We start from the raw sequence: 288,358 nt of genomic DNA on the forward strand, positions 1-288,358 counted from the left end.
CTAAATTAGACCCCTTCATTTTGTATATATAGTTGGGATTATATTTTCCAGTATGCATTACTTTGCATTTAATCAACATTGAATTTCATCTGTCTTTTTGTTGCCCAGTCACACACCCTGAATCTATGAAAAAAAATCTAGAACATGGTAGGACTGATAGTTATTTGACATCTATTTTTATTGTGCAGTAAAACTGAGAAGTTCAAAGGTCTGAGCTTTCAAATACATAATCAATGGAATTTTATCTTATGCCAGCACATTGAGTAAATAGTGAAAAGAGTCCCAAGTTCATATACAACACTACACACACAGCTTCTGTTTTCAGCAAATTATGAATTAACTGGTATGTTATAAAGTTCTCTACTTCCAGATCAAATTCCAACATACTTGGAAAGCAGCAGCAAGCAAAACACCAGATTTGAAAAGTAGCACAAAACATACCAGGTAACTATATGCTAATTTAACGTCAGTTGTGGGGATATTGTTGGAAATTTAATATAAGATCACCTTGAAGAGCAGTAACATGACGTGACAACATAGGTATAGTTTTGAGAAGAAAAAGCCATGCTTGACTAATTTACTTGCATTGTAAATCTGTGTTTATAAGAAGAAAAGGAGTAGTTGTGGTGAATACAGACTAATGGGGCTGCTACTCTGAAACCTGTGTGTTTATAAGGTTTCAGAGCAGTATGTCTGTCAACATGGTACTAATGGTCACCTTTCAATTGTAACTATGTGGAATGAAAACTATTTGAAGTCCTTAAAATGGTAACTTCTCCCACAGGGAGGCTTGCCAGGTGGGTATCTCTAAAGATCACTTCTGGGAGCTGTCTTGTTTCTATTCTAAGCTTAATAAATGTGTTTTTCTTAAACCAAATACAAAGAGAGGACACCGCATGAATCAGGTTCCCAAGGCATGTTGTTAAATGATGGAATCTTGTTCCTAGGCTGGGTCTATGCAGTTACTTTTAACCAATTTAACTATTTTTGTTATAGGGTTGATTTTATTACCAGTATAGTTAAATCAACCCTAATGAGGATGTTGTTCTACTGGTAAAGTTTTTTAGCATAAATTTGTGGGAATAGACTATACTGTCACAAGTGTTAATTTGTGGAGATAAACTATACTGCTTTACATAAGTATATATACTAGGCCATTGCTCTGCTCTAACTACATCAGTTTCAAAAGGAGATAGCAATAGAAAAACTGTGTGCAGCCCTGTCCTTAACATCTCCATGTGGCTCAATGGCTACTGTGGTCCAGCCACCTCCCTGGAGAAGGTTGATGCTGAATGCTGTTAGCCACGATACTATGAAGTTTGTAACAGGTTTGAGGTAATCAGTCCCTGTCTGAATGTGACTCTGGTGGCAACACTAGCCCCACCATCCATGGAACAGCAGGGAGCTCTGGGCAGGCCACCAGCTAACAGGTCCTGGATTCTTTGCTGGGCCAGGGGGTGATGGGGAGGCCTGCTCACATGGGTGATGGAGGGGGAGGGGGTTGTTGAGCCATGGGTGATGAGAGAGCTGGTTAAGTGGCCAGGGTGGTGGGGGTGCCTTGCTGTATGATGGAGTGGGGGGTGGTTGCATGGCCGGAGTGATAGGAGTGGCCAGTTAAGTGGCCAGACTGCTGGAGGGTGGGGCCAGGGCGAGGAGGGAGACTTGCTGGGTGACTGGGGGGGTCGGGGGGGGTTGATAGAGGGCCCTGCACGGGCAGAGCCTGAGGCGGGAACTTTGCAGTTCTGTAGCATGACCTGACCCTGGGTGCGTCTACATGGCACCGAGACACCCCGCAGCTGCCCTGTGCCAGCTGGCTCGGGCTCTGGGGCTTGTTTCATTGCTATGTAGATGTTCGGCTCCTGCCAGGCAGGAGGGTCCCAGAGCGCGGGCGCGGCCCAAGTACAAATGTCTACACCGCGAGGACCCCGGCCCACATCCGCAGGCAGGGGCCAGGCCCTGGCGCCTGGGCGCCCCGTACTCGGCACGCCCCCGTGCCGCCACTGCTCCCAGGAGCGCCCGCCCTTGCCGCGCCTGGCCCTGGGGGGCGGGGCTAGGCCGGCACCCGCCGCCCGGACACCGCTCAGGGGCGTGGTCAGCCCCCTCGCGCCCCCCCCGCCGCGCTCCCGCGCCCCCGCACGCAGAGCGAGCGCACCCGCGCGACTCCCGCCCTCCCTCGCCCAGGCGTTAGCTCACGTGACACCTCCCCCAACCCCTCCGCGGCTCTTCCAGTTCAGGGGCGAGACTCGTGGGACGGGGGCGGCTCGGGATTGGCCGCAACGTGTGTGGGACGCGCAACGTCGCCCAGCGGGCTCAGCTCCCAGAGCGGCGGCAGGTAGGGGCGGGGGCTGGCCCCTCCCTGGAGCCCCAAACCAACTGCAGGAGCGCGCGCGCCTCGCTCCGTGCCGGGCGCTAGGGGTCCGGGGGAGGGGATGCGCCGCGGACGGGAGCCGGGGCGTCTTCGGCTGTGGGAAGCGCCGCCCCCGGGGTTCCGACGCGCGGCGGGAGGCGGCCAGGTGCTGCGGTGGTGGACGCAGGCGGTTCGCCCCCCCCCCCCCCGGTGAGGGGAGTGCCCGGCTCTGTTTTTTACCCCGGCAACTAAAAGCTGCCGGCGCTGAGCGGGCGGGCGCTTTTTGGACTCCCGCCCCGTGATTTGCTGGCGGGGGGATTGGGGCTCGTGAGCGGGGACAAGCCCGAGCAGCATCTGTCTGTCTTGACCTTACAGCGGCGTAGCGCCGGGGGGGGGGGGGGAGCAGTCTGCCTCCAAAACGTGAAAAATTCTGCCCGCCCTATTTTAAAATGTTGCAAAATTCTGCAGATTTTATTTGTCAAAATAACACCACATAATCCCACCAGTTTCCATTATTTTGGTCATTTATGTCAAAATACCTGTCAGCAAGTATGTCTAGAACAGCACATAAAGAGAAAACGGGCACTTGTGGCATGTTAGAGACTAACAAATTTATTAGAGCATAAGCTTTTGTGAGCCACAAGTCCTCCTTTTCTTTTTGGGGATACAGACTAACATGGCTGCACTCCGAAACAGAAAACAATACAGACACAAATTCCCCCAGGAGCAGAGAGTTAAAGAAACCCCTGTGGCAACCTGGTTCCTGCTTCTCTGGCCCCTTCCCCAGCCCGGGGAGGCCAGACAACACAACCTGCCCCTCCCAGAGCCCAGCCATGGGGTCCCACCAGCCCAGACACCTGCTACCTCCTTCTGAGGATCCAGTGGCCTCTAATGTCAGCCAGCATCACTGCAGCTCATTTTTGTGGCAGAAAGGAAATTCTACACAAAAAAACATTAATTTCTGCAAATTTTGCATTGTGAAGTAGCACAGAATTCCCTCAGGAGTAGAATGTGGCAACTTATATCACTTTTGCTTGGGGTCATTGGAACAATTTGCCATCACTGACAATTTTTAAAGCAAGGTTGGATGTTTTCCAAAAGACATGTGCTGGTAATTGTTTTAGGTGAAGTCCTATGGCCTGTGTTATACAGGAGTGCAGACTACATGGTCCCTTCTGGCCTTGGAATCTATGGGTCTCTGGAGATTTGACGTGGGTTGACAGCTTTAGATTGACATGTTTTAGCAAAATGCTTTTCCTGGCGTTGTACATGTTTTCTTCATCTGTAAAATCAGTGGGAGTTTCCTGCTGATTTTCAGAAACTGGCTACCTAAGGCACCTGGCAGAACCTGTTTTGGAATATTACTCTCCCATTATTGCTTAATCAATTAATTGGGTGGCTATAATGCAGAGAAACAATGACAGAAAAAAAAATTCAGTCTTGTCTGCCGCAAGACTTCTCAAATGGGCCCGAGCAAGGAGCACCTTGTTAGAGGTGAAGGTAGGGGGGAAAACAACTGAATACAGCTGTCTCAGGAATGCCTGGGGGTGTGTGATTGAGGAGTGTGTCAACACACATTCCTAATAGCAATTTTTCTCCAGAAGTATTAAACAAATCTAAGGGTGGATCCAAAAGATGAACACCGAGAACTGTCTCATGAAAGTGTAGCTAGTGGAGTGTTGTTGAGAGCACTGAATTAGATTATGTGAGATAAAGGCGCGGGAGGGCTGCGAGAGGTATTTGGGACTTTGTTGATTCAGATTCAATTAAAAGGGAGATGTCCGCGGATGTGCTTTGAACTTCAGAGATAAACTAAGTCACAGAAAGCAAATGGAGTAACCTATCATTAATGTCAACAAGATTTAACAGTTGCATAGGTGTCAACTCCATGGGTGCTCTGGTGCTGGAGCAGTCACAGGGAAAAAAAATAGTGGGTGCTCAGTACCCACTAGCCACAGCTGTTCGGCAACACCACCAAATAGCTGATCGGCAGCTGCCATCAAACAGCTGTTTGGAGGCTGAGGGAAGGGTTTGGGGGAGGGTGGAAAGCAGGGAGGGGCAGGTGGGCGGGGGGCCTCGGGGAAAGGGTGCAGGGCTTTGGGACGGAGCAAGGGTGGAGCACTTCCAGGGAAAACTAGAAGTCAGTGCCTATGAAGGTATAAGAATGTAAGGTAGCAGAAAATGGTTGCAGTTCTACTGAGTATGAATAATATTTCCTAATCTCATTTAAGATAATTGCAGTGGAGACCATCATAAACTATTTTCTATTTGGGAAGGAAGTTTTGAGGAAGGTAAGTGTTAAAGCTGTGTCCCAGCTCCTATAATTGTGTGCTGGTTTCCTTGATTTCAGATCCCCCCCCCCCCCCCATGTGGGTATTGCCTGTACCTCCCAGATTATAATTTACTTAATTGTCACAAGGAGTCTACATTACTACTCGCTTTTTTATAGGGATTAAGAAATCATCTCAATTTTAAAATAAACTGGTATTAGATGGTAATTTATAATTTCCCCAATTATTTTAATTGGGTGTATATGAATATGATAGATTTTATTTTTTTAAGTCACTGCACAAATGTTGTAGTTAACGTATAAAAACTTCTCAAAAGTCCCAGTTAGTTAACCACTCATTTTTAGCTTCCTGTTGATCTACAAATCAGTGATTCCTGACATTTTCTTTTAAAATAGAGGTGGATTAATTTTATGGTACATGAAACATTACACAAAAAATCAGATGTAACCTGAAATAATAAAAAAAAGTGTGTAGAAAAAGGTTTTGGCAAATAACCTACAGGGTTTGAACTGAAACCCAGTTAAAATGTAGCCATATCTTTAGAATGTGTTTTCTCCACATGATCTACAGTATCTTAATTATTAGGTTAGTTGTCTAATCCACTTGTAACTGTTTTGTAGGTATTTAAAAAATGACGAAGTTGCTGTTGATTGATGTTGACTGTGGAGTTGATGATGCTCAAGCCATAATGATGGCTCTGGCATCTCCCAGTGTTGAAATCCTGGGAATTACTTGCTGTTATGGAAACACACAGTTGGAAAACGTCTGCAAAAATGTACTTCGTGTGCTACAAGTTTGTAACAGGCTTGAGGTAATCAGTCTCTTAAATGTATGTGAATGGGTTCATCTTTGTGTCAGGTCTTGTTTAAAAATCATCAACTCGCATAGGGTAGGGTCACCTTTTATAGTTTCTCCTCCATAAATAATTTCTTCGCTGATATAGGGTAATTTTTGACTTGTTTGTTGTTTCATCATATCGATCCCAGGAATAGTAATAGTAATTTTCCTAGCTCCTTTAAAAAATATCCTATAAGTATATATATTTTTCCTGGCTGATGTAAAATTTCTGCCCTTTTCATAAAGGCTCTGTAATTTTAGTGCCACTAATTTGATCATTGCTAAGATATTTTTTGGAATTGATGCTGTAATATTGCTTCTTCAAGTGATTGTCCAAATGGATTCCATACACTATGTGTATGCATCCATGCACGTGAGATTTTGATACTTTTGGCCAGCAGTGTTCATTGGGACCATGCTGTGCCTTGGGTGCCCTTGTGCCCCCTTCTACCTCCCCCTTAATGGGCATAAAGGGTGGAGTAGGCCCAATTGTCCTTTAGCTCCTTCTTTCTTCCTGTGGCAGCTAGCATAGGTATGAGAGGATGAGTTCTAAAATCTTGAGAGACATGGAAGCAATTTGAGTTGGAAGCAATTGGTTGAATTCACTAGCTACAGATAATACTTTGTTTAATAAATCAGTTATAAATGTAAAACATGTTTTGATACATTTACTTTTTTTCTCATGTATCCAGCACATTTAAGCTAGTTTTCTTAATAAAATAATTGCTGTTTTGTGCATTTTTAATGGATTTGAATTTCCATTCAAATTGACACAAATCACAAGTAAAAAATTATTCATTATCTAGTAAAGAAAAAAAGGTGAATGACATTTCTTAACATAAGAAAAATGTAAACAATAAGAATCTGAATAAATGTAAGTTAAGATATATAGTTGCTCAAGTAAGTAATTAAGTGTGGGTGTGTATTATAGCCTCCTGATTAGCAAAAAGTAGTACCAAATTTAGTATAAAGGCTGTATTTAGTTCCAAATCAACGTGTTTTAATGGTCACCAACCAATAAGAGTCAACCATTCTTTAGCAAAATAACTAAAAATTACAAAAGCAAAATAAGATTAAAACCAATTATTTAAACCAGTGTTTCCAGCCTGCTGATTTAAATTGCTTTGATTACATCATTCCAACTTCCTGAGACATACCAAGAAAATCATAGGAAACTGGGTCATTCTGCATCCTTCTGCAGCAGGGAGGCTCAACATGAGCATTCCCATTAATGAAGGTCTGCTAGAGCCTGCATAAGCCATCTGACATACATCTGTATCCATCCTGTCCATGTCAAAAAGAGTGGACAGTGGGCACTGGGTTCCTGCTTCTTATTTGATTTTCTCTTTACATCCAACACTGGGTTCTTTTCTAGTGGCCGCACAACAGGAGAGAACAAAACAGCAGGGACCTTCTAAATGTATGCCAAGAGAAGAGGATCCAAAAAAGGCTGGATCTATTCAGCTACAAGGTGTATTTAACAGCTGTGCTCCAGAGGAAGGTGGCTAACTATCCAGCCTTTCAAAATACGACTTTTTAAACTGGAATCGATTGTCTCAATTTATAATTGCTCGGTGAGCACCAAGAGGAGATGTGCTGTTGCCATTAAAGATTTCAGGTGACTGCATGTACTTCTCTACAGTCTATGCTGGACATGTTGGACATGTTCCGCTGGTTGGAAGGCATGAGATGCTCTGTCCTGAGATGGGGGGTTCCACGACCACCACTCCCAAGAGAAGGAGGCGGGTGGTGGTGGTCGGGGACTCTCTACTCCGGGGGACTGAGTCATCTATCTGCCGCCCTGACCGGGAAAACCGAGAAGTCTGCTGCTTGCCGGGGGCTAAGATTCGCGATGTGACGGAGAGACTGCCGAGACTCATCAAGCCCTCGGATCGCTACCCCTTCCTGCTTCTCCACGTGGGCACCAGTGATACTGCCAAGAATGACCTTGAGCGGATCACTGCGGACTACGTGGCTCTGGGAAGAAAGATAAAGGAGTTTGAGGCGCAAGTGGTGTTCTCGTCCATCCTCCCCGTGGAAGGAAAAGGCCTGGGTAGGGACCGTCGAATCGTGGAAGTCAACGAATGGCTACGCAAGTGGTGTCGGAGAGAAGGCTTTGGATTCTTTGACTATGGGATGGTGTTCCATGAAGGAGGAGTGCTGGGCAGAGACGGGCTCCACCTTACGAAGAGAGGGAAGAGCATCTTTGCGAGCAGGCTGGCTAACCTAGTGAGGAGGGCTTTAAACTAGGTTCACCGGGGGAAGGAGACCAAAGCCCTGAGGTAAGTGGGAAAGCGGGATACCGGGAGGAAGCACAGGCAGGAATGTCTGTGAGGGGAGGGCTCCTGCCTCATACTGAGAATGAGGGGCAATCAGCAGGTTATCTCAAGTGCTTATATACGAATGCACAAAGCTTTGGAAACAAGTAGGGAGAACTGGAGGTCCTGGTGATGTCAAGGAATTATGACGTGATTGGAATAACAGAGACTTGGTGGGATAACTCACATGACTGGAGTACTGTCATGGATGGTTATAAACTGTTCAGGAAGGACAGGCAGGGCAGAAAAGGTGGGGGAGTAGCACTGTATGTAAGGGAGTAGTATGACTGCTCAGAGCTCCGGTATGAAACTGCAGAAAAACCTGAGTGTCTCTGGATTAAGTTTAGAAGTGTGAGCAACAGGAGTGATGTAGTGGTGGGAGTCTGCTATAGACCACCGGACCGGGGGGATGAGGTGGATGAGGCTTTCTTCCGGCAGCTCGCGGAAGCTACTAGATTGCATGCCCTGGTTCTCATGGGTGACTTTAATTTTCCTGATATCTGCTGGGAGAGCAATACAGCGGTGCATAAACAATCCAGGAAGTTTTTGGAAAGCATAGGGGACAATTTCCTGGTGCAAGTGCTAGAGGAGCCAACTGGGGGGGAGCTTTTCTTGACCTGCTGCTCACAAACCGGGAAGAATTAGTAGGGAGAGCAAAAGTGGATGGGAATCTGGGAGGCAGTGACCATGAGTTGGTTGAGTTCAGGATCCTGACACAGGGAAGAAAGGTAAGCAGCAGGATACGGACCCTGGACTTCAGGAAAGCAGACTTCGACTCCCTCAGGGAACGGATGGGTAGGATCCCCTGGGGGACTAACATGAAGGGGAAAGGAGTCCAGGAGAGCTGGCTGTATTTCAAGGAATCTCTGTTGAGGTTACAGGGACAAACCATCCCGATGTGTCGAAAGAATAGTAAATATGGCAGGTGACCAGCTTGACTTCACGGTGAAATCCTAGCGGATCTTAAGCATAAAAAAGAAGCTTACAAGAAGTGGAAGGTTGGACATATGACCAGGGAAGAGTATAAAAATATTGCTCGGGCATGTAGGAATGAAATTAGGAGGGCCAAATCGCACCTGGAGCTGCAGCTAGCGAGAGATGTTAAGAGGAACAAGAAGGGTTTCTTCAGGTATGTTGGCAACAAGAAGAAAGTCAAGGAAAGTGTGGGCCCCTTAATGAATGAGGGAGGCAACCTAGTGACAGAGGATGTGGAAAAAGCTAATGTACTCAATGCTTTTTTTGCCTCTGTCTTCACGAACAAGGTCAGCTCCCAGACTGCTGCGCTGGGCATCACAACATGGGGAATAGATGGCCAGCCCTCTGTGGAGAAAGAGGTGGTTAGGGACTATTTAGAAAAGCTGGACGTGCACAAGTCCATGGGGCCAGACGAGTTGCATCCGAGAGTGCTAAAGGAACTGGCGGCTGTGATTGCAGAGCCATTGGCCATTATCTTTGAAAACTCGTGGCGAACGGGGGAAGTCCCGGATGACTGGAAAAAGGCTAATGTAGTGCCAATCTTTAAAAAAGGGAAGAAGGAGGATCCTGGGAACTACAGGCCAGTGAGCCTCACTTCAGTCCCTGGAAAAATCATGGAGCAGGTCCTCAAAGAATCAATCCTGAAGCACTTACATGAGAGGAAAGTGATCAGGAACAGTCAGCATGGATTCACCAAGGGCAAGTCATGCCTGACTAATCTAATCGCCTTCTATGATGAGATTACTGGTTCTGTGGATGAAGGGAAAGCAGTGGATGTATTGTATCTTGACTTTAGCAAAGCTTTTGACACGGTCTCCCACAGTATTCTTGTCAGCAAGTTAAAGAAGTATGGGCTGGATGAATGCACTATAAGGTGGGTAGAAAGTTGGCTAGATTGTCGGGCTCAACGGGTAGTGATCAATGGCTCCATGTCTAGTTGGCAGCCGGTGTCAAGTGGAGTGCCCCAGGGGTCGGTCCTGGGGCCGGTTTTGTTCAATATCTTCATAAATGATCTGGAGGATGGTGTGGATTGCACTCTCAGCAAATTTGCGGATGATACTAAACTGGGAGGAGTGGTAGATACGCTGGAGGGCAGGGATAGGATACAGAGGGACCTAGACAAATTGGAGGATTGGGCCAAAAGAAATCTGATGAGGTTCAATAAGGATAAGTGCAGGGTCCTGCACTTAGGACGGAAGAACCCAATGCACAGCTACAGACTAGGGACCGAATGGCTAGGCAGCAGTTCTGCGGAAAAGGACCTAGGGGTGACAGTGGACGAGAAGCTGGATATGAGTGAGCAGTGTGCCCTTGTTGCCAAGAAGGCCAATGGCATTTTGGGATGTATAAGTAGGGGCATAGCGAGCAGATCGAGGGACGTGATCGTCCCCCTTTATTCGACATTGGTGAGGCCTCATCTGGAGTACTGTGTCCAGTTTTGGGCCCCACACTACAAGAAGGATGTGGATAAATTGGAGAGAGTCCAGCGAAGAGCAACAAAAATGATTAGGGGTCTGGAACACATGACTTATGAGGAGAGGCTGAGGGAACTGGGATTGTTTAGTCTGCGGAAGAGAAGAATGAGGGGGGATTTGATAATTGCTTTCAACTACCTGAGAGGTGGTTCCAGAGAGGATGGTTCTAGACTTTTCTCAGTGGTGGAAGAGGACAGGACAAGGAGTAATGGTCTCAAGTTGCAGTGGGGGAGGTTTAGGTTGGATATTAGGAAAAACTTTTTCACTAGGAGGGTGGTGAAACACTGGAATGCGTTGCCTAGGGAGGTGGTGAAATTTCCTTCCTTAGAAGTTTTTAAGGTCAGGCTTGACAAAGCCCTGGCTGGGATGATTTAATTGGAGATTGGTCCTGCTTTTGAGCAGGGGGTTGGACTAGATGACATCCTGAGGTCCTTTCCAACCCTGATATTCTATGATTCTATGTCTGACACCACAGTGCACACAATAGCTACTGCAATAGCCAGGAGGAGATCTTTGTGGCTTCAGTGTTCGAGGATCCCCAGGAAACTCCAAGCAAGAACCTCTCATTTGATGAAGCCCTGTGGCCTCCAAAAGATTCAAGGCCAACTCTGCTTTCTTTAGGACTTTGAGTTCCAAGTGAGCTGTAGTTCACAAAAGCTTATGCTAAAATAAATTGGTTAGTCTCTAAGGTGCCACAAGTACTCCTTTTCTTAACCCAAGAAGGAAGCAGCCACATCAACATCCTATAGACAGCACACCTCAGTCCAGTTTTACAGTCAGTCACATAGTACTTCAAAACTGCCAATGAAGAGACAGAGAGTCCACTGGAGACAACCCTCTGCCTCCTCTGCTGCCCCACAGTCTTGGGGTTCCACTAGGTAGCAGGTGCAATGCAAAGTGGAGAAACGGATAGGATGATCAGAGAACTTTGTTTGTTCTACACCTCCCCCCTTGGCAACTACCTCTTTTATTTTGGAGAAATTTGAGCTGAGGTTACCTCAGATTTATAGGTCCCAGAGATGGTAACAAAGGGGCATTCAGTTTCAATTCCATCCTTCTCTCCACCCTCCTACTGCCTCCTTTCCTTGCTCTTTTCAGGGAACTGTCTCGTGAAAGACCATCAAAATAGGAAGTACTGTCCCTTTTACAGCTGGGAGCAATGCAAGGGTTGGCTTTTTACTCCCATTACTTTTTTGATCACAAAGAAGAAAGGGGGATGATAGCCTATCTTGGATCTTCACTGAGAGCTGTGGGCAGCCCTGCCTGAAGATGGTCAACGTAAACACTGTCTCGCAGCCCGCCAGCGGATTACTCTGACGGGCCGCAAATTGCCCACCCCTGATATAGATTATGACCTTCAAATTCAGGACCTCTGGTTCCCTCAGGAAGCTTGCTGCCATATATATGTGTTAGGGCTAGGTATTAGCTTGGTATGCAAAGCATTCCTGCCTCCTCTTTAGGAATTCTGAATACAAGTGTTGACAGACAACACCACAGCTGTAGATTATGTCAACAGGCAATGGGGAACAAGATCATTCTCACTCTGTCAGGAAGCCATGGGACTACGGAATAGATACATTCTGAACCAAGTTACATGTGTGGCTGTGCACCTTTTCAGCCTTCTGAACACCTTGACAGATCAACTCAGCAGGCAATTTCCTGACAACAAGTGGGCGCTCAAAGACTCAGTCTTACAGAACATCTTTTGTAAATGGGGATTCCCAAGAGTAGCAACAGACCAGAACAAGTGTCAGACATTCTTCTATTCCAGAAGGGGTGCAAGCTAAGGCTCCCTGGCAAATGCCTTTCTCATCCCTTGGATGCCAGGGTTGAAGTATGCCTTTCTGCCAGTCCCTGTGATACTCAGGATACTGAGGCAGGATTCAGAGTTATTATGATAGCCCTAGTATGGGCTAAGCAGTTCTGGTATTTGGATTTCATGAACCTTTCAGTGCAGCCACTTTATCACCTTACCTGCTCTGCCTGACAGTCTTCCAGAATTGTCAGATCTTGCACCTCGATCCAGTATCTTTACACCTGACAGCCTAGATCAGTGGTGGGCAAAGTACGGCCCGTGGGCCCCATCCGACCCATCAGACCATTTAAGCCAGCCCTCAGCTCCCACCAGGAATCGGGGTCAGGGGTTTGTCCTGCTCCGGCGCTCCAGCTGGGGAGCGGGGTCAGGTGCTTGCCCTGCTCTGCATGGTTCCCAGAAAGCAGCCAGCATGAACCCCCTCCGGGTCCTACGTAGTACGCGGAGGTGCGGCCAGGCAGCTCTGCGTGCTGCCCCGACCACAGGCGCCGCTCCTGCAGCTCCCATTGCTGCGGTTCTCGGCCAATGGGAGCTGCAGGGGTGGCACCTCTGGATGGGGCAGCGCGAAGAGCTACCTGGCCGTGCCTAGGAGCCAGAGATGGGATATGCTTCCGGGAGCTGCTTGCAGTAAACGTTGCCCAGAGCCTGCACCCCGCAGCCCCCCCCGCCCCATGCCCCAATCCCCTGCCATAGCCCTGATCCCCTTCCTGCCATCTGAACCCATTGGTCCCAGTCTGGAGTACCTTCCTGCACCCCAAACCCCTCAGCCCCACCACTGAGCCTGCACCCCCAGCCAGAGCACTCACCCCCCTCCCCAGTACCTCAACCCCCTGCCCTGATCCCCCTCCTGCCCTCTGAATCCCTTGGTCCCAGCCTGGAGCCCCCTCCTGCACTCCAAACCCCTCAGCCCCACCCCAGAGCCTGCACCCACTCCTACACCCATACCCCCAATTTCGTGGGCATTCACAGAATCATAGAATATCAGGGTTGGAAGGGACCTCAGGAGGTCATCTAGTCCAATCCCCTGCTCAAAGCAGGACCAGCCCCCAACTAAATCATCTCAGCCAGGGCTTTGTCAAACCTGACCTTAAAAACCTCTAGGGAAGGAGATTCTACCACCTCCCTAGGTAACTCATTACAGTGCTTCACCACCCTCCTAGTGAAAAAGCTTTTCCCTCATATCCAGCCTAAACCTCCCCCACTACAACTTGAGACCATTACTCCTTGTTCTGCAATCTGCTAGCACTGAGAACAGTCTAGATCCATTGTCTTTCAGGTAGTTGAAAGCAGCTATCAAATCCCCCCTCATTCTTCTCTGCTGCAGACTAAATAATTCCAGTTCCCTCAGCCTCTCCTCATAAATCATGTGCTCCAGCTGCCTAATAATTTTTGTTGCCCTCCGCTGGATTTTTTCCAATTTTTCCACATCCTTCTTGTAGTGTGGGGCCCAAACTAGACACAGTACTCCAGATGAGGCCTCACCAATGCTGAATAGACTGGACTTATCACGTCCCTTGTTCGTGGCCCACCATACAATTTCCATACCCTGATGTGGCCTGCAGGCCAAAAAGTGTGCCCACTCTGGCCTAGATGTTGTGTGGATGACGTCTACTGAAAGAAACTGTTCAGCTGAGATTCAGAACATTCTGCTTCAAAGCAGGGAAACCTTCAACCTTACTTATAATGCTAAATGGAAGGCGTCTGCTACTTGGGATGCCAGTGGTAGTTGTCTTCCTTGACATCATTAGTTTCAGCAATAGTGGAGTATTTGCTAGCCCTGAAACAGTCTAGACTTTACATCAGGTCATAAAGGTCCATGTAGCAGCAATGTCTGCACATCATCCCTCACTCCTGGGTAATACTGTGTTTTCCCACTACATAGTAGCAAGATTCTTAAAGGCCTCACATGTTTTTCCCCCAATGCAGGAGCCCCCCGCCCCCTTTTTGGGACTTCAATACAGTGTGGCAATATAGTAGTTATTAGCAGCGTTGCTGGGTTCCCACTTCGAACTCTCAGCAACTTGTTCCCCACTAGTCGATGAAGACTGCCTTTCTGGTGGCCATTACATCAGCTCGCAGGGAAGGGGAGGTCAGGCCCTTGTGACATATTGTCTATATATAGTATTTCGTAAGGACAGGGTCATTCTTAGACCTCACTCCGGGTTTCTCCCCAGACTGTCTGAGTTCCGTATGAGCCAGTCCTTTCATCTCTTGGTTTTCTTTCCAAAGCCTGATTAAGTGGGTCTCCAGATGTTTGAGAGCATATTATGAATTAGCCAGGATAGATCCATCTAGCCAGACTAGAGCTCATTCCACGATATCTGAGGAGCAGTTATGTGGAGCTTAAACCACACATTTACAAGACACTCTTGCTTAGTAAGGGCTCCCACATCAGATGTTGGTTTTGTTAGGGCTGTCTTATAGCCATTTAAGTAGGACTCCTAATACCCACCTCCAGGCAGTAGATAACTGATTGTTAGTCTCTAAGGGTATGTCTACACTACGAAATTAGGTCGAATTTATAGAAGTCGGTTTTTTAGAAATCTGTTTTATATATTCGAGTGTGTGTGTCCCCACAGAAAATGCTCTAAGTGCATTAACTTAGCGGAGTGCTTCCACAGTACCGAGGCAAGTGTCGACTTCTGAAGTGTTGCACTGTGGGTAGCTATCCCACAGTTCCCGCAGTCTCCGCTGCCCATTGGAATTCTGAGTTGAGATCCCAATGCCTGATGGGGCTAAAACATTGTCGCGGGTGGTTCTGGGTACATATTGTCAGGCCCCCGTTCCCTCCCTCCCTCCCTCCGTGAAAGCAGCAGCAGACAATCATTTCACGCCATTTTTCTTGAGTTACCTGTGCAGACGCTATACCACGGCAAGCATGGAGCCCGCTCAGGTAACCGTCACCGTGTGTCTCCTGGGTGCTGGCAGATGTGGTACTGCATTGCTACACAGCAGCAGCAACCCCTTGCCTTGTGGCAGCAGACGGTACAATAGGACTGGTAGCCGTCATCGTCATGTCCGAGGTGCTCTTGGCCACGTCGACCAGGAGCGCCTGGGCAGACATGGGCGCAGGGATTAAATTTGGAGTGACTTGACCAGGTCATTCTCTTTAGTCCTGCAGTCAGTCCTATTGAACCATCTTATGGTGAGCAGGCAGGCAGTACGGATTGCTAGCAGTCCTATTGTACCATCTTCTGCCGGGCAAGCAAGAGATGAGGATGGCTAGCTGTCCTATTGTACCATCTTCTGCTGAGCAGCCATGAGATGTGGATGGCTTGCAGTCCTTCTGCACCGTCTGCTGCTAGCCAAAGATGTAAAAGATAGATTGAATGGATCAAAACAAGAAATAGACCAGATTTGTTTTGTACTCATTTGCTTCCGCCCCTCCCCCCATCTAGGGGACTCATTCCTCTAGGTCACACTGCAGAGAAGAGAAGGTGCAGCGAGGTAAATCTAGCCATGTATCAGTCAGAGGCCAGACCAACTTGCTTGTTCCAATAAGAACAATTACTTAGGTGCCCCATTTCTTATTGGAACCCTCCGTGAAGTCCTGCCTGAAATACTCATTGAAGTAAAGCCACCCCCTTTGTTGATTTTAATTCCCTGTAAGCCAACCCTGTAAGCCATGTCGTCAGTCACCCCTCCCCTCTGTCAGAGCAACGGCAGACAATCGTTCCACGCCTTTTTTCTGTGCAGATGCCATACCAAGGCAAGCATGGAGGCCGCTCAGATCACTTTGGCAATTAGGAGCACATTAAACACCACACGCATTGTCCAGCAGTATATGCAGCACCAGAACCTGGCAGAGCGATGCCGGGCAAGGAGGCGATGTCAGCGCGGTCACGTGAGTGATCAGGACATGGACACAGATTTCTCTGAAAGTCTGGGCCCTGCCAATGCATGCATCATGGTGCTAATAGGGCGGGTCATGCTGTGGAACGCCGATTCTGGGCTCGGGAAACAAGCACAGACTGGTGGGACCGCATAGTGTTGCAGGTCTGGGACGATTCCCAGTGGCTGCAAAACTTTCGCATGCGTAAGGGCACTTTCATGGAACTTTGTGACTTGCTTTCCCCTGCCCTGAAGTGCATGAATACCAAGATGAGAGCAGCCCTCACAGTTGAGAAGCGAGTGGCGATAGCCCTGTGGAAGCTTGCAACACCAGACAGCTACCGGTCAGTTGGGAATCAATTTGGAGTGGGCAAATCTACTGTGGGGGGTGCTGTGATACAAGTAGTCCACGCAATGAAAGATCTGCTGATATCAAGGGTAGTGACGCTGGGAAATATGCAGGTCATAGTGGATGGCTTTGCTGCAATGGGATTCCCTAACTGTGGTGGGGCCATAGACGGAACCCATATCCCTGTGTTGGCACCGGAGCACCAAGCTGGCGAGTACATAAACCGCAAGGGGTACTTTTCAATAGTGCTGCAAGCTCTGGGGGATCACAAGGGACGTTTCACCAACATCAACATGGGATGGCCGGGAAAGGTACATGACGCTAGCATCTTCAGGAACTCTGGTCTGTTTCAAAAGCTGCAGGAAGGGACTTTATTCCCAGACCAGAAAATAACAGTTGGGGATGTTGAAATGCCTATAGTTATCCTTGGGGACCCAGCCTACCCCTTAATGCCATGGCTCATGAAGCCGTACACAGGCAGCCTGAACAGTAGTCGGGAGCTGTTCAACTACAGGCTGAGCAAGTGCAGAATGGTGGTAGAATGTGCATTTGGACGTTTAAAGGCGCGCTGGCGCAGTTTACTGACTCGCGTAGACCTCAGCGAAACCAATATTCCCACTGTTATTACTGCTTGCTGTGTGCTCCACAATATCTGTGAGAGTAAGGGGGAGACGTTTATGGCGGGGTGGGAGGTTGAGGCAAATCGCCTGGCTGCTGGTTACGCGCAGCCAGACACCAGGGCGGTTAGAAGAGTACAGGAGGGCACGGTACGCATCAGAGAAGCTTTGAAAACCAGTTTCATGACTGGCCAGGCTACAGTGTGAAAGTTCTGTTTGTTTCTCCTTGATGAAACCCCCCGCCCCTTGGTTCACTCTACTTCCCTGCAAGCTAACCACCCTCCCCTCCTCCCTTCAATCAGCGCTTGCAGAGGCAATAAAGTCATTGTTGCTTCACATTCATGCATGCTTTATTCATTCATCACACAAATAGGGGGATGACTACCAAGGTAGCCCAGGAGGGATGGTGGAGGAGGGAAGGAAAATGCCACACAGCACTTTAAGCACAGCACTTTAAAAGTTTACAACTTTAAAATTTATTGAATGCCAGCCTTCTGTTTTTTGGGCAATCCGCTGTGGCGGAGTGGCTGGTTGGCCAGAGGCCCCCCCACAGCATTCTTGGGCGTCTGGGTGTGGAGGCTATGGAACTTGGGGAGGAGGGCGGTTGGTTACACAGGGGCTGTAGTGGCAGTCTGTGCTCCAGCTGCCTTTCCTGCAGCTCAACCATACACTGGAGTATACTGGTTTGATCCTCCAGCAGCCTCAACATTGAATCCAGCCTCCTCTCATCACGCTGCTGCCACATTTGAGCTTCAGCCCTGTCTTCAGCCCGCCACCTCTCCTCCCAGTCATTTTGTGCTTTCCTGCACTCTGACATTATTTGCTTCCACGCATTCGTCTGTGCTCTGTCAGTGTGGGAGGACAGCATGAGCTCAGAGAAAATTCATCACGAGTGCGTTTTTTTTTCTTTCTAATCTTCACTAGCCTCTGGGAAGGAGAAGATCCTGTGATCATTGAAACACATGCAGCTGGTGAAGAAAAAAAAAGGGACAGAGGTATTTAAAAAGACACATTTTATAAAACAGTGGCTACACTCTTTCAGGGTAAACCTTGCTGTTAACATTACATACATAGCACATGTGCTTTCGTTACAAGGTCACATTTTGCTTCCCTCCACTGCGTGTCTACCCCCTCAACCCTCCCTGTGGCTAACAGCGGGGAACATCTGTTCATCCACAGGCAAACAGCCCAGCAGGAACGGGCTCCTCTGAGTGTCCCCTGAAGAAAAGCACCCTATTTCAACCAGGTGACCATGAATGATATCTCACTCTCCTGAGGATAACACAGAGAGATAAAGAACGGATGTTGTTTGAACGCCAGTAAACATACACTGCAATGCTTTGTTGTACAATGATTCCCGAGTATGTGTTACTGGCCTGGAGTGGTAAAGTGCCCTACCATGGAGGACACAATAAGGCTGCCCTCCCCAGAAACCTTTTGCAAAGGCTTTGGGAGTACATCCAGGAGTGCCGCGAATGCCAGGGCAAATTAATCCTTTCACATGCTTGCTTTTAAACCACGTATAGTATTTTAAAAGGTACACTCACCGGAGGTCCCTTCTCTGCCTGCTGGGTCCAGGAGGCAGTCTTGGGTGGGTTCGGGGGTACTGGCTCCAGGTCCAGGGTGAGAAACAGTTCCTGGCTGTCGGGAAAACCGGTTTCTCCGCTTGCTTTCTGTGAGCTCTCTACAACCTCATCATCATCATCATCTTCTTCGTCCCCAAAACCTGCTTCCATGTTGCCTCCATCTCCATTGAAGGAGTCAAACAACACGGTTGGGGTAGTGGTGGCTGGACCCCCTAAAATGGCATGCAGCTCATCATAGAAGTGGCATGTTTGGGACTCTGACCCGGAGCGGCTGTTCGCCTCTCTGGTTTTCTGGTAGGCTTGCCTCAGCTCCTTAAGTTTCATGCGGCACTGTTTTGGGTCCCTGTTATGGCCTCTGTCCTTCATGCCCTGGGAGATTTTGACAAAGGTTTTGGCATTTCGAAAACTGGAACGGAGTTCTGATAGCACGGATTCCTCTCCCCATACAGCGATCAGATCCCGTACCTCCCGTTCAGTCCAGGCTGGAGCTCTTTTGCGATTCTGGGACTCCATCATGGTCACCTCTGCTGATGAGCTCTGCATGGTCACCTGCAGCTTGCCACGCTGGCCAAATAGGAAATGAGATTCAAAAGTTCGCGGTTCTTTTCCTGTCTACCTGGCCAGTGCATCTGAGTTGAGAGTGCTGTCCAGAGTGGTCACAATGGAGCACTCTGGGATAGCTCCTGGAGGCCAATACTGTCGAATTGTGTCCACAGTACCCCAAATTCGACCCGGCAAGGCCGATTTAAGCGCTAATCCACTAGTCAGGGGTGGAGTAAGGAAATCGATTTTAAGAGCCCTTTAAGTCGGAATGGAGGGCTTCATCGTGTGGACGGGTGCAGGTTTACATCGATTTAACGTTGCTAAATTCGACCTAAAATCCTAGTGTAGACCAGGGCTAAGAGTGGAATTCATGTGAACAGTTACTCAAAGAAGAAAGAACAGTTATGTATGCTACAGTTCGTGTGGTTTTGCAAGATATTATACACATGGATTCCACAAGCCACTCTCTTTCCCTGTGTCAAGGTTCCTCCTCCACTCTGAACTCTAGGGTACAGATGTGGGGACCTGCATGAAAAACCTCTTAAGCTTATCTTTACCAGCTTAGGTCAAAACTTCCCCAAGGTACAAAATATTCCACCCTTTGTCCTCTGATTGGCCACTACCACCACCAAACTAATACTGGTTACTGGGGAAGAGCTGTTTGGACACGTCTTTCCCCCCCAAAATACTTCCCAAAACCTTGCACCCCACTTCCTGGACAAGGTTTGGTAAAAAGCCTCACCAATTTGCCTAGGTGACTACAGACCCAGACCCTTGGATCTTAAGAACAGTGAACAATCCTCCCAACACTTGCACCCCCCCCCTTTCCTAGGAAATGTTGGATAAAAAGCCTCACCAATTTGCATAGGTGACCACAGACCCAAACCCTTGGATCTGAGAACAATGAAAAAGCATTCAGTTTTCTTACAAGAAGACTTTTAATAGAAATAGAAGTAAATAGAAATAAAGAAATCCCCTCTGTAAAATCAGGATGGTAGATACCTTACAGGGTAATTAGATTAAAAACATAGAGAACCCCTCTAGGCAAAACCTTAAGTTACAAAAAAGATACACAGACAGAAATAGTTACTCTATTCAGCACACTTCTTTTCTCAGCCATTTAAAGAAATCATAATCTAACACATACCTAGCTAGATTACTTATTAAAAGTTCTAAGACTCCATTCCTGGTCTATCCCCGGCAGAAACAACATATAGACAGACAGAGACCCTTTGTTTCTCTCCCTCCTCCCAGCTTTTGAAAGTATCTTGTCTCCTCATTGGTCATTTTGGTCAGGTGCCAGTGAGGTTGCCTTTAGCTTCTTAACCCTTTACAGGTGAGAGGAGCTTTCCCCTGGCCAGGAGGGATTTCAAAGGGGTTTACCCTTCCCTTTATATTTATGACACCGTGCTATTATCGAGTCCTACTACCATGAGATTCTTTACTAGTAAATGAACTGAGGAGTGGTTGAGCCCACTCTGTGTTTATGCCTTTGGGGGCGAAGGGGCACTTAGGTTGCCAGCACAGCCTAAATGGACACTGCTGGTCAAAAGTATCCAGTCTCACATGCATGATGGTGCGCATGTGACATAAGAGTGAAATCCATGTGGACAGCACAACTCAAAGAATCACATTTACTGTAGGGTAAGTAACCGTTTTTTCACATAACAAACTTACTTCATATTTTCCATAGTGCTTTAGAAATATGAAACACCTTTGTGAGGTAAGCAAATATTATTTTCATTTTACAGATAGGGTAATTGACACGTTATATTAGTTTTCCAAAATGCATATATATGGTATCGTCTCTAACATTTAGCCCAAGTAACCTAGGGATCAGTTTGCAGGTTCAATCTTCAATCTTCTTCTCAATGTTTTGAACCTATCTCCATGATCTAAACCACAAGAGGTTTTCATGGCAGAATTAAAAAAAGCATCTTCTTTTCTGTAAAAAGAAAAGGAGTACTTGTGGCACCTTAGAGACTAACAAATTTATTTGAGCATAAGCTTTCGTGAGCTACAGCTCACTTCATCGGATGCATTCAGCTGTAGCTCACGAAAGCTTATGCTCAAATAAATTTGTTAGTCTCTAAGGTGCCACAAGTACTCCTTTTCTTTTTGCAAATGCGGACTAACACGGCTGCTACTCTGAAACCTTCTTTTCTGCGTCTGCTTTCTCACAGATACCAGTCTGATTCTTAAACTTCGTTTTTTCCATTTAACTCTTCCTCCCCTAAGCACAATAATGCAGATCTTCTTGCAGTTGGTAGTAATTACTTGCATGGTATCTGATTTTATGGAGTAGATCTGGATACTTACTTTATTGACTTGTTCTGGTATGAATTGGTCTTAGAAATCTTGATTACCCTGAACAAGACCATGCACATCAGAAATTGCATCACTAGACAGCAATTTCTATCTGTTTATTGAGAGAGACAGTGTAGGTGGAGGTTATATCTTTTATTGAACCAACTTCTGTTGGCAGAAAGTACAAGCTTTCGAGTGAGGAGCTCAAAACCTTATACCTTCCGCCAACAGAAGTTGATCCAAGCTTTTGAGCTACGCAAAGCTCCTCTTCACTTGAAAGCTTGTACTTTCTGCAAGCAGAAGTTGGTTCAATAGAAGACGTTACCTCACCTATCTTGTCTCTTTCATATCCTTGGACCAGCATGGCTACAACAACACTGCAAATGCCTATTTTATTGTAATATAGTTTAGACATCTTTTAATCTAACAAGCTGTGTTTTCAAATGTTTGCCAACACATATTAATCTCAAAGCCATTCATTCCTTGCTAACGGAGCAGACTTGCAATTTTGCTTCACTGCAGTTTCACATTTACCATAGATAGACGGTTTAAAAATCAAGTGGTCAGATACTATGACAGGTGTGGCTAAACCACAGCTTGTGAGCGGCATGCGACTCTTTTGACAGGTCAGCTGCAGCTTGCGGAGCCTGGGGCTTCACCCCATGTTGAGGGCGAACTGGCCCGAGGCTCTGGGCTTTCCCCTGAAGTGGGGCAAGTCGGCGCTCGCAGTTTCAGCCCCAGTGCGGGGTTGGGGCAGCAGTGCTGCGGCTCAGGGTTTCACTCTACAGCAGGGTGACACATAGCTCACAGTTTCCACATCACTGGCATGGGGGCACTGATGCTTGGGGCTTCAGCCCCACAGGAGGCAATGAGGCTGTGCTCAGAGCTTCAGCCCTGCAGGAGGAGGCGAGCTGGTGCTGGGGGCTTCAGCCCTGCAGGTGGTGCTAGGCTCCGACTGCAACTGTACATGCTCATTATAACAGGAAACTGCATCACTGTAGTGCTGTGCAGACCTCGTGTGCTGTGATCTCCCTGCATGCTGCACACTACAGGCTGTGTTTCCTGTTCATAAGTTGCATTTGAATAGTTTTAGATTTAAGTGTTAACTTTAAATTAATTTCATGGATGACAATGACATCTTCAAACTGTAAGAAATGCATGTACGAAGAAGAAAACCAAAGTTTTCAGCCAGAATGGGAGGAAGCTTTTTCATTTGCTAGTAAAGATGGCAACCCACTGTGCCTAATCTGCAATACATTGGGCTCTCACTACAAAGTGAGCAACTTGAAACAACACACAATAACTTTTCGTCTAAGTACCCTCCTAGATCAGAATTAAGGAAAAACAAGCTAATCACATTAAAATTATGCCTCAACAGTCAACAGACACTACTTTCTCTGCTCAGTAAGGAAGCTGACACAATGACTGAAGCTAGTTTTGTTATGGCATGGAATATCGCTCCTGCTAAATGTCCATGTTGTGATGGAGAATTTGTTAAGAAGAATATTGCAGAAGTGGTTGCAATTTTAAATCCAAGTAACACTAAACTTCAGTGATTAATACAGCAGATTCCAATTTCATGCCACATTATGGAGAGGCAGATCTCCCAGATCAGTGACGGTGTTGCAAGCAACGTGCAAAATGATCTAAAGAATTCTCTAGCATTCAGCCTAGCTGTTGATGAATACACAGATATTCAAGATAAACCGCAGCTGGCGATATTTTTTCACTATGTTTCCACAGATGTAATTGTGAAAGAAGAAATGTTGGACTCAGTGGCGCTAAAAAAAACAACCCATGGTGTTGACAAAGAATGCACTTGACGAAGCATTGACAAATGCCGATGTACCACTGGATAAACTTGTCAGTGTTGCAATTGATGGAACACCTGCGGTGGTGGGGGGAAAAGTAGGCCTGATTGGACTCTTGAAGAGCAATCCCAAATTTCCAGAGTTTCTCCTTGTTCATTACATCATCCATCATGAACATCTCACAGGCAGATACTTCAAGTATGAAAATGTTACAAAAATAGTCCCAGAAATTGTCAATTTCATCCGCTCAAATGGGAAGACTCATCGACAGTTCAAAAATTTCACTGAAGAGCTGGATCTTGAAGATAAACCCAACAATGTGTCTTTCTACTGTATTGTGAGGTGGTTGTCAACCAGCAATGTCTTAAATAGATTTGTGGAACTGTTGAAGCCTATCAGTGCTTTCATTGAAGAAAAGGAACAGTCCTATCTACAATTGAGAGATGAGCAATGGATAGAGGATCTTATGTTTGTCACTGATATTATACAGCATCTGCAAACTCTCAATTTGGCAATCCAAGGGAAGGATAAGATTATTTTTGACCTTACTCAGCATCTTCAGCTTCCAGAACAAGTTAAAGTTTCTGAAAAGAAACATAGTGTCAAGAGACTTCAACCACTTTCCCTATTTCAAGAGTAGGGTAAACACATTTCCTGAAATCAAAGTAGAAGATCACAAACTCAAGGAATACAAAGGTAAATTACAGGGACTGCTTGATGACTTTCAGGACAGGTTTGAAGATTTGCAGAAGCTGAGATCCTGCTTCACTTTCCTTGTAAACCCATTCATGGTTGATGTCATGGATGGCAGCTAGCATAGGCTGGGGAAGGCTGTGACTCCCCAAACAGCCCCACCTGGCCCTGCCCATGCTCCGCCCCAAGGCCCTTCCTGCTTGCCCTTGGCCCCAGACCAGGCAGGCTTCTCCTCTTCCAGGGAGCCTTCTGGGGCTGGCGCTAGGGCAGCTGGGATTTGGTATGGCTCCTGGCTGGGGCCGCATGCAGCCCACCCACCTACCTGGTGCTTCGTGGCTGGGGGGATGCACTAGTTCTCTGGGGTGGGAGGGGGGGCGCATGCCATCCACCCATCCAGCGTTGAGTGGGGCACGTGCCGTCTGCCCGCCCACCCGGTGCTCCGGGGCTGGGGAGGGGAGGCTGCGCTGCTGCCTGCTGCTCTGAGGCTGGAGGCACTCAGGCGAACCATAGTTGGAGGCGAGGGAGAGGAGCTGGTAGTCGCGGGTGGGGGGGGCCTCAATCAGTAACAAGAAGACAGCATGAATAATAATTAACCACTCCTGAGACTTGCTCCAAACATAATCTGCTCCTTACAATAGATTATGTGCATTTCTGTAACAACAGGGTTAATACTGTAAATAAAATGTTGGTGGCAGTACTGGGATAATATAAATGTAAAGAGAGGCAATATGTCTTTAGATGATGTGCAGCCATGGTATATTCAGTCTGGTTTTGCACCTTGTTTAGATTCCAGTTTATCAAGGTGCTTCTACTCCCTTACTTGGTGGTCCTGTGGAATGGGCTTTGTATCATGGAAGAGATGGTTTGGGTGATGTTCCTGATCCGAATGCTCCAGGATTAGACCATCTACAGAAAGAACATGCTGTGATTGCAATGTTAAGAATTGTTAGTGAGAAGCCTGGTCAGGTGAGAATGTTCTTTATATCATTTTTTTTTATGTAGTAAAAGAAGACAGCAAGCAGGACTGAAGTCTGCTTATGCCAATTCCTTGCAATTATATGACATTATTTTGCCTGTCTAATCCTAATGGAGGATCCAGGTTCAGTCTTCAGTGGAAGGTGACCCACCTACCTTCTCCTGGTAGTCCATGGCGTTGTACACTGGGGTTGGAAGAAATTGTTTCTCATGCTTCTCACCCTGTACATGAATAACCATAATTAAACATCTAGTCCCAAGTCACTGGTGTCCAAGTAACTGTCCCTTTAGTCAGGTAATTCTGGAGGCAAAAGAATTTGACACACTGATTTACCATCCCCCTTTCTTCCAGAGAAATAAAATCTTTATTTAATATTTAGGAGAGTCCATGTGTGTGTGTGTTTGTTTGTTTTTTGCTGCTTACCTCAAACATGTCCTCACTCATGTCTTTGTGATCCTCTTTTAGGTATATATTGCAATAAGATTTCCTACTACCTTCTCTTTCTCAGCTTCTACTGTGTAGGCACAAGGTATCAATCTTTCATAATAGCTAAGACCCTCTATGCCTTTGTTTAATTTATCAGGGTTTTTTTTTTATCTTCTTTAGAATTTTTGCATCCCTACAGAGTTAAAAGAACCATAAACTATCATGGTACTTCATTTTGGGGCCTCAGTGTTTCTCTGTCATAGCTTTTCTTATGGCGGATTGCATGACTTGGAGGGACTGAAGATAGGATATAGAGAGTTTCATCTTTATTGCAAATTCAGATTATAGGCCTCATTGGTAGTGCTTGAAAGCTATTACTGTTTGATGGGTGTTTGGTCAATGAGATGGATCTGGTGCTCAGTCCAATTCCGTATGGACAAGTAGACAAATGACAAAAGCCACCTCTGGACTTGATAGTGATTGACAAAAGATAGATAACAGTTCCAGCAGAGACCAAGGATTGAATGGACATGGAATCTATGAACAATATCTTGCCTCTAGAGGTGATCAGAGTTGTGGCACATTGGTGGAATGGCATAATGAAGTGTCTGTCTTCACCAATGGTGTAACTGTTCAGTAGCTAAACTGATTACTTGATTTTCCGGGTCTCTAATTCTAACACTCTTCTCAAACTTATAGAAAAATTAAAATATTAATTTTCTTAGTCTGGTTTATAATGTCTCTCCTCAAATGCAGCCTAGGATCCTATTGACTATCTTTCTTGCATTTTGGGATTTTCTTTTAATATTTTGTTTTACAGAGAACTCTGCTCATGATTATATTGTCTTCATCCTATGCTCCCAAACACCATCTTTGGTATAGTTGTTACGATACGTTTTCCTTGTCTAATCTGTACACCTTTGGCAAAACTTTATTTAGCTTCTCATTCTAATGTGTTCTGTCAACCTCTAGGCTTTAGGGTGACCTACACTAACTTTCTCTCAGGCTTCCCTTTAGTACATTAAAAAAATATTAAGAACAAATTGTATCTACCATGTTTTCCTTGCATTTTTGCTGTAATGATTATTTTTGTACATGCTGTAGATAGATTCAGTTGAATGAGTTTCTTATATTTTTCCTGCTCTTCCAGGTTTTATAAAGACTTTTTCTTTTGATGATATGCTTGTAATCTTCATTATAAGCAATTATAGATTTTATTTATTTAGTTAGTTAATTAGTTAGTTTCTTCTAACAAAATTTTTAAAACAGGGATAAATCTTAACTGGAAAAGCAGACTACAGTATACCTCAGCCTATGTAACACCCTTTTCTTTGCAATATCTGTTTCAGTTAGTTCACTTCTGTATACTCAAAAATAATTTTAAATCTCCCTTCCCAAAATCTGTTTTTTCTAGGTGCTTGTGTCTAGCAATTAGAGAATCTCATAAATCCAAATGATTTCTTCAAAATCAGTGGAAACTAGGTCTAGTAGGCTCTGTCTCCATCCCTCCACTTCCACTTTGACTACTTTGGAGAGAGAGGTTTCCTTGCAAATTGCTGAGGCCCTTTCAGAACTGTAAGTTTGTCGCTACTGTCAGTTGATTCCTGCTTAGCCTCCCATTTCAGTTATGTTCTCTGCTTTAGCTGCCCTTGTGACTTCAGCCTTGAGGAATTCCTCTTGTTAAAACTGTCACTGAAACCTAGCTTACACACATTATAAAGTGTCTTTAGGTATCTAGCCCTTTTTATCCCATGATGCTTAATAGATGTGATTCTGTTAATATCTAACTTCACTGCTGTGTTAATGTTGTGGATGAATGGATGTTAACCTATATATAATATTACATTTCCTCCTGTTCTACTTGTTATAGTCTATGGTATACATTTTATTTTTTGTTATCTACTTATGCCACCAGATTGTTGTTGTAATGGCCAAGTCTGGTACTCCCGGAAAGACAATTTAATCCATTTCTCTTGCCATCATCTCATTTTATTTTTTACTAATGTAGCATTAAAATAGAACACCCCCCTCTTCAGATGCTTCTTCAGCCTGGACAATAAAATCACCCATCTTATGCACTCTAACAGTCCTCTGCCTGATTTAAGTGTTCCACTTGTTGCCCCTTGTTTAAATCCCTTCTTCAACCTTCCTGAAATTTTTTGGCCAGAATGGAAGGCCATTTAGAGTTTCTTCCCCAACAGATGTCCTTGCTTCCCAAAGACATAAAAACCTAGTCGTCCTTATTATGTTTCCTCAACCAAATACTGAGGAATCTGATCTTCTCTGCCTCATCTTACCAATATAGGGCACGGATAACTTTTTTAAGAAAATCACCTACAGGTCCGTTCTGCCCCTCATTTTACTACCTAGCTATGTAAATAGCGCAAGAACATACAGATTTCCCTCTTTTGAAAGCTAGTAGATTCTGCTTCTGATGGCTTATCGAAGGGAGTGAGCTCAGAGCTCTACAGGGTATGTGTACATTGCAATAAAAAAACCTGCTGCATGGAGTCTTGGAATTTGGACTTTGAGGCTAATAATTGCAGTGTAACTGTTCGGGCTCAGGCTGGAGCATGGGCTCTGAGATCCTCCCTCTCACGGGATCTCAGAGCCCGAACAGCTACATGGTACTTTTATAGACTCACAGTCCAAGCGCCATGGCCATGCCACAAATTTTTTATTGCATTGTAGACATACCCACATTCAGATCACTCTCCAATGAAAATATCTTGCCTCCAGTCCTCAAAAGTATCTTAACTAATTTATGTCGTAATGATGGAGGTACATTTTTTTCTCTTAATTGCCAGGTTCTAAACTGTGTCATGTTTCAATGATAAACACCACCTTGAATTTGCACTCAGAACAGATATGAAGCCAGTATAACCTCTGGAGCCCAGGCACAGTGTGCTCATATCAACTCACTACACCTAGCCTCATTCTGGACTAGCTGCAGCTTCTGAGTGGTCTTTATAGATAGCTCCCGGTAGAGTTTTTATTGCAGTATTCCAATAAAAGCAAGAAAAGACTGTAATGTCTTGAACAACTACATATGAAAAAAGAAGTATGTGACTTCTATGGGATTCCCAGACATCTGCAGTGAGAGTTCCAAAAAACCCCAACATAGCTAATACTTCTGGCAAGTGGGAGAATTAATCCACCAGAAGATGAAGTCACAGAGATGGAGTGTTGCTTTAACAGAACTGTAAACAAATGTTTAAAACAAGGCACTGAGAAAAATGTGATCTGGGGTCTCTCTTGGTTTGTTTTCATTGGAGTAACAGGTACAGAGAAGCATTTTGTTTATGTTTTGTAGATTTCTCTAGTTGCCACTGGTCCTTTGACTAATCTAGCTTTGGCAGTGAAATTGGATCCAACATTTCCTATGAAGCTTAAAAATATGTTCATCATGGGAGGAAATGTAGAATGTAAGTCATTTACAAAATGATCAGTAGGCAAACATTTGAACTAATAACTCCAGTATGTTTATTCAGAAGCTGTGTGGTCTTTTGTATAAGATTGCTAGACTGCATGCATTTATGTATTAGATTAAGTATGGGAAATCATAGAATCATAGAATACCAGGGTTGGAAGGGACCTCAGGAGGTCATCTAGTCCTGCTGCTCAAAGCAGGGCCAATCCCCAATTTTTGCCCCAGATTCCAAATGGCCCCCTCCAGGATTGAACTCACAACCCTGGGTTTAGCAGGCCAATGCTCAAACCACTGAGCTATCCCTCCCCCCAAATGAGATGGTGTAGTTGTGAATGTTGCCATAATATGTGATTTCCTTGATATTTAGTAATCGCACTCACAGTTAATACCTTTTAACGACCTTAACTTGAAGTTAAATCTTTGTTGGAATTTTATAAGAAGATAAATTTATGATAGTATTTTAATGCTAAAAATATGGTGTATTTTGGACATGTTCTTTTTTGTGTTATGATTTTTTGCTAAGCAAAATGAACAAGGTGCACTAAATACTGTAAGTTTTGGTACTGAAAAGTAAAATGATTGAAGAAAATAAGCAAATATACTGAACAGTTATTTTTTCGGTTTTTGTTAGCCAGAGGAAATACTACGATCTGTGGAGAATTCAATTTTGCAACTGATCCAGAAGCTGCTTATGTTGTCTTAAATGAGTTCACTTGCCCTACTTATATTGCATCATGGGAATTTACATGTCACAATTCTTTGTCTTGGGTAAGATACCAAATGTTTAATGTTAAAGGTAAATCTGGTGAAACTCAGTCTGCATGGGTATGTCCAAATGGATCAGATTACAGGACTGGGTCCTAAATCAGAGCTCCCTGAATTTGAATGTAAAAATAACTGTATCTAAACCTGTGTACATGCTCTAATGCTGGGTAGTCTTGACTTAATTGCAAAAGGAGGCATGAAGCTATATCCCAATGTTTCTCTTCATTTTTTAATTGCCAACATTATTCTTTTGGTTTGCAGGAATTCTATCGTGAGTGGGTTAATCAGGACACCAAAAAAGCTAAATTCATGGAGAAAATATCTGCTCACAGCATAAAATTCACAGAGTCAAAACACGAAAATACAGGCAACATGTTATGGACTTCAGGATTCGTGTCTTGTGATTCCTATGCTATGGCTGCTGCAATTGACGAGAGCTTTGTCACAAAAGCCATAGAAGTTGCTGTAAGTGTGGAGCTGAATGGCTCACTAACTAGAGGAATGATGGTAATGGATATGACCGGTCTTCTTAAGAAGAAAAATAAAGCTTTTGTCATTAATAAGTGTGATTTAGAGAAGTTCAAGAAACTTCTCATTGCTGCTTTAAAATAACATTTGGCTGTCTGATAAATTTCCCAATCTTGTTAATTTTGAACTGTAACTGTAAGTCTCATTACAGTGGTACAGATAACTTTAGATTCATAGCTACTATCAGACAACATAAAACTATTTTTAGTTAATAGCTTTCTCTTATGTCAGGTTTCCAACAAAGTGCATTCAAGTGAATATGAAAAGGACCCATTTAAATCTACAATAGTGAGAGAATTCAAAGTGCAAGTTAAAATGGCAGCCTAATTGTTAGATAACTCTGCATGCACTTATTACCTGGTAGGCTAGTACTCTAGTTTAGCATGTAAATACTTAACTTACCCAAGTTTCAAAAAATGCATTTACTCGGTAGACAGAAACAGCAATAAAAGAGCATTGAAATCTAGAATATGCATATAAATTATGATCTGTCATCAGTTTGTAAGATGGAGAAGATAGACTGTTCTAATTCCCACTGCTTTATTATTACGGAAAAACAAGCCAATTTTTACTTAGAGAATCTAGATTAAGGATTTGTAAAGTATTATTTAAAAGCCACTTTAAGATCCAGGAGCTCAACATATATTGATAAAATTTAAAACACGTAAAAAGGGAAGATGTAGAGGAATTTGAAGGACCATGGTCATGGGAAACAAAACTGTTTAACTTCAGGTTACTAATTTTAAAATCGTCAAGAAATGTAGTGAATGAAAGTTTATCATCTTATATTTGTTATGTATCTTATTTAAAGTGGGTTTGTAACCTGAGTCCAGTTTACATAAGAAAAAAGTATCAGGGGGTAGCCGTGTTAGTCTGTATCCACAAAAAGAACAAGGAGTCTGGTGGCACCTTAAAGACTAACAGATTTATTTGGGCATAAGCTTTCGTGGGTAAAAAACCACTTCTTCAGAGGCGTCTGAAGCTCTCCAGCAATTAGAAACTAAACAATAGCAACTTGTTAATGTAGGACCTGGACTGAATATGTCTTAGTTTGCATGCTCTAAGGCTATGATTCAGTGTGCGTACATGTGTAAGCACATGTTTGGTAAGCATATGTGTAACATAGTCAATTGAACCACTGACATAATTTTAGTTACAAACATGCTTAAGTACTTTCTGTAATCGTGCCTTAATACTGGTACAGCAGCCGCAATTAGCTAAATCTATTCCTAGAGCTGTGTAACAAATTAATAATTCTGCTGAAAGCAAAGAGATAATAAAAGAATACGAATTCATACCCTTTAGGTAGGGGGAAATCAAATCTGTTTGTCAAACAGGAACAAAAACAATAGGAAATTTGTTGGGTGGTTAAACTTTTAACAAGAAACACAAAGAATAACTTAAAAATATTCACACTTACATCTGAACTATTGTTGCTGTTTCTGTTTATATTACAGTAATGGCAAATATTCAGAAATCATCCTACTGTAACTTTAACTTGACATTTTTTGACATTTGCTACTTGTATTTTTATATATAATTCATATGATTCTTTAAGAATACTGCATATGTTTGATATCACTAATCAGTATGTTAATTACATTTTGTATTAGTATAAGAAGCATGTATGATTTTGGAAGTAAAGAAAAATATTAAATACCTGCCTGTGTTCTTTCCAACTGCTAATTTTAATTTGCTACTTGGAAAATCCTGAATGTGCAAAATGGGAAATGAAATAAATGAGTTATTTCATGCATTAGGAAAGATCCATGCTCCTCATCATGAGTCTTGTGGTTATCCCTGTTATAACTTATTCTTGCTCTCCCTGGTAATGATTTCAACATGAGGCATAATTTCCTGGGGTGGATTTCTCTAAAAGTAGGTGGGTAATCTGTGAAATTTTAGACCTTGCTAGTTTTTATGCCCTTTGAATTTTCTTTGTAGTTGTTGCTGTTATTTTCGCACGGTTTTAAATGAAAGCCTTTGAAATTGGGCTCTGGCTGAAGTTTTCCCTTGGCAGTTGTGCTTTTCATTGTTGTCTGATTATCTCTTATAAAACATTGTCTGTCTACACAAAACTTGGTAGGTCAGAATGCTAGCAAGAAACGGTTGCAAGAAGGAGGCTGTTCTTTTTTCTTCGTTGTTGAATTTAGAGTCACTTCTAGCCATTATTCATGCCCATAACTGAAAGTTTATGCACTGTGCATGCAATCCTAATTGGTTGATGGAGTCAGTGGAGAGGCGGCACACATTAAATGTACAGCGGGTACTACATTTCTCTTGTCGGAGTCTATTCTACAACAGAGAAGGGATTCATGTACATCAGTAGCTGCACTTCTTACTCCCCACAGGTCCCCACTCACATTGCTTAAATCCCCTGTCATGACCTGGCCTGCTTTCCTCCTCTGGACCGACTCCAATCTGTTGTTAGTGGACACAGTCGCTAGATCTCATGTGCTTCTAAGCCCTCCTAGCTCAGGGTCTCTCAGGCACACTTCCATATGCAGTCACTGAATCTGACACCTTTCTTGGGTAGTGGATCTTGAAGTCTGGCCTTTTCAGACCATGGAATTAGTGCCACAACCCTGCCAAACTCCCAGTTGCTTAGAGACATTCTCTCCCCACTGCCCCAAGTCCACCTGGCTATGGAAGCTCTGGTTTCTAGTTAAATCCTTCAGGAACAGTGTGACAGGAAAGCAAGGAACAAAGCCTTAGCAACAACCTACACTTTACTCTTAACAAAGCACGCTAGAGAGTTACAGATCTTTGGAAAAACAAAATACTGAATGCAGTCCCCCAAACGTGATCTCACTCTTTCTGTAACTCGTAGGTTTGGTCAGAGTCCTTAGGCTCAGCCTTCAAAGCCTGGCCTTTCTTGCATGTTGTGATGGTTTGGTCTTGCTGACCTTGCTTAGAGAAGTACTCCTCTTTTAAAGCAGGCTCTGTCCCCCTTTTGGCCACGTACTACTTCTGGGGAAGTTTTGGGTTTTAGTTGTCTCCCCCCCGCCCCCCAACAACTTCTATGTGGAGTCATTCAAAAGCAACAGTCCTTCTGATATTAAACCCATTGTTCTTTGAGTGCTTGCTCATGTCGATTCCATTCTAAGCTTGTGCACGTCCAGTTGCCTTAATGGTATCCGTAAGGTCAGCTGTAGCACCCTCTTGAGTGCTGCGCCCATGAGCCGGTATATTAGGCGCCGCCAGCCCTGTGACCTCTCAGTTCCTTCTTACTGTGTGTAATGGTCGGTTAGAGTGCATTGTCTCGCATTGCAAGAGCATTAGCTGTTAGGTAATAACAGCTATTTTTACCTCTTTTGTGTATAGTTCTTAGGTACTTAGCCATTAGTTTAAGAGTTAGTTGTTAGTTTAGTAGCAGAGTCCCGGATTGGACTTTGCCCCGGAGCGGGGCATGCCTCATTTCCTGGGCTTCAAACCATGTTAGTCATGCAACAGGCTGATTCCTATTAGTGACCCCCATGACAGCTGTTTGAAGTGCTTGAGGGAGTCCCAAATGAAGGACAAGTGCAGGATTTGTAAGAACTTTTGCCCTAGAGCCCAGAAGGAGCGGAATATCCGTTTGAGGGCCCTCCTCATGGAGGCTGAGCTTTGTCCAGCGTTGGAGCCCTCTCATTTGGACTCCACTCCTAGCACTTGAGCATTGGTGCGGAATGCACTACTGGCACCGGTCACAGTCCAGCATTGTTCCCCCTTGCCAATGCCCAAGAAGCAGCAGCAGAAGGGCTCCCCGGCACCACCTAAGGAAGGGAAGAGAGCCTTGGGCAAAGAACCTATGTCAGGCCATGTGCACACCCCAGAGCTCCAGGGGGGTACTGCTGCGGTTGGACCCCCACGCCCAGCCAGGGATCCAACTCCCAGGAGCAGCAGGGGACCCTGGCTCCTCCTAGGGCCTTCGTTGCCTAAAAATCTAGTGGGCCGGCCAACACTGCAGATGCGCCAAATGCCAGACTTGGCAAAGGCCCTACCGTCTAAGGACAAGCCAGTCATGGGACCGCCCAAAAGGCAGTGGAACACTAACACAGGGTTAGGTCCCTATCACCACAGCCTAGGACCCTGGCCCTGCAACCCCATTCTCCGGGCAGAAGGCCCCAGTGCTGCACTCTCCTTCTGTAAGGCATGGAATGCCAGTGTCGAGGCACCGGTCCCTGTACTCGCAGTACTGGTGAACCTCCCGCCAGAGATCACCATGGTGCAAGTCACTATCACCGAGACGATCTCCCAGGCATCAGTCTCCACCAGTGCAGGACTGCTCCGCATCGTGGCACTGGTCATCACCACCCCGGTACTGCTTGTCGGGCAGGCATCGATCCTTGCCCTCTACACGCCGGTGTCCGACAAGGGTCAGTTGGCAGACACAGGCTTCCACATCTCTGCCCTCATCGCCGGAAGGGGAATGGTCTGGTTCAGAGCAGGAGTTCAGGCCCTCGCCAAGAAAGGGTGAATCACCGCTGACCCGCGAGACTGGCACGGCATCCGTGGCGGCAGCATGGCAGCAAGGACAGTGGCCTATTCAATGGCCTTATTTGAATCCTTGGGGCATACCGATGATGCCAGTCCTGTACTCCCACCACTCCTCCCTCGCCACCTCGGACAAACCACCCAAGGCACTGCTGGCACCGGGGCAGAGCACAATGCGGAATCCGACGTGGGGGAAGCACAGCAGGCTCTAATGGCTATGGAGCCATCACTAAAAAGGAAAGGGGAACCTGCCCCTCCCCTTGTGATGCCATTGTCCTCTTCGCTGCCAGACAAAGTGGTGGTGGGCCCTCCCAGACTTAAGATCACAAAGTCGCTGTGGCAGACCCCCTCTTCTATTCCACCCACTTCTAAGAAGGCGGAAAAGAAGTATTAAGTCCCTGCAAAGGGATTTGAATACCTTTATACGCACCCTTCAGCTGGTTGTGTCTGCTGTTAATGAGAGGGCCAGGTAAGTGGCACGCTAAAGACGACGTATTTGGCAGAAATATTTATTCAATGGCCAGCCTGCAATTTCGGATGTCTAACCACCAGGCTTTGTTGGGCAGGTGCAATTTTAATCTGTGGGGCTCCCTTGGTAAGTTCAAGGAGGTCCTCCCACAGGATCGAGCTCAGGAGTTCGTCGCTTTAGTGGAGGGAAGGCACAGTGCTAGCCAAAGGTGCCCTCCAGATGGCCTGGGACATGACGGATTTGGTGGCCAGCGTTGTTGCCTCTGCGGTCGTAACGAGGCGCAGCTCTTGGTTGCAGTCTTGGTTATCCCAGGAGATGCAGTTCACTCTGCAGGACCTCCCATTTGAGGGAACTGGGCTCTTTTCCAAGCTCATGGATGCATGGCTGCACGATCTGAAAGACTCCTGTGCCACCTTCCACTCTCTGGGCCTTCATGCTCCTCAGCAGGCCAGGAAGTACTTCTGTCCTCCGCCTCCTCTGCCTAGGTCCTGCAGAACTTTCTGGCTGAGCACCTATAGAAAAAAGGGAAAGAGGCAAGGGTTTAAACAATGACACCCCTCATCTTCCCATTCATCTGCTCAGCCCAGCCCAGCCCTTCCAGAAACCAGGAAAGCCAGAAACAGGCATTTTGAGGGTGAGCTCAAGGACGACACCCAGTCACATCCCAAGATCTACCTTCCTACTCTTTCCTCAACCACCCATGTCCCTTCCAGTTGGCCTGGTCACGACTGACCTCAGACCGTTGGGTGCTCAACGTAATATCCTCTGGCTATACCCTGCACTGTATGTAAGGGAGCAGTACGATTGCTCAGAGCTCCAGTATGAAACTTGAGAAAAGCCTGTTGAGAGTCTTTGGGTTAAGTTTAGAGGTGAGTGTAACAAGGATCACCAGACCAGGAGGATGAGGTAGATGAGGCTTTCTTCAGACAACTAACAAAAGTTTCCAGATCACAGGCCTTGATTCTCATGGGGAACTTCAATCATCCTGACATATGCTGGGAGAACAATACAGCAGTGCACAGTCAATCCAGGAAGTTTTTGGAGAACATTGGGGACGACTTCCTGGTGCAGATACTGGAGGAACCAACTAGGGGTCGTGCTCCTCTTGACTTACTGTTCACAAACAGGGAAGAATTGGTAGAGGAAGTAGAAGTGGGTGGCAACCTGGGCAGCAGTGACCATGAGATGGTCGAGTTCAGGATCCTGACAAAAGGAAGAAAGGAGAGCAGCAGAATACGGACCCTAGACTTCAGAAAAGCAGACTTTGATTCCCTCAGGGAATTGATGGGCAGGATCCCCTGGGAGGCTAATATGAGGGGGAAAGGAGTCCAGGAGAGCAGATTGAGGTAAGTGATTATTCCCCTCTATTCTGCACTGGTGAGGCCATATCTGGAGTATTGTGTCCAGTTTTGGGACCCCCACTACAGAAAGGATGTGGAGAAACTGGAGAGAGTCCAGTAGAGGGCAACAAAAATTATTAGGGGGCTGGGCTGAGGAACATGATTTATGAGGAGAGGCTGAGGGAACTGGACTTATTTAATCTGCAGAAAAGAAGAGTGAGGGGGATTTGATAGCAGCAACTACCTAAAGGGGGGTTGCAAAGAGGATGGAGCTCAGCTGTTCTCAGTGGTGGCAGATGACAGAACAAGGAGCAATGGTCTCAAGTTGCAGTGGGGGAAGTTTAGGTTGGATATTAAAACTATTAAAACTATTTCACTAGGAGGATGGTGAAGCACTGGAATGGGTTACCTAGGGAGGTGGTGGAATCTTGGAGGTTTTTAAGCCCTGGTTTGACAAAGCCCTGTCTGGGACAGTTTAGTTGGCGTTTGTCCTGCTTTGAGCAGGGGGTTAGACTAGATAACTGTAATGGTCCCTTGCTCTCCTGTGGGGAGGGAGGCTAGCCACTCAGTCCAGTCCACAGGACCGTCAGGAGCCCACAATAGGGCTGGATGACCAATAGTCACTGTCAGGCTTTAGCATGGGTTTGGGTTGTTCAAGCTGCCAGCCCTTAAACAGAGTCTATACCAGGGGCCTGGGCTTGAGGAGTCTCAGGCAGCCAGCAACAAAACAGTCTATCGGGGCTGGCTTTAGCCTGGGCGGTGCTCAGGCAGCCAGCAAACAAACAGTCTATAAGGGAGCTGGTAAGGAAGGCGCTTTCTTCAGGGCTAGAGCTTCCCTGCACAGTGTAGGGAGTCAGCCACCCCAGGGTGCGGTGGCAGGGGGACGCGGGCCCACCCTGAGTCCCAGTCCAGGGCCCTGGTTGGGGCAGGATTGGCTCCCCCTGCATCGGCGGGGATCCAGCCGCAACACGCCGACTGAGCCACACCTGGTTTGGCAGCCGATTGCTCCATAGGTGCTCCTGGGCCACTTCCTGCTTCCCCAGGGGTTGGTACCGGTGGCCTCCAGTCCTCTTCCGGCTCCTCGGGGTACACGGTGGCAAGCACTCCGGGCCAGTCCTCAGTGGCGTCTGGGATCTGGACCAGCCAGGCATAGGTTCCCCTCTGGGATGTGGCAGAGCGTCCTTCTCCGCAGGCTCTGCTCCAGCTGTGCTGCAGGGCTGGCCTTTTATACTTCCAGCCACGCCCCAGTACTTCAGGTGTGGGGGACAGGGCACTCTAGGCTCCGCCCTCCAAGGGAAGTGTAATGATCCCTCGCTTTCCTGTTCGGAGGGGGGCCACTCAGTCCCACTACAATGACCTCCTGAGGTCTCCTCCACCCTAATCTTCTATGATACAGTACCTGGCTTGGCCTCGCCAGCACTGGTTCGGCACGCTGCTGGACCTCTCAGTGGCTGCTCTGTTACAGCTACCACTCCAGTCAGACCTGCTGTTCCAGAACCACGGCAGTCTTCTGCACCCGAACCTGGTGGCGCTGCACCTGAACGTGTGGCTGCTGCATGGTTAAGTGCCGGGGTCCAACAGGTCTGGTTGGACAGCAGAAAGACGTCTACCAGAATGACCTACCTGGCCAAATGGAAGTGGTTCACATATTCAACCTTGGAAAAAGGCGTTCGGGCGGGCCTTACTGTAGTTGATCCTCGATACCTTTTGCATCTCAAGCTCCAAGGCCTGTCCCTTTCATCTGTTAAAGTCCACTTGGCTGCTATTTCAGCCTTCCATCCTCTGCTCCAGGGCAAGTTGGTTTTTGCTCAGAACATAACGGTCAGGTTCCTCAAAGGCCTTGAACGTCTCTACCCACACATCTGTTTGCAATTTGATATAGATGTCATCTCAATCTGTCATGTCACCTCCTCCAAGCAAGCCTTAAAAAAACCTAGGAAACCTAATATACAAAAAAATTGTTGCAAAGCAGTTAAAAGTTCCTGCACACACACAATTTGCCTTTCATGGATCTACAAAAGTAAGGAAATGTGAAGTTAGGCTACCTAACAGTACTTACCTTCTACCTCTACACCTGAAAACTTACCATTACCAGAACTACCATTCAACACAGACCATTTACCACAACCATAAGGAGGTAGAGTTACGTTTACCTGACTTGCATCACCCCTTTAAGCCACCTTTCTGCACATACCCCTTTATCAAACTACCCTCTCTCAAACATCCGCAGCTACTAGTTTTGTGTGGAGATGGGGGACTCTGGTAAAAGAATATGTACAGACGGGTGATGTGGGGGTGGGGTGGGGTGGGAGGACAGAACTAAGGTTGCCGCGCATGGTCTGTGCTGTATGGTCGTTACGGCAACTGTGTGGTTTTGGGTAGAAGAGTAGAAGGCATGTATCATTAGGTGGCTTAACACGTCATTTTCCCGTTCGGTGGGGTTTGCTTCACAACACTTCTTTTCTGTATTAATTGTATGGTTACCTGACTCTCGAACTCAGTAGGAGTCTGGTCTGCATAGGAATTGCAAGATCAAGTCCTATTTAGCTACACGTTTGTGTAAAGTATGCATCATGTTGAGACTTATTTTAAATTAGTGTACTGTTTGTGACAATGGTTGCAAAAATTGTAGAGAACATTCCTCATGGGGTTTTGTAACTGTAAATTCTACTCATCTCTTCTAAAGGTCCTTTTAAAGAATCTCTTTACCACGCATTTGTGTGTGTCTGTGTTAAAATGACCTGGTAATTTCTTGGGATATTCTTTGTCTTCATTTATTTATGAAGTAATATTTTATCTGTAGTGATATAAGCTGCTTTCAGTAGGGTTGTGGTGGTAATTTTTTTGTTGGTACAAGAATCTCTGATTAGCCCTCCTAGATTTGGACCTTCAACAGTGAAGGAGAAACACTTTGAAAAATGAGTGACTAAAATCTGAATTCTGTTCACTGAAGATTTTCTGACCACTTACTCGAAAAGCATTAGAGAATTGGAGATGCAGCAAATTTGACCTTTTTTTCCTCTCCACTTGAGTTTTGGGTGTGGTGTTTCCTCCATGAGCTTCAGAGAAGACTGAATAATCTCATGTAATTAGATGCAGATTTCAGTTATTGGGCATTCTGAGATCAAAAGATATTTTGTGATTGTGCCGGCTCAGAAAAGAACAATTAAATTCGATATAACAAAAAGCAACTAACCAGCCGAGTAGGTAAGGAATATATTTTTGATGCTTTGCTCAATAACAATCTCTATATTAAAAGATCATGCCTATCTTTTTTATGGCATAGAGGCAAAAGCACAAAACTAAAACTAGTCAGCCACGAAACACTCCAAGACAGAAACCCCAAAGCACTTCAGTAACTTATTTCCTAATACCAAATTTTTAGGTCACTTCAGTTTTGGACACAGCAGCACATAAAGGAGGATTGTCAATACACTACATTCAAATATTCAGTTGATAATGTCAAATTACTTTGGAGATCATTGCAGCTAATCCATTTGTGGATAGAAAATTGGCAACCTTGCTGAGTGACACATTGTAAACAATTTTATTCCAACTTTTAAAAAAAAACCCTGTGTCAAAAGTGTTCCTGAAATCACCCTTGCTTATCTTTCAGAGCTAGCTAAATAATGGTTTACACTTAAATAGTGCATTGCATTTTCTAAGGTTTGTACATAATATACATTCACTAATCCTGGTAAGGTCTAAGATATTCAGGGCATTTTAATAATCCTAAAGAGGGTGAAGTGACAGGTGATTTACAGAGTCTCTGAAATTAGTGTAATATGGTTCAGTCATTTCACCAGCTGCATTTCAAAAGCATGTGGTTATTTTTTAAGTTTAAGATAACTACACAAAAATACTTTTACATAAAGTGATTTCAATTTAAAAATTTCTTTGGATATCAGCAGCTTTCTTGCAACTTGTTCATGACCAATACCTTTTAACTTTATTGAACTTTAATATGTTCACAGTAGTTTGTACTGTGAACATTTTAAATGCAAAAAAATTGTTAAAGCAGGACTTTAAGGTTGTGCACAGCCTTAACTCTGTATCATAACGTATGTGCGCTGGGGGCAATCTAACTATGTGATCACATACTATTTCCTAAATATTCTTAATCCTTTACATAGCATTGGAAATGTACACACTGTGATTTACAGACCAATGACGATACAGTCCCTGCCTTCCAAAGAGTTTACAATCAAAAATAGATATCATGGGACAACAGCTCAGGTAAGGAGTGTGTGATAGATTGACTAATTAAAAGGATTGGAGGGATTGCATGAAGAGCTAGGTTTACAGATGCCACAAGAGGACAGAAGAGGCATCTGGTGGCATTCCAGTATGGATTAATTAGAGGGAATTGGAAGCGAAAGCACAAATTTGGAAGTGGGAGGAGATGGAAAAAATATGTCAAAAGAATTGAGAGAAGTCTAGGCAGGAGAGAGTTAGGGGAAATGAGTGTAAAGAGGTAGTATGTTAGCAACTATAGGGTCTTGTGAGTATTACTAGCTCAAAGTTGATGTGATTTGAAACAGGAAGCCAAAGAGGAAGTTAAGGAGTGAGGTAATGTGGTGGAGCAGGGATGGGGAACCTACAGAATTTTCAATGAGCTTGAGTGGTGAGAGGTAGGGAGGCCAGATATGAGGTTACAGTAATCAAGGCTAAAGATGGGGTGGGGGAGAATATAGTAGTGATGACTTTAAGGAAAGAGTGGATTTTTGGAGATTAAAAAGGAGGAAGCTACAGGTCTTAGAGATTTGACATAATGGTTGATGAGAGCAGTCAAATGTGACAAGTTGTGAACCTGGATAATGAAGCTATTAATAGAGACAGAGATGGCAGGGGTAAAAGATTAAGAGGAAAAATAAGATAAGTTTTTGAGAGAGAGTTTGAGATAGTGGCTAGATATTCAAGAGGAGTTGTCAGTGAGACAGCTTGAAACCTGAGACTGGACAGAGAATAGGACAGGGCTATTAATAAGGTGTAGATATTAAATCCAATTTTATTTCCCCCCTAGTATTTACTTGACCTACTGTCATGTGAATACAAACTGCCTTGATGACACTAAGATTTTACCACGCGTTACCTAGCAAGGGGTGGTAACTCTTTTTTTCCCTAGTGTGAAGACAGACAGACACACACACACACACACAAGTATGTGCCAAATAAGATTAAGGGAGGGTTCTTTGAGTAGTGTCCCTATGGGTGCTCCACTTTAGGTGTGTCTGCGTCCCTGCACCTAGGATTGGAGATTTTCGGTAGCAGTGCCCGTTCAGGTCACACGTGCTCTCCCTGTCTCCCTCTGCGTTCTGCAGCTATATAGTGCTGTGCAGCCAAACCACCCTCAGTTCCTTCTCAACTGCCCTTGGCCTGAGACGGAGCCCTCCGCAGAGCCTGTTTGTAGTATCTCTAATGTTGTTGTTGTTATAGTGTAGTGTAGTGTTAGAGCTATACCCTCTCCCCTCTCATTTTATTTCTTTATTATTTAAAAAAAATATTTTCACTAAAGATTTGTTAATTATCCTTAGAGTAGTATAGTTGTTCTCCTCATACTCCTTCCTATTAGGGAAAGACAACTAAAAAAGAGGGGCATGCCAGGCTCCCCCGGGTTCAAACAGGGTTCCCCAGGAGGCTATTCCTGTCAGCGATGGACACTCATGGTGCATCCACTGTCTAGGAGAGGCACACATGCTTTAGAAAGGGTATGCATTGCCTCAAGCTCAAGGCATGCACCAAAAAAGCCAGGGATATCAAGTTAAAACTTATTATGATGGAGAGTTCACTTCGGCTGGCTTCTGACCCTGGCTTGGAGACCCACTTTGGGCAGCAATCCCCACCGACCCAGATGACAGCTTCAGAGGAACATTCCCTGCTAACTTTGCAGAGAAAGTCTCTGCATTCCTCGCAAATGGCTGCCAAGAAGCAGGCATCAAGTTTCCTACCAGGGAACCAGTTAAAAAGAAAAGATCCCCAGCATGCTCAATGACATCGGTACCGACAGGAGCACAGTTGAGTACCTTTGAGGCAGTGGGATCCTCCGGTACCACTGATGTTGGTAAAGCCAAGGAGGGCGGGCTTGGAAAGGAGTGGCAGAAATAGGCCTACCTCCTCTGTGACAGTACCAACAGAGCTGCTCAGACATGTTGCATTGATTAGATCAACACTGCAGCAGACTATGGCACCACCTACCAATCACTCAACAGAACGCAGAGTCCCCTCGGCACTGTCACCCGCTTCAACTGTAGCGGCACTGCCCCCAATATCTTCATTGGTACCGATGCCTATCCCGATACCGCAAGAATTTCATTTCCAGAATGACTTGCTCGTATCGAAGACACTGGAATCTCAGCTTCTCAGTACTGATATTGCCCTGGTATGGATCACACCCATAGTGCACTCGGTACCAACTCAACGCTACCAATCAGGTCAGTGCCCCTCCTCCTCCAGTGACATTTACTTCACATCAACGTACCACTCCCCACCTCATCAGGCAGTTAACAGATCACATCCATTTGTGCAAACAAGATACCAGCCTAGAGGTGACACACATGGGTAGTATGGACATACATTCATGCTACCACCCATGCCATTTCCACCACAATGGCCTTACTGGGATCTGTGAGCTGCATACTGGCAGCATTTTTTTAGGCCTCCTAGCATTCACAGAAAGACAATGAGATGCTCCCCATCAGCCTTGGTGGCTAGACTCCCGGATTCTCAGGACAAGACATTTGAGGAGCAGAATGAGAGGACTGATAAAGAAGCCACCCCAGCAACCAAAATTTCCTCATCCCCTCCAGGCGAGGCTGCCATGTCTCCTCCACTGACAACAGCCAATAATTTTAAACAATTTCAGAAACTTCAAGAGAATTGCTGACTCACTACAAATACCACTCAGAGAAGTTAGAGAGTGTCAACATAAATTGCTGGATATACTAGAAACATACATCAACCTTATCTAAAATTGCACTCCCATAAATGGACCCAGCTAAGGCCATCTGGCAGACACCTGCCACAAAAACATCCACAAGTAAAAGAGTGGACAAAAAGTACCATGTCCCCTCTAAGGACATGGATTTCTTATTCTTGCACCCTTCCCCGAATTGTTTGATGGTTGAAGCTGTGAATGAGCAGGGCAGACAATACCATACTAAAACTACCCCAAATGATAAAGATTGGAAGCGTTTAGGCCTATTTGGATTCAAAGCCTACTCATCACTGACTCTAGAATTGCCAATTATGAAGCCCTGATGTCCAAATATAATCATACCAACTCTTCAAAGCGGAATGAATTTATTGATTACATTCCTGATGACAAAAAAGAACAATTCCAGGCAATTATCTCTGAGGTTCACCTTCTGGCTAGGACAACTTTACAAGCTTCCTCGGATGCAGCTGATATAGCTGCATGATCCATTTCTACAGCTGTAGTAATGTGAAGGGTGTCATGGCTTCACCTCTCAGGGTTCCAAAAGAGGTACAGGATATTCCCTTTGAAGAATCCAAATTGTTTGCGGACAAGACGGATGAATCCCTCCGTTCCTTAAGAGATTCTAGGGCAATTCTTCGGTCTTTAAGTATCTACACACCTGTGTAAAAGAGAAAGCCAGGTAAATACCATTCTGCACAGTGATCGAGGCTTACTCCATACGTTCCTCCTCAGGGAAAATATGGCCCTCAAAGGAGGAGAGGGGCAAGAAAACGTAGGCCACCTCCATCTCAATCATCAACATCTCAACCATCCACTTCAAAGCAACAATTTTGAGAATTTGATCGAGGCCATGAGATGCCTCCCCCAGACCCAGGTGGTGCAACCACTAGAAAGTGTCCATCAGTTTGGCGACTGCCTGACCCTGTTCTACCCAATGTGGCAGAGTATCACCTCGGCCAAGTGGATGTTAGAAATTATCAAACAATGGATACTCAATTCAGTTTATATCCTTCCCTCCTACCTACCCTGTCTTCCCATCCTTCTTCAATGACCTTTCTCATGAACACCTTTTACGAGAGGAAGTAAACCACCTTCTACCCTTGGGTGCTGTAGAACCAGTTCCGATCCAGCACAGAGGGAGGGGGTTTTATTCCAACAATTACCTAATTCAGAAAAAGAACAATGGTTGGATATCCACCTTAAGCTTAAGAAAATTCAACAAATTCATGAAAGTACAACAATTCAGGATAGTCACGTTAGCAATAATAATCCCAGCACTGGACCAGGGAGAGTGGTTTTCGGTCATAGAATCATAGAATATCAGGGTTGGAAGGGACCTCAGGAGGTCATCTAGTCCAACTCCCTGCTCAAAGCAGGACCAATCCCCAATTTTTGCCCCAGATCCCTAAATGGCCCCCTCAAGGATTGAACTCACAACCCTGGGTTTAGCAGGCCAATGCTCAGACCACTGAGCTATCCCTTCCCCTCCAAGACGCATACTTTCATATTACCATCTGTCCATCCCACAGGAGATTCCTCAGATTTGCTCTGGGGCAGGACCACTACCAGTACAAAGTTTGGTGGTTGAAGCTGTGAATGAGCAGGGCAGACAATACCATACTAAAACTACCCCAAATGATAAAGATTGGAACCCCAGAGTGTTCTCCAAGGTCCTTGCGGTGGTGGCTGCGCACCTGTGAAAACAAGGAATTATGATATTCCCATACTTTGATAATTGCCTACTCAAAGCCCCCTCTTGAGATGGCACATTAATACCTATACAAAACACCGTGGACATAGATGACTCATGCCCCCCGATGCTGGGGGGGCACAATCTAAAGGGGAGAGCACATGACTGACCCACGTGTCTGATGAGGTTCAACAAGGACAAGTGCAGAGTCCTGCACTTAGGACGGAAGAATCCAATGCACCGCTACAGACTAGGGACTGAATGGCTAGGCAGCAGTTCTGCAGAAAAGGACCTAGGGGTTACAGTGGACGAGAAGCTGGATATGAGTCAACAGTGTGCCCTTGTTGCCAAGAAGGCCAATGGCATTTTGGGATGTATAAGTAGGGGCATTGCCAGCAGCTCGAGGGACGTGATCATTCCCCTCTATTCGACACTGGTGAGGCCTCATCTGGAGTACTGTGTCCAGTTTTGTGCCCCACACTACAGGAAGAATGTGGAAAAATTGGAAAGAGTCCAGTGGAGGGCAACAAAAATGATTAGGGGACTGGAACACATGAGTTATGAGGAGAGGCTGAGGGAACAGGGGATGTTTAGTCTATGGAAGAGAAGAAAGAGGGGGGGATTTGATAGCTGCTTTCAACTACCTGAAAGGGGGTTCCAAAGAGGATGGCTCTAGACTGTTCTCAGTGGTAGCAGATGACAGAACAAGGAGTAATGGTCTCAAGTTGCAGTGGGGAAGATTTAGGTTGGATATTAGGAAAAACTTTTTCACTAGGAGGGTGGTGAAACACTGGAATGCGTTACCTAGGGAGGTGGTGGAATATCCTTCCTTAGAAGTTTTTAAGGTCAGGCTTGACAAAGCCCTGGCTGGGATGATTTAATTGGGGATTGGTCCTGCTTTGAGCAGTGGGTTGGACTAGATGACCTCCTGAGGTCCCTTCCAACCCTGATATTCTATGGTTCTATGATACCTCTGCCCAGTGATCCACCTGCCCTGTGTCCAGCCTGGGGCCACCGCAGTCTCGCCGCCCACCAGAGTTACCTGCGGGAGGGGGTGCTCTCTTTCTCCCGATGCACCTCCCCCTGGCACATTCGGCCCCTGTCCCTGGCAGCCGGGCCTGGGCTGGGAGTGGGATGGGGCCACTCTGGGTCACTGGTCTGTGTGGCGGCTGCCTGAGAGAGAGCCTGTCTGGGGAGGAGGCAGCGTCAGGTTCTCCCTCCCACCAGGGCCTGGCTGCTGGGGACAGGCCGAGCGAGACTTGACAGGAGCCGGGGGAGGACTCAAGCTCGCTCGGCCCTTGTCCCCAGCAGCCAGGCCTGGGCGGTGGCATGGCCTGCTGCTGTTGCCTCACCAGCTGGGCTCTTGCAGGCAGCCGCCATGCTGCCCAGAGCAGTGACCCGGAACAGCCGGCATGAGAAGTGGCTGCTTCCTCCCCTTCAGCTCCCTGCTTGGGCCAAGCTGCTAGGGATGGGGGCTGAGTGTGCCGTGAGAGGGAAGGGGTGGGCAGGTGCAGCGGGAGAAGGCGAGAGCCCCTCTCCCCCCCCCACTCGGCAGGCCAAGCAAAAATTGTGGGGGGGGTTGACCCCACATCCCCCCCGCCCACGTCATCTATGACTGTGGACCTTGTCTTACGACTAGGCCTACAAATAAACACCCAGAAATCAACACTGACACCTGTACAACACCTAGAATTCACTGGGGACTACCTCAATGCAGAGGAGGCCAAAGCCTCCTTAGCAACACACAGATTTACCACCCTAATCAATTTGATGTCCACAGACATCAGCCAGAACATGCTTACAACTACTAGGACATATGGCAGCGACCATCTTTGTTATAAGACATGCCAGAGTATATATGCGTTGCCTTCGGGGTGGCTCAGGACAATATACGTTCTGCACAGACACAACTTGAACAAGTCTCTCTCTGTGTCAGTCACAATCAAAAGCTCACTAGACTGGTAGACAAAGCCCCACAATGTGTGTGGTGGAGTTCCTTTCACACAACCACCACCATCACTAATACTGACAATGGATGCATCTCTGCTGGGTTGGGGAACACACTTTCAGGACTACATAGTACAGGGCAAGTGGTCCCCTTCAGAGTCGATGTTACACATCAATCTACTGGAGCTGGGAGCAGTCCAGAATGCATGTTCACACTTTACTACTAATCAGAAACAATAACTTAATGACAGATAACATCACTTGTGTGATTTACATAAACTAACAAGGGGGAGTAAGGTCACCACCCTGTGTGCCGAAGCTCTGAATGATAGATTTGGTGCATTCACCACAGGGTCAACATCTCAGCTACTTGCCTACCAGGATGTCAAAACACCACAGCAGATGAACTAAGCAGGAAATTCTCACAGGAACATAAATGGGAAATAGACACTATGATCCTACACAAAATATTCAGATGTTGGGGATCCCAAGCATAGATCTTTTTGCCATGATTGGGAACAGCAAGTGCCCACAATGCTGCTCAAGAGCAGGACTGGGTCATTAATTGCTGGGGGATGCCCTCTTTATCAAATGAGATGCATATCTGCTATATGCCTTTCATGCCAATCCTATTAATACACAAAGTAATGCCCAAAATAAAAGAAGAAAAAGCCAGCGTCATCTTGATAACCCCAACATGACCCAGACAAACATAGTTCCATTACCTCTTATGGATGGTGGTATGCCCACCAGTCATTCTTCACCCAGTTCCACATCTCCTGTCTCAGATGCAGGCCAAATGCACCATCCGAACCTTAAGATTCTCCATGTGAAAGCATGGGTCCAGAGTATCAAAGTGACCTGTTCTCAAGATGTAAAGGAGATGCTATTAAATAGCAGAAGATCAACTACGCAATATATTTACTTGCACAAATGGAAGTGATTCCAGACCTGGTGTGACAATAGACATGCCACAGCTGCAACCTCTCCCTTGCCACTGGTACTGGGCTACATCCTAGAGCTAAAAAAGTCAGGACAGTCCTGAAGTTCAATTAGAGTACATCTCACGTCCCTTATGGCCTTCCACCACAAGATTGATAAGCGCTCAGTATTCACCCATCCTATAACAAAAAGATTTCTCAGAGGTATTCGAAACCTCTACCACGAAGTATAAGATCCCACTCCACCTTTGGACCTTAACCTAGTGCTACGATGCCTCACTGGTCCCCTGTCAGAGCCCATGGCGACTTGCTTACTCATACATCTATCTATGAAGACTCCCTTTCATGCTTGAAGAGTGGGGGAAATAGGTGCTCTCAGGGCATACCCCTCTTCACAATTTTCTTCAAAGATAAAGTCCTATTAAGACCACATCCAAAGTTCCTACCTAAAATACTTAAGTCATTCCACGTGAATCAGCCTATTCGTCTGTCATTATTCTTCCCTAGACTGCCTGGGAATAAAAGGGAGGCCACGTTCCACACACTAGACATTAGAAGGGTGTTAGCCTTCTATCGCAAAAGAACCAAACCCAAAGTTACCAAGATTATTCCTTTCTATTATAGAGAGATCGAAGGTATCAGCCATACAAAACAATGACTTTTGAAATGTGGATTTCTGGTTGTATTAACCTTTGCTATCATCAGAATAATTTGCACACCCGCCCCCCCCCCCCCCATCGGACTTGAACATGCTCAACATGATCGCTTTACACCTCTATAACTTTCCTGAACAATGTACCAATCACAGACATTTGTAAAGCAGTGACTTGGGCTCTGCTCACACATTCATGGAGCACTACACCATTGTGCGGGACTCATCATCCGATGCTTCATTAGGATTGACTGTTTTAACATCACTAACTAATCCAACTCCGCAGCCCCATCCTTCCAATGAGAGGCACTGCTCTACAGTCACCGAAAGTGGAGCACCCATAGGGACACTACTTGAAGAAGAAGGGACGATTATTCACCCTGTGCAGTAACAGGTTCTTTGAGATGTGTCTCTCTCTGGGTGCTTCACTAGCCACCCTCCTCTCAACTACTTCAGAGTTTCAGACATAAACTCTACGGTAGAGAAGGAACTGAGGGCAGTTTGGCCACACAGTGCTAGATAGCTGCTGAACACAGCATGAGACAGGGAGAGTGCATTTGTGGGCCAAATGAGCACTGCTACCAAAAATCTCCAATCCTAGGCGCAGGGATGCAGACACATCTAAAGAGGAGCACTCATAAGGACACACATCTCAAAGAACCTGTTACAGCACAGATGAGTAACCTTCTCTTCCCTCCAATGCCTATGTGTCCTTTAAAGCACTAGGGTATGAGAGCTACAGGATATCATGGAGGAGAGAGGGAGCAAAGAAAACAGGCATGGAAGATGTAGTTTTCTAAAGGAGCCAGTGCTCCTGCATCTGACCCCCAGTCTATCTGGAGAGAGACCATTGCTTCTAGGCTGATATAATAAAATTATACTCTACCATGTATTTCCCTGGTGCATCTAACTCTAGATCATAATGGCATCTGTATCTGATGGAGCTCGCAGATACCTTGTTGGTGATGGTGGTGAAACACCCCAGACTTGTCGTCCTAGGATATTTTAATATGCATATTGACAAGTCCACAGATGCAAAAGTCCAAAAATTTGTCTCCTCACTTGTCTCCTTAAAACTTGTACAGGGCATCTCTAGTCCAACCTACAAAGCCAATCACGCCATGTACCTGGTTTTCAGCCTAGATATAAAAAAATAAAAAATGAAGAGACAGACCTTTAAGGTTAGTAAGCTTTTTTCATTTATTTGTGATTTAATATGTAACTTAATTTTCTTGGCAGAAAAGAGAGGGAGCAAAAGGAGGTGAGTTCTCTCTGTGCCCTGGAGATAGTCACCCTTCAGGCTGAATGTTGTTTTTTGGGAGGATGGGGGAGAAAAATGGCTGAATTCCTTTTTCTGTAATGTTAATCTATGAATGAATGATGTTAGATCCACTTCTGTTTAGCTGTGTTTGTCTAGTTCTGTGTTCTTAATGCTGTTTGTGGAGCTAATGTCCCACATCTCACTATCTTACTAAAGTACACTGAAAAGTTTCCACATGTTTGGGCATGATTATGCCACTTCCTAATTTCAGATTCTGGGACTCCTTTCAGTTATTTAACACTGCCTTCCGCCCCTGTGATCACTAATCCTGTATGCATGATCCCTTCTCCAAAGTTATTCTTATAGCTTGGAACTCTTTCTCATTGTTCTCTAGAGCTACTTGGTCATTTTTTTCTATACGCTTAATTTTTTCCCTCTTTTTCTGGAAGGGAAGTTCATCCACCTCTCTTCTTCAAACACATCAGCTTATGATCATACAGTGAACTACATAAACCCAAGAGAATGATTGTAGGGGTTATGCAGTTCACTGTGCAGATATATGCAGGCACTTATCTTGTTTGTGTGTGTGCATGTGTGTGTATATATATACACACATACATAAAAGAAAATTCATGACCATCCATGAACTGTAGTTGTCCAATGTGCTATGACCAGAATATGATATTGAGTCTTACTATAATAATATTTAGCTCATGTATAGTGCTGCTCATCCATAGATCTCGAAATGCTTTATAAGGGACAAAGACTTTCAAAGTCATAACTTCTTGGCTTCCTTCCCAATCAACTCATAGGGCTTTGTGTGCAGAAGGGTCAGCCACCTTTATAACACCACCACCACTTTTAGTGATTTCAGGGGAGGGTTCTTTGGAAGGTCCAGGGTCTGTGTTTGTAGGAATGGGGCATAAGGAGATACAGAGGCCATAAATGGGCAGCCAGAGAGTTAATTCCGTGCTCAAGTATTGTGCAAGTGTAGAGGGTTAGGGTAGTGACACAAGGCTTGTGCCTAAAAGTCCAATTAGGAGGTCAGTGTCCTAGCTTGGTGTTGGGAAGGGGGAAACTCCCTGCTGCGAGTTAGAAAGGTGGAAACCTCTCTAAAGCAGAGTACTGGATCATTCTGAAGGAGGCTTTTGCTTTAAAGCTTTTGGGCCTGTTTCTTACCAACTTTTGCACCATTATAACTCTGACGTCAACAGTTACTTTTGAATTTCCGCTGCGGTAAGTAAAAGGAGAACTGGACCCTCTGGCTCTGTTGTTGAAACTAGTTAATACTACAAGCCAGATACTAGAGACTTGAGTAAAACTATCGTGTATAAAAGGAGGTGTGCTAGGAGAAGGGTGGGTGAAAAACAATGGAAGGGAGGAAAGGGAAAAGCAGTCTGAAGGATTGGGGAAAATATGATATGTATATATTGGGGAAAATATGATATGTGTATATATATATATATGTATAAATCAAATACCTAAACTGTATAAAAATAGACAGTGGGTAGGCAGGTGCAGAATGGGAACATGAAAAATTGACTTTTTTGGAGGAGGGTGGAAGAGGGTAGAGCTAGTCACAGAGAATAAATAAGAGGCCACTTTAATACGAGACATAGTGTCCAGATTAGTTAGATAACTTGACCTACAAGTAGTATATGGTAAAATATTTACAGGAAGTAATATCATTTACTGTACTTGTATCACGGTAGCACCTAGGAGGCCCAGTCATGGACCAAGACCCAGTTGCGTGCTAATCATCGTACAAACACAAAATGTAAGTACTGTTTCATTGCATGGACTCTGTCTGGCCCTGCTTTCTCCTTATGGCCATGTCTACACTTACCGGAGATCGACGCTGCTGTGATCAATGCATGGGGGTCGATTTAGCAGATCTGGAGAAGACCTGCTAAATTGACGGCAGAGCGCTGTCTGGTCGACTCTGGTACTCCACCGGAACGGGAAGAGTAAGATAAGTCGATGGAAGAGTGTCTCCCATCGACACAGTGTGGTGTAGACACTGCGGTAAGTCGACCTAAGCTACATCGACTCCAGTTACGTTATTCACGTAGCTGGAGAAGCGTAACTTAGGTCGACTTACTGTGGTAGTGTAGACAAGGCCTATGTTTCGCATGTTGCATCTTACCTTTGAAAATTGACATATCTCAAAGTACTACATTTACTTAAGCCACAGAGTGGTACTGTTGATCTATATTTAAAGCTCTCTAGTTATTTGCTGTGCAGAGAGAAATTTAATTAGTTAGACAAGGTGTGCTTTGCAAATCACTGATGTAATCACAATTGCTGGTAGTGTGGGGGAAATTTGCCAATGTGGTTTCTGTTAGGATATAGATATTCAGGCCTGTCTGCAAAGGCCTGTACTTTAAGAATTTAGGTGTATTCTTATCACTTGGCTAGTTCTAGAGGTATAAAAGAAAGAATCAAAATCACTGTCTGCTGGTGTAAGGGCCTTCTCTTACTGTGACAGTCTGAGGCCCTGTTCTTAGGCTAAGGCCTTTGGCTAAGCAGCAGAGGCAGCCATAAGCTAGGAAGCCAACAGTCACATCCTCACATTCCAAACTAGTCACATTGAAATAAGGTGCTATTGGGCTGTTAGGCACTATCAGGACAGGATTGTATTCCTATCACCTCCAGAGAAAGGGAAGTGCCTAGAAAATGTAAAAGGAAACTTAGTTTGATAGCATCCTGTCTGGCAAGAACTCACTTATCAGTACTGAGATGTGAAATCCTCACTTCTGTATTGTTTTGTCGTTGTAGTTCCCACTTTGCTATTGTTTGTCTGTATAATCTCTGTCTGGTTCTGTGATTGTTCCTGTCTGCTGTATAATTAATTTTGCTGGGTGTAAACTAATTAAGGTGGTGGGATATAATTGGTTACATAATCATGTTACAATATGTTAGGATTGGTTAGTTAAATTTCAGGAAAATGATTGGTTAAGGTATAGCTAAGCCGAACTCAAGTTTTACTATATAGTCTGCAGTCAATCAGGAAGTGAGGGGGTGGGTGTGTGGGTGGGGGAGATGGGAACAGGGAATGGGGATGGGGAAATTGGAATCATGTTTTGCTAAAGAGGGAAAATGGGAACAGGGAATAGGGGTAAGGAAATTGGAATAATGTTTTGCTAAGGGCAGGAATGGGAACAGGGACACAGGCGTAAGGCTCTGTGGTGTCAGAGCTGGGAAGGAGGATACTAAGGAAGGAAACTGGAATCATGCTTGCTGGAAGTTCACCCACATTGAATTGTTTGCACCTTTGGACTTAGGGTATTGTTGCGCTCTGTTCATGCGAGAAGGACCAAGGAAGGAAGCGGGTGAAGGAATAAGCCCCCTAACAGTTTCCACTGCCCTAGGGGCTAAATAGCTGAATCTTCTCAAGGAGGCTCCGCTAAGATACACAGATGAAAGCACAATAAAATATTGTCAATTTGCTGCAGTTGTCTGGCAACAGCCTACTGATTTCAGCAATATTCTACTCTCATTGTTTTAATAGCTGAAGTATAGATTTTTGCCTGCTATTATATGCTGACTTAGTATCACTGTATGTTTAATGGGCCTTGTTTTCATTTTAAATGGCTGTAAGCATCAGTTGAAACCTTAGGGATAGGGCCTGACTCCAAAATTTGTAATTCTAAAACAAACTGTAGAATAATGACCAGATCTCCATGGTCATTGCTTAAAGATTAACAGACTTCCACTGTGTATTTTGTGAGCTGGGAGGGGAAAAACACCATAGCATCTTTTTGCCATTTGAGTTCATCCAGCATTAAAAAGGGAACCTTCTTTCACACACATTGAAATATTCACAGCCTGGATTTGTCACTTGCTTTAAATGCGCTTTTTTTTTGCAGTTTATCTAAACTGTACCATTTCCCTGTGCGTTCTCTGTCCAGTCACTTTACAAGCACTAATGAATTTAAAGCTCATGATACTGATTTCCTTTCTTTGTGCCAGGCGATGAACCGAGGAAATCTCCCACTGGATGTTTTCTCATGATCCATTGGACTTTTCAGGAACGAGGGCCTGATACTGCAAACAAAGTCAATGGCAAAACCTCCCAGCGGCTTCAATGGCAGCAGGATTTGGCCCTGAGAGGTAAATGGGCAACCTCTAGCAAGGCAATTTTGAGCTGCAGTTGCAATAAAGGGCCTCCATTGATAGATTTCTAGTTGAAAGTGGGATTATGTACAAATAACTGGTTCTGGGGAAATATCATTTCATCTGTATTCTCTGTGCCATTCATAGCTGATTCCAGAGGCAGAACAATTTCAGATATTGGATCAGCTTAGGGGCTGCAGAGAAAATCATGCTGTTCTTTCCAGCCTCACTCTTAATCACTAATAGTAAAGATTTAAAAAGCAGAAGTTAGGTGATAATTTTGTTGATGTAGGACAGACTCCAGCTTGTTCTTGCAGTGCAGTGGGCTTTGTGATGCTGCCAGTGGTAAAAATCCTCCTTTCCTTTCAGTAACCTAAGCAGCTATAACTACACACACAAGCAGCGCACTGCAGTAACACGTTTCAGTCACTTTCTATGGCCCTGCATGGTTGAGGTCCCTCAAAATTCTGACTAAATCCTCTGGTGCACTTACGAAACCTAGGCCCTGTTCTTATATTTTACATGCCATGACAAGTCTTCAGCATTGCTTGCACTTGACCTAATTGTAGGGGGTCTCTAATTGATAAAGGACCATTAGCCTTGAGGAACCTCCAGGAGCAGCAGCATCCTGCTGAGACTTCTGGAATGAGGGACACAGGCATTAGTCCTCTTTCTCCTTCTTCCTTTCCGTGCCTCCTGTTGCCTGATTCTCTCTGTGTGATGCATGTTGCCTTCCCTGCACTGGGTTCGAGCAGGAGTAGTTTAGGAAGTGGCAGTGAGGGAAGTTAAGTCACATTAGGAGAACAAGGTCGGGGAGGAGACAGGGTCAGTGAGAACTCCCAGGGCTCAGAAACCCTAACCACACCGCACTTGCTCAGCTAGTCACCTCTAACTAGGGTAAGATGTCATCTTGGTCAGGTCTAGGGCTCCTGGTGTTTTCTTCCATTTTCCACAGACTGTCTGGGCACTTGATCACACACCTCTGCCCAATGACTACAATAATTTTGCAGTGGTACCTCCTTTGGATCTTGGAACTTTCCCTTAACTGCACCCCCCAGGGTAGTTTACTGCATAAGGGAAAGGCAGGTCAGAGGCCATCATAATCTTCTGGCCTGCACTGATGCCAAGATCGCAGGAGTCTTGATGATCAAAGCCACCCAACTGTATATTGGAAAGAGGAAGGAAGAAGGGTGGCCAGACAAGGTTGTAGAAAAGGATGAGGTAAAAGGAATATCCTAGGGAGATGAAGTAACGTGCGCGCTAGACAGAGTAAAAATGAGTAGGTGGGACGGCAATGTCCAAGTTAATAAATATGGTCTCATATCGTCAGCTCTTAATGGCATCTGCCAAGCATTTGGGCTTTGGCTGGTGCCTTATGCTGCTCAGTTAAAACAGATGGGTCAGTTTTGCTGTAAGCAAATTTTAAAGTGCCTTCAGTCAATTATTTAGCAGGCTAATGAGTTTCTGGGCCAGCAAGGTAGCTAGCAGAGGTGCAAGTGCACACAGGCCCCGGATGCTTCATAGACGTGGTCATAAAGCTGGTGTAGGAGGATGCTTGGTAACAAATCCTATCTCATCACTTCTTCCTGCATTTGCATGGGGTACCTGGCCTGGGCTTCGCAGCACCTTCATGATTCAGGCAGCTGTCCTGCTCCTTTGAGCGATTTGCAGCCTGTATAAAACTTAGCGTAAGTACTGAAGAGCAGCTCTGGCACAGCTGTCCCAGGCTTAAAAGTACAAAACATGGTGGCTTAAAACTCAGAAATGGCTCAGGTCTATGCTAGGGGCTAAAACAGAGTTTGGGCTGTGCAGATGGGGCGGGGGGGGGGTTTGTACAGATACCTGTTCAAGTATTTGTTTGACTACACCTTAGCTCAGTGAAGGTTTGGAATGAAAGGGTGGTTGTGCTCTCCAATGAGAAAATAATTTAGTGCTTGTTTTAAGTGTATATCATGTGCCTTCCTTGGGTACTGGGCACACACAGATCTGTGTGTATAATAGCAGCTAGCTTCCTTAGGAGGACAGAGCAGATCACGCTTCTACATCCATCCAACTGCTGCCCTTGCTCACAATAGGGTGCCACTTCTTGGGTTGGAGTAGGAATTGGTACTCTCATTTGTAGTCAAGCCTGCTTATATAAACTAGGTGCACAGGGTTAAATACCTAGAAAGCAGGAAGGAGCATTGTTTGAGAAGCAAGAAGCAAAAAGGGAGAGAAAATACTTAAGAAAATTGCCTACCCACAGTGGTTGGTAGCATTATTTAGACAACAGCAGTTGCAGCAGCAAGAGCTGTATAGCATACTACAACCTTAGTACACGACTATTGAGGGAATACCATGAACTCTCCCCAACACTTATTTGCAGGTTTATACTATTTGGCAATTAGGGAAGGTAAAGTTCAAGTGAAAACTTTCTCTAGGAAGCATAGCTGTGAGTTAGGTCATCTTGGGCAGGCCCAGGCCCAATGCTTCTTGCACTATAAGCTTCTAAAGCACTTTGTTTCATCTATAGCAATGGGAAACTTCTGCTCCGTTTCATCCATGTGTAACTTTGTAGGCCATTTCTCTACGTTACATGCAAACTTTGTGATTTATATTCCCCACTTACTGTCATTTGGTCAAGTGCTTTGTTCTTAATTTGCTTGATTAAGGAACAATTTGAACAAACTCTGCCTTCTCTCCAAACTTGTTGACATTTCTGCAGTGGAGAGGCCTAGAATGGAGTGCAGTATTTCAGGTATTCTCTCCAGGGCCATGCAGAAAGAGGGTGGTAGCTCTGAGGCAGTTACAGGTAGCCCAAAATTCCTTTGCGTCTTTGGGCATTCCTTGCTTGCCCACCTCTAGATTAGAATATCCTATAGCTGTTTTACAATAACTTGCATTTTTTCAGGTTGAATCTCTTATTTCACGCCCAGCTCCCAAAGCTCTAGTGCAGTGGTTCTCAACCAATTTACCATGGTGGGCCACATCCAATACTACCTATATGGCCCTGAGGATGGCGCATAGGCCACAGGTTGAGAACCACTGCGCTAGTGGTACTTCTCAGTTTAGGGTCATATCAGTACATCCAAAAGCTTTGCTATACTTCAGGTTTAATTGGCAATAGCCTCCTTTAAAGAAAAGACTTCTAGATACCATTGACATGTTTCCCGCTTTCAAGTCTCAGATCCAAAAGCAGACAGATGACCAAAGATATAAGCCCTTGTGCAGTTCTGAACCTGAGTCAGCTGATGGAATGGAACATAAGTAAGGCTGAGTCTGTCACGGATGTCATGGATTCTGTGACTTTCCGTGACCTCTGTGACTTCTGCAGCAGCTGGTGCTGGCTCAGGGGCTGCCTGAGCTGGGTAGCCCCTGGTCCAGCAGCAGCAGTTTGGGTGTGTGGGACGGGGATCAGGGCTAGGGGTGGGGGGCTCCCACTGGCATAGTTCTGCAGCTCCCATTGGCTGTGATTCCTGGCCAGTGGGCGCTATGGCAGCTGGCACTTGTGCCCCTCTGCTGCTTTGGCGCCCCTGACAGCTCCTCCCTGCCCAAGGTTTAGTCACAGGTATTTTTAGTAAAAAAGTCATGGGCAGGTCACAGGCTATGAATTTTTGTTTACTGCCTGTGACCTATCCATGACTTACTACAAATACGTGTGGCTAAGATTCCTCAGATTTTTTACTTTCCAGGAGTAGGAACCTTGTGAATCTGGTCTGTCAAGAAGGTAAAATTGCCTATACTTTTGTTTCTTAAGGTCTGTTGTGACTTCTGCAGATGCACACTTGCTGCTGTGTATAGTTGGAGTTTGGGTGGGAGCTCTTGCTTTAGAGTCTTCTCACTTCCTGCTTGGGTAGAAACAAGAGGGAATGGAGGCATTTGGAATAGAACAGAGAAGGGCTCATGTCTGAGGACCAAAACTCAAGAGCTCTGTGTGTATAACATGAAGAAGCAGAGCCCCTGAGGGTGGCAGTCCTTTAAAGCAGCAGAATAATTTTCCTGATGTCACATCTAGCATTTGAGGTGCTTTCGCCAGATAAAGTCAAAATAAATCTAGGCTTTTGATATTTTGTATAGTTAATAGATAAACTTTGTTAAAAGCCATTGTAGATGGAGGCTCATTATTGAATCCGCTGATACCTTCTTACAAAGGCCTGCTAGAAAAAGGTAGCACCTATTCTGCTTTAATCACCTCCCTGTGCTTAATACAGATGTTTTGTTGCTCCCTTTCTTCTGGGAAAACCTGGAGGATGGCTGAGAGGAAACATGCTAGGACATGTTAGTGGCTCTTGTCCACAGCACGCAAATAGAGAGCTGGTGACAGGCTGTCTTGTAAATGGTTCAGTCTAGTTACCAAAAGGTAATGGAACACAGTATATAAAGAATGGTTGGTGAACTCAAAGATCTAGCTGTCAGCCTGGACTCTACAATCCAGGAATTTCCAGGTTTTCTTGTATTCCTCTCCTGCATTTCTAAAGTTCCTTTTCCAGAAATTCATAGCTCTAGCTTTGTCCAGAGGCAGCAAGAACAGCTGATAGTAATGCCCTTCTTGTCTGCTTTACTGCTCCTGCTGGGGAAGCACTGAGTAGCAGAGGTAGTCTTCCTTCTCTACGTTGTACAAGCAGTTGTTGGAGAGATTACTCTGCAGAGAGCTCACCATGAGGGAGTGAAAACAAAATCAAGTGTATCTTTTGCTGCCTTCTGCAGCTTTTATCCCCAGGAAGCACTAAGAACCTACTTGATTTACTGCTGGCAAAGGGCACTATCAAAGCATAGGGGTGAACTTGATCTGCAAGCCCAACACACACAGCTTTGGAGGAGACAATGCGCCTAGTATTATTGTCTAGCGACTGACAGGAAGAGCAGCATTACCAGACTAGAGGTGTAGCCACTGCCACCAAGCCTGTTTCTAGCAAACTTTACCGCAGCTGGCCTTCAAAAGAAAGTTTACACTCAGTAGGTGCTTTTACACAGTGTTCTTCTAGAGAGCAAACCTCCATAAAGGTGACCTGCACCACTACAGTTCCTCTGAAAACCGCAGCTTGCAATGGAAGGTGTTTCATGTGCAGTGGGGTTCCAGCTCATAAAGCCCACTTGCACAGAATGAAAATTGCCTTGAAGCCATTATGGCTAAACAGATCTGTACATATGCACATCTGCAGAGCCTGGAGCACAGAAATACAATAGACAATTTTTGAAAAAAAAAAAGCATTTTTTATTTTAAAGTACAACCCAAAGTTGTATCTGTAAGAAATGCACGGGGTATCTTGTTTTTTCCACAAGACTTGGCTATGTGCATTTCAGTTCAACTTAAAAATGCATTCAGGTTTACAAATGTACAAACAGCACGAAGTGTACGCTGTCTTAACAGAATGAATCCTCTTACATTCAGCCATTTTTGCTCTTCATGTTTTTACATTCTTAGAACCTGTGTTAACAAAGACAGCCTTATTTTAAAAAAATACTCTGCATTTTTAGCACAAGGTGCTTTTTTTAAAAAATTAGATTTTGGAGCATAATACTGGAAAAAAAATTAAAAACCAAAACCTGGTACTTTGATAAAATTGCTGCATGCTGGGACCATTTTCTAATTCAAATAGTCTCCCAAATAAAGAATGGCAGATGATAAAATATGAAACCCATGAAAATTGTTCCGATTTACAAATCTTAGCTGAAGTTTGGTTTGTCACCACACTGACTTTTTCAAGCTTAACTGAGACCTCACGCTATCATAATTGCAAGATAGACTTTAAAAGGAGAAAGTGATGAAAGCATGACTGGTTCATAACTTTGTTGCAAAAAGGGAAGAAAAAAGCAATGGTAATAAATAGCCTGAAAATGATGTTTCAAAAATGGCATATTCAGAATTGTATCATGATCTGGATAAAAGTCCCTTTGTATAGCCTAATTTCAGTTTTCATGAGGATAGTGAGTGTTAGACCAAGGATCTGAGCTTCTTCTTCCAATTGTAGGGCTCCAAATTCGCCATGGATTATAGGTCTGTCCCATGTCTTCAGTCGGGTTAGTAACGCTGGCAGCAGTAGATGGAGGAGGAGCGGGGGAGTTTTCACTGCCCATGAGGTCAATACCAGATAATGTATTTGCCGGAGTGGTGAAGGGAAGGGTGCTGTTGAGGTTACTTGACCAAATAGAACTGCTGAATGGAGTGGTGGTAGACCACAGGCCACTGGGATTGCCAAGGATCGACTGCAGTACAAAAAAATTAATGCTGTATTAACAGGTTTATAACTGTAACTAACAGTCTTAGTCATTACCCATTGTCTGATAGCTTTCAAACTAATGTTTCCTTTCACTCAGACATGTTTAGTTATGAAATTGTCAGATGCACTGGACTTCAACATCACCTGAGCTTTCTAATGCTTAGATAAAAGCCTGATACGTTTCCGTATGTTAAACAATTACATACCAATGAATTCTGCATTTGAGGGCAAAAATTAAAACTCATTTTGGAAAATTAAGTAGTAACAACCTGGATTTTGAATCTCAAGATTTTCACCTTGAATATTTAATCTTCATTTCTGCAATTCCCCCCTACCCCCCAAGGACTGGAGGAGTCAAAACTTGTTGGAAACTAATGCAAAACTAACTATGCACCAGCAAAAGGAAGCTACTGAGAAGTGTTTTAGGTAGTAGTTGCAGAGGATGCTGAAGTGGTACCAAAGTGACACTCTTATAATCTCTCCCATGTCACTAAAATGGTGAGTTAAACAAAACAGTTAAGGTTTAGCAACAAAGGGTGTGCATTACACCACCTAAACTCTTATATGAGGTCAACGCTGCATTGAAATGGGGAGGAAACTGTACACAAACTAATTTTCCTGTACACTGTAAGTGCTAACTGTAGTAAGAGAAAAGTGTGTGATGAGACAGTTCAACAAAAACCCTTCCCCATTGCTGTCCTGAATGTCAGAGTCTTCATACTAAATGAGTAAAATATGGAGTGTGAGGATGAGAGGGCGGAGCTACCACTATCTGTCTGAATGTAGGATCCATTCTTCTCTCTAGCTAGCTATATGCAAGACCTGGGTTGTTAAAGTCAAAGGTCAGCGAAGAATCTACCCTTCAGTTTCCGATTTCTTTCTCTGTATTTATGGCCTTTGTTTTTAAGCTGCAGCGTTAGGAAAATCTGTGACTCTTGAAGAGTGGGTATGAAAACATCATGCGTCTTGGACTGTAGTGATTTATCGGTTGGGATAATAGTGGGGCTACCAAACAGAATCAAGATCTGCCAAATGTCACCTTGGCTGCTCTTAATTGTTCCTGAAAGTGGAAGGAGTAGCTTTACAGGGGATAGAGCTAATGCTCCTGGCTTTCGGCGCAGGATAGATAGCAGCACTATGGGTGTGTATGTGCAATGCTGGAAGTGCTTGGGTACCAAACAAGTGATTTTATAAAAACTCCAGGTGCTTGCACCATTGCTGTAAGACTGGCCCTAACACAAGTATTTTGTATAAAGCAACGTACGCTGATCTATCTGCAGGTGAGCCGATGTTTTTCATTGTTTTTTACAGCACCCATATGATTTTAATCATTTTTTTTATTCAACAGCTATTTTATTTTGACTATGTAAAATGGTGATTATGTTCTTCCTTGTCAACCCTTCAGTTGAAGACTGAGTGGTGCTGAAAGTTCATCCAATTAAAAAAGATTAGATACTACTGACGTCACGTGGCAAAAAGATTAATAAAAGATTATATAACCTGTGTACTTACTGCAGTTGTGTGAGTTGGGGAACCTGAATTTGTTGGCCAGGAGGGTACAGGACCTGTAGCTGAAGAGTCCCAGATGGATGAAGGGATGTTACTAACTTCACTCCAGTTTCGCTGCATATCCTGGCCATAAGCAGATCGAGGGAGACCAAGTTTGCTGAAAACCTCTAAAAAGGAAAGAAAACAAACATGAACCCTTCACATTTCCCCTGATATTTTAAACACAATATTATATTTTCCACAGTGTAGTGGATACCAATACAGAGGGGGAGACACAAAGATAGAAAAATAGAGAAAGCTCATGTAACAGGAAAGTACAGATCCTATCTGATGTGCCAGATAGGGGAATAGCTGAAAAACTTATCCGGTGTAATCCTGGAAGCTTGTGGTCCACAGCTGACATCTTACTGGAACCAAGATCATACTTAGAGAAAAAGTTACATACACACTACATATGGTTTAACCCCTCTTCAATGCTTGCTGCAGAACTGGATATTAACTCAGTGCCAGGAATTGGGATCCCTTGACCCCTCCCCCACTTACAAACACAATGATGTTGGCAAGTTCATGTCGGGAATTCTTAATGAACAATAAAGAATAAATCCCAGAGCTGGAACAGGGTAAGATGATGAAACAAGGTCTCAGGGATCACATTTGCGGCATTACCTTCTCTGTTACAGCTGTAATAGACCAGGTTTTTCACTGCTGTAAAAGAATGTCAGAACTGCCATACTGGATAAGACCCACAGTCCATCTTGTCTAGTATCATTTCTGAAAGTGGCCAACACTAAGTGATTGGGAGGAAGGTGCAAAAACCCCACAGTAGGCAGGTATGATCTCATCTGGTCTTACCCTGATCCCCAATAGCTTGAGACGGATTTAAAACCTGAAGCATGAGCCCTGTATCTGTTCCAAAACACTGTTTCCATTACCTGCTATAACTGCATAGTCTTGTTATCCAAATAAACTTCCAATCCCATTTTGCCTCAATGACATTTTGTGGCATCAATCATTTAGTAGGATTCAGAGTTCCACAATCTAATTATGAATTGAATGTAAAGTGTTTCTTTTTATCAACTTTGAAATTTCTACCGTTTGGTTTCATTGAAAGTCCTCCTGTTCTTTTGTTCGGAGACAAGGAGAACAGAAGCTCCTTATCTATCTTCCCTAGAGCAGGTGTTATTTTATACAGTTTTTACATCCCGCAGCTTTGGCAATCTGAATACTGACACATGTAGTTTAGAAAAAACTTCCCATTGCTAGTTACCTTGCTGTTGATCTTCCACTAGTCTGTTAACTAGTATTTTTGGAAGCAGCATTTCCTCTCAGTCACTCAAAAGAAGCACCATACTACCAAATGAGAAGTCAATCCAACATCGCAAGACCCAGTGGCATAAATCTGAGACCTCATAAAGCTTCACAGCAGAAAACTGTTTGAAATGGTCAGCTTCAAATAAGAGTATAATCTCAGCCTACTCTCTGTTCCTAACCAAGTGAAGCAGCAAACATCTGTTGCCTTTCTTTGTCCACTTTAGGACAGTCAAAACCAGAATGTTACTGTTGCTACAGTTTCAGCACATAAGTAATATCAAAATAAATTGCTAACTATTTCTTCTGGGTTTAGATATTAGACCAGTGGCTCTCAACCTTTCCAGACTACTTGTACCCCTTTCAGGAATCTGATTTATCTTGTGTACCCCAAGTTTCACCTCACTTAAAAACTACTTGGTTACAAAATCAGACAAAAAGATACAAGTGTCATAGCACACTATTACTGAAAAATGTCTTACTTTCTCATTTATACCATATAATTATAAAAAATCAATTGGAATATAAATATTGTACTTACATTTCTGTGTATAGTATATACTGAGTGGCATAAACAAGTCACTGTATGAAATTTTAGTTTGTACTGACTTCGCTTGTGCTTTTTATGTAGCTTATTGTAAAACTGGTCAAATATCCAGATGAGTGGAGGTACCCCCTGGAAGACCTCTGTGCACCCCTTGGATTATGCATACCCCTGGTTGAGAACTGTTGTACAGACTCCTCCTTCCCCTTAAACAAAAAAACTGAAGAACTATTTTTATTTTTTCCAGTATGGAGAAAGGAATGAAGAATTTTCACAGTCCACTGTTTATTATTTACTAATTTTAGTGTTAAAAAGCTCACCTCCAGTTAAGTTGAAAGAATTTCCAAAGGCTGAGAATGAATTGAGGGGTGTGAAGTCAGGGCTGCTAGGGTTGCTGATGGGACTCCACAAACCAGAACTAAACATACAGGGGGAGGAACAATACACAAAAGTTAACACTGAAATGGTATTACTAATGATAACAACTTAGTGCTATACATATAAACATTGTGTGGAACAGACAGATATATTGTTAGGAAGTTCAAGTCGAAATAGGATACCAAGTGTAAAGAGAACTGAAGTGACCAACTATTTTAACATAGTTTTTAAAAAAATTTAACTCATCATTATTGCACTTAGTTAATTTACATTTCTCTTATTTGTCCCTAAGTATTTCAATTAGCCTTTTTGCTTACTTTTCTATTGGCACCTGTCTTATGAGAGATAAACCTCTCTGGAAATAAAGCAGATTAGTTAATTGTTACAACAAGTGCACATTTGACAATAGCTCTTTCACTCAATTTCTCAGAAGTTTTTGGTGTCACAATCTAGGAGAAATTCTCTGCCAGACAGGTCAAGTCTAGGTTCTAAATTATTTGAGAGATCCCTTAAAAGAAAGCCATTCAATTACTAAGTTTGTAGTTTGACAAGCAGAGAGGTTAACTGGGATCAATAACATCCACCCTCAGAGCTCATTCTCTCCTCTTGCCCATTGCCCTCAGCATTGGGAAATGCAGTCACCATTCCTGCCCTCAAGGTTAAAGTCGGAGAGGAAGAGCATTGCACTTGGTTCCTCTGCTCTGTGGTCAGAAATTCCACCTATAGGCTACATCAGGTGAACCTAGTGCATGCTTCTCAAAATGCTGAGAAACCATGTGGGTTCCCTATTGTTTGGATGGGGACAAAGATAGAATTGTCTCGCAAAGGGAAAAAGAGTTAAAGAAAGGATAAGAATCAAATGGCATGAAGGACACTTTCCCCTGCTTCCAAGTCACCCATATACAGTAACTCCTCACTTAACGTTGTAGTTATGTTCCTGAAAAATGCAACTTTATGCGAAACCATGTTAAGCGAATCCAATTTCCCCATAAGAATTAATGTAAATTGGGAGGGGGGGGGTTAGATTCCAGGGAATTTTTTTTGGCCAGACAAAAGACATTATATACATCTACAGTACAAGTTTTAGACAGTTTGATACTGTACACAGCAATGAATGATTGTAAAGCTTGGTTGAGGTGGCGGAGTAAGAGGGTGGGATATTTCCCAGGGAATGCCTTGCTGCTAAATGATGAACTAGCACTCGGCTGAGCCCTCAAGGATTAATATGCTGTTGTTAATGTAGCCTCACACTCTACGAGGCAGCAGGGAGGAAACACGAGAGGTGCAGGGCAGTAGCTGCAAACACTTCTCTGCAAAAACTGAACATGCTGATGAACCCACGCTATCCAGCTGGAGCGCACCACTCCCTCCTCCTGACAGCACATGCACAGCTGCACAGGTGCTGACTTTCCAAAGCACTGAGGGGTGTGTGCCTGAGTGAGAGAGAGAGAGAGAGATGTGCATTGACCCTTTAAGTTTGCTGACCCCACTTCAAGTACGTTGCCCTTTTAAGCAGATCAGGCAGGAAGCAACAGCTTCCTGCGAGCTCCCCGTCCCCGAACCCTGTGACTGTCCCCTCCTCCACTTTGTGGAGAGGGGGTACAGAGGGGGGCAGGAACAGGGAGACATCCTGACATCAGCACCCCTCTCCCCCACACCCTCAGCAAGCAGGAAGCTCCCGGGAGCAGCGCCAAGGCAGAGGGCAGGGCAGAAGCAGCACGGCAGTGGGGGGAGGGACACCTGAACTGCTGCTGGGCAGCTGCCGAGCCACAGACCTTACCGGGAATTTAGGGGAGCTGATGGGGGGGGTGCCCCCGGTTCTAATCCCCACAAGGAGGGGCTGCTCTTCCAGAGAATCCTGCAAGCAGTGGACAAAGCAGGCGGCTGCCAAACAAGGTTACAAGGGAGCATTGCGCAACTTTAAACGAGCACGTTCCCTAATTGATCAGCATGGTAACAACGAAACACTGTTAACCAGGACAACGTTAAGTGAGGAGTTACCGTAGTTCTGAACCTTGGACTTGCTAATGATACTCATGTTTAGAAGGTCATCTTCTGATATCCTGAAATCTCTCAAATTTTCAATAAAAGCATCCCTTCTAGGAACCAGAATGAGCTCCTCCTACCCATGCAGAGAATGCCTCCGTTGACTTCATGTGTATTCCCTAACGTTTGTATAGGGATGTTGAGGGAATGGGGGGATGGTTTCTAGAAGTGTATTAGTTACCTGTCAGAGCCATCGCTGTCAACAGGTGTGTGAGAAATGCTGATATTGCCAGAAACATCTGCTTTATTTGGTGAAACCTTTGCTAACCCACTACCACCTGCAACAATGAATTCAAACTGAGTAAAGCAATGAAATGGTACAAGAACATCATCCAACACTGTGCAGCAATAGGTATCACTCCAAAACAGTTCCATTACCTGGGCTCTTGTCGTAACCTGCAGCTACAGCAGCAAAGGTGGGATTTCCGTTCCTGCCAGGGAGAGAGGCTGTCTTTGCCAACTTGTGTTTGATACCATGAAGGGGCTTGCTTTTTGTTTCACTGGCGGGAGGGGGGGAAAAAAAAGGGTAAAATGTTGGGATTCAGCACATTACTAAAAAAGGAAGTTCTCAGGACTAGTATTTAACTGGCTTTGCAATGATATAAAGTTATTGCATAAACACTTACTGACCGTTTTGGCCAGAATATAATACCACACTAGTTCCCAAAGCCCAGTTTTTTATTATCCTGTTGACATTTAGATCTGTGACTAGAACAATCAGATGTCAATAATTTGACTACATAATGAAGCAAAGGAATTACTATTGAGTGATTACAAACATAGAGGCTCCAAGCAGCAGCATTGCTGAGATCTAGAGGAAACACATTAGTTTTCTTAATCTGGAAGAAAAGTTTAGTTAGGCAGGACCTAGAAAATAAAGGCAAGAAGGGCTGGATTCCTACAGGATATGGAGGATGAACTAGAGTTAGGATTTGGGGTGGGGGACAAAGGTAGATGAATGGAAACATTACTTGTAATTCTTTTTCTCTGAATATACAGGTTTCAAAAGATAATCAGATTTGGGTCCATGCTTCTAGCTTTGAGGGAATAAACTTTCTGTAGCTTAGAATTCTAAACCTAATGGTTCCAGCAGGAGGTTTCATGTTCTGCCCCTGCAATGCAACCATTTCTAAATCCTAGTACCTCTTGCCATTAGCTGCTTTGTACGCAAAAGGTGGAGATGTACAGATTTTGAAAAATCAAATGGACTACAGAATTTTGGGCTCTGAGGGGAGGTGCTCAGTGGAGCAATGATCTAATATATCCTTCTGTCTTCAGCAAACATTACAAGGGAAGTAATTTTATTTTCAAAAGGTGCCAGCTGAAATAGGTCCCCACTCTTGGGCACTTAATTTCCAGAGTATTTCTCTAAAATATTTCCAAAATATTTGTCTCAAATTTTTTAGAAGTAAACATACCTGTATGAACAGAAAAATTACAAGTACAAGCAGAAGCAAATATACTGCAAGGTAGGAATGAGCTTTATTCAGATGAACCTATCTTAGAAGTTACTTAATGGAGGGATAAAAACATTGAGAGAGAAAGTTATCCTAGAAAATAAAGCTACTGTGGAGTGGGAGACCTAGTTCAGAGAATTTCTGTAGCACTGATGGGCTAAGTTTACAAGCTTGCTGTGAGATAGGCCAGGCAGTAACACCTCACGGAAGCGTGCAAGCTGTCCTCCAAATCTCACACTTAAATGATTATGAGATGCTGGTGGCGTGTGCATGCACCCCTCTCTGACTAATCATGCCGCGTCTATGAAGTTACAAGTCTGCTAAGGAACAAAAATACGAGATGCAGCCACCCATTTGACCCTGGCTTCTGGAAACAGCATAACCTAGGGTATTAGGTTAAAATGAAACAGAAAACTTAAAGCCCTTTCTAAGGGCTTTTAAGTTTCACTACATATGAAAACTTCAGGACCTGTTTATGTTTAATTTTAGTAGAATAGCCTTGTTGGGAAGGACATAAAGGCAGAGGAAGAACGTTGGCTGGATAACTGATTTAATTAAGGTGGAATTTAAGCACTGCCTTTGAAAGGAATTTAGGTGCCTTAACATCCCAAGTATCCAGTGACTCAAGGGGATGTTTTAGTAGCTTCCTAAATACCACATTAATATCTTACAACACCTGGGACTTTTCAGTGGAAGGTTTTAAATGCAATGAAGTCCTTCACGAGACTGATGACTTTGGGCTGCAGAGGAACTGGTCTATTTTCTATATGGCTATGAAGTTGAAATGGCTGTGAAATGTATTTTACGGATGAGATCTGTAAGACATACTAAGACAGGAGAAGAAAGTCAAATAGGCTCTCTCTCCTTTCATTGCTTTGCTTTTCTGGAAGACTCCTGAGCAGACAGAACTTCAGACACATGCTTAGGCACATCTCTATCGCCTTAGGAGCCATGCTATCCTGAGCTGGGCTGTAGTAAGGTTCAGAGTTTACATGTGACAAGCCAGTTGCTCTCTCTCATGAGCTGGTTGGATCCTTTACTACTACAGTTAATGAGGGAAATGTACATCAACACCCCAACTTCCACTAGGCACAGAAGACATTTATTCTCCGTGTGCTTCACTCAATGCCGTGTGCAGAAAACCAGTAACTTTGCAGACAGGCAAAGTGAACAAATCTATTCTAGGTACACACCACTCCAGGAGAGATTATTTTCCTTGTACAGTTCCTGGAGTAGTTCTTGAGATTTTTGGTGTCAGTGCCCATTTGGCCCCTGCATATGCTCCACAGATCATTGTTCCCAAAAACTTCCCTCAGTTCCTTCTTCATTGCAAAGCCCCAAGATGGTGACTCCAAAACAGAGCGGAAAGAGAGCAAGTAGTGAAGCACCCATAAGGACACCCATCTCAAAGAACTCCAGTAACCTCTCAGAGCTGTGTTGCTACATGTGCTCCACTTGCGGTAACTCTTTAATAATACCCCCTGAAGGACATGGGGGGTTTGGAACTCAGTCTAAGGCCAAGGCAGTGTCTGCCCAGGAAGCATCGACCAAGGTATGTCATCTTGAGGAAGTGTGGATCCAAGCCCATGCAGCAACCTTGCATATTTCTGTAAAAGGACATGTTTAGCAGGACCACAGACATGCAATACAATCTGGTAGAATGAGCGATGACCTTAAGCAGGCAGAGTGCATTAGCAACTGCATAACAAAAGAGCATGCAACCAGAAACTTAGAGAGCATGTAGGTAATCACTGGAACCCCTTTAGCTCTGCTGGCAATAAACACAAAATCTCAGGGAACATCTAAGGTATAAAGGCCAGCTTCCTGTCTTGACTGATGAGGCTTACAATAGACTATTGGGAGATGAATTGATTGATATGAAAATCTAAAGTAACCTTGGGTAAAAAGTGTGAATATGGTCAAAGAGAAACTTTACCTTTGACAAAGATGGAAATGGTTGACCCTCCATATGAGACTCACAGTTTCTCCAGCCTTTTGGGCAGAGGTAATAACCACTAGAAATGCAGTTTTCACGGAGAGGTTCAGAAGTGAACAGGTTGCTAATGGTTCAAAGTGTGGCTTCATCAAAGCATTGAGAACTAACTTTAAGTCCCAGGTGGGAGTAGAGTGTCTAACATTTGGGAAGAGGTCTAATAGCTCCTTGATAAATCTCAACGTTGCAGAGTAAGCAAATTCCGAGAAGGTTTGTACGGGAGAATGGAATGCTGTGATGGCAGCTATGTGAATTTTAATGAAACTCAAAAAAGGCCTTCTTTCTTCAGAATTAATCAACAGGAGACAAATTATAGTGAGTACACCAGTGGTAAAACCTTTTCTATTTCTGAAAGTAAGGTAAGTTTTTCTGGTAGTAGACCTTGAGCTGCAGCAGGTTCAGGTCAGTGCTACAAAGGACATTCTCCAAGTCCTGTGTGAGAAGACTGGGTGTCAGTGGAAGACCGATGGTTGGTTGGGAGGTCAGGCAAAGAAAGTGAGGAAACCAAACCTGTCTTGGCCAGATTGGTGCATTCAAGATGATCGTGGCTTTGTCCTGCTTGATTTTGTATAACAACCTGAGAATCAGCAGCAGCAAAGGAAATTCGTATAAGAGATTCTTCACCCAGGAGAGGAGAAAGGTGTCCCAAGCTTCTCCTGAAATAAAACTACACCCATTTCCAATTGGCTTAGGTGGGAAAAAGATTTTTGGAAATCCTTAGGGAAGAAATATCTGCTTGAGTATGGATTTGTTTAGTTCCCACTTGTGATGTTGAATGAAGTGCCTGCTGAGGTTGTCAGCTGTGGTGTTTCAGAGACCAGGTAGGTTGACTGCCAAGATCAGGATATTGTGGGCTATGCACCAGTTCCATAATCTCATGACCTCTGTGAAGAGAGTAGGGGCTCTCGCCCCCCGCCCCCCTTGTGAATTCATATATTACATGCTTGCCCTCTTGTCTGTCATTATGTGGATGGATTGTCTTTGGATCATGGGTAGAAAGTGTACACAGGCATATCTGACAACTCTGAGTTCCAGAACACTGATATGCAATGTGGACTCTTGGGTAGTCCATCTGCCCCGGATAGTGTGGTCCTGGAGATGAGCTTCCTGTCCAGGGAGGGACACATAGGAAACTTTTGTGCGAGTGGTGGTTGAATGGGACCTCCAAATACGCTTTGTCCAGATTCTTCCACCATTTGATGGAAACCAGAATATGACAGGGGATAGAGAGCAGCTTGTTTAGACTGTCCCCGTTAGGTTGTATACACTGACCTGAACCAGGCTTGCAAGCAATGGAGGTGCAGATGAGCATGCAGCATGACAAAGGTACACACTGCCCTATGCCCAAGATGTTGCAAGCATACTCTGGCAGTGACTTGAGGACTGATCAAAAGGTGCACCATCAGAAGTGACACAGTGAAGAACCTGCCATTTGGAGATGAGTTCTGGCTGTGGTGGGGTCAAGAATGACCCTTATAAACTCTGTCCTTTGTACTGGTAGGAGGGAGGACTTCATGAAGCTCAGCTGGAGACCAAGGCTGTTGAATAGTAGTAACCCTGAAAAAACTGCCAATATGACATCTGTGTAGAAGCGTCCCTTGATAAGCCAGTCGTCGAGGCAAGGGAAGACCATTACTCCCCACTGATGAAGTTGTGCAGCCACCATTTCCATGACTTTTGTAAACAGCCTGGAGCAGTAGCTACTCTGAAAGAAAGGACATGATGCTGGTAGTGGTTCTGCCTCACCATGAAGTGAAGACATTTCTTGTGAGATGGGTGTATCGCAATACGAAAATACATCTAACAGTCAAGGTCACAAAGCAGTCCCCTGGTCCAGAGACGGAATGATGGCTGAGTGTCACCATCTTTAATTTCTATACCTTGACAAAGGTATTCTGCATCTGTAGATCTAAAATCAGTTGCCATTTGCCTTTCTTTTTTGGTAACCAAGTCGTCCTTGGAACAAAGCCCTCTTCTCTTGTGTTGAGTGGGAACTGGTTCCATTGCTCCTAAACAGAGAAGGAACTGAACCTCTTGTTTCAGAAGAGGTTTGTGAGAGGGGTCCGTGAAAAGGGACAGAGAAGAGGGTGGAAAGGGGGCACGGAGCAGAAATGAATGGTATGTCCTGATGTTATAACCTCCAAAACCATCGGTTGGAGGTAATCTGCTCTCATGAAGTATGAAAATGGAAAACAGAATCCCCATAATGTAGAAAGTTTGATGGAGCGCAGCAACAGGATCGCAGGAGTATTTATGGCTCTCAATCCCCATAATGTAGAAAGTTTGATGGAGCGCAGCAACAGGATCGCAGGAGTATTTATGGCTCTCAACAGAAAAGTAAAAAGGAACATTTGGCCTTTGTCGACTGCTGACTCAAGGTTGCTGTAGCAGATGAAGATCTTCCCTTTTGAAAGCTGGGCTTTTTTCTAGGTGGTTCTGATGGTCTATGGAAAGTGTAGAACTGAAAAGGATGTGATCTGCACCATCTGATATAGAGTAAACCTTTTATCTGCAGGGGGACATATGCCCAGCGAATGAAGACGAGCTCTGGATTCCTTCAAAGTATGCAGCAAATCATCTGTGGTGTCCCTGAACAACTTTAGACCATTGAAAAGGAGGTCCCTTACCATGTTGTGGACGTCACATGGAAATCCTGAGAAACTGCTCTTGTGGTAGATGTTCAATAAGAGCTAATCATTGTATAATTAATGTGACTGTAATTTTCCAGAATTGCCTGTGCCCCAAAAGGTCACAGGGAGTAATCTTTGAATGCTGTTGCCCATGACTGAAGAACTCAGCGGGGGTGGAACAAGGGTGGGGGCAGGGGAAATAAAAACTCCCATCCCTCAGCTGGGACATAATACCTTTTGTTTGGTCTTTTAGTTGTTGGGGGTGGGGGAGCAGTAACAGGAGTCTGCCAGACGGACTGGGTAGGTTCTATAAAATACTCGGCTTACAGGGAGGGCTCCCCGTGCTGATGACAATGTATGCAATATGTCAACCAATTTGTGCTGTATCTTCTGCACTACTTCTAATAGGAACTATCAGATCTTGAAACTGTCTGAAATAGTAAACATGAGATGACAGCTTCATTCAGAGAGAAAGAAGAAATATTAGACTGTGGAGTAGCTTCCTTGTCAGGTCTCCATTCCTGGTCCTCGAATGTGTCATCCTGTCTTGGAGATTGTTGAGGAGGACCAGAAGCCCTCCACACAGCTAAAGCTGTCATCCATGCTCTCATCCTAATTACTGCAACATCTCTCTCTCTGGCCTTGAAAATATGCAGTCTTGCCTTACTGATATCCACTCAGAAGGCTAATTAAAGGTGATATTAAGGGCCTGTTGCTTTGATTATGTCACCCTTCTCTTTGAATCTCTCCAGTGGCTCCCCCTGTTCATTCACACCAAACCTAAGCTTCTTGTCTTCATTTTCAAAGGTTTTCAAAGCCTATTCCCACGCTACTACCTATGACCTCTCATTCACTATTGAAATGTTGACTCCTGCCTCTAGTCAGGAACTACCTCCACTGGCCACTTACATCTTCAGACTTTGTGCTTTCTTCCATACTGCACCTCACTCTTGGAGGAGCTCCCTGTAAATATCTGAAAAGCTACCTCATTATCCTCCTTCAAACTCTCCTTTGACATGATTGCCTACAAAAAATGTAATAGTTGGTTGATGTGTAGAGCCCACTGCCTATCAGGCTGACCAATGTGGTACCATGGTGTTCTTGTACTTGCCAGTCTGTCTCTCTGTATCCATTTGATATCTCATCTTATACTTAGATGCCACAAGACTGTATACTTAGGCTCTTCAAGGCAGGGACAGTTTTTGTTTTGTGTCTGTACAGCACCTAGCACAATGGAGTCCTGGTCCAGGACTAGTGCTCGTAGACATATGATAATAATTATTATTTTTAATTAACTATTTAGAATTACAACTTCCAGACAAACTAAATTTCAGAACACTGTTTAGCAGAGGACAGCATTATCCCATTTCAATAATTTTAATCCCCACAAAAACAAGCACATCTACCCAAACACACTGCAGGAAAATTTAAGCATCATACTGATTAAAAGCCACTGCCAATCCTCACTGAAATTAATGCAAGTCTTTCAGTTGATTTCAATGGGCACTGGATAAGGCCCTGAGTGCTCTTAAATGAGCAGACGACTGAGCCAGTGCTAACGGGATAAAATTTAACAAGCCTGTTGTCTAGTTTTGCTACTCTAAGCTGGTAAGAAAGACTGTTGATATGCAGCCATATTTTAGCCATCAAATGTTGAGAAAAATCAAGTTACATGAAATCTGAGCAGAAAGGTCATACTTAAAAGATTAACTATGTTCTATAACTCAGTATTTCACTGTTCCCTAGATATATATTGCAAATATTGAGGTGAATTTATATAAGGGAAAAGTAAAAAATTTAAGAGAAGTCCCTGTATTTTAATGTTACTTAGTCTGAGTCTACAACAATAGGGATAGAGGATCTAACTTTAGCTGCTGAATTTTTAAATTTTATTTGTAAATATTTAATCTTTACTGAATCAAAATAATATTAACTGTGCCCAGGAAGTAAAATATGTATATTTTTATACTTTAGGGCAGTAAGTTTTTCAATTATAAGGAGGAATATTGAGATTACACCACTCAGTAGCAACAGAAAATGTTTTTATCAAAAGAAAATGCAGGAGGGAATCAATTTTTCATGGCTACATTGCTATCAGCATCAGTGGGGCTATAGAAATATAGCTTTATGGAAAAATGCAACACCATTTTAGCTTATGTTTACCATTTCCCCTATATGCTTATAAGAACCTACAGCAGAACAGCACAAATTAGCAGAATCAGCTAATTCCATATAATCTATGCTTTTAAAAACAGATTATGTGCAATTGTTGACATTTGATAATCAGATGGTTAGGACATATAGGCGATTTATAACTATATTTCTAGTTTTTTCCACTAAATGTAAAGTTAAGATTAGCTAGAATTTTTATATCAGATTCCCAGTTATCTGTGTTACATGGAGGATCCCAAGCTTTCAAAAGCACTGCACAAATTTGAGATAATGTCTCTACTATGATATGCACGAAATATTATTCCTTTTAAGTTTGATAAATGTATGATCATTAAAGTACCAGTGTCCTGTAAATGGATGACTCTGGATGTAATAAAATGATAGTATGTCTATAATTATATTATGTTCTTACTGGATAAAAGGAATATATGCAATCATTCTTTTCAATAAACTGGGTAAATCTAGTAAAACCAAGATGTCAGACCAGGTCTACACTGAAAACTTACATCAGTATAACTGCATTGCGCGTGGATTTTTCACATCCCTGAGCGACGCAGTTATACCGACCTAACCCCTGGTGTAGACAGCGTTAAATTGACGGGAGGGCTTCTCCCATCAACATAGCTACTGCCTCTCGTGGAGGTGGATTAACTCTGCCTATGGAAGCAGCTCTCCTATCGGTAAGGTAGTCTTCACTGAAGTGCTACAGCGGAGCAGCTGCATAAGTGCTGCTACGCCGCTACAGTGTTTTAAGCGCAGACCTGCCCTTGGTTTCCTACAAAGATAAACAATAGACATTAACCCCAAGGGAAATAACGGATTATCACAACAGGCAGATAAATGGGGATGACAATGGAAGTTTAACAATTTCAGAACTACTGTGCTGAACAGACTGACAACTGGATTTCTTGAAGAAGTCAACTGGATAATTTTCAGCTAGCATTGCAGTGGCTAACTGGAGTATGTATTAAGATTACTCGAATCTTAACTGGAAAAATCAATCATTGCTTATCACCTGACAGTGCATCAATACATTTTGCGCAAAAGTACTCAAACAGCTTAAAGTGCAAGTGTCAGAGGAATTCAGTTGTTATATCAATTTCAGCTTCCCAAAAGAATCAGCAGTACAATCATGGATCCAGAGGTCTCAGCAGCAGCATTTCAACTGCAAGCAGTGGTCTATGACAAAACATTTTCCCAATCTGCCATGTTGAAGAACCAAAGTTAAGAAACCCCAACCCATTGCAAAATTACAGGAGTGATACATATACAGGAACAAATTCAGAGCATTTTAAATCAAGAACCATAGACACTTGCACGGGAAATGAAAAGAGTATTAAAAGGGAGAGAAAACACATTAAGAAATATACTTTACGGAAATATACTGGCGGGGGATGACTTAGATAACCTAACAGCTCTTTTTCCACCTCTAATTTGTATGTTTCTATGAGCTTCACATAATTGCAAAGACTGAAAACTTGCTTAACATGAGGTAGAGATTTCAACTTACTTGCTGTAACTGCTGTTCACAATACTACTATAAGTGCTCCGTGGCACAAAAGCTAGAGATGCAGGAGGAGGAGATGGAGAGGCAGGAGTTGGTGAGGTCTGTCGTTGTTTCAAGAAAGCATCTGCGTTGAGGGTTTGCAGAGACAGTTTATAAAGGTTGTCGGTAGCTGGGAAACCAAGGAAAAAAGGTCTTATAGTATTTCATTTCACCACATGGGCCACTCTTAAGGAGGTCTGTCATCCTTTCTGAAGTACTGTATCTCCTGCTCGTATTCTCATAGAAATGTTTACATCAAAATATATTCATGTAACAATATTTATGTATTAAATATTCATATCAGATTTTCAGAGAGAGAAAATGGAGAATTAAGTGAAATGAATATCAACCAATATAATGTCACAAAAAGCTGGGCTGAGGAAAGCTGTCTGGGAGTTGTACTGGTGACAGAACTTCAGCAAAAAGTAATTTTATTATAGCCTGTAATTCTCTGCTAATAAACTATCAAATCATGGTAGTGGCCTTCCACCCCGGAGTCTGTGTAGATTTCAGTCAGGTGAAAAAGCTGTTTATCATTTTTGCTAAAACACAAGGTGAACAAACTTCTGTGAAAATGAAGTTTTCCAACAATTTTGCAAGTCAACCTTTCCCACAGTTCTAGTTCTCAGTGCTTTGTTTAAAAACTTTGTTTTTAAAAAATCACGTATAGGTTAATAATGAATGCAGAAAAAACACAGCTAGATCCAGAACCAGATTTTGTCTACTACAGGAGGAGATTTCTGAACTGTCAGTGAAAAAACTGCTGCATACTGCAGTACATGAAGCCCATACCGATATAGTTGCTAATTAAAATTGCTGCAGGACTGCACATCAGACCTATATAGGAACGTGTTTGGATGTATACCTTTGGGATAGTGAATTGGAGCAAAGGCAGCAGGTAGTTTATTTACAAAGCGAGTTAAAGCAGCATTTGAAAAGCATGGAATGGGTAGAGAAAGGTGTATCTTTAAACATGCCTCCATTTCCCCAATTAAAAATCTCCTATTTTCCTCCATTGTCTGTAGCCTTAGCATCACACTCGACCATAAACTGTTATCCTACCACATCATCTACATCTGACAATCATCACCTCTACACATCCCTGCCTTAGCTCCACCTCTGCTGAAATTTTCATCCATGCCACTTAGCTCCTATCACACTGACCTTTTCCTATGGTCTTCATTAGTGCCTGCTCCCTCAATGCAGAATGCTGCTGCTTCTCTCTTACACACCTAGGAAGTGGAACCATGTCCACCCTACCTCTGGTCTCCACCTACACAGAACTAGAGCTCCCCATTATCTTCCAACGTTTTGTGACTGAAACTCTCAGGCCAGGGAAGATGACTATATAGGGGCAGGAAGGCAAAAACGAAAACCAGCAAATGCTACTATAATAACTATAAGAGGCATATGTTTATACCCAAAGCAATCTGTGCCAGCAGTGACAAAGATCTTCCTGAGAAAGTGGAGTCAAGCAGGAACTCTGCATTTCACAATTTTTCTCCCTTCCACTCGTGGCATAAAGCCAGGTTTGATTGTTTCTCTGGTTTCTAGCCCTGCCCTGAAGTATCAGTCATCAGTTGGAACCAAACACAGCCCTCAAAGCCTGACTGAATAACAAATGATTGAGGTGTAGCATTTGGCTTCAAGTTGTCCCTGGTCCCACCAGAATACTCTCATCATGTATTATTCACATCTATAAGCAGTTTTGGGGTACAGCTTGGATGAAAGACTCAGGCAAAGCTGGTTTATACTGTAGGGAAGGGGAAGAAAATGGTAAAGCCTTTTTAGTAAGCGTTCTGGGAGAGGGACTGCTTTATTATGTCTGTACAGAACTGAGCATGAAGTGGTCTTGGTCCTTACTGGGGGCTCTGCCTGCTACTGAAATGCAAGTACTAATAGTGAATAGTTTCGTCTAATAAATACTCTCTGGTTACTTCAGATATTCTCATTATTGCTTCCCTAGGATATACAAATTGTCTAGTTTTAACCTCAACTGCAATGGACCTGACAAAATAGAGCCCACATTTCAAAAGACTGGTGCATTCTGTTTTCAGACGATCAGCTATATTAATATTCTTCCCATCATTGCCAATTCTCAGTTTTTGCACAATTCTGCCCACTGCTAAAGAACTGTGGAAAAATCAAGGTTCTACCCCTCATTTTCAGACCTCCACATTACCACTAGACATTGTCAAAATGGGGGCCACTACAGAAAAAATAGGAACAGGATTGTGTATGGCGGGCAGATGGGAAGATTTAAAGAAGAATCACAACGAACAGTCCTTGCTGTTTTGCAGAACACTGTAGTCTCCTGTTGTACAGTAACTGTACTTACAGCTGCCTGCTTTGTGAAGTGGCACCGAGTCCCACTCTGGTGGTGGAGAATCTTTTTCCCCTTCTGAACTGCTGGTATTGCCTAATTCCTGTCCAGAGCCACTGGGGAGAAATTTTGCTAGTGCTGATGGCCTGCTGTCCATTAACTTATTGTTTGGACCTGTACAAAAAAACAGAGCAAGCCATAGCCATTAAGAGATGCACTTCTTTCTCCTTGGGCAGAGATCTAGAAGCTAGAACTCTAAAAACTGAAAAATTAAGAAACCATTCGTGTAATTTAACAAAAATCCAAACCCCAAGATATTTGTTTAAGAGCAACTGGTATATTGTACCTCTTGTTTTCGGGAGGTTTCTTGATTTGGACCCATTTGTCAGCATGTGCTGAAGAGACATCTTGGATGAAAAGGTTTTGCGCTGTTTGTTTTCCAGTGGGGGAGTATATGGTAATTCCAAGGAACTAAAGTGAAAACATGAACACAGATTTATTCTTTGTTGCTGGGTGAAGTGTTGCAGAAGAGTTTCACTTATATACACGCCGTGTAGTTTTATACAAGTCTGGTCTTCTCTGACTTGCCTCATTACTCCCCTGCCTTTAGTCCATCCTGATTGCAGCTGCCAAGATCATCTATTCCTGTTGCTTTAAGTCTCCTCTTCTCTTTACATTTCTGCATTGGCCTTCCTTGTTTATGTCAAGCTTCTCCTCCCATTCAAAGTTCTCCATAACTGTAACTCTGCCTTTGTCTACATCTCTGTCCTCATCTCCTCCTACACCCCATTGCACTCTCATGCACCCAAATCCCTGGGTGCCTCATCACCCCATCTGTCTCCTGCTCCAAACTCAATCTTTATACCTTTTATGCTGCTGCCCATATACCTATAATGGCCTCTAAATTAACCCATAACTTCAAGAACCCACTGATTTTTTTCACACTGGAGCTTTCTGATGGTATAAAACTGTCACAGCTAGGTAGGTGACGAGCTGTGATTGCCCCTCTTCCCCTCTGTTCCTTTTTCTATTCTTACTGGCTCAAACATTCCTGCTACTCCCATCATCCCATCTTGACTCCCAGTTAAACATTAAAAAACAACAAAACTATTGCAACCAATAGCAAGTTCATTTGCCTGTATATTTTATTCTTAATCCCCAACCATTCAGACTGTAAGCTCTTCAGGGCAGGGGGGAGTCTCATCCAACACAATCCTCAGTATGGCCTTTGGATGCGGTCATAACGTTTATTAATAAATACCTGTCTATAATTTGGAAAGCAAACAAAATGTGATCATGGTAAAGGAAAGAGGGGAGACTACAATTAGCAGCATTTTCAGAAGCAGTCTGAAGGAAATCAGTGTATACACTCACTCTAGATTTCTGCTAGTCTAGTATTTATTTGCCACAACCCCCGGGGGAACACAAATTAATATTCTGCGTTCCATCTATTATGCAATTCAGAGGCGTGGCATTTGTGATTTTATAAAACTCCCCAGTCAGCAGTGTCGGAAAGAAATGGGTGTAGTAAGACTAAACCTCTCTGTCAGCACAGATGATGCAGAGGCACAGTAAAAATCATTCTAGCACCAGACAAGAGGAAGAAGTAGCAGTAGCCTTCCCAGATCACTGATCTGAGAATCTGATCCATAAATTGTGAGTAGGGCCCTACCAAATTAACAGTGTTCAAAAAATGTGTTCCAGACTGTGAAATATGATCTCCCCAGTGAAATCTGGCACCCAGCTGTGGGTTCCTACACTGTGCAGGGCTCCAGCGCTAGTCCCGGCCCAGGATTCAGACTTCCTCTTCCCCTGCAGGGGCTGCTTCGACCCACCTCTGGGATCTCCCCGGCTGTAGGAAGCTCCACAACTCCGGTTATCAATCACCCCTCCCCTTTCCCCCTTCCCTGTGCAAGCAAGCTGCAGCTGGAGCTCTCTCTCTCTCTCACACACACACACACCCCCACCCCCCTCCAGCTGTCTCACACCCCACCCTGCGCGGGGAGGCTGCGGCTCCAGCTGTGACACCCCTTTTCACCCCATGCGGAGAGGCTGCAGCTCCAGATGTCAGCCTCTCCACTGGGGCAGGAGACTGCTGGGAAAAACAGGACCTATGGTAACCCTCCCCATCCCTTTCCCTCCCCGTCCCCTGTAACCCTCACTTCTGCGCTGCTTTGGTGATGGTACTGGCTTTAGAGATTGGCACCCGGCCAGCAGCCTTTGCTCTCTGGCTGCTCAGCTCCAAAGGCAGTGCCCCCCCCCCCCCGAAGCAGGGTAGAAGTGTGGATGACAATCTCTTGGCCCCCCTACAATAGCCTTGCAACCTCCCGAGCGCCTTTTGCGTCAGGACCCCTGTTACAACACCATAAAATTTCAGAGGTAAATATCTGAAAGCGTGAAACTGATCAATTTAAAAAACCCCTGGCTGTGAAATTGGCCAAAATGGACCATGAATTTGGTAGGGCCATAATTATAACACTCAATAGGAAAAATTCTGTAACTATAATTCCACCGAGAGTACCTCATATCAAACACAGGCGTGAACCGTGTACTTTATTACGTAATTGCAATACTTGATGGAATGTTGGTCATATCTGTTTGTCTACATGAAGTTCATTACCAAAAGTGTCACATTATTGCAGTTGATTCACTGCTCAAGATTTAGCATGTATCTCAATGATGCACAGCATTCCTGTGAGATGATTCCTTACATTCATAAAACAGATATTCTCCAACAACAGGAAGGAAGACCATTAAGGTTAGCCGCTGCTACAGGTAGGTTTTTCTGAGCAGGCTGGCAGCCCAAAGACTTGAAGACCATAGAAAGCTCCACCTTCATATATTTCCCCTTCAAGCATAAAGCCTTCTTAACTAGGAGGAGATCCTTATAATTATGCTCACCTTGATCTCAAATCTGCTGGAATTTCTTTCTTGATATTTGATAGTTTTTTCCCTCTCTGTTTTATTTGGAATATTTCACCTTCATGCTTTTCTGGCATGGCTTGTTTTCCCTTTTGCTTTTCTGGTTCCTACAAAAGCCAACACACAGTAACACAGAAAACATTAAGAACAGTAACTGAAGGATCCTGCTTCAATAAAAACCAGAGAGAGAAAACGGCATCAGCAATAGTGAGCAATTTGCATAATGGATGATAACATTTCAACACTCAATAGTGACAATCCCCCTCCATCCCTAAAGTGAATTTAATGCCTATTAAAAAGTGGTTCACCTTCCTAGAGGATTTCAGACTCTACTTATCCACAGAAATAGTACAGGATGGGCAGCAGCAATGCAAACTTCCTCAGATTACCCTACTAATGTGCTTCAAACCTGATTTTGGGGGGCCATTCTAGGAACATGAGGGTAGCTCCAACTCCATGTTCATTCAGACCTTTGGTGAGACTGTTAAAAAGGATGCTGGTTATGGACTTTGGACAGAGATGGACAACTCAGTTCATATAGTCACTGATCAGTCATCAGAGGATGGTAACTTTCTGTCATTGATGACCTGGGCTGCATTTGACAGACAACCAAAAACTGAAATGGTTCCATATCTCAATTAGATAGGATGCTTTTAAGCAAAGAAATAGCAAGTTCAAGCAACTTCACCATTTGAGTTATTTCCCCCCTCTCACTTTACAGAGCCTCTGTGCTTTATGACTAAGGTGATAAAATTACACTGTCAAATTAATGACTAATCATCTTGCAAAGCAAAACTGATCAAACCTAAATATTTTAACATGTATTTAACCAGTTTTGCTTTCAAAACAGCAAGTTTCTAGCTACAATAAATTCATCACATTAAAAACATGCCCAAATTTTGGCTTTCTATTCTCTCCAATTAGTTTTATTTTGATTTCACAATGCATGTTTTGAGACAAAACCATTATCATGACCATTTGACAAATATACTAGCGGTTGAGATGCTGCAGTTGATTACCTAGCATCATTTGGCCCCTGTGAGTGAAACAAAGTAGCAATGCAAGCACGTTCTAATTCTCTTTTCTATAAAGGAAGAATCCCTTTATTTCTCAGAGAGATTTGGAAATAGGCTGCTTATTAGTATTCTTGGTATCAGCGAACACAGTATAAGTAGCAGCTCCCACTATAAATGAATGTGTGTCAAAAGCAAAGTCATGCTTTCTACTTAGGTGAGCCACTAGGTATCTGAGAAGAGTATCCTTCCCTCCTTTTAACAGTTCTGTACCTCCTTTAGGAGTGGTTCTGTGTCTGGATTGGAGGTTTCGGTGGTGGTTGAAGAACTGTCATCATCTGCCAAAGAATCTTTCAGCTCATCCTCCTGTGGCTTTCCCTTTCCTCTTCTCTCCTTTTCCTCCCTCTTCTTCTGTGGTTTAGATTTGCGCTGAAATGGTTTCCCTTTCCCTAGGAGATAACGGCACTCCAGATTATTAGCAGCTGTGCTCCAAGACTGGGAGTGTTTTGCACCACTTTGTGCACTGAAAAACAATCCATCACTAAGCCCCCCAAGCCAGTTGCAGCTCTTAGTTCCAGGAGATTTGGACTACTGTAGCATTTTCATCTTCTCTCTCATACGGTGGTTAAAAGTGCAACTTCAGACTTTTGCTGATGTGTCTTTATACCACTTCACTTCATCTATACAAGTCATGTCAAACCTAAAGAAATCTGACCAATACTAAGACTCATACATTTATTCCCCCAGATACTATCAACATTACCCACCTTCTATAGAGACTGGCCACTCAGGCATACATAGTTCTCCTTTGTGACTCGTTGCTACCATGTGACTGGAATTCTGTTTGAATTCCTTAACTTTTAATATTAGAATTTCACCATGTAAGATTGATTTTGACATCAATCACTTTAGAAATCACTATGAAAGTTTTAGTACCTTAACAGACAAATGAGAAATGGAACTGCTCTGCAGACTTCAGTTGTTCATTTTTTGTGTTTGAGAACTACAGTAATTTGATGGAGGGTATTTACAAATATTACAAAGTTTCTATGAGAGGATCTAACAAGTATGCCAGGGGACACAGATTAAACAATCAGTCTTCAGCATATTTCGTTCTCTCTGAGTTACATTATTTTAATACTTAAAACTAAATTTTATGTCCTACATTTTAAGCCCCAAAGTTTTGGATGTTACTACAGGATAAAACAGGAAAAATGTATTAAAAAAATCCGTAGACTTATCTATAAAGTTAGTTGCAACAGTTAAGATCATCCATCAGTCTCTACAACAAATCTATATATAAACAGGAGCTAATTATATTTAAATATATTTATTTCTTTTTTGGTTTCTCTCAATTTCAGGTTGAAAGTGCCTGAGCTCAGGGAAATTTACTGGGGGGATAGGTTCAAAAGGAGCATCATCTATAGATCTATCAAAATCCTGCCAGAACTCTTGGTAGACAAAATACTATGGTATGTCTTGGACTCTTGGGAAAGGGAAATGAGTTAACATCATAAAGAGCATAAATATTGAGCAACTTGAGCAACAGGTGTGGGTTTGGTTGGTTGGTTTTAAACACCCTCATCTTGATCCATAGGCTTCTCTCAACATTACCTCTAATTATTCCCTTTAATTTCTGCCAGCCATCCACTACAATACCATTTAATAAGATCTTCCTCAGATGCTGGCTTTAAGACTAAATGCATTCACTTATAAGCCATATTGTCTACACACTGCTGTTTTGTTTTTAATACTTTATTTGAGAGAAGACCAAATTCAGCTCTACTGTAAATGGGTGTAATTTCCATTGAGATTTGTTTCTGCTTATGTTGGAACTGAATCTGGTTCATAATGGTTGTTGCCATACTTAATTGTGTAAAACTTTTTGGAACAAAATTTATATGAAAGATACTACACAAAATAAGGTTCTGACCCTGCAGACACTTAGTTGTGAAGATAGCCCCGTTGTGGAAAGCTGTACTCACACAGTCTGTACCTATAAACTAAACTTCTATTTTTCTGGGTTTAAAAGTTAAAAATCAACACTGCATATATTCATTTTAAATCCACATATCGTCTGAGAAGTTATTGCTCCTAACATATTCTTCAGCATTAAACTGTAAAATAGTTAGTAGACACCTTCAGGAAATATATTAAAACATTTTTGCAAACCTAATGATTGACTTCTCCTCCTTCTAGATCTGGCTATTTATTATCACAATTGAGAAGGTTGTAAAAAAACCACAAAGTTACACATCAAGCAAGGTTCATTCTAGCAGCCAACAATGGTTGGAAGAAAACAGTCTACTTAAAAAAAATTGCATTTCTCTCAGGAAATTTCCCCCGCCTCTTGTTAAGATTAACTAAAAAATGAGAATTTTTTCTTCATGTCTGTACACAAAATTTTGTCGAAGGCACAAACTAACAAAGGACACATTTTAAATGTATTTTGATGCCTAAAGATCCATATAGGTGCTTCTGAAAATTCAGCTAGGTAGCTAACTGCGTATTTAGACACCTAAATACTATTAAAAGCCTGGCTCACATTATCAGTGTTTCCTGTTCAGGAAAACATTAATGTAAAAAATAGAAAAGTTCGTAGGGGAACTAAAGATCAGGTGTATATGAAACCACCTTGAATTTTTGTTTTTTAAAAGCAGATTTCAAGATGACCGTGCTTCTTTAACAGATGTAACAAGTCAATAGAGATTTCACTAATGTACAAGAGACCTTGTTAAATGGGTAACTTAAGAGCTAGGTCAAATTTGGCCCAAAATTTAGGTTTGTAAAGACACACACACTTATCAAACCTTAAAGTAATTGATTTAAGACTTAAGAAACCTTAGATGACTTGAAATATTTTCATGAAATGAAAAACTGTTGAATGTAAACAATACTTTAACAAAAATAACCCTTGTACTGTTTGCTTCATTGTGTTAGGGCACAAGAATCTGAAACTGAAAAAGTCTATTCACCAGATAAATGTTTAAAAATTCCATTCATTTTTATAGTAACTTATTAGAAGGGTAGGTAAGTATGCAATAGCCACGTCGGTCCCAGGATATTAGAGAAGTAATATCTTTTATTAAACCAACTTCTTATGGCTTATCCACTAACACCCCCTTTTTGTGCTACGACTGCAGAGGTGTTAACAGGCCACTATCTTGAATGGTCCCTTACAATATATAAATAACAATTACTTATGCTAAACAATCTGTTCAACCTTGCATTTTTGCTGTGAAGTTGAGAGTTCCTTTGCCAGACCTGAAGAAGACCTCTGTGTGGCTTGAAAGCTTGTCTCTCACCAACAGAAGCTGGTACAATAAAAGATATTACCTCACCTACTTTATCTCTCTAGATAAGTAAGGAAATTTGTTTAATACGCACTTTCACTCTGATAATGCTCTCTAACATACTGTAAGGCACCTATAAAAGTCTGGTTTCTTTATAATGAGACTAATTGCTCTAGTTTGATTTTTTGTCATGTTAGTAACACCACATTCTGGATACAACAGTATTTGATCAATCCTACATAAAACATTTGAAAATCAAATATTCAAAAAGTTGCTGTCAAAATGCAGATTTCACACTAAAAAACCCAGTGAACTGTTAAAAAAATAAATCAGGATTTCCCAAAGCAACACGTTTTCATGGGTGCTAACAAATGAGAATCTAGTCCTATCAACCTGAAGTGTCTGTTCTAACATTCCTAAGTTTTCACCTTCAGAGAAGTTCTATAATTTTAGGTGATGAAATTTCTCTTGGGTATACCTCTCGAAATTATACTTATGACAAATAAATTCCTGTATTTTTGCTTGTGCAATTTCATCTAACAATCAGACAAGATCCTGATAGTTCACAAACAAACTTCAGACTTCTAGAGTGTACTATCTCTGAAGAACTAGTTTATAGACTGAGAAACAGCTGCTGTAAGACTTTACAGAAGTGATACTTCTTAGCTAGATACCATAGCACAAATTCTATTTCATAAGAGACTGATTATGCAAACATTTGGGTACATGCATAGTTACATGTACAACTGCTTGAAGAATCGGGCCCCAATTTTTTTAAATCCAAGTCCTAATGGATGAAGCAAGTATCTCAATAAAGAAATCTTTTTTAAAAAGTGTATGAGAGGGAGATTGGAAATGGACAAGTTTGATCATGTATTTGTGTAGACTTTTCTAAGGATGAAGGGCTTTTTATATATTTGTTGGTTTGGGAAGATGAAAATAATAAAACTGCTTGTCTGAAAGCAAAGGAAAAAAAAAGGCATCCAATATAGCCTCACTCCCAAGCAGAAACGACCAAGGCTACTAAAGGGATGCTTTTTATAGAAGTATGGACTTATCTGAAGGTATTTAGAATTAGGAAAAAGTTACAAGAGAAAAAATGGACATTCATTAGGATGAATAATGATTCATTAGGACTTACGTGAAATGTTCTAACTTCATTTAGACTTCTGCTGAAATTGTTAGACAACAAACTAGCAAGTGATTACACAGTGCATACTGCTTGAAAAATGGGTAAATAAAAACTTTATAACTGGCACTCGCAATATTTAGGAACAGCTATTTTCATCCTAAATATGTTAAGATAATCTTCCAACATACAAATTACTGAGAATTGTTCCAACCAGGAAACAGATATGAAAATGGTAGTTAAGTCATACGAGCCATTCATTTGCTAAAAGACACAACACTTTTGTTTCCAAGTCTTAAGAAATAAAAAGTATAGTCTCCATAGTTCCACTAGACCATGATACTGCTGAAATCCTAGATGGACCTCATTCATAAGCACAGCCAACACTTTGCATCCATCAGGAATATTTAATACCATCTGTCCATAACAATGTTGTGTTACTAAGTTGTATTTTTTAATCATTACAATACAAGTTAAAATTGCTTTATCTGTTGTGATTACACAGGCATTTTAAGGTTTCTAACCGTATCCTCTGATCTCTTCCCCCATCTACGTCCATCTTTAATGAATTTTATATAGCGTGTATGAAAGGCATCAGCAATATTCCATGTAAACCATACTGCCTAAATGAGCTACCCCACCCCCCAAAAAACAACCAAAACCAAATCAAACCACCAAAAAGAATAGTAGATTTAAATTTGTAAGTAGGTTGACCCATCAGAGATGTGTATGTTAGACTCAACTGGCTAATTAGAAAACAGTTTTGGACAATCAGTGTAATCAAAAGTTACACTAACGAAATATTTACAGTATGAGAATAAATTTCTACTAATAATCTCAAAATTTGTTTTGAAAATTGTCTAAACTCAACACACATGATGTATGTATTTCAAGAGCATTTGAGAAATCAAAAGGTGCACATATAAACAACTCTACAGGCACCCTAGCTTCATACAGAGATTAACACACTTCATTAAAAAAAAATCAAGCAGGTACCATTTATTAACTTGTCGACCTCCTAACATCAAGGATTTTCGGTCACAACTGCAAGTGCTTGGCATGAAGAATTCCATTCTGACAATACTATATTGATTCACTATGCTCCACTTTTCAGTTTTCATAATAAACTAGGGCAACCATACCCCTTTCCCAAAACTAACTGGAGGCTAAAAGGACTGAAGCCAGAAGAATAGTAATTTAAAAAGATTTCTAAATATATACACTTCGGTTTTCAGTAAAAACCTATTTCATATAAAACTTGCAAAAGAAAGCATATCCAATGTTGAATGGACAATTCCAGTGTTATCAAGAGACAGAAAGGAAGTATATGAACTCTACTCAGGATCATGCATGACGCTCTGGTACAGCAGAGAAGTTTGCAGCTTACAACACTATGAAACTGTAACCTTTACGTTTACTGGTTCAAATCTCATTCCTTGGCTGTCGTAATGTGTCACCCATATAATTAAGTAAAGCAGAATTGTATTACCTTTGTTTTTTGTTACTGGAGATGGGGGCTGCTCTGTAAACACATCTGGGGAAGGGGATTCTGGATGGTCAAACTCTTTGTCCATAGTTTCTATCAGACCAGTGATATCTGAATCCTCTGAGCTGTGCCTTGTGTTGCTGGTACATTCTGGGTGTGAAGGGTTAAGAAGTGGTGATTGTGGAAAAGAACTTTCAGACTGCTGCTCTTGTTGCTGAGGCACTGTTGGTGTTGGCTGTTGTGCATGCTGCTCTAAGAGAACTTGAGCATGTTGCTGGTTTGTTTGCTGGTTCTGCTTTGCCCCCCTGGATCTTCTGCCTGCTGTGTGATTCTGAGCTGTAGCACCTGAATCGAGGATAAGGGGACCTCCTCTGTTAGATGACTGCATAGAAGCGGTCTGTAGGGAAGTCCTGCTAGCAACATTTGAGTTGTTTTTAGATTTGACATTTTCAATATCAGCTGAATTTCTATTGCTGTGCAGATGTGCTGTTGGATTGCATTGCTTATGACTTCCTGCAGTGGATCGTGATGAGGAACCACCTGCTCCATAGATTCCTCTGGAGGAACTGTGATTAGAGTCCGATCCAAGTGCATTCAAGCTGGAAGAGGAGCAAGTGTATTCAAATATACAGTAAGTGTATATTCCTCTACATAAGAAGAGTTATTACATCGATTAGTAATCCTGAACTACACAGTTCTTGGCTTATTTATCACATTAATGTAACATGAAAACTCCCTTAAAGCTCAACTGACAAGTCAGTAATACTTAATATCCCTTATTCACTTGCTTATTTACATTTGTGGACAAATCACAGCAACAACACATAGTACATGTGAGAAGGAATACTGGTGTGGGGAGTTTCTTTTTCAAATAAAGCCCTAGGAGGCCGAGGTAGTCTATGTTTTGTAAAAGTATAGTCAAGGTCCAGACTCCAGAGAACATTTTTCACATTGCAACAACAAGTAGTAGTAAATAAAAAGATTTCACAGTCCATTCAAAAGTATCTGGCGGTCCAGATTTGGCCAGCAGTCTGCCTATTGAATACCTCTGCCCTAGGCAGAGAGCCTTAAGCAGAGGCGCTTTTGTCCCAGTCTGTTGCATTATACACTTTCTGTTTTTCTAACAGGTAGTATGTAATTTACTATGTTTATTTTCACAAAAAAGTAGGTATTCCTCCACCCTCCGCACACTATTTGGATGCCCTCTTAAGTTATTGCTGCATTACCAGTCCCTTTTGTTAGGAGGGTGACCTTGATTAGTCTCCTGTACTAGGAGAAATGTTCCTTTCCAAGTGGCCTTATTCATATGTGTGTACTTACTTTCCATCAGATGAAATTCCAACTATTCTCCTGAGATCAAATGGCCTTCCCATATCAAAGGGAGGGTTTGATGCCTCAAAGGACAGGCGCCTCCTGAATGGCTCCCAAATTCCTTGAGCATCTAAATAGGCTGTTCCAATTACCAAGAGAAAGAGTACACTATAGGGAACAGAAGTTAAAAAAACATTAATTTTCTTGTCATTGTTTTAGGGCTGATGAGGTGGAACGCTAACAAGGCAAAGAAAATGCATCTTTTGCCAACAAATCAAAAGCTAAAAGGTGAACAGTACCCAAAAAGCAATTTTATATGTCGCTGAAAAGAGAAAAATCCCAGCATGACACACACACCTATTTAACTCCTCGATGTACACATATTACTATGGGAGTTACAATTAAAGTGAAAAAACAAGATATACACATGATCCCCAAACCAAAAAGCTATGGAAAAAATAAGTTTCTGAAGCAGAAGTTAACTTGTTTCAATCAGCATGGTCTCTTCTTCTCCTTCCAAATTGTTGACAGCTTCTTGATATTTCCACTGTGTGAAATGAAGTACCAATTCACAGAAAAGTTTTACACAAAGATGCAATAAAAGAGTTAAGAAAAACAGATTAATCAAAAACAGGGAAACATCTCCAGATAAGTTCATCAATACTCTATTTAAGAAGGCAGAATTTTGGCCTTAGCTACTGTTTCCTGTCAAAACCACACTGTTATTGGGGAAAAGAGGGAGAGAGACGAGGGGAGGAGCATAGGTTAGAATCTGATTTGATGCACAGAAAACTGAAGAAATTTTAATTCTTGGGTAAAAATGCCATTGAGTAATTAAAGTATACTAGATGGACTAAAATATTGTCAGCAGATTTAGTGTGCAGACTAAAAGTACTATTGAATACACGCAGCAAGTGATTGTACTGAGAGAAAAAAGTGCATTTATATAACACACAGTTGCTTGAGTAAAAAAAAAAAATATGAGTTTTCTTCTGTTCCCGTGTTTCCATCATTCAATTCTTATTTTTACAGTTTTACTCTTGATATTTTAGTTATACTCAGTCAGTAGTGTTTCAATACAGTGAAACTGCAAAACAAATTTATTTTCATTTCTGTTTGTAACTACAATATAAGGAATATATTAAGAAATGGAAGAGGTACTGGCCTGAAAGTCAGGAGACCCAGGTTCTACACCCAGCTTTGCCACTAATCTGAGCTGTGATCTTGAGCAACTTACTTCACCTCTGTGTGCACCTCTCTCTCTCTCTCTCTCTCTCTCTCTCTCTCTCTCTCTCGCTACATCCTTTGTTTGGTCTATTTAGATTGTAAGCTCTCCCTGGAAGGGACTATCTCACTACATGTTTGTACACTGCCTAGCAAATGAGCCCCAACGAGCTGTTAAGTGCTAAAACAACACAAAATAGTAGTAGCTTAGGGCAGGTGGCGATGAAGAATACCACTTCAACTGGAAATGCAAGGAGACTTTAGAGAGGCAGACCAATAACTTAAAATGGAATTTGATCTGGACACTAGGGCTAACACAGCCACTTGAGCAAAAAGTGTCATGGGACCTTTAATAACTTTCTGTGAAAGTTATTAAAGTACAAGTACAAGTAGTTAGGACCTGAAGGATTACGTCTCATCTGAAAGGCTGCATGCTGTCTTGATTGGCTGCTGCACTGCTTGATGCTAACTATAACAAGGGAATTTGTCAAGAAAGAAGTGAATGAGTTATGCTATCATCAAATAACCCCAAGTTCATTTACATGTAGTACACAAGGCTACAGCTTGTCCCCTTGATCTTCCCATGATGTTAGAAGGCAGTCACATTAGAATGTTTCCTTCACTGAGTATTGGTACTTATACTGTGGTTATAAGCAGGAGACAAGCTGAGACACTGAGTGTTTTGTAACTTAGACTAACAAAACATTACAAAGCACATACAAAATCCCCTGAAAACTGTACAATTTGAACAGCAAATGTTAGAACAATGACCCCCTATATTATTTACCCAGTGAACAGACTGTTAAGCTAAAGTTAAGATTGCATGTAGTTAGCAACTATTTAGGGGAAGAAAAACTATAAAGACTTCTGCTCAAAAGGCAAAGTGTTGGGAAAGTACATAAACTAACTGTTCCATAATGCCTCTCCATTTCTTCATTGCCCACAAAACACTGCAAATGAGGGTACCCAAACACCTTTGCACAGATCTAAACTGAGCTTAGGAGCCAGTATCACTATGAAAGATGTATGAATATTTAACCATGGACTGCAGAGGAAATACTACTAGGACAACTATTCAGGTTCACAGTATCTGGCTGAAGCTCTACTATATATCACAGGAACTTATAGCATCACAGTATCTCTTACGCTGGGACACTATTTCAATAATGATTAAAAGGAAAAAGCCACTTATTGGAACACCAATACCATTTCTTGTAGCATCCTGGGTATGTGAAGAGGGAAGTCTCCCATACAAATACTGAACAGGTATGACGCTGTTTATAATCTCTTCAGACTTCACAAACTAATCTGAGGTGGTGCAGTTCAGCCTACAGAGTGTAATACATTTTCAGTTCAAAAGCTAACAATCTCTTATTATGGTAAACACAACGACATTTTCTGAAAGATTTTGTGCTTTGTTGTCCGGTGTATTCATATGCTACTATGTAACCTCACTAACTAACTCTATTTTAAATGTTTTACATATGACTCAACAATGCCCTCCAGGTTCTCAAAAATTCTACTATTAGTATCACAAGTTGTCTGTCGCGTATAAAGGTGGCAGCAGAATTAAATTATTCAAAAGGCATTTGCTGCTAAACTCATCTAAGTCATTGTTTCATATCTCCCTAAGGGGCAGTGCTGTGGAAGAGTGACTTCTCACCTTCAAAAGGAGCCATGTTTAACAACGTTGCCTCAATTCATAACTTGGTTCAAGTCTGGTTTAGTTACAGCTATAAACAATCACACATCTTCATGGTTAATAGGAGTACAATATTTGATCTTAGCAAAGATGTTCTGGGCAAACATATATACTGTATTTTGCATTTGTTTTTCACAGAAAGTTAGAATTCCCAACACCATGGTGTTAGCACAAAATCCATAGTAGTTTGCACCTGCTTGTTCTTAACTTCATCTTACCATAATACGTTATTTTACATCAATTACCAATTACACTGTATACAAAATGTATCCTAAATTATACTAAAATCTAAGCATCTACCCTCTGTATTTTGTATTTAAACTCAGACAACTCCACGTACATTATGCAGGTACAAGCAACTCATACCTCATTATTCCTGAGATGATTATGTACAGTGCCAGCTCCCAGTTCGGTCTGGGCAGGGCTTCTGCACATGTTGCTAACATATGATATGGAAGAGATGCATTCAATACAAATATAAATTCAGAGCCTCCTGCTGTAATGAATTTCAGTTCACGAATGACTCTGGAAGCAGTGAAATCTGGTGTAAACCTGAAAAAGTAAATGCAGATTGTTACAACTGTCCATATTTTAAGACTAAGTCTAGTATGACAGTTTTAAGTTCTAAATAATTTGCATTATTCATCCTTTTCATATTTTAAAAAGATAATAGCGACTGCAATGACTGTAATTTGGAGAGGTTTGCTGAAACTGACTGAATCAGTGGGATGATCATTAGTCTCCCATACACCTTTGCCAAATAGTACCTATGGATATTATTCAAGTAACTTAAGAGACAATGAAATAAATCTTTAAGTACATACACAGAAAGAACATATTCAATAAGAGGGAAGATTAAAGCCTAGAATTAAGCCAATACCAGAGGGCAGTTTTATCTAGCAGATTAAGCCAACTAGATACAATAGCTGGAATTAAATTTGGACCCATTTTTTTTCCTTTAAGAAAAAAATCAAACTAAAATTATGCAAAAAATGCAAAATTTAAGAGTGACAGTCATTAAGCAATGAAACAGATTACCAAGAAAAGTGGAAAGTTCGTCACTTCATCTTCAAGTCAAGACTGAATATCTTTCTAGAAAGCTAAGCTGTAGTCTCATCACTAATTGTTGAGCTTGATGCAGGTATTAATGGGTGAAATTCTATGGCCTGTGTTATGCAGCAGGCCAGACTACTTAGAGTGCTCCTTTACTGTTTTAAATTCTATGAATTTTTAGTAAAGGCTAATCAATCAGTACACAAAAGAAGCATTAAATACAATCAGGTCCCAAAGATCATTTTTGGAGCAAAGGGTCCTTTCTGTAGCCAATTCTTGATTAAAACACCCACTACAATTTCAGTCAGTGCAGCATACACAAAACCCGCAGGGTTAAAATGCTGTATGTTATGATAGGAGCACTCATAATACAGAGATGGATCCTTTTCAGTACACACCACAATTAACCAAAAGGATATGTTAATCTACGTCTATATTCTACGAGATCCTGAATGAAGTTGTCTTAATATTCATCTGTTTATACAATTCCAAGTTTACAGCAAATTGTTTCATCACCATCCAGTAAATACAACACTGTACTCAGCTGTGAAATCTCTTTAATAAGTTCTTGCAAACAGTTTGTTCCACTTTTAGAAAGGAAAGGAAGCTTCACAATCTTTGTTTGTACAGAAGAAAATTAAGCAACTCAAAGTTTAAATGGGAAAAAAAAAGGATTTAACCAACACCGATTTCTTACTGAGTAAAGCTTTGTACATACATTTTCTAATGTAAGACTATTCTCAAATGATCTACATGAGGAAATGGCCTCACTCTTCAACAACAATGTACTTACAATATGACAATGTCTTTAGAGGCATTAGCACTTAGTGCAAACTCTTGACAGTTAACAACTTTAAATCCATATCCTTCACATGTATATCCACTGATTTCCATGGACTTCACGTTAATCTGAAGCTGCCCTGTGTTCTCCACTTTGAATGTTCTTTTCAGTGTGAAATTTGGTTCTTTTAATTTCATTTCTAAAAAGATATAGAACAAAGCAATTAGGACTGTGTTAAGCCAGTATAGTGCAGTAAATTCATTATCTACAAAAAATGCTTGCGAAGTTCTGTTAGTACCATTCTCACTTTAAGCCCAACAGTGACACTAGGAAATACATATGTCAGGGAAGTGGTGGATGGTTTAAGTGCTGACCTTTGGACAAGATGTTAAAACAGAGGTCTCTGCAAGCAGTGTCAGATGGCTGTCAAGTAGAATGGTTTTTGTCCAATTCCAGAGCATTCGATTCTCTCACAAAAAACCTGGAGAAAGCTATTGAGACTAATATTGCTTATAAAAAACCAGCCCCCACCCCAATTGTGTAGTAGTGTAAGTTACTGTTCCATCACTGTGTCTACTTTGCCTCTGTACACAGTTTCTCTACTAGCAGCATTTAACTGAACGTTGTAAACATTAATTTCGATAGAGTACAGATAATACTACACTTACTAACACTAAATTCTTTTCTATCCTGAAAATAAAGCTCATGGATGACGTCAAAGACATTGAAGTCAGCATTGTTAAAAGGAATATGGAAAACCAATGTGAGGCATATGTTCAGAGGTAGGAGCTGAGTTTTCAACTTCAACTCAGTTTTCCACACATCACTCAATGGAGAAGGATTTGTCTGACCATCCATGAAGAAATACCATAGATCTCTGGCAAAGGCTGAAGGCCAAATCTTCTTGACTAGTTCTTTAGCCCCAATTCCTGTACCCTCTCCCTTCCCTGCCCCCCACACAAACTGTTAGCATTGAGGGCTGCTAAAGGATTCGGGAAGACAGAGGGCTGGTTGCTTCTTCGGTTCACCTATTCTCCGACTGAGAGATCCAGGGCCATTCTAGTGGGTTTTCTGTAACTTTTATCTGTCTTCACTCTTCTGCTCTTAAAAATTGAGGTTATATAGCCACTAGTATCCATCACTTTAAATTAAAGTAATGTTAGACAGACCTTCATCTGTATGTTTCCATTTTTTAATTAATTTGTTTACAATGACAAAATGCCCAAGACACTATGAAAATAAAAATTTTTGCCCAGAAATATTGCTTGTATATTGAAATATGATATTTTTCATGGTACATCAACTATGAGTTCACACATTTTACATATTTGTAGAGATTCATTTAATCTAGGCATTATAAAACAAGAAAAAGTGATATTTTCTAGTTACTGCAGATATTTGTAGTTGTGTACATCAGATGTCACGAGATTTTCTGTTCAGTGTAATAGGTCTTCATAAAATACTCACTTTCTGAACAGTCTTTTAATAACGTTTCAGTGATCTTAAAACGTAATGAACTTCCTGGACCCGGAGGCTTGCCTGCAACCCTCAGACTTTCAGTTGTTCCTTGGCCTTGTACCATAATGGCATCTATTACAGTCAAATTATTTCTGTATAAAGAGAATAGGGGAAAGAAGAAACATTTAGCAAAATAAATATGCACTCCATTGCTCCGACAAACATGTTCACAAACTATATTACATTACATCCCAATCCTAGAACTGTCTTATGTATATGAGTAATCTCACTCACAATTCCCGTGCATAAGGATTTGCAGGTGTGGGGCTGCAGTAACCAACACAAAGCATACTAAACTTTAGTGAAGAAACTTGTGATTTAGTTATAAAATTTTATCATTAACACTTAGAACTGCAAAGCTCCTACATGCTTCTTTCAAACAGTAAACACACTTATTTAAACTCTTGACTTCTCACAGCAAGAATATTTAAGGAAAATAGTGTTTGACCCGTCCCTACTTTCAATACAAGAACTATAGATGAACTTGAAAAGAATTTAAACTTCTTAATATAGAAAGCATATTGGTAACACATGAATATTAGAAGATATGAACTGAATGCCTTTGACCACTGTAAATCATAGTGTAATGTATACAAACTAAATCCATCATTCCAAATCCTGGAGATTCCACAATTAATCTTGAAACAATGGGACAACTTATTGGTCACAAGTGGTCAAATGTGTAACCTACACATAAATAAGAACCTTATTAACTCAAACCCAATTCAGAGACCTACCATACCTGATGATAATTAATGATGAAACAGTCTTATTAAGAACTGGAGTAAATTTTACTTTGACAGATTTTCTCTCTCCAGGCTTTAAAACTATGTTTAGAACCAAATGTCGAGATAGACCCTCTGCAAATCCTGTAGTGCTCTGCAATGGCTGAACCTTAAGACAATGAAAAATAAAAACCACTTTTAAAAATAGGGAATTTTGCATAGATTCCAGTGAGAACATACAAACTATATTTTCTAAAAAATTCTCATATCAAAAGGTGCTTCCTGATGAAGTTGTTTAAACACTTAATTAGCCTAGTTAAAGTCTTCTAATTCTCTAACAGAAAAAAAAAAGTTTGTTTTTTTTTTTTTTAAAAACACACAAAAACATTTATTCATGAGAGTGTCCACCATGAACAGGAAGTTCCCTTCAAGTAATTGGTAAAATACAAATAGTCTTAAGTCAATGAGAGTTTGATCAGGCAAAAACAAACAGGTTGCAGCTGCTATTCTGCCACCAGTTGATATGCAACACTAGTTATTTTTAATTTTTAAGCTACCATAGCCTTTAACAGAAAAACAAAAGATCTACAGCACAAAAAATCCTGCATTTATTACCAACTTCAAAGCGGTGCAACTTGATTATTCACCACGAGCAATTTGAGCTACAAAATAGTCACCTAGTTTCCTAAAACCCACAGAGGACAGGGTATTCAGAGGGTTGTTTCATGTGCATCTCCAACGCTAATATTACTACTTTGCAATTACATAGTGCTTCACATCTTCAAAGTGCTCTACAATAATTAAATCTTCAGAACACACTTTGAGGTAGTCAGGCTAAGTATTACCAATGTAAAAGGAGAACACAAATCTAAAATTTCTAAAAATTTCTCCAGTGACCTTTTCCTGATCTTGATCTTACCGAAGAAAGCACTGATTTATGAGACGATAGTAAAATAAGTCAGTGGTTCTCAATCAGGAGTCCAGTCCCCGGGGGACCACAAGCAGGTTTCAGGGGGCCCGCCAAGCAGGGCTGGCATTAGACTTGCTGAGGCCCAGGGCAGAAAGCTGAAGCCCCATCGCATGTGGGCTGAAGCACAGGCCCCTGAGTCCTGCCATCCAGGGCTAAAGCTGAAGCCTAAGCACCTTAGCTTTGCAAGACCCTTTGTGGTGTGGAGTCCTGGGCGATTGCCCTGCTTGTGCCTCCCTAAGGCTGTCTCTGGCTTTTATATGCAGAAAAACAGTTGTTGTGGCACAGGTGGGCCATAGAGATTTTATAGCATGTTGTGGGGACCTCAGAAAGAAAAAGGTTGAGAACCCCTGAAATAAGTAACTAGGTATAGCTGAGCTAAAAACTGACTAACTGGAGGGAAAAGAATAAGTGTTTTTATACGTTTGAGCAGAACATCTGCTTAGGGGGATCACAAGTAAAATTTAGACTGTCAAAAAATTCTGAATGAAAAGTGAAGTGACAGATGCCCCACCACCTGGATATTTAAAACTAGCATCCAAGAATATACTGTACGGAATACTTGTATATCAGTAAGGGGGTAAATAAGCCAACAGATATTTTTCATCTTTAAGTTCTATAATTATATAAAAGAATAAACATACAGGAAAAAAGTTAAATTTGAATTACACACTAGACTTGCAGGAAAACTGCTCTGCAATGTCCGTTAACATATCCAACAAACATCAGATGGCATTAATAACTTTGAAGACTCTATGGCTGTATTTTTATTATACAGTATTTGTGTGGCTATGTAAAAACATTAGAAAAGAAGAAAGTGTTTTGAAATACTTACAGAGTTTCTGGAAACCTGGAATTCTAGTGTCCTCAAATTGAAATTTGTTGGCTTACTCAAGTTAAACCTAAAATATAAACATATACTTCTTACCAAACTACATTACAGTAAGAAAGGATGTTCAGGTATTTATGAAATTCACATAATTGACAATATGGCCTTTATAACACTTTCAAATAATTTATGGATTTCAACACTAACCAAAAGTATAGAATTTATATTAAGATGACTGTAATGAAGACTACACAGATAAAATGGCCACTCATTTTTCTTATTTTGTTTGGTCTCTCCCTTCTCCACTCTGCTTTCCAAAGAGGAAAATCTGAAGCATTTGTTTAGCTCACCAGCTTTGCCCCAAACTGATGGCTGGCAATGGAAGTGTACTAAAGTTTCCTTACCTTTTCATTTCCCATTTATACTAAAGCTCTGAATTCTCTCTACAACACTGCCGCTGTTGATAAATACTGCATTGATTCCCCCCACCTCCCTGCAAGAAGCACATTTGGTATCAAAGGAAGGAGTTTAAATATTCCAAACAATACTTACCGCTCTATTAATTTGTCTACAAAAGATGATGGGTTGGAATACAGAGCTAAAGGAAGGAATTGAACATAGACAGGAACATCTGCTGGGTTTTCTAGAAGAATTTCTTCCTCCTAATACAAAAGTAACAATTTGACAAGCGTTTACATGCATATTAATTGTGAATATAGTGAAACTTTTCCAAATATTAAGACCTATTTCAAACTATGCTGTGTCAGTGTAAAATGATCCTATTAACACACACACTTACTGATGAGCTGTTGGTATTGGTAAGTGGGAAACTTAAATGGCGTGGTGAACTGAGTATGGATGGCCAGGCCAGTTCGGCTGTGATTTTCAATATTACATCCTTCTGGAGATCTGTGTCCACTTCAAACATGGCACTCAACCTAGGGGGGAAAAAGTTATAAAATCTACCTTGTGATAATGGAATGTTGATAGCCTAACAAGCAACATTTTGTTAACTTTCCATGCACTCTAGAAAATGTATAATTATTGTAGAATGCACCATTCTTCAATATATTTTTACTTTTGTAAAACATTTGATCTTTACCTGTACTACCGCTATTTTAGTTATAAAAAAGGAAAGCACAAAAGCACAAAAGGACAACACAACCACACTGTCTGTGTTGTCACACCTCTGCAGAATATTCTATGCTTTCTTGTTTTGTTCCTCCCATGCCTCCTTCAATTACCAGAATATTCTTTTGTTACAAAGGTGTTTTATGGTAGTGAGACCATGACTAAGGCTCTGACTACAGTGGTGCAAAAAGGGAGTTAGAGTAAACAGCTACTGCTAAATCCTTTTCTAATACTGTTTGGCTGTTCAGTGTGAACAGGGTCAAATAGTATTAAAACTCATGAGTGGATATGTAAAGTTACTTCTATATACATTAGCTGTTTTTAAACACTGGTCCAAGATAGTATAGCTCCAGCTATACTGGCTTCACAAACTGTGTTAAGGTCTGTCTATGTCATAAATACAGGACACAGTGAACAATTTTACAGCAATGCCAACTCCCACCATTTTATCACAAGTCTCAGGGTATTTGGTGTTCTGACTCTGGGATCTGGTGCTGAATTGGATTTTAATGAAAGTTAGGATTTTCTCAAAGAGTTCCTAACTCCCATGGCTGCAGAGAAAAATCTTGACAATCTGATCCAAGTGAACCCTAAATGTCCAAACCAGAAAGCAAGTGAAAAGAATCTCATATTTATTTATGTTAAACCTCATGATTTAATTAAATCATGATTTATTGAGGCCTGGGTCATGATATTTGAAAGTTTAGGGATGGTAGTACTGAGGATACATGTTTGTCCCCTGATGCAGTTGCAATGTGATTCCAACTTGAGACCCTCAATTTGGAATCAAATTGTAACTGCATCAGGGGACATTAGACGGGCATTAGCCGGCTAGTCTAACTGGACTAAGATGGCAAATTTTTCTGTATCCCTACTTCAGTTTTCCTCTTGCCTCAGTGATGGTCCCTCCTCTGGCCCAGCTGCTCAGTGCACTCACTCTTCTGAGCGCCACTGTCATGCTGAAAGGTGCACAGCACAAGTTTAGGGAGGAAATGGAACAGAAGGATAAGTGTGATGAGTAGTCAGACCAGGCCAAAGAGATTCTCACCCAGTAAGGGACAGAGTAGCCCAACATCCAAATAAAACTTACTAGCTGGTGTGGAGATTCAGTAGACAGGTGGGAGTACTAGAGATATGGACAAAAAGCCAGGGTTCAACAGGTCTCAAGCACTTCAGCCAAGGCCTTCTGTTGGTGTGACTATACCACTCTGGGCTTTAGTACCAGAGTCAGGTCTGTCCAGTATTCAGACCGAGCGTGCCCTATTCTTTGTTTAAAGTTTCTCTGTATTATTTGTTTCTTTAAGTGAATTTAGAGGGCTTCACACATGCACTGTATCATGTAACTATTTGGAAATGTGTTTTCCTGTATTTCTTTCCCTCCTCCTCAAATATTCTAGCCTTTACTGTAAACTGCCAAAAGCTGATAATTTCGGGGAATTCTGACAGGGTCATATTTCCCTTCCTTTAAGAGTTACTGTTGTGCTTTCTGAGGGATGTGCCAGGCACTTTGGTTATGCTGTTGATATATTTCTATTGCAATATTTCATTACTTATGTAAAGTCTTTTTGCGTTTTCACAAAGTCTAGAACATTAATAAAATCCAAGTTAAAATGGATATCATCATAATAAATAGGATCTCTAAAGCACTTTGCCAATGTTAACTAATCCACACAATACCCTTCTGAGACATTGAACATATTATCCACCATTGAAAAGCAGCCATTTCACGCATGAAATATAGCAGATGCTTTTAACAGAGCACAGTAGCACCACACAACAGTTCAACTTCTTAGGCATTAGTTTGAATAGGTTTTTAGTCTCATCGTTATGCTCCATATAACACCTTTCAAAAATGTATCCCAAAATACTTTACACAAAACTAAGGGATTCCTTTATTCATCACTGAAAAGTAGCACTCTCAGTACAGCGGCAAAAGGAGACAATCTAGATAAACAGGAACACAGCAGCTTTACACAGCAGCTATTTTGCACAAGCAATACCACACATTTTACGAATACTTTGCAAGCTGGGGTTTCTTTTAGCCTTCTAGTTTACTTCTTAGAAAGGTGCTCATCTACAAATGCACACTAGCTGATTTACCTAACCCAGAAGTTCTCAAACTGTGGTCCGTGTACCACCAGTGGTCCGCAAGCTCCATTCAGGTGGTATGTGGATAGTTCCCTCTAAGGTGCACGCCTGGGCGGCCGCACATGAGAGAATGAAGGGCAACCCACCTAATTAGTGGAGCCGGGCAGGCATGACTCCACTAATTAGGTGCCTGGACCCTGGAGAAGACGCACATGTAAGGTGAGGTCGTGGCTTTGGGGGGACAATAGGCGGTAGGGGGCAGTGGGGTGAGAAGAGGGGGTGGGGTGAATTTGGGATGCACAGGGCTGTGGCAGCAAGAGAAAGAGGTGACCTTCCTCAGCTCCAGGGCTGCAACTGCTGGGGAGAGCCCTTCCCAGCCTCAGCTTGGGGGCTGCCACGGCAGGGGAGAGAGGGAGAGACCCCCCATCCTTTCCAGCTCCAGTTCAGGGGCTGCCATGGCAGGGGAGAGAACGCACATCCATCGCGTTAGAAAGGTAAGACAACTGACATTAAAATATGAGTTGTGTGCTTTTATTTGTAGAACAAAAAAACATGAATGATTAAGTTATTTTTATATAGCGCTTTTATCCAGAGTGCTTTACAATAGATCGCTAACGGTATCAACAACATTTGGAAAGTTCATTAGGTGGTCCGCCGAGACCCTCAGAATTTTCAAGTGGTCCACAGGAAAAAAAAAAAAAAAAGTTTGATAAGCACTGACCTAAGCCAAACATAGCACCTTGAGAAAAATGTCATTTTCCCCCCCTTCAAATTCTTTTAGAATAGCAAACCTGGCAACTATTCCTTGCCCTTCTCTGGCAACACAAGAATTCAATACTGTAAACATGCAACACAAAACAAAAAGAATCAAGTGATTCACAGGGGACAGGGAAAATATACACTCACCTATGACCTGAGTTCTCTCGGATTCCTGCCCACACTCTGAACAAGTTCTCATGCAAATCCCAATCAGAATCCCATGCATCTTCTTGCATCGTTAAGCTGTGCTGAACTTTAGGTTCAGCTAAAAAACAAAAACCACTCTTTTATACAACACTTCAATATCAGTGGAGGGAAAAGAAGTTGAGATTTTAATTGCAAAAATGAAAATTACTTACATTTAGATAGGAAAGGCAACCCCACATAACAGTGATTCCCACACTGTAAACCAGGATCAAAATAAATATTTGCTATCTGCAAAAAGTACAAGAATAACTAGATGAAGCAAGCATCTCTGACTAAAATAGAGAAAATAAATTCCCAATAACTGCAAAATTATCAATGTGTTACGTTTAAAGAAAAACTGCCTATTAGTACTAATAAACAAAACTCTCCAACCTTTGATTTTTTTCCTGGCTCTAAATCTTCTTTATTGCTCCTTAATCTCTTGTAATAAAACCGCACATCTTCGGACAGAGAACGTACATATTGTATTTTTACCTTCTGAGAGAAGGAATTCATAATATTTAAACTCTGATGAACTATTTTCCCCTAAAGGAAAGGAAAAAAAAATTATACAGTATACATTTCCTCCACTCACAACATACAGTGGGCAAGCCATCAGACATCTACCTACCCAGGTAACATTTACCTACCTTAGCATTTTGGCAGAGGCCCACAGAATTTTTCGTTCTGCCCTCCCACACTCTTCCAAAACAGAGCCGATTCCTCTCCCAGTATACCACACCACTATGCACAGAACCACCCTAAGTATTTTGAGGAGGGTTAGTAAGATGATTTTTTGAGATACTCCCCAAATTTATCTGACTCCTTTTACATTAAAAGTGCCAAAAGAGGGAGACCAAGGGCTGGATTTTAGGTTCCCTCAGTCCCGAGGCAAAAGAGGAACCAGCTGCTTGTGATGGAACTGGTGCATAGCTGCAAACATTTAGAAGTATTTTGAAAGGGACAATAAAGTGGGATTCTGGAGTCCAGTAGGTTCTCAGCTACTGCTGGGTTGCAAGTATGTATATGGTGAAATTTAGAACAGTGGTTCTCAAAGCCGGTCCGCTGCTTGTTCAGGGAAAGCCCCTGGCGGGCCGGACCAGTTTGTTTACCTACCCTGTCTGCAGGTTCGGCCGATTGCAGCTCCCACTGGCCGCGGTTCACCGCTCCAGGCCAATGGGGGCTGCGGGAAGGGCGGCCAGCACGTCCCTTGGCCCGCGCCACTTCCCGCATCACCCACTGGCCTGGAATGGGGGACTGCGGCCAGTGGGAGCTGCGATTGGCCAAACATGTGGACGCAGCAGGTAAAGAAACCGGTCTGGCCTGCCAGGGGCTTTCCCTGAACAAGCGGCGGACCGGCTTTGAGAACCACTGATTCAGAACACACACAATGCTTTATAAATACTACTACTAAAACATCACAACCAGAGATGGTCAAAAAACAGGATGAAGCCTGCATGAAAATTCATGAAAAACAGATGGATGTTTCACAGACAATTTTTGAAATTCCAAGTTTGTGTACCAGCTCTAGTCATGACCCTCTCTCTATAAAGCAGGTAAGTAACACATTTCATCATTTTAAATCAGAAGAGTTAGGTGACTCAACTAAGTGTCATCTGCAAAGCCCTGATTAGAATGCCTGAGCCCCATGTTCTCTATCCTGTGTCTATTTCACTATACCATGCTGGCACTCACTGAGATACTCCCTCTTCTGGCAAAAAGCCACCAAGGATGCTCAGTAGAGTACTGGCTTAGCTGGAAATTGTGATTGCCCTAACTACCATCTCTGGCAGTATACATGCTATAGCCCCCACAGCCACAAACTACTCGGAGATCCTACCAAAAATCATGGGACCTGTGGTCATGTTTTTCCACTCATTGAAAAGGTCAATGCTGGTGAACGTGAAGGGGAATATGAATAACCTGTGATCTTTAGTAAAGATCAGTGACCTACTTTCAACCTTCACAAAAGAATACAGACAGATGCAAACAAATGATGTTTTCAAGGTTTTATTGCAAGGAAGAGGACTAGAAACTTACATCCTTCCCTCAAATGAAATCTGAGATTTATCTTTTATATATCTCAGTGCTAGAGCTGGGGTGAGACACAGCTGTGGGCTTGCAAGCCCCAATGATGGCTGTAGGCTCAGGAAATTCTTGAAGCGTCACAAACAAGAAAAATAATTTTTCAACGTGATGACTGGTGCATGAAGGGATAGTTTACTACATGGCTTGGTCCTGATGAATGGACACATTCCATAGGAGGAAGAAATGACTGTGCCCAGAGCCCCATGTATGGAGTCTTGAAGATACACTCAATTTTTATTAATGGGCAATTTGGGACTCCATTAAACTCTTTGGCAAAAACTAATAGTTTTTTTTTGTTTGTTTTAAATCAAAACACTGTCTCAAACCTGTACAGTGATTACTAACAAGAAGAGACTATACAGCTGAATAATCCCCTTTGTGAGCTGACAGCCTTTCAAAAATCTTAAAAATACAATTCCCATCCTTTACTCAACTCACACCCTTGCAATAAAGCACCCCTATACTGGTCCTTTGCTACCATCTCTCTTCTCCCTCTCCCCCTGCACTTTTAGTTTTTGTATTCCTTTCTCGGATGATTTTCCTTTCTCCTTGGTTCACTACTCATCAGAAGGCTACATGCTGTTCAGACTGGGTGATCATCCATTCATGGCTCACAGCTGGGCCAGGCTACATGTGATCCCATGATTGTGCCAAATGCCCTGGGAGCAGAGAAGATCTGTTTAATGGACTGCTCCCTGACACACAGCCCTGTACAAAATCAGCTGCTTCTGGGGCTCAGTTCATGAAGACTGCAGCAGCAGCAGCGATGAAAGATAGGCAGATCCCCATAAGCAGTCATTGTGTGTCTACAGAGGGATTAAAGTGGATCCAGGATCATACAACTTCCTTGCTGTACTGTGCACATGTGCCCTTAAGGGCGACCCATCTCCAGGTTCGGAAACAATGCTAAATGCACAACTAATCTTGAATTTTTGTAAAACTGGCCAACTTAAGAGTTTCTTTGGTTTCACAGTCTTTCTTCTGAAGGTCTCAGAAATCTGAAGATATACCTGATATAAATAGGTTTCAGAGTAGCAGCCATGTTAGTCTGTATTCGCAAAAAGAAAAGGAGTACTTGTGGCACCTCAGAGACTAACATATTTATTTGAGCAAAGGCTTTCGTGAGCTACAGCTCACTTCATCGGATGTAGCTCACAAAAGCTTATGCTCAAATAAATGTGTTAGTCTCTAAGGTGCCACAAGTACTCCTTTTCTTTTTGCTGATATAAATAGATGCCTTTCTCTTATTCCTGGCACTAACGTAGAAGGAATGATGGGGAAAACAACTGACTACAGCTACATCATAGCGAAGCTGAATAGAGAGCCACGTCTGGGCCAGGAGTCAATATCCCAGGTTCTGTACAAGTGATACAATAAAAGAGGCACTGAGGTGTGTGTCATGCCTAGCATCTGGGGTGATGAGAGCTTCTATATTGCTGGCTAATGAGAGTTTAAGAATAATCACCACTGTTCCCTCCAGCATAGCAATTCAGAAGTCAAAGTAAATCATAAAGGAAGTTGCTCCTGAAAAGGATCCGAAGAAAAAAAGAAAGAAAATATTGTGAACAAAAGATCTTACTGGAAAGGAAGGAGGAAGGTGAATGTGTTTAGGGGAGCAAGTCAGTGAACCCACAGCTATTACAGCCTTCACAGGAATTGTCAAAATCTGAAAGAACAAGAGAAGTTTAGTAATACATCTTCCCCAAGTGGAATCTTTATATGTCTGTCTACTCATCCTTTTATTTCTGTTTTTAGTTACACCAACACATTTTCTTAAAAATCTAAAGTTCTATTATTCCTGTTTCATATTTACATATAATCAAGCCACACAGACTTGGCATAATGATATGACAACCAAGTGTGTAAAGTTTAATGTAAGGATGATTATTTTAAAGTCTCCAGCCCAATATTTTGATTACTCAGCCAATTTTCTAAAAGAAAATTCCTCAAGTCAAATGTTTACCAGGAAAAAAATTAAGAAGCCCATTTTTCCTTAATCGCATTCTACCAATTTATATGCAACTCAGTACAAGGCAGAATAAAACATACAAGCAAGTTACAACCTTCCCAATGGGCATTTTTGTTTTTCCTTGGAAAATACATCTTCTTAAAAATACTGCACTTGTGTTTACACAGGAGATATTAAACTGCTCTAGAAGCACTATAAATCATGGTAGTGTTAAGCTGTAGACACAAACATTTGTTTTAGGGATTGGAATATATATAAGTAATATTAAAGATGAACAGATATCAGTCCAACGAAGTCCTCACAATCAGAAAAGGACTGAAATGTGTGCACACACAGGAAAAAACAAACAGCTTCAGATTTTACAGCTGCCCAGAGGGTCAAATATGTATGCATCTGTGCATATGCAAACAAATGCCAATACTATTTCTGACAAATACAGAATACTGGAAGACTTTTAAAATATCCCCTTTTTTCTGTAGCTGCATCCAGAATAAGCTACAACACTTCCCGACTCCATAAATCCACAAAAACAAACAAAATGTTCACAATATAGTTTATAATATGCTATATCAACACATACTTAAAGACATTGGAAGCTACAGTCAAAAGTTGTTAAAAATGAAAGTGATCCCATCATATGCTTCAAGGTTACTCCTCTTATTGTAGAGATTAGAATATATCTTGTTTTGTGGATATTAGCACTGAAGACCAAAGAGGTCAAGTTAAGTAACTTTTCATTACTTCTCTCCAACAGTACGACTCCATATTGTGGGCGGATAACACATTCTAAAAGTTTCAAAAGGATGTGCTACAATGAGCTTTGAGAAAAAACTGAGCTATTATGCTTTCACACAAATGACAGACATGATACACTAAGAGTGTCATCACGATATACCACGTCAAAAGATTCATGCCATGGTGCTTTGAGTATGCATCGACCCTCAATGCACTTGGACTCACCTTGAAGCGTCACATAATAGATTGAAACAGAGATTCCAAAAGCAAAGTGGAAAGCTGAGTGAAACTTGCCTTTTTTCAAATCCCTTCAGAGCAAATACAGTACCACTGTATTTCACTGCAACATATGCTTAATATAGTATTCTATCCACTGGGATCCAGACATGTCATTAATGGAATTGTTATGACTTCATAGTTCATTACTGATGTGGTTTGCATCATCAGTTATGGCAAGCAACTATTGCACCAATGTAGCAACTGCTTTTCAGAGTTAATATCTCAGTCAGTTAAAAAAATCTTTAAGTATAGCACAAAGTACCAGTCCACAATAGGATAAAATGTCTTTTACCCAATAGCCGAAATATAACAATTAACTCATCTCATCTATGGCAGCACCACTGTCATTTAGGTAGGCAATAAGTATACCTCATAATCTGTTGTTATTTGTAGGGCTCCATCATGAATTCCTTCAAGTTCTTTTGCTATTAGTTTTACTCTAAACACAGCATAATAACCAGATGCTAATATTACCTGTAAGTGGTAGAAATATATAATGAATCATTTATGTTTTATGCCACATTCTTCCAATATAAACAGAAATGTTAGTAGGAAACGTACCTAATAAACTGCAAGTTCTATATACCAATACAGAATCTGTTTAAATTACATACATTAGCTGCAAAACAATTTTTCTTTCAACTTAAACAATATTCTGATTAAATTAGACTGTAAATTCCTTAGCCCAGGGAGATGTTTTTTTAAACTTGTTTGCAAACCACCATGAACATTTACAGTGTTACCTTGATTAATATTTCCCTTTATAAGACCTAATTGTCCAAAACAGAACACAACATATCATGACAGAGAGCACAGTGAGTTATTTAACTATGGTAAGAACAGCAGAACCAAGCTTGGGATTTGTGGATGCTCTGCATTAATGTTAACAATGGTATTATGATTTAATACTATGAGCAGCATCAGTGATAGTGGGTTAATTGTCAATCCCTGCAAGCTGCCTATACAAATAAAATAAAAACATTATAAAAAATAAACTTTCTGTCCATTGTTCATCCACACCAGAAGACGGACAGGAAGCCATGGATTTGGTTTAATTAGGCCATGACTTTATTCCTTTCTCTCCACCTACTGCAAGGGAGCCCATAAAGGGGCAACGCCCCTTTTCTTCCAGCTAGCCGGACAAAGACCCACTATGGTTGCAGTGGGCACATTCTGTAAACAAAGAAACTCACAGGTTGACCCCATCTTTGTATCTCCACAAGTACCACTTATACTTCATAAGAGCAGCTGAGGAAAGTAGAGTGTAACCTGCTGCTATTTGCTTGAATCACTTTCACCTCCTGAGCAGCTGTTATGAATGGCTAGTTCACAAAGTTCATTCAACTCTAGAAAGTGACCAGGGACATGACTAATATGCAATGACCCAGGAAGCGTGTATACCAAGATTCAGCTTTCTGAACATTTTATTTTAGAAACTCACCAATCCATCAAGTGTACCCTTAGGCTACAACTATCCCACATATGAACACATTTATTTTACCTTCTATTCGAAACATACTACCTTGTTCATTATCCTGCAAATATCTTCATGACAGAAAGTTATACTTACGTCAATCATTGCTACATTATTTATCATCACTTATCAGTGTGCTACATGCAGCTTTTAACTAAGGACTCAAGAAGAAGGGTTTACTTACTGAAGATTGATCAGATACACTGGCATTTTCTAATTCTGGAAGGTTTGCAATTATTGTGGTTCTATTGCCTTTTTCGGTAACCAGGAGTTCTATAGTCAAGCCATCCCCTATAACATGCCAGCTTTTTATAGCCAGCTTAAAAAAAGACAAAGATGACAATCTCCGCAATGACATAGATGCAAAAACGTACTACAACAAACAGGAATTTAAAATATGTTGATTCTTACCTCAATGGGATTACTGTTGATGATTACAAATAAAATGCTAGTAGTTTCTGTTGCACTCAGTATCCCAAAATCTATGAAACGCTCCTCGAGTTTGGGGGGTAATACGAAGTACTAGAGAGATTAAGAAAGGCATTATAGCTGCACTTAAAAATACACAGTACATTCAAAATCAGAATTCACTAGCAAATGCATTAATAAGTGAAAGCATTAAAAATCTGGGACTTTAGTTCATGTATAGAATAAGGCAAACAAACCACATAACAGAGAAAGTATGGAAAAAAACAGGGGAAAAAACCTCACCACATTAACCGAATCCCTGACAAATTATTTAGTACGTTGAGAACCTCACAGGGAAGGGGCAGCAAAATTTGGTTTACTTTTTTGTTTTAAATCACAGAGGAATTGAACAGCTACCATGGAGAAAGACCAAGGAAATCAAATTATTATTCTTTGATCTAGCGTGATTTTTCAAGGAAAAATACATACTTACATCTAAAAAACCTGTGTATGCCCGCACAGGCAGTTGAAATTTAGAAGCGTTGGTGATAAGTAAAATATTGTTATCTATATGAACAGATGACGTGGAAGGCATAAAATAAAGTGTGAAAATATATATGGATTCATTAGGTGGAATCAAGACTGGTTTGCTGAAGTTCTGGACCTAAATTAGTGAAGAAATAAGACCAATGTTAAAATATAAAATAGTACAGTTCATTAAATATTTAATATTAGGTAAAACCTTCATTGGAATTGGGCTTACTTTAAACATTGTTTTTATTTCTTCTGGTAACACAACATCATGAATGAGGACTGCAAAACTGAATGTATTTGTAAGATAGATTGGCCTTTCCACAGAGTCAGCAGGACTGTCCCGGATGTGAAACAACGTGGCAGCATGATCAAATCCTAAATATCTATTTAAAAAGAAAAATGTATCCAAAATTTAAGATTTTCCTCAAAAATAATCTCCTGTGCTCTTTACCTCCAAAGACTAAAAGCAGTCAATTCACACAAAAGGGATGGCTCTCCCACTGTATACTCTATACCCCTGCTTCAAGGTACAGTGGCAGGGCAATCCAAGCACAAAACAGTGATTGTTCCAATGTTTTAGAAAAGAAGAGCAAGTGATACAAGTTTGCATTCTGAAAATATGAAGTACATAGTCGCAAGCCACTTAGGTAAATGACTCATGAAAGCCACTGAAAGTCCAAATCTTGAAATTAGCTTATGTGTTACTGAGTAACACTAGCTCATCTACTATCCCAAGAAAGCAAAAAATTAGAACCAGCAGCTGTGCTACTGGCAGAACGCCATAGTTAGGAGTACATGAGCAATAACCTTATTCCACTAACACAATAAGAGACAGAAAAGCAGCTGATTCTCAGTGTTTAACTTTTAATCAGCACTCCGTTTATACAAACTTACCCATCTAATATTTCTGCTTGATATGGAATTTCAAGTTTTGAATAACTCTTCTCTTTTGCTTTAACAGTTATTTTTCCAGAAGACTGAGAAGATCTTTTTGCTTTTGAGGCTGCACATGTATGACAAAGAATAAAATAAGTTATGTGATCACTTTATTTACATAAAGTAGTAAATCAATAGCTATTCTTCATTCTTAAAATTTCATTGTTAAGCAATTAAAGCTGCCATTAAAAGTTAACTGCTGCAAACCAGTAGTAGGATCATTTTTCTCACCTAACTGATTTATACATAAAACATCAAAGCTGTAATTTTTTTCTCTATATGCATAAGAAGATGGGTACCTTAGTCACCAATAGACCAGGGCAAAGTTATTTAAAAACCATGTGACCTCTATCTTCACATTCCTTATTCTAAAGGACTTCTTAAAGATTACCTGTTGCTACCAGATGAGATACTTTCTATTAAAAGACATTTACTAGTATTAATAGGCTGCATATGGTGGAGCTGGAGAGATTCTTAAGACTGAATATTTTTAGGCAAACAATCATACTGGACATTTGGCAGTGATTTAAAAAAGAATACTCAGTCCAAACTCTCAGACCAGTAGTTATTGGGAGCAGAGTACAACAGAATTATGTCCCAATTTGAGCCTTGTTGAAGTAGATAAGGAATCATCCAACAAGTTACTCTAGAAAGCTATTTGTGAGGTAAGGTTGTGATGGGGGAGGAAACTGAATCTTTTCCCTAAGGAAAGTTTCAGGGAGTGGCATGGAATAAACCTCAAATAAAAGTCACAGGGATCCAATATTATTAAAAAAGGAAAGAAAAAAAAAACCTGGACGTTTTAATCTGGAAGACTATAGAAATAAGCAAAACCACAGTGCTTGCAAGGACTCAAGTAGTACAAGCTGAAACAAGACAGAAGCCTTCAGGGGTTGTTCCAAAGGCCTCAGAGCAAGCAGAACATCATGCTTGTAGAAACACCACAAGAAAGCAGTTAATGAAGTCATGAATATTGGCTGGTGGAAGCCACAAACACCTACCATTTTCATATATTAGGGCAGTAAAATCTGAAAAATGTTCAAAATAGGTCCTCTTCGTTAACCCAACCCATCAGCCAACCACTTAAATGCTGCAAATGGTCTATTAGACAGAATGTTCTACCCAGCTGAGTCTGCAACTTCACCCTAAGCAACTTTAAGTGCCCTGCCACACTCATTTTATATCTATTTGTCTTCATTATATGTTTTTTCTTCAAATTTCTACATCTGGACAAATCCTTGTCTCAAGCTGGGGGCATTCAGCAAGTCTAGAATATGTGTCCTAACTTCTTATTTAACTCTCTTCTTGCAAAATTTTAGTATTAGAATCTTAAAAGTTGCAATGATTATAATTTACTTGGGGAGTCTCCCAACATTGTGTCTTGGTTCATCTCAAAATGAATGATATCTGAACACATAAACCTCCATTTTGAGTCATTTCAGCCTGTGAGACATACTACACCCTGTAATATTTTTACTGTAATATCTTGTGGATGCCTCGAACACTTATTCTGACAACTCAATAAAAACTCTGGTAGAAAACAGGTATGTTTTATGCACTTTTTCCTATAAAATTGCAGGGCCATATTGACCACATGAGGTTTGGTTGGAAAAGGAAACGAACCACCAAGTCTCTCTAATGGACTGGTGGGATATAAGTGATAGCCACTTATACGTGAGCACTTATACGTGAGCAGTACGTGCTCTCTTTGATGCAAAAGGATACCAGTGGAAGTTCTATTCTGCACACCAAAGAAGTCTATTTCAAAACAAAATAAACTTAAAATTCACAGCAGAGTGCTGGGGAGGATTCCATGGTATATAGAATTATTTTCATATCTTCTGGAAAAATTTTCTGATCTGATGTAGATCCAAGAAATGATACATCCTGTCCAAATTCCTATTACTAAAGTATAAGGAAAGTATCTGCTTTCTTGATATTCATAGATACCTAATTTTTACCATCAATAATTCTGTTTTACCTTTAATAAACAGTCAACTAAAAACTGATATATTCTACAGACAATTCTGCTTATGCATCCAAGTAATTTTGCTATTCCATTATTTTTAATGTTTAGAAGATGGAGTACTTTAGAATTCATCTATTCCTGCTACTAACCAACTAAAACGATTAGTTTACAGTTTTACATGGCATAATTATTTCCAAATAAATCAGTTTTGATGGTCTCATCAACAAAAGTCTGACATGAGAAGAAATTACTCATTTTCCCGAGAAATATCACACAGCACAGACATTTTCCTGAAGAAGCATTTTTCAAATTTTCATGAGATTGCAGTAGCTCTTTGTAGAAATTTTAAAATATTTCTAAAGAAAGAAAAAATACTTACCATCAAAACTAATGCTTGCAACTTTGGTATATTTACTTTCAGAAGCTTTTAATGTAACTGGCTTAAAGTGTACTGTTATAGCTTCATTTTGTGGTGTGGATCTAACACTCTGCAAACAGAAGCCAAAATATTAAACAGTTAATTTGCTGAAAATTTACAACCACCACCAAAACAGTGCACAGCTTTTTGTATTTTTCCAAATGATCAGGTGACCAGCATTTGCAGCTTTTTTACCGTTTTATATTCACTACAATGAAAACAGCGTAAGATTAAGAGGCTTGGGAACTTGTCAAAGGACTCTGAATTAGTCAATTTAACACCCAGTGAAGTGGGCAATACAGAACTTTCCACTAACAATATTAGGTGAATCCAAGCGTAGTTATGGGGAGAAAAGTGACTATGTAAAAAATGATATACACACACAGGGAGTGAGTTTTATCTTACGTTTATAACAACTAAGATTTTACTACTTTTTACTGGTGCTAATGCTGCAGAGCTAATATAGCTACAGAACAAAACTAGATTTTTTTATGGTTCATACAGCAACAGAACAGTTAAGTATTTAAAAGTTCCTCAATAAAGGTTGTGCCATTTGATGATTCACAAGGCAATGACCCCAGCTTGACCCAGAGTGTAGGCTGAATTTGCAGAGCTGGCAATTACAAAAAAAAATGTTACTTGAATACTGAGAAAATTTGGAATTCTACAATTTTACAGGGTCACTTTTCGGATTCCAACAGCATTTTAATGTTCTAAAGTGAGTGGAAATGGTATTAAAGATGAACACGGTTAGGAAGTCATTCTGTCAGTGTGATTAGCCACAGCTCATTTGTAGAGGTCCCAGTGGACATACAACAGAGTAGTTCAGGATCTTGAATATATCAGTACCATTTTATTTAATAAAAGTTGCTGGGATTTTCTTCATTTAAAGAAGCCAATTTCTAAAATCTTGCATATCTATATTACTGCCTTGTGCTAGATGAGATATCAGACCTGTCCAAACAATATCCGATGCCCTTGAGTGGCTGGCTTGCGATGCAACAAGCCCAACTAACACTACTACAGTAGAACCTCAGAGTTACAAACACCAGAGTTACAAACTGACCAGTCAATCACACACCTCATTTGGAGCTGGAAGTATGCAATCGGGCAGCAGCAGAGACAAAAAGCCAAAAGCAAAAACCAAAAACAAACAGTACAGAACTGTGTTTAAATGTAAACTACTAAAAAAAATTAAGGGAAAGCAGCATTTCTCTTCTACATAGTAAAGTTTCAAAGCTGTATTAAGTCAATGTTCAGATGTAAGCTTTTGAAAGAACCATAATGTTTTGTTCAGAGTTATGACTAACCTCCATTCCCCAGGGGCTCATATCTCTGAGGTTCTACCGTACAGCTAACAAATAGTCTCTTTCAGTTAAGTGGAAGAGACTTGTGTCCTTGGATTAAGAGGTACTGGGTTTTATTGTCAAATTTGCTGGAGTAGTATAGATGACTTGGATGGATCTATTCATGAATCACATATATTACCAGCTCCCTGGAGAGGACTATGTGTGTTGCAAAATAAAAAACCTTTGAAGTTGCTGTAAACAAGCAGAGAACTCACATTTTATGGCCATTTGTACCTCCCCTAAAGCAAAGGATAACAGTCTTTAATGGCTCTTGCACATTCAACTGAATGAGGCACACTAACTTTTATCTGTTCCTTAATAGCAAAAGCTAAACATTATAAAGTTATATCCAGCAATTAAAGTTTGGAAATATTTTAAAGGACAGTTCATTCTATATACAAGATTCTTTATGTACTTCTGTCAGGAAAGTAGGAAATTTTAGAAATACATGTACTCAACATCAGAGGTGCACCGAAGTTCTGTAGGTCCCCTCCTCAAAATGCTTACCTCGTGGCTAAAATTCATTGAAAGGAATTAATCTTTGCATTACTAAATTCTGTTGCTGTCCAAAATTCCTTAATTGTTTTCATTTGTAGCTCTCAAATTCTCCACATGGATTAAAACATTTAAAAGCAAATTAAGTCAAATTAGAGAGATTAAGGAACAACCAACCACCTCAAAGTCCTTCTTAAGTCTAAAACAAAATCTCATTTTCCCCAAAAGTAAAACTCTCATCCAAATACCACCTTAGAAAACAAGTTTCTTATAGTGTTCCTAGAAAGTCACCAAATCTGCACTCAAACAGGAGGGCACAGGAATGACATACCAAAGCTGAAGACCTCTCACCAAGAATGAATGCTGGGCCATCAGCCCAGCCTGCCTACATAAACCAGCAACTGCCATATCACCACACAAGGAAAAAGGGAAAGTTTCAAGTAGCCATACTACACCAATATTTGGATCTGCCATGGACTGCTACACTCAGACCTCCATGCTGATGTTCCAATTTACCGATCCAGCTTACCTAAATGACACTCACTTTTTCTGTGTGCCCAATCCATAGGTAACAACATATTTGAAAACTTATACCTCCCATACCTTCTTGGGAGTGTGAACAATGAAGCCAGAGTATAGTTATGGTGAAAGAACTGTAAGATTCCTTCTTTTCTTCTTCCCCCTACTTTCCGTTAATCTTGGACTCAAAACAGATAGCTAAACCCTGGACTGAATCCTCAACCCAGAGGCAGACATAAACTTGCCAACTTTCACAGAAACTGAAACCTTATGACATAATGCCCAGAATGGCTAACTTTTAAGAAAGCATTTCTTTAACTTAGCTTCCCCTCAATTTTGTCTCTCACCCCCGCCCCAAATAATAAACATACACAAACAAAAACCAAAAACACCTATAGATGAATCAAGCTACTTCTCATACAGACTGGAAAGGAGAAAAATAGTTATTTCTCTATGAAGCACTGGGCAAGTGATAAGGGTTATATAACTTGGTAGTATATTGTGCTCTCATATTCCTATGATGGATCTCAGCTTCCGTATGCTGCTCTCCCCACATGCACAAAACTCCCCCTACTAAATAGCACAACTTTCCAAGTATTTATGCAGGGAAAGCCGCATGTCTGTACTAGTATCTGCTGTGCCAATAGGAGCAAAGTTCTGTTCTAGCAACCAAATGGGTTTAATAAAGAATTTTATCAAGCTACAGAACTGTTAAGTGTTCATTCTAGAACATAAACAGACAAAAAATAACCAATGACAAGTTTTTAGTAAGATTTTGACATTCAAATAATCAAATAGTTTCCTAATGCTCAAGAACAAGATATAAAGCTACACTTATGCAGATACCACAACCTCAACAAATAGATGGACCTTTTCTGGAGATGCATGAAGAAGGTAGTGACTCAGCACCATATTTAGATTCAAGCAACCAGTACCACTAGCAAAATAATGTATATTGCATTCATGAAGTGTGCTAGTTACTTTACAGACCACAAAAGTAACAGTTCCTGCCCCCACAAAAACAAACAGGGACAATTCAAAAGGGAAAAAGAAAAAGAAGGCAGAGAGGGGGTGAAGGTGATGATAAAAGTTATGAGAACAAAATGTGATTGCAAAGAATATTACATGCAGATCTTGATGGATTTATGCTTTTAGCTTTGGTATTAGACTTTGTATTAGTTATTTACAGGGGCCCTCTGGGGGTTCAAACGGGGATGGAAAGTGGTGGGAAGAGGTGTGATTGTAGGGTTAAAAGATTGGGGAGAGATGGACGAAACAGCAGAGGGAGAGAGGGAAGGAAAGTGGGAAGCACAGAAGGCAGGGAGAGAAACTAGGCAACAGAAGGGTAGCGGTGGTAGGACAGGGGCAGGATGAAGACTGGACCAACAATCAATGGCAAAACAGCAAATGCAGATAAATTCCAAAACTCCGGATAGCACAACACTGTAAGGGGAGGAAGATGGAAAGCCCTGGGGACTTGCCCCTCATGCTGAGGCTGCTGTTGGCAAACTAAGAAGTGTAAAAGCTTCAAGGGGCTGGGACTTATCTGTAGGCTTCTGTTGATGCCTACTTTTCCCACATGGAGTGTGAGTGAAGGGGGGCCCACAGGGCCCAGGGCTCAAGAGGCTTCCACTGGGGCTGGTGAGAGGACAGGAGTATGGGAGAGTTAACCCCTTCATCATCCGTCCTGCTAGACCTACTGCAGCTTGCTACCTGGTGAGAGGAGAAGCTTCAAGAAGTCAAAGCATTATATATGCAACCTCAGGATGTACTGCTTTAATACGACTAAGAAGCTAGGCAGGTAGTTTGAACTGAGAATGAAGATAAAAACATAAGAAATTAAGTGAAACATGTTGCAATTTCTAGAGTCAATGTCAGAAAGATGTCAAGCTGTATCTTGGTAATGAACCAATGGACTGTATAGAAGTTTGGGATACTAGTTCAGGGAAAAGAAAGTAGGTTTCCTAGACTTCAACCTTGAACACCACTTAGTGGACTATATCATGTCAATGAATGAAAGTTTGGACACGGTCCTCTTCCTTTCATAACTTGTGAAATTAAAAGGAAATAAAACTTACTGTAATTGGTACATCCTTTGTTCCTGAATTTAATAAATGTAGATTTAAAATTTTTGGCATATCTGTTAAAAATGAAGAAATTAATTATCAGGTCATACTACTGTTTAATCCATCATACAAAAAGCAGTTTGTTCCAACCAGATTTCTGCACAAATCGACCACTATTCAATATGAAACTTATTTTAAAAACAGTTCAATTAGTCACAAACTGGTTATTCATAAGAGTATGTTACGTTTTTAAAACTATGTTTCTATGTATTAAGTACATTTTGTGTACTTCAATCATTCTGATTTCTAAATCAAAAAGAATTCAGCAGGTCAATAATGTTACAATGAGCAACTGTGGCTCTCCTATACCAATATTCACCAGATAAAATGATTACATCGACATCATTCCATATAAGATGAAAGAATCACTCAGTAACATAAGATTTCAGAAGCAATGTCACTTACTCTAAAAAAACAAAAAAAAACCCCAAAAAACAAAAAAACCCACTTTTCATATCTACCAAAGATGAATTTTTTTCTTTTACCAATGTTGCAAGTATTTACCATCTCATAATACTGGCATAATATTGCTTTCTCTGATGCACAGACTGAAGACTAACGGATTCTCTGTTCACATTTAATCTCTAACTATATAAACACTTGTGCCAAGATTTCATAATCATGTAATTGACCAATATTTCAACAAGTCAGAACAGCAAATTTAATGAAGTTAGAAAAGTAGTTTTTGAACCTGTAGTCCATGGACCCTTGGGGGTCCACAGACTATGTAAGATTTCCAAAGGGGTCTGCATGTTCTTTTGAAATATTTTTGGGGTGCACAAATGGAAAAAAAGATAGAATGTATTCTAACTTAGAGGTTTTCAAACATTTGTGTACAATGTTGCAAAACTCTTAAGTCACCTAAAAAACAAAACCCTCACTCAAAAGTTAAAGAAATAAACTGTATGGAGCTAGTTCTTACAGTTAGGTGTGTGTAACTGTGCCAGCCTAATTTTCAATGATACCATCAGTATTATAATTGTGCATACAAATTATTTGCTTGTGGCCACATATTTAACAGGTTATTTGCATGCACTGCATACACTGATAACATTTTTGCACATGAGCTTGGCATCTGCAATCACATCCATCCATCTTTGAAAATCAGACCCCAGGTTATTTTTTTGGTTTTAGTTTTATACTATATCTCATGTTAAGTATTTATTTTTATGACATTTTGGATTATTTATTATTAGGAGGAAAAAAAATCTGTTTTAAATGGCATTTAAAAAGTCGTTTTCCTTTAATTACATTTTTAAAAAAACCCACCTGTGAAGACAAGCACAAATTAAGCTCAGCAGACTCCGAACGATCTTTAGGGTTCACCATTTTCCTCCACAAATAATTTTCATCAGTGCAGAACTGGGAATTTTCTATGAATATTGTTTACAATCCTTTTTTTGGGGGGGGTGGGGTGGGATGGGATTTTATTTTTAAAACCTAGAATGAGAAATCCTAAGTATAATTTACCTTGTGTTCGTAGTGTACCAAAATCTAGCATTTCTGTTGATGAATAGATTCCTGGAGCTTTACAAAAAAGAAAAGGAAAACCATTAATATTTTCTTATTCTAGTATAGCAATATAAACTGAGTATTTTAAATATTGCATTTTCCCACAAACCTGTTGTAACCTCTACTTCAACAGGAAGAATGATAAATTTTGTGTTGTCTGAGGCATTTGTCTTTATTCTAATGAAGGCTGTATGATTATCTGCTTCTCTTGAAGAAAAGCTGGCTCTCATCACTCCCTTTGTTTCATAGGGGGGAATTTCCTTTTGAAATAATCACAGACATAAATAAGAATACTGTAGCTCCAATAAGGCTGCAACATCGAACACATTACATTGTTAAAAAAATGCAGAATATTTGGTGTCATTTTTATGAGTAGACAATGCTCTAAAAAGAATTAGCAGTATATTGGGGTGGATTATAATGGCATATTTATAAAAAAGGAAAGAAGGGCTAGTTAGCAATCTACCGACAACACAGTACAAAGATACATTAAGATTTCTGTGTCAGCATGTTTGGCCCGAGGAAAAGCGTGCCACATGCTGGTCTCTAGCAATGCTACTGCGGGACTGAAAGTGGTGCCTTTTAGGAAGAGGTCACTCTCAACCCTCTTCTGTTAGGTTGCCTTGCAACAGAGTTTCTCTCGGGACTCTGGGAAGGGGCCAGAAGAATTTTTCAACCCTTATCAGAAAAAGATACAGACATAACTGTGGAATTCTGTTGTATTCACACTGGATGGAGTTTATATTTAAGAGGAGAATTTTAATAGCACAAATAATCACTTGAATACAGAGTCTAATACAAAAGCAACATACAATAGACTTATATTTCCATCATAACCAAATATAGGTGTTTGCTTTTATTCAACACAACATGCAGGTTTTTCTCTCAGACAATGAAGAAATGTTTCTCCTTTAATAATAAAGGTTGTCAGCCATAGTAAAGAGAATTCTAAGGTGATTTATACATTGTTTAATAACCATAAACTCTGTGCACTGCAATCATACATTTCTAACATGTTGCATTTTGTATCTTAAAGATACAGCTTTAAACTGCTGAAATGTATTTTCGTTTCTTTATAGAACTTCCTACTGAAGGATAAAAGTCTGAGTGAAGCCTTCGTCAGTCCCTCCTTCAAAAGGGCACCACTCATCTCAAACTGGAAGTAGAGTACACCTCTAGAAAAGGTATTTTTGAAATTAATCAAGCCCAGAACTAGAATGGTGACAGTACACCCCTTCACCCATGGATGCATAAACTAAGGATGTACATTTGGAAGTTCTTGTTTGGGAATCTTTTTCCCTGAAACAGTCATATGCATAATTTGACATCCTATACATGACAATGTTCAAGTGGCATCATGACCCCAACATGAATCACTGTATATTTTTCTATTTTTCCCATTTCAGAAAAATATATAACATGAATAGACACCTGTAATAAATAAGAACCTGATCCAGCTCCCACTGACTTCAATTTAATAATAGTCATATGTATGCTTATCTACTTTTTAAATGGTTGCTGAACAAGAACAAAAATCACCAGACCAAAATGAATACAGAACCGGTTAGAAAATGTATGACCACTCACCCACAGTTTTTTTGTACCCCCTTGTTGACCTGTTGGAAGCTCTAGGTGGAGATCACCTCCACTTGAATACATTTCTACCACCTATGACAAAAACCAAACATTAAAAGAGCTTTCATTAGTTATGTGAAATTATAATCTATAGTGTAATGGACCAGCAAAGGCACAAGAGCACAGTCTGTTGGATCTACTCGGGGTGAAAGTAAGGCGATACGGACCGGTACGGTGTACCGGTAAAAAGTGGCTGCCGGTACCGGCCCCTACTGCCTTCCTTTAAAGTGCTGCCACTTTTGCTCCCCCCGCCGGCGGCCCTGCTGGGTCCCTAGCAGCAGGGCCACCAACGGTGGAGTGCAAAAAGGGCAGCCATGTTAAAAGCACAGCCACGGCAAAGGACCCTGCTTAAAGCGCTGCTGCGGCAGCACTTTATCTTTGCTGCTACCTTTGCCCCTCCCCAGGCTGCCTATAGGGAGTGTGTGTGTGTGTGGGGGGGAGCAAAAGGAGCAGCTGGCCAGGGGCCAGCGATTTAAAAGGGACTGGGGCTCCGACTGCTGCTGCGGTAGCAACAGCCGGAGACCCAGGCCCTTTAAATTGCCGCTGAAGCCCCAGGCCAGGCAGTATGTAAGGGCTGGCTGGGACGCTGACCACCTCAGCCCTGCCCCTTCTTCCCAAGGCCCCACCCCTTCTGGGGGCCCCCCGTACTAGTAAGTTTTCAATTTTACTTTCACCCCTGGATCTATTCCAATTTTAATTAATTAGATTTTGCTGATTTCAGTTAATCACAGTATTAAGCTTCAGGAAACAGGCACCTTCTACATCTATGTATGTCAGAATTTGTAGAGCATAAGGTGTCACATTTACAGAAATCCCATCAGTGGAAGATTTGTTTTCTTTTCTAAGACGACACAGCTACTGCTTCCAACATTAACTATGTCTGAATGTTAAAATACTTTTGCCCTCAGAAGATATTTCTGTAAATTTAAAAAAAAGCCATCCATACAATGAGGTAGTTTAGAACAAGGTAAATTTTTTTTTTTTAAACTTCAGTAGAGGAAAATAAATTTCATTTTAGTTATTGTGTACAACAGTCTTTCAATGCTTTTGACAGTCTTTGCCAAATAAAACAGTGATTTTTAAGGAAACTTTTTCCCTTTCTTTTTTATTGTTTTTAGAATTGACATTCTGTTTTTCATCCATAAATTTCAACACTTTACAAAAGTGGTTAAGAATGATTATACTCCATTTTACAGTTGAGAACACATGCATAGAGAAGTTAAGTGACTTGTCTGTGTTCAAACAATGAGTCAGTTTCCTTTATTCTCTGCTTTGAAAATATACTGCATTTTATTTGCATCAATGTTTTTCCTTACTTACAGTGAAGGCAAAGATTAAGCACATATACTAACTTCTAAAGTGGCTTGTCAAGTTTAATTTTTTACACGAGTATGATGAAAAGTGCTTTTAAATTGGCTAATTTCATGCTTTTTCTACTTTTTAATTTCCTCTTTAGAGAGTATCAGAATAGCAGCCGTGTTAGTCTGTATCCGCAAAAAGAACAGGAGGACTTGTGGCACCTTAGAGACGAACAAATTTATTTGAGCATAAGCTTTCATGGGCGACAGCCCACTCCATTGGATGCATGCAGTGGAAAATACAATAGGGCAATTTTACATACACAGAGAACACGAAACAACGGGTGTTACCATGCACACTATAATGAGAGTGATCAGTTAAGGTGAGCTATTACCAGCAGGAGAGCGGGGGGGGGGGGGGGGGAGAGGGGGAACCGTTTGTAGTGATAATCAAGGTGGGCCATTTCCAGCAGTCGACAAGAACGTGTGAGGAACAGTAAGAGGGAAAAATAAACATGTGGAAATAGTTTTACTTTGTGTAATGACACATTGTCATAAATATAAAGGGAAGGGTAACCATCTTTCTGTATATGGTGCTATAAAATCCCTCCTGGCCAGAGGCAAAACCCTTTCACCTGTAAAGGGTTAAGAAGCTATGGTAACCTAACTGGCACCTGACCCAAAATGACCAATGAGAGGACAAGATACTTTCAAATCAAGGGGGGGAAGAGGGGGAACAAAGGGTTGGTCTGTCTGTGTGATGCTTTTGCCAGCAACAGATCAGGAATGCAGACTTACAACTCCTGTTAAGTTAGTAAGTAATCTAGCTAGAAATGCATTAGATTTCCTTTTGTTTAATGGCTGGTAAAATAAGCTGTACTCGATGGAATGCATCTTCCTGATTTGTGTCTTTTTGTAACTTAAGGTTTTGCCTAGAGGGATTCTCTTATGTTTTGAATCTGATTACCCTGTAATCCTGATTTTACAGAGCTGATTCTTTTACCTTTTCTTTAATTAAAATTCTTCTTTTAAGAACCTGATTGATTTTTCATTGGTTCTTAAGATCCAAGGGTTTGGGTCTGTGTTCACCTGTACTAATTGGTGAGGATTCTTATCAAGCCTTCCCCAAGAAAGGGGGTGTAGGGCTTGGGGGGATATTTTGGGGGAAGATGTCTCCAAGTGGACTCTTTCCCTGTTCTTTGTTTAAAACGCTTGGTGGTGGCAGCATACGGTTCAAGGACAAGGCAAAGTTTGTACATTGGGGAAGTTTTTAACCTAAGCTGGTAAGAATAAGCGTAGGGGATCTTTCATGCAGGTCCCCACATCTGCACCCTAGAATTCAGAGTGGGGAAGGAACCGTGACACACATCCACTCCCAGACTTTATTCAAGCCTAATTTAATGGTGTCCAGTTTGCAAATTAATTCCAATTCAGCAGTCCCTCATTGAAGTTTTTTTGTTGTAATATTGTGACTTTTAGATCTGTAATCGAGTGACCAGAGAGACTGAAGTGTTCTCCGACTGGTTTTTGAATGTTATAATTCTTGACGTCTGATACGTGTCCATTTATTTTTTTACGTAGAGACTGTCCAGTTTGATCAATGTACATGGCAGAGGGGCATTGCTGGCACATGATGGCATATATCACATTGGTAGATGTGCAGGTGAACAAGCCTCTGATAGTGTGGCTGATGTGATTAGGCCCTATGATGATGTCCCCTGAATAGATATGTGGACACAGTTGGCAACGGGCTTTGTTGCAAGGATAGGTTCCTGGGTTAGTGGTTCTGTTGTATGGTGTGTGGTTGCTGGTGAGTATTTGCTTCAAGTTGTGGGGCTGTCTGTAAGCAAGGACTGGTCTGTCTCCGAAGATCTGTAAGAGTGATGGGTCGTCCTTCAGGATAGGTTGTAGATCCTTGATGATGCGCTGGAGAGGTTATAGTTGGGGGCTGAATGTGACGGCTAGTGGCGTTCTGTTATTTTCTTTGTTGGGCGTGTCCTGTAGTAGGTGACCTCTGGATACTCTTCTGGCTCTGTCAATCTGTTTCTTCACTTCAGCAGGTGGGTACTGTAGTTGTAAGAATGCTTGATAGAGATCTTGTAGGTGTTGGTCTCTGTCTGAGGGGTTGGAGCAAATGCGGTTGTGTCGTAGAGCTTGGCTGTAGACAATGGATCATGTGGTGTGGTCTGGATGAAAGCTGGAGGCATGTAGGTAGGAATAGCGGTCAGTAGGTTTCCAGTATAGGGTGGTATTTATGTGACCATCACTTATTAGCACTGTAGTGTCCAGGAAGTGGATCTCTTATGTGGACTGGACCAGGCTGAGGTTGATTGTGGGATGGAAATTGTTGAAATCATGATGGAATTCCTCAAGGGCTTCTTTTCCATGGGTCCAGATGATGAAGATGTCATCAATGTAGCCCAAGTAGAGTAGGGGCGTTAGGGGACGAGAGTTGAGGAAGTGTTGTTCTAAGTCAACCATAAAAATATTGGCATACTGTGGGGCCATGCGGGTACCCATAGCAGTGCCGCTGATTTGAATGTATACATTATCCCCAAATGTGAAATAGTTATGGGTGAGGACAAAGTCACAAAGTTCAGCCACCAGGTTTGCCGTGACATTATCGGGGATACTGTTCCTGATGGCTTCCCCCGCCCGCTGTCCTGCTGGTAATAGCTCACCTTAACTGATCACTCTTGTTATAGTGCGCATGGTAACACCCATTGTTTCATGTTCTCTGTGTATATAAAATCATGCTACTGTATTTTCCACTGCATGCATCCAATGAAGTAGGCTGTCGCCCACGAAAGCTTATGCTCAAAAAAATTTGTCTCTAAGGTGCGACAAGTACTCCTGTTCTTTTTTCTTTAGAGAGTAGTTTCACATAAGAAACCCAAATCATGCAAACTTCTATTCAATTTTCTGCCTGTGAGCAATCCCAATTATTCTAGTGGGACTTGCGTGTAAAGTTATGCAAGTGCTTATAATTTGCAAGATTCGGCCCTAAATTTACATACCTGTTTATTTGTAATTCTGTACAATTCTTTGAACACAGCTTCTCAAAATATTAAATTAGACAATCAAGTCATCAAATCAGTTATGAGTGTTTTTCTCCTTTAGTGCATTTTAAACAGGGCACATTAGTGCTCAAAATACCAGAAAAGAAGTTTTGAAAAGTGGGGGGAGGGAGGGGAAGCATTCTGAAACAAAACACTTTGTAATTTTTATACAATTTCAACAAAGCAAATATTGAACAAATTTCAGTGAACACTGTAAAAAATAAACACACACATGAAGCTGGCACCTGATGCTCACCTGCAAAGGTTCACTGTGGGGATTGTGTATATTTATTATAGGAGAAAAACTGCTATTTACAGGAACTCTTGCCCCAATAAAAGGGCGCAACCGATAAGGGTTCGGGACTCCAACACCAAACACCTGTTTCAAACCAGAGGAAAAAAAGAGTCTTAGTTTCTGCAACTAGTACTGTATCTAAAAAATGTGTCAATTTTAGGGAATGGACTCGGCAATTTTTCAAATAAATGCCATCAATTTAAAGTGTGCTCTAACTCTGAAAATTAATTTTAAAAAGGCATCATGGAAATCCATGTTTATTTCAGATCAAGTTGGCTCAGTGTACAACCAAGAGTATGATTTCTATACCCGTCACCTCTGCTAACTACTGACACACAAACACGGAACATAGAGTGTGACGAAAGCCAGGTCAGATTGTTGATCTCTCTGGTCCGATATCTTTTCTGAGTGGCCGGTACCAGATGTTTCACAAAGGTGAAAGACATCTCATAAGGGACAGTTACAGAATAGCTGTAATTTCTTCCTAAACAACTAAACTTCCTCTCTGTTCTATATAGGTTCTAATATCACACGTGGTCATTGTACCTGAGCAGCAGGCTTAGATGCAGAAACATGAGTATTTCTCTATATTTTTCTACCCTATCCATTTTAGCAGAAAATGTTCTTATTATCCACACAGCTAATTCTTTTTGTAAATTATCCTTCACTTGAATTATATTTAGTGGCAATGAGTTCCACAAGTTAATTGTGTGGTGAATAAAAATGTCCTTTAATCAGTTTTAAAATTTCTAAATTTCAATTTCACTGAATCCTCCCTTGCTCTTGTACAGGGGTCTCAAACTCCTGGCCCCCATCTGCGGCCTGAGAACCTCTCCAATGTGGCCCGCGGGCCTCCAGCAATTTTGGGGCCAGGTCTCTGCCTTGGCCCCACCTGCTGCTCCTTGGTGCTCCCCCAACCCCTGAGCAATTTAAAATGGCCTGGGTCCCCGCCCATCACTGGCAACACAGCAGAGCTGAGCGGCTTCCTGTGCACTTGCTCCACATGGCTGTCAGCCCCTCCCTGTGGCCCTGGGGCGGGGCTGTGCTTCCGCACGCTGCCCCCGCCCCGAGCACCCCTGCGGCCAATGGGAAGCTGCAGGGGGCAGAAGCATGGGGAGGGCCCCTGGCCTGCCCCGCCTTGGAGCCCCAGTTAACTGCCACACCCCCCGACGCCTCCCAGAGCCTGCACCCCCAACCCCTCCCGCCCACAAACTCCCTCCCAGATCTGCACACACCTCTCAGCCCCAAACTCCCTCCCAGAGCCTGTAACCCCACCCCCTCCTCCTGCCCCAACCAGAGCCTGCACCCAGCACCCAAACTCCATCCCAGAGCCTGCACCGCAGACCCCCTCCCCCACCCAAACTCCCTCTCAAAGCCCAACCTCTTACCCCTTCTGCACCTAAACTCCCTCCCAGACCCTGCACCCCAATCCTCTACCCCAGACCTCCTCCCCCACCCAAACTCCCTCCCAGAGCCTTAGGCAGGTGGGGGGCAGAGTTGGGGGGGGGCGGGTTCTGGGCGGCATGAATGACACTGGCCTGCTGCGATGATTTGAGGACTGGCACTGGCCCTAAGGTAAATCGAGTTTGAGACCCCTGCTCTAGTACTATAAGAAAATACACTGAGCATTTTAACCTACGTCCACCTTGCCAGCTTTGTTCTTCTCTCTCTCATTTTTTACTGTGCGACTTCAGACTAGAACCAAACTTTAAAGTCTGCATATGAATTATTACATTAAATTGGCCCATTGGGCATCTAGTAAACAACAACAAAATTACTGGTGTATAACTTCTGCAGTTACTTTTTTTAAAAAAAAGAAACCATATTGTTAGGGAATTCAGTACAGATTTTCAAAAACTGGCTTAGTAACCTGGTTCCAGAATCTACTTGCCCACCACCATTTCTCTTTCCCACTCATTTCTCATATGCCTAACAGTACTGGTAGATTTACTAATGGCAAATACTTAATTTACTAGTGATTTGAATCAACTTACAAGTGACCTAGAAGTTGACATCTCTATCACATTGCCAGACTTTTGAATAATTCATCCTCCTAACTTAACAGTAAGACATCCACATTATATATGGAGGAACCTTCGTCACTCCCTAGTACATACAGAATATACAAACAATAGCTCCCCTTATATGTGAAGTTATTTAATATCTGATTCAGATACCCTTATTCTCACTGAACAGCATCCACAAAATGAGTTAGGGGGTCAGATTCTTGCCCTTAATTTGTTAGCTTTCAGCACAACACCAAAGGAAAGCATTCTATTAAAAAGTTGCCCCAATCAGGAACAGATACAAACTTGTGATAACAATGGGTAAGCTACTGTATATCTTTGTCTTCAGGAAACTTTTCAGACAGGATGCTCAGTATTAGGTTTTGATAGGGGTATTTACATATAGCAATTTGTGAGCATAATGGTGTTTATAGGTATTAATGCTCACACTCAGGCAACAAATTCTGTGGCACTTTTCTCCATATCTTGGCACCTCTTTAGATGGCTAAACAACACTTTTTATACCTACCACTAAACAGTCACAAAAGATATTCACAAACCTATATGGTTATCTATTTTAAGAATGTTAAAAAGATTATTCTCACATTTCTTCTCTTACCTGGTAAGTAAATACCCCATGATTAGAAGTGTTAATAAATAAAGTGTTCTCTACATTCCCAACTACTCTTGCAAGGAAAACTACATCAAAAGATGTGTTCCCTCCTGGAAGAATTTTCTGAAAAATAAAAGCAATGAGAAAATAAGAACATTGAAGGAGGACTATCCACCTTTCAAACAAACACTGTTGCATATTATAGTCAAGAATCCCCTCCAGTGTACTTCATGGCGAACTTGACCTAAATTCTATGGAAAGGATTTTGCAGCAGACTAGAAATTCTGTGGCAGCTTCACATAAAGCAAAGGAGGTTCTAAATGGAGTTAAATGTGAATATGAATAATATAATCAATACATTACATGTTTAGTTTGATATTATAATTAAAATTTACACTACACCCTACATTTTTATGTTCAATATCCTGCAGAAACTTTGTACCGATAACTTATAGCTGCATAATGAATGTTGTTGTGAAGAAACTAGCAATTATGACAGAACTTTTGGATGCATAGAAGGTTGTCAAAGGTTGTGCTTTTAGGGGCAGGGACCATAACAACATTTGTGTTTGTATAGCAACTTAAGGTGCTACCCAAAATAAATAAAAACAAAACAGATGACTATTTCGTGTTTATTACTTGTTAAAGTTATTAGCAGTTTAAAAAGTTCTGACATTTAACGACATTAAGTTTCAGCATTAACACTCATGGATATGAACGAGGCCATTTACTCCTGTGTTAGAATTACTGTTTCAGACAGTCTTACAACTCAGGCAGATATCACTTCATTGTTTTACACTCCATTAATGTTTTTAAAGTTTTCTTTGTAACTATACAGGCTAGAAACTCAATTTTATTTTTAAATGCAGCTGAGATCCTGCAGTATAGTTCTGGCACAAAGGGAGGACTCAGAAGGAAAGTCAGCAACCACAAAATGGCACAGTAAGTGGGACTATGACTAAATTTGTTAATGCATTTCTAATATCAGTCTTATTTTCTCTTCATTGTAATTTGTTTTTTCAAATCAATTTAAGATAGCCACAATGAAAGCTATATAGTTCAAAGAATGTTTAGCTGAAACTGCACATTTAAACATTAGCAAAAAATATTAACAAGGAACAAAGCAAGATTTAAGCTATTGTATACAGTACTTCGTTAAAAAAATTAATGTATTCATATGGGTTTCTAACAGCTTAATCTAAAATGTCACTGAAATTTCTTAAAGTTTTTAGTTTGAAAACAAAGTCAATTTCATAAGGAGAAAATACTATATATCACCTATTCATTCTACCTTTATATAGGCAAAGGAAGTTGAATGTCAGTGTTCACACAGTTGTACGATACTGCAAACTTCAACCTTAAATCAGGACCTTAAAACCTGATATGAGTATTCAACACTTAGAACCAAAAAACATTCTGTAACATTAAAGATTACAGTACAGGGTTTGGGCACTGATTATCAAAAGGTACTTTCTGATTACCCAGCTTTGCCACTTTGGTGGTGAAACATCAGTGCATCAACTCCCACCGCCCATCTCTTAACTGACGTATTAGAGTTTAAAAAAGTGTCCATGTTCATTATCTTTAAATGGAGAAAAAATAAAATCTATTCCCTTTTTCCTTCTGTCCTCTTCATATCATCCATCACTTTTAAAAAAACAGAAATAAAACGTTTTGAAAAAACTCACATTAAGCATTACATGTGCCCAGTTTTTTTTCATCTTTTTTAGCTTTGTCTGTCCAAAGTATGTTAATTCTATTGTACTGTGATATTTTAATACGTTTTTAAATGGAAGGAATTTCTACAAAATTTAAGGCGGGGGGAGAAATGGTAAACCAATCTTGACAGTGTCCTTTAAATAATAAAAATGAATTGCCATTTCACTGAGAAATGAAGACAAATGAGAAATTTATTTGGCCAGATAAAGACTGGAATTACCTATTTGTAAATTAAAGATAATGCACCGTTTTCCTACCACATCCTCAAATAATCTCACTCATATCCAAAGCTACTTGATATTGTAAATAATTTCTAAAAATTAATTTTTTCTATACCTTGATTTAACTTGATTTATTGACTATTCAAATATCATAAATCTCAACACTGAGAAAGGACATCTCATTGTTAAGGACCCAAAAACGGTTATAGTTTTTTGAACACAACTAGACAAAAACAAACAAGAAAGCACACACAGATGCTAGCCCTCTTCAAATTTCTTGGTTGAGAGCCCAATGCCTGTCATCTGCTTCACAGGCCTTGGAAAAAACTGCTCTGATGGGTTAGTAATAAGTACAACTCCCTGTAAATTTGTCATACTCAAGGCAACACATGTACAATCAGCAGAGCTTTGACATCCACTCTATCAAGAGTATTGTAGATCAGGTTTAAAAGAGGTAGAACGGTTTAACTAAAATGAATCAGATCTTTGGATTTAACTTTACAAAGTATGAAGTGAACACATTAAGGTATTTCTGATCTCAGTGCGACAGTTCAGACCTCGCTGTTCAATTTGGCTTGTATCTGTTATAGCAATATGCTGGCTCTATATGTTTTTTCTATTAATTTTAATTTTCTAAACTGCCTTCAGCTAGGAAACAAATTCCCAATATGAAGTGTTCATTAAACAGGCTAATAGCAGTTGTTTCAAGAAAAATGCTACCTCAAATAACACAAAGATCCTTAAGAAACTTTCGGGCTACTTGTTTTTTGGAGGGTTTTTTTAAATGCACAGCATTTCTGTATCCATCTTAAAGGACTCACCTCTTGGACAGGTGACGTCTTTTGAAATGGGTGAAAGTATGGATCTGTACCCTTTCAAAATTAAGTAAAGTGAAAGATGCTTCTGAGTACTGTACTGAACATCTAAGCAAATAGGTTAGAACTTTAAAATACAACTGTACTTGTGGACTGATATCTGATTAAAGGATACAGTAATGTATGACTTATAAAAACACCACATGGACTCAGAGCTTCACTCTGGATTACAAGAGAAGGAATGGAACTAGACACAGTTTGTGATTCAGAGGGTCTGATTACACTCTGAAAGTGATTTGCATTATTGATAATTTAACAGTGAATCTCCCCCAGCTGCTCCTCAAGTGATATTTAAAGCAGTTTGGCTGCTAGTGTAAATAGGGACAAATTGTTTTCAGCATCTCCACAGAAGTGTCCTAGAGGCCTAGTATGATATAGGGTCTGACAGAGTTTAAAACCATTTGACCCATCTACATTACCAGCCAAACTGTACTGACATCAGTTGACACAGATCTAGAAGGGACCAGTTGACAACCATTGTCGGCAATAGGCTACTGTTCTAATTTAGACAGACTGTGGGGGGGTGGGGGGAGCCTCAGACAGCAGCTAGCTGACACAGAACTTCCTAAAAGGTAAGACTTAGCTGGTATTCTTTGTAACAAATCTTAGAGCACAGCTGGTACATTTTTCATAACAATCTTAATCTAGTTGTGTCTGCTTATTTACTGTTTCTAATTTTCTCCCTTATGATAAATGCATTTAAAAACTTAAAAAAAACCCCACACAACCCTGGAATTGGCTGTAGAAACTATTACCACAAAAAAACTGCTGACAGCTGCCAAAAGAGTAAACTGACCGACATTAAAAGACAAGGAAGCAGGAATGACCTAGTGGGCTTAAGGATCAGGTTCAAGGCAGAAGAGTATCAGTGGCTCCCCCGCAAAAATACTTCAGTCTTAGTTTAATGAGTCCTAAGGATTTCAATGCAGGTTCCTTTCATGGCAAAATTAGGGACGACTTTACCGGAAAGAAATGTTTAGAATGTAAAGGAAAATAGTTTACAAACAATCAGTGGTGCAAGTAGGGCGGTATAGTCGGTACACCGTACCATTAAGATATTTATAGCCGGGCCGGTACGCTGTACCGTAAAGTCACAGGAGAAGCAGAACATCGGGCCACGTCCTCTGGTGCAGCTGTACCACCCCCAGCCCTTCCATGCAGCTGCGTCTCCTGGCTGGGACCTGTACAGCAGCCCCGCTGGAGGATAGGGCTGGAGGTGGTACAGCCGCTCCAGGGCTGAACAGCAGGGCTCGCTTGGGAACCGCAGCAGTGAAAGAAGCAGAATGCCAGCAGCTCCCCCAGAGTGGCTGTACTGTCCCTCATCCCGGGCCCTGTCCTCCGGCAGGGCTGTACAGACCCCAGACAGGACTCAGGAGACGCAGCTGCGTGGAAGGGCTGGGCGGCGGTACAGCCACCCTAGAGGAGTTGCCAGCGTGGGGCTGTCCAGTGGGCCCATGTTCTGCTCCTTTCACCGCCGCGGTTCCGGAGAGCCCTGCAGTTGTTTTATCAGTCTTGAAAAAAGTCAAGAGGTAAAGATCAAAAGAACTGAAGAATCCATAAAGTTTTAGATATCCATAAGAAATTTTGTTTCAAGCAAGAGCTACTCATTACAAAGAGAAACAAGTTTTCAGTCATAAGAAAAACAGGATAACTTTAAAAAGCAGAGTAACTCACCCTATTTTGAAAGAATGATGCATGAAAATGTGATGTTGTAGCAGATATTGATACTAATATAATAGTTTCTTCTGAACTAGGGTTATGTAGATAAACTTTTTCCATTTTTGGCATCCCAACTGGCCTGTCAAAAGACAAGAGAAAGGATAAAACTCTATTCAGAATGTTTTTACTGAGTTTTATTAGGCAAAATTATTATTAGGTTTCATATCACAGAAGACTGGACAAGAAATACAAATTTAAATAAAGCAGTGAAAAGAGTTCACATACATAAGTCCTCATTAAAAGCAGTATGAAGCAATACTTAAGTCTCACCTGGAAATAAGAGAAGCAGCATCTCCTTACAAGCTTGCTCTTGTTCTGTAGTTTAATTATTTATTTTATTTGCTTATATACTTTTCTGTGGTGCTCGTATCTGGACACACCCTAAACCAGGGATCGGCAACCTTTTGCACGCGGCCCGCCAGGCCAAGCCCCCTGGCGGGCCAGGCCAAGCCCCCTGGCGGGCCAGGCCAAGCCCCCTGGCGGGCCAGGCCAAGCCCCCTGGCGGGCCAGGCCAAGCCCCCTGGCGGGCCAGGCCAAGCCCCCTGGCGGGCCAGGCCAAGCCCCCTGGCGGGCCAGGCCAGTTTGTTTACCTGCCGTGTCCGTAGGTTTGGCCGATTGCAGTTCCCACTGGCTGTGGTTCGCCACTCTAGGCCAATGGGGGGTGCAGGAAGCAGCGGCCAGCACATCCCTCGGCCCGCGTCACTTCCCGCAGCCCCCATTGGCTTGGGACAGCGAACCGCGACCAGTGGGAGCTGTGATCGGACGAATCTGCGGACGTTGCAGGTAAACAAACAGACCCAGCCTGCTAGGAGGCTTACCCTGGTGGGCCGCGTGCAAAAGGTTGCCGATCCCTGCCCTATTAAGAATTTAACCTAAGCACCTCTGTGAAGTAAAGGGATATCACTGTTTTACAGATGGAAAACTGAGACAGAGCCATCTTTCCTTTCTTTTATAAGTTTGTAATATCAAAGTAACTTAAAGAAAAAAGGGAACACACAACACCAATCTGCAACCCTCAAATGCTGAAATTATTATTTTCATTAGATCATCATGAGCAGCCCTATCTGGGTCCTGTATTTCCTACCAGTTTACTATATTTTAGAAGCATACAAATATATACATCACTTTTGATTCAGTATTATAATATAATCTAATATTCTTATTTGAATTTTACATCTCTAGGACAACATAGCAAAGGTTCTTAAAATAGCCTGATTTAGTTACCTGAAGTATATCAGTGCAGAAGCTTTAGAGAGCTGAGAGATTACAAAATCCATTCCCGTGACAAAAATGATAAACTGCAAGCTTTTCAGTAACAAGTGAAATCAAATTGATAATTTGTTCTACGTAGTTTTTTACTCACTTCTTTTCTTAAAGCACATATATACTGACAAAACAAGACATGCTTTGATTTCATGATTGCTTTTGAAACTTCAATGTCTCTGAAGAAATTAGTTTTATACCTCATAATACATACCTTTCACATAAATCATTCGAGTGTACATCGTGTGTACTTGCTCCCTAAAACTATAGTCTGTGTCTATTCAAATAGCGTACACTTTCATTACAGTAGATACCATACAGCAATTCTAGTAAATAGTTTTATACAAATCAAAAGGGTTGAAGATCCTGGCAACCTACGTTTTGGCTAGTTACCAGTTTACTTAACGAATGCTAGTGTAATTATGCAATTGTTTCTATAACTTTTCATTTTAGGTTCCAAATGTGAAGCAGGATAATTTTGCTGACTGTCAAACAAGTGATTTACAAATACCTGAGTGGTGATAATCAATTTTCATAACAATTAAATATCATTTAGGTAATTGGAAGATGCTTTCTGTTTATGAAGTAATAAGTGTATCCTGTGCTAAGCATCCTGAAGCTAAAGGCCAAGGTGTTATCAAACAAGGATAGTTACTAACAAGTTATTTTTATTCCACTGAAATACTATCTTCTCACTCTGCATTCTGTTTGGCTTTCTAGAAATACAGCTATATGTAGCACCTGATAACTGAAGTTATGAATGTGGAACAGAATCTGATGGCATCTGAAACATATAGCTGCTAGAATTGTTTTAGTGAATATGGAATTTACCCTCTTCTTTAGAGGTAAAGAGGTGGGTAAGTCCCTTGTACTGAGCCATGTTGTATATATGGCTAAAGCAAGGGTCCTGGTTATTGGCTCAAAAGTAATTCTCAGAGATTTCCATCTGTTCACTGTGGGGCAAGGATAGGTTGTTGAGAAAAGACCTCTACTGAGAACACCTCTGACTTCTTTTCAATCTATATCTAGTTTGGGATTCTTCGAACAAATGCAGACTTGCCTTCTGAAATTTGTAAGATTTCATTTGAATGTTAAAAGTTTAGTAATCTCAGCAGGAATTCCCATTCAGCCTTAACATCTCACCCTTCCATCTCCACTTCTTTGTGGGAAAATTGGAGGATGAGGAAGAATAGAAAGATTTTTTTGTGATTTTTGGATTCTTCATTTAGTTAGTTTCAGGAAAAGAGAAATCTAGATCCTCTAACAGGTCTGCTCTGGTTCTAGACAGAGCCTTTATGAATTCTGAGGCTGTCTACAAATTTTGGCAGCTGCTGAAAGCTAGTCTAAAGGAAAGCTTCCTATGAAAGAGAGACTTAAGCAAAGGAGACTACTCTGACTTCAGTGACATGTGCAATACCCAGTTTGCCCTAAATGGAAAGGTTATCCTTTCATAATTTTGCTCACTTCTCATCTATTATTAACAGTTCAGCTTTGGACTCCTGCCACAGCTTCATGGAAAGCAAGACAGTGGACAAGACCAAAGCACAAAAAAACCGTGATCCCTGTTCTGCACTCAGACATACATAATGGTTGGTCTGAGCAATATGGATGAGTTACTTTTCTGACCAAGGTAAGTGAGAGAGATAAGTCGAGATCAGTTGTGTCACTCTAGCAGGGGAAATACAGCAGAAATTAAGAAAGATATCACTGCACTGTCAGAGGCTGAGATTCTTAATCTTTAAGTTTTAATTAATGTAACAAGTATTTTTATAAGGTATATTTCTGGACCAATCATTGCAGTGCATCAGCCTCTTTTCAATCGGTTTTCAAAGCTCCACAGATGGAAATACTAAGAGCAGGTCATTATCCAACCATGTCACCCAGAATGAACTGGACCAAAGTTATGGAGCAGGTCCTTAAGGAACCCATTTTGAAGCACTTGGAGGAGAGGAAAGTGTTCAGGGACAGTCAACATGGATTCACCAAGGACAATTCATGCCTGACCAACCTGATTGCCTTTTATGATGAGATAAATGGCTCTGAGGATATGGGAAAAGCAGTAAATGTGATATATTTTGACTACAGCAAAGCTTTTGATATGGTCTCCCATAGTATTCTTGCCAGCAAGTTAAAAAAGTATGGATTGGATTAATGGACTATAAAGTGGATAGAAAGCTGGCTAGACTTTCGGACTCAACAGGTAGTGATCAATGGCTTGATGTCTAATTGGAAGCCAGTATCAAGCAGAGTGCCTTAGGGGTCGGTCCCGGGGCCGGTTTTGTTCAACATCTTCATTGATGATCTGGATTGCACCCTCAGCAAGTTTGCGGATGACACTAAGCTGTGGGGGAGAGGTAGATATGCTGGAGGGTAGGGATAGGGTCCAGAGTGACCTAGACAAATTGGAGGATTGGGCCAAAAGAAATCTGATGAGGTTCAACAAGGACAAGTGCAGAGTCCTGCATTTAGGACGGAAGAATTCCATGCACTGCTACAGGCTGGGGGACCGACTGGCTAAGCAGCAGTTCTGCAGAAAAGGACCTGGGGATTACAGTGGACGAGAAACTGGATATGAGACAACAGTGTGCCCTTGTTACCAGGAAGGCTGACAGCACATTGGGCTGCATTAGTAAGAGCAATGCCAGCAGATCGAGGGAAGTGATTATTTCCATCTATTCGGCACTGGTGAGACCATATCTGGAGTATTGCATCCAGTTTTGGCCCCCCACTACAGATAGGATGTGGACAAATTGGAGAGAGTCCAGCGGAGGGCAACGAAAATGATTAGGGGGTTGGGGCACATGATTTACAAGGAGAGGCTGAGGGAACTGGGCGTATTTGGTCTGCAGAAGAGAAGAGCAAGGGGGGATTTGATAGCAGCCTTCAATTACCAGAAGGGGGGTTCCAAAGAGGATGGAGCTAGGCTGTTCTCAGTGGTGGCTGATGACAGAACAAGGAACTTGACAGTCTCAAGTTGCAGTGTGGGGGGAGAAGTAGGTTGGATATTAGGAAAAACCATTTCACTAGGAGGGTGGTGAGGCACTGGAATGAGTTACCTAGGGAGGTAGTGAAATCTCCATCCGTAGAAGTTTTTAAGGCCTGGCTTGACAAAGCCCTGGCTGGGATGATTTAGTTGGGATTGGTCCTGCTTTGAGCAGGGGGTTGGACTAGATGACCTCCTGAGGTCTCTTCCAACCCTAATCTTCTATGATTCTATGATACAAGGCTTTAAATTATTGCATTTTTTGACCTGCCAGCATCCCTCATTCTAAGGTAAAATAATTGACAAATACAAAACAGATTGCATCAGCTTAACATATTTAGTTTTGATCTACCAGTAGAACTGTTTTCTAGATTAAGTTTAAACATTAACAAGCAATTCATAGATTCATAAATATTAAGGTCAGAAGGGACCATTATGATCATCTAGTCTGACCTCCTGCACAATGCAGGCCACAGAATCTCACCCACCCACTCCTGCAATAAACCTCTCACCTATGTCTGAGCTATTGAAGTCCTCAAACCATGGTTTAAAGACTTCAAGGAGCAGAGAATCCTCCAGCAAGTGACCCGTGAAGTGAAGACAAAGCTGTTCTATACTCTCTTCAGAGTAAAAACTGCCTGCCAAATATTAAAAGCATAGAGTTCACAAGCACGATAGAACTATTTGCAGTGATAAACAGAAAACAAAACAAAAACTAAAGTTAGTCTTGTAGAATATTAACCTAGGAAGAAAACATTAGGCATGGGTTGAGATGTTGCAGATGCTTTTCAACACAAGTGAGGCAAGGCAATTCCGCAGATACATTTTGCCACAGACTGAAGATTTCAGTACCATTTGAAGACTTTCATAGTCTGTTAATCATGATTTAACAACCTCAGCGAACATACTGGTAGACTGCTTTTACAAGATGAATTGTAAATTTAGTGCTTGTGAGAAAGACCAGATTGAAAGAAAATGAAAAGAAAGTCCTCTAGTTACATACTGTTAGAGCTACGGCAGCAGTCAATAAATCCCCTCCCTCTTCTAGAGGTATCACCTTCTACAAGTGAGAGGTTAATTTAGTACCTTTCTTCTGTTTAACCGGTGGCAATCCAACATGGTCTACATGGAGCCCCAGTGACGTAGCAACACAGTGCTTAAGAGCTAGTTATTGGGATGGGGGGGAACCCTATACTGGTGAAACAAGCATACTGGATACAATTAGGTTTTTAAAACCAAACTCACTAAGTGTATCTCAACTGGTAAAATATATGAAATTTCACACGTAAAAAGATCAGGGTTTTCATTTGATACAACAGGTCAGAGCCATCTACTTGCTTGCCTGAGTCCAAACTGGGACAGTCTGGTGGGCCGTATTATGAAGCCAGTTATGGTGGTGAGACACTAGACTGATACTAGGCTAGGACTATAACAGGGTTTAAAAGAGAACTGGATAAATTCATGGAGATTAAGTCTATTAATGGCTATTAGCCAGGATGGGTAAGGAGTGGTGTCCCCAGCCCCTGTTTGTCAGAGGGTGGAGATGGATGGCAGGAGAGAGATCACTTGATCATTACCTGTTAGGTTCACTCCTTCTGGGGCACCTGGCATTGGCCACTGTCAGTAGACAGGATACTGGGCTGGATGGACCTTTGGTCTGACCCAGTATTGCCATTCTTGGGTTCTTAAGATACGGGAGGGACTAGCTACCATATGGAAAAATGACACCAGAGAGACTGACGCTAGATTCCTGGCCAGGAAGAATTGGTTCTCTTTATTACGAAAGTCTTAACTCCTGAAAGGCATCACTAGGCATGATAGACTGGGCCTGTTCTGGAAGCTGGGAAAAGGAATCTCCGTGTATGCCATAGAGAGAGTGCTGAGACTAGAATAAGGAGCTGGGATATGTTTGGTACATGCCACAGGTACAGTGATGAGAGGAGGGAAAGGAGAACACCCATTGAGATGAATGGGGCAGTTCAGCTTCTCAGAGATAGCATTTCAAGGTGTAATCATCTCCATGGGGTATTTCTCACAGGCATGTTCTCATCTGAATCAGATGAATGGGCCAGTTTACACCGCTGCAAGCCTCCTATGCTGCAGAGGTGTGTACAGAGTCCCTTCTCACTACAGTAGGCCCCCAATATGGGATGGAGGCTCTGGGGCTACCCTCCTCTTCCCTTTTTACCTACAGCTCATACATGTGCTACTTACAGCGCAGGACTACCACTTTTTCTCCTCCCCAAGACTTTTCCAGCCCTACCAGGAGCATGAAGAGACCACCACCAAACAGGACCTAGTTATCTCTAACAAAATCTACTATTTTCCACATCATGTCCAACACAATTCTATATCATCATTCCTCTTCATACACTCTGACGTCTGTACTGTCTGCAGGGAGTAGCTATACTGTATACAGGTAGCAGTTGTAGCAATTTTTCAGAGCTCACAATGCCATTTGAGGAGAGGTGGAGCTGCACCTAGATGAAATCAGGAATGCTTATTTCCTGGACTGTTTATATGCAGGAATTCTAAGTAGATGATCTCACCTTTTTCCTCTAAAATCTAAGAGTGTTTTTCTTTTTTAAAAGGTCAATAGCGTTTCAGGGCTTCTAAAATGGATGTCACGGTCTCCTCCAAAGGCTGACATTCTACTAGGTACGTCAAGACAGGGAATGTAAGAGTGCTTCATGCCATTCTAATATTTGTGGAGTTATTGAGGCCATTGAGAATATACATTTGCACTGGCATTTAGACACTGCTATGCACTCTCTCCATTCTCTAGCTACACCGTTCCTCTGGAAAGTTCTAGCAGTCTACTGGCAGAACACAAACCTCAGTCAGGATAATCAAATGTGATATTCCTAAGCAAGACAATGCCTACAAGTTTCCCCCATGCTACTATTGTGCCCTTTTTCCCCACTGTCCTCCACATGCTTGGGAATGATACAGTCCTGTGATCTGACAGAGGCAGGTGGAGAACACTCAGAAACCAGAGTTAAGATTTTTTGGGAGACATTACCTTAACTCTGCTTTCAGAGGTTTCAGTTTAGCTCCCTCGATGTTCTGAAAGGGTATGAAGCAGCACTAAGCAAGTTTTTTTGGCAGTGAATGTAAGTATTTCATAGGCCCTGATTCTGAAGGGCATGATGTACAAGGGTGCTCAAACCAGGTTGGTTATTAATAGCTTGATTAGTTTCTCAGAGTTACTCTAGCAGGATTTATGGAAGCCTCTGATTTATACATTTAAAGCCCACAAATATGTTTGTTAGAATTGTGGCACAAATTAGGAGGAGAAGGAAATGCAAAATTGATGAACAACACTATCCTATCTTGGTCCGCTCAGACTGAATACTTCATAATTTGTAACACCATAAGCTACTCCTTTTTAGGACAAGCCAAACTAAGGACAGAATGTCAGATTTAAAATCTATTTTAAAGTTAGCTATCAAGTTTTATTAAGTTGTGTTGACATCTTAAGACTATCAAGTATATATGTATTACGGCTTTACTGAAAAATTAAACCTACCAAGAGAAGAAACTACTTGTGAGTAAGTGGGTGCCCAAATTTAAATTAGTTTTTGAACTTTCTGTTCTGGATTTAATATTCATGAAATACATCATACAGAGAGCCCTGAAGACTGAAGTTCTCTGTTTGCCCATAAAGCAGGCATGGGCATGCAATATTAGTCATTCTGACCTAACGTGCCTCAACCTTACTCTAGGTAACCCACCTGCAGGAGTCCTATCTTGCAGGCCTTCCTCAAGTAAAACACTCAAAGGCAACAGTAGTTTTGCCTGACTAAAGCATGGAGGATCATGTCAGTGGTTTTCAACTTTTTCTAGAAGAGGACCCCCCCCAAGAACTGCCCTTCTATTTAGCAATGTGGGAAATCTGATGCATTAAGGGGGTGGATGTGCAAGGAGTGCAGCACAGCTCAGATTAGTGGTGGTGTTTGTTGTATTTTTTAAATCACTATAGTAAATGTTGCATCAAGGACACCTGCACTGAATTAAAACCATAACAGAGCATTTCTAAATCAATAAGGACAACATTTGGAGAATGTGCTCTACTTCAACAAATTACGGAACAAACAACTTTATCACATGGCTTCTCTGTAAGTACTATAAAAAAAACCCACAGTATTCTACATGAATGAAGCATTATATTTATAAGCAGGTTTTTTTGGAAATGCTCCAAGCAGAGGGCATGATGAAATGCAATAAAGATAAATGATTTCTTTCTTTGGTATACCTTGCAATCATCTACAGATTGGGTACTACGAATGTCCTGTTTTAAGTGTTCTATAACTTCAAGGAAATATTCCAACGATTCATAGTAAGGATGATTTCAACCATTTCTCTAAACCACTGGAAAAGTATTTTTATTTTTGGGTTTTTTTTGCATTTTAAACTAGTAAATGGTTCTCTACCAGGCAGGAATTTTGAAGCTCCATAATCTTTTATGCTAGACTGCATGGGTTCTCAAACTTCATTGCACTGCAGCCCTCTTCTGACAACAAATATTACTACACAACCCCAGGAGGGGGACCAAAGGGCTAAGGCCCCCCCCCCGCCCACCTGTTGCCCCAAGTGGAGGGGCCAAAACCCAAGCGCAACTGCCCGTGGGGGGGTGGGGGGGAAGGGGCAGTGGGAGCAAAGCCAAAGCCCAGCAGCTTCATATCCAGGCAGGGGGCCTGTAACCTGAGCCCTGCTGCCCAGGGCTGAAGCCCTTGTGCTTTGGACCTGGGTGGTGGGGTTTGTGCTTCAGGTTTGGCCCTGGGTCCCAGCAAATCTAACACCAGCCCAGGTGACCCCATTCAAATGGAGTCCTGACCCACAGTTTGAGAACTGCTGTGCTAGAGAAAGAGATATGAAAACTCATGTATAGACAGACAAATATTCAGCAGGATTCTGTTACAAAGTATTTGGTTGTAAGTAAAAAAAAGTTTAAAAAAACAAAACAAACCCCAGACACTTAAAACAAAATGGTTTATCAGCACATCAGCATGCAAGAGATACTCAGCTGACAGCCATTAGCTTTATTATTCATCAGGCATTTTACAGACCAAAAAATAAAATCCTGCTCAATGCTGAGCTGGTGTAGAGAGAATGTGTGAATTTAAGCAGCCCTCAAGTTGTTCTTAGTTTGGACAGTAACCAGTTAATCAAGAAGCCACAAAGGTTCCTTCCAGATCACCTGTGAGATGCCACGGATGATACGATCCTCCGATTACAGTTTGTATTTTTGTTGCAATGTCTTTCCTTCACGAAAGAAATCGTGTTTGGTATATTATGTTGTGTGCCATCTTCTCACTGCATCAATTTCTTCCGGTTTCAGAGTAACAGCCGTGTTAGTCTGTATTTGTAAAAAGAAAAGGAGTACTTGTGGCACCTTAGAGACTAACCAGTTTATCTGAGCATAAGCTTTCGTGAGCTACAGCTCACTTCATCGGATGCGTAAAAGTGGAAAATGCAGTGAGGATGTTTTTATACATACAGGGGGCCTGAATTCCACTGAATGCATCCGATGAAGTGAGCTGTAGCTCACGAAAGCTTATGCTCAAATAAATTGGTTAGTCTCTAAGGTGCCACAAGTACTCCTTTTCAATTTCTTCCTTAACTTTTCTCTGGATCCTCTGCAATCGTGTTTGTTTGTTATCCAAATTCCTCAACAAATTCTCCTGGGAGATTTGAGAACTTCCTGACCAGCTGTCCGCCTGCTTCTCCAAATGATGTTCCATCATGGTGTCCACTGCTCTCTAGACTGAATCCACTGGTGATCTTACCTACTATTAAGGTTTTAGCCACCAGCTAAACACTGACAACTCTTCTTGCCCTCCTGACTTCTCCCACTGTTCCGATTCTACAACCGTCTGAAATCTTTTCTTGGGTGTCCAGCCATCAATTCAGGCACAACACTGTGAAAACAAAAACTCCTTGACTGACTCTCAACATCTCATATTTATCCTCCCTTCTGATAATTTCCTTAAACTACTTGCCCACACTCACAATTTTAGCATTGTTTTAAATTAAAGATAGTCTTGTAGTTAATGCAGTGTAGTGGGACTCGTGTGATATTATTTCTATTCTTGGCTCTGCTAGTCTCCTGTGTGGCCTTGGAGAAGTCATTTAACCTCTCTGGATCCCAGCTTTCCCTATCTGAAACACTTGGGATACAAATTTCTTATCTGTGAGACTCAATTCATTATGTAGCTGAGCGCAAACAAAGAGGGTAATTGAAAACCCTAAAACACAGTTGAAATCATTTTCTTCTCCCCATACCAAGTTTACAGTAAATTCTGCTCATTCTTTCTTTTGTTTATCTTGAAAACTATTCATTCCTCTCTAGCTCTTCAGCTAAAACCTTTGTCTATGATCTAGGTATCTCTAGCCCTAACTACTACAGCCTCTGAATTCCTTGATTCTCATATTGCTTGCTCCCAACTCTATCCAAAATGCTACAGTTAAATTCTCTTTGTTGCCCACTTCTTCAACAATGGCACACACCCACCAACCACACCAAGCCACTTAAAAACGTCTGCATTATCTCAGTTTATATTAAACTGTAGAATTGGTTCTCATATTAGCAATGTAGTTTTTATGCAGAATAGTATTTTAAATGCAGTTGCCCTGGCCACCCTTACAAGTTAAATACCTCAGGCAGCTGTAATTTTATTTTTTCCAAAACATGTGATTAGCTCACATGAGTTGGTTCTTAACTATTGAATTCTAAATCAAAAGCTATTTTCATTATTAGAGGTGAGGCTAGTAGCACTCTTCATTATTAAGATTGTCTGACACTTCTCATTACAAGACCCGTTTTCAATCCCTTATAATTTTGCCAAACAGTATGAACTGAAATTTTTTATATCAGGCGTCTGTGTCGAGCTAATTTTTTAATTTCAGCCAAAACAGCTGAGCCCTTCTCTAAAAATTAGGCTAGAGATATATTTTGACTGATTTAAATAATTCTGGCTTCCTATTCTTTGAAAAGATCTTGTGCCTCTATGCTGTGAAGCAGGGATTTAAAGTTTGTCAGGAAAGTGGGTCTTTCTGTCACGAATGTGTCTTTTGCAGTCCCCAGGAAACTGTATCCACATGTGGCCATGTAATAGACCTTTGGAAAAATGAAGTTCACATGTGCTCAGTACAGACTTGCTATAATTTAGACAGCTAAAAATATGAAGATCCCATCCACACTGAGCACATTCAAGCCTGTAACTGAAGGGAGTAGAGCAGGACTTTCCTTCCAACTGCAGCTCTGAGATGAAGCAGGCCACATCAGGTCCAGGCACTGGAACTGAGAGCAGGGAATCTGTTTCTCCTGTGTTCTCAGAGCCCTCCTTGCTGATGCCCAAGCAGCATGGAGAACGAAACTATCCAATCTGAATGTGGAAGCGGCAATAGCTGGACCAGAGAAGGGGGGAAGGGGAAGAGTGAAAATTGGGAGCCAGTGGGGACAGATAAGATTGGGATGGGGAGCTAGTGAGGGACTGAGTTTGGATGAGGAGCCAGAAGAGAGGATTAAAACAAGCAGCCAGTAAGGAGCTGGGGAGACTGAAATTGGATGAGAAGCCTGTAGGCTGGGAACATGGGTAGCAGTGGAAGAGATCAAACATAGAGCGGGCGTAGAGGGGACAGAGAGGAAGGTGTGCTGAGAATGGAATTGGGAGCAGGACTGGCCTCATTGTGCAAGCACACTGGGATGGGAAGCCTGAAGAATGAGATCAGAACAGGAGCCTGGCATGGGAAAGACTATTGGGACAGGAGTAAAATGTTTGTGGGGAGAGAAACAGGCAGAAGAGTCTGCCCACTAGAGCAGGGGTTCTCAACCTTTTCCTTTCTGAGGCCCCACAATATGCGGCCCAAAAACTCTATGGCCCAACTGTGCCACAACAACTGTCTTTCTGCATATAAAAGCCAGGGCTGGCATTAAAGGGTAGCAAGCAGGGCAATTGCCTGGGGCCCATGCCACAGGGGGCCCCACAAAGCTAAGCTGCTCAAGCTTCAGCTTGAGGCCTGGGTGGTGAGGCTCCGGATGGTGAGGCTTTGATTTTCTGCCCTGAACCCCAGTGAGTCTGATGCCAGTCCTGCTTGGTGGACCCCCTAAAACCTCCTTATGGGCCCTGGACTTCTGGTTGAGAACTGCTGCACTAGAGCACACTCCCTTCCAGAGCCTGGAATGGAACCCGGGATTCCTTAGTCTCACCATTCCTCTGCTGTCAGCAAGTATGTGAAACCCACTGGCAAGGTGTATATCTCATCCCCCTCAAATGATGGTCCATATAGAGGATGACAACCTACTACTGCTAGCAATTACTATGTTAGCTCAAACAGTAGAAGTCTGTGAGGTGGATCAAAGGTTCCAACTCTGCTGATGACCCATGTGGAGGTCGTTATGTGACAATGTAATTTGTTTTTTTCAGTTTAAAAAAAACCCTAGGAAATAGCACACAAAAAACTACATTAAAAGATTAAGGTTGCAAAGTCAAGCACTTAAAAATTAAGTGAGAACCACCCATTATGTGCAGTGAAAAAGGCAGGAGCGCTAAGAAAAAAAAATGTGATCATGTAATTAAGACTATCATAATGAATACACAGGAGGGGGCCAAATTAAGTTTATGTAGACAGTCTTAATTTTGGCATTCCCCAGTTTGAGTGCTTGACTTTGCTATCTTAATGTTTTTTAAACATAGTTTGTGTGTGTTTAATAGAAGGATAAGGTGTTCATTGTTTTCTGACTGTTGTTTACCATACCGTTACAAGTTTCAATGCCCTAGGAATTCATGATTTATCCAATGCTACCTCAAATACTTGGGAGAAGCTCTCTGTAAACATCTGCAAAGCCATCTCATTATTCTCTTTCAAATCCCTCAAAAAACTCTCCTTTGCTGTGATGCTACAAAAAAACCTTGACAGGGGTTAGGCCACTAGTGTGCAGAGCCACTGACTATCATGCTGACCAATATTGTCTCATTGTTTCCTTGTACTCTGTCTATCCATTTTAGGTCTCTTGCCTTAGATTATAAGCTTACTGGGGCAGGGGATGTCTTTCTGTGCTGTGTTTGTACGATGAGGTTCTGATCCTTGCCTAGGCCCCTACGCCCTATGGCAAAAACAACAGATACCACTGATTACAAGAGATGTCACGTTTGGGCAGAAATTGTGTGCCTCAACTTATTACCTGAATAAGACAGCTACTGAATAGTGCATTGAGAACTGCATAGAACATAAAAGACTGCTACAACTCTTTACAGAAGGTAATGACAGATCTATTTCTTGTCTCTGTCTGGCAGAAGGGAAGAATGATACACTGAGTGGGTTGGTACAGAATTAAACAATAATAATTCTGACAAGATTAACTTCAATTTATTATTTAAACCCATATTGTATTAAGTGAGAATAAAGTATTTATGCAAAAAAGGATATTCTGAGGTCAAATAAATACTTTCACAAAGCTTATTAACAGCACAAGTCTTCTTGATAAAATTGATTATACTCTATCTACAAATAACATTTCAAAGACATGCATATAAAGAATGGATTCTAGTGCAATATTTTAAAAATGTATTTTGTACATATGTTCAAGTCTGTGCATTTAATCTTCTATGCATGACCCCAGGGAAGTCAGGTGAGACTCTGGTCCAGTAATATGAACTGTAGTTGTCTGTTTGAGACAATACAAGAGATTCAAAAACCCAGCCCATCTCAATCTTTCATAGCTGTGTTAGTCTTCTAATACCATGAGGATTTTTAAAAACACAGTAAAAATGTAATGTCACTAATGAAAACAGATGTAACTGAATACACACAAGTTTGCTAGGAAGGAACCATTTTATTTCATTTATTACAGCTATCCTTTTCACTAGGAATAGTATCTAACTCAATTAAATTGAAATCAGATTACTTAATGAACTTACTACTCAACAATAAGGATGCTGAATCTGGCTCTTTAGTTGTAGATCAGAAATTAGACTGAAAAACATCCATCAACTCTCAATTACTGGATTCAAGATATAACTTAAGTAGTCAGACATTTGTTGTCCAATGACAAAGAGGGCTGATTAATTCCAATAAGTAATTCTCATGCAAAACATTTAACCTGGAGCTAAGGTTGTAAATACCTATGTATTGTTTTAGGAGGGACAGAAGGACATTGACTATTGAGAATATGTATCTCTAGAAAATTACAGCAAACATCAGAAAGCCTCAAAATCCAAAATTAAGACGACATTCAAAGAAATCAAAAGTATCACAATGTCTGGAAATGTACAGTTATGGACACTCAGACATTAACACTACCCCTATCCAGGGCCAGCCTTCCTCTGTGTGCATGCAATGTGCCTTATATGTATGATGGATAAGAAATTTGTACAAGGACTTCAAAGTAGCTATATATCCACGGACTGCAGATTAACAGGTGCTCTGACAAAAGCTCTCTTAATATATACATTTAAGTAAAAATAAAAAGCCTATACTGTATTGGATAATTACAGTAACATACATCGCATCATGTACTCCTGGCTTTACCATGTAGTTATTAAATGATAAAAATATAAGTAAACACATGTACTGAATCCTGGATGTTTGAGTTGACACAGCATACCACTCACTCAAATAAAAGATATTATTCAAGATTGTATGGCCAAATTTTCAAGCAAGATCTCAGCTGAGAATGGTACAACTTTGGGCCTGCTATTCATGTTTTTTCCATGCAATTCAGTGCAGTCACAAAAATGGAAATCCAGTTTGAAAAAATCAGGCCAGTAATGAGATACACCATATTTATACATTTCTCTTAAAAAGCCAAGATCTAAAATTCAAACTTATATGGGGTATTCAAAGACTGTATGGGCTATTTTCAAAGGATAAACAAATAACTGAATATATAAACATACAGCATATACATCTGCTGTGATATAAATAGAACTGTGTTTTTTTTTAAAAAAAAAAACAAAGACAAGGTAGTTTTAAGTTGACCCAAAGCCATCTGCAAATTTACCAAATAATATTGGCCAAAACTTTTTCGACACTTTGATACCATTTACAAAATGACATGAAGAGGAGATGGTGGTGCCTCCTTATAACTTTTAGCCCAGTGGTTTGATCGCTCACCTGGGACATGGAATAATTGGTGTTCACTAATGAATGACACAATTAATAGGCATTTGGCTAGGGGAAAAGTGAGACTGATTCTCTAGCCTGGTGGCTAAGGCACTCACCCAGGAGGTGGGAGACCCAAATTCAAGTCCCTACTCCAATGACTATTTATAAAAACCAGAACACATTCAACATGAGAAAGAGAGAGATCTGCCCCAGAATATCCTATAGCCCTGTTGCTAGGGCATGCTCCTGAGAAATGGGAGACCCAAATTCAAACCCTTCTTCACATCAGGAGAGGGTGACCTACATCCCAGGTGAATGCACTGGGCTAACTGCCAGCCTCATTTTGTGAGTATAGTCCTTTAAAAATGCCTAAAACAAAATGTTTTGGATCAAATTAAACATGTTTCATTCAGCCCAAAACAGGGGCTTTTGTTTGGCTGGTTTTTTCCTGCAATTTTTATATTCAGTTTGACTCCAGATTTTTTTTCATGACTTTTTGGACCCGCCAGCAAATCCAGACATCAGTTATTCGTCCAGCTCTAATATATCCATCATTCTATCACTCTGAAGGCAAATTTTCCATTAAGACTACATACTTACAAAAAACAAAAAACAACAAACATTTACATGATGAAGTCATGAGAACACAATAATCTTGTATCCAGATCCAATACAGGAAATGTAGGTCTAGAATAGCTTTTAGGAGACAAACTGATATTTCATTTTCTGGATTGCCACCAGACACTAACAGAGCAAATTTTAACCATTCCATACCAACATTAGCTTTCTAATTATTAAGAAAAAATATTGCAATCATTTGGCAAAATCTGACTACACCCAACCATGATTTAGATGTCAAGTATTTTATGTCATGGGAGGCATGTGTCAGCTTATGAACAAAGTAAATGTTCCTCGTTTCTTTAACACATTACTTCCCTGAGTTATAGTCAGGGCTGGATTTACACCTTATGGACCCCTAGGCACAGCATTTTCAACGCCCCTGCTGCCTCCAGCTGATCTTCATTTTGCAGACAGTTTTAGAAAGATAAGGCGTCCCTAGAACACCAACACCCTTAGGCACGTGGTTACTGTGCCTACTTGAAAATCCAGCCCTGGTTATAGTCTACCTTGTTCTGATGTTCCAAGATGAATTTTATGCTGAACTCTCACACGTCTTATTCTTCTGAATGCTAGTAATTACACAGACATTGTGCTTTATGAAAACATATATTGATAAAGAAATTCTCTGAATTTCTATCTTTCCCTTTTGAACTATTAACTGATTTTGGACAAGATTTCAAACCTGTGTGCCTCAAGGTTAAATTCCCAATCCCTATTTAGGCACTTAAATAGAAGTGGTTTAATTTTTAGTAACTCAAGCTTCCACTAAAGCCAAATGGCAGGTCACTTCTCTTTGTGTACATAAACATGCCTTAGCTTTAGGCAGCCAGTTTTCAAGTGACTGGCCTATATTTTTGAAGCCAAGCAAGCTTTTTGTTTTAACTGATATAAAAAAGTGCTCAAACATTTTCTCCACTAATGATACAGTCCTACTAAAATTTTAACAAATCTATCATAATAGCAGACCATTGTCTTCTGCCTAAATTTATAATCGCAGCAAAGCATTTAAACTTTCTACAGCAGGTAAATATATTTAACATATTTGTATTTTTAAAAAGCGAAGAGAACATTAAACGAACCAGTGACACATATGCTCCCATTACAACTTTTAACTGAGAAATTTCCGCATTCAGTTAAAAAGCCCACATCATTTGGCACTAATTCTATACAATTGCACATGTCCTTTGCATATCATAAACTTGCACAGTTTTGGCAGTGTTTCAGATCTATATTAACTGGACTTGTTTCAAAGTGACAGAGTTCTAGAAGGATAGATTTATGTAAAAACCAACTGAACCATAATGAAGAGCAAACTTACTAGAACGAACATTTAAGACATAAGTTTTAATGCTAAAACACTGATATTTTATATTTATATTCATATTTTTATGACAAATATAGATATTCAGTACTTCCGAAACAAAAAAAATTTGGAAGTTCACATAACTCATTTAATTTCCTTCAGATGTGCATACAGAAAATCATTTTAAAAGCGAGATTTTTCTACAAAGGAGTAGAAGCAATTAACATTATGATAAAAAGCTGCATAAAAATTAAAAATAAACTTCAACTGTTAAAAGAATGCTGTGTATTCACTACAAATCAAAACTTCTTCAGGAATTCCCCCGTACATTTACTTTATTCTTATTCAGTAACTAAGACCATATAATCAAACCTGTGTCATAGAAAAAAAGTTATCTAGATGAGCAGTCTTTAAACTTACTGAATTTAGAAGTTCTTGCACTGCATTATTTATATGAAAGATATTCAATCAAATTTTGTGGTTATAGCAGAGATGTGACTAACACGGCACTTTTGTACTGGACAGTTTTGCTTAAACATCATAATAAGCAAATAACTACAGTTAGTTTTCTGACCATGACCACATACTGATATTTAAAAATCATGAAAGTTCCCAAACCAAAGTACTGAAATATAGACAAACCTAAGATGGTTGATTAGCTTCTCTTACAAGTTCTTTTTGTAACAATGTGTTAATATAAATGTGGCACATTAGCTGTAGTCTGTTGTTCACTGCACTGACAAAGGCCATGGAATAAAATATAGAATATCAGGGTTGGAAGAGACCTCAGGAGGTCTTCTAGTCCAATCCCCTGCTCAAAGCAGGGCCAATCCCCAACTAAATCATCCCAGCCAGGGCTTTGTCAAGCCTGACCTTAAAAACCTCTAAGGAAGGAGATTCCACCACCTCCCTAGGTAACCCATTCCAGTGCTTTACTGCCCTCCAAGTGAAAAAGTTTTTCCCCCAATATCCAACCTAAACCTCCCCCACTGCAACTTGAGACCATTACTCCTTGTTCTGCAATCTGCTAGCACTGAGAACAGTCTAGATCCATCCTCTTTCAGGTAGTTGAAAGCAGATATCAAATCCCCCCTCATTCTTCTCTTCTGCAGACTAAATAATCCCAGTTCCCTCAGCCTCTCCTCATAAGTCATGTACTCCAGCCCCCTAATTATTTTTGTTGCCCTCCACTGGACTCTTTCCAATTTTTGCACATCCTTCTTGTAGTTTGGAGCCCAAAACTGGACACAGTACTCCAGATGAGGCCTCACCATTGTCGAATAGAAAGGAATCATCACATACCTCATCTGCTGACAATGCTCCTACTTACACTGTCCAAAATGCTGTTAGCCTTGTTGGCAACAAGGGTACACTGTTGACTCATATCCAGCTTCTCGTCCACTGTAACCCCTAGGTCCTTTTCTGCAGAACTGCTGCCGAGCCACTCGGTTCCTAGTCTGTAGTGGTGCATGGGATTCTTCGTCCTAAGTGCAGCACTTGTCCTTGTTGAACCTCATCAGATTTCTTTTGGCCCAATCCGCTAATTTGTCTAGGGCCCTCTGTATTCTATCCCTACCCTCCAGCATATCTACCACTCCTCCCAGTTTAGTGTCATCTGCAAACTTGCTGAGGGTGCAATCCACACCATCCTCCAGATTAAATTAAGTTATTGAACAAAACCAGCCCCAGGACCGACCCTTGGGGCTCTCTGCTTGATACCAGCTGCCAACTAGACATGGAGCCATTGATCACTACCTGTTGAACCCAATGATCTAGCCAGCTTTCTATCCACCTTATAGTCCATTCATTCAGCCCATACTTCTTTAACTTGCGTTAATACTTGTAAAATAAAGCACTTTCATATAGCTTTAATGTTTAGCGACTTATTTACTATAAAAGGGAGAAGGATAATTCCATGTGCGTAGGGTATTCCTGGCAACCACTTTGACAAAATATATACATGACTCCCTTTCCCTCCATAGGTTAACAAATAACTCAGGATCAGCATAATATTCCAGCTTGGACAGGCAAAAACTTCCACTATTTTCCCCGATACTCCTCTACGTACCCCACATTGTGCCATTACTCTTTCCTACAAATAGGAAGTAATCCAGCTAGCTTCACTGTAGCATGCAATGAAAGCAGACTCTGCTTAAAACAAACTATTCCTCCACATCTTAGACCAACTGTACAAAACAAGTCAACAGCCTAGTTTTAGCTAGGAGTCAAAGATGGTCAATATCCCATGGTGACGAGTATAGCTAGGCCAGCTGCAATAATGCATATACTTAAGTTCTGCCCATCAAGTATGTGTGTTGTTTAGGTTAGTTTTTGTATTGGTCTAACTAGGACAGAAATTAAAAGCTTCCCAACTTACTGTTCATGGAAATCCAGCATCGGTGGTTCAAACCGGATAGGTCTGCAATTCCCCCGATAGAGAGATACACTGTGGGGGAAAAAAAATAAGGCTCTAACAGAAGTAGCAACAACAAATACATTTTCTCTCCACACATCTCAATTCCTCTTTTCCTATCAAGTAATTTCTGGAGGCTAGTACTGTTATAATTACTTTAGATGAAGGAAGAATTTAACAAATTTGTCCAACCAGTGATGTTCATGTTACCTTTACTCAAGTTGTTACTGTGCAGTGCTTCAGTGCATACATTTATGAATAAACTCACTGGATGATTTTAAGCGAACAGATCTGAAAATTATTTTGAATGCAGTCTATCAAATGAAGAGACAAACAGGATTATGTTATGCTAAGACTATACATTTTAAATGGTTTAAGCTAACATTTTAATTTTTCCCTCCACAATTATATCCATTCCAATATAAACAAAATACCAAGATGAAACATTAGGGAAATACATCAATGTCCACGCACATATGTCCATTAGGACATATGACAATATTTCATGCACATATGATTGGTCTCTTACAGACCGAAAACCACGTTACAAAGAGGAACAAGAAGGAAGAGTAATTAATTTCAAATTGAAATTGAACTTGGCTTGCTGACCCCAAAATATTTTATTTCACTTTGAGTGAAACAGATGTGATTGAATTGGAACTGCTCTGTAATTTATGAATACTGTATGCTAACCTGGTCATTGCTTTAGCGTACAACTATATTGGTTTAGTTTAAAAGGGAGTTGTAAGAAAAACAAGCAGGAAGGGGGAAAATGGCTCAAAATAAGCCACTTCTCAGCAAAACAGGAAAAGGCCTGGGAACCAGAAAATCAAGGGAACTGTGGCAGGTTTTAAAGAAAGAATCCTCTCAAGGGAAGAGGGGAGTTGTTCCGAGGAACTACACAAAGGCAGACAGTTTCTGGGGGTGTCTGAAGAAGTTAGCATTGACTAGATAACTAATGGAATGTTAAAGCATATTATACTCTTCAGCCACTAGGTGGCATCGTGTATAACAGAGTAGAACCTCAACCTTACAAATACCTTGAGAATGGAGGTAATCGTAACTCTGAAATGTTCGTAACTAAACAAAATGTTACATTGGGGTAATGTAACACAGGGCCTGGTCTATGAGTGGGAAAATTGTGGATTTGTATCCCAAGATAGGTAAAGGTCCCTGACACCTGAGGGAGTGCCATTAGAGAGACCAGAAAAGGGACAGTAGTGCAACTAGCCCTGTAATTGTGACAATGGGATTTGAAAAGAAATTGTGCACTTAATGAGAACTTAAGTCTCATTGTACTTCGATGAAAAGCTAAATATTGATCAAATTTAAGGGCATATGTCCACATTCCAACCACAGTGTAGTTGGGGAACTGATTACAAAATTAAAATACCAGACAGAATCTTAACTGTATTTTAGAACCAGATTAAAGCCTTGGCCATGACCAATCAGTAATATGTTTGCAAAACCAATGAAGTCTTAGCAATATGAACCCTCAGCAAAGATCTAACAGCTGAGCGCTGAAGTGAGAAGTGGGGAGTGGCCATGTCAGAAAATTAGCAAGGCTCTACTGTGTAACTAAGCCACTTGCAGGTGGTCATGACTGACAGAGTGGTTGCGCATATTCATAGCTGATTTAAAATTCAGCCATTAAGAAGTTACAGAGATGCCATAATGCAGTTTTTTAAGTTTTATTCTAACCCACACAATATAGTTTCAAAACGTAGTGCCCACCTTTCTCAGATAACTATCTCAATGCAAATTGCTCAACATTGCAATATAAAACCTTCTTTGGACCCATATACTTCTCTCAGTTTACTGCTTCCGCTCCAACTGTGCTATTTTAAAACAGTATAACAAATTTGTTCCAAAGGAGACAAGCTTGGGCCTTTCTGCTATGAAGATAGTTATTAGTACTGGCTGCAACTACTCTCCTACATGGATTTTAAAATAGTTTTGAACTGTAATCTAAAGCAATCTTTTTGGTATAATATGGTTTGGAACTAGTGGCGCTCTAAGGTATAACTCAATAACTTGTCAGGAGGCCATGTCTGGGGGCAGGGCCGGAAAAGAACGTTTCTCCACGCCCCCTGAGTCTGGGGACCTCTGGGTTACAGTTTGCTCACTTTTTGACTATTTTCTTCACAACCATAATGGCTAGAGACTTTTAAATGAAAAGAAAAATTCTGGAGAACAAGATAGTAGCAACAGGGTCACATTCTGTGATACTCTACCTAATTTGAGCCCTAGCCCTCTATGCGGTTAGAGGAGCTTTAGACATTTTAAAATAATTTCTTTTGCCAATGATCTTTTCTGAATCCTAATTTCCCCCATGTGTGTATTCTAAGGCATCTGGATTCAGAGCCTATTTTTCTTCAGTTCCAGAAGGGTATAAACAAACAGGAATTAATGGAGAAAATTCATAGAAGAGTAACAAAGGTGACTAGGACCCTAAAGGGACAGATTGATGAAGAAAGAAATTAATACAGTTTGGTTAAACAAAAAAAAGTGAAAACAGCATATAATGGTCTACATTTGTAGGGTTAAACTCCAATGGTTTACCTCAGTATCTTAAACTATAACTAAGAATAATTAAATGAAAAGAGTACCAGGAAAAACATCTTAACAGTAAAGTCCATGACTGTGGTATAGTCTTTCAATAGAAGGAGTTGAAGTACTATTTCTTGTACAGTGTTTATAACTAGACTGAACAGGAGTCTAAGAAAATATACAACAGGGATCAAATTCTACATTGGCATGAAGAATGGACTACATGTCCCAGTAGATTTTCTCCCTCTCTAATTTTTTAGATGAAGTAGCCTCTGAGACTGTCTGGAGCTACCTATCTACCCACCCAAATCATTTCTTATGCAATGATAAGAGCCTTAAAGAAGCCAGCTGTTTAAGTGTTTTATTAGAACTATATAGACCTCAGATTTACGCTAGAGTTTGCTCACCAAAATGAGGCATTTATGACTAGGGAATCCATTTCAACTCTAAGGTAATATGAAAGTTGAACTCAAAAGAAAGAGTGGCTTAGAGCAGGGGTCTCAAACTTGCAGCTCGCGAACTTCCCCCATGTGGCCCATGGGGCTCCAGCAGTTTTGGGGGCCGGGTCTCTCCCTTGGCCCTATCTGCTGCCCCCAGGCGCCCCCCACAGGTGATTTAAAATGGCCTGGAGCCCCGGCAGCGCAACAGAGCTGAGCAGCATCTGCCTGCTCGCTCCACCTGTCTGCTGGCCCCTCCCTGCGGCCCCTGAGCCAAGTGCCCTTGCGGCCAAGCAAGGCTGTACTTCCATGTGCTGCCCCTGCCCCAAGTGCCCCTGCGGCCAATGGGAAGCTGTGGGGGCAGTGCCTGGGGGTGGGGGCAGTGCCTGGGGTGGCAGCACACAGAGGCCCCCCAGCCCGCCCTGCCTTGGAGCCCCAGGTAAGTGCCGCACCCCCCCAACCCGCTCCCAGAGCCTGCACCCCCACCCGTGCCCCAGCCCAGAGTCTGCACACAGCACTCAAACTCCATCCCAGAACCTGCACTCCAGACCTCCTCCCCCACCAAACTCCCTCCCAGAGCCCAGCCTCTGACCCCTTCTGCACCAAGCACCCTCCCAAACCCTGCACCCCAACTCCCTACCCTAGACCTCCTCCCTCACCCAAACTCCCTCACAGAGCCTTAGGCAGGTTGGGGGCAGAGTTTTGGGGGGCAGGTTCTGGGCGGCATGAGTGACATTCTTGGCCCGCTGGGAGGATTTGAACACTGGCACTGGCCCTAAGGTAAATTGAGTTTGAGACCCCTGCTTCAGAGATTCATTTAAAAGGAAATGTGACTGACCTCTGCAGATATTCACAATTCTCACAGGATTACACAGATATTAGCAAGGCCATCTTGCAAGGCAAGTATTTTAATACCCATAGTTTAAGTTGTTGAATAGTAGAGTTTTCTGAGAACCTTCTAAAAATGTCAGGATCAAAGAGTGCTTTTTTCGCCCCTCACAATTCTTGACTTTCCTACAGCTGTTAAGAATATCAGAACTAAGAAGCAGACATTTATCCTGGGACATGCCACATTATTGTAGAATGTGACTTTTTCAGATTGCTATATTCTTGAACCCTGGCACCCTGCCTGCATGGAAAAAACATTTCAAGGCTTCTGACAGTGGGAACAAGGATCACACTGTGGTTATACAGTCCCCCAAAAGTGACTAAAAATGGCACTGAGGTTCCATGTTTACTTCTCTCAGTGCCTTCTACAGCAAGTCAATTCAGCAAGCAATTGGAGGTCTAAAACATAGAAGTCAAGCTATTATTTTGGCTTGGGAGTGAACATTAATATAGATGCTGCAGCTGACACACAGTTAACTCTGTTGATGGTACAAACCAAAAAGTAATTCAGCTAATTCTTCTTCCACTTCTCAGCTCTGAAGTGTTTGCAGGAATAAAAGGTAGTAGGAGTTATTAGTCACTGAAGCAAACCTATGACTCTCATACATGCAGAAAAACAATTTGTTCAGAAGGTGCAGTTTCTATGTAGCCAATAGACCAGTGGTGCCCAAATTTTTCCTGTCACACCCACTTTGGACAGATTCCACTACTGGTACAGGCCTCTGCCAGTATTGCACAGTTGGCTCAGCAGAGGAGCTTGGGTGACGGTGGAAGGTAATTATCACCACTGAAATTTGACCAGGACCTTTTCATGGGGTATTCCAGTGCATCTGTTATGGTGTTTGGACCCTATAAAACTGGGAGCTGGAGGAGGACCATCTACCTGACTCAGATGAGATTGCTACCTACTGAGTCACTAATGTCTTTCTGCAGCACCTACATATATTCCTTGAAGGTCTCCAATTAAGTTCTGTCCCAGCCTTGTGAGATCTAATAAGCATACAGCCCAAGGCAGGATGGCTACAGGCCAATTTAAACACAATAGGCAAGTACCCAAACTTTTCTAAACCAGGTAAGTCTCTCCATCTTCCTTATTTTTAACTTGACACTTGTTATTTTTTTAAATATGAAAATGTAGAACTGGGCATCTTGAAAGATTATTCATGCTAATCAGACTCTCCACTGAACAGGCAACATTAGCAGCTGCTATGCATGCATACTGCCATGTAAGGATCTGCTGGAACAGAAATTTGAGATATTTTACGTTGATTTGATTACATGCTAACACTTCTGAATTGCACCAAATGCAATATTTTGGCAACAATTTATTAATAATCATGCTTCAGTGGCATCTAGAACACTATCACATAAAAAAACCACAAAGACCCCCAACAAGAAAGTCTATTTTTGACTCAGTAATAAAATGAAATTATTTATAAACCAATGTCAACCATACTGGGCTGTTTTTGAAAACCTAATATACTAGAACATGAGACAAACGCAAAAATTTCTTGCTTACATTTACAATAAATTTTACTGTAATCATGCTTAAGGGATTTAACAAAAAAAAGTTTTTTACCACACTACTGAAATGATCAATTAGATTTGGTTCTGCTTAGGAGACAGATATACAACTGAGTCCTATCATCAGGGATATTCAGCTATATACAAGAAACTTCTCCAAGCAGACTAATTTGGGCATATAGATGCAAGGTGCAGTTTCAGTCACTGTGATAATTTAGTACTTGTGGCACCTTAGAGACTAACCAATTTATTTGAGCATAAGCTTTCGTGAGCTACAGCTCACTTCATCGGATGCATACTGTGGAAAGTGTAGAAGATCTTTTTATACACACAAAAGATGAAAAAATACCTCCCCCCACCCCACTCTCCTGCTGGTAATAGCTTATCTAAAGTGATCACCCTCCTTACAATGTGTATGATAATCAAGGTGGGCCATTTCCAGCACAAATCCAGGGTTTAACAAGAACGTTGGGGGGCGGTGGGGGTGGGATAAGCTATTACCAGCAGGAGAGTGGGGTGGGGGGAGGTATTTTTTCATGCTTTGTGTGTATAAAAAGATCTTCTACACTTTCCACAGTATGCATCTGATGAAGTGAGCTGTAGCTCACGAAAGCTTATGCTCAAATAAATTGGTTGGTCTAAGGTGCCACAAGTACTCTTTCTTTTTGCGAATACAGACTAACTCGGCTGTTACTCTGAAACCTATGATAATTTAGAGAATCTGCCTATATAAACTATATGAATTCAGACTGATGTTCTGAAACTGCTGTATCATTTCATGCCTCAGTGTATGTCGTATCAACTATGTTCTGTCAGACCTGCATCACCCATTTCCCAGACCAGGCACAATGGAAAATCATTACCCTTAACTATACTCTCACTACTAAACAACAGATATGCTAACGAGGGTTGCTTGAACTGGGAAACCAGTTCAATCAAGTTTGACTGCGGAGCTGGTGCTTGGAGAGTGGAGAAATCTCCAAACAGGAAAACAAAAACCCGAAGTGTTGATGCTAGCCTTTAAAAATCATATAGACTGAGCAGATCAGGGGAAAAAAAGAGACACAGGAAGCTTGGCTAGGAAAGAGAATCAGAGAGGCATGCTTTCACAGCAGAGAGGTCTTGTTTAACTGAGTGACCAGCTAAGGAAGAAGAAAGGAAGCCAGGTGCAAAGGACAGAGAGGGAGAGACTATGTGCAGACAGTGGGATCCTGGATTCCACTGGGGACACTGACTTAAACCAAAAAAAATCTCAAGAGTGCTGAGGAAACTGAGGTGGGGAAGTGCAAGTAGGTGTTCTGTTTTTCCTGTATCTGTGTATTTCTTCAGTACAGATGAGGATTTTAAGCATAAAACTTCTTAGTAGAATTTCATATTTTACACAGACTTTCTACTAACTACTGGAAAACTAAAGGAACAAGTAGAGAACATCCACGTTAACAATTTAAAAACTCACTTTCTTCTCATTTTAAAGAATGAGTAAAATGTAAAATACATCTGATTTAAATATTTTCAGTGTTGATTAAAATTGATTTAAAAAAGTCATTTTTATTCCACTCTGATCTTATAGGACAAACAGCACCCAAATTTTTGGTACTTATATTTGACTGATCTACTTTTGATGCATGCAGGGAAGTGACAGATGGGAGAAATACTTGAATTTATGCAGTTTCTTACAGAATATAAGTGCCTAAATGCGACAATACATTCACAAATGCTGCAACACATCAATAAAATTTTTTTCTTCTACAGATTTCAAAGCACAGGTAGAAGTAGTTACAAAAATGTGTGTCCTTTTAGAGGGGACTACACACGAGAACAACTTTAGTTATACACAGATGGTTTGCTTGGTCTCACAGAGCAGGCAAATAGTCCACAAGTAGTTTACTATAGGCATTAGATAATAATCAGCTGGTCTAACTGGCTAGATACCAGTTTTTCAATTCTTGGATTTCTGCCTGTAAAGTTAGGGATTCTATTTGCAAGGGCATATTGAGGACATTTAACTTTACTTTTAATTAAAATCAAGCCGGTGAGCACTAATTAGCAATGTTTTAACATACTAGAATTCATTTTCCAATCTTATTGTAATTGGTGGACACTGCTAAAGAAATGGCTAGCTTCTAATTATATTTGTATATGGAGTGCCAGTAATATTCTCATGCATTATACAAAAACAATTACATAATCCCTGCCCCAAGTAGTTTACAGTCTAGTTCAGACAATATACTAGGTAACGCTACAAGCTTCAGTTTGCACAAAAGTCTTGCAGGGTTACCATTATAAGGTCTTGCAGAAGGAATGTAGAGATTTGAAGGAGAAGATGATTATCTGGAACATGAGAGAGGAACTGTTCCAACCATAAGGAACAACACACAAGAAGGTGCAAAGAAAAACTGTGGGAGAATATTGGGAAGTTTAAGGAGAGATGGTTGAGTGGAACAGGAATAAACAGAGAGAGGTATATATAGTAGGAGGAGCCATCCAGGGCCTGGAAGGATTAGAACAGAAGACTTACTCTGTTGCAGATGACAATAAGAAAGCAGAAGAGGTATTGAAAGAGGAAGCACCAAGAAAGGTAGTCTAATATTTTATGTGGGAAGACAGGCTAAAATTAAAGTTTCATACAGCAGGTTTTAATTAAAAAACAAAATTTTGACAAAGATATCACCATCAAAACCACCACAAAGCAAATTAGTTGCCTCAATACCATCCTCACTAGTGCAGTATGCTGCCCCCTGCACAAGCTATGGTAGTACAGGCTCACTAAATTCATATTGCTACCATTTGTATTATCATAATACCCAGAATCCCAATCAAGATCAGGGTGGCATAAAAACTCATTAGTGAGTCCATGCCTTGTTTCATTACTCAAGGTAAATATCAAATGTGTATGCCTAACATCAAGTTTTAATTTAGTTTCACTTAGCCAACAAATGAAACTATTTTGCTTTTAGTTCTTCTCCCTTACAATACTATCAGGACTGATGCTATGAATTAAGCTAGTATTTGAGTTTAGTTTAATCTTAAGTGATAATATAAGAACACTAGAATGATCATACTGGGCCAGACCAATTGTCCATCTATCCCACTATCCTGTTTTCTGACAGTCCAGATGCTTCAGAGAGAATGAACAGAACAGGGCAATAATCGAATAATCCATCCCCTGTTGTCCAGCACCTAGCATCAGAGGTTTCGGGACACCCAGAGCACGGGGTTGTGTTCCTGACAATCTTGACAAATACCTTTGAAGAACCTGTTCTCCATGCTTTTATCTTGTAGCCAGGGGATGTTTGGAAGGCCAAAACAAGAAAGAGGTTCAAAAAGGAATTAGATAAATTCATGGAAGATGCCTATCAATGGCTATTAGTTAAGATGGTCAAGGATGCAACCCCATGCTCTGGGTTTCCCTACCCTCTGATTGCCAGAAGTTGGGTGTGGATGACAGGGGATGGATCACTTGATGGTTACTTGTTCTATTCATTCCCTCTAAAGAGCCTGGCATTGGCCACTGTCTGAAGACATGATACTGGGCTGACCCAGTATAGCCATTCTTATGTTATTTCTTTTTTTAATTCAGTTATATTTTTGGCCTTCACAACATCCTCTGGCAAAAAGTTCCACAGGTTTACTGTGCATTGTGTGAAGTAGTACTTCCTTTTGTTTGTTTTAAACCTGCTGCCTATTAATTTCATTTGGTCACCCCTAGTTCTTGTGTTATGAGAAGGAGTAAACAACACTTCCTTATTCACTTTCTGCACACCATCATGTTATAGACTGCTATCATTTGTTCCCCCCTCCCCATCTCTTTTCTAAAATGAAAAGTCCTAATCTTTTTAATCTCTTCTCACAGGGAAGCTGTTCCACACCCCTAATAATTTTTGTTGTCCTTCTCTGTACCTTTTCCAATTCTAATATTTTTTTTAGATGGGGTAACAAGAATAGCATGCAGTATTCAAGGTTTGGGCATACTATTGATTTATATACTGGCATTATGATATTTATTGTCTTATTATCTATCCCTTTCCTAACGGTTCCTAACATTGTTAGCATTTTGACTGCTGCGGCATATTGGGCAGATGTTTGCAGATAACTATACATGGGGACTCCACGATCTCTTTCTTGAATGGTAACAGCTAATTTATAATCCATCCTTTTGTAAGTAAAGATGGGATTAGGTTTTCCAATGTGCATTACTTTGCATTTATCAACATTAAATTTCATCTGCCATTTTATTTCCCCACCATCCAGTTTTGTGAGATTCCTTTGTAACTCTTTGCAGTCTGCCTTGGACTTAACTATCTTCAGTAAATTTGTATTGTCTGCAAACTTTGCCACCTCACTGCTTACCCCTTTTTCCAGATCATTTATGAATATGTTGAACAGCCTTGGTCCCAGTGCAGATCCCTATAGGGCATCATTATTACATCCCTCCATTCTGAAAAATGACATTTATTCCTACCCTTTTTTTTCTGCCTTTTAACCAATTACTGATCCATGAGAGGACCTTCCCTCTTATCCCATGACTGCTTACTTTGCTTAAGAGCCTTTGATGAGGGACCTTGTCAAAGGGTTTCTAAAAGTCCAAGGACACTATATCCACTGGATCACCCTTTTCTACGTATTTGTGGACCCTTAAAGAATTCTAATAGATTGGTGAGATATGATTTCCCTTTATAAAAGGCATGTTGACACTTCCCCACCAAATCATATTCATCTATGTGTCTGATAATTTTGTTTTTTACTACAGTTTCAACCAATTTGCCTGGTACTGAAGTTAGGCTTCTCAGCATGTGTCATAAATATAAAGGGAAGGGTAAACATCTTTAAATCCCTGCTGGCCAGAGGAAAAACCCTTTCACCTATAAAGGGTTAAGAAGCTAAAATAACCTCACTGGCACCTGACCAAAATGACCAATGAGGAGACAAGATACTTTCAAAGCTGGAGTGGGGACAAAGGGTCCTCTCTGTCTGTGTGATGCTTTTGCCGGGACCAGAGCAGGAATGCAGGTCAGAACTCCTGTAAAGAGTGAGTAAGCAATCTAGTTAGATATGTGTTAGATTCTGTTTTGTGTAAATGGCTGATAAAATAAGTTGTGCTGAATGGGATGTATATTCCTGTTTTTGTGTCTTTTTATCATTTAAGGTTTTGCCTAGAGGGACTCTCTATGGTTTGAATCTGATTACCCTGTAAGGTATTTACCATCCTGATTTTACAGAGGTGATTCTTTTACTTTTTCTTTAATTAAAATTCTTCTTTTAAGAACCTGATTGCTTTTTTCATTGTTTTTAAGATCCGAGGGTTTGGGTCTGTGTTCACCTATGCAAATTGGTAAGGACTTTTATCCAGCCTTCCCCAGGAAAGGGGGTGTAGTGCTTGGGGGGGGGGGGGGAGACGTTTCCAAGTGGGCACTTCCCCTGTTCTTTGTGTAACAGTTTGGTGGTGGCAGCTTTTAACCTAAGCTGGTAAGAATAAGCTTAGGGGGTCTTTCATGCAGGTCCCCACATCTGTACACTAGAGTTCAGAGTGGGGAAGGAACCTTGACAGCCTGTAATTGCCAAGATTGCCTCTGGAGTCTTCTCTTAAAAATTATCAAATCCTCCAGTCATCTGGTACAGCAGCTGATTCAAGTGATATGTTATATACCACAGTTAGTAGTTCTGTAATTTCATATTTGAGTTCCTTCAGAACTCTTGGTGAATACATACCATCTGGTCCCAGTGACTTACTCTTTAATTCATCAATCTGTTCCTAAGTCTCCTCTATTGACACCTCAATCTGGGACAGTTCCATTCTTTTTAGGTCACAAATCTGAGGATCAGGAGTGGGGATCTCCCTCACATCCTCTGCAGTGCAGACTGATATAAAGAATTAATTTAGCTTCTCTGCAATGGCATTATCTTCCTTGAGTGCTCTTTAGCACCTTCCTGCTATTGATGTATAATATTTTTGTTTGTTGTTAAAATGTCTTACTAGTTGCTCTTTAAATTCTTTTTTCGCCTGCCTAACTCTACTTTTACATTTGACTTGCCACAGTTTACACCCCTTCCTATTTTCCTAACTACGATTTTATTTCCAATTTTTAACCAAGGCTTTTTGCCTCTAATGGCCTCCATCACTCTGTTGTTTAGCCTATCCCCCAAAAAACTCTTCTGCCCACACCCACAAACATGCATTTTTTAATGTTGGTTTACCCAAATATGAAATGTTTTCACACTACTCATGAGGTCTGTATCACAAGTTTTTGGTCAGTGTCAAATCAGAAAGCAGCAGAAAACTGACGGTAAGTGATGAACAAAGCAAGATAAATGTTTTGAAATAAAATGGGGGACATAATTTCTCATTTATTTGCTGAGATTTTCAAAATTGGATGCCTAAAGACTCCTAAGTCCATATTCAGGCACCTAAATAGATAGTCCAATGGGAGATGCCACGTAGCTTGTTTGAAAAAAAATCAGTTTACGCAGGGACCTAAGTTTAGGCATAAAACACTGAAAATCATCCAATCCTTGAAAGTCTAACTAGACTATTATAAATTACATTTTCAATCTCAAATTAGTTGCACACTCTATATTACAACAACTATACAACTGTACTGATCACATTCTATTATATATTTACTTTGAAAGACCATGTATTTCAGAATACTTAATAACCACCTCTTCCTTTTAACAAGTTCTGGCATATCTGCTCTCATTCCATTCACGTCTCAAATCATGTCTCAGAGTGTACCATATGCAGGTATTTTAGGTTTATACATGGGATTTTGTAAGTGTTCAGAGAGAACGTATCAAGTCATTACTAAGAAATTTAACACATTTGCCACTCCAAATCTGCCCAAGTAACACTTCAAATGCAGAGTGAGAGTCTCACCAAGCTTTCCACTTTTAAACCTTGGCATTCTATTCCCCAAAGCCTCTTCTCAACTTGGCTGTCCCAGCTTCTTATAATTTCAGGAGATAACCTACAATCGCAATCAGAGGTGTAGTGTTTATAAAAAGTAAAAATGATTCCTTATGATTCTTTAAATTCTAGAAAATTGAGCATTAGGTTGCCCTTTTTTTTTTTTTTTTTTTTTAAACTTTCATATCTTTTATAGCATAGTGCCAGAATTTTTGCCACTGTACTGTGAGCAACATCTTCCCAACATCTCATTACTCATATCTTATTCAATAAGAATTGCTCTGGAAAACAGATGCTTCACATTTATCTTAACTGCAACATATTATGTTTGCAGCTTTCTGCCCACATTATGTGTGATGTTCTACACTTTCAACTGAGTGCCACTGAGGTTTCATACAAAGCAAGTTATTTTCTCACTTTAAGTTCACTTTCAATAAAAGTTTGTCTTCCTGTTAACAGCCAGCTCTGTTCCTCATAATAAACACAAGTGGGTAACAACTTTGACATGCATGAGAACTCACCCAATGTGGGTGACTGCAACAGCCTAAATCTTTAAAACCAAAGGGCTCCACACTTCAATAAGATATGATAATTAAGAGGGTTACACACTTCATTGCTTCTGTAGGCTGAGCGCATTACACACACGTGGGGTTCTTTACGTTCCTCCACTCCCCCTTCAAATTCCCTGTGTTCCACCCTCCTATCCCATCCAATTTTAGGAATGCCTGCAACCTCACATACACTCGTCCCACACTGCAGGAGCTGTGTCCCCCATTCCCCACTCTGCCCATCCAAGGGGTTCTGTGTACCACCCATTACCCTCTCCTCCATGCCAGGGGATAAGCCCCTCCATTTCCCCCTTCCCTTCCCTCATAACTGAGTCCTTCATTTTCCTGAATGGCAAGCGATAGGTGCTGTAATGCTGGAAGATAGCTAGGAGCTGTGCCAGGAGGGCCCCCAAACAGTCAGTGCTCCCTAAGGGCTCTGCCAGAACTAGGTCCCTTGGCCAGGGCGGCTCTGACCAGCTGTGCAAGCAGTCAAAAGGGGCTGGGAGCTGAGAAGGAGGAGGAGATAGGGGAGCGCCATGGCTGCATCCTCCATAGTAGCAGCCACACCGCACTGCCCAGCTCTGGCTTCCCACCTCAGACCTGGCCAGGGGGTGGGGCTTTGGGGACAGAGGGAATGTGTTGAGCTGCCCCCAGAACTGTCCCTCTCTGGTTAAGGCACTGCAGTTTGGGGGGGGACAACTCTCCCCGTGCTCCTCTCCAACTCCGCCCATGGGTTTGGGGCTTCTGCTCCACAGGGCACCAGTGCTCAGGGACCCCCTGAAACTGGCTCATGGTCTCCCTGTGGGCCATGGACTCCAAGTTGAGAACTACTGCTTTAACTTACAGAGGTGGAAAGCTACTTTCTTGTCTTTTTCCTTTTAAATTTAATCAAGTGTAGAAGAGTTTGATTTATCTGCTCAGGCTTCTCCATCCGATTTATGCAGAATATATTCCTTCCTTAAACTGAATTCATTCAACTGCCCTTAGGGTCTTATTTCAGAATAGGCCATCACCAAGGCCCTTTGTATAAGTGATTACACGGATACATAAAACAAGTTATCATGCAATTGTCCTTTCTTAATATACCACATACTTATGCCCCAAATCCATTCTTTAAAAACCTATAGTTATGGTCATGGAGAGGATCTTCAAAATGTGAATAAAAATTGATGCACTGATGCCTGTCTAGGTTGTCTGGATTAGGATAAAAGGCTTTGTTTACACAGGTAAATTTTTTCAATATAACTTAAGGTGAACAGCTTAATATAAACCCCCATACAGACCCTCTTATTCTGGTATAAGAGTGACTTTGTTTGGTTTGACTTATGTTGCTTGGGAAGGTGTCTAGACAATCAAAAAAACCACTTACAGCAGTATAAAAGCATCCACAGTCATGTAAGTGGCAAAACTTTTCCATTTAAACAGACTACATTTATATAAACCTAGGCTAGGCTTTTAACTGGACCATCTTAGCTAAACTAATTGCTTTTATAAGGTATAAAACTAAACTAGGTAACAATTTATCACCACACCTTAAATCTTAGTTCAAACTAAACTTAATTTAAACCCATGTTAAGAGAGTGTCCACACACAAGTGGCAACTGTTTAAACTGGTACAACACTACACCTTTAGTTAAATCCATGGACCTCGTGTGTTTCGACAATACCTGTTCACTAACACTGAAAGTCACTATTATAGAGGTATTATGCTATCATCAGATCCAAGGAAAGAATTCGCTTCTGTATTAGTGTCTTGAATCAATGATGCAATTTGTGGCAAAGGCTGAAATACTCCGTGCAACTTTAGACTTGATCATTCCACTGTTGACTAGATCTTTACCTTGAGACAGTTTTTTTTGAAAGATGGCTGAATTTAATAAGCTGTGCACAGTACTTTTTATAGATTTCTGTCAGGCCTTTTATTCAGTGTATTGAGCAAGTTTATGGGATCTGATGAGGCATCGAGGCAATCCTCAGAAGACAGTGTCATTGATAACAGAGCTCTAAAAGAGAGCAGAAAGCTGCATTTGAGTCCATGGCAGAAACATGCCAGGGTTTCCTATCTGCAAGGGAGTTTGGCAAGACTGCATCTTCCCACCATCCATCGGTTGATGGATGCACTTGAGAAGGCAGCTGTCGGTGGTGTTCAACCCAACACCATTCCACTTCAAGATCTTGAATACACTGTGGACAATGTCCCACCGACTCTGATTAATTCCTGCAGCTGATGGCTGATCTGGACAGGCAAGAAGGAACACACATTGGTCTGGTTATTAATTAGGATAAAACTACGTTCTTGGTGATTACCACCAAAGAGTGTCTAGCTCAATATTAATTTGTGTGATTGGGACACTGGGCAGCTGTCATACATTTTGAATTATAATATTGTCTGCAATCCCTTCCAGTTTGGTGGCATCCACAGTTTATAAGCATGTTCTCCACTCTCTTATCCAAGTCATTAATGAAAATATTGACTAGTACTGGACCCAGGATTGACCCCTGCAGAACCCCACTAGATAAGCCCTCCCAGTTTGACAGCGAACCATTGGTAACTGCTAACTGAATACAGTCTTTCAACCAGTTGTGCACCCACATTACAGCAGTTTTATCTAGATATTTCCTTAATTTGCTTATGAGAATGTCATGTGGGACTGTGTCAAAAGCCTTACTGCTTCTCCCCTATCCACTGGTCCAGTAACCCTGTCAAAGAAGGAAGCTAGGTTGGTTTGGCATGATTTGTTCTTGACAAATTTATTCTGGCTATTCTTTATAACCTTATTATCCTCTAGGTGCTTTACAAACAGATTTTTTAATAATTTGTTCCAATATATTTCCAGGTATCAAAGTTAGGCTGATGAGGTCTATAATTCCTCTTTGCTCCCCTGTGTATGAACTACAGTCTGATGTCAAAGCTACGAATATCTGTATATGAGCTATAGACTCAAAGAACATTCTCACATGGAGCTTTGGGGACAGAACAAGCTTCACAGCCAAAGCAAGAGAAAGTTTAGTTAACTAAGCAAATCACCAAAATGTACAAACAAGAAGTCTCGCAGCACAAAAATTCTTACCACACAGCCGAAAAAGCTACAAAGTAAAAATGGTCTAATTCAACAGACAACAAACTTTAAAACTGCACAACAGACATTTCACATTAAGGATTTTTATGTGGAGTTACAAGGTCAGAATTTGAGGATCAGAAAAAGAAAGAAAGTTGCAGTTCTGGTGACTAAGTTTTTAAACTGTACATATCAGTCTTGCAAATTTACTGTACTCATCCACTTACTTGGGAAGATATGTTTTGTGGGCAATGGAGATCACTTTTTTTTTGTCCTTACCCCAACACGACTGTAAAGCAAGTGCTCTCCCATGGGAAAAGATGAGGGTTGGAAAGACTTCCATGACACAACTCTGTCACTCTAAAATAATTCTGAGTAAACAGAGTACCCAAGTACAGGTTGAAGCACAACCTACTGTTAAAGTTACAGAGTCCTCTTTGCGTGCCGAGTCAGCATTCCTGTTTAAGGTAGCTGAAGGATAGAACAGCCAGCATATTACCACACAGGTGCATGGTTACATACACCCCAAGGCAAAAGGCCAGCAGATTCTGACATGATTGTGAAGCAATGCAAACTCTGAAGTCAAAACACTGCTAACGTCTCTCTGCAATGTACCCATAGGCTATTATTGATCAATTTACAGATAAATATTCCTTCAGATAACAAACAAAAGGCACCAGGCACTGCTAAAGAAAAAGACCCAATCTACAGATATAATTAACTGCAACACAGTATCGCACTTTTAAAAATGACTTGTATCTTCAAAAAAAGAATTACCTTTCTCCCAACATGCTCAATATGCACTGTTGTGGTTTGCTAGATAAAGAGAGCTTGTTTAAAATCTAATGTCCATGTACGTGACACTGTTTAGATCTAAAATCTGTGTAAGTGACACACCAGGACCACAATCCTCAAGATCCAACGGGGAAGGCTGTCATGTGGACAGAAGCCAAAAATGGCTTAAAACCCAAATCCATTTGGCCCTTATGGGGCTGTTGTGAAAGTGAGGAATTGCAAGAACTCAATGCTCTCCTGCCACACACACTACTCTAGGAAACTGGGAGACACTGATGTACAACCCAAGAAGCCCTCTCCTCTGTTAATATAACTTTTGGACACCTTTGTGCTGCTAAAGCAGATTAAAGGCACTGAAGATCAGGTCCTAAGGAGTCTGAATATTAAATGAAGATTCTAGACTTAATTGTATTCAGATCATGTCTAATATGATCAAAACTAAATTTCTCAAAAAATAGTGTACCAGAATTGCTCCTTTAAATCAATATATCTATATAAACACAAGAAAGCCTTATACGACAACATTAAGGGCTGACTTAAACCGCACAAAATACATACATTTACATTTAAAGAGTCTACTCTGGATTTAAAATCGGTTATGCCATTCTTCCTGGAATAGCGAAATAGGTCCATTACATTCAATTGCTTGGAATGAGCAGCACAGAGTGAGTCAAAGGATATGCTGAAGCTTTAAGAGCATCCTTTAATTTTGTTGCTTTAAAAAGTTTATTTAAAAAACCAGACACTGCTAAATTTAATTTTACACATTTAGTTGCACTTTCATAAAGATGGTTCTTATATGCACATAACATTCAGTTATTTTTGAAGGTTCTAACTTGAATCACAAGAGTTTTCATTGACAATTGTAGCACTAAACTGATAGAATTTTGTACATTAAGGATTCCATACTTAACATAATGGTTCACAAGATAATTGTTATTAAAACCATGGCAGTGTAAGTGACAGTCCACAAACTCCTGCTGCAATTGTTGCCATAGTAAAAACATATGGTACTAAAAAAAGCCAATGGCTTAGTTGTGTAAATTTCTCAACACTACATATGTAAAATATTACTACCACACATGCTCATTTAACAGTTTGAGGTAATATTACATAATAAGTGCCAAGATTTTTTTTTAAATCAATTTTATTTTTAAAATTCAAGTTTACCCAATTAAAAGCATTTTGTATAAATAGATGTGCAAGGCAAGAATGTGTTTCAACCTCAAATTCAAAGAGACTTTAAGAATTTAATTATGATAGGGTGCACTGTTCCTACCTAATCCCTGGCAAGTGAGCAGCTAATGAAGCCCCCACCGGTGATTCAAGCAGCCATAAAAACAAAAACAAAAAAAGGCTGTCTGGGAGAAGGCTGCTCTCTGAACCCAATGCTGAGAGTCTGAGTTAAATTCTGAGTGGAGGAATCTCTTGTCAACTTTTTCTGCAAACAAAATATGAAGTTCTCTGACTGGCTGACAGTGGTTTTTGTGCTGTACTGCATTACTAGTTTACAGATGAGCTAAAGGAATGAGTTACTACTCCAGCCAAGATCAAGTGCTTAGAATAATAGCAATAGCATAGCACTAAGTGAACAAACCTTTATTTTTAATGCAGTGGTAGCTTTTTATGAGTTTAGCTTGAAAGACTCTTCCCAATTGTTTACAAGGGTGATGGATAGAATGGAGTGGAGGAATGTGTTTGAACTGTGACTATCTGCAAAACTTTGAAGAAATTTTTCAGACGTTCTTGTCAACTGCTGGAAATGGCCCACCTTGATTATCACTACAAAAAGTCTCCCCCCGCCCCGGATCTCCTGCTGGTAATAGCTCACCTTAAGTGATCACTCTTGTTACAGTGTGTATGGTAACATCCATTGTTTCATGTTCTCTATGTATATAAATCTCCACACTGTATTTTCCACTGAATGCATTCGATGAAGTGAGCTGTAGCTCACGAAAGCTTATGCTCAAATAAATTGGTTAGTCTCTAAGGTGCCACAAGTACTCCTTTTCTTTTTGCGAATACAGACTAACATGGCTACTACTCTGAAACTTTTCAGTTTCAGTAAATCTAGTCAAATTTAGAGCCTGGATCTTGATACTGAATACCTCAAATCCCATTATTTTCAATGGGACTGAAAGCACCCTAACGTCACAAGATTCTGGATCTTAGCAATTATCTTGGCCAAGGATTTTTTTCTGTGAACATTATATACAAAACTGATGAAATACACATGAAACTTGTGTTTAGATCGGTTGCATCAGTTGTTTTCTGCATCATCAAATTATTAGATTGGAATGAAGAGATTTATATTGTACAGTGAGACAAGGTCAAAATAGATCTGTCTAATACAGTGGTTCTCTACCTGTTTGGGCTAAGGACTCATTTGTAAATGTTGATGGCCAGTTATGACCCAATAAATAACTTTAGTACAAAAAACATCTAGCTTACGAAATATTTCTTGCCCACAATATAGAACACACATGTTTATGTCATAAGAATTTAAGTGCACTGTATGTACCACAGCAGCAAGCTCCCACAGCTCCTGTCCCATGGGGCTGGCTGGGCATGGCTCCTTGTTCCAGATGATGCGATGTTGCAGTGCTGCTCAGTTTTGGCTGGCTGTTCAGGCCAAATCTGTGAGAACGGCACTGGTGTCTGATGCATGGGATTGCAGCATCAAATTTGTGGGGACTAGCTCCCCCGTCCCCTAGCTGCCCCTCCATCATGATGCTGCCTCTGCCTGCAGGGCCATGCGATCCCCATCCCCCAAGTTTCAGTCATGGACAGGTCATGGGCTGTGAATTTTTGTTTACTGCCTGTGACCTGTCTGTGACTTTTACTAAAAATACCCGTCATTAAAACATAGCCTTAGTCATGACCCATTGGTTGAGAAACCTTGGTCTAATATAGACCCTTAATAAAGAACTGCAAATTAAAAAGGGGTTAAAGTGAAGTTATTTGATGGCTTTAACTTTACAGTACCAATGCAAATAATTGGCTTTTAAACTGCAATGCAGTATGCAAGTCTGTGCCCTAATACTGCATGAAGGAGCATGAAATGTTATTCAAATATACTTCCTGTTTTTATGGCATAAGAATTTCTAAAATAAAATAATGTTTATTATTGCAGTTCTCAATATAGCATCCAAGATGTGTAAGAGGAAGCATCAAGCAAGAATTCTGGCTGTGTCAGAAGAACATTTCTGCATGCTGCTGGTTTTTCTTGTAATGCTGTCTCTTTGCCCTAAGCATATTTAAATGTACAAAGGAAGTCCTATTTAGTAATCAGATTTTCTATCTATTCATATCTAAAACATTTTGAAAGATTTTCAATTAAAAAGTTAAACAATACACTTAACTGTTTGTGTACCTGTATCTTAACTGAAATTTTCAAATCTGGATACTTGAATTTAGGCACTTAACTCCATAGTTAGGTACCTAAGGTGGTCAGAGCACTAACGTCTTCCACTGAAATCAAATAGGAGCTTTAGTAACCAGCCCTTCAAAGTCAGGCCACTCAGGTGCCTAAATATAAATTAAGACGCAGTTTAAGTACTCAGATTAGAAGGAATAGGAAAAAATTTGTGATCTATTAAAACATGTCTCTGGTGGGAAGTCAGAAGCCAACAAGTCACTGTGTACACTTGTTCTACAAGTCACAGCTGGAGAACCCACCTACTACAGCATGTACCTCTGTTACACAGACAGCATCAGCATGACCCACTCTAAACTGCAGCTGCTCTGTTTGATTTCTACCATCTCAGTAGTGATGTTAACAGCATGACAGTTGTATTATCAAAAACTGCTTTGAAGCAAAACCAAAAATTCTGCTAGGAATGTGAATACTGGAATTTGAATTTTCATTATTAAGGACAATTTACAACTTGCAATTTTCACGAGATCTGGACCTATTGGGAAGTTTGTGGAGCACTGTGTGAAAAAATCAGGATGGCTTCCTCAGTACTGCACACTAGTTAATGAATAGGGCTCCGTGTTTGTCACAGAGGTCGCGGAAGACATGGACTCCATGACTTTCCACAACCTCCGTGACTTCTGCGGCAGCCAGTGTGGCTGACCCCAGAACTGCCCAGGCAGCCAGCCACACCGGCTGCTCCCGAGGGCAGCCAGCCGCACCTGGGGCGGGCAGCCAGCCGCACTGGTCACTGCTGGGGCTGTAGGTGTGGCCCTAACAGCCGTAGGTGCAGCTGGCCTCAGGACTGCCTGAGCAGCGGTCCCGGGGGTGGCCAGAGCAGCTGCTGCTTGGTGGCCCTCAGCAGCAGTCCTGGAGTGGCTGGAGCAGCTGCTTCTCAGCAGCCCTCAGCAGCTGGTGCCACCGCCCCCTCCCCCCAGCAGCGGCTCCCCGGGGCACCTCCCACCAGCAGCAGGCTACCCCCCAGCAGCAGCAGCTCCCCCCTTACCCCGACAGATTTAGTCAGGGGTATTTATAGTATAAGTCATGGACAGGTCACGGGCCATGAATTTTTGTTTATTGCCCATGACCTGTCCGTGATTTTTATTAAAAATACCTGTGACTAAATCATAGCCTCATTAATGAATATTCAAGAGGCACAAAACTGAGAAGAGGGGGTGTAAGGTCAAGACTGAAGTGCATTGGCAGTGCTGCTTACGGCACTTGTGCACCACCAGTCCATAACTGTGCATTGTGTCCTGTACTTCTAATGCCTCTTAGCCCATTCCAGGTTGTTTAAAAGGCATTAAAAACTGTATGCACACAAACTCATGCACCATTCTTTTCTTGCCACTAGACCCAAGGATTTTTAGTATAACTTTTGTCCCAATAGTTACCACATAGGCAGCCAGCACTATCAAGATTCACATGCTAAAAACTGGAGAATAGGCTACTGCTGATTCGTTATGTGGTAAACATTTTCAGAACTTTCCCATTAGTAATCAGTTCATTTGGTGACTTTAAGGCCCTTTTAATAAATAAAATAAAATAAAATTCAAGTCAGAACAAATTCACAAAAGAATAAAAAAAGTTGAAATTGACTGTGGATGACTGTAATAGCTATACATAATAGGCAGGCTATGAAGAAAATTTATCTTAATTCAGATTATTATTCTGTTTTTAGTATAAAACAGACCAATAAAAGGTTAGTTAATAGTAATGTGTTTTATGCTTTTGCAGTTTAATTTTGGCCAGTTCTTACTGCTTTATGAAGATCTGTAATGTGATTCATACAGGTGTGGTTCCCAACAGCCAAACTCAAAACAATACAAAATGAGTTGTCTGCATGAGGAAAGAAACAAAGCAGCTTTTTATCTTGCTGATTCTGTACATAAAAATCTTTTTATTAAAGAACTGAAAGGAAGGTCAGTAACTTTTTCAAAACATTTTCATAACAAGAGAAACAAAGTTTAACCCATGCAATTAAAGCTGAATACATACTGACTAACATCCCATTGCTAGGATCAGAAAAGACAACTAATTATTTTTAAACAGACAATTTGAGGAGCATTAAATAGAGAAAGATTGTGTGCTTATATGTAGTTTACACAGAGAATCAAGATGGGGATTGAGAAAAGGCAGTGGACAGCTGAACAGTGGAATAAAATATGCACATAGGGAAATGACCCATCTTCTTATTAACAAATTGGCATAAATAAGTTAGCAACAGTCAGTATGGCAGTGCAGTGACCTTGCCACACATTAAATTGTGGGGGCTGTTGTCTGGTTTGACGGTTTAAGGGCTAGATAGCCAGAGAGTGACTTGCTGTGGCAGCTTCAGACCAAATCAGCTTTGTTATACTGATCCATCTCCTCCAGCTTGGTTACCAGAAGAGAGGGGAGAATATTTAGGTCCACGATGGTGCAGGAAAAGCCCTCTATTACTTGGACCAGGCAGCGCAGCAGGAACAGCAGCACAGAAAACTGCTCTCTCATGGTGCCATGTGGTGGCACACCAGTGAGAACGGGGAAGGGGGGCACGAACAGCCGGCCACTTCTAGCCCACAGCAGTAGCAGTAGGCATTTGGTAACAGAGGGGAGAGGGAGAAGGAGGAGGAGGGAGTTTCTCACTCAGCTGGGAGCCACACCAGACCAGTGAGAACAGGGAGGAGCACGGAGCAGCAGCGGAAGCAGGCATATAGTAGCAGATGAGGAAGAGGAGGGAGTTTCAAACACATCAGTGTGGGGCTTTAGCCGACTAGTGAGGTTTAGGGGGAAATGGGGACAGGGTGGCCATAGCAGGCGTGTTAGAGAAGACAGGGGAGGGATTTCCAAACCCAGCTTAGGGGGTATGGAGTGGTGTTCGAGAGGCTGTGGGAATCCCAGGCGGCGGGCTCCTAGCTGCATGAGGATCCAGGACCGGGGTTGGCAGATCCCAGAGTGGTCTGTACCTACCAAATAGATTTCCCCCCCTCCCCCCCGAGAAGTAATGTGCAGCCTGGAGAAGCAAACACTCCCAGTAGTGAACTAGCTGCATTTGGGTGTGGGGGTGCTAACAGAGAATTGATTAAAATCATCCAGTTGCTTCTGAAATTGTTCAGCACCTTGAAGCTTACTAAGTGTAGTGGGTTGTCCCAGAGCCAGGACATGCGTGATGCTGGCAGACCAGGAGCCAGCTCATGCCAAGGCCCAGGGCCTCACTAAACACTGACAAATGCATTGCTGGAAACCAGTCTGGCTCACCTAGTATAGTTAGATATCAGTGTTATAAGAATGTGCTTAGATTTTATGGAATGCTTATAGAATGCTGCATGTATTAATCCTACTTATATCTGTATCCCATGATATAAAGTTATATTGTGTGTTTGCATTTTAAATCTCTGTCTGTGTAACTCACACCAAACAGGAAAAGAAGCATTAGTTAGGGTAAAGTGCTCATCCTGCACACAGGATGACCCACTGAAGGCAAAGGAGGCATTGCGTAGTGTCACAGGACAGAAACCTTGCTGATTGCATTCCTCACTCCCTCCAAGAAGAGGAGATCTGTGCATGAACTAATGCCATCAGCTTGGTTTCTGGGCTGAAGGGGCTAACAATCCCTGGACAAAGAGAAACTGGGATCTGTATGCTGTCTGGACACTGAGAAGCAAGGATTCCTAAACATAAGAGATGCCCATGCTTACATATAGGACATATAGAGTGGATTATAGAAGTTTCTATTATCTTTTTAAATCTAAAACTAACTCATTTGTGCATGTGTGTCTCCAGTTTTAACCTTGTAAATAATTATTTCTTTTCTTAATTAATAAATCTTTAGTTAGTTTATTACAGGATTGGCTACGCATTGTCTTTGGTTTTAAATCTGAGTACAGTTGAGCTGGGTTAAGTGGCTGGGCCTCTGTGACTGGGAGTAAACAGAATATTATTGTGATTTTTGGTGTAAAGTGACCATCTATCACATTGTCCCCCCCTTGGGCATGTTTTAGTGCTTTAGGAGTTCACACCTGTTACTGGGTTGGTGAAATCTAATTAAAGGACATATAACCAGCTTGGGTTTCTGCCCTGATTTTTGACAATCTGCACTGAGGTTGGCACTCTCAGCTGTGAACCACTCCAGACAGCATGGCATTATGAATGGATTGCAGGACTGGAGAGCAACAGAGTTGGCAGGGATGAGTGCGACGATGGCAGGGTGTGAAAGTGAACCTCTTCTGTCCCATGCTGCATGGGTGTCTATGGGGGGAATTTGATGGGGTTCAGGGAACTTGCCTGCTCTTTCTCGAGGGAGGAATTAAAGGAGAGCAGCGTGGTCACTTACCCCTCATTCCCTCACAAGAGGTCAGGAGAAATCAAACCATACTACTTTTTGGGACATGGCGTGATTTAACTAGGACTAGGTTGAGCGTGGCGACACAATCTGGGATCCAGTGGGACATTCCATATCATATGCTGTGGTTAGATTGGATGACGTCAAGAGGCTTCGCTTCCACACTGACAGTGGCCTGTTCATTCAACAGCATGACCGCCAGAGGCCTGAATCTTGTAATGACATTTGCTGGGCATTTAATGAAAGCAGGTGTTTCATAGCATCTGGAAATTTTAGCATGTTTGTAAAATATGCTTTGAGGCCTGCACAGCCTGCAATTGCCACAGCAGTTGGGGAAGGCTGCAGTGAGGAAACAGAATGGGGGATAAGTCAGGTGCTGCCTGCAGATCCCTGGGGGCAGGAGCAGGGTACAGGGGCTAACGTACAGGAAGGGGTGGGGGGCAAGCTGAACATGGGGAGCTGGACAGGAGCATCATCTCTGGCTAAAATGGAGGTTTATAAGGACGCTCCTTTGGGATTACCCTAAACAAGACAGATAGGGCATATCTGTGGGATGCAGGTTTTAATATCTCCTTTACCGGTGAAAGAAGTCAGGCCTGTTAGTTTGACATCTATAGTATGCAAGGTCTTGGAAAAAATTTTGAAGGAGAAGGTAGTTAAGGACATTGAAGTCAATGGTAAATGGGACAAAATACAACATGGTTTTACAAAAGGTTGATCGTGCCAAACCAACCTGATCTCCTTCTTTGAGGAAGTAACAGATTTTTTAGACAAAGGAAACGCAGTGGATCTAATTTACCTAGATTTCAGTAAGGCGTTTGATACCGTGCCACATGGGGAATTATTAGTTAAATTGGAAAAGATGGGGATCAATATGAAAATTGAAAAGGTGGATAAGGAACTGGTTAAAGGGGAGACTACAATGGGTCCTACTGAAAGGTGAACTGTCAGGCTGGAGGGAGGTTACCAGTGGAGTTCCTCAAGGATTGGTTTCGGGACCAATCTTATTTAATATTTTTATACTGACCTTGGCACAAAAAGTGGGAGTGTGCTAATAAAGTTTGCGGATGATACAAAGCTGGGAGGTATTGCCAATTTAGAGAAGGACAGGGATATCATATAGGAGGATCCGGATGACCTTGTAAACTGGAGTAATAGTAATAGGATGAAATTTAATAGTGAGAAGTGTAAGGTCATGCATTTAGGAATTAATAACAAGAATTTTAGTTATAAGATGGGGACGCATCAATTAGAAGTAACAGAGGAGGAGGAGGACCTTGGAGTATTGGTTGATCATAGGATGACTATGAGCTGCCAATGTGATATGGCTGTGAAAAAAGCTAATGCGGTCTTGGGACGCATCGGGAGAGGTATTTCCAGTAGGGATAAGGAGGTTTTAGAACAGTTATATAAGGCACTGGTGAGACCTCACCTGGAATAGTGTGTGCAGTTCTGGTCTCCCATGTTTAAGAAGGATGAATTCAAACTGGAACAGGTACAGAGAAGGACTACTAGGATGATCCAAGGAATGGAAAACTTGCCTTATGAAAGGAGACTCAAGGAGCTTGGCTTGTTTAGCCTAACTAAAAGAAGGTTGAGGGGAGATATGATTGCTCTCTATAAATATAACAGAGGGATAAATACTGGAGAGGGAGAGAAATTATTTAAGCTCAGTACCAGTGTGGACACAAGAACAAATGGATATAAACTGGCCACCAGGAAGTTTAGACTTGAAATTAGATGAAGGTTTCTAACCATCAGAGGAGTGAAGTTTTGGAATAGCCTTCCAAGGGAAGCAGTGGGGGCAAAAGATCTATCTAGCTTTAAGATTAAACTCAATAAGTTTATGGAGGAGATGGTATGATGGGATAACATAATTTTGGTAATTAAATATTCATGGTAAATAGGCCCAATGGCCTGTGATAGGATATTAGATGGGGTGGGATCTGAGTTACCCAGGAAAGAATTTTCTGTAGTATCTGGCTGGGGAATCTTACCCATATGCTCAGGGTTTAGCTGATCGCCATATTTGGGGTCGGGAAGGAATTTTCCTCCAGGGCAGATTGGAAGAGGCCCTGGAGGTTTTTTGCTTTCCTCTGTAGCATGGGGCACGGGTCACTTGCTGGAGGATTCTCTGCTCCTTGAAGTCTTTAAACCACAATTTGAGGACTTCAATAGCCCAGACATAGGTGAGAGGTTTTTCGCAGGAGTGCGTGGGTGAAATTCTGTGGCCTGCATTGTGCAGGAGGTCAGACTAGACAATCATAATGGTCCCTTTTGACCTTAGTATCTATGAATCATGTGATGCCAAAAATTTGAAGCCCTTAGTGGGAATGGGTCATATTTGTAAAGAAAAAGATTGCACAACAATTAAAAAATAGGGCAGCAGGGCCATTCAACCCTCTACATATAGACCATGCGAAATTCTCCCTTAGGCTTGGTCCCTAAGACAGGTGATATTGCTTAATTCACCAACTATCATACCCACAGAGTAGCTCAGTTAACAATGGAACAGACTAGGCCTGGTATTGCATGCACTATTCCTCCATTGAAAAGACTGTGTGCATGGTTAGGTATTGTGGCCTAGGGCCACTGATGGCCAAGTATGATATCGTCTGCTTTTCAACTTCTGATGGTGCATCCTTCTGACTTTAACCTTTTGGATTTCTTTCAAAGGACAATTTGACAAAGCTACGTCCAGGGATTTGGCAAATCCTGTTCAGCATTTGAGAAAATTAGCACAATGTTACATTGGGCAGTGATATGGGAAACTGGTTTATGGCAGGTAGTGCATTACTTAGATGACATTTTATTTGCAGGCACTAAGGAACTTTGGCACATGATGCCTGTCAGTGTAGCACAGAGATGAGTGGTTCTGCAAACATTATGGAGCTATGAGAGAAGTTTTAATGATTTTGTGCAATTTCAGAAGCAGGAGGGCCTGTCACTGATATGGCCCATTACACAGGAATGGGTGCTACAGCACATGGTGTTAGCAACTGGCTTCATCAACCATCTCCACTTGCCTATTGGCCCTTACATTCGTCAGTAAGCTGAATGGTTACCACGATTCTTGTTATGGGATTTTAGTTTGGAGGTTTCAAGCAGGGTAGTCTTGAAGCACCAACTCTAAAAAGGATACATGTTGTCCCACCACTATTAATAACACTTAGGGATCTGGCGTGGATCCTAGAGCCCATATATCTTTGTGGGCAAGAGATGGCCTTGTTCAAGGAGGCATTTCTGGTAGTGTTTTTTGGAGTTTTTAAGATCTGCGAACTAGTACCTGGGTCCTGTAGAGATTCTTCTGGAAGGGTTTTGGAACTGAGGGCTATATGTTGGGAGGGATGATCAGTGACATTAATGTTGAAGAGGATGAAGATGGATCAAGGCGGGCAGGGTGAATCTATTCTACATAGCAATAAGGCCAGGGATGGACAGGTCCTTCTTGGTTCATGTGATGGGAGTCTTCTCACAATATACTGATTTGTTCAAGTTTTAAGATAGGGACTGATGAGGTTGAGGCTTCCAGCATGTGAATTTGGTTCCCACTCATTCAGGATCAGGACAGCAACAGCAGTGACCCAGATGGGCCTGGGAGTTACAGCAATTCAGGCAATTGGGCGTTGACATTCTGAAGAATACAGAACGTACATGAGATCCCAGGTGGAGAATCAATGTCAATTTTCCTTTGTATTTGCATTCCAGATGCTGGTAGATGGGCCAGGCAGATGGCAGTGTGGATCTGCAGGCACAGTATTGGTTACTGGCCACATAGGCAGGCTTCCAAGTTGTCTGGAGATTCACAGCTGGGCCTCAGTGGTGAAGCAGTCCTGAGCTAGCAAGGGAGGATAGGCGTGTTATAGGACCAGCTCCTGCCCTGTGGAGGACGTGAGGGCATTCATTGTTCCCAGATTTGGGAATGTGTAAAGGGATGGACTTAATGCTCAGAGCTAAGAGGGACTTGTGGCAGACCCTGGAACTTCTCCCAAGAATAAAAACTATTTCGCTGGACATGTTGCAATGCAGGGTGTGGTGGAGAGCTGTGACGCCCCCTTGGGTCAACAAGGCTAGGAGGAATGTGAACAGGGAAATGGCCAAATTCATACATGGCATTGGGTGGAGGGGGTGTAAATGATTTCTCATCTGGACATAGCATATGGGGCACCAGAATTATTCAGGGGGGGATGGGATCCACCTGTCAGATTTCGGAGCTCACATGCTTATGGCCAATACTAAAAAGGGCATTAGTAGATGTCTGGGAACCAAGCTAATTGCTGGCGCCTTGTTGGGGCAGATGTCCAGTGCAGGTATTCGATAGGGAAGGGATTGGGTGATCAGATAAAATGGACTGGTAAAGGATTTAAATTAGGTATTCTTTAAGGAGCAGAAACAGTGGGGTTTGAGGCTTCTATGACTGGTATGGCTGGGAGCCAATACCCCCTTTATAGTCCCCTTAAATCCCCATTCGAGGGGGAGGATGGCGAGGAAGGGGTTGGCTGTGGACCAGGGTGAGTAAAGGGGGAAAGCTGATGACAGACCTACCCACAGGTATTTGTAAATGATTATGTAATTACCTGCACAGTACATTTTTATTTGCTGGGTACTCCTTGACATTTAGGAATAAATATTACACCATGCAAGAAAAAAGTCCTATTACAGATACCCCATTTGTTCCCCAGGCCAAATTGAATAAAAGTTTTCCTTGTAGCTTCAAAGATGCAACTTTTAAAATATAAAGATGGACAACACATGCATATAAGGTTCTTTGAAAGAATAGAACTTGTGAGTCAGACCAATGCAATCCTACATCCCACAATCCAGGTGTGTGGCAGTTGCTATGATAATTTTGTACAGCAAAATATATGTGAAGATGTATGTAATCTATTTATCAACACTATTTAAAACAAGATTATAACACATGCTTCCCCTCTTGGAAGCTTTATGGAGTGTACTTAATACTGCGTGCATGGCCCTTTTCTGGATTTCTGTTGTTCACTGTTCTAAAGTCAAATATACATATATAAAAATCATTAAAAAAAGGCATAATGCATAAAAAAACCCTATAAGTAATTCCTGCACCAAAAAGTCCTTCACTTTTTTTTTTTTTTTTTTTTTTTTTAATTACTACTTCTCCTGTCTTTTAAAGGATATCATTCTGGTTTTAGCTGGAAAAAACTCACCAAAAGTCCAAGATGGGTTGGACTCTACTTTCTCAGCCTTTAATGGAAGGGGCAGTGGTGCTGAATCTTTAATGACACCTTTTTCCTCTTGAATGTTTCTCAAGAGTTAAATAACTATTAAAATGTAACAGCTTGAATAAGCCACTTTTTGCTATTAATCACATTTCACTTGCTTTGATTCTCTGATTTCATAGTTATACAAAGTTCTCCAGTAATCCATAGAGTCTTTACAAGGCAGGACTGATAAGAAGAAAACCTTTCAGTTTTTCAGGCTTTTGACCGTCTAACAGCAAAAAGGGGACTACACCTCTTTTTCCTGCTAGGTCAACTTTAACAGAACACAATCTACAGGCAGACTCAGTCAAGCCCCATCTCTACTGTGGAGAATTGTTCCCTGATGTACATTTGTCCGTTGTTCAGTCTAGCTGCAAGAGTCCTAAGCTACTGGGCTTCCACCACTTTATTCCCCAAGCTAAGAAATCTAATTGTTAAGACATGCTCCAAGATATTTAGTCTAAATTTTCCATGTTAATGAGACTACTACATGGTGTTACTCTTTTCTTCCTTTGTGAGTTACACACACAGGAATCTCCTAATGGCAGAGGTGTCCACTTACACAACAGAAAACTGACTTAACTGAATTCGCAAAAAGAAAAGGAGTACTTGTGGCACCTTAGAGACTAACCAATTTATTTGAGCATAAGCTTTCGTGAGCTACAGCTCACTTCATCGGATGCATACTGTGGAAAGTGTAGAAGATCTTTTTATACACACAAAGCATGAAAAAATACCTCCCCCCACCCCACTCTCCTGCTGGTAATAGCTTATCTAAAGTGATCACTCTCCTTACAATGTGTATGATAATCAAGGTGGGCCATTTCCAGCACAAATCCAGGGTTTAACGAGAATGTCTGAGGGGGGGTGAAAGGGTAGGAAAAAACAAGGGGAAATAGGCTTGAATAGAGACTGGGAGTGGCTAAGTCATTATGCAAGGTAACCTAAGTTAATTGTATCCAATTTGCAAATGAATTCCAATTCAGCACTCTCTCGCTGGAGTCTGGATTTGAAGTTTTTTTGTTGTAATATCACAACTTTCATGTCTGTAATTGCGTGACCAGAGAGATTGAAGTATTCTCCGACTGGTTTTTGAATGTTATAATTCTTGACGTCTGATTTGTGTCCATTTATTCTTTTACGTAGAGACTGTCCAGTTTGACCAATGTACATGGCAGAGGGGCATTGCTGGCACATGATGGCATATATCACATTGGTAGATGTGCAGGTGAACGAGCCTCTGATAGTGTGGCTGATATTATTAGGCCCTGTGATGGTGTCCCCTGAATAGATGGGCTTTGTTGCAAGGATAGGTTCCTGGGTTAGTGGTTCTGTTGCGTGGTATGTGGTTGCTGGTGAGTATTTGCTTCAGCTTGGGGGGCTGTGTGTAGGCAAGGACTGGCCTGTCTCCCAAGATTTGTGAGAGTGTTGAGTCATCCTTCAGGATAGGTTGTAGATCCTTAATAATCCGTTGGAGGGGTTTTAGTTGGGGGCTGAAGGTGACGGCTAGTGGTGTTCTGTTATTTTCTTTGTTAGGCCTGTCCTGTAGTAGGTGACTTCTGGGAACTCTTCTGGCTCTGTCAATCTGTTTCTTCACTTCAGCAGGTGGGTATTGTAGTTGTAAGAATGCTTGATAGAGATCTTGTAGGTGTTTGTCTCTGTCTGAGGGGTTGGAGCAAATGCGGTTGTATCGCAGAGCTTGGCTGTAGACAATGGATCTTGTGGTGTGGTCAGGGTGAAAGCTGGAGGCATGTAGGTAGGAATAGCAGTCAGTAGGTTTCCGGTATAGGGTGGTGTTTATGTGACCATCGTTTATTAGCACTGTAGTGTCCAGGAAGTGGATCTCTTGTGTGGACTGGACCAGGCTGAGGTTGATGGTGGGATGGAAATTGTTGAAATCATGGTGGAATTCCTCAAGGGCTTCTTTTCCATGGGTCCAGAGGATGAAGATGTCATCAATATAGCGCAAGTAGAGTAGGGGCGTTAGGGGACGAGAGCTGAAGAAGCGTTATTCTAAGTCAGCCATAAAAATGTTGGCATACTGTGGGGCCATGCGGGTACGCATAGCAGTGCCGCTGATTTGAAGGTATACGTTGTCCCCAAATGTAAAATAGTTATGGGTAAGGACAAAGTCACAAAGTTCAGCACCAGGTTAGCCGTGACATTATCGGGGATGGTGTTCTTCACAGCTTGTAGTCCATCTTTGTGTGGAATGTCTGTAGAGGGCTTCTACATCCATAGTGGCCAGGATGGTGTTATCAGGAAGATCACCAATGGATTGTAGTTTCCTCAGGAAGTCAGTGGTGTCTCAAAGGTAGCTGGGAGTGCTGGTAGCGTAGGGCCTGAGGAGGGAGTCTACATAGCCAGACAATCCTGCTGTCAGGGTGCCAATGCCTCAGATGACAGGGTGCCCAGGATTTCCAGGTTTATGGATCTTCGGTAGTAGATAGAGTATCCCAGGTCGGGGTTCCAGGGGTGTGTCTGTGTGGATTTGATCTTGTGCTTTTTCAGGGAGTTTCTTGAGCAAATGCTGTAGTTTCTTTTGGTAACTCTCAGTGGGATCAGAGGGTAATGGCTTGTAGAAAGTGGTGTTGGAGAGCTGCCGAGCAGCCTCTTGTTCATATTCCGACCTATTAATGATGACAACAGCACCTCCTTTGTCAGCCTTTTTGATTATGATGTCAGAGTTGTTTCTGAGGCTGTGGATGGCATTGTGTTCTGCACGGCTGAAGTTATGGGGCAAGTGATGCTGCTTTTCCACAATTTCAGCCCGTGCACGTTGGCAGAAGCACTCTATGTAGAAGTCCAGTCTGCTGTCTCGACCTTCAGGAGGAGTCCACCTAGAATCCTTCTTTTTGTAGTGTTGGTAGGGAGGTCTCTGTGGATTAGTATGTTGTTCAGAGGTATGTTGGAAATATTCCTTGAGTCGGAGATGTCGAAAATAGGATTCTAGGTCACCACAGAACTGGTTTATAACATTCATAAACCAGTCGGAGAACACTTCAATCTCTCTGGTCACGCAATTACAGACATGAAAGTTGCGATATTACAACAAAAAAACTTCAAATCCAGACTCCAGCGAGAGACTTCTGAATTGGAATTAATTTGCAAATTGGATACAATTAACTTAGGCTTGAATAGAGACTGGGAGTGGCTAAGTCATTATGCAAGGTAACCTATTTCCCCTTGTTTTTTCCTACCCTCCCCTCGCCCCCCCTCAGACGTTCTTGTTAAACCCTGGATTTGTGCTGGAAATGGCCCACCTTGATTATCATACACATTGTAAGGAGAGTGATCACTTTAGATAAGCTATTACCAGCAGGAGAGTGGGGTGGGGGGAGGTATTTTTTCATGCTTTGTGTGTATAAAAAGATCTTCTACACTTTCCACAGTATGCATCCGATGAAGTGAGCTGTAGCTCACGAAAGCTTATGCTCAAATAAATTGGTTAGTCTCTAAGGTGCCACAAGTACTCCTTTTCTTTTTGCGAATACAGACTAACACGGCTGTTACTCTGAAACTTAACTGAATTGTTTTTTATGGGTACAAAGGTGTTCTTTCCTTCTCACTTCTTCAGAATACATGAAGTTAGATGCTCAGTAACAGGATGTTTACTACACATTAGAATGTTTAGTATTTAGAACATTAGCCAACTAAAATTTCTATAATTGAGATAGCAGACATGAAGTTTGAACAGATTACTAAATGAAAGATTACAATATTTGGATTTAAGACAGCTTACTTGTAACAGTGACTTGCACAAAAACAAGATCTATTTTTTTTTTTTTTTTTACATCAAGAATCACAAATTCCCCAGTGGGGAATCTGTTAAAAGTGAACGTCTCACTCTGGAACACAACCTTACCTTTTCTGTTGATATGAGCTGAGGCCAATACTTGTGTCGGTCTATAACAAGAAGAACGAACAGTTAAGGTTGCAATGCTTGATATCAAATATGTTTTCCATATTAAAAAATACAATGCTAACAAGTAATTAGAACAGTCTTTTAAAAGACAGTGGCAAGTTCTGAGTCTGGGGTGGGAAGTCGAAGCCAGTATCTGCCAACTGTCTACCTCCAAGGATATCAACAAGTCAAGCAACTAACACAAACACCAAAGCACCCTGCAATTCTGGTCAGAAATCAAGGAGTCAGTAATGATTCCTGAAATCTTAGGAACATGGAAAACTAGGAGGTATGTAGCAGTTCAGGAAGATTGAAAAGGGAGGAGGAAAAAAAATCAGAAAGGGCAACATTTTATGGGCAAGAGAAGAGGGAAGTATGGCCACTCTAACCTACCAAAAGATAACTTGGGGGTAAGAAATGCTCACAAAGGACATTGTATAAATCAAATAAAAGTCAAACATAAGTTGTACAAATAGAAAGTTCAGTTAGCAAATAGGATTGAGCTTTAAGTTTCCAATACGATATCAGAAAACAAGTTTAAAAAGCCCATTTAACCACTAAAAGTAATATACTACAGATAACTCCAAAACAAAATTTGTTATGAAGTCCTTTTAAAGATACAGTCTCTGAAAAGAAAAAATATTCAGTATTAAGGAACTGAATTTTTGCTTTACAAATCTCAGTATTTGATGAATGCCACCATTAAACCAGGATGTCAAGAGTACACAATGAAGAGTACTCTTTTCCCTTTGGATATCCATAGTTTTCAAAAATTTCAAGGGTTTTGTTTTTGTTTTTTAAATCTTTTGGTTATATAGGATTGCAATTGGTGCAAAAATCGCAGACTAGATAGTATGTACATCAAGGATTTATTTGCAAATTCACTTGCTAGACCCTGGTACCAGCTAACAAGCTTTAAACAAACACAGACACACCTTGAAGTATTACAGAGGCAAACTTCCTCCTAAAGTTAAAGCAAATTGTGCTTTCCAGCAACAAGGAATCATACTGTATTTTATTTTACTACACAGCATACTTTGGGTTGATTGACAAATTGAACTACTACTTACTTTTCTGGCAAAACACAACTACCTTTGTACTATATAGTTGTGGTCTTTAGCTTGTAAGATTTATTCTCTCTCTCAAAACCAGATCTAACTAAACTCTCTGAGCTATGATGTCTGAAAGGCTCTAAGAATTGGTACACAGCTTACTCAGGCTTGGCTAGAAAATTAAATTGTTGCTGAAAGCCCAGATCCAATCTATCTTCCCCCTCCCCAGTTAAAAATGTCTAATCAAAGTGCTAACAGACAACACATTCAGATAAAAGCCTTGGCATCAGGTAAGCCCAGCAGAACATTCCTTCGTAGTCCCCTACCCCACTCTTCCAAGGCATTATTTGCATGAGTGACATCAGCTAGATCCATCCCCTTCCACAATGACCAGCAGGTGTTCTGCTGCTCCCTCAGGTCCTTTTCTTCCTCTACTCCTGAGGAAGCACATGCACAGCCACCCTTTTCTATGACTGGCAGTACAGAGCTGTTGTGCTAGATATTCAACGCATCCACAAGTCCTCTATTGCACCCTATCCAGAAGGAAGCAAAATTGACAACAGCTCAGAAAGCACTTTTGTTTGTCCTAGAGATCTGGGCAACAGGATAGTGTTAGGATATAGATATTCAGGCCTGTCTGTAAAGGCCTATACCCTAAGAATTTAGGTGTATTCTTATCACTTGGCTAGTTATAGAGGTATAAAAGAAAGAATCAAAATCACTGTCTGCCGTTGTAAGAGCCTTCTCTTACTGTGACAGTCTGAGGCCCTGTGCTTAGGCTAAGGCCTTTGGCTAAGCAGCAGAGGCAGCCATAAAGCTGGGAAGCAAACGGTCACATCCTCACATTCCAACCTAGTCACACTGAAATAAGGTGCTATTGGGCTGTTAGGAATACAATCCTGTTCTGATAATGCCTACTGCCTCCAGAGAAAGGGAAGTGCCTAGAAGACGTAAAAGGAAACTTAGTTTGATAGCATCCTGTCTGGCAAGAATTCACTTATCAATAGCTGGGATGTAAAATCCTCATTCCTGTGTTTGTTCTATCACTGTAATCCCCATTTCCCTATTGTTTGTCTGCATAATCTCTGTCTGGTTCTGTGATTGTTCCTGTCTGCTGTATAATTAATTTTGCTGGGTGTAAACTAATTAAGGTGGTGGGATATAATTGGTTACATAATCATGTTACATATGTTAGGATTGGTTAGTTAAATTTCAGGAAAATGATTAGTTAAGGTATAGCTAAGCAGAACTCAAGTTTTACGATATAGTCTGCAGTCAGTCAGGAAGTGTGTGTGTGTGGGGGGAAATGGGAAAGGGAATGGGGTGGGGAAATTGGAATCATGTTTTGCTAAAGGGGGAAATGGGAACAGGGACACAGGTAAGGCTCTGTGGTGTCAGAGCTGGGAAGGGGGACACTAAGGAAGGAAACTGGAATCATGCTTGCTGGAAGTTCACCCCAATAAACATTGAATAGTTTGCACCTTTGGACTTTGGGTATTGTTGCTCTCTGTTCACGTGAGAAGGACCAGGGAAGTAAGTGGGTGAAGGAATAAGCCCCTTAACAGATAGTATCAGTCCAAGTATTGTACAACCTTCAATCCATTAAACAGCACCATCAACATCATAATATCTTCTATTCAAAGGCTTTAACTAAGCATCACCTATGTCTGAGGAGTGTTAAAATTATTACTATCAATGGATGAACAGAAGTACAGAGATGCCGACTAGCCAATAGTCATAGTGACCAACAGTCTGGGATCGAAGCCAGAGGAGGAAGTTACTCACCTTGTGCAGTAACCGTGGTTCTTTGAGATTTATCTCTATGGGTGCATCTGCACCCCTAATCAGCAAATTTAGGTAGTGGTGTCTGTTCTGCCCGCACATGAGCCCTCCCTCATGGTTATCTAGCACTGCATGGGCAAACCACCCTCAGTTCCCTCTCTACCGCAGAGCCCCTCATCAAGAACTCCAAAGTAGAAGGAAGGAGGGTGGGCTGTGTAGCACGAACAGGGACACATCTTGAAGAACCATTATTACTGCACAAGGTGAGTAACATCCTCTTTGAGTAGGGTCCTTATGGGTGATCCTCTGTAGGTGACTTCACAGCAGTATCCCCCATGGAGGCCTGGGGCTTCAGAGTGCAGTCTATTATTGACAATAGTATTGTGTAGCCAAAGATGGCATCAGAAGCTGAGTCTCGAGTGATCATGTAGTGTTCCTCGAAAGTATGGGCAGAGGTGCAGGTCGCTGCCCTGCAGATTTCTGTGATGACGACATCTTTAACAAATGCGACCGAGGTAAAAATGGATCTCATGGAGTGCATGCAGATTCCTGATTGGGCACCAGGTTACACACATGGGAACAGTGGTTAATGCAACTGGAGACCCATTTGGAGAGTCTTTCACTGATATTGCAGAACCTTTGGGTGTTTTCATGAATGAAAGGAAGAGTTTAGGAGACTTCCTAAAGTCCTTAGTCCTGTCCAAATAAAACATTCAGGATCTCCTAACATCAAGTGAATGAAGCATTGCCTCCCTGTTGTCACAATGTGGTTTTAGGGAAAAAGTGGGAAGGTGACTGAGCTGGTGCATATAGATGGACAAGATTATCTTGGGGAGGAATTTCGGGTGTTGCTGCAGGGTGATTTTGTCTTTAAAAAAGACTGTGAACAGTGGCTGCACCATCACTGCTGCTATTTCCCCTATTCATCGCGCTGAGTCATGCCCTGTAGAAATGCTGCCTTTGTGGACAGGCAGTGGTGCTGGAATGATTTTTATAGTGGGGATGGTGAAGGTGGAAACCCTGTATTTGGGTTACTACTACTTCAAGATGGAGGGCAGCAGCACCCCCAATTCCAGCACCTATGTGGACAGGTGTAGGAGAGAGCAAGTGGCTATAGGTTCAAAGGGTAGTCTAGCTGGGGTTTTCAGAACCAGACTGAGATCCCACATTGGAGTGGGTGGTCTAACGTGCAGGAAGTCCCATGCCCTTGAAGAATCTGTGTGTTGGATGGGCAAATACTCAGCATCTGTCCACCCAATGGTGTAAGGCTGAATTATGTTTGCTAGATGTACTTTAAGTAAGCTAAGATATAGACCAGTCCTTTTAAGGTCTAGAATATAGTCTAGGAGCAAAAGGATGGAGAAAGATATCAGAGCCACTTGTTTGGAACTGCCTCAAATTTGGAATAATTTCCACTTCTGCAGGTAAGTGAGATGAGCTGTCAATTTCCTAATGTGCAGTAACACCTCACCTGCTCAGAGCATTTGCTTTTTAAGTTTTGGAACTATGAAGGAGCCAAGCCTGGAGCAGGAGGATCTGTAGGTTGAGGTGAAGGATCTGTGATGTTGCACCTCATAATGCTTTATAGAAATACGCTTATGAGTGTAACTATGACATAACTGGAATATGTTTTATGCTAGATATGCAATGTAACATATCTTTGCAAAGGTTATGTTCTACTGAATGTATTCATCCTATTCGTATGCATGTATCATTTTTATATCTGAAGTTATGAGCATTAGCTCTATACTTGTATTTAAAGTGTTTGCTGTAGAAAGCAACTAAGGCAGAATTGGTCAACATAGTGTGAAGGGGTTATTAAAGTAAATGGAAGTACTTGGCTAACAATGGACCTCGATAGACGCCAATCCACATCTGAGCTTTCCTGGGAACGTTCAGGCTAACATGTGGGCAATGGCTCGACCTGCAGAGAACTGAGTCATGCATGGACATGTGACTTGCCAATGTGACTCCAAAACTCCATCTTGTAGCTGTGATTCTACACAGGGGGAGAGAGGGGTTTCCACCCACAAGAGAGAGGCTATACAAGCCCCTAGAAATCCCTCCATTTGGTCTTCAGCTGGCACAAAAGATAGCCTCTCGAACCCAAAGAGATGCCTGAAAGAAACTGGAACAAAGCACAGTGACTACATGGGTGTGAGTGTTTGCTGGACCCAGACTAGGACGAAGTCTAGTCTGTAAAAGAGGATTGGAACATCTCTGAGGGTGAGATTTACCTGCATTTAGTTTCTTCCTGTATTAGCCTTAGACTTGTGTGTTTTATTTTATTTTGCTTGGTAATTCACTTTGTTCTGTCTGTTACTACTTAGAACCACTTAAATCCTACTTTTTATATTTAATAAAATCACTTTTTACTTATTAATTAACCCAGAGCAAGTATTAATTCCTGGGGGAGCAAACAGCTGTGCATCTCTCTCTATCAGTGTTAGAGAGGGTGAACAATTTAGGAGTTTACCCTGTATAAGCTTTATACAGAGTAAAACGGATTTATTTGGGGTTTGGATCCCATTGGGAACTGGGTATCTGGGTGTTCGAGACAGGAGCACTTCTTAAGCTGTTTTCAGTTAATCCTGCAGTTTTTGGTGGATGTAGTTCAGACCTGGGTCTGTGTTTGTAGCAGGCTAGCATGTCTGGCACAACCAAGTCCCAAGCTGCCAGGGAAAACGGGCTCAGAGGTAGTCTCGGCACATCAGGTGGCAGTTCCCAAGGGGGTTTCTGTGACCCAATCCACCACAGGATCCATCTGTCATTTTGGGAGAGCAGGTGAGCAACAGATTGAAGACGAATTGGAGGATACACTGCCACCTGTCCAAAGTATGTGTACCACACTTGCCTCAGCCAAGAGGAGGCAATCAGTATGACTTTTGCTCTGTCTGTATCCTCAATAGCACCTTTGACATGAGAGGGAATGGAGGAAAGGTATATAGCAGCTCCCTGCCCCATGGGAAGATGAGAACATCTCCTAAAAACTGTTTCCCCAGTCTGGCTCTGGAGCAGTAGCAGACATCTCTTGTTGCGGTAAGTAGCAAACTGGTCTATTGTCAGGGTTTCCCATAGGTTGGCTATGCCATGACGCACTGCTGGGTTCATCTCCCATTTGTGGTCATATGAGAAATTCTGACAGACAGACTGCTGTCACATTTTGTACCCTGGCAGGTAAGCAGCTGAAATGAGTACATTGTGGTGGACGCACAAATTCCAAAGTTACAGTGCTTCCATGGAAAGGGAAGGTGATCTGGCACTCTCTTGGCGATTGTCTGTCAGATATATGGTCTGTCATGACTTTTGTGTGAGAAAGTGTGCACTAGCATTTCTGACCGCTCTTAATGCCAAAAGATTGATATGGAGTACCAATTCTGTGGGAGACCACTTGCCCTGGACTTTGCAGTTGTTTAGGTGGGCTTCCCAGCCTATTAGAGAGGCATCTATTGTTAGAATCAGTGTTGGTTGTGTGAATGGGATGCCTGCATGGATGTTGGATGGTTCTTTCCACCAATGCAGGGAGCGTTTGACCCTGAAGGGCATCGACAGCAGCTTGTTTAGCCCATCCTTGTTTGGAGATTAGACAGATCTGAGCCATATCTGTAAACATCTCATGTCAAAAGGGCGTGTGGCATCACAAATGTGCATGCCACCATATGCCCGAGAAGCTACAGGCAATTCTTAGCTGGTGTTGATGGGCTGGCCCAGACTGTCTAAGAGACTCATCAGGGTGTTGAATCTGTGAGGCAAAAGGAATGCTCTCACTTACACTCCGCCAAGCTCAGCGCCAATAAACTCCAGACATTGTACGGGGGGGATCAAGGTTGGTTTCTGTTTATTGAGGTGTAGGCCCAGTTGTACAAATATGCACATGGTCCTCTGGGTGGCTTACAGGGCGTCTTTGAAGGAATGAACCTTGAGAAGGCAGTCGTCCAGGTATGGGTAAATGGCAATACCTAATGTTCGTAGATGTGTCACTACGACGGAGAGGACCTGGGAGAATATCCTGGGTGCAGACAAGGCTGAATGGGAGCATTCTGTACTGATAATGGTCTCGCCCAAAGGTAAATCGGAAGAATCTCCTGTGGGATGGTCGGATTGAAATGTGGAAGTAGACATCTTGTAGGTTGAGGGCTGAGAACCAATCTCCTTGCTCCAGAGATGGCATAATGGCTGCTAGTGTAACCATCTTGAACTTCTGAGCCTTCACCTATCTAGTATGGGTCTCCAACCTCCCTTTCTCTTGAGGATCAGGAAATACCTGGAATAAAACCCCTTGCCTTTGAGGTGAGTGAGGACTAGTACCATGGCCCCTAGGCATAACTGGTGGTCTATTTCCCAACTTAATAGTCTCTCGTGAGAAGAGTCCCTGAAGAAGGATGGGCAGGGAGGGATGTGAAATGGATCAGGTAACCCTTGAAGATAATCTCCAAGACCCACCTGTCAGAGATGATGTTCTCCCAACTCCCGATGGAGAGAGTCAGGCGACTTCTGAAGGGATGTGGAAAGTCTGTACGTAGCAGCTATTGTTGTTGCAAGGAGTGGTTGGGGTCTTTCACCACAGCTAGGGGAATTCACAGAGCATCATCCACCCTCTTAGTGAGATCTTGGAAAAGCTTAAAATCATCAGCTAATAGTGGAAGATGGCGCATTACCACCTTATCTGGTGAGGAGGAAGAGATGTTCATCGGTTGAGTAGTTTCCACCTCTAGTCTGGCCTCCTGCTCCTCGAAAGTTTCTTCCTGGGGCTCTGAATACAGAGGCCATAGGGGGAACGTCTGGTGGTCTCCCTGTGGAAGACACCAGAAGTCTGAGAAGTCACAGTAAGGCCACTGGAGGGATGGGGGGGGGGGGAAGTACCCACAGGTGACCATATCAGGAAGACTGGAGAGCGGAGGATGGGTATAGCAGAAGAGGTCCCAGATACTGTATAATGGTGGGTTATGGTATGAGACCAGAAAGAAATTGTGATCCTGATCACGGTCTAGCTCCCCGCTGGAGTAGAGTGGGGCTGATAGGGTCGCTGGAGCTGAATGCCCCGGTGCCACTGGTGATTCCGAGGACTGAGACATGCTCAGATTCCAGAGCTCTGGTACTGAGTAGCGGGAACTACTGTTCCTCTGCAATCACTAGGTCCCTGGAGAAACGGAACTTGTGTGATTCCACTGTTGCAATCAGTACCATCAGGGATTGCCGGTGCTGACTCATCTGTACTGATGATCTTTTATGGAGGGTGCATTATGACAAGGGCTGCTTTGTGCCAAGGATTTTTCTGTTGGTACCAATTTTGTAGAGAGGGTATGGTCTCTATTCTTATCTTCAGCAGGCAGTGCCACCACTTCAGAGCCTTTGCTCCTCAGGTCTTTAGGCATTAAAGCAGAGTTTGTACCCAATGGTCCTTGTGTTTTCTGGGTACCGTGTTTTGGAGCCATTGGTGCACAGGTGACTGAATGTGCCAGGAGTCTCCTCTGGCTGCTCAAGAGCTCGGTTTGAGGGCTTGCTGCCCTTTCTCTAGATGCTTTGCCAGGGGAAAATCAGCTGACTTTCTCTGTAATTCTCCCTCTCTGGAGGTTGAGAGCTCCAGGGACAATCTTTGTCCTGAAGAATAGTCATGACCGGGGGGTCAGATGCTGGTGTGACAGGGCGGACCAGGCTCAGAGGCCCCCGCTGGAGGCCTCAGGGTCCTGCCACATCTGTCCCATGAAAAACAGTGGAGCTAAGTCCTCTGGGCAGCCTAGAGAGATTGTGAAAGGCTAGGCAATCAGAGAGGCTGCAGGGAGACCCAATCAAGGCCCAGGAGAGCCATATAAAAAGGAGCTACAGAGTCAGACAGTTCCGTGCTGAAGCTGAAGGAGTACAGATGGTGCTCTTGGCTGGCCAAAGGTAACTGCAGCATCACAGGCCTGGTCTACATTACGGGGTTAGGTCGAATTTAGCCACATTAGGTCGACTTAAAAATGACTGCGTCCACACAACCAACCCCATTCCATCGACCTAAAGGGCTCTTAAAATCAACTTCTGTACTCCTCCCCGATGAGGAGAGTAGTGCTAAAATCGACCTTGCTGGGTCGAATTTGGAGTAGTGCGGATGCAAATCGATGGTATTGGCTTCCAGGAGCTATCCTAGAGTGCTCCATTGTGACCGTTCTGGACTGCACTTTGAACTCCGATGCACTAGCCAGATACACAGGAAAAGCCCATTCCTAATATCTGATTTGTGTCCATTTATCCTTTTATGTAGGGAGAGTCCAGTTTGGCCGATGTACATAGCAGAGGGACATTACTGGCACATGATGGCGTATATTACATTGGTGGACGTGCAGGTGAATGAACCGGTGATGGTGTGGCTGATCTGGTTAGGTCCTGTGACAGTGTTGGTGGTATAGATATGTGGGCAGAGTTGGCATCGAGGTTTGTTGCATGGATTGGTTCCTGAGTTAGAGTTACTATGGTGCCGTGTGTCGTTGGCTGGTGAGAATATGCTTTATGTTGGTGGGTTGTCTGTGGGTGAAGACTGGTCTGCCTCCCAAGGCCTGTGAAAGTGAGGGATTGTTGTCCAGGATGGGTTGTAGATCACTGATGATGTGTTGGAGAGGTATATATTTATTTTATAATTATATGGTAAAAATGAGAAAGTATGCAATTTTTCTATAACAGTGTGCTGCGAGACTTCTGTATTTTTATGTCTGATTGTGTAAGCAAGTGGTTTTTAAACTGAGGTGAAACCTGGGGGTACACAAAACAAATCAGACTCCTGAAATCGGGAGTAATTTGGAAAGGTTGACAGTACTTTAGAGGTACTACAAAAGGATCAGAAACTCTAAGAAGAACTATAAAGTAAACACTATCAAGTATAAAGAGAGGTAAGTAAGCAAACTGCTGTCTCAGGACAAGGGAAGGTGAGAAGAATTGGAGTGTGGTTCACCCGCACAGCGCAAGACAGCCTCGAGGGAGACCACGAGAGAGGCAGAGTGCCTGTGCAGGCGGAATGGACACTGCTACCTAAATTCTCTGATTAAAGGTGCAGGGACACAGATTCATCTAAAGTAAAGCACCCACAGGGACACTACTAAAAGAAGAATCTTCACTTTCAATCCCTTGTTCTGATCACTAGATGGTACTGCCTCTGAACTGAGTCATATGGTGGCTTAGTAAAAACTTGACAAAACCTCTGAATGATGCCACTGGATGATGACATCTGGCAGGGTTAGGTCCAGTAACAAGACTGCTGAGAAAGACTTACCCAAAACTATCCCATCCTTGCCAACCAGCCCTAGCTGTCACATAACTAATAGGAGCAAGTTTTATGATGCCTTTATTCTTCAGCAGATAATATAATCTTAAGTGAGCCAATTTCCAAACTTAAACAAGAAACCTGATGTCAGTCTTGAACCAAGATCTTTTAGACCAATTTGCAGCCAGGAGCAAATGTTGGCTAGAATTAAACTTCTGAACATAGAGGAATAAATGGAGATGTTCCCTCAACTTATCTGAACTACTGAATAATAAGTACTTCTGTAGCTACTGCCATAAGTTATGTCTTCTACTCCACTTGTAATTAAATGTCTTATATATACACACAAATTTCTTATCTTAGGCTTTAAAACTAAATTTAAAAGATTATGATGCTTCATACACTAAAACAGATCGTAAACTTTGTATATCACTGAACAGAACACTGAACAGATTCTCAATATATTAAAATTGTAAACAGGAAGCAAAACCAAAGATCACTAAGATTGACATTTATACAGAAAAGTGTTCTTTTGACTGCCTGGGTTAAATGTAATACATGTAAAATGAGACTCAAATCTCAATGATTGTTTTGAAATCAAGGTGAACTAGGGTAAAATGATACCAAGGCAACGTGAACAGCTCATGAGCATAACTAAACCATTGCACAACTAAAGCAAATGTAAATCTGATGTAGCAGCTTCTATAATTGACATTTCATAAAACTGATTAATAATCTGTGTAGTCCTGCAAAATCCATAATATATACAGATGCATAACACGAATCTTTTCAATTACATACTCTCTTTTTGGGCAAATTTTTTCTTCCAGCGTCAAATAAATTTGTGGGTGTTCTGTGTTGGAGCTTGGCATGCTCTTTTTCCTGTCTGACTGGGTCCACCTCTTCACCAGCTGTCAGCATGACTGCCAAGAACTAAAACTCTGTATCAGTTATTCCTTCCCAATCCAGACTTTAAAGGGAAGGGACAGTGCTGAGTTGCAAGAAATATTGTTCCCTATCCCACACATTTTTACTATACATACAAAATATATCCCTCTTTCCTGAAAGAGATTCATCAATGAGAGCATATCATTAGCATAAAAAATTTAAAGGAAACATTTGTGAAATCTCACCTACGCAGGAGAAAAGGTAATTATAAAATGCAAAGTTACAATGGCACAGTTAGCACTGTCCAGGATGAAGTTTGCACCTGGTCAAAGTTAAAAATAATGAGATGTATGTAAGCTTCTAGAAGTTACACAGTAAATGAATGCCATTTAGCAAACCTGACCATGTCATTTCTGGACGTAGATCTCTTCTTTCACTTAGAAATAAAAGGCTCCTTTTAACCAGTCTTCTGTGGCAGTAGTTTTATCATAACGACCACCTAATGATAAGCATTTTTTGCACAAACTAATATTAACTGTTTGTCAATTAATGGGATACTGGTTTACTCCAAGATAACTTCAAACTCTGCCTTTTGAGCTAACCATCTAGACACATACAAAAAAGTTTTACTCCACAATAGTTTTAGTTGTCAACAATTCCAAGATGTGTTCATCTTTACTTTTAGCAGCTATGCCTCCCAAACACAAAAGTAACTTAGTGGGAAATGAATTCTTACGTCTAGGTGAAATGAGGAGAAAATTATTTATCTGATAAAGATAAACCAAGTGGGGTTTGGTTGTAATGGTCTCTTACTTAATGGACACTGGAAGCTGTTAAACAGTAGAGATGACATTTTATGTCTAATAAAACTTGAGATGATACTATCTTTTGAGAGAGAATGTTATTGCTTCAGAATGCTAGAAACTTAATTGCAAATTTAGTTTCTAACATCAATCATAAATCAGCCCCAAGCCTCCGCCCATCATCCATCTTCAAGCTAGAGACTTTCACCAGTTGCCTTATCACATTTAAATGTACTCTTGTGCAAATATTACTCCTGGGGAAATTTTATGCCACTGTGTACACACATAATTAATGTGCCATGCATATTCTCCTTCCTCCCACCCCCGGCAGAAAATAACTTCTGCCGAAAAGTTTTGCACACCAGAGGGCACTGTGGCACTAGAACAGAGCAGCTGATCCCCAGCCAGCCCCAGCTATCATAGGGAAGAGAAAGAGGCTGCAGTGCCTTCTTCACACCGGCTGTCGGTCCAGGTCAGGAGACAGGGGATATGTGGAGACAGACAGAAAGGGGAACATGGGGCTGTTCGAGGGGTCACAGACAGGGTTCATAAGAGCTAGTGGTGGACAGACTGGGGTAGGGGCTGAATGGGAATGCAGGTGCAGGGCCACAGGGGGGAGGGAGGTGCTGTGCCACAGGGGGATTGGAGAGAGGATACAGGGCCACATGAGGGAATGGGGCTGGCTGAGCGGGCACACAGACACTTGGGGACAGGCGGTGCAGAACACATGGGGGAATGGGGGTGGCTGAGTGCGGGCACAGACAATATGGATGGGGGGAGGGGGTGCAGATATACATGGGGGAAAGGGCCAGATGTGTCTGACTGAATTGGAGAGACCAGAGGTCAGTCAGGGTTGCATGGCGGAAGATCCCTAACAATCCCTCCCCACCTCCATGCCCAAAAAAACCTGTTCCATTCTTTTCCCACCCATACTCAACAACCCTCCAAGCTCACACCCAGACTCCTTCCCAACAATTACTTCCCTCTCTCTCAGCTCTTCCATTACCCAACTCTCCCAAGCCTTTGCACTGCTTCTGAGGGGTGCAGGAAATATAGTTCTGTATTGTAGTTTAAATTAATTATTAATAGAGAACTGAGTAATATGCCTAATAAGGAGTCTATTTGTCAAAAAAAATGTCCTGAACCTTTGTCATCTGTATTGTTTCAAACATACTTGCTGACAGGTATTTTGAAATAAATTACCAAAACTAATTGAAACTGGTGTGATTATAATGTGTTATTTTGACAAATAAAATATGCAGAAATTTAAAATATTGTGCGCATAATTCTTGGCACAGAATTCCCCCAAGAGTAATATACGAATTGCAACAACATGGACTTCAGCTGAACTTAACCTAAATCCACCCTTTCATCCTATATAGGTACAGGTGGTCAGGTGAACTCCAAATCAGGCTAAGTATCAATCCTTGTATTCAGGCCCAGTGCTGGAGATAGCCATCAGCAATATGCAGGACCCAGATTGAAGGGAAGAAGAGTAGGTGAAGCATCAGTTTACATCATCACTGAAAGTGACCTATTAGGGGTGGGGAAGTAAGAGTTAGCAGTGAAGTGTTCAAGGCACTGGGAAGCTGCCAAGCAGGGCCTACATGTATACTTGCTCCCCTATCTGTTTTTTGAGGGGATGGGAAGTCCTTGCCTTTTTTACACAGGCTGGTAGTATTGGTAGAGTGAATAGAACAGAGCTGGTTCTCTGAAATGCATATGGAAGGTGTCTTCCAGCTGTTATCAAGAGGATATATGAGGAAAGACTAGTGAGGTTTCCAGCTTACATATTGGTAAACTGGAGCACACCTAGGGTGACCAGATGTCCCAATTTTATAGGGACAGTCCCGATATTCAGGGCTTTTTCATATATAGGGACATATTACCCCTCACCCCTGTCCTGATTTTTCACGCTTGCTATCTAGTCACACTAAGCACCCCATATGGAGGTGAATAAGTACTCAGATCTCAAGCTGTAAAATGTTAGTCTCTGGCTCATAGTGGGACTGTGGACTGGACAAAGAAAGGTGGGCAAAGTAAGGGGGTGTCTGGCCTAAAGCTAGCGAGTGGCTGGATTATGGGGTAGAGTTAAGGTTGGTGTTGGAACCATAGCTGCAAGTCTCCAGAGTTCCTGGCTTTAGATTTAATATAATAATTCCAGAGTTCCTGGCTTTATATCTAGTTAAAGGGCACTAGAATCTTAAGACTTGTCTGAAAGTTTCCTCTGGTTTTTGCTTTTAAAAAATGAAGTCTCTCCCCTTCATGCTAATATAACTCCAAAACAGCTAAACAGATTATTTACCTTTACTGAAACCTTTGTTTCTTCAGTGGTGATTGTATGAGTAACAGGCTCTTTTGGCAGCGCTTGATTTCCAGTAAGCTTCAAATGATGTATTCAGGGGGACTGCAAGCTTGTGTCCATAAGAAGAAGAAATATCTGAGGCCTCAGAAAATTATAGGTTTTACAGATATGATCTGTACAGCTTGCGAGTACCATAAGCATACTATTTCTGGCCTCATGAGCCCATTGCAATGGTAGTCACAGCATTTATAAAGGAACTTTGTAAAACTTCATTGAAATGGCACTTGCAATGCTTACGCTTTCTGGAAGAGCTCAAGAGCTGAGACTTAAAATATTCACGTGCTTTATCACACTGTCTTGAGAACAAATCACCGTAGAAGCCATTTTGACACTTCTTCACTTGAATGTCTCTAGAACACTGGAGAGCAAGTAAGTAGTAGAGACCCCTAACACCAATATCCGAGGCAAAATGCTCCCTCCGTCAGGAAACTTTTGCAAGTTTTTTTTAAACTAATGGAAAATATTTTCACAATATCACAATAGGGTAATTTAATAAAATTAATTTTGAGTTTTGAGTCCCTGATGTAGGTTTCATGTTTCAAAATAATCCAACATTCAAGAGGATGCATATTCAACTCTCTGGTTGACTCCAAGCGTTGGACTTTTTCAACAAGATGTCTCTGGAAAAGTGGTAGGATGGTGGCAATAATTTTAAATAATCCTGTGGTCCACAGCTGAATTTTTCTAACACTAGTACCTACTTTTAGGCATCTAAATAAAAGTGACCTGATTATCATAACTGCTGAGCACTTGCAGCTCTCAAAAGGAGCCTTTTATTTCAATGCACCAGTTCTCAGAATATTTCGTCCTGTCTTACTGGTATAAGTACTAATGAACCTGAACTTTCCATGCACGTGTGTGAGCTCCCCAAACAGATTTCTGCCCTAGCAGTACACATCTCAAAAATAAAAATGCATGATTTGCACCTTGAAATATCTGAAACTGATAGATAAAATATTACTTACCCTGGTAAACAGAATGATTCAGAAATTCACATTTCTAATCAGAAATAGGAACTTCCTAACATGGCCCTGAATTCTAAAAAAAAAAGCAATGTCGGCTTTATTTTTAAACTTTTCTATCTCAGATTGGGGCGCTCACTTTTGCAGTGCTGAATTAAGCATAAAGCATTTGATTCTGTAATTACCTCCCACCCTCAAGATTACAAATCCCATAATATCTAGTTCATGGAGTCTTTCTTCCCTAGAAACATAAGGCCCCTGTGAGTGAGGTTGAGAAGAGTAGCAACTTGAGGAAAGGAAAGAAAAGCTATTTAAAAGTGTCATTGTAGGCACCCTACTATGGTGATTAGTGCAGTACAAGAATCTAAAGACAACCTTTGCAAAATTGGGGGATGGGATGGGTGGGAGGAAGGTGAACTGCCGTATTCAAAACAAAAACATTGTCTTAATTACTCAAAGATGTCCCTATAATATTCCCTGCCAAATTAAGTCTAATTAAGCGTTAAAAAAACCTGTTTCTATTAGTAGAGAATACAAAAAAAAAATCAGATAAGAACTCAGAATATAAATCTGCTAATTTTTTCCTTCAATATTCAGCTGATCTAGAGAAGTCAGAGAAATTTTATTTAAAGGACTACAAACTTCCTTTCATTCACCAGTGAATATCTTCCTAGTATCTAGGATGGAAAACATGTGGAGACAACTACAAATGAAATAAATGCCATAAAGCATGTCAGCCCAATTGGACTTTTAAAACCAAAATTCTTGCAACTAAGGGTTTGTACACACTACCACATGTCAGTATAATTTATGTCACTCGAGGGTGTGAATAAGCCACCCCTATGAGTGACATAAATTACGACGACCTAGTTGCCAGTGTGGACAGCACCGGGTGAGCAGGAGAAGCTCTCCTACTGACACAGCTACTGCCTCTCGCAGAGATGGTTTTATTATTTATTTTATTGGCGCAGCTGTGCCACTGTAGCGCTTCTAGCATAGACTACACTGAGAGTCACCCCCGGTATTATTTAAGCAGCAAAACAAATATGCCCAAATGTTAACTCTGCTCCCACTGATGTCAATAGTAAAGCTCCCATTCCAATGGTGAGCACTTTTGGAAATCCCACCCTTAATTTTCTAAACAGAATCAGAAAATCCTTCATTAATCCTTCATCTTACAAGAAGTGGAAGGTTGGACACATGACCAGGGAAGAGTATAAAAATATTGCTCGGGCATGTAGGAATGAAATCAGGAGGGCCAAATCGCACCTGGAGCTGCAGCTAGCGAGAGATGTTAAGAGTAACAAGAAGGGTTTCTTGAGGTATGTTGGCAACAAGAAGAAAGCCAAGGAAAGCGTGGGCCCCTTAATGAATGAGGGATGCAACCTAGCGACAGAGGATGTGGAAAAAGCTAATGTACTCAATGCTTTTTTTGCCTCTGTCTTCACGAACAAGGTCAGCTCCCAGACTGCTGCGCTGGGCATCACAACATGGGGAATAGATGGCCAGCCCTCTGTGGAGAAAGAGGTGGTTAGGGACTATTTAGAAAAGCTGGACGTGCACAAGTCCATGGGGCCGGACGAGTTGCATCCGAGAGTGCTAAAGGAACTGGCGGCTGTGATTGCAGAGCCATTGGCCATTATCTTTGAAAACTCGTGGCGAACGGGGGAAGACCCGGATGATTGGAAAAAGGCTAATGTAGTGCCAATCTTTAAAAAAGGGAAGAAGGAGGATCCTGGGAACTACAGGCCAGTCAGCCTCACCTCAGTCCCCAGAAAAATCATGGAGCAGGTCCTCAAAGAATCAATCCTGAAGCACTTACATGAGAGGAAAGTGATCAGGAACAGTCAGCATGGATTCACCAAGGGAAGGTCATGCCTGACTAATCTAACCGCCTTCTATGATGAGATTACTGGTTCTGTGGATGAAGGGAAAGCAGTGGATGTATTGTTTCTTGACTTTAGCAAAGCTTTTGACACGGTCTCCCACAGTATTCTTGTCAGCAAGTTAAAGAAGTATGGGCTGGATGAATGCACTATAAGGTGGGTAGAAAGTTGGCTAGATTGTCGGGCTCAACGGGTAGTGATCAATGGCTCCATGTCTAGTTGGCAGCCGGTGTCAAGTGGAGTGCCCCAGGGATCGGTCCTGGGGCCGGTTTTGTTCAATATCTTCATAAATGATCTGGAGGATGGTGTGGATTGCACTCTCAGCAAATTTGCGGATGATACTAAACTGGGAAGAGTGGTAGATATGCTGGAGGGCAGGGATAGGATACAGAGGGACCTAGACAAATTGGAGGATTGGGCCAAAAGAAATCTGATGAGGTTCAATAAGGATAAGTGCAGGGTCCTGCACTTAGGACGGAAGAACCCAATGCACAGCTACAGACTAGGGACCGAATGGCTAGGCAGCAGTTCTGCGGAAAAGGACCTGGGGTGACAGTGGACGAGAAGCTGGATATGAGTCAGCAGTGTGCCCTTGTTGCCAAGAAGGCCAATGGCATTTTGGGATGTATAAGTAGGGGCATAGCGAGCAGATCGAGGGACGTGATCGTTCCCCTCTATTCGACATTGGTGAGGCCTCATCTGGAGTACTGTGTCCAGTTTTGGGCCCCACACTACAAGAAGGATGTGGATAAATTGGAGAGAGTCCAGCGAAGGGCAACAAAAATGATTAGGGGTCTGGAACACATGACTTATGAGGAGAGGCTGAAGGAACTGGGATTGTTTAGTCTGCGGAAGAGAAGAATGAGGGGGGATTTGATAGCTGCTTTCAACTACCTGAGAGGTGGTTCCAGAGAGGATGGTTCTAGACTATTCTCAGTGGTAGAAGAGGACAGGACAAGGAGTAATGGTCTCAAGTTGCAGTGGGGGAGGTTTAGGTTGGATATTAGGAAAAACTTTTTCACTAGGAGGGTGGTGAAACACTGGAATGCGTTATCTAGGGAGGTGGTAGAATCTCCTTCCTTAGAAGTTTTTAAGGTCAGGCTTGACAAAGCCCTGGCTGGGATGATTTAATTGGAGATTGGTCCTGCTTTTGAGCAGGGGGTTGGACTAGATGACCTCCTGAGGTCCCTTCCAACCCTGATATTCTATTATTCTAATATTTACAAATCTTAAGGAGTCAGTTATACTAACTGCCATTTTCTTTCTACTGGTCCTTTTTAGATAATATGACTTCCTACCAGCACTTGGCTGCATAAAATTCCAAAAAAATGTTAGGCTTCTACATGAAGGTCAGTTTTGACATAAGAACCCAGTCTGAGAAAGTGCTGAACAATGAAAACCTTTACATGCAATCCAAAGTGAAAGCCTAAACAAAATGAATAAAAAGGACAAATAGTCAAAAGGAAACAAAAAGTATATAAAAACCTATACTCAGCTAATGATTGCTGCTGAAACAGCTTGATTTCTCTTAAAAACAACAAGGAGTCCGGTAGCACCTTAAAGACTAACAGATTTATTTGGGCATAAGCTTTCGTGGGTTAAAAAACCCACTTCTTCAGATGAAGCTTATGCCCAAATAAATCTGTTAGTCTTTAAGGTGCCACCAGACTCCTTTTTGTTTTTGTGGATACAGACTAACATGGCTACCCCCAATACTTGATTTCTCTTGACAGTTTGGGAAATATATCTGTCAATGGATTAATTCCTTTTTTTATTAATAGCATTTATGATTGTAGCTTTCAGCCTGGATTAGAACTTCCCTTTTCTAGCAGGCACAGACTACAGGTATGTCTACACCACAGGCACTGCTAAGGCACTGCAGCTGTGTCATGTAGCACTGTAGTGTAGATTCTTCCTACAATGACACAAGGGGATTTTCTGTCAATGCACTTAATCTACCTTTGTGAAGCAGTGTCAGAGCGTGCTTTAAGAGCAGGCTCCAAACAAACAGAGCCACTTCATTACCAGAAACTTTAGACATTAGTTGAAGGAGTAGGGGCAGGGGAAAGAGGCTTTGGCTTCTCCAAGGACACTGACCAAAACCCAGGCACTCAGTGGTGAGGACATGAAGACAGATTTGCATTCAGGTATTTATGATTTTGCATAGATCTGTAACTCTCCTGTATTAAGAGTAAAATGTGCACCTGTTTAAGACGCTCCTGTGCAAAGCCTGTGTTCCTTTACTTTACCTGCCATATGTCCCTGACTACAAACCAGAATGCCTATAAAGAGGGGATTCTGGGGGAGCATGCATAAGTGACTCAGGAAGTTTGGGAGGTTTAACACTGGTTAGGGCTTAAGGCAGTTGGACTGTGGAACCTCACATCTCAAGGAAGGGTTTCATACAGGGAGTCTGCACTTTATTAGGAGTGTACCTCACACAATAAGACACTACCTGGACTCTTCTCTGATCCAGCTGTTTTGGATGCATGTGGGATCCAAAGGTTGTGTCCAATTAACACAATCTGGTGACTGTCCCCAAGAGGGACTCAGCCAATACTATAAAAACTTGGTCAGAACCAAGCCTCATAAGCGGTTGAAATTACAAATTTGTTGGAATATCCTGTTCCCACTGGTTGATAAGCTAGTAGAAAAGGATGGAGAAAGCTCTTAAGCTACCACCGCTTCCCAGGTTTTTTAGATTTCTTTTTAAACCTACTTATAATTTTCTTCAAACATCTAAAGTGGTTTTAATTCCGATACAGTAATTTTCATAAACTATTTTAAAACTAAAATTCAAAACTCAATCCCAGTCATGATATACTAGGGATCTTTCATATCCATTGCTATTTGTTATTAAGGCGTGTTTCCAGTAGTACAAAAGCTGCTTGCTATGCTGCAGTTGAGCTCTTACAAGGCAACTGCCAAGCTGATAGGGAGATAACAGCCTCTGCCAGCACATTAGCTCTATGTTAACAAACAGAAGAATTAAATAAAGCATAAATGAATATCTTGATCAAGGTAATAAAAATCAAATACCCTCAATCTGTGAGTTAGCTGAACTAGTGGATTGAGAATGAGTCATTTTTGCCCTGTTCTTTCATCACTTAACTCACATGAGGTAGTGAAAACACTAGAGGACTCCAGCTGATGCAATCTGTTCTACTGACATTGGCTTTGCAATACTCATTTACTTTTGGGCACTGTTAATTTTTTTAAAAATTTCTACCATGCAACAAGACAAAATCCCATTTCTGAAATGATTCAAAAAAAGGTTTTTGTCAAAACATTTCTCAGGAGCAAAGGTGAAAAACATGCAGACATTTATAGAGTGCACAATCCTAGCACCTCAGAGATTTCCACAATGTCATGGATTTCAGTGCTTTACATTATGAAATTGAGACACTATTCTTGGTTTATCAAAAAGTGTAGCAGTGTGTGTAAAATATTTCTATTAAAGCTATCAAATCACCCACAATTAAAAGAGTGGCAGACTCCTGGTTAAGACACTATAGCCTTTACAACTCTTCAGCTTGGTTCTTTTAGCAAGCTGTCCACACTGCAAAGTCACTATATTTCCTGTTAGTTTTTGTCCATGAGATGCTGAGGACTGAGGCAGTTATGATTACCTTTGGTGCTAAGCAGAATTTACATGAATCTAGTACCAAAGATCCTGATTATACATAACTGTACATAGTTACTTTTATTGTTGCTTTCCATCCCATTTGGCCCTTCAATGCCTTCAACTGACAGCCAAGACTTACACCCTTTTACAACAGCCAGCTTCTGAAAGGAATTCTGCATACCTACGATTATAGCAGAAAAAATATCCATACTGACTAAAGAGTTTTAGGCTCTCTACGCTATCATTTTTGTAGATATAACTTATGTTGCTCAGATTGCGAAAAAATACACCCCTGAGCAACATAGTTACACTGACAGAAGCACAAGTGTGGACAGCACTATGTTGGTGGGAGAGTGTCTCCTGCTGACATAGCTACTGCTGCTCACTGGGGGGTGATTTAATTATGTCAACTGTAGAGAGTGGCTACCTGAGCGATCTTACAGCGGCCCTGCTGCATCACTACAGTTGGGCCACTGAAAGCTCTCTAGTGTAAACTTGGCCTTAGAGTGAGCTTGAGGTTCTCTTGCCACTTCTTTAATAGTAGAAGACAGGGTGTATTTATTCTTTAGGATTAAAATGCCCTGCATTAACAGCAGTACCTAACAGCCATTTAAGGTGAGAAGCAGATCACTAACCTAGAAGATAGCTGCCTTACTTGGAGTGGGTGAGTAAACAGACAAATGGGAAAAAACCCACCCACACAACCCTCTTCTGGATTGCCTCAAGTTTATAGTGAATCCCTTTCTTAGGAGACAAGGGCAAACCTTAGCACACACTTCAAATTTGCTCATTTGTCAATAGCCATAAAGAGTTTATTCTGAAAGTTAAAGGTAAGCGTTTATTTGCATTTGTCTTTAAAAATACAGTTCTTAAAAGGCGTGGTAAAGTATCATTCAGCCTAACATAAGGTCACAGCTTGTTGACAGATAGCAATTGTAGTTTATTTCTCCCTTTCCTTGCTCCCAGGTATATATCTCCTTTCAGTAGAGGGAGACATGTTGGCAAACTTTTTAGCCAGCTTTTGAATAGCTACAGAACTGCCAACATCCCTCTTGCACAATTTGAGGACTTTGACTTGCTAAATCTTCATGGACAGGTTTACTTGAGACTTAAGGTAAGTCCCTATTGTGAAAGAAAATTATGGTTAGTGTAGTGTGAAGTTTTCATTGATGTTAGTTTGGAATAACTTGCGAGTCACCCCAAACAAGGGCCAACAAAAGCTATAATACACCACATCTTTTAAAATCTATTTTAGAGCAAACAATTTTAGGAAGTCTACAGCTATAAACTTCATTACTGGTTAAGTTGTTCACCTCCTGGCAGTCTCCCTTTGTTACCATGAGTGTATAATATATCCAGGTGACAAAGAGTACTATCAAAATTTTGAAGATCAAAAATTATCTTCCCTCGAGATTAATTTTAGATTTTAAATTCTGCTGTCTTGAATCATCAAGGTTAGAAATGAATGCTGTAAGGCAGGAAGCCTACAATGACAAATGTCTACTGGTGTAAAGATTTTTCTAGCTATTCAGACCCAAATATGGGGTCAAAAACATTCACCCAGAACTGAAAGTTGCCATGCCTATTGCAAGTTCATTGGTACTTTAAACAGAAGCTATTTGAGAAAGCTTGCAGGTTTGGAATACTGTATACAGTCCCAGAGGATTTGAATACAGAATGTAGGTGTAAGTGACCAAATCTGCAAAATTAATACAGTTAAAACCCTACCTATCATGGACACAATTACCATGCGTTAATTCAAGCGTATATTCCAATCTAAATTGTTGCACTTAAGTCTTCTAAGTCGTTCCCTTAAGACAAGCAGAACATCACACTAGTGCATACTTTAATACACTCACACCATAATCCACACAAAAAATGACTCTCTCCCCCTACTTCTGAGCAGCACTTTAATAGCAACCTGCTGCAAGGTGTCTCACTCACCAAGGCTTCTTTACTTTTATCAAATCTGATACAGACTATTTACTAGTAAATTAGATTTCTATACTCTGTGGGTGACTAACAATTAAAAACAAACTAAACTAAACAGTTATACTAAGTATTTTAAACAATAAAGGTATTTAGACTACATTTTGGCACACATTTTCCTTGCTTTTGGTGGTCAAAATCTCAGATGCAGTAATTTCTAAAGGGCTCCCAACGAATATGAATTAGCAGTGTTCTACTGTGAGTGTATTTTCCAGGTATATACACGTTTTGATCTTAAAATCAGTAACAAGACTAGTTTTCCTTTCAGTACCAATGATAAAGAGCAAATTGTGCAACAGTCTGCACTTTTGTAATTTGCCTACTGGATAAGTAAATTCCCTCCAGGGTATAAAAGTTTGCTTCTTGCCCTGAAATATGTATCACTTCCTTAAGGAGAGGACACCCAAGAATGTTCCTTAATTTCATAACTGATTTTGTATGCAGAACCTCAGTAATTTTAAATATCCGAATGCTGGTATCTGACTTTCAGACAAGTTTTTTTAAAATTCACAACTTAAGTTATTGCTATAAGTCTCATTCTACAGCACCAGGTAACCCAGAAAAACCTCTGATATTTATGAGAACTTGCATGATGTATAGAGAGGTGAATGCTCAGTCTTGAATAGTGATGCGTAAAAACATCCTGACAGTGGTGCAGTGTAATATTACAGAAGTAGACACCACAGAACAGGAGTGGCCAACCAAAGCCTGAGAAGGAGCCAGAATTTACCAGTGTACATTGCCAAAGAGCCACAGTAATACGTCAGCAGCGCCCCCCATCAGGTCAGTCGTCTTGTCTCGTCCCATCCCCGCCCCGCTCCCACCCACTGGCAGCCACAGGTTGGCCACCCCTGCTACAGAGTTTACAGCTTCCGTAAAAACAACTGTCCTCTGACAAGATATTCAAGTTGAACTTATGATAAATATATTTTCTCTGCTGGGTTGCACTGGATCAGCTGAAATGAGTAACTGACAAATCACCATATTAAAAACTACAGAACTAGGAGAAAAATAACTTACTATTACAGCAAGAAAACATCAAAATGAAATAGCATGAGATAATATACCGTACAATGATAACTCAAAAGAACTGGCCTTTGAACTGTACAAATATTTTGGCCTTTACTCTACCTTTCTATATTATTCTTGCTAAGTACATTTTTAATATAAGAATAAATCATTAAATTTGTTTCTCCTTTGCTGTTTTACATAGTCAGCTTTCAGAGCATGTGAATAAAATTGGACCAGCAACCACCAATGGAAGCCATAGTAAGTTTACTAACTTACAATTAAGGTTGCTAGAATACAAACTTGATACAAAAAGCTATATTGCAAATGTTATCTGCATGTGCATGACACAAATTCCATGATCATGTACTATTGCTTAAATATATGTCCTCATTTATATGCAAGCTGCAGTGAGAATGAATCAAGCACTCAATAGAGTTCTTGCCTCATTCACTGTACACACACTTGCCTCATTCACTTAAATGATGCACCTTAAAAATATTTTTCTATAACTTTTCTATGACAATATACTATATTTCAGAAATAGTACATAATCAGATAAGACGACTATCATTATGCACATACAAGGGTACAGAGTTAAGGCTGCATGAAAAACTTTGACTGGCATTTTCCCAAGTGCTGTATCAGGTAACTTTAATATTCTCAGAAGTTTGAAGAAACTTCCTAATATTTTACAAAAGAAATAATCAGAGATTGCATATACTTTGGCTAGACATTACCAAACGTCCTGCCCTCAAAAGGTGCATAAACATGAAAAACGGTTCCTGGACAATCTTACCTATTGCTAGTGCTACAGTGAAAATACATGAAAAGACCATTACATGACTATAGTGGCATATGAAAATCTGTCATTAAACATTCCAACAACATTATCTCTGAGCTACCTGATTATGCATCTCACTAATCACTAATGTACATATATATATTTTTACTATGGTGTATACAATAAGAGATTAATATGATGATAAAGTGCATAAGCAGGTCTGATGGTTCAGAGTTAGTGGTATTAGAATTTGTAGGGTGCATATACACATTCCAATTTAATAACTGAATATATATATATATTTGCTAGTTACCTTTCCTAGTCATTTGCATTCTTAAACCTCCAAACCCCTAAGCATTCATTGTAAAAATCTTATTATGTATTTTGTATAAAGGTTATTTCCGCTAATAATCTTAACTGTATTTTGAGATTTTTTTTGCATGCAAATTTGTATATAATGTCTTAGCCTTACATATTTGTATGTTAGTAATATATAGGGACCAACAGAGAACTAATTGTGCTAGATGTTGTATAAACACTAGACCATACATTTAACAATTAAATTAATTTGCAATTAATTAGCAATTAAAAACTATAAATACTATAATGGATGCGGTAAGTGTTCTATGTTGAGGCAGCCTCATGCTATGGAACTAGCTGTTCTTGCATGGTTCTATTTTTAATCAGAATGTAACAATTGAAGTGTTTTATATAAGAAAAACAACCAATTGTCATCTATTATATTTTGAAACAGAAACTAAGTCATGTAACTACATAACATAGTTACAGTTATGAGATTTTTCTATTTTGAAAATTTCTTACCTTCCCTCCATTTAAATTTCTCCAAAGAAGTTCTGTTAATCCAAAACCAGGGAATAATTTGGGAAGTTTGATAAAAATCTAGAATGATATTTTTAAGTTACAGTACATGGGAAATGAATGGTTTTCCATATTTTAAAGGGTGCTCACCATAGGCTGCCCATTACTCATTCAAAAACAACGTAGACTATAACGTTGAAAACAGTTTTAACCATTAGATTTCCCTCCTCTGAATTCTTAAGTCTGACTACAGCTACTGCTGATCACTGTGGCACACCATAGATTAAATGCCACTACCACTGACAGAAGGACTAAGGAGAGTTCAACCACTGGCCATGTGCTAGCAGTGACACCCATAAGCGGTTTCACAGACTTGCTGAAGTGGCCTGCAACAGCCATGAAGTCCTCAAATAAGAACACTGGCAACATGTGAGAATGCTTCCTCCAAGCCAGACTTTGAAGAGATCCTTTAAAATTACAGGCTCTTTGGGGCAGGGACTGTCATTCCCTATGTTTCTAGATCACTTAGTACTTAGCACAATAGATCCTGCCTCTAAGCACTCTTGCAATATAAATATTAAATACCTTATAATAAGTTCCAGATCCCTTGTTCCCACCCCAGCTAGCAGGGTGACTCTTGAGCAACTAGCTCCTACTTTCCCCCACAAGTCTTCCCATTTTCTGTTCACTGATATTCAACTCAGTCCTCTACAAATCTGTGGTTTCCCCCCTCCTCTACTTCCATCCTCCACTCTAGGCTCTCTCTAGCTTTTTTCCACATCTTCTGCAGGATTCAATTGCACCACCCCCTCTCTATTCCTAACAAAGTTGGCCTGGATGAACAGAAAAGCACCCTGCTCCATTCCTTAAGGCTACCTGCTGATTACGATGCCTCAGCTGGTGAACAGGAAAAGGAAGTCATTTCTGCTTCCCACTAAACTACCAGGCAGCATGTAGGTGTGACGCACTCTATACATAGAGTGTGAATATAATGTAACTAAAATATGCATCGTACAAAAGGTCTCCTGTAAGGTATCATTACAAAGCTTATAATTACTAAGTGTGGTCATCCTATTTGTACAAATGTATCACTCTGGTATCTGAAACTAGAAATATGAAATATAACTCTGAGGGCTTATTGTCGTTATGCAAAGTGTGGGCCAATAATGGTGGTTTGAATACTGATGGCTCCCATCAACCAGGACAATTGACTGTGGATGGCTCTGTTTGCAGGCAGGCCTTCCTGTGAGTCAGGCTGGGAGGAATCAAGGCTTGGGGGTCTCACAGGACATGTGATCATGTCACCTGAACTGGAATCCATCTTTAACCTGGTCATCTTCCACTGAGAAGGAGTGGGAACCCAGAGGGACAAAGGATTCCCACCTTATGCAAAAGATATATAAGTGGGTGGAACAGAACAAGGGGGGAGCCATCATGGGGAATCCCCTAGCTACCACCTGAGCTGAAACAAGGGCTGTACCAGGGGAAAGGATTGTGTCCAGACTAGGAAGGTGTCCAGCTCCAGTCTGTGAAAGAAACTTATTGAAACATCTCTAAGGGTGAGATTTTATCTATATTCAGTTTTTATTACTGAATTAGACTTAGACGGCGTGTTTTATTTTATTCTGCTTGGTAATTCACTTTGTTCTGTCTGTTACTACTTGGAACTACTTAAATTCTACTTTCTGCATTTAATAAAATCACTTTTTACTTATTAATTAACCCAGAGTATGGATTAATACTTGGGGGGGACAAACAATTGTGCATCTCTCTCTATCATTGTTACAGAGGGAGAACAATTTATGAGTTTACCCTGTATAAGCTTTATACAGGGTAAAACAGATTTATTTAGGGTTTGGACCCCATTGGGAGTTGGGCATCTGAAAGACAGGCACACTTCTGTAAGCTACTTTCAGTTAAGCCTACAGCTGTTGGGGGACGTTGTTCAGACTTGGGTCTGGGTTTGCAGCAGGCTAGCAGGTCTGGCTCAAACCAGGCAGGGCACTGAAGTTCTAAGCTGTCTGGGCAGGAAAGCAGGGGCAGAAGTAGTCTTGGCACATCAGGTGGCAGCTCCCAGGGGGTTTCTGTGATCCAACCCGTCACAGTAGGAGCAAGGGATCACTGAGAATCACTTTTGAAATTTCAGGTTAGAGAGTACTCCAAATACCCCAAATGTTAACATTGTGAGCAAACTGACTCTTGGACCTCCATGCATCAGAGAACTCTAGGAGAGAGAAGTCACTGAATACGTGATGAACAATAGATGTAAGCATTATTGACTTGCCACCACATTTTGTAATATCACTAAAATGTGAAATGTGACTAATGATAGTTACATTTTCCATCAACTTCCTGGCAGAGATTAATTGGTGTAAGCCCTGGAGTATTCAGTTCTCAATGACTGAGATCTGCAGGCCCTGTGATGTATTCTATAACCATTAACCCAGAAATGTTACTCTTGACCGCTGCATTAGTACCATGACTCTCCTAGTGCCTACTGTATACTTCGAGGTAATAGCTTTTACAAGCTCAGGTGAGCTACAAGTAGAGTTTACAATCTCTGTAAACCCTGAAACAAATAATTGAGTCAAATGCAGAATTACACTGCTCTCGATCTCCACCCAATTCGTAAGCACTACTGGATTTTAAGCTGATTAACTATCATAAGACCAAGTACCGAAGGGCTCTCAGTTGTCATGAATTTCACCATCTTCCCAACTGTGCTGGCAACAAATGAGAAACGTGGGACTTGCCTATATAAAAAGGTTGCACAAGTTTAGTTTAAGGTATGATTTTAACCTGGCTTATTTAGTTAAACTAGTGTAAACCCTTGTAAGGACACTTATTTCAGTTTAAATCAGGTTTATTTCTGTTTACCTTAACTCAATTAAAGAATCATTTTAAGCAAGACAAAATTAAGTCACTAAAATCAAAATAAGAGTATCCACACAGGGGGTTTGTACCTATTTAGAACTGATTTTCGTTTAAATCATACCTTAAGTTAAATTAGTGCAACTTTCTCACACACACAAGGCCTTGCACATTAGGCAGAGCCCTGAGTATAAATGTAATTATGCACATGTATCACTTGCCACTAGATTGTGCTTCATCATTTTTTTTAAATGAGACCTTAGATTAGATTTCTACCCATGATGGTTGTGAAGACAACCTTCAAAATGGATGAACTATAGACCGCCTGAAACAAAAACTTAGAGAAACATGAACAACCTTGTTCATCAAGGGTGTTAACATCAAAGTCCAATGACAATTTAAATCTCAACATTAGCAATTTCATTGCTGATCAATTTAGCTGAATCAAGCCAAGGCACTACTGTTATTTTTGGACATAATGGCAGGCACTAAGGCAGTATACAGTAGGCCAGTTACCATCAAAAGGTTGCAGGAGCAAGAAACAAGGAACTCAAACAGCCCTGCCAAATGCAAAGTAACCTAAGCTACTATCACTTAAGCTCGACTGGTGGCAGTAAAGGTAGGAGTGGTAGTACAAACAAGGTACTGGCAGCCAATGATGTTTTAAGCCCTGCTCGGAGCAGGTGCACATGACACAGGGACTGATAACAGTGCCAGCTACCTAGAAACCTCTCTACACTAATGGTCCCCCTCATCCCTCTCCCACTCACTCTGCTACCACCAATGGGCTGAAAAAGTGGTAGTATTGGTGGGCAATGTTAGCAAAAGTTATGCCTAGTGTACACACAGACTTTGCGATGCCCGTACCTAATGTTCCATTCAAATGAATAATACTGCTCATACAATGCAGTTTAATTATTTCTATTGGCTTGCAGCAAGACAATAGAAAAAATATGTTGAAGATTTCATAAAGTCAGTTAAGAAAATCTACAGTTTTAGCGGTACTTCCTAATTTACTTAAATCAAGATCCACTAAACCAAGAGACATTGAACAACAGCTAGCAAGTTGAAAAAGGGATGAAAGTTACAGAATTGGTAAAAGACAGAGGTGATCTAAAACTTTAAACTGATATGTTCTTATTTTATGACTGTTTACCTGCAATAAGCCTCCTTCATTGAAACGTAGCACTTCTATTATGCTATCCGACTGGATGAAAGCTGTGAAGTAAAGGGAAAGCTAGTTACTGAGAGAAATATTCTTTATCCCATAACATTAACAAATGTAACTGGAAGTGTTATATTTGCCTTACACAAACAGTTTATTTGAAAGCTACAGTTCCTTAAGTTACATGAGTATCCAGCACCATATGAAAATCCCAGCACCCCCCATAAGAAAATCCCAGACTTTTGCTATGAAAGATGAGGGGCAACAACCAAAGCTTCAATACCATGTCTTAGTGACTAACCCTCTGACTATCCCACCAAAGATACACAGCTCAATTCCAAGTCCTCTGTGCAAGCACCACATTTTTCTTAGTTCTGAATCCAATTTTTCTAGTGTAACTGAAGGACTGGTTGAATTAAATGTCAGCAATTCATCCAAGCTGCTTATTCATGAAGGAAGCACGACCATGGCAGTATAGCCGCTGATTAGCTATTTTTAATCAATAAGCATCAGTAGTGATCATCCTGGTCAGACACTGAAATATAACGAAAAATGGTAACTGAGCATCATTCTTTAATTTCTAGTTTAAAACTAACTAGAACTCAACTACTTCAGTTGTCTGTCTTAATTTTGACTTCCATTATATCCTAAAAGATTTTAGAGTAGTGAATAACAGAGTGCATTACAGATGTCGTATCTGCAAAGTTCAAGACAAAAACCCTCAAATACTTGAGGTTCATTTCATATCAGCAGTAGAGCTGGTCAGCAAAATTGAAACATTTTTTCCATAACACTTCACTGGTTCATCAAAATCTAAATATTTTGTGGAAACTGATTCAGACAGACTTCTGATGAAACCCTGCCTGGTCTCCTCCTAGCTCATCCTCCTAGTTCTAGGGCAACCCTGCCATGCAGAGTGCCTTGGAATTGGGGACCACCGGGCTACCTGGATCCACTGACTCACTGCGAGTTGGGGACCTCAGCTCCCAAGGCCCTTGGTAGCCTGCAGCACATCAAGCACTCCCAGGATCCTGGTTCCCCTTCAGCCCACTGGATGAGCCTCAGAGCTTGGGAGGCAGTGCTCCCAGGGCTTCCCATTCCTGGCTCTTGGTCAGCCCAATAGGCCTACTAGTGAAGGCCCGACTTCCAGGCTTCCTGGGTCCAAGGCAGCCCATCAGGGGGCCAACGTGGAGTCAGGAACTCTGTAAACCAGGGGTGGCCAACCTGAGCCTGAAAAGGAGCCAGAATTTACCAATGTACATTGCCAAAGAGCCACAGTAATACGTGTGCAGTGCCTCCTACCCACCGGCAGCCCTGCCAATCAGCACCCACCCATCCTGATCAGCTGTTTCGTGGCGTGCAGGAGGTTCTGGGGGGAAGGGGAGGAGTGAGGGCATGGCAGGCTCAGGGGAGGGGGCGGGAAGGGGTGGAGTGGGGTCAGGGCCTGTGGCAGAGCCAGGGGTTCAGTGAGCACCCCCCGACACATTGGAAAGTTGGCGCCTGTAGCTCCAGCCCCGGAGTTGGTGTCCATACAAGGAGCTGCATGTTAACTTCTGAAGAGCCATAGTTTGGCCACCCTTGCTGTAAACCCTGCCAACTGCAGACTGAAATAAATAAATCATCAGTTTCACTGCCGCTCACAGCAGCTAGTCAGTGGCTGAACTGATCAGACTCGATGAATTTGAGTCAGCAGCTGCCAGGGCTTCCAGGGTCACCACCTTCAAGGCAGCCAAGCTGGTGGGTAGCTGGAAATGCAAGGGAGCATATTTCATTTAAAAATACTGCATTTCAGTATTTCCAAAATGAAAAAAATTGCTAAGTTTCAGTTCTGTGATTTTAAATTGTGGTTTTTCATCCCATTTGGGACAAAAAAACATTTAAAAAACTCAAATTTGTGCAGAACTGAAGTTTGGTTTCCCAATTAGCTCTAACCAGATTGATTTGCTTTCCGTAGCGCTAAGGAGAAGATACTGCACTGGATGCCTGCTGGGGTAATTCTCTTAAGGTGGCGGCGTTTAACTTTTTCCCCCCCAACACGGGCGAGCTCCCTTCAAAGTTTGATTCACTGCACAATATTCAGCTACTGGGGCCAAGGGCGAGAAGTCAGCCCTGATCTATAATGTGTTGCCATTAGACCACTGAGGCAACTTTCTTGGCCCTTCCCTTCTGTTTCAGCAGCTAAAGCAAAATATACCATTATCCAATTTATTTATTCAATCTAATTATGGAGTTTAGTTTATAAAAAGTCTCAGAGGTCTAGTCTATAAATATAGTGCTATGTAAAAAGTAGTATTTTAATGTACTCTGCAGAGCCCTTTCAGCTAATTTTGCTAAGTGAGCTGTAGCTCACGAAAGCTTATGCTCAAGTAGATTGGTTAGTCTAAGGTGCCACAAGTACTCCTTTTCTTTTTGCGAATACAGACTAACCCGGCCGCTAGTCTGAAACCTAACAAAATACTGTTTTTCCTCACAGTGCAGTTATGGAAGAGAGAATCTACTTTATCCTACCTTACACACTGACAATATTTTGCATTTCAATTACGGAATCTTTATTATTGATAACAGAAAGAACACAGTTTGCTTTTGAGTTCACAGGCTGAGTTTATAAACTTTGCAGTTAGAAACAACATGTTTTTACTTGTGAAGTGAGAAGAGGATACAGAACCCCAGGATGTCATTTTACAGCATTGCTTTGTCAGCCTCCAAACTTTAGAACTCAAAAGCAAAGTTTCAAATACAAGGCTGCAAATACAGCCCAGCTCATCCTGGTATGCTTCAGTATTATGTGGGGCTCCAAATAGTTAATCTTAGCATAAGTGTTCTGTAGTATCTTAACAGTGGCATTAGTGGGAACAGGTCATTCTAGTGTCAGCTTGCTTTTGTGTATTTGAGTTACAACCTTAATGTTTTCCAAACACTCCTGTGTAGATCAATTAAGTTATGTTAAATATGCAAACAAAAAAGCAGTAATTGTCTTAATCTATTAACTCTGTTTTGTATTACAGAGTGCCTATCCTAGCAATCAAGCACTTATTTACAAAATTACAAACTACAAAGGAAAAAAAAAATCAATCAAAAGCCATTTAATTTAGCTCCTATATCATATCATCAAGCTCATTAGGACTTGGGCTCTGAATCCCTAACTGCAAAGTCAGTGGAATCTCAACTGAGAAATTACAACCATCAGTCCTAGAAAGTTTAATCCTAGTAACTCAGAACATGAGTCTTCCAGTCAAACTAACTGCCAATTCAAGTATAATAGACAAGTTCTCAGGTAACCCATAATTTTTGACTTGTATATGTCTTGAACCCACCCAGGCCATCCAGGACTTTAAAGGTGAGGTGCAATGGAAGTACAGTAGTGAGTAGAAAAAGACAGCATTGACAGAAAAGCTTTTTTAACCAGTCCATTTTTAAACACAATATCAAGAATTTTAGATCTGGTCTTCAATACTCTACCCAGAAATTTATCCTGGAGAACTTCATGTAGCTTTGAAGCTCTATGCTTTTAACTGAGGGACAAAGTGAGAGATCAGGCTGGGCTGAATTTTTAGCAAAGAGATCCACCACTCCACACTACAATTTCAAGTATTTGAGTTACAACTGTGTTAAAAAAAAAAACCACACACACACACACTGTTGTAAGAATTTGTGAAGAAGAACATTCCTTCCCCTCAATCGAGTTTTAGTTGCTTGTTATCTGTGACGACATACTTCTGTAAATTCTCCAGTTGTAAAGTCTTTGGGGGGAAAAAAAGGGTAGACAGGACTTGAGTATAATGTAACATATGCTGGAACACCTACCTTCCATTAAAATACCACTTTCACACCTTCTACATACATCGTAACTCAGCAAAAGAGGCAAAGAGCTCTTTTTTCCCCCAACGCATGTGCCACGTAAAAATCAGAGGTCCTGAACTGCATGCTGAAATGACTGTAGCCTCAGGAGGTTCAAATTCGTAAACAAAGAATGTACTGCAGTTGCAGTGGGGGAGGTTTAGGTTGGATATTAGGAAAAACTTTTTCACTAGGAGGGTGGTGAAACACTGGAATGCATTACCTAGGGAGGTGGTAGAATCTCCTTCCTTAGATGTTTTTAAGGTCAGGCTTGACAGAGCCCTGGCTGGGATGATTTAATTGGGGACTGGTCCTGCTTTGAGCAGGGGGTTGGACTAGATGACCTCCTGAGGTCCCTTCCAACCCTGATATTCTATGATTCTATGATACTTTTCCAAAAGTCACTACTGTAACTTAACACACAGCAGCTCACACTCTATAACTATGTCAGAGTGTCCTACGACCAAGCAGCTTGAGTACAGGCAGCTCTCCTTTAAAACCCACAAGCTTCCTCAGCCACTCTCTAAGTCATTTTTGTATTTCATATATCTTAAACCTTCTGCAACATCTGCTGCTTTATGTTTAAGTGAGTGATTATTTTAAATAAAAGTGCCCTTCATCATTATATCACTTCACAAGACATGTTTTCAGAGAGCAAGTGACAGTTAGAGCTAGGCGAAGTCACGGCCAGCAGCCAAACTGTGCAGCGGTGCTTCACAGCAGCGGTGGCTCCCAAGTCAGCCTGTGGTTAAGCTTCTGTGGTTAAACCTTTTATTTTAGGTGACATACTCACTGACTCTCAAACCTTTGTTTCCATTTTCATAAAAGCAAAGCAAAACTTGAGTGAATAACTGCAGCTTAACAACATTAAATTTGCGTTGCATGTAACTTCTCAGACTCCCACTCTGATTGAACTCACTAAATTCAGATGAGGAGTCTTGGGAAGTTGTATTTTAAAATTTCCTTTACAGACAGCTTGCCCATTTTTAGTCTAGCCAGGGGAAGTCTCCTGTAAAGTAGATAACTGCACATCACTGACAGAAGTGATGTCATAAGCAATAGTAGCTAGTAAAAGTATTGTAGCCCATATATGCTGGCCATTCAGTGATATGCTTCAAGATGCAACCTCAAAAACTTAAATTCTTCGTTTAAGACAGCTTTCCTATTAAGCAACTTTTTTTTGTCTTCCTTAATATTCATACACCTCAGGTCACTCAAATATCTTTCTTCTAAGTTAACTTTCTACTGTCCCAACAATCCTTTCGCAGAGAAACTGAAATAATCCACAATCACTCATAGCAACTGATTGTGATGTTACTGGAAAAGGCAAAAGAGAAAACACAGGAAAAATGTTATGCATACATAAACATCTTAATAAATCTCTAAACATTTGAAAACAAATCTAGTAGTCTAACAGTTGTTAAATATACATAATATCTGTCAGAGCAAAGACATATTTGCACAAGGTGTGATTTAACATTCAGTTGGACTGCATAATTTTGATCCAATGTTTTTATACTAAAAGCTGCTTTATGAACACTTAAGTAATGAGACATGAATTTCTGTTCAGTAAATAATATTGAAGTAAGAAAGCTCATCAAGTTAGTTTGGCAAATATGCTGTTGCATGTGATTATTTAAATTCCACAACTTGGAACAGTCATTTCTGAAGTGTAAAACTTTAAAAACAAATGTTAAACATGACATGCTGAACCATCAGACACTCATTTGGTGACAATTGCCAGACACTGCAATATTACAGTGATTAGGCCCGTAAAAGGATGTAGATAGTCAGAAAGTCATTCCTTTTACTTCCCTCTTGTTTGATCTTCCCTTGTCATGTCGCATGTTTAGACAGTAAACTCTTTGGGTCAAGAACCCTGGTGTTTTTTAATTGTAAGGTCCTAGCTTACTTTGAAGTACGGTAAAAACAAGTAATTTCTTGCCTATGCCACCATCCTTCAGGTTGATACAGCTACAGGCCGCACTATCCAACACCACCAACCAACCTCTTGTTTCCTGCCCTAAATCAAATGTGTAGGAGTTAATACAAATATGCATGTGAATATATTTCTCTCTCTCATTCCCTAGTAAGGAAATACCATTTACCAAATACAGATAGTCTTCAGCCCCTGTCAAGGTTCCTTCCCCACTCTGAACTCTAGGGTACAGATGTGGGGACCTGCATGAAAAACCCCTAAGCTTATTTTTACCAGCTTAGGTTAAAACTTCCCCAAGGTACAAACTATTTTACTTTTTGTCCCTGGACTTTATTTCTGCCACCATCAAGCATCTAACAAATATAACAGGGAAAGAGCCCACTTGGAAACTTCTTTCCCCCCAAAATCCCCCCAAGCCCTACACCCCCTTTCCTGGGGAAGGCTTGACAAAAAATCCTCACCAATTTGCATAGGTGAACACAGACCCAAACCCTTGGATCGTAAGAATAATGAAAAAGCAATCAGGTTCTTAAAAGAAGAATTTTAATTAAAGAAAAAGTAACAGAATCACCTCTGTAAAATCAGGATGGTAAATACCTTACAGGGTAATCAGATTCAAAATAGACAATCCCTCTTGGCAAAACCCTAAGTTACAAAAAGACACAGAAACAGGAATATACATTCCATTCAGCACAATTTATTTCATCAGCCATTTAAACAAAACAGAATCTAACACATATCTAACTAGATTGCTTATTAACCCTTTACAGGAGTTCTGACCTGCATTCCTCCTCTGGTCCCGGCAAAAGACAGCACAGACAGAGAGAACCCTTGGTTTCCTCCAGGCACTCCAGCTTTGAAAGTATCTGGTCTCCTCATTGGTCATTTTGGTCAGGTGCCAGCAAGGTTGTCTTAGCTTCTTAACCCTTTACAGGTGAAAGGGTTTTCCCTCTGGCCAGCAGGGATTTAAAGGTGTTTACCCTTCCCTTTATATTTATGACAGCCCCATACAAAACACATAATATGCTTGGGCCTGGGACACAAATACAGATCTATAATCCATCAGAAAACCAGAAGAAGGGTTAATTTGGAAAAAAAAAAAAACCTCCAAAACAAGGTAGCACTTAGCACCATAGCTTCCTAACCAACACCAGAAAGTTATAAAGTTGTACTGTACAACCAATATACTAAACTGAATAAGTTTGTATTCAGCCCAACACCTCTAAAATGTATCATGCCTCCTGGTGCCTAAAGACAGCAATTTAGTTTAGGTTTCAGAGTAGCAGCCGTGTTAGTCTGTATTCGCAAAAAGAAAAGGAGGACTTGTGGCACCTTAGAGACTAACAAATTTATTTGAGCATAAGTTTCATGAGCTACAGCTCACTTCATCGGATGCATTCAGTGGAAAACCTGAATTCCACTGAATGCATCCGATGAAGTGAGCTGTAGCTCACGAAAGCTTATGCTCAAATAAATTGGTTAGTCTCTAAGGTGCCACAAGTCCTTCTTTTCTTTTTGCAATTAACTTTGGTTTTTGATCTCCATGATCTAAATACATGAGGCAAAGGATGACAAAAAGAGATGTAGTAAATACAAGCAGAGTAATTAAAGTAATGGTAGGCAGGCATCATGTTAGTTCCACCTTTTATTTTTATGTTAGGGAGAAGAATTGCTCAGTGTTCTTTTTAAAATATTTCTTTATATATTTATAAAATCAGTGAGTGTCTCCCCTCAGTCTTTTCTTTAGAATGACTACATTCCCAATTCTAAACCTTTCCCTTATGAGTCTTATTTATGAAACTTGTTACCATCTGTTCTCTGAATTATCTCCAAATTTGTCACTTTGGAAGTGTGATGCCTAACTTACCAAAATGGGTAAAAGCCAATGAAAAAGAAAAAAAAAATCTTTTGTACTCTACATTAATTTTTAAATTAAATTTTCCAACCCATTCTCTATGACTAAGCTCACTGCGAGCTAATTATAACCATGAGCCAATCACAATATGCTCAATAATGTCATTCATTGTATAGCTATGTACTTGTCATTATATCAAGATTCATAGCATGCATTCGCACACATTAGTATGTTAGTATAACTAGAACTGGATGAGTAAGTTTTATAGCCTTGACAATACCTGACACAAAAACAGACTACATTAGTCTTCCCAATCTTTCCCCCAGCAAATATAAAAATTGAGACCACTCGATTTGAAAAAAAACACCATAGATTTTTTTTAAAAAACAACTTATTTGGTTCAGATGAGCTATAAAGTACACTTTGATCTTGCTCAAATGAAACACTGAGATTTTTGAACAAAGTTATAGTCCATAGTCCACCCAATAGAACAGACATTACTAATAGGATGATGGATAACCTACGAGAAGGAAATTGAGCAGCATGTGGAATACTTGAAGGGAAAAAGTAATGTGTCTTAATAGGTGTCTAATATATGCAGTGATACGAAGGAGAAGGAAAACAAGAGAGGAGTTTGCACTTGGGAGAAATGGACAGCATGCCATGAAACATATACATAGGATATATGACTGCCATGCTCACTCTGTGAAACTTTTCATAAAAAACTTAGAAATTCCAAGAACAGAAAATAGTGTTGAAAGTTGTATGCTTTCAGTAAAAACCACTTTTCAACAGTTTCATTGGAGAACAGAAGCTTATTCTGGCACAAGACACACAGACAAATTAGGCAGCTGATTGCTGCAAGCTGTTCAAAAAAGGCCTACTCTCATTAGAGATGAACCAACTGATTCAAGTAACACAAAAACCAGCCTGAACTTTTATCTGTCTCCTAAGACATAATATTTTGGGTTGAGAATTCAGAACATCACTCTGCCCCTACATCACCTCACAGTGCTCTAGGGGCAGAAAAGGACCAGCCAGCTGTCCCTTTCAAACGAGGTGCTCTTGCTGATTTTGTAGCCAGATGACCGGTTTTCTTCCTTTGCAGGGGTCTGTGCACAGATAAAACAAAATCTTCTCTAAAGGGAGTCTAGATGGAACCATCATGGCCAAAGTTATAAATATACATTAAGAGAGCATCACAGACCACCTGCAAAACATCCACGGGGAACTGGACTGAGACCAAAAACTCATGTCATATAGAACTTTCATTTGCTCTTTTCACTTCCCCATGACCTTAAACACCCCCTCCCCTTCCTGCCCTCCCTTCTCCAGCAAAGGGCTAACACTTGTGTGGAAAATACTCAGTGACAATTAAACCATCTACAACTGAAGTAGAGATTTTATACAAGGCTAAAAGTGTACCAACTAGGTTTTTAAAAATAAATATATAAACAGATTAAGCTAAACTGGAAACAAAGTAACTTTTGTTGAATAACTAAGAACAATGCATTTGTTTTGTGGTAGTCTTATCACAATTTGTACATACTAGTTTTGAAACTCAAGACAGAAAAACATTGAGACAAAGCAGGACAGACACCTTTTGCTATTCCTTTTTATACAGTAGCTCTTTACTTCAGTGAATGCTTTCTGGGAGTTGTTACATGATTTCTTTTTCCTGTAGCTGGACATGGATTTTGTCCACTTGTCTCATCCACTTTTAGTTTAGCTTTGCATCAGGGTTTGCTTTAGTAGTTCTATTAGTAAAGTCCTGTTTTTGAAAGCCAGCCATAAACAGAAGGTGCCAACACACTCCTGATTCATACAGGAGATGGACAAGAGCACTTTAACCTAGCCTGGGGGAATGGAAGTGAGTCAGCCTCAGGCCCTGTTCAAACAGACCCTACTCTAGGGGCACCTGTCACTTTTTAAGAGCTAGAAAAAGCGTACCAAGGTTTCTCTTCAAAGAGAGCAAGAAATTCCACTAACATGATGTGCTGGGCAAAAAAAGAGTTTGCAAGGAACTATGTATGCCTACTAGTAGAAAGAGATTAAGTGCTCTCACTGACTGTTACCCATACTTAGAGGTTTCAGAGTAGCAGCCGTGTTAGTCTGTATCTGCAAAAAGAAAAGGAGTACTTATAAATTTGTTAGTCTCTAAGGTGCCACAAGTACTCTTTCTTTTTACCCATACTTAGATGATCTTTTGTTCCAATGCACAGATGACCCCTAATGCCGATGAGAATTCAAATGTACAACATTGATGGGACTCTTGTCCGGGAGTGTGCAAGTCGCATGCACACACTAGTGTGACCAGGGACAGCTGCCAGTGAGCCTGGTGCCTGTCCCAGTAGGCAGGGCTGGGGGCAGCACAGCCACACCGGAGGAGCTGCACAGGCTGGGCGCTGGCTTCTGCGAGCAGCAGCCCGACATGCTGCTGCTTTCACCGCTGTGGTTCCTGGCCTGGTCACTGACTGTTACCCTGTTGGTCTCACTTGTTGTCACTAGAGCCCTGCAGCTCTGTAGATATAACCTTCTGTATCAGCACAGGGCTCTAGTTTTTTTTACTTTTTATGCATCACCACCAGTAGTAAGGCTCAGTAACCTAAACTAGGCCTTCAGTTATACCTCTGCCAATCTACTGTTTTCATTTGCACAGTTATAACTGATTGGAACTAATGTCGAAACAGAGTTACTCACAACGTATCACTTAACAGTGAAAGGGGCAAAGCAACAGTCACTCCAAGCTGTCACTGTCCTTTGCCCCATCCTCCCCAGTTAGGGTTGCCAGGTGTCTGGTTTTCAACCAGAAAGTCCAGTCCGAAAGGGAAACTGGCGGTTTCCAGTCAGTACTGCCCGCACACTAAAAGTTGGTTACCAGAGTAACTGCAATCAGCCTCCCCACCAAGAGGGAAGAGCAGCAGCTGCTACCTGGAGGAGCTGGTCAGTAGTTGACAGAGAACTAGCTCCCAGACACAAAGCTCCAGCCTCCGGTGGAGAGGTAGGTACCAGTGCCACCACTGCCCCTCGCTCCATATTCTGACCTTTCCCCAATTCCTCCTGGCCCCTCGCTTCAGGGACTGACCTCCCCACTGTGCCTCAATTGCCCCCAGACCCCCTCTCCTTTTTTAAGTCAGAGCCTGACCGCTGTGTCCTAACTGGGCAGGCGGGAAGGCTCCACACCAGCTCCTCCCGGCCTGGCTCTGCAGGCGGCAGGTGAGTCCCGCGAGAGGGGGGCAGAGTGAGCAATGGGGGGGTAAGGTCTCCGGGAGAAGAGGCAGAGCAGGGGATGGGGCAGAAATAAAGCAGAAAAAGCCTTCCTTTTGGAAAGTGCATTAATATTACCTAGATATTGTTTAGCAAAGTGACTAAATACCTTGTACCATGGAAGCACAGATGAGTAGGAAGAGGCGGGCTGAAACATGTAATAAGATCAGAGAAGAGAGCGCATGGGGGAGTACAAGAACAGAAAAAGTGATGAGGGCAAAACAAGAGGAAGCATACAAAAGGAGAGATCATCATAGGCTTTTGGAAAAGAACAAACCACAAATATTAGTTAAGAGAGCACAATATATATTTGGAAGTTCCAATGTGTTTAACTGAAAAGAATTCAAATTGAGTCCATCTGCCTGAGAAACCTTAAAGTAGACAGATTCTCAAAGGTGGATGTACAACACCTTCCCAAAAAATCAGACCCTTTTATAGAGTAAAACTTTAAAATGAGACGCAACTATCATCATCATCCAGTCTGACCTCCTACATAACAAAGGCCATGTAATTACTGTGTCAAGACCATAACTTCTGTCTGAACTAAAGCACCTTTTAGAAATTGGTTTAATCTGTATTTAGAGGTTTCAAGTGAAAGAATTCCCTGCATCCTTTACTAAATTGTTCCAAAGATTAATTAACCTCATGGTTCAAAACATGCACCTTTTTTCCAGTCTGAATTGGTCTAGTTTTGGTTTCCAGTCATCGGATTTTCCTATGCCTTTGTCCGATTAAAGAGCCCTCTATCAGAAATCTCTTCCCTAGGTAGGTACTTCTAGATCATGATGAAATCACTTCTCAACCATCTTAGATAAGATCTATGTATCTTAAGTCTCCCTAAAAGACTAGTTTTTCAGAACACAAAATCATTCTTGCATCTCTTTTCTGAATTCTTTCCAATTGGGGAAAAAAAAAATTCAAGTGTTGATACCAAAACTGGACACAGTAATCGTTTCACCAACACCATTTCACTTGGTGAAATTCCACGGCCTCCTATGTTAGGCAGGTGGTCAGGCTAGATTAAATGAAGGTTACTCAACTGTAACTGGAGTTCTTCAAGTGGTCTCTGCACATTCCTACTTATTGGATGCACCTGCAATGGAGCCTGGGACCTGGAATGTTTTGTAGAGGTGCCCACTGGAGCACACTTGTGCACCTTCCTTCACTGTTCCTAAACACTGAAGGCAAGGTACTCCAGTCACCTCTGCTCCTATCATCACCTTCTCAGATCCAAGACTATAATTAGGACTCTGAGGAAGAGGAGAAGGTAGGCAGGAAGTGTGAATATGCAAAGTCCATCTCAAAGAAGTCCAGTTACAGGTGAATAATCTTCATTTCTTCTTCAAGTGGCCTCTGTACATTTCCACTTATGGGACAGTTTGATCAACAGTACTGTCATGCAAGGAAGGTAGAGACAAGGAGTTCTAAATAAACAATGACAGAAGTAATGCTCTACTAAACAGAACATCTGATCAGAATGCTAGGTCTGCTGCAGAGATTGGCAACCTTTGGCCCGCAGCCCGCCAGGGTAAGCCCCCTGGCAGGCTGGGCCGGTTTGTTTACCTGCCGCGTCCGCAGATTCGGCTGATCGCAGCTCCCCTGGCTGCGGTTCGCCGCTCCAGGGCAATGGGGGCTCCGGGAAGTGACACAGGCTGAGGGATGTGCTGGCTACCGCTTCCCGCAGCCCCTGTTGGCTTGGAGCGGCGAACCGCAGACGTGGCAGGTAAACAAACCGGCCCGGCCCGCCACGGGGCTTACCCTGGCGGGCCGCGGGCCAAAGGTTGCCAATCTCTGGTCTAGTGCATAGCATTTTGTAAACACATGGCTAGAGCTCCATCCCGTAGCTCTGCAGATTTCCACAATAGGAATATGCCTAAGCCATGTCACAGAGGCCATTTTTTCCCTTGTGGAATGGGCTCTAATCCCTATCTGGAAAGGGAGAGGAACAGAGGCCAATTTGTAGCTCTGTTCAATGCACAGCATAACCCACTTAGATAGTTTTTGAAGAAATGGTCTGCCTTTTATTTTGTGCATAAAATTTTGTGACTTTTTAAAATGCTTTGATTCTATTTAGGTAGAAAGCTTTTAGTATCTGGTATGTGGATGTTTACATGATGTTTGGGAGGGAATATTGTTAGATAAATGATTGGCTGAGATGGAAATCAATTATTACTTTAGGAAAGAATTTAGGGTGGGGATGGAGAACAACTTTGGCTTTGCGGAAAACTGTGAAGGTCACATCAGTCATCAGCATGCAGTTTGCGTACTCTTCTAGCAGATGCTATGGCTATTATAAATGCTGTTTTGATTGATAGACAAACAGTGAACATTCAGAGGCTCAAAGGGCAGCTCCATAAATTGAGTAAGCACTAAATTAAGTTCCCATGATGGAGCTGAACCTTTGACTAGAGGATAGATGCTTACTAGACCTTTCATAAATCTCTTTACTGTGCCATGAGTAAATACAGTTCTGTTATCAATGAGTATGTGGTAAGCACATATGACAGCTAAATGAATTTTCACAGACAATAAGCAGATATCAGAAAGTTCCAAGCAACGCCCACAGAGACTGGATTGGAGCTGAAGCTGGGACTATGTTATTGGATGCCCAAACTGTAAGCCTTTTTCACTTGAAGTCGTAGACTTTGTGAGTTGATTGTTTCAGGAAATATATCAAGACGTGGCAACCGAACTAACAGATCTAGAGAGGTCCTATGGCCCATGCTATCAGGTGTACTGAATGGAAGATTGCAGTGATAAATCTGGCTGTTCTGAGACAACAGGTGATAGGGAGAAAAGACAGTCTTTTTGTTCTGTGTTTGTACAGCACCTAGAACAATGAGGTCCTGGTTCATGACTGGGGCTCCTAGGTGCTACAGTAATACAAGTAAATAAAATAAATAAATATACTCCTCTGGAGAGATGAAGGAAGCCTGGAAACCACTGTCATAACCATATTATTATTGACTGTGTCTTGCTTTATCTTCTGTGTTACTTTTTGGATGAGAGGAAACCAGTTGAGTAGAAATGCATCCTAAAAGGAATGCTCTCCTGCTCTCAAGCAGAACACTGGGCACTTGGCATTGTGCTTTGCTGCAAACAGATCTATTTACAGATAACCCACAGACATGCAAAGATGTCATCTGGTGGTGTGTTTACAGACCATTCATGCTGTTCTCGTCTGCTCCAGCTCATTTGACCTGCCAGGTTGTTGCTTTTGCCCACCTGATGTAGAGCTATGTGGTAAAGTGTGATGATACACCAATTCCACGGCGCTACAGCTTCTCTGCACAGCTGAGTGGAATGACCTCCTCTACTTGTTTACAAGTAAGGAAGGAAAACTTTGAGAGCGCAGTAAATTGCCCTCATTATTAGTATGTATTTTTTCCCCACACAGCCCGATGACAATGAATTAGTAATTTGTTGAAATAGGCTCTCCTCCCAAAGTTGGAGGCTCTGAAGGCGATACCTGTAGATAAAACAGGGGATTGATGCTCTCTCTCTCTCTTTCAGGACACTGCAACCCTTCTCTTGGGGGAGTCAACTTTGAGAACATGTTGTCTGAGCTTTAGAGATCATGTTTTGCTAACCATTGCTACAGAACTCTCATCTTGAGACAAGCATAGATGGGATTTGTAAGTGTAACTGAGATTGTGAGCCCCACCAGTCTGAAGAACAACATTACTATCTGGTAAGAAGTCTTGATGCCTGAGTATAGCTAACTGAATTTTCAGGAATCTTTCTTCTGGTAGGAAGGCTCTGCCTGCTTGTGAATTCAGATCTTCCCTAATGAAGGGAATTCTTTGAGTAGGAAGCATGATTTTTTCCCCCAATTTATTCTAAGTCCCAGTTTCTCCCAATGGAAGCAGGTGCAAGTCGTATCACTGGACAAGCTCTCTTATGATCCCTTAATGTGTGTGTCACATAACTAAGGGATACATGTACACCCTCTCTTAGATGTGCTGCCACCACAATTAAGTATTTTGTAAACATACAAGGGGTGATAAAAGGGTCAAATGTAAGGATTCTATACGGACAGTGATCTTCCTCCCTCCCCATTCCCCCCCACAAAGAAACGAAGGTATTTGCAATGTGAAAGCCAGAAAGATGTGGAAAATACGCATCCTTTTTCAAACAGAAAGCTCAAAACAAACTTGGGTGGGTAGGGAGGGAATTATTAATGGTAGAGTCAGCATGCACAATTTGAACTTTTTCACGAAGGAGATATGCGCTCTCAGGTTGAAGATGCTTTCAGATAATTTCTGATTCCAAAGAATCCCTTTCCCCTGAATTCCCTTAGAACTTCCTGTATGACCCCTACTTCTACGAACAAGTGAACCTCTGCTTTAAGTAGGTTCTTGTGAGTGGATTCCTGATGAGATCGGGAAGGGGTGGTATGGTGTCAAATTATATGTACTACTTCCTGGATCCACTTGTCTTTATGGATGAAACCACAGTTACTGGAGTGAGAAAATTGATGCTCAAAGGTGTGGAAGGAGGAGGGCGAATAGTTTAAGATTAGTTTGCAGTTCCGGAACCTCATATCAAAACTGTGGTCTAAAACCTGACACAGAAGAAAAGGGTATGATTTACTTGTCCTTTATTTGCTTGAAGCTCTTTTGCCTCCACTGCTGTTGAACTGGAAGTTGTTTGTGCAAAAGCATCTCTGAATGAAATACAAACTGATGATGAAGTGTATTGCTGTCTACAATAATTAAAGACAAGAGCTCCAAACTGTCTCCTTGAGGGTTAATAATCCCCTAGCAATCTAGCTGCTCATCTAGCATCTAATCTTCTCTAGGACTATCAGTCCTTGCACTGAGCAAGCCATCATCTATGAATGAAAGTTTTTCCACATGTGCTCTGGTTTCAGGTGGAAGATGAGATCATCTAAGGCCATGTCTATACTACAGACCTTAAAGCAGCTCAGCTGCACCAATGCAGCTGTAGTATCTCCCAGGTAGCCACTCTATGCTCATGCGAAGAGCGCTCTCTGTCAACATAATTAAACCCACGCCCAGTGAGCAGCGGTAGCTATGTCAGCGGGAGAGTGTCTCCAGTTAACATAGCACTGTCTACACCACTGCTTCTGTCAGTGTAACTTATGTTGCTCAGGGGTGTGTTTTTTCACACCCGTTAGTGACATAAGTTATACTGACAAAAGTGCTAGTGTAGATGTAGCCTAAGCCATGCATCTTGACCTACTGTGATAGCTGAAACCACTGTCGTTTCTGTAGTGTCTGAAGCATCAGATGAGGATCTAAGGGCTAGATCCACCAAAGGAACTTAGGCATTGCCACATCTAGCTTTCAGGTGATTTGCCACCCAGTGGAATCCACAGCCCCAAGTTTGACACCTACCTGGCTCCCTAACACAATGTTTGGGGAGAGTTAGGTGCTTAAAAACTGAATCCACAAAAGCCAGTCCATTGCACGTGGAGCTAGCCAGTAGAAAATGACTAGAAGGCGGTGAGTCTTAAGTCCTATCCTTCAAGTCAGTTAGGCACCGAGATATAAGCCAGAGGGAGACACCAATCTCTGCTTAGAATTCACAGTTCTAAATCTTTTCCTGAATTCCTTAAAGAGTTAGGTGCTAATCCTCCCCCAACCCATCCACATGAAACACTGAAGAAGGGGGGGGGGGGTAGTATGCCTCTTATAACTGTTACTCCAACGGTTAGGGTACTCACCTGGGCTGTACAAGAGGTGGATTCAATTCTCCTCTCTGCTTCATGTGGAGAAGGGATACGAACACATCTCTCTTTCAATCTCTCCTGTTGAAGCTTTGTCACTACATACAAGTATTTAAATATGTATACAGCCAGAGACTGTGAATGACTCTATAGACCAGCGGTTATGGCACTCACTTGGTCGGGTAGGGAAGGGACCCAGGGTAGTCTCCCTGTTCCAATGCATATTTACATATTGACACAGTGGAACAGTTTCAACAGGAGATAGAGACCCCCACTCCAAAACACCCCATAGCCCAGTGCTTAGGGCGCTCTCCTGATAGATGGAGACTTGTGTTCAAGCCCCTCCTCCACATCAGGCAGAGGGTTGAATTTCCCCGTTAGTTTAGTGTGTGGTTTAGGCCTACTGGATTAGGACAGGCAGGCGAGATTGGGAGGGGAATGCTTAGTTTGAGGATCCTACTGGGACTTAGGCACCCAGGTGCCTAGACTGAGGCAACTGTGAACATGCTCACCAGCAGAACTGTAGGCGCCTTGGTGACTAACAGCAGAAATGTGCATTCATACACATTTAGGAGCAGCTGAGTGGGGGTTCTGAGGACCTCAGTGCCATCTAAATGTTGGATTTAGGCACCCAAGTCACTTTGTAGATCTAGCCATGTCCATGTTTAGCTACTAGCTGTCCTTTTATTAAGGCTTTAGCCAATTTCCTTTGCTCTTCAGGCAGATCCTTACCAAAAAAGGCCATTTTGCCCCAGAGATGGTACTGATATCTAAACCTTTAGAGCCTGACAATTAGCAATCCTAATGCCTAGTGAGGCTGAGGAGAAAGCCATCCTGCCCAGAGTATTCAGCTTCTTACCCTCTGTTAAATGGGACAGAAGGCACTTGGGCTCTGAACTGCCGCAGCAACCACCAAGTTAGGAGCAGGAAGACAGAAAGAAAAACCCTTATGTGGTAACTGGTATAGCTTGTCCGCCTTCTTTGACACGGCTTGACCAGAGGCAGGATTTCCCCGAATAGTTTTGGTTGGTTGCAATAATGCTTCTAAAACCGAGTGCAGTGATCTTGCTATTAGGAGGACCCAATATATTGAATACTCAAAGACAGATCTCTTCTATGGACACAGATGTGTTCTTTAAAGGTGAAGCTATTCTGACCACAGTTCATGAAACTGAATAACATCTTCTGGTGAGGAAGATGCTGAAGTGACTCCCACATTGTCATCAGGGGGACGTTTGATCATTAGACTTCAAATCCACGTTCTGGTATGAGTCCCATCGGTTCCTCTTCTCTGAGCGAAGAAGGGGACTACTTTGGGACTACTATCTTTGGGAATGCTCAATATACCCAGATAATCTAAACTAAAATGATACATGAGATTTTCCCTGACCTTTAGGAGGTGCTAGATTTCTGTAAGGATGATGATTTGTACCAAGGAAGAAATTGCTAAATCTGCTAATATTTAGTATCACATTCCCAATCATAGTACTTACTTGGTTAACGATACAATCTTGTGTGTGTACTGCATGGAGCATTTAAGTAACATTTATTTGGGTCCACTTCTACCTCAGCTGACGGGAACTGAGCTGGTATATTAACCCACTTATCGTGATCTGATTCAGTGACAGATCGCAGATCCAATATCAGTTCCAAGGCAGTTAGTAAAGGGACAACTAATGCCTTGGAATTCTTGAAACGGAAAAGGGGGAGACAAAAGATGAGGTGTTTTAGGGGAAGGAAGTGGTATGGCTGGGGAAATCTGAATTTCCTCTGATCTTCTGTCTCTTTTCCAGTTGGGAGGTCGGAGCAGGAAGCGGCCCTATCACTCTGCCCAGGGAATATACAGTTCTCTATCTCAGTGGTTCACAAACTTTTTTTTTTTTTGGCAGACCACTTGAAAATTGCTGAGGGTCTCAACGGACCACTTAATGATCTTTCCAAATGTTGTTTGTATCATTAGCTAACTATTGTAAAGTGCTTTGAATAAAAGCACTATATAAAAATAAACTTAACTTTTTTGTTCGACAAATAAAAGCACACAACTCTTACTTTAATAACAGTAGTCTTACCTTTCTAATGCGATGGATGTGCCCTCTCTCCCCTGCCACAGCAGCCACAGAGCTGAGACTGGGAAGGAGGGCTGTCCCCCTCCAGCAGCTGCAACCCTGGAGCTGGGGAAAGTTGCCTCTTTCTCTGGCCGCCACAGCCCTGCATGTCCCAAATTCCCCACACCCGCTCTTCTCACTCCACTGCCCCCTCCCACTTACCCCCATTCCTCCCAAAGCCACCACCTCACCTTTCATGTGCGTCTTCTCCAGGGTCCAGGCACCTAAATTAGTAGAGCCACTCTTGCGCAGCTCCACTTATTAGGTGGGTGGCCCTTCATTCTCTCATATGCAGCTGCCCAGGTGCACAACTTAGAAGGATTCAGAGTAACAGCCGTGTTAGTCTGTATTCGCAAAAAGAAGAGGAGTACTTGTGGCACCTTAGAGACTAACCAATTTATTTGAGCATGAGCTTTCGTGAGCTCCGATGAAGTGAGCTGTAGCTCACGAAAGCTCATGCTCAAATAAATTGGTTAGTCTCTAAGGTGCCACAAGTACTCCTTTTCTTTTTGCAACTTAGAAGGAACTATCCACAGACCACCTGAATGGAGCTTGTGGACTACAGTTTGGGAACTTTTGCTCTAATTAGATAATAGTTCTAACGGCAGATTTGAGCAGTACCTAGGCGACTACCATTATAGTGGATGCTGAGGAGTCAAAATTACCTGGAACTGATATGCTTGCTACATTAAGGGCACACCCCTTCCTTTGGAATTTTCCCTGCACTGAGGCAGTAACTTTTAGTCTAGGTTCCAGTGATGTTTTCAGAACTGACTCTAAAGGACAGAGACACAGAACAATCCATGGTTTTGCTGACACAAGCTATATCTCAGGACCTACGCTTATTCTGAACCAAAGCTGTCATATCTGAAGGGCACACCCATAAAGATCTTCTAACAAAGGTCAAGATATATAGGGTTCCATTGTGTCTAGAACTAAAATCAAATGATTTAGGATCCTTTGGTACCAGAGGTTTCGTTTTCACTCCATGATAGGAGGATACTACCTTCAGGTTGGATTTTGGGCTGCTTTTTATTCCCTAGGAAGTGAAAGGCTGATGCAAGCCCAACAGTACTCATGGAACTAATAGTTACAGAGCTGGAGGGCTTGCATAGCCTCCTGAAGCAGCAAGTCTTGGAGTTCAGTTTGATGCACCACTCCAAGAGCTTGCAAGAAGGTGCTGCAGATCGCACACTGTGAAGAAGGGTATTCTGCCTCCAAGCAAACTAGACACCTGGTATGGGAATACAAAGCCTCTTCCCCTTCACTACGATCCATGAGCCCACATGAACTAACAAAATGTCAGAATAAAAGTAATAAATCTAAACAAATCTCAGCTAAGGTATCTAACTGAGATACAATCTTCAAAGGGGTTGGATCTGGGTGGATCAGCCAGGAGAGGTCCCTGGTCCATCTACTGTGCAGCTGTAAAGAACTGAGGAAGCAGAGCACCACACCCCGTTCTATGGCCTAGCATTCAATATGGTCAGAAAAAGTACAGGGAGGGGCAGGAGGCAGCACAAATGTTTCACAGCAGTGCCTGCTGGAGTACATTTTTTTCCACTATCCAAAAAACACCACTGGCACATCCCAGGAATGGAGTTTTGTCTCAGTTAGATTCCTTAGTTAGCAAAGATTCATTTAGATTCATTGCTGCATCTGAAGAACACAGAGATTTCTGCTGGCCTTAGTCTATGAACGTATGTATAACCTTGCATTTTGATAAACCTATCTTACCAAACAATATAGATTACTCTGTAGAACTGACCTGTTATTATTTTCCATCCCACCAATCTGTTCTATTTTATATTTTCTTGCAAATCCCTGATGAAGATTTAATATCACTGGAACAAGAACAGATCCTTATTCCCTGCAGAGCCTCACTAGAAGCAACCCCATTGTATAATTCCCATTTAGAGTTACTTTGAGATTTATCAGTTAACCAGTTTTAATCCATTTAATATGTACTACACCGATGTCAAACTGAGGACCCAAAAACTGAGGCAACCAATGAACATACAGCCCATCAAGTATCCAGCTAATTTCTTCACTCTTCATCTTAGATCAGCAATTTCTAACCTCTTCAGTCTGTGACTCACTAATCACAAATATAATTGTATGACTCATTGATACGACAAGCTATAGTGGAAGTCATCCAATTTTACAACAAAGGAAAAAAAAACATTTGGAGTAGATGTGTCCAATAGACGTGGTGTGGACTGAAGCGAAGGGGAGAGGCAAATTTGTACATGAAAGAAATAACAGTTTTTAAGCAGCATTAGTTTTTTCTCTCACTTTCCTTTTTATCTTCTTCCCACACTTCCCTGCTCTACATGGTGTGTCTGCCTCAGGCCCTATAATCTGGGAAGGAAGATGAGTAGGGTGGAGGTATACATGCATGAGCGATGGGGAAGGGGAGGGCAGTTGGGAGAGCACACAGATAAATAGTAAAGAAAGAACATAAAGCAACAAAGAACATTTTGACTACTGTTTACTTCCATTAGCCCCGCAAAGCCAGTAAGCAAGTGAATGAGCTAGATTCTGTTCTGGCTTGCACTTCAACAATCACAGATCCTTCAGTTTGCAATGCATGGCCCACAAAAGCCCATCTTTCGTTTTCAGATTCCAAACTGAGTTGCAGAGCTTATAGTAGGAAACGTAATCTTTGTACTTGTAAACTGAGTGGATCTCATCTGGGAATCACTGAGAGAACACAAATATGGAACCAAAAGCCAAGTCATGTTTTGAAGCAGAACTGCACTTTAAAAGTTAGCCAAATATGTTGTACAATAGATACCCAACATGAACTTTTATATGAAATTGTACTGCATTCAGCCAATACCTTAATTAAAGTTATCCAAATGGTTCAATGCAGATAATTCAAAAATATTGCAATACTGATGACTTGGATGTCATGTTGATTAAAACTAAAAACATCAATATATATTAACTGTATTACAACACCACATACAGGCTTGAGCACAGTTTGGGACCTTTGCTAGGCACTATACCAGTGGTTCCCAAACTTTAACAACCTGTGAACCCCTTTCACAGAAAACGTCAAGTCTTCCAAACCCCCTCCTAAAAATGAATATTTCCAGGGATTTTCTCCTTTACCCAAGTATAAATTATAAAAGCAGTGATCTTGAAAATATAAAATTTGTTTATGACATGCTTATTACACACAATTTATTATTATCTATCATTACAGTATTTTTATTACATTATGAAAACAGCAACACTCTTCCAAGGTCTCACTTTCATAGCTTGTATCACTTTGAATAAGCCTGTTATAAGACAAGGCTCCTACGTTTCATCAAGGAGTATCAGATGTGAAACAGCATGAAGGTATTTAAGAAGCCAACTCGAAGAGTTCCTCCTACACAAGCATTCAGGTCTTGAGCAGTCCAGGCAAACAACGCACGTTACAACAAAGCTTAAACTTGTTCGCCATAATAATTTTAAAAACAATACTAGCTGTCCATTTAATTTTAAAAACAGCAAAAAATATCCACCTTCCTTTCCATTTCTTATAAGGAGTCTTGAAGTTTAAATCTCCTCGGTGTGATAGATACGCTTGCTTTGATCGGCTTAGCTCTTGGAAGTCCAGGGGCTCCGGGCTGCTGGCACCGTGCTGCCTGGGGTGCCTAGGGACAGCTCTGTCCACCATTAGGGAATTCCCCCCCCCCCCCCCGAGAACCCCCTGTAACATTTCACGAACCCCAGTTTGGGAACCACTGCACTATACAAACACAATAATGAAAGACTTCCCGGAAGAACTTACAGCCTAAGGCCCAGAACTTGCAATTTGTTGACTTTAATGGTGCTCCATGAGCACAGCAGTCTGCCTGCATGCAAAGAATTGCAGGCTTGGGGCCTATACATAGAAGACAAAAGATGGAAGGAGAAATAGATATCTAAGTGAAATGACTTTCCAAACGCTACACATCATGTCAGCTGGGAGTAGAATCCAGGGCTCTTGACTCCCTATCCACTACACTATGTTGAATATTGGAAAAGGTATGGAAAAGGGCAACAGAAATGACTAGGGATATGGAACAGCTTCCATATGAGGAAAGATTAATAAGACTGGGACTTTTCAGCCTGGAAAAAGAGATGACTAAGAGGGGATATGACAGAGGTCTGTAAAATCATGACTGGTACGGAGAAAACAAATAAGGAAGTGTTATTTACTCCTTCACATAACACAAGAACTAGGGGTCACCAAATGAAATTAATAGGCAGCAGGTTAAAAAAAAAGAAAAGAAATAGTAGTATTCCTTCACACAACACACAGTCAACCTGTGGAACTTTTTACCAGAGGATGTTGTGAAGGGCAAGACTATCATAGGGTTCAAAAAATAACGAGGTAAGTTCATGGAAGATAGGTCAATCAACGGCAATTAGCCAGGATGGGCAGGTATGCAAAATCATGCTTGGAAGTGTCCCCAGCCACTGTTGCCAGATGCTGGGAATGGGCGACAATGGATGGATCACTTGATCATTACCTGTTCATTCCTTCTGAACACCCGGCCTTGGCCACTGTCAGGAGACAGAATATTGGGCCAGATGGACCATTGGTCTGACCCAGTATGGCTATTCTTATGACTACACTGTCTACCATATTTAATTTGGCTAACAACGAAAGAATATGGGTTAACAGAACCAGTAACGATAAATGACAACCATGACCTAACCACTTACTATTCCTTTCTTATTGATACAAATAGAAATGACAAACTTCCTTGGCTGAAAGTTCTTAACTTTCATCATACATTAAAACAGCAAGATGTAGCACAAACCACTTAGCTTTCCAATTATCTATAATTTCTCAGTGACAGGGTAAAAAATGTACCACTCTGCTTCACTAACAGTTGTTTGCCTCATGTTGTTTATTATTTTGGTGTGCTAATTCAGTGTAACAGAATAAGCATCCTTTGAGTTCAATGTTGAGTTTGCTATACCAGATTATATTTTGGACTATCAGGGTCACAACTTTAGTGTTAAAGTAAGTTTATTTTATTGTGCCTTACATTAATTTTGAAAGCAGCATACGAGAAATAACAAAAAAAGGAATGAAAATGTTTTAGTATTTTTTTTAAACATTGTAGAGGCTTTTTCTCTGTGGTACTCATCACTGTAGTATCTGAGCACCTCACTAATATTAATGAATTTATGTTTCTGATACTCCTATGATGTAAGGAAGTATTACTCTCCTCCTTTTATAGATGTTAGCAAAAGCGTAGAGAGAAGGTGAGTCACCCAACTTCACATGGGAAGTCTTCAGCAGGACTGAAAACAGAAGAGGATTTTCTGGGTCCCAGTACAGACCATCTTTTCTATCTTTAATGGTAATCTTAACTACCATTTATGTCCAGTTGCTATCTTTCAAAGATAAATATCAAGGACTTTAGAAGAGTAAGTCAAACGTGCAAAGGTATTATTTGCTCATGTTGACTTGTCAGTTGTTAGGTTTGTTTAAATAAAAGCTGTTCCAATGTGAGCACTAAAGAGCATCTTTAAGAGATACACTTTCAGGGACTAAATAAGCTATTACCAACAGGAGAGTGGGTTTGTGGGGGGGGGGGCGGGAGGGGGGGGGAGAGAGAAAACCTGGATTTGTGCTGGAAATGGCCCACCTTGATTATCATACACATTGTAAGGAGAGCGATCACTTTAGATAAGCTATTACCAGCAGGAGAGTGGGGTGGGGGGGGGGGAGAGAAAACCTTGTGTAGTGGTAAACACCCATTTTTTCATGGTTTGTATGTATAAGAACATCTTCTGTATTTTCCACAGTACGCGTCCGATGAAGTGAGCTGTACCTCACGAAAGCTTATGCTCAAATAAATTGGTTAGTGTCTAAGGTGCCACAAGTACTCCTTTTCTTTTTGCGAATACAGACTAACACGGCTGTTACTTTGAAACCTGTCAGCTACCTAACAGTCATGCTCTCTCTGCTCCAGTCTTATGAAATGGCAGGAAAGACAACTATCGGAAGTTAAAAGAAAAGGAGTACTTGTGGCACCTTAGAGACTAACCAATTTATTTGAGCATAAGCTTTCGTGAGCTACAGCTCACTTCATCGGATGTATGCTGTGGAAAGTGTAGAAGATCTTATTATATACACACAAAAAGCATGAAAAAATACCTCCTCCCACCCCACACTCCTGCTGGTAATAGCTTATCTAAAGTTAACTGAGTAGTCAGGTGCCCATTAGTCAGTTGCAAAGCAGGGATTTTGTGCTGCATTATTCTGGAAAGTTGTTTTCCAGGGTCAGCTTTTGTATAAAAGTTATATATTGAATACAAAGAGAACAAATACAAAACAACTGTACAAGTTGAAGGTGAGGAAAAGGCTGTCAATACGCTGAATGGCAGAGGTTTCAAATCAACTGCTAGAAAGCAACATTAAAACTCTTCCTGAAGGTGGCCTGGCTCAGACTTAGATAAACTTCCATCAGGCACGGATTCCAGAGACTTATATTGAAAGCAAGGACTAGTACCACTTCTATGCCTTGCCAAGTTTTAGACCTTGACTGGTTAGTAACCAAAAAACTGGAAGATATCAAATGATCTTGAAATCGCCATTTGACAGTAGAGTAGGACACTTTCACAACAATAAGAAAGGAAAGCCTGAACTACAGATAGCTGCAAAATTTTAAAGAAGAGTAGTTAAATTTAAGTTTTTTGTCCTTATGGCTGATGACAGAATCTTCAAACTGAGTGAATTCAGTATTTTCTTACTCAGCTGACCAATTCCAGTCCCTCTGCTACTTCCCCAAACAACAACAATTTAAAAAAAGAAAGAAAAGATTAACAGCATTCTGAAAAGTCTCCCTGATGCTCTTCAGAACCATATGGGTAGTAATGACAATGAAAGATATCAGTCAGTTTCAGTCTGGATATGGACTTCTATCCACTTTAAGGCTGGGCTACACAATTTTTGTACCAGTATAACTAGTTTTGTTTAGAAACTGATCTAGTTAAAGCAGTATGACCTGATACTACAGACACTGTTTATAACTGTATAAAGGTGTTTGTAGCAGTATAGCTTATTCCCATAAATATGATAGAGGTCCTGTATCCAGGAGTTTTTCTTGGTAGGTAAACCTTAAAGCTTCATTGTTCACTTTATCCAGGGCTTCCAATCCAGGCGACATGCAAAAAAGCAAACAACAAAAAGGAGTCTTCTAGAGAGCATGGATGTCAAATTCACTCTGTGGAGATGACTGAAGTATTGCTAGGGTACATTTATAGGCATAAGTTAAACGTGCTTGTCAGTTTAACTATTGATGCAGTTATACTACTTTCTTGAAAGAACTCAATTGCACCTGCTCAAACTTTGGTCTTGAGTCTCAGACTGCATTTATTTCTTAAAGAATGTCAATACGGAATTGCTCAAACACTGAGGGTGATCAGCCCTCCTAAAGAGTCAACATAAAATAGTGGTCTTAAGGTGGCACTAACTCTAGGGCACAGGTCAGTGGTATCGCATTCGGGGATTATTTCAATTAAGAGCTGTCTAGATACAGGTGAGCAAAAAAACACCAGAATGATTATAACCAAACACCGGGCACGGAAATAACCACATTTTGGAAGTGTCTACATTTGAACTACCCAATGACTGAGAAGACACCATAGTTATGACTGCTGGGTCTATGAACACCCCACACTCAAATGTTACATTCCTTACACTTTTTTTTTTTAAACCCAAACACTAGGGATCCAGCCAGCTCTCTGCTGTGATTCTGTCACTATCATGCCATATCAACACTGCCACCTTAAAAGCTACAAAAACAAATGATTAGGTAATTATTAGAATTGATTCTTTGATTAGAAATGGAAGTGTAGCTAAACATATGCTGATCTCTGTGTATATGACACTGGGGTCCCATCCCCCATTTCTCCAGCAGAAACACCTATGCTGCTCTCTCCTCGCTTCAAAACTGGAGACTATGGCTCTAGGCCACCTGTCTGGGTTCCCCCGACCTGCTTGTACTTCCCAATTCTCTACCAGTCTCCCTCTCTCTGGGCTTCTATTCTGACATATTTCTGCCCTATCCCTTGTACAATATGTGTACCTCCACTTCTTGCTTAACCCAGGAACTGCTTCAGCATCTAAGCCATCACAATGTCAGTTTATACTATAAACAGTAACACGGATATTTAAATGTTACTTTTCAGACACTTAAAGACAACTACCTTTTTACCTATTCCATTAGTCCTCTCCACAATATGAGAAGGCACAGCTCAGCAACTCCAACAAAACAAACGTAGCATTTCGGGTCAACCCATATTAGAAATAAAATGAGCCAAAAAAAAAAAGTGGTATAGGAGTTTTCAAAACACCAAATTTAAAAGCCTTTTCCTGAATTTCACCAAACTCAAACAAAAAATACCCTCTATCCTACACAGTGACTAGGTTCAGCCTGCCAAAAGTTCTGGGGGACGGGTGGATGTCAATCTCTTAGCGGAGCAGTTGGGGGGGGGGGGTAATCTGTGCAAAAGCGTCTGATAATGGGCAGCTGCCTTCGAACTGAAGCATGGGGAAGCGCCCGCAAGTGAAGGTGTTTTACCAGGCGGCACCAGCTTCCCCCTGCCACTGCCTCAGGGGAAAGTCCCGAGGTGAAGCCCATTCACAAGTTCACCTCAATGTCAACGGCCTCCCGAAAGCTTGCGGACAAGCCTCAACGGCCAGCCCTGACCCCTGCTTCTCACCCCGCCACCCACCCGGACCCCCGGCCCGGGCCCTGGCCTGACCCCCGGGCCGAGGCGGGGCGCGTCAGACCGGCAGTGACAGTCCGGGAAGGGCGGCAGGGAGACCAGCTCCAGCCTGTGAGCTGGCAGCGGCCGGGAGGAAAAGCGAGGCGCTACGAAGGGACACCCCCACCCGCACAGGGGCCCGGCCGAGGGTGGCAGCGGCCCAGGCACTAGGGGGGACGGGAGCCGCTTCCCCGGCTCAGCTGCCGCCCGCGGCTGGAGCGCTCCGGGTCCCAGCAAACCCCTGAGCAACCGCCCCGGGGGACCCTCCCCAGCCTGGGCCCGGCGCAGGCTGCCAGGATCGGGGCCCCGCTCTGCGGCCAGGCCCCAAACGGTAACGGCGGAGCCCGGGAGCCGGCGCGGGGGCGCCTCTCACCTTCCTGTTCGGCCCGGGCCGTGTGCGCGGTCAGCGCGAGCAGAAGCCGCAGCACCGCTCCGAGCCGGGGGGCCCCGGGCGCCCGGCGGGCAGAGCCGGGGCCGCGGGCCGCCGCCGCCGCTACCTCCCGCCTGGCCGTCATGGCGCTGCTGCCGCGAGGTCGGTGTGTCGGCGGGGCCCTGCGAACGGGGCTCCGGGCTCGCTGCGTGCCGGGGCGCGTGTGAGTGTCAGTCACGGCCGGGGCTGGCGGGCGCCTGCCGCACACACACAACACCCCCTCCCACCCAGGCAGGCAGGGGGCGGGCCCGGCTCCGCCCCCGCCGCGCGAGGGAGGGTTGGAGGGGGGAGTCGCCATCTTAGGTGAGGGCAGGGGAAGCGCGACACTGTGCGGAGCGGCCCGTGCGGCCGGAAACCGCCTACTCCTCCCTCTGGCGTGAAATGATTGGCGGTGAAACTCCAGCCCCTTTCGACGCCACAGAGCGGAGGGTGTGTGTTATGAAACTAGCCGAGGGAGGGCCTTCGTGCCCGGCGTCAAGATGGCGGCGGGAAGCGCACTCCTGTCCGCCGTGCAGCTCGACGCTCCGTCCCTGCTGCTGGCTACTCTCTATGGTGCCTGGGTACATTCTCTATCCCCGCCTCCCGCCCTGCCCGCGGCAGCCTGAGGGGGAGGGGAGGGTGGATCAATGAGTGGGGGGAGGCTCAGCTGCAGAGACCCCTACAGGCTTGGCGGAGGCCGTTTCCTACAAGGAAGGAGCTATTTCCCCTTGATTTTGTCTCTTTCCCACCTCAGTCTATTGTCCCCCTCCCGCTTTAAATGCGGCTGGAGGGTGCTGCCCTGATCTGCCTGACAAGGTGCTGAACATGTGGGTCCTGCCCCTAGTGCGGGGACATTAATAGTTCCACAGGGCATTGCACGGGAGCAAATTGTCCCTCCCCTCTGACTGCATGGCATGGTACTCTGTGGGTATGTGAGCAATAAAAGGCGAACAGCAAGGGAATTAACCCCTCCCCCCCGGATAACACTGTTGGTGAGGCAACTACACGATGTAGTGCAGGAGCTTGTATTCCTTTTGAAATGTGTGAAAATTTTGTCATGCCAGTAAAAAAAATTCACATTTGAAAATTTGTAATGCAAATTTGAAATACAGGGGGATGCTAGGTGTAATGTCAATATGAGAGTATTTAGCCCTGGGATATGTAGTAGAGCCCAGGCATAAACAATGCAAAGGGAAATTCGGTCTCTATGCACATTCAGACAATTCCATGGCTTTATATGCTAAGACTATCAATAAGGAGCCACGTGTGATCATCTTCTCTTCTAGGAGCTGATCTGAGACCATCAGTCATGTCACATAAAGTGGGTCACTGAACAGCAATGACTTTCACTAGCAATGACTTTCATTCACTGCTGACCTGGGCAAGATTAGAGTGAAAAATTGAATATGACCATACCCATACCTTAATCATCCAGTTCCCCACCACAACAGCATTTTTAACCCCTCTTGTTAAGGTTGAATTTCTTGAAATCACATAATTTTTAGAAACTGGAAAAGATTCTGGAGCCCAAAGGGGCCCTAATCCCAGGTTAGTACCTTGTCATTCTGAGGCATGTATTGTGTCTGTTGAGTCAGGGGGAAGTGATGGAAACAGCTACAAGGATGGTTGGGAGTTTTTTTGTTTAGAATATCACCAGGTTAAATCATCACTGCAGTTCACAGCCTATTATTGTTCAATTTTTAAGTTCTCAGCCATTTAGGCCTTTTTGCACTTTACACCCACATGACAGCATGGACTTTTATCTAGTAATAATATACTTTGGAGTTATTGGTGTCATACTTTTCATTTTTTGTTTCTTATTGTTGTCTAATGATGCCCGGGCCACCTTGAGACTCTACAGTCTTTCGTTCTTGCTGTTCACTAGAGATACAGTCACACTATGGCAGGGATGGGAATGGCACTAATCTCAAGGGGGAAAGGAGAAAATGAGGTATTCTGCACACCTGAAGTCTCTACATCAGTGGTTCTTAACTTGGGGTGCATGCTCCCCCTGGGGGTGCAAGATGCCCTTTCTGGAGGTGCAAGACATGCCAGATTTTTTTAGAAGGTAAATCATTGAAAATACAAATTAAGCACAGGCACGTAAGTACAACTATTTAATCAAACCCATGTATTTATTAACATTATACATTTTTTAACTATTACTGTAATATACAAACAAAAATATATCTAGGTTTAAAGAACTGACCTACTTCAACAATGCGAGAACATACTTTGATTTTTGATAAAGGGTACGAGAACGTATTTTGAGAACCAAAGGGGTGCAGGCTGCAGTAAAGGTTAAGAACCACTGCTCTACACAGACAATGTCATCAGTTACACAAATCTCATAGAAACTTACTGCATAGAGAAGGGAGTTAAAGGCTTCTCTGTGTCTCTGACCAAGTCCTGGGCAGTCAGTGCTAGTGGTCGGAGCAGTGGTGGTCTGGCCTAGTATCTGGAGCAGAAGTCAAGATCCAAGAATTGGACCTGGAATCAGGAACCAGGAGTCAGAGCCAAGGGTCAGAGCTGGAGTCAGGAGTCAGAAACTGAGGAGTGCTGAACCAAGGCTGGAAGAAGGCTGGGAACAGGGCAGGCACAGGAGTGAGTGCAACAGCAGGCATAAGCATTAAGCAGCCATGCGCTAAGTGCTACAGATAGGTTTAAGAGCAGACCTTGCAATGCTGCTCAGCCAGTCTAGCCAATTAGACATTGCAGCTGTGGTGCTCGCTGATCCCAGGCCCAGCTATATCTAGGCCCTCATTCTTGACAGAACCCCTCCCTTTTGAGGACACCTCCCAGAAGCCCTAGGGCCTGGTTTCTCAGGATGAGCCCAGTCATAGGCCCCGACTCTGTGGGTGCTCCAGAGAAAAATTAGTGGGTACTTAGCACCCACAGGCAACCACACTCCCTTCCGTCCCCGCCACTCCCACCTGCCGCCAGCTCCCGTCGATCAACTCCTCCCCTTCCCTTCCAGCACCTCCTGAATTATGCGGAACAGCTGTTCAGCAGCGTGCAGGAGGAGCTGGGAGGAGCGGGGATGGGGTGCATTTGGGGGAGGAGATGGAAAGAGTCAGGGCAGGAAGAGGTGGGACAGGGCCTCGGGGGAAGGGGTGGAGTGGGGGCGGGACCTGGGGCTGAGTGTGGGTAGAGCACCCTGGTGGAAAATTAGAAGCTGATGCCTGTGAGCCCAGTGGAAGTCCTGTAGTAGGTCTGGGGTGTGGATGTTTTCAGCTAGTTCCCAAGATCAGTCATCCAGATCATAGCCCGTCCAGTTCACCAGGTAAGGGAGTTTTTCCCTAACTCACCGGGAGTTAAAGATTTGCCAGATTAATTTATTCTTGCTCTCTAATGGTTCTGGGCAGTGGTGGTGGGCTGGAGTGATTTGTAGATATTCTCAGTATGTAGCTTAAGGAGGGAAATGTGAAATATTGGATGCATCTTGAATGAAGCAGGTATTCATAGCTCGAAGGCTACAGGATTGACCTGTTCCAAAATCTTGAATGGGCACAAGTACTGATGATCAGTTTTGGCTGACAAGTGGACCAACTTGAGGTTCTGGGTCAGTAGACCTTGTCTCCGACAGCTAGTTGAGAGAGGTCCGACAGCCTTGGTCATCACGGTGTTTGTAAGTTTCCTTTATGGGTATCAATTGTTCCTGGAGTTCTTGGTGTAGGTGGGCAGCCCAGTCTACGGCTGCAGGTACTGGGGAGTTCATGGGTATGTCAGGATGGAATTGAGAATGAAAACAGTTACACAGAATGAGCTTTGTTATGTCGAGGCATGGATTGCATTGTTAAAGGTGAATTCTGCATAGTGAAGCGGAGAAAACCAGTCGTCCTGGGGGTAATTCAAGAAACAGTGCAGGTACTGTTCTAGAATCTAGTTGACTTGTTCTGTTTGCCTATTGGTCTGCAGGTGGTAGGCAGAGAAGGTGATAGACCTTATGCTGAGAAGCCATTGAAATTCCTGTCCAAAATGGGAGACAAACTGGGGGCCACAGTCCAGCATGATGCCAGTTGGTAGCCCATGGTAGGGGAAGCTATTTGTGCCCTTGAGATTGAGACAGCTCCTCAACAGAGTCTATAGATACAATAGACCAGGGTTGCTGGAGGGGTGGGGGTGGAAGGAATGGGCAAAGGCTGGAGAAGGCTGAGCAGTTTCAAGTGCCAGCTCTTGGATTGGGAGCAAATGTCCGAGAGCCTTGCATACTCTTTGATGCATGCATATGAATGAAGTCACCAGAAACTCTGCAATATTGGGCCCTACATCTTGGGTTGGACAAAGTGACCATCAACTGGCATGTCATGACAGTTTCAGGACCTGGAGTCTAGGCTGACTCTCCAGAACATAAATACGATCCTTATCATAGAGGAGGCCATCCTGCAGCCTGAATTTGGAGACAGATTGAGCACCTATGTTATCCAGGGTCTGATGGATTTGGGTCGCAAAGGGGTCGTGGAACAGCTGAGAACAGATACATTAGATTGCAGTCAACTGACCTGAAGAAAAAGTTGGATGCATTAAGGACTGTGAAGAGAAGTTCCATGCCAGTCTATAGGTATAACTTTTTGTGGGACAGAGCATCTGCTTTCCCATTTGTAGGCCCTAGGTAATAGGTTACAACAAAATCAAATCTGCCATTGATTGAGGTGCCTGGCCATCCAGAGGTACTCTAGGTTCTTAGGGTTTGTGAGAACCTGGATGGGGAACTGAGCTCCCTCCAGGAGGTGACACCACTCTTCAGAGTTGCCTTGATTGCTAGAAACTCTGTAAAAAGAAAAGGAGTACTTGTGGCACCTTAGAGACTAACAAATTTATTTGAGCATAAGCTTTCATGAGCTACAGCTCACTTCATCGGATGCATGCAGTGGAAAATACAGTGGGGAGATTTATATATACAGAGAACATAAAACAATGGGTGTTACCATACACACTGTAACAAGAGTGTTCAGGTAAGGTGAGCTATTACCAGCAGGAGAGCCGGGGGGGGATGGGGGGGGAGGGGAGACACGACCTTTTGTAGTGATAATCAAAGTGGGCCATTTCTAGCAGTTGACAAGAATGTGTGAAAAACAGTGGGGGGTGGGAGGGGGAAATAGTTTTACTTTGTGTAATGACACATCCACTCCCAGTCTTTATTAACTTAGGCCCTCCCACAGCCCAGCCCAGCCCAGGCCCGCTGGAACTGCCGTGGCCCAGGAGAGGCGCCTCTCCCCCAGCCCAGCCCAGCTGCAGCAATAGAGGACTGGGAGGAGTCATCTCTCTCTGCCGCAGCCCTGGGGAAGCCTGCATATCAAACTCCACACCCCCACCCAACCCCAGAGCCCACACACCCCTGCACCCCAACCATCTGCCTGAGCCCCCTTGCGCACCCCAAATCTCTCAACCCTGGCCCCACCCCAGAGCCTTCACCCCTAGCTGGAGCCTTCACACCCTGCACCCAACCCTCTGCTAGGATTGCCAACTTTCTACTCACACAAAACCAAACACCCTTGCCCAGCCCCGCCCCTTCTCCAAGGCCCCGCCCCCGCTTACTCCATCCCCCCCTCATCGCTCATTCTCCCCACCCTCACTCACTTGCTCATTTTCACTGGGCTGGCTTGGGGGCTTGCATGCAGGAGGGGGTGAGGGCTCCAGCTGCGGGTGCAGGCTCCAGGGTGGAGCCAGAAATGAGGAGTACGGAGTGCAGGAAGGGGCTCCGGGCTGAGGCAGTGGGTTGGAATGCAGGAGGGGGTGAGGGCTTCCGCTGGGGGTGCTGGCTCTGGGGTGGGGCCAAGGTTGTTGGGTTTGGGGTGCAGGAGGGTGCTCTGGGCTGGGACAGGAGGTTGGAGTGAGGGCTCCAGCTGGGGGTACGAGCTCTGGGGAACCTTTTGTCTGTCACGGGCCATTGACCCACAGAAAAAAAATCAAACACGGGCCACTCACCCACGGGGGGGCAGGACGCGGAGGTTCAGGGCTTCCCCCTGCAGCCAGACGAGCCAATGCTCACAGCTCCTGCCCCGTGCAGGGGCGCCACGGGCCGGATGAAATTAACCACGGGCCATGCCCTAGGTTCCCCAACCCTACCCTATGCATAGGAGCCGGAGGGGAGACATACCGGCCACTTCTTGGGAGCCGCGCGGAGCGGAGGCTAGCAGGGAGCCTGCCAGCCCCGCTGCATGGCACCACCAACTGGTCAGTCAGCAGCCCGGTCAGCAGTGCTGACCAGAGCTGCCAAGATCCCTTTTTGACTGGGTGTTCCGGTCGAAAACTGGATACCTGGTCACCCTATCCTCTGTCCCAGCCCTGATCCCCCCTCCACACCCCAAACCCCTCATCCCTAGCCCCACCCCTGAGCCCACGCCCCAACCCTCTGCCCTAACCCTGAGCGCCCTCCCGCCTCCCAATCCCCTCAACCCCAGCCCCACTCCAGAGCCCACAACCCCAAAAAGAGCCCTCATCCTCCCCACACCCCAACCCTCTGCCCTAACCCTGAGCCCTGTGCCACACTCCGTACCCTTTGGCCTCACCCCCAGCACACATCACCTCCATATTGGTGTACATACCAAAATTTATTCCGCACATGGACATAAAAAATTAGAGGGAACACTGGCATCCACTTTCTCCAACAAAATGATGCTGGCCTTAGCAGGATCCATCCCAGTAGCTGACCCATTTCTACTCCCCTTCTTTACCTCCTTTTTTTTTTTTTTGTTAGGCTGCTCGAACTGTCACTCACCAGGTCATGGGTGGTCACTCCTAGTGGTCCGAGCAGTGGTGATCCAGCCTAATAGTTGGAGCCAGACTCAAGATCCAGGAGTCAGAGCCAGAGTCAGGAACCAGGAGTCAGAAACAGAGCAGGGTTGGAGCAGACTATAGCAGGCCTGGAGCTAGACTGGAAACAGGGCAGGGATAGGACTGGAGCACAGCTGGAAACAAGGCAGGCACAAGAGCGAGCACAGCTGCAGGCATAAGCGTTGAGCAGCCACTGGCCAATGGTACTGCTGGGCTTAAGAGCTGTCTTGGCAACGCCAGTCAGGCGACCTGGCTAACTAGGGGTTTCCATTGCAGTTAGCTTGCTGATCTCCAGAGTTAGGAGAGGAAGCCATCCAGCTTAGCGGAGGAGAAAAGAGCTTGCAGGAGGCAGAGCGCAAAGGGTCGAAACTTCACCTTTAAATGTGACAGATGCGGCAAAGGTTGTCTCTCTTGAGTGGGTCTCTTCAGCCACGTTTGCAGCTGCCATAAAACCAACTGAGTAAATTCTTTACCTCTGAGGGGTGCATACCCATGGTCTCTCGGGACTGAAGGATGCCTACTAACTAGCTAGCTGATCTCAGGCCCGGCTGCAGGCCCTCATTCGTGACATTCTGTAAATCCCAGGCTGGAACTCCATAGCCTTTTGGTCATTGTATTGAAAAGGCTTACATCTGATTTGGTGACCTAGTATTGCATGCCTTTGTTAACAGTTTTGAGAGCCACCCAGTGCACACCCAACATGAAAGAGCATGAGCAATCTTAGAGAAATCTGAGCAATGCCCACTAACTTCAGTGGGAGATGTGTATATGCACCAAGAAGCATGATGAGGCATCCGATGAAGTGAGCTGTAGCTCACGAAAGCTCATGCTCAAATAAATTTGTTAGTCTCTAAGGTGCCACAAGTACTCCTTTTCTTTTTGCGAATACAGACTAACATGGCTGTTACTCTGAAAAGAGCTTTTAGCTTTCCCTAGGAAAAGAACTTTGAAAGAGAAGTGTTTTTTTACCCACGAAAGCTTATGCTCAAATAAATCTGTTAGTTTTTAAGGTGCTGGACTCCTTGTTGTTTTTGTGGATACAGACTAATGCAGCTACCCCCTGAACTTTGAAAAAAGATATCCTTGGAGCAATTGTTTGAATGTGTTATACTGCATGATCTCCCCCTTAATTATTGCCCCTTTAATCAGTCTTCTGCTGCACACAGGTGCTCTTTTCTGAAAAATAAACTATTTTTCTACTTCTTATATTTTAAGTCCACTGTTAAAATACTCTAGAGGGACAGATTTTTGTCACCCTTACTCACAGTGTAGTAAGACACATGCACTGATCGTCAGAGCCTTAGGTGCATGGAACTCCAGTAACGAGCGAGTGCTGAAAGAATGCAGAATCAGTCAACACTATGCTTGGCTGATGCTGCAACTCATGGTGTCGGACGCCATCGGCTAGTTGAGGGACATCTCCATAGAACACATCACTGGACATTGGCAATGCCAGGAGGGATGAGCTGGAGTGCCGATGAGAAGCGCAGTCAGGAAAGTAACAAATACTTTCCTCATGGATTGTATTTTCTAAATGCACAGCCAACCTAATTCTCAATTACTGAGGGTCAGTCTCCACTCATTGATATATTTTCCTTTCCACAACCAAATCTCCTTATAACTTTTCACAAGTGATGTACCCAAGTATTTGGATTCTAATATCTAAACTATATTGTTAAATCTATTCACCAAAATTTGGGTTATTGCTGATTATGTACTCTATGTATCATTTGACTTTAACAACTAACTTTGTATTTGTGGATAATCTAAGCACTGTACCCAGATGTACAGACACGCTTTTCCCAACCTATGTATTATATAATTCTTTTAACGTTAGCTTTAATAAAAATTCTAAATCTGTTCTTTCTCTGTAAGAAGTCCCATTGGAATCAATGGACTCTCTAATGAAGGTAGATGGCAAAATCTATCTCAGAATGAAAAGGTGGAAGCACCAACTGAACATTTTATGGGAAAAAAAATAATGGCAATGAAACATGCAAGAAACATTACAAGTATAAACAAGTCAGGGTTTTATATACCTTAAATGTAGCATTAAAATGTTTGCTGTTTTTAAATGCTCTATACATAAACTTTCTGGTCGGATATTATGAAATGGGTAGAAAAGAAATAGCTCTTGGGACATATTCTCCCCTTCATCTTTGTCCAGAACTCCCACTGTTTTCAGTAAGAGTTCTTCGGAGGCAAAAATAGTAAAATAGGGCTTAATGTCTGTAAATGATAGAGAAGGTATTCTGTTAAGATTTATTCCTGAATTCAGCTGATTATACTGTATCATAAATGCTTGATGCTGTACAGTAGGTTTCTGGGTGGTATATATACAGTATTCCTATATATTAAAAGTTCAATCTTTGTTCTCAGTTACACTTAAGTAGGAGCAGGATGCATTAATATATTTTGATGGCAGGGAAATCATTTACTCTCAATACAAAAGTATCCTTTGATCCCAGTGAACTACAACAAAATATACTGTCAAGTTTTTTATGGAAAATAACTTCTGATTATAAAGCAGAGAATATAGCTTTTGGGAGAGTGTACGTGTTCTGTGTGAATAAAACCCTGCTGCTCAACCAAAATTACAGCAATAATTACGCAATTAAGTTCAAGAAGTGCCATAATCAGATGATAAATAGTGAGAGCCAACTGCACAGAAAAATATCAGTCATACAGGTTTTGCAGTGGCCAGCCACACCCTAAGCATTACTGTGGTTGTCAGCTTTGTTAGTGTGAGTGACAGAGAAACAGTACATTGAAGAACACAAAGGACACAGGTGTTATATTGGTTGTCAGCCTTCAGGAGATAGGGATAGATCTTTGCTCCCATAAATGTGTTGTAAATGATTAATTTTCACGCTTCAAGCCTTCATTTTCTTCTCTTGATAATATTCACTGAAGTAAGCGAGATAGGCAGGAAAAAACAACTGCAGATCATCCAGTCCATTTTCCTGTCAATGGATTTGTTCCCTACAGCACATTTTCTAGCATTTTTTCCACTCCTGTTTTAAATGTCCTAATTGAAGGGGTTTCAACGACTTCCTTTGGAAGATTGTTTCACAGCCTATTGCACTTCCCTGTCAGGAAGTGTTTCCTGATATTCATTCTAAAATTTCTCTTTCTTAATTTCATTTAATTACTCACATCCATGTGGACCCGTCTAAATACTTCCACTCCGTCCTTATTGTTTACATTATTTAAATATTTGTAGATCGTTAACATGGCCCTATGCAGTCATCCTTTAACAAAATTGCATATTTAGCTGTTTTAATCTTTCCATTCCTCCAGATAATTCTTGTAGCTCTTCTTTAAACTGTCTCCAATTTGTCAATATCTCCTTTATTTGGTGGAGCTCAGAAATTAATTCACTGTTCCAGCTGTAGCCAGACAAGAGCCCTAGAGGGTTTTGTCTTGATTAGGAAAGGTGATAGCTAAACCTGAAATAAATAAACACATATTAGGTAATCCTGACTTAAACTTGACCTTTTTCCCAGTGTAGATGTAGGTAAATACCTTGTATCTTGATTTAGCTGGCTGAGTTGTAGCCTACTAGGCTCCAAAGCCAGAGAGAGAGAGCGAGAGAGAGAGCGGGACCATTCTCTCTCTGTTCTGTGAATTGATGTTTCTGTATGTGCAGCCCAAAAGTGAACTGGCCTTTTTGCTGTAATAATGCATCCCAGAATCATGTCAGATTTGCAGTACATTATCACCCCATGTCTCTTTCCGGATTACTGCTTTCCAGGTTTTTTCCTCCCATTGATTATTTGTGTGTTTCAGATTATTTTCCCCTCAGACGTACCAGGCTGCATGTGCCCAAACGGGGTCTCATTTTGTTATGTTCTGCCAATTTTTTATAATCTATTTAGAGCCCCTTATATTCTTCTCTGTTCTCACATATATTTCCAGCTCCTCACAATTTATTATCTGCACATGTTATACACATGCTGCTTGCCCCTATCTTCCAGATCATTGCCAGAGTCTGATACCCTTTACACTGAGTAGCACCTTACTCCATGAGTAATTTCCATTTACTTCAGTGGCATTGCAGGGTAACATGCTACAAAGGGCACGTCTACACTTGCAAAGTTACAGCGTCAGCAGTTAGAGCGCCACTCAGAGAGCGCCGAAGGAAAACTGCTGTTGTGTGTTCACACTGACAGCTGCCTGTGCAATAGCGTGTTCACACTTGCAGCACTTGCAGCACTATTCGGGCAGCTATCCCACAGAGCACCTCTTTCTCTTTTACCGCTAAGATTTGTGGGAAGGCAGAAGGGGTTGCTGGGCATCCTGGGTCCTGTCCCAATGCCCTGTGATACATTGCATTGCATCCCAGCAATCCCTGTTCTTCCGTCCGCATTTGGTACCATCTTTCAACTTTGTGTACTGTGCGCCCTGTCCTGCCTCTTTCGGGCTGCAGGAACGGATCTTGAGCTGCTGACCAGTATGCTGCTCACATTGACCAACACATCACGAGTGGCAGTGGAGTTATTCCTTAAACTACAAAGGCAAGAGGAGTGCGATATTGATCTCTCCACGCATACTAGCTATGACACGAGATTGCTTGTGGTATTCACAGAGGTGCTGACCATAGTGGAATGCTGCTTTTGGGCTCAGGAAACAAGCACTGAGTGGTGGGATCACATCGTGATGCATGTCTGCATCTTTCGCATGAGGAAAGCCATATTCATGGGACTGTGTGATGAGCTTGTCCCAGCCCTGCGGTGCAAGGACATGAGAATGAGAGCTGTCCTGTCACTGGAGAAGCGCTTGGCGATTGCATTGTGAAAGTTGGCTACTCCAGACTGCTACCCATTGGTCGTTAACCAGTTCAGAGTGGGAAAGTCGACCATTGGACTCATGTTGATGGAAGTGTGCAGGACCATTAATCGCATCCTGCTCTGAAAGGATGGGCAAAGTGCATGACATTGTGGATGGCTTTGCACAAATGGGCTTCCCTAACTGTGGAGGAGCGATCGATGGCACGCACATTCCAATTCTGGCACCAGACCACCTAGTCACCAAGTACATTAATCATAAGGGGTATTTCTCAATGGTTCTCCAGGCACTTGTGGATCACCGTGGGTGTTTCACAGACACTAACACAGACTTTCTTCCCTGACCAGAAGATCACCATAGGGGAAGTCAAAATGCCCATTGTGATCCTGGGAGACCCCACCTACCCCTTAATGCCGTGGCTCATGAAGCCATACACGGGGCAACTTGACAGCAGCAAGGAGCGGTTCAACAACAGGCTGAGCAAGTGCAGAATGACTGTGGAGTGTGCATTTGACCATTTAAAAGCCCGCTGGTGATGCCTGTATGGGAAGCTGGACATGGCCGATGACAATAGTCCTATGCTTATAGCTGTGTGCTGTACGCTCCATAATATTTGTGAAGGGAAGGTTAAAAGCTTCACTCAGGGCTGGACTGCAGAGGCTCAGTGCCTGGAGGCTGAGTTTGAGCAGCCAGAGACCAGGGCTATTAGAGGGGCACAGCGTGGGGCCATAAGGATCAGGGATGCTTTGAGGCAGCAATTTGAAGCTGAAAGCCACTCATATTGGTTGCTATGCTCAGGATTGCAGTGCTTGTAATGCTAGGAGGTGATTGGCGCACATGATGCAAGAAGGGGCCTTAACATAATTGTATGTTGCTTTGCAGTGCTCTGTTTGCTTTCACTTAATAGAATAAAGATTGCTTTCAAACACACACAATTATTTTATTGAAAGACAACAACCAGAGGAGAGAGTCAAATGAAAAATATCATCAGCAGGGAGGGGGTGGGGAAATGGAAGGTCTCAAGAAGAGGAGGGGTCCCACAATGGCTGCAGATTTGTGTATGTCCAGGGATCATACCCAACCTTCTCCTTTGCAGTATGATGCATCAGGTGCTGTACTTCAGCAGGGCCAAACTGCAGAGGGATGGGTGTTGAGTGCAGTGGGAGTCCACACTGCTGGACTGTGAGGAGGGAAGAGTGGAATGCTATGGGTAGAGAGTGGAGCCAGGAGGTTGATAACAGTGTGTTGGCGGTGGGGGTGGGGGAGGGGGGGAAGAGTTTTGCAACAGCAGCTGCAGGGGAGGGCAGTCGCGGAGCTGCTCGGTTTGAAGAGCTAGTATCGCCTGGAGCGTGTCCCCATGGCGCTCCATAACTGTTAAGAGCCGCTCCATGGCTTCTTTCTGGCGTGCCGCATTCTCCTTTCAGTCCCTCTTCTTGCTGTCCCGCCACTCCTTCAATTCTTTTTTCTCGGTGGCAGAGTACATCATAACCTCACACATAAAATCCTCCTTAGTTCTTCTTGGGTGCTTTCTAATTCTGCGCAGCCGTTCTGCCGCCAGTAACAAAGAGGGAGGCTGTGCTCCCAAGGTCATCTCTGTGAAGTTTAAATGCAACATTTTACAGCAGCAGTATTGTTTGTCACACAGACAACACTGTTTCAGTGCTTTAAAACACAGCCAGTACTCACACACCTGTCACTAACTGGCTGACCCCAGGCAAGCATACATGAGCCACAAGACCCTCAAAATGGTGAGTAGCCACAGGGCAGAGTAAATCACTGTTCTCTGACCCTGCTGTATACTGGGCACATGGCTCTTGGGCACTTGGGGAGAGCCAGCACTGTAGCGGGGGCCTGATAATCATTCCTGTCCCCACACTTTCCACAAGAGGTGATCATTATGGAAGATATCTCGCTGCTGAGGGTGAGCAGGGAATCAAGGGAGGGTCTTCTCCAAGCCTGTGGCTTCCACCCTTTCCCCTATGTGGCTAGCCTGTGTGCAGCAATGGTCCCCGCACCCATCATGGCAAAGAGGCGCAGGAAAGTTACCGTTAGTGGGGCAAGAAACAAAGCAGCTTTGCCGAGGAACCTGCGGCAGTGGACTGCCCAGTATCTCCATAAGAGTTTCCAGGAGATCTCTGAGGGAGAGTCCCGTGAAGTGAGGGAGTGTATCAACAGCCTGTGCCACCGCTCAATCTAGGCATGAGGTGGGAGACAAGCCTGCTTTCTGCAACCCTCCTGTCCCCAACAACTCGCTTCAGCAATTCCCAAAATCAGATCCACTTACCAGAGGCCTCCTGTCCTGTTTGCGCTTCACCAAGATTCGACTGCTGTGACTGGCTAGGCTCCTCCAGGGTAGAAAATAGCTCCTGACTGCATGCATCTCTGGCTTCCGAGTCATCCTCTGCTTCTGGGTCCCCCTCCTCCTCTTCGTCCAAGATTGCCTCCTCCTGGCTAGGTCCACTCTCAACTGGCATGCAAGCCAACGAAGTATCCACAGGGTCCTTTGCAGTGGAGGTGGGGTCACCACCGAGTATCTTGTCTAGCTCTTTGTAGAACTGGCAGCTCCTGGGCACAGCACTGGAGGGGCGGTTTGCCTCCCACGCCTTGTGGTAGGCATTCCGCAGCTCCTTCACTTTGACCCTGCACTGCAGTGTGTCTCGGCCATGGCCCCTTTCTATCATGCATCTAGAAATCTGTCCATAGGTAGCATAATTCCGATGGCTGGAGCACAGCTGGAACTGGACAGCCTCCTCTCCCCAAATGCCGATGAAGTCCAGCAGCTCGGCATTGCTCCAAGCAGGGGATCACTTGGTGCGTGGAGCAGGCATGGCAACCTGGAAAGATGCGCTGAGACCACTGCACGCACCACTGAGCAAACAGGAAGGGGACTTTCAAATATGCAAAGGAATGTACAGGGTGGGGCTGACGGTTGGTCACCTGAGGGCAGAGCAGTAGAGTTCAAACCAATAACGAGAGATGTGAGAACAGGCATTATGGGGCACTGCCTGGAGGCCGATTGCAGTACTGTAATTGACCACGGTGTCTACACTGGCACTGCTGTGCTGTAGCCCCAGCGCAGAAAACTCTACGCCTCGTGTCGGGGTGGTTTTTTAGAGCATTGCATCTGTGCAGTTTCTGCGCACTAAGTGGCTTGGCAGTGTGTACACCTTGGGAGTGACAGCGCTCAAAGCTGCTTTACTGCGCAGAAACTTGCCAGTGTAGACAAGGCCTCCGTGTAAGTAAGAGGATCAGAATCTTGCCCTAAAAAAATGGTCCTAATACCAAACCCTGTGGACTCCACTAGCCACTTACACTCAAGCTGATACTTTGCAACTTATTACTCCACAACAGAAATAAGTGGGTTGAGATGGGTGGAAGTTATTTAAAGGGCCAGTTGGGAGAAATTGGTTTTAGGTTACAACCTGCTGTACTTTCCTTATTAACTTCAATTAAATGTAAGGCATTGTTTCAAATGCTATACTAACAATCCCAATATATTACATCTACCATGTTCTTTTCATCTGCTAATTCTGTAATTCCATAAAAAAATCAAGTTTGTCAACTTTTATGCTTAGCAAATCCATGCTACATATGGCTTACAATTGCATTATCCACTAGATAATTAGTAGTGGGATTTTTTTCTTAAATTTGATTTCTTCTTCTATCATATCTAAATCAAATTACTCGATAAATGATATTAAGTTTCTTCTTTATTAAACTATTGAGAAAAAAATTAAATGCTTCACTTTCAGGAATTTAATATTTTAAAAAGTAAATGTAATTGTGCACTAAATTACTTTGTATGTAGAGAGAGGTGGCCAACTTCTGATCATCTTGGTAATATACCAACCACCCTCTGTTTTACTGAAGTTACCATTTTAGCACAGACCCTGAAAACACATCACATTGCAGCCACAGAGGTATGGGAGTAGGGTTTTAGCTTGAGTCTTTGATGAAATGCCACCAATATCCTCTTAAAAAAGCAACTAAAGAGTATTCTGTCTACAGTAATGGCCCCTGTAGTAGCACTATTATAAGCAGTGCTATTTGGGCTGTCACTGTAGATACAGTACTATACGGGCTCTCCTTTCTTCATCCCACTCCTACAATGGAATGCTCTTGCCTGACAATCCTGTGGTTGTGACTGTTTCTCCAGTATGTTGCTCCTCAGCTCTTGTCCCACACATTACCTCAGTAACTTCAGCTCCCATTGTATGCTGCTCACCCTGGCCTTAGTCCTGCAAGGTACTGATTACTCTGGCTGCAAGCTAGTAAAACACTTAAAAGCTGAATTAACATTAAGCACACAAGTAGTGCCAGCGAAGAGGACTTACTCATATACTTACACTTCAGTAAGGCTTAAATGTGTTGCTGGATCAGGATCAGAGTAGTTAATACCTGGCAGGATCAAACCCCAATGATGCAGACAGAACCTCAACTACAGCTTGAGCACAGTCCCCAACGTGACCAATGAGAAAGTTATTGCAGGTGTTATAAATCTTCCTCTAGGACCATGGATTCTATGATGTTCCAGTCCTTTGATGGTCCACATTGCAAAAGAGCAAGGTTTTTGATGTGATATCTAGGACATTTCATGTCATTTAAGTAGAGTGTCATAAATTTGCAATTTTAGTTAAATAAAACTCCACCTAAGTGGAGATATACACCAGGGGTCAGCAACCTTCGGCACGCGGCCTATCAGGGTAATCTGCTGGTGGACCATGAGACATTTTGTTTATGTTGACCGTCCGCAGGCACGGCTCCCCGCAGCTCCCAATGGCCGCGGTTTGCCATTCCCAGCCAATGATAGCTGCGGGAAGCAGCGCAGGCTGTGACCTGTGCATGACTTGTACTCTATACCCCTGACTAAATCTATACCCCTGACTGCTCAGGCAGCCCCTGGGCCAGCTGCACTGGCTACTGCAGAAGTCATGGAGGTCCTGGAAAGTCACGGAATCCATGACTTCTGTGACCTCTGTGACAAACTCGCAGTCTTATACCTCATTTCCAATTCACATAACCAATAACATTGCAAGGATGTCCTAATGCTAACAGGAGATCAGCACCTGGATGAAGCTGGATGGCTCCTACTCCACCCAAGAAAGAACAATTGACTTTAATGGGAGCTTCTGGATGACCAGCACACTTGAAAATCAAGCCACTTATTCAGGTTCCTAAATACAGATTTAGAAGCCTAATTTTAGGCAACCATGTTTGAAAATCTTGGTCAAAGTTTATTTGATGCCTGATTAAATTCAAATCCACATAGAGCCCAAATATTCATGGGATCTTCTCTTAATATTGTCTCTGTCAGTTCCTGAGCAGTATAAGGCCACAGGTTAGGCTAATAAATGGGAAATGCATCAGTAACTGTACCATAAATGTGTTGTTAGTTTCACTTTTGTTAATCATTTAGTCTCTGATCCCGCAAGCTGATCTCTGTACTGAAGACAGTGGGGCTATGGGCTAACACTGGAGTCTGCCCATGTGGATCAACTTGTAGGAGCAGGACCTTACGTTCTGATTTTATAATTTGATTAATATTTTGGCACCAGGAAGGAACTGATTCTATTTGTCCCTGTCTTATTTATTTTTGAAATGTTTGCTTTTAATTTAATTTAATTTAATTTAATTTTAAAAAATCTCCTACAGGAGAGCTCAGAGCTGCTGATGCTTCTATTGACAGGGTCCTCTTCTATATCTTTCAGGGGACCAGGGCATTTTCTTTGCTTCTGAATTCAGCTACGTATTGTGTGATATTAAGACTGAGAGCGTGGATGTCTGGATTTTCCATCCTTCTCAGATGGTTTGACTCACTCTCATAGCTGGCATTGCGTTGAGTACACGCTTCTGCTTTTTGGTCTTCTATCTTTTATTTTTGTTCCTTGCAGCAGCATATTTATTACGGTTCTCCATCAGTGATTGACTTCCTCTTTGCCCTGTGGGTGGACCTCTCTTTCAGTTCTGCATTTTAAAATCTTGACTCTGATGAGATCAAGGGGGTAGACTGACACTTGCATCTCACATGCGGCAGCACTGCAGTTCTCAAAAGATGTTAATGGCCACTGACATTTCGTTGTTATAGATTGATTGAAGTGCCTTGCTGCAGGTGCAAAGCACTTACTGTCTCATCTCTCAGATCCCCAGTAACTTTCATCAGAATATATGCAGATACTTACAAGTGAGGGTTAGCCCCTAGTCTGTGCCAAATGTACTTGGTCTGAGCCACAGGGCCTAGGCTTTTAAAGGACCACTCAGTCGGGTCTTTCTCGTGCTCAGCATATACTTATGACCTCCCAACCTGAAAGCCAGTTGCAACCTCTTTCACCCTTTAAAGATTAAGTTGAGGTTCATTTGCTTTTGAATTTCCCTTTGATTTTTTGCAGATCTTGGTGTATTCTACAGTGGATTCCAAGGCCCATCTACAGTGATCTACAGTGGATTCTGAGGCTCATCAAATCCCAGTCTTGCATAATCTGGTGTGCTCTTGATTGTGATATACCCCACATTTCCTTGTACACAAACGTGTACAAAAATTCAAAGGGGAGATAGTGACAGGGGCAGGGAGTTGCAGTGGGATATTGGGCCAGGGATGTGGTTGCATTCATGAGTGAGTTTGAACTGGGAGTGGAGGTCCTCAAAAGCCTATGGTCCTTATGTGGCTTAATGCTATGCAGGCCTAAGGGGTTCTGTAGATATTTCTGTATCCTCTCTCTTGAAAAGCAATTTTGTAATTTACTATAATCCTTCTTAGTGAGTCAAATCAGTTCTCCCTATGCCTTCCACAGCAATAGTACTATCAAGTACTAAGAGAGAAAAGGCAAAAACTAGTCCTAATTAGTGAGGATACTGCTTTCAAAGGATGAAATTCAGCTCTGGTAGAGATTCAGAATAATGCCCATGCAACACTTAATTCCCTCTTAATATCTCAAATTCAGGTTTAAGTGAAGCTGAAGTGATACCTATACCTTGTGCTGGCCCTTTGCACAGGGATGAGTTCACCCCCTATGAAGATCTGAAAACGGGATTAGAAAATGCAAAGCACAGATACAAAGCACTCGATATGGGGTGCTGAGGCAAAGCCAAAGAAGGAATGAAAACAAAACAGGTTTCAAATATTAAATCACTTGAAAGGCTCTTTTCAAAAACAACTCCATTAATCCCCAGCTGGACTCTGTGGCTCAAGAACAAACAGCCAGCATCAAAATCCAAACCCACTTGTGCAAAGGAGGGGTAGGGGGGAAACAGGGAATACTGAAACAGGACACACTCGAAAATTCTGAAAACACCCTCAGAGGGGGGATTTCACAAGCAAAGCATTTTCAGTGAGTAGGCTCAGCGTCAGCGTGACCCAGATTAGATTTTGGGAGGGAGAGTAAAGGCAATAATCTGATCTCAATTATTTTGGTGGGAAAAGGGGCAATAAAAAGTTCTGTAAGTGCCTTTGTCCTATATTATAAAGGGATTTCTATAACAGCAATACCTTCCCTGGCTGTGTTACAATGGCTCCGCGAGCTGTGCAAGGGTAGAGCCACCCAAGCTGGACAGGTTATAGCACAGGTGCTGACTTCCTCTGTTCCCAGGGGATGCTTGACTCCCACTCCCCCCCAGGCCCTGCCCCCACTCCAGCCCTTCCCCTGAAACCCCCACCCATCCCACCTCTTCCTGCCCCTGCTCCTCCTCCTCTCCCCCAGCTCTTCCTGAACACTGCTGAACAGCTGACCGCGGCGGGCGGGAGATGCTGGGGGGCAGGCGGAGGTGCTGATCCACAGGACTTCCAGTGGGTGCTGTGTACCCTCTATTTTTTCCCATGGGTGCTCCAGGGCTGGAGCACCCACAGAGTCGGCACCTATTGGTCAAAGGGTAGTGACCAGATGGAAAAGAGTCCACTGGTCCTACAGGCTGGAGGTTGTGTGGTAGCCCAGCAACCTGTCCCCATAAAAAAATTAAGTCTGAAGGTATATCTACACTGCAGTTGGAGTTGTAAATTCCAGCTTGGGTAGGTGTACATGAGCTAGCTTTGATTGAACTAGCTCACTGAAAAGAAATCAGTGTAGCCACAGTGGCTTGGGCTAGTTGCCCAAATACGTACTTAGGTTCTTGTACAGGATTGTATTTGGGCAGCTAGCCCACACTGTTGCCCATGCCACCGTGGCAACATGATTTTTTAGTGTATTAGCTCGATCAAAGCTAGCACATGAATGTCTACCCAACCTGGGAATTACATCTCCAGCTGCAGTGTAGACGTACTCAGAGAAACACAAAAAGGGCATTATTCTGGCAGCAGCATGATAGACGGGGAAAGCCTTGTTCATGCCCGAAGCAACATCTGACAGTGATGCAAGGATTATCAACAATAAGATCAAACAAATAAAATTCATAAAAATAAATTCTCATGAGGGGCAAAAAAACTGGGAGAAAATATTAGTTGCTTAATTACTTAACTGCCACAACAGCCTACATTTGTATAATAAAGCAAGAAACCCCACATGAAAAATGCTCCATTACATTTGCATAGCATCAGTTATAACAGGTTTAGAATAGAGATCAGCCAAAAATCAGAATCTTGAATGTGAGCTCTTCTGCATTTTTGAAGTGGGAGGTGACTCATGTTGGAATGCTAGAGGCTGAACTTGCCTGAACAGGTTTGGCTCTGCGTCAGACCCAAAATCAGACGGTACTTCAGATGGATTCTGGTCTGCACACCGCACTCTCAGTCTATAGTTCTGAATTAATAATACTTTTCTTTTCCCTACATACCTCCTGGAATCTGAGGATTACAAAACACTTTTAAAATATTAGCTGCTCAAGCCGCACAAGATTCCTGTGTAGTTGTTGAGTATTATAACCACTTTACAGATAGAAAACTGAGTTACAAAAAAGTTAAGTCCACAACAGGTCAGTGACAGAGTTGGAATTATAATGCAAGAGTTCTGACTCCCATTGTCCCACTGATCATATCCTTTGTATAAAATCCTTTAAAAATATTTTAGCATATAAGACAACAGGTGAGGAGGAATTGCTTCTGAAAAAGACTATCTATAATGCAAGAAATCATGCCAGATTTACATCTTGTATGTTGTGAAATCTAGCTTGTTACTACAATTGGCTGTCTGTTGCTATCCTCAACACTAGATATATGCAAGGTTGTGTTACTCTCTGCAGCTGCAATATAAAATCATTTATTTATATTATAACATTCTGTTTTCTTGTTATGCTTCATGTGTTTGAAAAATCGCTTTCTATACTAAGTCACTTCAAAAATACATATTATAGAGACTTTTCTTTCATATCAGCAATGCTACAGATTATTCATGAGAGACTTTAGAATCGTGCCTGCAACTTTGCATTCCCAAATTTTCATGTTCAGGTTTTTATATGTTCAGAAACTAGGAGTTGCTTGTGAAAACTTCACTTGCAAATACAAAATGTGGGTAAAAGTAATTATGGGTGCAAAACTGCAGGCCCAATTTCAGCGGCAGTTTTTGAAAACTTGGGTTACAATGCTACTATGTTATTGTTGCTGACCATGCTTTTGCTCTAGAGGGAAAAAATACCAGGGACAGATATAAAAGCAGGTGCAAGAATCAGATCTAAGTCTCTTGCAGGACACATCCCAGTGAATCACATTATGAAGCATAAAGCAAAACCTCTTGTGTAAACAGTATATAGGGGCTGGTGCTAGCTTTTTGCGCACCCTAAGAAGTCTGGTGATGTGGCATTCCCCAGTGTACCAGTTTGCTTTGCTTAACTGTGGGCAGCAATACTTAGCCATTGCAAGCATTAGTCAGAGCTCTTATATATCCTCTACTACCACAGACCATTGGCAGGCAGGAAAAACAAGCCTGGAGCCTTATCACACCCTCACCATCCCACCTCCCTCAGCTCTGTCACTCAGCCTCACTACTTTCCCCCAGGTCTGTTATTAACACCCCCCCAACCTTGCTTTATTGTTCAGTCCTTACCTCCTTGGGACCACGTCCCTAACATATAGGGCATGCCCTGACTTTGTCTTCTGTCATAGAAGATCTGCAGAGTTGCCTCTGATTGTCCCTTACCCCCAGGGTTTCTTCACTTTCTAGATGAAGTTCTGAGGATATTCATATTTCCCTCAACTTTGAATCCTTCCCATTCTTGAGCCCCTCATACTAGGGCCACCATTTTTTTGGCTATGTAGCAGCGACCAGTCAAGATTCCAGTGCTCTGAATCAGGACTCAGCTGCTGCTGAATAATGAAAGGCACTCCCTCCCTCTTAGAGAGTAGCAGGGCTCTCAACCCTTATAGAATCAGGGAGCTAGAGACCTGAAGCCAGAATCTACACTCACATAAACTTGAAGTAACTAAGGGTTTGTCTACATTACAAAATTAGGTTGACATAATTTAGGTCGACCTACAGCCACTGCACTGTTGGTGTCCACACTACCCTCCTTCTGCTAATGGTGTGTGTCCTCACCAGGAGCACTTGCACTCTCTGAAGTGGGGCATTGTGAGGCACTGACAGCTGAGTGGGGCTCACAGCTGGAGCCACCCACCTAGAGGTGATAGCTGGAGCAGTGAGCCCCTTGTGGGTTCAAAGAGCCTACTGGTGCTGAAATTGACATTCTTATCAATTTCCCAGCTGCATGGGGCTCAGAGCAACAGGCTAGGACTCACAGCTGGAGGAGCTGTGAAACTGACAAGAATGTCAATTTCACTGGGGGTAGGCTCCATGTGGTGATATTGAGCCCTGCACTGGGCTCACAGCTGGGGCTGGCTCCTGGGGATGGGGGCTCCAGCTCTAAACTGGACACCAGGCTGACGGCTGGGGCTGGGGCAGCTGTGAGTTCAGAGCTGGGCTTAATTTCACAGCAGGGAGCCTACCAGCAGTGAAATTGACATTGTCAATTTCATGGCTCCAGCTGTGAGCCTGGCAGCCAAAGTAGTAAGTAATGCAGTGTCTGCATAGACATTGTGTCACCCTAACTACACTAACAGTATCTCTTCACTACCAACGTTAAAGCCCTGTCGTGCCAGCACTTTAATATGTCTGTGTATTCACAGCACCAGTGCTGAGAGCCCTGGGAGTGAGCTCTCCCAGCACTGTAAAAAAGCCACCCCCATGAGGGGAGTAGCTACGCATGCTGGGAGCACAGCTCCCAGCGCTGGTGCACTGTCTACACTGCCACTTTACAGCGCTGAAACATGCATCACTCAGGGGTGTGTTTTTTCACCCTCCTGAGTGAGAAAGTTTCAGCACTGTAAAGTGGCCGTGTAGACAAGGCCTGACATAAGCCCTATACCTCTCCTGGAGATGGAGTTATGTCGGTGTAGCAGGCCACTTACTCTGGGGGAAGTAAGATCCTAGTGTAGATACTTACATAATTAGGTCAATGTAAGGTGCCTTATTCTTTGACGCCAGGTCAGGGAATGTGCATGCACAAATTTAGAGCCCCAGTCCTTGTTCTATGGCTTTTCCATAGGTTTGTGGGAACCAGCATTGGTATGGAAAACTTCTACTCCATTTTCCTTCTCTGCCTGTGGATTTTATGGAGCAGAATTAAGCACACCAGGCAGTCAGCATCTGGCTCATTTGGGCCTAACTCTATAGTGTAGACCAAGCCTAAGGTTATATTCTCTGTACTGGTATAACTATATTAGTTAGGGTTGTGATTTTTTACCAATCAAATTATATCATTACAACCCCTAGTGTGTACACAGTTATACCCAAATAAAGATGCCTTATACCGGGATAGTTTATTCCCCTTTCCATATGGTTCACACTTGGGGGCGGGGTGGGTATAGGTAAAGTGGTACAATTTTTGTCTGTAGACAAGTCCTTAATTAAAGTCAGGGGAATGATACCAGATTTACGTAGGTGTAAATGATTCACAACCTGGCTCATGGCCTGAAATTTGAGCCTGTGGTTTTTGCAGAGCACGGCCCCTAGGTAACTGGACTGGCCATTAATATGCTTTCCTGTTATAGCAACAGCAACAAGAGCAGTTTGCCAAGCAATCATGTTCTTATTGTCATAATAAAAGAATACTGACTCATACCTCTGCTAGTTTGTGTTGGTGTTGCTGCAGTATTGTGAAGGATCAGGAGGCCAGTGTGAAGCATACAGCGAGGAGGGTTTGACATTTCTGATCCTCATGCAACAACAACAACAGACAATGTTTTGACCTTTTCCTCAAGTACATTAGACACTGTTATGAAGGTTAACGTTACATTTGCACTTAATAATGGAATTTGTTTTCTCTTTAATGCTGTCTTAGAGGAAAAGAAAGGCTCGAAGTAGTTTCTTTGGCGATAATATTTTTTATTGTGTTTGTCTAGTGCAGTGGAGCTCTCCCATTTAACTTTCTATGGACTACAATGTTGAGAGATCTTAGCATAGAATAATAGCTGACATTTAAAGGTAACAACATTATTTTAACATCATCATGACTCACTTTACTTCAGTCCACATTTACTCATACTCTGTGGAGTGTGTTGGTGGAAGGGAAACTTGTTTTAGTTACCAAACAGATAGAAATGAAATATTAATTTGAGCATGTTTACAACTGTAACAAAATGTTGACATTTGGGGCAAAATTCCCTTCTCCAGTCTGTGGCTTGAAGCTCTGAAGAGTGGGCAGCAGAAGAGAATTTTGGTGTATATTAATGCCTCAGCTGTTGTCTGAATACCTTTATAAGAGTATAAAATTAATTTTAGTAATAATAGAAAGAGGATTTGAGGTCAAGTTATATCTCCTTGTTTAAATTCCGCCAAAATGGATGACAAATACACTTGTAGACACCTCATTATTCTGCTCTTGTCACTGATTTATCTTCTCCCCCTGTACAAACTATTCCTGTTAGGGGCCTAAATACTCTGTGTGTATGGCTGTATGTGCATGTAGCTATGCCAGGTCAGGGAATGTGCATGCACAAATTTAGAGCCCCAGTCCTTGTTCTACGGCTTTTCCATAGGTTTGTGGGAACCAGCATTGCTATGGAAAACTTCTACTCCATTTTCCTTCTCTGCCTGTGGATTTTATGGAGCAGAATTAAGCACACCAGGCAGTCAGCATCTGGCTCATTAATCTGGAACAATGGACCAAATTTAGCCCTGGAATAAAAAAAGAAAAAATGGATGTAATTCCCACTGACTTCAATGCTGGGCATAGACATCTTTTAATTTTGTTCTTCCCCCAGTAAAATGCATTATACCTTCCTCTCTAAGGGCCTAATCCCATTCTCATATTAATGGGAGAAAACCTTCTGCATGGATCTCTGATATGCTCTGGGTGTGTATATGTGTACATGCAGGAGAGTCAGTGACTTCCGCCGCATCATTCTTCCCCTTTCTATCCCCCACCAGATGCTGTAGAGAGCCCTTCACAAGTGCATGGAACTATGACATAAGAAGGGGTGAAATGGGATTGAAAGTCATAGTCTGTTTGAAGACCAGCAGAAAGGTTATATAAGGTTAATCCATTGCAACGCTGCATTACATTTTATGTGACTGTCTCCATGCTGGGGTGACTTCCTTGGAAAGGTGTGTCTCAGAGGCAGTAGTAAGAGACAGACAGTGCAACACAGCTCGAAAGAGCCGTGCTGTCAGGGAGCCAGGATGGGAGCAGGGGACCTGGCACAGATGGAATACAACTCATATAACACATCCTTTTTGGTGAGTCAAAGTCTCCAGAGGGACTACAGCAGGTACTAAGTGTTTGGAGGATCAAGCCTTTAATCTGGAGTTGCCCCAAAGTATCTTGAGGGAAGAGAGCTAGCAAAAATATTTTATTTTCAATTATTATATTGTGAAAGATTAATAATTATTATTTAAGAGAATGCCATAACCTCACAGTAACCTCAGAATTGTTATTTGGAGCTAGTCTTGTAGCAATTAATATAGAAATAAAAATATAAAAATTCAGATTGGTAAGCAAGTGGAATGTTGCTAACTTGTATGCTGGGCTCAGGGCCCACTGTTGCCAACGCTCATGATTTGTTTGCGGTTCTCCTGACAGATGCAGTTTTTCTTAAAGCTCCAGCTCCTGGGTCATGTGATTACACAAGAATCTCGTCTTTTATTTAATAAAAAAAGAAAAAGTGTTTCTAGCCACCATGTTTGTGGAAAAAGCCTTAAAATGAGACCCCCGGAAGCTCAAAAATTAGAAAGCAAATAACACAACACAAAATGTATTGTTTTAAAAACTTGTGGGTTTTTTTTAAGGCAATCTCATGGTTTTGGGGGGGCCTGAACTGTGATTGTTGAATGTCTGGAGTTGGCAATACTAGCTCCTCTGAAGAGGTATCAATGGGCGTTATGGGTACACAGTAATTTTTTGGAGAGGCTCAGCACCAGGAGCATTAGGTCTTCTATGAGCTGGCAGATCTGCCAGCTCTTGCAACACTTACACACATTGGTATCAAATGAACAAAGTTACTTTTATATGTATAAGTGTATGCAAAGTCAGTCCCTTTGAACAAAAGATTCTAAAGCCCTGCAAAGATTTAGATAGATGCTTTACTATTACCATGAGTAGTCCCATTGATTTCAAGATAGTAAAGTTAAGCACCTTTGTAAGTCTTTGTAGGACAGGGCCTAAGAGACTAGTCTGACATTCCTTACTCATATGGGTAATCTTTTGTGTGATCTTGCATTAGTCCTCAGCAAGGTTTGCAGAGTTAGGCATTATATGAAAAGAGTAACATTTAAAAAAAATTGGTTTAATTTTTGAACCATACAATTGTCTAATGACTTCACTTGGAGTTTAGTGTGTACAAGGAATGCAAGATCACATCCTGTAAGCATAAAATATACAAACATATCTTAATTATTGCCAGTTTTTCCCTCCTTTCTTTAGTCTATAAAATTGCTTCTGTGCTTTGATTATCCAGGCATCAAAAGTTATTAAAACAAAAAACAAATGCATATTCTTATTTTTAGTATACAGTATATTCAGCTTTATTTAATTAACTTGTCATGCTTTTTTTTTTAGTAAGCACTTTCTCTGGCTATGACAAATTACCTCTTTCAGATCAGATTATTTATTAAATGGATACCATGAATCACAAATCCCTTAATGGTTAAGAATAAAGCACATTGAAAATCTTTTAAATTTTATTTATGATTTTAAAAAATTAAACATTTTACAGAATTTACAGGATACTGCAATTAGTTTTACTAAGCTAATTACCATTTTTTCTTCAGATACAGTAAATGTAAGTTTTCAGAGCGCTAAAGAGATTTAGGGTATTACTGAGATTACTTTAAAAGGTTTATTCATATTTTAAAGAATGTAATGATCCACCTTTGAAGTAAAAGTATAATGATGACTGAACACTCTCTGCACTTGGCACTTTCTGGTAATTGTTAATGTTATTCTTTGTATTGTCATAGCACCCAGGAGACCTAGTCATGGAGCCCATTGTGCTAGGCCCTGTACATACACAGATCAAAAAGATGATCCTTGACCCAATCTGAGTTTACAGTCTAAGTATAAGACAAGAGACAGCAAACAGGGGAGTATAAGAAAGTATTGGTCAGCATGATAGGCAGTGGGCTCAGCACACTAGCAGGTTAACTATTGTCAAGTTTTTTGTAGGCATTACACCTAAGGAGAATTTTAAGGAGGGATTTGAAGGTGGATAATGAACTAGTTTTGCAGATGTTTAGGGAAACTTCTCCTAAGCACGAGGACAGCATGGGAGAAAGCATGGAGTTGCTTGTTTGAAAATTTAACAAATAGATGATGGAGGCTGGCATCATGGGCCGATTAGAGAGCTGACATCTTGATAGCAATTGAGGATGATATGTAGGGTGGCGCTTGATTGTGAAAGGCCTTCAAAGTAAATGTAGGTAGCGTATGTTTGATGCAACAGAAACGGGGGAGCTAGTGAAGGGATGCAAAGAAGGGGTGACATGGTCAAAGCAACGGGCTAGGAAAATGATCTTTGCAGCACCATTCTGAATGGATATCAGTGGGGCAAGACTGCATTTGTCAAGGCCAGAGAGAAGGATGTTGCAATAATTGAGACAAGTTAATGAAAGCTTGGATGAGATTTAGCTGTGTGGATGGATGGGAAAAGCCATGTTTTAGAGATGTTATGCAGAAAGATTTAATGAGATTTAGAAATAGCCTGGATGTGAGGATCTAGAAGGAGGTCTGAGAGTTGAAGATGAGGCCAGATCTCAGGCCTGAGAGACAGGTAGAATGATGGTGCACTCCACTGTGATCAAGAATGGAGGTAGAAGGAAGGGTTTGTGGGGGAGGTTTAGGAGCTCTGTTTTAGCTACGTTGAGTTTGATCTGAAGGAGGTGGTGTCAGAGATAAACAACATTGGACATTCTCAAAGCATTTTGTTTCACATTATTTCTTGGGGCGGATATACAACAGCCTTTCCAAGATCTTAACTTTAAAGGCTCAATCCAGCACCTTTGAAGTCAATGAGAATTTTGCCATTGAATTGTATGGGAGCAGGATCAGACCTTAAGTGCTTAATTGTTACCTAAACATCATAAATTGTGATCTAAAGACCACTGAAGTCAATGAGAAAGTCCCATTTATCTCAGTAGATTTTGGATTAGACCCATACTGCACAAATCATAGACCCTAAATACTATTTTATGTGCCTATAGTATAAGGGAAGCTATTTTAAAGCTACTTCAAGTCACATATATCCTGTTCTTGTTAATGAATGGGTGCCCTTACAGATATGCCTCTATTTTGTACATTCATGACTACAAGAGGACCATACGCATCATCCTGTGAAGAATTTGCATGGGAAATTATTCACAGCACATAACCAGCTGTTTAGTTATATTTACAGAGAAAAAACAAAGTAGGAATCCAAAAATAACCCTCAGTGTTCAGAGCCTCATGTTACCGCTGCTGCCTTCCTGTGCTGCGGCCTGGCCACATCTGACAGCTGATTAGTTAGGACACTTTTGCTCTTCATAGCCTAAGAGAAGGTCCATAGGAAATGAAAGGATGCTAATGAAAGAGATCACCACGCATTATTACAGTGGCAAACAAACAGGAGACCTGAATATGAAACACAGGCTCCTGGATAATGGATAACTATCCTGGAATTATGCCAATCAGTCTGTTAACCCCTTTGAACAGTGGGAATAAGTAACCATTGGAACAACTTAGCAAGGATTGTGGTTAGAGCTGGTTCAAAAAATTCCTCAAATATTTTTTTTGGTCAGAGCTTGCCAATTTGTGGAAATCAAATTGTTTTGCAGGTATGGTACGTTCTGACAGAACACAGGCAGGCCATTCAAAACTTGTCAGGTTTCCTGATAGTAAGCTGATGGGGAGCCCAAGTTTCCAGGAGCAGAGCAGCCCACCTGGTAGACTGCCTCTGAGTCAGGGACCTCAGGACTTTCAAGGTCCACGGCTCCAGGATAGTCAAACTGCTCCAGAGCTCGGATTCTGTTCCCTTTTGCAGAAAATTTCAAAAAAAATTGGATTTCAGTCTGAATTGGAAAATGTAATGGGAAATACCAAAATCCACCATGAAATGGAATTACAGGTACCTTTCTCTGCACAGCTCTAGTTGTGGTGGATTTGCCATCACTGGAAATTTTTAAGTCAAGATGGGATGCTTTGCTAAAAGATATGCTTTAGTTCAAGCACAACTATTGGACTTGAAACAGGAATTAATTCAAGGAAGTCCTATGGCCTGTGTTATACAGGAGGTCAGACTAAATTATCACAATGGTCCATTCTGGCCTTTTAAAAAAACAACAACCCAGAATCTTTGTATTCTGCTACATGATACCATCATGTATTCAGTCCCTTGCTTTCTCTGTATAGACCTATATCTCTTTGTTCCATGCCAGCCTCTTGTGCTTGGAAGCACCTTTCTTCCTTCAACTCCTTCGCATGTCCTTCTTTTACTGTGATATCCATTAAAAATCAGTTGATACTTTATAGCTAATTGGAGTGGGCAGTGGGGAAGTCAATGCTTATACAAATAAAACAGCAAATGTATAAAACAATATAGATCTTGTTTCCTTCTTCCCCAAGCTCTGTACATTGCTTGTCTTAGATTGTATTCTCTGGGGGGCAGGCACGTTTACCTCTTTTTTTGTATATCACCTAGCACACAGCCTCTTGGACTACCAGAATATGTATTTGAATAATAATATGCACACCCAGCCCTGCAGGCTGAGGTTTGTTATACCATATATTATGTCACCACTGCATTGCTAGATAGCTTCTTCTCAAGGTTCAGTGAAAATAACTGGAGAATAAATTTGCTGATTTATAAGGCTGGAGTATTCAGCTTTCAACTTTAAATACATTCTGTAAGGAAATCTGACAGCTGGATCTCGGTTTTATGATCTGCAGTATAAAGCCTGTTTGCAGTTTCAATAAACAATATGCCTTTGCTGATGACATGGACTAATCCATAAATGCTGGATCTTGAAACAACATTGGATTAAAGTACCCCCACTAAAGGCATCATCCTGCATCCACTGAAGTCAATAGAAGTTTTGCCATTGATGCCATGGGAGAAAGACTGGGGTCTACAGATATGGAGGCAGTGTGATCTAGGGGAATGATCATGAGGCTACAAATTAGGAATGTCTGAGTTGTAATCCTAGCCCACTGATGACTTCTTGTGTGGCCTCATACAAGTCTCTTGATTTCTGTTAAACACGCTAGCACCTACCTCACAGTATTGTGAGGGTTAACTGATATTTGTACAGGGCTTTGAAAAGGTTTGGTGCTAAGTAGTAGAGTCCTATTCTCCTGTCCATGATGCTGCCTTAACATATGACTTTACAAGCTAAGGAAATGTATCGTGGAAGTTCCACAAAAAGGGCACAATTATCCCAGCAGCTGACAGATTGCTGGGCTGGGCCCTGCGGATTGGCCTCTGTGTTAGCAGTTTCACAGCACCCACCAACCACTAACATCTTCCTTGTTGGGAAGGATGACATTGATCAATCTTGGATCCAATCAGAGTCACGGATTAGCTGGCCTGGAGTGGGATGCCACTGCTAAAAGGCAAATAGTATATAAGAACAGCCATACATGGTCCATCGAGCCCAGTATCCTGTCTTCTGACAGTGGCCAATGCCAGGTGCCCCAGAGGGAATGAACAGAACAGGTCATCCACTCCCAGCTTCTAGAAGTCAGAGGCTAAGGACACCCGGAGCATGGGGCAGCATCCCTGAAAATCTTAGCTAATAGTCATTAATGGACTGATCCTCCATGAAGCAGCCCCCTTTTTGTTCCACCTTGCTGCTTCCACTCTCCCTCCCATATTACTGTATAAAGGTATCTTTGCTAAATCACAATATAACTTCACTATAATTTAATTTGCTCTCCCCAGTTTGTTCAAATATGCAGTTATGCATTTTTCCTTTGTTTTTTGGTTGGTTGTTCTGACAGATATTCACTTTTGAGCAGCAGCAGGGATCACTTCGAATGGGTATGAATTTTAAGAACAAGCAGATGTTAGATATGTGGTTAATTTCATTTCTTGTTTTACAGTGCTTCATCTTTGGACATTTTTTCTTGGGGTTAGATCAATATCCTAGCCAGGGTTAAAAATCAATGGGCTATTGGCAATTTGTTCTCCCAACTCCACAGTTACATGGGAAAGATACCTTGTTACATGTAATTCAAGCAAGTTGCTGCCATTTAGCCATTTTCTAGAGCTGTTTGTTTCTGTCCTCATTGGTTCCCTGGCCTCAGCAATGGTATTCCTTTAAAAAAATGAAATATTTCAGAGGCCTTTTCATTCACAAGATTGAGACTATGCAGCATAGAAAATGTTTGACATTGAACAAAAAGGAGTGGAGCTCAAAAACAAGCTAATTAAGTGTGTAGAGCCACCAATCCCTACCTCTAAAAAGGTAAGCAATCATATGCAAAACATGGGAGGCTTGGTCTACATTAGGAATTTAGGTTGGTATAACTACATTGCTTGGGAGGGGGGAGAGAAAGCGGGTTTGTGAGAAAAATCCATACCCCTGGATGGTGCAGTTAGACTGACCTAACCACTGATGTAGACAGTGCTAGGCTGATGGGAGAATTCTGTGTCTCTCAGGGAGGTGGATTCCTTACGTCAATGGGAGAAGCCCTCCCATCACATAGGTAGGGTCTTCACTGAAGTGCTATAGCTGTGCCTCTGCAGAGTTTTAAGCATAGACAAGCCCTAAGTCAAAAGGAGTCTTTTACACTTCTTATACCTGATACATCACATCATAGGAATACACACAACCTAACCCTGGCATCTATTTACAGCTTTTTCAGAAACGAATATGCCATTGATCAGTATTTCAGGGAATGCACTGTCAGTAGTTTGTATTGGCTAGTCTTTGTTCCCTAGTGATACTTCTGGAAAAGCGAATGACATTCTTTGGTTTACTGCTATCGGATAGGTGGAATGAGCATGGCAAAGGAAAAAAAAAAAAAGAGACACCGACAAGTAGTATAAGCCCCAAATTTGACCTAGCTTAAAAATTATATTATTGAGAAACTCCTCTGGAATAGACACACTAAATAGACCCACTAATGTGCCCCTTAAAGCCACTGAAAGTTTTGCCTAGGTGGAAGTAAGGAGTGCAGGACTGAGCCTACTATTGACTTTAAAAAAAATCCATTATTCTGTTCTAAAATGAAACAGACGACACAAAAACAGCCAGTTTTTTGAGCTCTCAGTTTATTCGCAAACCTGTGCAGATTCATGTGGTCTTTACTGAAAATGTTGGAGCACAGACATGTGGAGAAAACAGAGACATGAAACAGGAAAAAAACAAAACAAAAACAAACTGTGTTCCCCAATTAGAAAACAAATGTTTTCAAGCTTCTTCAATGTTATAAACAAAGGGGAATGTGAAAATATATAATTGTAAAGTTAATGTCCTTTTGATATAAAATTTATCATGTGTTCGGATGTTTCAAAAAGTTTGTAATGTTAACTTCTCTCAATAGGTCATAAATGTGGGAAGGAATAAATAAATACCAATAATAATTTGGAATTCTCTAGCACATTCCATCTGAGGATCTCAAAGTGCTTTGCAAATATTAGTGGGTTAACCCTGACAACACCTTGTTAAGTGGGTAAACACTGTTCCAATTTCACTGAGGGGAAAACTGAGATAAAAGTTAAGATTGCTCAGAAAGTCAAAATGGATTCCACACTATGTTCCAAGTATAGGCCAATTTCACTTAATAGGGATATCAAAATATTAGCAAAAGTTCTGGTGGTGAGATTGGAGAAAGTTTTGGATTCTATCATGCACCCATTTCAAGTTGGGTTTATCAGAACCATGATGGCCTCTGACAACCTTTGACTTCTTTTTGATATTATAGCAGTGAAATATGACGACCCCAAACCACAAGCCATATTAGCCTTGGATGCAGAAAGGCTTTCATAGAGTGGGTTGGAGGTATATGTTTTGTACCTTACAAAAATGTGGACCTATATTTCCTAGATCCAACTGTTATATTCTTACCCAACCTCTTGAATCACAAGGTGACCTTGGATACGCTTAGCCTCTTCCATAGAGCTAGGCAGGGGTGCCTGCAGTCTCCATTACTTTTTGATTTGGCTCCTGAGCCCCTGGCAATAGCTATATGGACTCATCCAGATATCTGAGGTACACAGATTGGTTCCATGGAGCATAAATTGATGTTATACACAGACAATACACTTTTGTACATATCCAGACCAGAAACCACTATTCCAGCCCTCCGATCACTAATTCAAACATCCAGTGCAATATCTGGTTACAAAATGAAATGGGAAAAATCAGAACTGTTGGAAATCTCCCAGTTGTCATGTAGTGGGCCTTTTTCTCAATGGAATTTCCATAGGCAAACTGATGCAATCAAATATCTAGGTATAAAAGTACCAAATATGTTAATGAATTAGTGAAGATAAGTTAAATCCAGTACTTTCAAATAACTAGTGATATAAATAGGTGGCATTCTCGCTCCCTGAGCCTGTGGGGAAGGGTTAATACAATAAAAGTTAATATTCTGCTTAGGCTCCTCTATTCTAAGCAGCCTCACTGTATAAATCCTTCCATCTTATTTTAGAAAAAGTAATAAGATTATTAGAGCTTTTCTGTGGGGTCCTGGTCAACACTCACAGCTATCACTTAAACTCCAGCTCCCTAAAGCCACGCATGGGTGGGTGGATGTGGGATTTGGGCTCCCAGACCTACAAAATTACTATTATGCTTCTATCATGTCTCAGATGTCAAATTGGTTCTAGTATTAGTTAAGTGCTACCACTCTTATACTCACATGGGTGAAAACTGAATGGGAATTTGTGATGGGGTTGTCTTGGGGATTAGCTCTCTCAGCCAGTATGCCCTCTCTTGGTGGTGCCTCTCCTACCACCTTCTCCTGCAGACCTGCCTCAGTCCAGGAACCGTAGCATCCTCTTCATGATTCAGCCCTCTGGCCACATCACCATCTGTGTTTTCCATCTTCTGGGGAGGAAGTATCTCCCAGTTCCATAGTCCAGCTATTTCCCCAGTGGTAACTGGGTGGGGGAATAGCACCTGTCTGGGAAACAGACTTGCAAAGTGTGTGGGGGGAGGGGGAACCACTATAATTTGGAAAAACTGGCTGAGCAAGGGTATCATGTGGATTTCCTAGTTAATCAAAGATGAGGGATCTCTCTCTTTTCTAACACTAAAGCAACAATATAACCTGTCACCCTCAGCCAAGTGGCAGTACTTACAACTAAAACACTTGCTAACATATCTGATTGGTCCAGATATCCTAGGGCTTCCAGAGCTACTGGGAGCCTTGAAAATACTTCATAAATTCTGCAGGCCCATGACCACTATATATGCAAGAACACTTTCCACAAAACTATTACATATTGGACCCCCTCAGTCCTCATCCTCAATGGAAATGTGCACAATGCCTTCAAAAGAGGAGGTTGGGAGCTTAAATTCATAACTTTCCTAAACACTAAAAATGATGGACTCAGTAGACACACTGGTTTTATGTCTTATTACAACAATCTGTAACCCTCCTTTGGCTATGTCTACACTACCACGTATGTCAGTGTAATGTATGTTGCTCAGGGGTATGAATACGCCAGCCGCCTGAGCGACATAAGTTACACTGACGTAGGCACCAGGGCGGATAGCATCATGTTGGTGGGAGAGCTTCTCTCACGGACATAGCTCATTGGGGGTGGATTAATGAAGACAACAGGAGAGCTCTGTCAATTTAGAGCAGCTACACTAAAAAGCTTACAGTGGCACAGCTGCATCTGTGCTGCTGTGTAATCTCTCTAGTGTAGCCATAGTCCTGATTGCAGAGGTGTTAATTGCCCACTGCACCCTGAATGGTCTCTTATAAGGTGTGTGAGTTATTTATGCTAAACCAGGGCTGGGCAAACCTTTGGCCCAAGGGCCACATTAGGGGTGCAAAACTGTATGGAGGGCCAGGTAGGGAAGGTTGTGCCCCCCCAAACAGCCTGGCCCCTGCCCTGTATTTGCCCCCTCCCACTTCCCATCCCCTAACTGCCCCCTCCTGGGACCCTTTGTCCCAAACTGCCCCCCCTTGGGAGCCCACCCCTGATCCAACCCCCCCTGCTTCCTGTACCATGACTGCCCCGACCTATCCACAGCCCCGACCCCTGACAGGTCACCCGGGACTCCCACACCCTATCCAAATCCCCCCCCATCCCATTCCCTGACCACCCCAGAACCTCCACCCCATCCAACCGCCCCCTGCTCCCTGTACCCTGACTGCCCCCCTGGGACCCACTACTCAACTCCCCCACCACTGTGCGCGTGCACCACCATCTTACCATGCTGCTCAGAGCGGCAGGAGCTTGCAGCCCCGCTGCCTGCCCGGCAGCGTTGGAGGGGGAACAGCGGGGGAGGGGCCGGGCCAGGAGCTCAGGGGCCAGACAGGACGGTCCCACGGGCTGGATGTGGCCTGTGGGCCGTAGTTTGCCCACCTCTGTGCTAAACAATCTGTTACACTGGTTACCTTTCCCAGGTACGAACAGCTCTGTGTAGCTCGAAGGCTTGTCTCTTTTTCCAACAGAAGTTCGTCCAATAAAAGATTATTTTATGAGAGAGACAAGCTGAGTGAGGTAGTCAAGTATATACACAAACTGTTTATATATTCATTTGTTTGCAAACAAATGAATGAGGTAATTGTCCTATTATCTTTTAATTGAATGAACCCATCTGGGTTCTTGAGTCCTAACAGATTGAATTAATCAACTAAAATATGTGAATCAGATATTTCTGATAAGAAATATGCAACAAACAAACTGCTAGGGACACACATTATACAATGTGTACCTTTCACAGAAGGGTGCCCTTCTTAACAGAACAAACTAGTGTTCAGGGTCAAGAACAAGTTGTGGTAATATAAAAAGGCAGTTATGTACATGGATAGGAACACCACCCTACTATTCATGTTCTTCTGAGAAAGATTTCTCGTGGAGAAGGAACTATTTATGCCTGAGTTAATCTCCAGTGAGGAAAATAATCTTGTCTTGAAAGAGGAGTGTGAATTCCTGCCATGTCGCATGAGAACACCCAGAATAACCAGATGAACCCCAAGACGACAAAAAAAGGAAAAGTGAAGAAACACAACTTCCACTTTTTATTACAATGTACCAAGCAAAATAACAAATCTGAATGTTTATCAGTAACACATAACAAAGTTAAACACAATGAAGTTCCCTAATGTATACAAGCCATTAGGATTAGATTCTGAAAGGATGATTTCAGACAATCACAATGCAGAAAATTCAGACATTTTCCTCTCAAATGATAGTAAAATCCCTGTTGTCACTGTAGACCATATTTTCAAAACTATATAAGTTTGTGTGCACAAATGCTCATCTGCATATAAAAATACAGATTTTGCATTTGGACCCTGATTTTGCAAACACACGCATGCTTCATTTTCCATACCGGACTCATTTGTATAATTAATATTTTGAACCCAGCTCTGAACACTTTTGAATTTAAACCAAACCTGCAAAGTAACAGTGGAACGTAAAAAACCCAAACCAACCAAACAAGGATAACGTTTTCAAAACCTTAAAAGGCAAAACATTTGTGGTTTGCTGAATTTTTTTGTCCTGCTGTAGACCAGGATACATTTTTTGTTTTTATAGAAGAATGTACTCATTTCACTTCAGCTATTAATCACCCACCAAAAATTATAATTGCCTTATATAATCTTATCCAATTAATATTAAAATAAAAGTAAAAATATAGCCTGAAATTAAACTTTTTACACAAAACAACTCTGTGGGAGAGGAGGAGGATGTATCATACTTCAGGTATTAAATGGAAGACAGACAAACCGTGAATCCTGGTGTGAAAAAGTAGAATAAAGTTGTTGGGGAAAAGTAATAGAATAATGAATTTAAACAAAGCTTATTACAGTCTTCACTGGTAACTGCTGGGAATTGGAGTCCTGAGGCAGATCACTGATTGGAAGAGTGCTACAAGACACCCTTCTAGTTAGTGATACAGGGAAGGAGGATTTAGTTTAATTTTAATTTTTAATCTCAATCAGATATTAATGAAACCTCATAATGCCAATTTAAAATGTCAACATTTACCATTTCACTGCCGATCATTTTAGCAGACACATCCAAGTTCTCCACTGTTGTTGGATTTATGCCAGCTATTGAGGCAGAGTGCAAGGGGCTAGTTGCTCTCAAGACCTGCTAGAGACGGCATGAGGAATACCCCACCCCAAATTTAAAATGACCTTCACTTCTATCAAAGATCCTAATTCAGGAAAGCAATGAAGCACACGTTAGGTCCATCCTTATTCAGAAAAGCACTTAAACATGTGCTTAACTTTAAGCTTAAGTGCCCTTCATGAATATAGGGATACTTCTTTTTCTCCTCCCCATTCTCCTGATTTCAGTGAAGTGTCTCTTCCCATTACCAAATACTCAACTACTTTTGGGTTTCAAATCCCACCAAAACTGACTTGTAGATCTTCCTTGCTGCCAAAGTGCCAGCTGTTCCCTACCAAGCTGCCAAAACCTCCATCTTTCCCCTACTAGCTTCTGTGAAACAGTTATGTATTTTCAGTATGAAAATCTGCAGCACATTGAAATTCTGGGGGCAGAGTAAAACACAATAAGTTTAATATAAAAACAAACAACCAACACAGGATACTATAATGATTGTGCTAGACCAATGGCATAGGGGCAGTAAAGTGTAATTCTATAGTCCCTGGTGCAAAATTCAGGTTGAATGCACTGACTGGAGTGTGGATTGGGACTTAATTATGTCTTCTCCTGGTTGACTAGCTGGATTTATTTAATTTTAAAACTAGTGGATCATTCCATTTATTGTGTTTAACGAATGTTAATGACTGGATCTTGTTAGTCTATGGTTTCCAAGTTATTGGTAATATTTGTTTAATAAACACTTTTTGGCCAGGTTATAGTCCTGCTTGTTTCCTTTCTACATGTGATGCCCAATATTGGAAAGTGGATTGTTATTGTGAAGATATGTACTGTTTCTTTAAATCTAATGGGAAGTTGGGGGAAGTGGGAGGGGGAGGAAGTCAGGGAAGGTTCTAGGTAGAATTTTATAGTGAAGTAGAGAGACTGTGTGAGAAACAGCCAGGGTAGCATGTTCTTATTATAATAATAAATAATAATAATAATAATAGAGTTCCTTGCTCAGTGTTAGAAGAAAGCAATTCTTTCTAGGATTCTTTACCATTGTCACATGAAAGTAATGTCATAAACACAAAGATATGTAATCATCATAGATGTGCCAGTCATTGTGGGCTGGCTTGAAAATGTGTTTGTTTTAATCAAAGTTGGCCAAATCTAGGCTTGTGATGAGTGTTCTGAGCCTGATGACTCATCTGAGATAATTACCTGGGAGTCCTAAGGGCCAATCCACAAGCAAGTGTTTAACTAGGTGAGCCCAAGGCAGGTCTATAGGCTCTTAATTAAAGGAGCCATTCTAGTCTGCTCAAGGTCACTGCCTTTTCAGGGATACTCCCAACTGCCTGGTAGTTCTGACAGACTACTCTTGCAGTAGTCGTCTGTTCCTGTCCCTGCTCTACCCATGGCTGGTAGCTCAGCTGTCCTGGCAAGACTGTTCTGTTTTTCTGAATAGTACCCATTTTACCCCTAGACTCAAAACTCTTTGGGGTAGGAATTTATTTTTTTTTTTGGCACAGTTCACTTATCGTACTGCACAGTGTGTACTGAGAGCTTTATATACATATTAATTGTAAACTCATTTTGATTTAGACAGAACTTTACTGCAGGTTAAGCAAACATGGGTGGCTGTGGAAGTTGAAATGCATTGTGACTAATATTTATAAATATTTTGTATATTACAGCAAAACCTGACATAAGCAACCACCCAAGAGACCAGCAAAAAAGCTGTTGTCTAGCTGAAGCTGGCCATTATTAAAGCTTAGATAAAGTTATATTGGAATCACTAAGGATATTTTAAAGTGGTCACTTAAAACAGTGGTTTACCCATTGGAAATGGTCTCTCAGTATTAAGAACCTAATCAGCAAGTCTTTTTCCTCAAATGAAAATACAGTAATAAGTCTAAATACATCAGGCTATGTTGCCTGATCTCTTGACTGTGTATTATACTGATCAGTTAGAAATCCCAATTAACATTCAGTGGGTTGGGAGGTCTAGTCCTGAGACCAGGCCCAGAGTTATTAAAATTATTAATTTGGGAACCCCTAACATGCATGAAGGAGACAATTACATTTTGGACAGGAATTTTGTCCTTATAACATTTTTATTTAGCACAGCTAACAAAGTCACAAACACTCCAACCCAGCAAAGACGGTTGGGCTAACATAAAATGAGCATCTGTATACTCATGCCGTCTCTTGCAGAAAAACCTGAAGCGTTAGTCATGATTATCCTCATCACCACCAGCAGTGGTCATCATCCTGGCATCTCCCAAGGCACGAGGCACGCAGGCTGGGCTACAACTTTTATAACGTGTGACATGATGCCACTATGCCTATTGCACATTCAGTAGGCATTTCAGAACTTCCACGCTCTACTAATGTTGGATTGCTCTTCTCCCATAGACTACTTGGCCTTTTACCTCAGCTTCATTAGCATATACGTTCATTAGTTGCCATGGCATTCTTGTGGTCAGACATCTGCTGATGTTCCTAACTTAAAAATATCTTGTAATGACTACACTGCTGACAGGTAATCACAGCATTCTATCCTGTGACATCTTATGACCTGGGGTTACTCCTGGTTAGCTGCTGGGCCTTAGGCCTTTATCAGTTTAGCTAAGCTAATGTCTTATAGCCCTTGAGGCTTATAGGCTCCCTGCATTACTGCCTTAAATTATACCTATACCCATTTACTACCTTAGGAAGAAAAATAAATATTTTGGGGTTCAACCCAGTCCTGACCTTCCAAAAAGAATTCTTCGCACTTTACCTCCCAAATAGGCATTGTTATAATATTTCCCCTGAGCACTGTGCAATGAGATGGCCAAGCAGAGCTGACTTTAATCCTTTGTTCACCAGGTAACAGGAAAACAAAGTTATGTAATAAATTGGCTTTATGGATGAGTTACAGCTGAATCAAAACTGAGATTAAAGCTGACTGGGAACTGGAATTTCTGTTCCATGGCAAATTGCAAAAAAAAAATCATTCTGAAATCGAACAAGAAATGAACATTTTGAAATTTCCCGTGGAATGGGAGTTCTAAAGTTTCCTTTAGAAAGCGTCAAAGTGACATTTTATTTCAGCCTTTTCAAAGTAGTTGAGGCTTCCTCTCAACTCCTCGGCAGCTAAAAGGGAGCAGGAAGCCCTGGGAGGCTGGGTGATTGTGGAGCCAGGGCTCCTCAGCTTTCAGGGTCTCAACTCTCTTATCCCACCTGCTAGGTGTGATGTTGAGGAGATGGGAGGGTGAACTGGCAGGAAACCTGGCAGATTTTTGACAGAAGCCTGCCTGAATTCTATTGGAATTTAGTTGAAATCAACATGTTCCAATGGAAAAAGTCAACTTTGGCAAATTGGCATTTTCTGACAGAAAAGTGTCCCATTGGAAAATTTTCAACCAGCTCTAACTGAGACATTGGATAACCGCCATAGACTGACTGATTACATAATGTTTTCTTAAAGTGCTGTTTAGATACTAATGCAGTAAGTGTCTTTGAAATGAGAGGGTTGTTTTTTTTTAAATGGAAGCTATGGCAATACAATGTGCTATGTTATCTCATTGTTCTACAGGGAGACAGTTCAGAAGAAAGGATACAGTTTCTGATGTTACCTACAGCACAGTAAATACAAATGAAAGATTAACTACCAGGTGATGGAAATAGAAACATTACCTCAATAAAGAGCATACCAAGGATACAGGTACTTAGCTCGAATTGTAACAAAATTCATGAGTACAACAGGAAAACTAATGTTTACACATGTGCTTAAATTTCAGAATGTACATGAGTGGGGCTGGAACCGAGGACTAATATATTTACTAACTTAACTTAATAATTACTGCATAGTTCTTGGGGCAAATACACTATTTTCATTTATTTAGATTTATACACAACATAAAAAGCACCTAACAATAATAGGGCTCTAGGCACTTTTGTTATAAATTAAAACTACAAAGAAACACAAAGAAAAATAAGTATCGCCACCTCTCCAAAATTAAAAAGGAGGGAAAAACGTTCCTGTGATGATTTCAGTCTTCTATACGTGGATCCCAGCCCCAGCTTCCCCAGTTGGCTTCAGGTCAAATGTCTTGGAACCCATGTGTTTGTTCTTGGGGGCAAATGCACTAATTAGCTAATTTGTTGTGCTGGAACATAGTCTAGTATCTGCATCATTTCTGAGACACAGGTAGAACTGGCAATTATAGTGATGATAGCCTTGTAATTTGAATCTTTGGATTCTTTTTCTTCGATGCATATTGTAATGAGCTTTGCTCCTCTCAACATCTCTGCAGGGCATTCAAAGGCTACTATATTCATTGGAGTGTGCCCCTCTATGTGAGAGAGACCTTTAAAGAACATCTAAGTGCCAGATTCTGATACCCTTTGTGGCATTACACCCCCATATTCTTCATAGTAATATTATAATGATATGAAGATGGCATAACTATGATGTATTTTATACAAGATAAGGCATGCGAGATATCATTGGAAAGGTTATGATTTACTGAATATATGTAAGCATGTATCATTTTGGTATTTGAAGTTAGCAATATTGTCTAGGCATCTATTAGAAATTTGTTTAGACCTGGGGAACACCCACTAGACAATCAGTCTAGATCAGTGGTTCTCAAAGCTGGTCTGCCGCTTGTTCAGGGAAAGCCCCGGCGGGCCGGACCGGTTTGTTTACCTGCCACGTGTGCAGGTTTGGCTGATCGCAGCTCCCAGTGGCCGTGGTTCGCCGCTCCAGGCCAATGGGGGCTGTGGGAAGGGCAGCCAGTACGTCCCTTGGCTTCCTGAAGCCCCCATTGGCCTGGAGTGGCAAACCTTGGCCACCAGGAGTCGCGATCAGCCGAACCTGTGGATATGGCACGTAAACAAACCAGTCCGGCCCGCCAGGGGCTTTCCCTGAACAAGCGGCAGACTGGCTTTGAGAACCACTGGTCTAGATGGCTGGCTGGAAAGGGCCATTAGGAAAAACAATAGGTCTTAGAAGAGGCTAATCTTTCACCCAGAAAGCCTTCCTGGGGATGCTGCAAACAGACTCAAAGTTACGGCTGCAGGGTCACGTGATCATGGCCTGCGGTGGAAATCACACTGGAAGACAAAGGATTCGAGTCATATGTAAAGCCTATTTAAGGCAGGGGAGTGACAATCATGATTCATTCTTCACTGAATCCCCACCTAAGATGACTGCTGTAGACATCTAAAACAAAGACTGAAGGGACGGTGGGTGGTTGGAGAAGGACTGAGCCCAGATGGGAGGTTGTCTCGCCTGTGAATTAAATAACTGAAGTTTTAAGCTGCAGTCAAGTGCAGCTGGCCTTCTAGAATCTCTACAATCTGCCTGAAACAACATTTAGGGTGAGAAACTACTACTTGTAACTAGTTTCTTTGGTAACTTAAGCTTAGATTGCATTTTTGTTTTATTTGCTGGGTGACCTGCTTTGATCTGTTTGCTATCCCTTATAATCACGTAAATCTATCTTTTGTAATTAATAAACTTGTTTTTGTTTTGGCTAACACCCAGTGTGTGGAATTCATAACTGGGGGGCAAAAAGCTGTTGCATATCTCTCTCCACATTGAGGGAGGGGCAAATTTCATGAGCCTACACTGTACACTTCTCTGTGTAGCGCAAGACAGTATAATTTTGGGTTTATCCTTTAGACAGGGGCGTGCACTTGAGTACTGGGCAAATCCTTACCTGAGCCTTCCCATGCAGAGCTGATTTCATTGTCTGTGTGTGTTTCTACCTGTGTGTGCGTGCTGATTAAGTGCAGTCTGAAGCCTGAGGGAGGGCTTGGCTGGCTTGCCTCAGCAATACAGTGTGAAGAGACCCCACGCTGGTGGGTCAGGGGGCTCCATGGTACCCAAGTTCCAAGCAGCACCCCAGGGGAAACCCATCACACCCTTATTCATGCTGAATAGTACCATAGTTCAGGTTGTGTCAAGTGGCTCACAAACATGGGTGCCAACCTCAGGGCAGACTGTTACAAACCAGGGCACAAATGCCAAATTGTACTGTGTGTTCTATAATTAGATTTCATCAACCAAGTATCAAGTGTGAACTCCTCGAGCACTATAACAGCCTTAACATGGAGTCACAGACAGTCCCTTTGGGCACTCCAATCTATTGCACCATCCAGGCAAGCCTGCCTTTCTGACAGATGGTCCCTTACACCAAAAATCACAATATTCAGCTTACTTCTAGTTCAGAACTGATACAGTTCTTCCTGGTCAGAGATTTTTATTCCCTTCCCCCAAAGGGAAAATTGTGATGGGACGAGATCAATGCATGCAGCAGCTCACAAGCATTTCATAAAATCCAAGCACTAAACACATTCTTATAAACATAATATCTGTTTTAACAGAGCTAACACACAAGTGAGCCCAATGGGTTTCCAGCTATTCATTTGTCAGTGTTCAGTGAGGCTCTGGGATGAGCTGGCATCTGGTCTGCCAGTGTCACACCATGCTCCGCAAATAGCCTGTTGAAGTCATTAGGACTACTCATGGAGGAATTTGCTACCCACATGAGTAAGAGTGTCAGAATCTGGCTTGAAGGCACTAACATGACATTGTGGGGTTCAACCCAGACCAATAAGGGGTTGTGTCACTGCCTGTCCTGTAACCCTGACTGCCTTAAGTGTTCTGCAGCTGCGGCTCACAGGCCGGACACCGACAAGCATGCAGTTCCCTGAGTGTCTGTGTGCTGTGCAGCCTTAGTTTAGTGCTTCTGACCCAACAACAGCCCCACCCTGACTTCCACCACCCTTGGTTACTACTTGTTAGGTGACCCCAACACACTCCCAGTCCCAAATTTCCTCAAAACCATCTGCTATGAAGTGTCCAGCCCTCTCCTGGAACATTCGGAGGAGTAAGAAGGTTTGCTGCTCCTTTAAAGGGACAAAAGCACAGCTTATTTTAATTGGAGTAAACAATCAATGCAATTCAAACACAGCACTGGGTTGGCTTCAATTCAAAGTAAAACAAATGTATTAACAGAAAAATGGGTTTTAAGTGAGTTCATGTACAAGGAATAAAGACAAAAATGGTTATAAGCAAATAAAAGTAAAATATGCTTTCTAGTAGCTAAGGTTAACTTAACAAGCTAGCCTTTGTTCAAGGTAGATTTCTTACCAATCTTTCTTCTTCCCAGTGTGATACTGGAAGGCTAGGGGGGCCAGTGGTAGAGGGGAAATATATAAGCCTTAGGTTAATTGAGGCGTGGTTACCTGTAGAGTAAGGAGGGTGGCTACAGGTTAATTGGAGCACCTGTAGTCAGTTAAGGCCCTGTCAGGAACCTAATACCTCCCCCCTTCTTCAAGCAGTCAGGGAGGAGGAAAAAGGAGAGAGGACTGGAGCTTTGAGGTGTGTTTTGAAACGCCAGTGAGAATCCCTTCCCCAGCATCTAAGGGCTGAAAGTACCCCACCCAAGGGGGAAGAGGATAAGAACCCAAAGGTGTTGAGAGGGGCAGGGGCTCAGAATGAGGAACAAACCCAGACGCCTCCCCTACTTCCCTCCTCTACCACCTTTTTGGGCTGCTAGTGGGGCCCTCAGTGCCCCAAGAGCAGGGGCAAGGGGTGGCATCTTAGCCAAGAAAAATTGTGGACCCACCATACTAACATCAGACATCTTGTCACACCAACCATGGTTGACTTTGTGTCAGTCAGGACCTTCCAACTGCTTTCCCTTGTCTTCCTAGGTCAGTGGTCTCCAACCTTCTTAAGCACAAGATCACTTTTTGAATTTAAGTGCAACCCAGGATCTACACTGCCCCTTCCTAAGGCCCCACCCTGCTCACTCAATCCACTTCACTCTGTCACTTGCTCTCTCCCACCCTCACTCACTTTCACTGGGCTCAGGTTGGGGTTCAGGAGGGGCTATGGGCTAGGGATGAGGGGTTTGCTGTGTGTGTGCGGGCTCTGAACTGAGTCTGGTGCAGGAGCGAGTAAGGAGTGCAAGCTCTGGAAGGGGGTAAGGGTTGGGGTATGCGAGGCAGTCTGGGGTGCAGGAGGGGATATGGGGTGCTGGCTCTGGGAGAGGGCTCAGGGCAGGGGGTTGGTGTGCAGGAGAGGGGAGGGGTGTGAGCTCCCTTAGGCGGCTGCCGGGTGGGCATGCAGTAGGGTTAAGGCAGGCTCCCTGCCTGCCCTGGCCCTGTGCCACTCCCAGAAGTGTCCAGCACATCCCTGTGGGTGGGACATCTGGCTCTGTGCACTGCCCCTCCCTGTAGACACCACCCCGGCAGCTCCCATTGGCCGCAGTCCCCCATTCTCAGCCAATGGGAGCTGTGAGGGCAGTGCCTTCAGACAGGAGCAGTGCACGGAGACTTCCTGCCCCTACCTCCACCCCCAGGGGCTGCACGGATGTGGTGGCTGCTTCTGGGAGAGGCACGGGGCCAGGGCAGGCAGGGAGCCTGCCTTAGTTCCGCTGTGGTGCCGGACTTTTAGCGGCCGGAGACCGCGATTGACTGACAGAGGCTCCATGATCGACCAGTTGATCACAATCTACCGGTTGGTGACCACTGTCCTAGTTGCCAAAATGGCTGTCTGTT

At 42.1% G+C, this 288,358-nt stretch overlaps 2 protein-coding genes and 1 long non-coding RNA gene across 5 annotated transcripts; 1 reads left to right on the forward strand and 2 right to left on the reverse strand.

Annotated features, from left to right (window-relative positions):
- The first annotated feature begins 2,220 nt into the window (after nucleotides 1–2,220).
- Nucleotides 2,221–31,499, forward strand: LOC144258970 (inosine-uridine preferring nucleoside hydrolase-like). Of its 2 annotated transcripts, XM_077807115.1 has the most exons (7): nucleotides 2,221–2,332; nucleotides 4,579–4,638; nucleotides 5,259–5,449; nucleotides 24,580–24,759; nucleotides 28,509–28,620; nucleotides 29,257–29,393; nucleotides 29,652–31,499. In XM_077807115.1, the coding sequence occupies exons 3-7, from the start codon at nucleotides 5,270–5,272 to the stop codon at nucleotides 30,000–30,002; spliced, it is 960 nt and encodes a 319-aa protein (XP_077663241.1). In that variant the 5' UTR covers nucleotides 2,221–2,332; nucleotides 4,579–4,638; nucleotides 5,259–5,269; the 3' UTR covers nucleotides 30,003–31,499. The 2 variants fall into 2 exon arrangements, with proteins under 2 accessions (XP_077663241.1, XP_077663242.1); XM_077807116.1 differs by lacking the exon at nucleotides 2,221–2,332 and having other exon boundaries at nucleotides 4,472–4,638.
- A 3,529-nt stretch (nucleotides 31,500–35,028) lies between these two features.
- Nucleotides 35,029–48,419, reverse strand: LOC144258971 (uncharacterized). Its single transcript, XR_013344813.1, has 4 exons — nucleotides 47,503–48,419; nucleotides 44,166–44,303; nucleotides 43,565–43,798; nucleotides 35,029–35,375 (listed from the first exon to the last, which is right to left on the reverse strand). It is a non-coding gene; the product is annotated as an uncharacterized LOC144258971 (long non-coding RNA).
- A 10,498-nt stretch (nucleotides 48,420–58,917) lies between these two features.
- TMEM131 (transmembrane protein 131) lies at nucleotides 58,918–242,820 on the reverse strand. Of its 2 annotated transcripts, XM_077814774.1 has the most exons (41): nucleotides 242,569–242,818; nucleotides 214,726–214,787; nucleotides 185,460–185,500; nucleotides 151,878–151,946; nucleotides 132,177–132,300; nucleotides 127,694–127,810; nucleotides 125,030–125,152; nucleotides 120,369–120,449; nucleotides 118,891–119,041; nucleotides 118,740–118,796; nucleotides 117,222–117,283; nucleotides 112,742–112,850; nucleotides 110,352–110,460; nucleotides 109,687–109,840; nucleotides 109,417–109,587; nucleotides 108,927–109,037; nucleotides 108,700–108,834; nucleotides 107,411–107,515; nucleotides 105,638–105,724; nucleotides 102,364–102,516; nucleotides 102,144–102,219; nucleotides 101,932–102,049; nucleotides 98,606–98,744; nucleotides 98,359–98,468; nucleotides 97,813–97,879; nucleotides 96,028–96,179; nucleotides 95,235–95,377; nucleotides 93,780–93,966; nucleotides 92,300–92,485; nucleotides 89,017–89,175; nucleotides 87,700–88,295; nucleotides 82,062–82,237; nucleotides 80,755–80,882; nucleotides 78,200–78,324; nucleotides 77,869–78,027; nucleotides 75,495–75,660; nucleotides 66,111–66,232; nucleotides 65,914–66,010; nucleotides 63,629–63,726; nucleotides 61,460–61,623; nucleotides 58,918–59,933 (listed from the first exon to the last, which is right to left on the reverse strand). In XM_077814774.1, the coding sequence occupies exons 1-41, from the start codon at nucleotides 242,708–242,710 to the stop codon at nucleotides 59,637–59,639; spliced, it is 5,628 nt and encodes a 1,875-aa protein (XP_077670900.1). In that variant the 5' UTR covers nucleotides 242,711–242,818; the 3' UTR covers nucleotides 58,918–59,636. The 2 variants fall into 2 exon arrangements, with proteins under 2 accessions (XP_077670900.1, XP_077670905.1); XM_077814779.1 differs by lacking the exon at nucleotides 77,869–78,027 and having other exon boundaries at nucleotides 242,569–242,820.
- Nucleotides 242,821–288,358: the final 45,538 nt, after the last annotated feature.

Source organism: Eretmochelys imbricata, chromosome 1 (genome assembly GCF_965152235.1).
Source record: "Eretmochelys imbricata isolate rEreImb1 chromosome 1, rEreImb1.hap1, whole genome shotgun sequence".
NCBI classification, from domain to species: domain Eukaryota; kingdom Metazoa; phylum Chordata; order Testudines; family Cheloniidae; genus Eretmochelys; species Eretmochelys imbricata.

Coding starts and splice junctions, on each gene's coding strand:
- TMEM131 (XM_077814774.1), bottom strand. CDS start 242,710: ATGACGGCCAGGCGGGAGGTAGCGGCGGCGGCGGCCCGCGGCCCCGGC. Junction 109,588..109,686: donor AAATAAAAACAATGTTTAAA/GTAAGCCCAATT, acceptor TCACTAATTTAG/GTCCAGAACTTCAGCAAACC. Junction 59,934..61,459: donor CCCCAACTCACACAACTGCA/GTAAGTACACAG, acceptor TTTGTACTGCAG/TCGATCCTTGGCAATCCCAG.
- LOC144258970 (XM_077807115.1), top strand. CDS start 5,270: ATGACGAAGTTGCTGTTGATTGATGTTGACTGTGGAGTTGATGATGCT. Junction 5,450..24,579: donor AAGTTTGTAACAGGCTTGAG/GTAATCAGTCTC, acceptor CACCTTGTTTAG/ATTCCAGTTTATCAAGGTGC. Junction 24,760..28,508: donor TTAGTGAGAAGCCTGGTCAG/GTGAGAATGTTC, acceptor TATGTTTTGTAG/ATTTCTCTAGTTGCCACTGG.